We start from the raw sequence: 276,738 nt of genomic DNA on the forward strand, positions 1-276,738 counted from the left end.
CCATAACACACTGCTGGGGGAAGATTGTTAGTAATGGAGTCTAGAGTCCCCATTGCTAGCAATGTACCATGTTAGGTTAGTTTAATAAAAAAAAGACCTCCAAGCGGTCCCCCTGGAAACCATGGTGTTTAATTCCTGGTTATTTAATCATGATGTCCAAACTGACCTGACCATGCATATCTTATCAAACTCCATTGATGCCCCGCCAGCGTAAACCGTTAGTACAGGCGGGAACACCATTTGATTATCATCCATTAAAAAAAACACAAACTCTGCTTAGTTTGGTACTAGATGGCGCTGTGTGAAATGTACAGGGTGGTTATTAATATTACTATTAACTGTTGATATTGTAGTGAACAATAACCACGTCTACAACTCTCTGGTAAATCTTCAACGGTATTTCAGATAAATTTAATTTGGTATCGAGGTATATTCGGATTGTAAGTTTTTTATTTAAAAACAAGTAATCTCTACATGAAATAAGCTAGTAGTTCGTCTATAAGTATAACATTGTCCTAACAGTCAAACAAAATATGATCTATACAAATCACTAAGCAAATCAAAAATACATTTTTACACAGTATCCAAGCAAAATTGCCTTGAATATTACATTGCACATCGTTTATTACTGCACAAACTTGTGAGAACATTCTCGTACTATTTGTTTTGAATTTACTTAGATTTGAATTTATGTATTTCTCTAGTATGAGCGTGGTTCATAGAAGCAAATATATACAGATAAGATAATATTTTAGAAGTTATGGTATGCACGTCTGTTGCCTGTACCTACCTTTATGATCTTACTTGGTAGGAATTTAATGCGAAGTGTATGAGTTTTTATCATAATTTGCAACAAAATTCTCAGTGGGTTCTATAAATTTGTTTACATGCAGTCTTTGATAATATCTGAACTAATTATAATTAAAAAATCGTGTATATTCATTTTTGTTAAAACTCTCTGTTTTTCTCATAGATTAATTTATATGCTGTTTAATTTAAACAAGTTTTTAAGGAATATTAAGAGATGAATATTTTTTTCGTTGTATTTTTTTGGTAAAATGTTTAATATTATATATACTTTACTATTTATTATTATTATTTCTAAGTAACCACAATAGTAAACAATTGACCTGAGTTAAATAGAATAGAATACAAAATATTACAAAACTGATAAAATATTATCTTATATATTGGGAATTTCTAAAATAAATAATACATTGTAAATAATACTAATAAAGTATCCACAAAATTTGTTTTTATAATGTTTAGTAGTAACCGTGTACATTTTTAAATTTACCAAAACAAAAACCTTTGTTACGGCAAGATTTACTTTATTTCTAATATACAGTATATAATATACTGTATATTTAACGAACACATATAGATATTCATGTTCGTTGACTGGTAGAGAGTGCCATCAGGTTTTATAATTACAATAAATAAATATATAATTATTATCTTTTCGTCCAAATTTCCGCAGTGTCTCAAGACGAAGGTCTACGACCAATGTGTGTTGCCAGTGATGACTTACGGCACAGAGACGTGGTCGCTAACTATGGGCCCTATGAATAAGCTCAGAGTCACTCAGAGAGCAATGAAGAGGGCTATTCTATAGGGAGTTACTCTGCGTGATCGAATCAGAAATGAGGAGATCCGCAGAAGAACCAGAGTGACCGACATAGCCCGAAGAATTGCGACTCTGAAGTGGCAATGGGCAGGGCACATAGCTCGTAGGACAGATGGCCGTTGGGGCAGTAAAGTCCTCGAGTGGCGACCACGGACTGGAAGACGCAGAGTGGGAAGGCCTCCAGCAAGGTGGACCGACGGTCTGGTCAAGATCACTGGAAGGCATTGGATGCGAGCAGCGCAGGACCGATCGTCGTGGAGATCTTTGGGGGAAGCCTATGTCCAGCAGTGGACGTCTTCCGGACTGAGATGATGATAATGATGAAATAATTACAATAAGGTTTATTACTGAAAGCAATATTTAAGGTAACCTTAGAGAACGGGATTTAACTATCGAACGAGTAGGTACTATGCAAACTGTAGTGAAGAAAATAATTATAAGTACAATAAGAATCAAAATGTTTGTAAAGTAATGAATATGATATTGAAATTTCACATTTTAGTGATTCATAAATCGTTAAAATTTTATAAAACTTTAAAAATATTACTTCATATATTTTATTGCATTTTTATAGTAAAATATTATCGTTGAAAACTCATTTGTAAATTCTTGAAAGTCAAGTTTTCCTGATCTAAAATTAAGTAGTATGGTATAATAGTTGCGTTATATTACATTGGAAACTCATCCTGAAAAAGTACAATAAGAATCAAAATGTTTGTAAAGTAATGAATATGATATTGAGATTTCACATTTTAGTGATACATAAATTGTTAAAATTTTATAAATCTATAAAAATATTACTTCATATATTTTATTGCATTTTTATAGTAAAATATTATCGTTGAAAACTCAATTGTAAATTCTTGAAAGTCAAGTTTTCCTGATCTAAAATGAAGTAGTACGGCATAATAGTTGCGCTATATTACATTGGAAACTCATCCTGAAAAATGCAGCAAAAAATTCCACTGTAGTTCCATTTACTCGCAAAGTTTTGGACAAAATGGGAAGCCTTGTAAAGCATTCTTTTATGAGCTTCAGTATTTGTATAACGAAGTATTTTATTCATATAAACGCGGCTTGCTCGGGCGAATCTGTTATCTCTCGTTACCGTAAATATTTCTGTGGCATTCATTATACTTAACATAATAACTTTGAAATCGATTACAGACTGTATTGGTATAGTAGACTAGTTGACCCGCGCAACTTTGTCTGCGTCAGACTTACTTAACTTTTGTCAGCATATTTCGCCCAATTTACATAATATCTTTTTAAATTATAGCCTATGTGTTATTTGATATATAAGTTATATTACTGTAAAGTTTTATCAAAATTCGTTCGGTGTGTTTTATTGTGTGAAAGAGTAAGAAACATCCATCCATACTCACAAACTTTCGCATTTATAATATTAGTAACATTTTACATATGCAATACCTACTAGAACCCCAATAATACATACATCTTATTAATATTATTAACGTAAAAGTTTGTATGTATGAATGGATAGATGGATGCTTGTTACTCTTTCACACAAAAACTACTGATTGTATTTTCATGAAACATTACAGTGATATAGCTTAAGGATTAAGAATAACATAGGCTACAAATTTTATGCGAGTGAAATCGCGGGCACAGCCAGTATAAAATAAATATGTAACTCGACATTGTTGTAGTTTGTATTCACAAAATGATTAAAAATGTAATTATGAAAAACATTTATCAAAAAGAGCAACAAGCAAATTTCTTGCTCATTCTTCTAGTGATGAGTCTGCGTTCCATAGGAATGGTAGAATAAAAAAATATGACTATTCAAAAGTTCTTATATTAAGTTTATTTGAATAAGGATTATTTTTATTTCATTATTGTAATTAAAAAAATAATATTAGAAATATGATAATCAGATATAATAATAATAATAATCATGAACAATTCACATAGCGCCATCTAGTCCTACGGTAAGCAGAGCTTATGTTATAGGTACTGGTCAACTGATATAAATACTTAGATATTTTTGTGTAAATACATAATACAGATAGAAACAATCATACTCATGTATTGAAATATTTGTACCGTGCGAGGAATCGAATCCATTGGAATATATAACTGATATTACTTATTCATAATAATTGATTTATAAATAAATATACATTCTATCATTATAATTAAAAGTTATATATCCACTAATAGATGTTTTTATATATTTACATACCCCTAAGGAATGCTACATGTCATGTACCTATTTTTAGTTATTGTATGAACTCAATTATTGTATGACAAGTAATTTTTTATGTAATTTGAATGACAAACAAGTTTACGGCCTAGCTGACAGTAAGGTAACAGCAGTACGTGATCATGTTACGTCGGTGATAGTAAATATGTATTGGCATTCCAGAGATTGAGATTTAGATAACGACTTAGTAACATCACTGGTTAATTGAATCTTACAAACGAAACACAGCTTCCAAAGTAAGCTGTTTGGTGGCTGAAATAGGTTTTTCTAAATATATACAATATCCAAATATTTCAGGACAATTCACACAGCGCCATCTAGTCCCAAGCTAAGCAGAGTTTAGATTGTGACTATGGGTATTAGACAATTGATATAAATACATAGATATTTTTTTTGCAAATGCATATATATTATACATATTATAGATCGATAGATCCAGACCGAAACAAACCGTGCGAGGAATTGAACCCGCGACTACCTGAAGTAAAGCCTAAAGGAAGTAATGTGCTAAACCGCTATATCACTGAGCCAAGAAGCCCAGTCGATATATAATAGCTTTTACTAGCTCATTTAATTCTGCCAACAAACAAGCGACGTCAGGTTTGAATGGTGATTTAAGAGAGAATTTATTGGGGCCGCACCTTAATCCTTGGGCATGGCAATCTCATGCATTGCATGGTATCGCAGGCATATTTTTTTTGTAATGTGCATTGTTGTAGTTTTATTTTATTCATGTATTGGTAAAAGGCAAAAGATTTGGTTTACGGAGAAAATGTATTCAGAAAAACTATTGACAACGGAATGATGTATATGAAACCACGTTTAATAACAAGGAGAATATGAATATACAGAAGTTAATAATTCCTACAGAAATCAAGCGGTGATACTTTATAATAAGTTACCGAAGGATCTTAAATTATGGAATAATTTGAGTTGCTTTCCAAAAAAATTGAAGTCACTACTAATAGATAAATGCCTGTACTCAATTGACGATTTTTGATGTTTTTTTTGTTATTAATGGCATTCTTATGACAATATGTAAATTTATTAATTTTATCAACCATCATATCAACATTCAAATACAATGTACATTGCTCATAAATAAATAAATAAATATCAAACAAGAGTGTACTATAAAAGATCTATAAATTTAAATACAAATTTTAGAATAGAATAGAATAGAATATAATTTATTTAAATAAACTTAATTTAAGCACTTTTGAATAGTCATAACAATTTGTTTTTTATCTACCACTCGTTCGGAAAGCTGTCTCATCACAAGAAGAAGGAGCATGAAACTTGTGTGTTCCTCTTTTAAATAATCCTTGTAAGTTTACATTTATAAGTCGAAACGTGTGAATACAAACCACCAACAAGCACTAATTTTTTGGATCAAATATAAATATGCAATAAGATTAAATCAGTCGTAGTGATAAGAGCAGACCAGTCCTTACAAGCAGCACTCGTTCACGAGTATAACGGATGAGCCAGCTATCACTGCGCTCGACCAAATTTTAGGGAGCCCAATGACCCAGTCCACCACGCCGCCATATGTCTGGACATTTTAGTGAGCATGACTACTCATTCCACACGACCACGTCACAGCTACACTTACTATGTACAGCTTAGAATATAATATACATATCTGATTAGCCAGTTCGATTAGGTATTAGTTTTTGTATGAGATAAATAAACATGATTATTACTATCATTATTATTACTGTTGGTAATTAATACCGATGATTTTTTTTGGAGGGTTTAGGCTATCGTCTGGTGCTTGGACCTGTAGCACTGCGATATACATAGATCTATTTTGCTCGCCCTTTTTCAGAGTTCCTTATCTAGACCCGTCAGTTGCTCTGCGTGTCTTTTCTACAATTCCAGTCATATTAATGAATTAAAAGAATAAATTAAACACCACTGTTTACTGTACAGTTAATACAGATTTTTAAACATACCTATACTTGCGACTTCGTTTGCGTTTTTATATACAAAAGAGTGCTGTCGCTGGCAGCTTGCCCACCATTCTACCTATATATTATTATGATACCCCTTTTTTATGTCTCTTTTGACTATTGTTATGAGCCCTCGCGGGACTTGTATATACTTTTATGCATTCCTATTTTTTTTAACTGTATTCTCATTCCGCTACCATGACCAAAGCCTATAAAGCAAAGAAATAAGGATAAATGGTCCTATTACTAAATAACGCCTTGCTTGATTTAACTAATAAAATTATTTTCAATTTGTATAAATTGTAACTATATTGATATAAAGTAATATTGTACTTTTTAAATATGTATTGTGTTTAGTTTTTAATAATATAAACGTATATATTAAAATTTGCTTACTAAAATGATATAAAATTATTTATATACTGCTTAATGTACAAAGTATGTACTACAATATAGGTTCTTTTTAGGTTTTGATAAAGAAGGACAATACATTGTTACATTAATGTATATTAAAAACCCACCACAAAAACAGAGCTTTAAATGCTTTATTCAGTGCTTAAAAATATTTAGAAGAATAAAAATTAGGAATAGAGAAATATAATTTTATTAACTAAATTAGAGAAGACAAATATAATTTTATTATTAAGACATGGAAACTTAGTCGGCGTCTAATGATTTTTATTGTGAATACTAACTATTGTGAAATTATTATACAACTTTTGCAATTTAATAATGTAATTTTTAAAAAAAAAATAGTATATATTAATACTATAGTATTGTATAATAACTTAAAAGTTAACTTAATACAAATTACTGCTTCTAAATACAGATAAACTGTATAAAACATTTAGTAGCTAATTATTTCTCTCAGAACTGACGGAAAACAGATAATAAATTCGCACCATCAATCTAATTTTATATTAATTTACAAAATTAATTGATGCGAAATCACAAACTGTATAATCTGCCGTGATCAATTAAAATTACTGAACATCGATGAACAAAAATAGAATAACACTTACCCATTAATTTTTAAACTTCCACAAATACGAGTACATGATCAACTATATACACAGATTTTATGAAATCCATAGATTTAAAAGAACGTCATTTGAATAGTTTCGGATAGCACAGAAGTAGCGTGAAGTAGGTTAGTAGAGGAGCGCGATGGCGGGCGGAAACTATGAGTGGCGGTGGATAACTGGCGGCTACGGGCTACAGCGTAGCGGTGCTACGGCTACGCGCAACAGGCGCTCCTCACCGATGGACCTTCTCATTTTATTACATTTATTTATAAATATCTATACATATATTCAGATATTTATGTATTCATTTTTGTAGTTTTTATTTATTATTTTATTTACAACAATATCTCAATGTCTAAAGTATTATATACTTTATTACATTTATTTATAATTATATTTATATTCAGATTGTATATTCATTCTTTTAGTTTTGATACATATGTATACCTGATCTAGATAATATATTATCCTATAACATTTCTGTATTTGTACTGATGTGTACGTCTATATTATTGTTTTATTTATGTTATTTATATTTATTATAGCATCTAAAGCGAACTGTATCTCAGGCCATATATTTGATGCTAGTTTTGGGTGTCTGAAGTTATGGTTTATACACATATTATTATTACCGTTTATTTTGTATTTTTAACGGAATGATAAAAAAAGGTAATTCTGATTTCTTATGTAGTATATTTGATTATTTAATTTAATTTCATTACTACACAAAGCCATCCACAATATCTAATTCTACAAAATAATTTTACGTTTTTTAACTTTCTCATATTTAGCTAGTTTATTATGCTTTGCATTATTATTATTATAAATACACGATAATAATTCTCTACCAGTCAACTCCCAACACCTCTGTGAGAGAATGTAAAACGTGAGATAAAATCTTTAGTAGTACGCTTTCACACAAAAACTACTGAACCGATCATCATGAAATTTTGTACACATATTCTTGGAGGCATTATAATGAACATAGGATACTTTATATTAAAAAATATATATATTTTTGATTCAGTGCGAAGCCGCTAGTCTTCTATAAAAAGAACTGTGTGAAGCAGTAATGGATTATTATATTAATAATTGTACCAAGATACGTTAGTTTTAATAATATTATTACGAAGGGAATGGTCATTTTGATCGGGTATTTAGTACATTGGTAATGACGGTGCGCCTCAATAATTTGCACTAATTAAATAGTTCCGCTTCTCGGTCAAACGCTGCCACGCGGCCAACTGGCCTGTACTACAAACCTTATGTAGACTAGAACAGAAAATATGCTTGTTTGTTTGTTTGTAACACACTAATATTATAAACGCGCATTTTGTGGGTATGGATGGATGTTTGTATCTCTTTCCTGCAAAAACTATACAACGGATTTTGATGAAACTTTACAGTACTGTAGCTTATACATTAGAATAACCAATGGGCTGTAATTTTTCTGCGAGTGAAACCAAAATAGCTAGTATACTTATAATAATCACCAAGTCAGGATGTTACTGGCAGCTTGTCTACCATTCTTTTTATAAACTTTATATTTTTGATATCTATTTTTTATATGTCACTTTTGACTAACTAATTGTTATGTTGCTTCTCGCTGTGAGCCCATTTGGGAAGAATACACATTTTTACTAATATTTGGTTTTTATTAAAATAGTAGTTGTAATCCCGCTCTAGTAACACAGGATATACAGTAATATAACTTATAAATCAGAATAACATAGGCTATAAATTTAAGGCAGGAAAATCCGCCGGTTTAGCTAGTAGGTACACTTATAATAATCATCCAATGAAGTCCTATCTAATCGTAAGTTAAATAGAGTTTGTGTTACGTGTGAATATTTTAGTATAGCAATTTTACAACAGGATATATAATAAATAGAATAGTTCATAGACATTCTTGACCATATACCTACTATATATATTGTTATCATCATCATCATCATCGCAGCCCGGAAGACGTCCACTGCTGGACATAGGCCTCCCCCAAAGATCTCCACGACGATCGGTCCTGCGCTGCTCGCATCCAATGCCTTCCAGCGATCTTGACCAGATCGTCGGTCCACCTTGCTGGAGGCCTTCCCACGCTGCGTCTTCTGGTCCGTGGTCGCTACTCGAGGACTTTACTGCCCCAACGGCCATCTGTCCTATCTATATTGTTATAACACCTATAAATTAATGAGTACATTAATTTGTAGGTGTTATATATGTTACACAGTTAGCAAAAAAGATTTATTCTATTCTATTCTATTCCATTCTAATCTATTCTATTCTACACGGGTAGTAGTAGACTGTAGTACGTATATAATATTTCTTTAATTATACACTTGAGAATAAATCACGATGGTCTCCTGAGAGTAATGTACCCATTAATTTGTAGGTGTTATATATGTTACACAGTTAGCAACAAAGATTTATTCTATTCTATTCCATTCTAGTCTATTCTATTCTATACGGGTAGTAGTAGACTGTAGTACGTATATAATATTTTTTTAATTATACACTTGAGAATAAATCACGATGGTGTCCTGAGAGGGAAGAGGGGCATAAAGGTCTATTTGAGGTACATTATTGACAAAGATCATGTTACTAACAATCCCCTTTCCCCCAGTGGAAACTGTTATATAGATAACAAACATCATATAAGTTCCGTAGTCACGTGATGAGTGCATCACGTAATTACGCGTATGAGTACAAAGGACAAACAAGGTTGTACCCCTCATGCGCTGTCATTCTGAAGGATAAAGGTGTAATGCCTCCAAATTGGCATTGTCATCAATTTTTTTTATACCATGTAGGTGGTACACAAGCATACGACCTATCTGATGGTAAACGGTTACCGTAGCCTATGGACGCAAACACTAGGGGCGTCACGTGCGCGTTGCCGACCCTTAAGAAACCTTAATATAGGGTATATTAATATCTTGAAAAACCCCATGTTGTAGTCTCTCGAGAAAATTATTGTCTTTTTTTTTTATAGCACAGGGGACAAACGAGTATGCGGCACACCTGATGGTAAACTTTGTGTGTTGATGAAGATAGTGATGAATGTGAGGATGATGCTCCAAAATTTGTAGTCTCTTGCCTCTTGCCTTATGTGTATCAATTACATTTTTTGTATAAAAAACATATATGTATTAAGTATCAGATAAAAATTTTGTATAAAATATATAGTAATACAAAATATCAAATTTATTTATTAATGCTAATAAATAATGTAAAGTTGTGTGATGACGTAACAGGAGTACTGAACTACATTAAGAATGAAGAAGCAATTGCAGTAACTAAAAAGACAAATGTTAAAATTGCAAATATTTTTTTTTTATAACACAGGAGACAAACGAGCACGCGGCTCACCTGATGGTATGTGATTACCGCCGCCCATGAGCACCCGCAACACCAGGGGAATTACAAGTACGTTGTCGGCCTTTTAAAAAGGAATAAGCTCTTTTCTTGAAGGTTTCAATATCGTATCGGTTCGGAAATACCATTGCTGGAAGGTGATTCCACAATGTGGTCGTGCGAGGCAAAAAGTTTCTAGAAAACTGCACTGTGGAAGACCGCCATTCATCCAGATCAGGATGGTATTTCAGTTTCTGGCGGGTGGTACGGTGGTGAAACTTAGCAGCTGGTATTAATAATCCAGAACAATTCCTTGCTGGCCGGATATAAGACGTAACTAGGACAGAGGAAAGAATTGACAAGACAGACTCGACAAGGAAAAAAGACGAACAGTTATATAGATATTTAAATTATATATGCTTTGAAAACAAGCTCTTTTCTTTAAGAAAATGCACAGAGAGATGCGGTAGAAAATGCACAGAGATGATATCTCGCCGCAAAGCCAATGGGTCTAACTGTTAAACCTGGAAAGCAACTTGAAATACAAGCTGTTTGGCGGTTGAAATAGGTAATATAAAAGTATCTACGCAAACCATTTTGTACAGATTCTTACTAGTATAAAGCCTTGCTTATAATGTATTTATTACCAGCTGACCCAGCAAACGTTGTTTTGCTATATAAATTGCTATTGAAAAATAGGGGTTGGTAATAGATGAGTTAAAATTTAGGGTTGTATTTATTTTTTAATGCCACATTAAAAAAAAAATAATTATCCAAAAATAAAAAACATTGTTAAGGGTGGACAACCCTTATCACTTAGGGTTATGAAAAATAGATAATAGCCGATTCTCAGACCTCCTGAATATGCATATAAAATTTCATAAAAATCAGTATAGCCGTTTCGGAGGAGTCTGGTAACTAACATTGTGATACGAGAATTTTATGTATATAAGATTTATTTATTTAGGTAATCAATAGCTTATACACATTATTCAGTAGTACATTATTAGTAAAGCCAATCATAGATACCTCATGAATTTATCACAATATATGAGAGTGACATTATCAGTTACATTAATTTTACATTACAAAATATAACGTTACATGGAACAAAAAACGAAGAAAAACAAGTTGTTCAGTTAAAAACAATCAATGCAGTTAAACAGGTCAAAAGTTAGAAAACAGGAGAGTAAATTAAGTTACAATACAGTACATAATGATCATCGATATATGCATACATACATATAAAAATGTGATTTTGTGTGTCAGTTTAAACTACTACATCAGGACACCCCAAAGGACCTACTACATATGCAACATGCAAGTTTTTTCTTTTTGTGATTAGACAGCATTCCAGATGAGCGGTACATTTAAAGAAAATAAATATTACCTATATTATAATAATAATTATACTTTAGTGCTTCTTTCTCGATATATATTAACCATGGAATTTTTCAAGTCCCTAAGCAAAATACGCAATTTTAAAGCTAGATTCCAAAGCCTAAAATAAAAAATATTTCTCTATCTACGCTTCTCATATTGTATGGATTACAGACTGTCACTTTTCGATTTGGACGGGACTTTAACTTGCAGATAGCTAATGTTATAAGGAGTAACTTACACTACTTCTATTCGAAAAAAATGATTTATTAAAAAAAAAGACGTTCATGTGGACGAAGTCGCGGGTAACAGCTAGTGTAGAATATGTCTATATATAGTACGATAAAAGATGTTTTAAATTAGCAATAAGATTATCTCTTGTAATTACAACAGTAGTAATTATTATTTAATTCCAATTTAAATATGCAACGATAATAAAACGATTAAATAAATAAAGTAAAATGTACACAAAATATTGTTTTCATAAATTCATTAGTACTTGAAAAATTTTCAGGTACTAATAAATTTATAGAACTCTAAAATTCAGTCGGACGAGTACACCAGAGTATAGTTTTACAAACTTAGTTCGAACCGTGAACATTTCTAACAGAGAATTTCTCATGCGAATATCCTTTGAATATCTGTAAATTCGAGAAGCTTGTTTGAATTTCATTCAAGTTTCTTTCGCAAACTTCGATATTTATATCTCAAGTTCCTTTCATTAAAGTATGACAGAGTCAGTATTGGTTTAGTAAATTATGGCGAGTGTCAAACCGCTAAATATTACGGCTAGCGCACGGAACACAAAACATTATTTATTATGAACGCTGTAACATTATATTGCTCATTTATTCGATCAAAACTTATTGAGTTATTACTCCAACGCTAGAACGCAATAAATCAATGTTAAAAGTGTGTAAATTATTATTTAAAAACATATATTGGTATTGAATTATCAAACAAATTGGTTTATAGCTATATAAAGTCAATTTATGAAGCTACCAGCTGACATTTTCCTCGTTTTGATCATAAAATAATCAGTAACAAAATATCTTTATTCATATAGGTCTATTACAGACTGTTATGGTATTATAAAAACTATACTCAGTTCGCAGAGCTAAATATGTAGTATGTATGTACTAAGTATAGAACAGACAAAAACTCAGCACTTATTCTTTTCAAATTTGCTTGTTCATGTTTACAATAATACAAAATCATTTTAATTTCAATATTATGTATAATGGTTTATTTATACTCTATATAACCTTTCTGGATAAATGTACTATCCACTGAATAAAGAATTTACAAAATCCGATCAGTAATACAGGAGATTATCCGGAACATCCAAGCTTACAAACTTTACCTCTTTGTAATATTATGGTTTAAAGTATGAAATTGCCATTCTAATACTAATAATAGATGCTTTGAATTAACATAAAACCTTCATGATGTGATATTTTCGAGTGAAACTTTTTCCACAGGACACACTTGAGTTCTTCTTTTAAAGAAATGTGCAACATTCAATTTTCGTTTTTAAGTTGTTATTTTTTATTCAGCTTAAACGTGAAAAATGAATATTTTGATACTCCGAGTCATTTTTGAATACGATTTTCGAATCGGAAATAACGCGATAAGAACGGCTCGCAATATCAACTCTTCAATTGGAGAGGAGACGGCTAGTGAACGCACTGTGCGTATTATTATTACCTATTATTATGTATTAGTAATTAAGATTATTAGGAGTATAGATCTAAAATGTATCAAGACATTTTAGTATAAAGTTTCACAATATTATTCACCTTCTCTATCTCTCCTTAGTCGATATTTAATGCAAAACACATCACATCTTGTTTTTAATTTACTAGTTCTGTTCCATGACTCATATCGATAAATTCACTGATACGATATATTAATTATGATTATCGATACGTATAATATTACTCATATCCTATGTTTTAGCTTCTAAAGATGTTCATTAACATATTTACAATACCTACCACGACAATGTACCTGTACCGCCTACACTACGATACCAAGGAACAGGATTTGTCTACAACATTCGGACTAAGATTAATTTAAACTTGAGGGTGACGCAGCTGGAATCGAGACACACCGTGAGCATCGAAGCGTTCGTGGCCCGGGTCCCAACATGCTGTCCACCTTCATGAAGGAAGACTGGCCGAAGAGAATGGTGTACAGCCGCTACCGTGGTAGATTTCCATAATGAGTGTGGTGATTTTATTTTATATGTTAGTCCGTAAGGTATATATAATATGGGCCAATATTGTTACATAAATAGTATTAAGTTGCCTGAATGAAATAAATAAATAAAAAATTTATAAGGATCATCATTGTTAAAGCAAGAAAAACAGCAATCTTACATATTACTAACTGTTACTATTTAAGCAAATAAATTTCATACCATATCAACACCGCAAATAATAATAGTACTTTGCAACGCAATATCATTCAAAATCTAAAAATACTCTTATCATTTACGAGATACAGCAGAAGTGAACGAACCATATCAACAGATATATTAATATTTGGAAAGCCATAAAAAGAGAATAAAAATGAGATATTGTGACACTTCGACGATCTGTATTTATCAATCGCAAATAATGCTACAAGAATACACTCGCATATATTTATTGGTACCAAAGAATAATTGCGATTTATTTTTATTTATTTATTACTCTTTATGTAATTTATTTGTTACTCTTGATATATTACTCTTGAGTATGTAATGCAAGACTGTATTTAATCGTCTTTTGTGTTTTGTCCAATAGAAAGATTGTTGTTCCGTTAAATCTCCACATATTTTCAACTTATGCTTTCCTTTGATAATATATGAAACTTTGACTAACGTTATTCTAAATATTATATAATCTAGTACTACATTTGATTATTACTATATTATACTAAATACTATAGTTGAAATTATTCTACTTTTGTCAGTTTTATAAAAATGAAATAACTTTTAATTGAAGGGCTAAGGTGTTAAAGTTAAGATATAAAGTAGATCTGTCTCGAGAGAGATTAGGATTACTTGAGCTTATTCAAATTTTTTATTACAAAAAACGGATCGTAAGAAAGTAGAAACAAAATGCAATGTAACCGGAGGAGTGTCCCCTAAGTACCTTTAAATGATTAAAGTTACTGCGTTACAGTAACCTTTTATTGTTTCACTTTATGAATTCTAAGTAGTAAATTCTAGAACATTGTAGTTTTGTGGGTTTGAAAAATCAGGGAATTAAATATTTTATTGCACAAGAATTGTAACGAAATTAATAATGCAGATGTAAAAAATATATTGAAAACTCTTTTAATATTAATATAATAATATTTATACTTTTTATTCTGGAATTAAAAAGTAAAGCAAAATACTTTTCATACGTTAACTGCCTGTCTGTCATTAAAATAATTATCGAATTTTAAATTGTATTTATAACATATTTTTACAACAACCTATTCATTAATTTACAAATTTTCTTACGATTGTTGAATAAAATATTTAATTTTTACGTTCAATAAAAAATTTCAAACTCAGAAAAATAGACAAAATTCGCAGTCAGTAGAGACCTGCTAACAACAGATGCCGTTGAATTGACTCACTTTGGAAATTATTTGAAATCGTAGAAATAAAAAGCTAGGATACTGTTGTATTCTTAATTATTTCTGTTTTGCCTGACTATTGTTCTAGGTTTTTTATTTAGAGACGAATTTCTTAGCATTTCTTGGATTCACCGTGAGGGTGCCGGCTCCATCGTGTGGCAGAGAGGTAAACTCCGAGCAGTACCCGGGACTTCAGACCCGGGTACTGCTCGGAGCTTTATGGGGGGCCTTACCGACCAAAATATTATTGTATATATATATATATATATATTAATCACTTCTATTCAAAATTCTTGTGCAAGATTTTGTTTTCCGATACCTCGCAGAGCCCACGTATCACCATATTTAAATAGTAAAGACCTTATGAGTATGGAAACACGGCGTAAATTACACTTTGCCAGTTTACTATTTGAAGTTGTAAAAAAGCAGACGTTCAGTAGTCGTCATTCACGCGGCGTTCATTTGATGTGCCCCTCACATAGAACGGCAGCGTTTCGTGGTAGTTTTCGCTATTCTGCTACGAAGTGCTGGAATAATATACCTCCTCCTATAAAAGATTCCTTAACTGTGCAGATTTTTAAAAATAAATTAAAAAAAATACTCCTCCTCACTCAGAAAACTGTGCCGTGATGTGTCTGCACTCCAAGAGCGGGGTAATGCAGGGTATCCTAGTATCACCAGAATTTATGTTTATGTTTATTTTATGTTTGATGTTTATTTATATATGGTAGTATAGCCTGGATTTATGTATGTATGTGTATTATTATTATTATTTTATTATATATATATATATATGGCACCCCGTCACGACATATGCTTCTAATTATTAATATAAAATGTAAACTTAATTTTAAAAATTATTTTCAGTGTACCAATTAAACAATTTTCTTTCTTTCTTTCTTTCTATTCATGAGTATAATTGTTTATCCGATACATGTCCAAACCTATTCTGCCTATTTGGGTGTTTTCTATGTATATTATATATGTATATAACTAAAAATATATCGCTGTATTTGTATAAGTTGTCTAGTACCCATAACACAAGCTCCGCTTAGCTTGGGACTAGAGGGCGTTATAAGTTGTCCTGTGATATTATTATTATTATTAAAAACCAATAACACTCATATATTAGGTATAACAAAGTATTTAACTAAATACTGCGTTATCATAACATTATCATATGATATCTACGAACAAATTATTATACGTATACCGTAGCCTAATGATAGTACATTTTTCTAATACTTAACGAAATGATAAGCATGTAATTTTGCTGTATAATATAAATTAAGTTAGTATGGATAGTGATTATTAATCTTATAATCGTAATAATTATATCTTAATATAATAATTTAGTTGCCATTTATATATCCGTTTGCAACCAATATTACTTCTGTAATATTATCTTAAATTTCTGTAATATTTTAAACTATGGACTATAAACCTATTTGATCGGAGGGTAAAAGAAAAGGGTTGCTTAGTAATGTGTACTAGATGGTTAGTAATGTGGACTAACTACGGCATTGCGAGTAATGTATTACGATAGGTTGACCTCTACGCGTTTCTCCATGGAAACCACGTGTTAAACTTCTGGTGAATTTTCCACTTTGGGTAAACTGACCTCATGCTCATCCTATTGTTCTTCACTGGTGCTGTTAGCGCAAGTGTGTGCACCATTCTATTATAATCCATAAATGATAATCATAATTAAATGACCAACCAAGTAGATAAAATATGTTCTATTTTATCTAGTTGGTTGGTCATTTAATATCTTGTTTTCAAAATAAGAAAATGTATAAAAAATAAACTATATAACTTCACGACTGTCCACATGAGATAGTCAGAGGTTTAATCAAATGTTGAATTGAGAGGATACAAGTGTTTAAATCGTGCAAGAAATTGAACCCGCCACCATCAGAAAAGGCGGTATGCTAAATCAATCACACCTTTGGTAGCGTAAGGCAACCAATGTTCGTCAAAACATCTCTTTCCTCCCGCAGGTTGTGATTACAAATACATATCAACATACATTTTTGTGATTACATGGTCCATATGCTTGTTTGCTACCAGCAAACAAATGACCATCTGATGGTAAATGGTTATCACAGCCTATGGACGTCTGAACCACCGTGCACGTGCACGAACAAACAACAAACAAACCTTAATATATCCTTCTTGAAAAACCCCATGTGAGAAAACCTCGGCAGGTAGTGTACGCGGGAGGAAGCTCCTCTGAAACTGCACTGTCCGAGACCACTTAGGTTCTAGTGTGTGGGGATGAATTCCCTGTCGATCTCTGTCCTGGTAGTTAGATATAAAACTATATTTATACATTTCAATGCTTTGTGTCAGTTAAATATATTTATTCGTATGGGTTTATTACAGACTCTTATGACATATCAAATCTACTCTACTCACTGATCTGTAACTCCCGGGATACAGGCTGGACTAGCGTGGGGTCCAATGTATATTAACTACAAAATAAATCAATAAAAAAAAGTTAGTTTGCCAATAGATGGCACTGAGTAATATTATTGCTGTTACTTTTTTTTAACAATGGAAACAACGACTTTAGAACATATGTAACGGATTGAATATTATATGAATTCATTTATACATATATATATCTTAAGTAGTATTAAAAGTAGGTATTCATCTGTGATAAATATAGCGACATACTTCAATAAAGATAATAAAAGTATCTTGTAATGCACATTATATTTTATATCTGTTTTATAATGACTAGGATTTTTAACATAATTTTGGCTCAATAAACATAAAGTTTATTGTTTAATTCGTTTATTTATTTACATCAGGTACTTAAAAAAGAAGTATAGTTATTTGTTGTGTGATAAGCATATAGTATGTACTTATAAAAAAATGGATCTATTATAATAGGAGTTGTTTAGTACCCCTAATGGAAGCTCTACTTAGCTTGAGATTAGAGGAAGTTGTGTGAATTGTTAAAAGATATTACTATTATTACTATATAGACTTTTTTAATGGTTGATTATGAAAAGGTTCTTTCATCTACGCTAACGGCATATGTGGGTAGGATATTGTAAAATATGTACTAATATCTATTATTCGAGGAGCACAGTGAAAAACGTCCTTTCACTATAACATTCATGAAGCGAAAGGAAGATACTCTACAATAATAACATTTGTTAAACAAGTTGACTTCCTACATATATTACAGATACTAGTGAAAGGTGAGTTAAAATATCAATTAGGCCATCATGAAGATTTCACCAGATCTAGTCTCTATTATTAAAAAATGAAACAGTAAAGAAATAATTGTTTGAGTTATTCATAACTAGATTTTCATAGTTTTAGCGACTCCAATTTTTTAATGGATGGTAATGGAATTGTACACTCGCCTATGTTAAGGATTGACGCTGTCGGGGTACCAGTGGATGATATTATGATGAGCATAAGGTTTAGCACACCGATTTACTTTCGGTAGTCACGGGTTCGCTTCCTCGCAATTTGCAAACATTTTTATTCATGAGTATGATTGTTTGTATCGGGCTAGCAGTTTATATTATATATTGTGCTATATTATGTATGTATTTAAAAAAACTATATTATATGGGTATTAAAAAACGGATATAGTATTTATATCAGTTGTCTAGTACCCATAACACAAGTTCTGCTTACCGTGGAACTAGACGTTGTGTTAATCAGCCAGGGTTATTAATTTATTTATCGTGGTGAATTCGCGAAGAATTTTATCTGAATCATGTTAACTACTAGCGATCAATGTGGACTACTAGCGATCTCTTTGCCCCCCAATATCTACTATGAATGGAAGTTTACCGATAAAGTATGTATGTATTCATATCTAAGTATAGACCAAACGACGCACATCCTGCGACTAGGTCAAGGAGATATAGCATGCAACACGGCAGTTCACTTCATTAACGGAACGACTGGTTCCAATGGAAATCCAATAACGATATACAAACTTACAAGGCGTTACTATATTTAGTAAAAAAACATCCTAACTAGTATTTTTTTTTAAAGAATGATAATGGAATGGTGGACCCGCCTGCGCTAACGGTTTACGCTGGCGGGGCACCAGTGGAGGATAATAGGTGAATGAAGTCAGATCAGTTAGTCCAACGTGACAAATTCACCGGGAATGTATCACGATGGTTTCCAGGGAGAACCGCGTGGAGGTCGATCTGACATGGTGCATTGCTAGCAATGGTATCATCAGTCCACATTACTAACAATCCCCTAACAAGTATTATTAATGCCAAAGAGAATCTGTTTATTACAAGCTTGACGTTGTTATAAAAAACAGCGGCCTCGGTGGTCTAGCGGATTTAGTACCGTTTTACCACCGCTGGTTGCTGGTTCAATTTCTGGCATGGTACAAAACATTTTGCATTTAATAATATAATTGTTCATATCAGTCTGGGTGTATTCTATATCGTATATCAGTGTGTATTTACAAAAAATATAAGTCTATGTTTTTATTACAGTTGTCTAGTACCCATAACACAAACTCTACTTAGCTAAGGACTAGATGGCGCTGTGTGAATTGTCCACAGATTTATTATTATACGTATATTATTTTCCTGTCGACCAGATTCTGTCCTTTTTTTTATATATTTAGCATTACTAAAATTCATGTGGCGGCGTGGTGGGCCGGGTATGTTTATGGTCGAGTGCATGCTCTTATCACTACGATTGATTTAATATTGGTATGCAACTTAAATGTAAACCAAGGATTATTTAACACACATGCTGGCTTTCCGAACGAGTGGTAGATAAAAAACAAATTGTTATGACTATTCAAAAGTGCTTAAATTAAGTTTATTTGAATAAATGAACTATTCTATTCTATTCTATATATTTAGCATTACTTCAGTATGTTTATCCACAATAATATTGGTATGCAACTTAAAACCTAAAAGCATTTATAGTGTAGTATAACTAAGTTATATTACAGGGCTGGTTATATACTGATATCTCGAAAGTTTTTCGAAAGTTTTCAGTTTAAGTAACTACTTGCTACGACCTTCTACTGTTTTTTTACAGTTATTGTTTTCAAATATAATAAGAATGTCATTATTATCATCTTTGAATAAATAATTTGTATATTATCGAAGGTTAGAATGTTAATATCTATGCCTAAATTATGCTTATATTCTGATAAGAACGATTAGCCAGGTCTTATATATGATAAATAAAGATAATAGATATAATTATCGATCAAATTAGAATTTAATACAATAATCACTCAGTTTGTTTAATACAGTGTATATGTGAATACGAGGTACGTTTATATAACTATTATTTGTGTAATTAATAATAAATATTTAATAACATTATTTTAATATTTAATTAATATTATTTTTGCGCGAGATAAGTGTTGCAAGTCGATGGATGTAAGTAGGTTAAGATATATTTTTGCGGCTGTATATAAGAGACATCAATACGTATATGTTTAGTAATGAGGAATAGTATATGTAGTCCAATTTACAAATTTGTGAGACAATTGAGTCGATTCAACTGTAGTTTTTTTTTATTTCTTCTATGGTCTATGTACCTTACGTCTAAGTTAAGCGTAAGCGTAAGCGTCTACAGATAACGCTAAAATTGATAGCAATATAGAAGAAATAGAAGTAGTTATGTGGAACATTCTCGATCGTAATCATTATTATGTATATTATGTTACTAGCTACTCGCCCCGGCTTTACCTGGGTGTACATTTATTATATATATACATATATATATATATATATAAACCTTCCTCACAATATCTATTAAAAAAAAACCGCTTCAAAATCCATTGCGTTGTTTTAAAGATCTAAACATACAGCGACTATATTTTTACTATGTAATGATTGTAATTACGTAATCATTCGAGTTATATAAGAAGTCAGAAGTCCCGTGACTTTCCGTGGTACAACTAATCTATGTATATTATGTATGTGTACAAGTTTACATCAGTTGTCTAGTACCAATAACACAAACTCTACTTAGCTAGGGACTAGTTGTGTGTGAATTTATATAGATGGGTATAATTCATTCTTATATAACTCGTCACATAGTAGGACAGTTTGTTGGATAGATTTCAAATTTCAAAATAATTTATTCAAATAAGTCATTTTAGCCGTTTATCAACATCAAGTTATAATAATATAATAAATGATAAAGCTCCTATATACCTAATAGTATCATGTGTAATATGATACTGTTAGGTATATAGGATACATTCTAAACTTCCATCAAGATCAAAATCTAGTGCCAAATCCAAATACGTGAATAAAAAAATATTGTTATGAAAATGCCATAATTCAGTGGCTTATCAGTGATAAAATCTGATAACGCATACGTAATCTGTTATCTGACATCTGTTTATCTGGAATTATAATAGTACTCTTGGATTGGAATTTTTAGAGTTTTAAATGGAAATTGTAATATGGGAACCTTTTTGTGCGGTTTTATTGTCATAGGACAGAAAGATATGATATAGATTAAAAAAAATAGTTTTTGATACTGTTAGGTAAATTTTATTGGTTATGGTTACAAGAAAATTGTCTTTTTGGCGCCGGTGTCGGAGAGGTTAAAGGGTAATCGTCTATCATGGTATGGGCATAGGAATGAAGATCATATCTTAAGGAAGGTTTTACATAAGAATGTGGATGGTTATAAGGGCGGAAAGACCGAAAAAGAGATGTGAAAAGATGATATGGTACAAAAGGGAGTAAATAACGAGATGACTGTGAACAGAGATGAATGGAAGAGATAAACATATTACGCCGATCCCAAATAAAATATTGCGTCTCTGTGAATTTTCTACCGCATATATCACGGGGAGTGTTCTGAGGAATTGTTCGGATTAATGCCAGCTGCTGAGTTTCACCATCGTACCACCCGCCAGAAACTGAAATACCATCCTGATCATGTGGATGAATGGCGGTCTTCCACAGTGCGGTTTTCTAGAAACTTTTTGCTTCGCATAACCACATTGTAGAATCACAGCAATGGTATTTCCGAACCGATACGATATTGAAACCTTCAAGAAAAGAGCTTATTCCTTTTTAAAAGGCCGACAACGTACTTGCAATTCCCCTGGTGTTGCGGGTGCTCATGGGCGGCGGTAATCACTTACCATCAGGTGAGCCGCAAGCTCGTTTGTCCCCTGTGTTATAAAAAAAAATTTAAATTAATGTTTGAAATATAGAGATTAAAAATATGGTAAAAACTAAGTACATTACACAGTTGTAATTTAATACTTTTGGCATCGGCATCTTGTAAATATTTTGAATTACAAAGCATTGTTATCATGAAAGAGTTTGCTATAATTTTGACGTAGCCATGCTACGTCATAGATATAATGTAATAACCATAGGTTAGGTTTATACACGTAAGATCATTACATTATTACAGTATTACACAATGCTAATCATGGAATAATTAATCAAATTATACCTAGAAATTAATCTAAATTCGAAATCACCAGAGTCATCTTTGGACTAACGTAATAAGGGCGATGCACTCTGTTGCTATTTTTCACTTCTGTTAAGTAACGCCATCTTGTAGCATCTCTGAAATACACATATTCGCTTGCTTCATGAAATAAAGTAGAGTATAGACGATAATTGGTAACAATTCCGTTAGGTGTCCTTCTTCGTTTATTTTCAATATTATATTCTATACTGCATTTATAAGTGCAATATTAACTGATTAGAAACAATTTGAGCGACTATTTATTTAGTCTGGATACAAGGCCTTTTGTGATCAAATGCACTTTTTTTCATTAGTATCCACAGATAATAGGTCCGTTCCCCTGTTAATACGTTCTTTTTGTATTCATGTTCAACCTTATAGTTCTCATTTTATGGTGTTCCGCATCAGATGGACTTAACTGTATTGTAGTCATAAAGTAAAAACTCTACAAACGGGATATTTTTCAATCACAACGAATTTATTAGAAAATTTAAAAAAACATCACAACACAACCATTCATTTCCCACTATTTGATCTTATCCAGTGATTGAGAGACTCCAGATGGGGAATATTCTACTCTTTGGGGAATTTTGTATTTATAAGCAAAACTCCGTGGGAATAAATGTTTTTGGGAATTTATCAATATTCTTTATTGCACAGATAATATAAAGATATTACAATTTAGAGACAATGTGAGCAAAGGTGGACTTATCCCTAGAAGAGATCTCTTCCAGTCAACCTAAAACAGTGGGATATGTGGTATTTATGTGGGGAAGAAAATTATTTCATTTATATAAATGATCCAGCACATAGCTCTAGTTCTGTTGGTCGCAGGTTGATTTTCTCAAGATACAAAAATTCATATTCATGAGTATGATTATTTATATTAGAGTAAGTGTTTTCTTTATTTAATAATAGAAATACTAAAATATATATTCTTTATTAAATACATACATATTCATATTATGTATGTATTTAGAAAGAAATTTATATTTTAGTAATTGTATTATTTGTTTCATAACTCCTATATCATATAGTGTAGTGTCAATAGTATAAGCTCTAAGTTTTGAGTGAATCGTTAGATTTATTTTTATTTATATAGTATTATATATATTTGTACATAATACAAATCTAAGTTCAAAGGGCTCCTTATCTGTTTATACGATATAATTTCGACAAATATTATTATCTACTTAATCATTATGAATGTTTGTTTTTGGTAAATAAAGTAGTACTGATAATATATTTAATTGAAGTACAATAATGCTACCACAGAGTTCAGTAAACAATAGCATATTTAAGCACTGTATGTATTGTAGTTTATCCCGAATATATATACAGAATGGTTAAATATTAATTTATAAAAGTCTTAAAATTTAGTTAGTTAATACGAGTATTTTAGAAAAGAAGCTGTAGTGAAAACTATTCGTATATTTGTCACACTACTCACTATACATTATACATTTATACACTCAGGGATCATCATAATCTCATAAAATGTCAATAAATATTACATATTCTATTATCTATTAACAAGGGGTGGCCACAGGTTCACCCGCGAGAAATTTATAGTCCATGTGTTATTTTGATGTAGCTAACATTATTGTAAAGTATTATTAAAATGCATTCAGCAGTTTTTGCGTGTAAGAGTAACAAATATCCATGCAGTCACACTAACAAACATCCGCGTATATAATAATAATAATAATAATCTCAGGACAATTCACACAGCGCCATCTAAACCCAAGTTAAGCTAGCTAAAGCTTGTGTTATGGGTACTAGATTACTGATACAAATACATGGATAATTTTTTTTTTCGTAAATACATACATATTGTACATAGAAAATACCCAGACTGATACAAACAATTATACTCATGAATACAAATGGTTGTACCGTGCGAGGAATCGAACCCACGACCATCGGGCTCAAATAAAATAATATAATATTAATATGTAATACTATGTTATCTGTGATATTAGTAAGATCGCAAGAAAATAATTTTAGGGTCTAGTAATCATAGTAAATTATTAATATTATGACGACCTCGGTGGTCTAGCGGTCAAACACACCGTTTTACGACCGATGGTCGCGGGTTCGATCGCAGGAAAATATATTGTATTCATGAGTATGATTTTTTGTATCGGTCTGGGTTTTTTCTATATATAATATGTATGTATTTACAAAAAAAAAAAAAAAATATCTATGTATTTGTATCAGTTATCTAGTACCCATAACACAAGCTTTAGCTAGCTTAACTTGGGTCTAGATGGCTCTGTGTGAATTGGCCTGAGATTATTATTATTATTATTATATTAAGAAAGAGCATAAATAAAAATAAAATTATTATTATATAAATATTGTTATCCTAGCTGAGCCATCAACTTCAACTGCATCACACTTATCATACCGCCCTTTTTACATAATATATTTTTAAATTATAGTCTATGCATTCTTCTCATGTATAAGCAATGTTACAGTAAAGTTTTATCAAAATCCGTTCAGTAGTTTTTGGGTGAAACAGTAACATTCAATACTCACAAAGTTTTGCATATATTATGTATTATTAAAGGATAACAAGATCTTTTGATAATTTTGATTAATTGAAGATATTTTGTTTGACTTGACTAATGTAATGTGTATATCTGTTTTTATTTTTGTTTTTATTATTACAGTACCTTGTGTGTGTGTGTGTGCCTTTAACGTGAATAAAAAATCTTATTAATCTATATATCTTATTTAATTACTTTTTTGTATGTATCCGTATTCTATTCCATTTTCTACTATTACCTTTTTACCCCCATTTGAGATTTTAAAACCAAAGTTCACTGGATACATCTATGAACCCCCTGTTGTTTTGATTGTAATTATCTCTAATTTAGATTACTTTATTTTAAGTACAAAAAAAATGTGATAACAATAATTAAGTGGCAGATATTTTAGCAATAAATTAACTTGTTGATTATATGAATGGCGATTGTACTAAATCTATATAGAAATTCAGGGTGATATATATGTGACATCCTAGTCCCCGATGACTATAGTTCAATTCGTGTAAGTATATATGCGATGATTATCCGATTCAGATAGATATATTATATATTATTATAGATAGATAGAATATACTTTATTGGCAACATACAGTAAAGAAGAGGCATAAACAATTTAACTATTCAGGTTATTAGAAATAGATTTTTTAATATACATATTTGGAATGACAATTGAGTGTATTGAAATGATCAAGTAGGTATTCATTGTTAATTTCAATGCATTCATTATAACTTAACTTACACCGATCCCAAGTAAATAGGATAAGGAAGAAGCAGATGATCATGGCAGCTTAACTTTAATTTGATAATGTATGGTACGATATTTAATTATAATATTTCCAATTAAAATCTATGTTTAGTATCTCGACTTGTAATTGAGTGATCACCAAAACATTGTCGTTATTTTTTTAATATATAAGTATCTATTGCATTTTTGCCAAGAGAGCCGTGCCTGATACTTCTAAATACAAATTATTGATTAACCTATGTATCTAAGAAGTCTACCTGTTATCTACTTTCATTAGTATTAGATATAGTTTTATTTTAAAATCTATTGTAACTACAGTAACCTGTTTTGGATAACTTTCAATCTCATCCCACCATCATCATCATCATCATCGTCATAGACTAATGCGCCACACAATTATCGTGCACTGGAAAGAGCTACATCTTTAAAATTACTTGCTCATTTTATTACGTATTGAATGTAAATTCTACATATTAAATTGATGTTTTAATAATTTTATCATACCAATATCTCACGCCGATATAGCCTGGTATTTCCATTTATCTTCGGCTTATCAATTTACTATCGCGCTAAAATATATCTCGTTCTACATACTTCATAGATAAGCAAACAAGTGTATCTGAGAAAATATTTATTGCGTAAAAGTGTTTCGAAATGAATAGATTCATATAGGCTAGAATATATATATAGTCTAGATGAATAAACTCAAAAAAAAACATTCATGAATGAAAATCTTTTTATTGCTCGTATCATACAAAAAACATTTCATAATGTAATATGTATACAAATATATAATAAAATTGACGTGTGCTGCTCATTATTATTAGTTTGTTATGTCATTTCCATTATTATTACGATTTTTTCATTATATTTTAGCGTCACCTCACTCTGTCTTTTCTTCTCTTTCTCTTCTGCATAAAGGTTGTTTGGAAGAGATTACATGAGCGATAAGGCCGCCTTTTCTACCTATTACTATTTCACATGAACTGAAAATTAAAAAAAATAAGACAATTCTAATTCGTTACGCTATACAGATCATCGCGAGATGAACTGTGCACGAGATGATATGTAGAGCAAAAAAAGATATTTACGTTCACTATGTGATCGCTCCACAGTTTCAATGATGTTCGAATAATAAAATTTTTGTTTTTCAACTGACTGGAATTGAACCAACACTAAATATTAAGCGAACCTTGCTTCATTACATTATTGATAACAGCAGATAAAAATTCACAAACTTTTTTGGTTATAAATTGTTTTTGTAAATAATGTAATATTTAATGTAGATACAGAAATATTAATAGGTACTATTATTAAGAAGTACTTAATTATTAAACCTTATATATGATGTTATAAGGTTTTATAATTAAGTAAACCATTATTGGCAGATAAATAGTGTTAGTTGTATGGCGTTATTATTAAAGATGTACTATATATATTATTTTTTAAAAGATTAGAACTAATTGAACAACAATTATAATAATAAAAATGTACAAATTGAGTTTCTTGCCAGATGTCAGCTAAAGTTAAAGCTAGCCGATGCAAATGATAGAGACAATGATAAAAAAATATGACTTGCAAAAGTGGTTGGTAGTGTCTTATATGAATAATATTACCTTGACTACTTATGTATTATATGTATGACATAGTATGTTTTATTTGAACGCATCAAAGAAAAAGAAAATTGGAGGGATGGATGAAATAAGGTCAGTTAGTCCACCATAGCAAATTCACAGGGAATTAATAGTTACATAGGGATGAATTAACAATTAATTCAATGCATGTCAACGTCGTAGTCTAGTGGTTTACTATCCAACATAAGGTCGAAAAAATGAATTATAACAAATATGTATTTTTTTTATTTCTGACAAATCTCTCCGAAGAAGCCAACACCGACATAAAAAAAAGTATTACGAGAGACGTGCGGTAGAATTGCCAACTGCGGTTTCGAATTTGAAGCATAAAGTGGGCATATCAAGTGTTACGTCATTGAAAGCGACTGATTTGAAATAACAGTAATTATGTATATATATATATACATATATGTATATAGTACTGATTGAAGTTTGAACTTTTTTTACAGATGTTATTCCTCGTATTCCTCAGCATATTGGGCGCTATCACCGCCGTACCCATAGCTATTGAAGATGTAAGAGCCAACTCTCAGAACCCCTATGCACTTCCAAACACATCCTTCCCCACTTTCTACGATGTCCGCTTGTTCTTCGACCCAAGCAATGAGAATTATTTCAACGGAATTGTCACTCTTAGAGTTATCCCTCGAACTAATATAACCGAAATAGTCCTCCAAGCTATGGAACTAGAGATCGAATCCGTTACAATTTATCGTGTCACTGATTTCGATCGAGAAGAGGATTTATTCGAATCGTACAGCTATTCGAATGAAACCCATTTGCTGAGACTTAACTTGACCAGGCAAATTGGACAGACTCAACCGCATGAAGTTAATATCAACTACGTTGGCCATTATGCAGACAATATGTTTGGAGTTTATCTGTCTACTTATGAAGATTCAGAGAGAACTGTGTAAGTATTTTTTTTTGTGTTTGATACGATAAATAAGCTGACGCTCTACTTGATGTTAAGCGGTAATTGTCGCGTATATACGTGAATAGCACTGCCACATCACGTGATGTATTTAATACCACACGTTGCCTTTCCAGAGATCTAAGGACAAAGAGGTTATGCTTGTTGTAATGTAATCTATACAAAGCAGTAATATTATTTTGCTAAACTATATAGCTATAGACTTTGAACAATGCCGTCTGCGTAGTTATTTCTGTCTTACCTATTTCGTCAAACAGCTTGTTATAAAGAATGACATAATTCAAATAGCATAACATAGCTTATAAAGCTGTTTGGAGGCAAAAATTTTGTGTGTTCGAATTTGTGCAGTACAAAAGTCACGTGATATCACAATTTGTCGTCTAGCTCGGCCACATAACGTGTAAAATCTATTGCACCCTTACTATATTCTATTCTATGAATAATTTATTGATTTAAACTACAACCACTAGAATAGTATCCTGCTTTCACTTGTAGCTCTTTTGCCTAAAAACAGTATCTACTCAAGTAACTAAATTAAAAAAAAAACAGTAAGAAGTTGCATAGGAATAACGATGCATATATTGCGTAGGAATGACGAAAAGTTAGTAGTAATCACAGTATTCAAAAATTTTAAACTAAGAACACATTCTATTCGACCAGTTTAGCGATGTGCATTGTGTGTGATGTGCAATGTGCATTTTGGCGCCAAAATAAAGTTGCTTCTTAATTCAAATTCTTATTAAAAAATAGTATAGTATTGGCGCGTAAATATCTTCTTGAGATATGTTTATTTTGTGTATCATTTAGAAGAAAATATCGTTTGTTTTATACTATACGATACGCCATATTTTCAATATTTTTTTACTTTCAATGATTTAAAAGATACTTTACGAATATTTAAGTTTGCCTCAATTAAAAGAAGAATATAATTTTTATGTTAAATAATGAAGGATCTTCTTTTTAAAACTATTGATATGCATAGTAATGTAATATTGAATTGTTTGTATGAATATTATGTCTTTATTTATTTTTGAATTAATATGTGCGAAGGATACCAATCTATACAAAATATTACTGGCAAATAGGCCGTCAGGAAAAATTTTAACTCAGATTCATACAAAAGTATTTTAGTCTTAGTGATAGAAAGAAATTAGTATTAATACTCTGTGGTCTTACGTTATTATTGGCAAATATAAAAGCTTAAAAAAATCCTTTATTATTAATTTCTTTAAAGATGATAGGATTCTGTTTTGATATAATCAATACAGATTACAGATTATACGACCTTGGTGGTCTAGTGGTTTAGCACACTGCTTTACGTCCGATGGTCGCGGGTTCGATTCCTCGCACAGCATAAACATTTGTATTCATGAGTAACATTGTTTGTATAGGTCTGGGTGTTTTCTATGTATAATATGTATGTATTTACGAAAAAATATCTATGTATTTGTATCAGTTGTCTAGTACCCATAACACAAGCTTTAGCAACCTTAACTTGGGTCTAGATGCCTTAATTATTATTATTATTTATATTGACATTGTTTTTTCTAGAAAATTGGTGACCACACAAATGCAGCCGACTTTCGCGCGCAGGGCGTTCCCTTGTTACGACGAGCCAGGTTACAAAGCTATCTTCCGAACTACTCTTTACGCACCTCATGCTTACCCCGTCGTACTATCCAATACTCCAATTAGAAGCCGACTAAACCAGTGAGTATAGACTAAAAGCTTTATTTTTTTAAAAAGATGCATTATTTATTTTACTTTACAAAAACAAAGTAAAAATATAAAAAAATATAACTTATCCTCTCTTTTTATACCGCATCCATTCTCATGATTATAATCTATCTTCATATCAAACATCATTAAGACCTGTTCAGCTGATTATTTCTGAAACATTAACAAGAAGACAGACAGAGATACCTTCGTTTTAATATTAGTATGAGCGTCATGGCCAAGTAACTATGAATTATAAGGAAGAGGTAGTTAGATCGAATCTGTCAGACACAAAAATAAAATCGATTGTTTATGTTGGTCATACTATTTTCTAAGTAGGTATATTAAGCATATTTATAAAAAAAAAGTATCTAAGTACATCTATCACTTGTTTAGTACTCATAACACAAGCTCTGCTTCTATTGAGATTACATGGCAACGAGTAAATTCAGACTTAATTATCAATACATAAAACTAATAATTATAGTAGACATATATATTGTTCCTATTTTAAATAAAGTAAAGGCAGTTGAAAATTAAAAACTAACTTTTTTATTTACATTATCTGGTTTCCGCTAGATTACATGTCGCTAGTAATAGAACCAAAGAGGTTCTAATAAAAATAAATCGTTTTCAGCCCAGAAGTAATAGGATACGCGAAACACGAGTTTGAAGATACACTACCGATGTCAACTTACCTCTTGGCTTACCTCGTGTCAGAGTTCCAGTATATTGGTAACGTCGACAGCTATGGCAACGTAACACAAGACGCCATATATAACATACCGTTTAAGGTATTCTCACGACCAGGAACTCAGGACACTGCAGAGTTTGCGCTGGACTTCGGCCAGAAGAACATGGTAGCCTTCGAGAATTATACGGAATTCCTATATTCGTTCCCCAAACTTGATAAAGCCGCTATACCCGATTTCACTGCCGGCGCTATGGAAAACTGGGGATTAGTACTGTACAGGTATGTTGTATAGTATTCACTTAATTAGTATCTATCTCTATGTTATCTTCTATAATAATAGAAGAATTATAATAACACCGGCAAAAGCTGCGATAATAGCGAAAATAATAATAATAAAAAGAAGGGCTACTTTTTTTTTCCGAAATATGAATTATTTTATATGAAATAAAGGTATTAACCTCTCTCGACGTTTCGACTAAGTTGCACTAGCTGTGGTCACGAGTTGACTGAAGTAATAACATTATTAATGTCGGTAGGTAATTTAATTGGACAATCTAGTGACGGTTAGTAGTTGAAAAAACTGTTGGCACCTACTGCTGTAGACATAGCTGTTACTCGAGTCAACTCATGATCATGGCTAGTGCAAGCTAGTCGAAACAGCTAGAGAGGTACCTTTAATTAGCTCTAGCTGTACACGTGATTTTTCTAAAATAATAGAAATATTCTAAAATAAAAGAAGCCTAAGTTACTTTAGTTATCTGCCAATAAAAGTCAGACAGACATATAAAAATTGTAAAAAAAGTTTATTTTGGTGTATGTACCGTATTTATATTCATAAGCTACATGCTTATGAATATAAATACGATACATACACCAAAATAACGATTATTTCAATATTAAAAACAGGCACTCTAATTTTATTTATATGTATAGATAAAATTATTCATATTAGGACAGTTAACAATATACTTTATATGTATTAACCACGAAAGTTTTAAATAAACCAATGGTTTACATAAAATTTACAGGGAAGCAGCTCTTCTGGTGACCGACGGAGTTACCACAACGTCCACCAGACAGAACATTGGTAGGATCATCTCCCACGAGAATGCTCATATGTGGTTCGGGAATGAAGTCAGCCCCGTTAGCTGGACTTACACTTGGTTGAACGAAGGCTTCGCTAACTTATTCGAGAGTTTGGGTACAGACTGGGTAAGTTGGCTATTCTGTTTATGATATATCAAATTGCTGCATTTGTCTAATACACAAATTATAAAAAAATATTACTACATTTATGCTATGTCAAATAGTTCATGTGGCGTACTGTGGTACACAAATTATAAAAACATATTACTTCGTTTATGCTGTGTCAAACAGTTTATGTGGCGTAATATGGTACACAAATTATAAAAACATATTACTACGTTTATGCTGTGTCAAACAGTTATAGTGGCATAATACACAAATTATAAAACTAGCTGTTCTCACGACTTCGTCCGCGTGGAATTTAACTTTATTTACCTAAGTTACTCCTTATTACATCAACTATCTGCAAAAAATGTCCCGTCAAAATCGGTCTAGCCATTTCAGAGATTAGCCAGAACAAACAGACAGAGAGACAAAAATTGTAAAGAATGTTATTTTGGTGTATGTACCTTATTTATATTCATATGCATGTAGTAAAAAACTGTTATTTCAATATTACAAACAGACACTCCAATTTTATTTATATGTATAGATGTATATACATATAAATAAAATTGGAGTGTCTCAATTTTATTTATATGTATATGTAAACAGTCCCAGTCAGACAACTAATACAAATATATAGGTATTTGTATCAGTTGTCTAGTGTCCAGAACACAAGCTTTTGCTTGGTTGGTTGGCTAACTTGGGTCTAGATGGCGCTGTGTGAATTGTCCTGAGGTTATTATTATTTTAATGACCATGACTACTCAATACACTCGAACTACTTAACTCCTTCAAAACTCCAACCTTCACGCCCTAGGAATTGCAGAATACCAGTGTCAGTATTGTTACAGGTGCTACCAGAATGGCGTATGATGGATCAGTTCGTGATTGCGATGCAGAATGTGTTCCAGTCGGATGCTGTATTGACTGTCAATCCTATGACTCATGTAGTGCGCAGTCCATCGGAAATATTGGGCACTTTCAATGCTGTTGCTTACCAAAAATGTATGTAATTGTATTATAATTTATTACGGTCGGACTTGATGGTCTAGCGGTTTAACGCTGTCTTATGTTGGTCGCGAGTTCGATACCTCGCACGGTACAAATATTTCTATTCATAAGTATGATTGTTTGTGAGTAATTCAATTGAGTTTCTTACCAGTTCCTCTCAATTGAATCTATATAGATACTGAATTGGACGGTGGGGAAAAAAATATTCATATGAGGCTAAAATGTCCTACAATGATTTTTTATTTTGAATTTATATTGTACCTACATACGTGTACTTTGTATATATATTATGTGTAACTAATTATTTACAAAAAAATAATATTTATGCGTTTAAATCTGTTGTTTAATACCCATAATACAAGCTCTATTCAGCTTGGTGTCGTGAATTGTCCTCAGATATTATTATTATTAATGAAACGCCACATATCGTGGTAATTTAATAATCTACATACATCCATACGATCTTATAATGATATTATAGAAACGAAAATAAGATAAACTGTATAACCAGGACGGATATTGGCTGTCGTTTATTTCAAGAAAAGTAGACGTAGTTATGGATAAATTTAACTTTAATTAACACATTTTCTAAAATTAGACTTTAATGTCAATAATTTAATGTGGCTTTTCCAATTTTGGTAATTTCTGAGATGTTTTGAATAGATTAACCATTATTATACTAAGTATAGATATACTTTCATAGATATGAAATGTTCTTTTTTCTTAAACGAACACTTATTGCTCTGACTTCAAAATAGAACAAAACTGGAACTTTCTGGTTTGAAACAGCGGGAATATCCTACTGAAAACGCGACGGATGGTCACGTTATCAATACATTATTACGATTACTATCAATATCATCTTTTGAGTGTTTTAGAGGTTGTTATCAGTAAAAATATGATTCAGATGTACCAACCTTTATCGATATTGTGAAATTGACAACACTCATCTTTGTGTGATGCATGAATCGTCTGTGTTACTAATACGGTTTAAAAGATTTTACACGTCACAAAAACAGTCTCGGACGCCAAAAAAGAGGTGTTTTTCAAACTCCTAGTTTCAACCTATATTTCTTACTTATTATAATGACATCTTGTTTCAATAAAGTGAAAATATAAAATAGAGTTAAAAAAAACTTATTTTAGATTTTATGATTTTACATCAGAAACATATTGTAGTCATTACAACAATGCAATCGATTTAAGAATCTCCATATTTTTTTTAATCGATTATTAAATTTCATCACTAATCACTAGCGACCGTCATATTTGAACTTACTCTCGTTTTATGCATATCATCTTTCACACAATGAATCTCATGAATTCTATCTTCCATAAAAAAAATAATCTCTGACATTCTCAATTAGCCATGAATATATATTATATATTACGGCCCGCGAGCCAGCTGCAGAGCAGCAACAGGTCGAAGTGACCTAACTGGTTAAGGTAGTAATATTATTATTACAAAGTAGTCCCAGACAGCTCGGTTTCAGAGGAGCTTCTACCCGCGTACACTTACATTGTGGAATGAACTACCTGCCGATGTTTTCTCGAGAGCCTTCAATATGGAGTTTTTCAAGAAGGGTATATTAAGGTTTCTTATGGGTTTGAAACGTGATACTGAAGCTTACTTGATATTTAAGCGTCCAAAGGAGACAGTAACCGTTTACTATCAGATGGGCCGTATTTGTTTGCTACCATTGTATTATAAACAAAATGAAGTATATAATTTCAGCCGAGAGGAAATGACTGCCGAAATTAGACTCTGACTCGGGTACTATTATTATTATATTTTTTTATGGATGATAATGGAATGGTGCACCCGCCTGCGCTAACTGTTTACGCTGGCGGGGCACCAGTGGAGGATGATGAGATGAGCATAAGGTCATGTCAGTTAGACGGTTTCCAGGGGAATCATGTGGAGGTCAACCTGACATGGTACATTGCTAGCAATAGATTTAAAAATAGTCCACATTACTAACAATCCCCTAGCCCCCCCCCCCCCCTCCCTATATTCATTGCTGTATTTTACATTTAACACTTTGATTTCAGCTGGCTCTGTTATACGCATGACGCAACATTTCTTGACCCCCGAAATATTCCAGTTGGGACTGATCAAATATATAAAGGACAAGTAAGTGCCGTATATATAAATAATTTTCATGAAATAACACATTTTTAAATAGCATAAAATGACGATCTTTCCACTGTTGTTCGCTTAGATCTTTGAAACTACGCAACGGATTTTATTGAATTTTTAATTCATAGGTAGATCGATTCACGAGGACGGTTTATATCTATAACTAGCTGTACTCGCGACTTCGTCCGCGAAGAATTTAACTTTATTTTTCTAAAATAAAAGTAACCTGTAACTTAGTCTACTCCTTATTACATCCGCTACCTGTCCATAAAAGTCCTGTCACAATCGGTCCAGCCATTTCAGAGATTAGCCGGAACAAACAGACAGACAGACAAAAATAGTAAAAAATGTAATTTTGGTGTATGTACCGTATTTATATTAATATGCATGTAAAAAACGATTATACAAATCAATCAATCTCAATATTACAAACAGACACTGCAATTTTATTTATATGTATACCTGTGTAAAGCTGAGGTGGGTAGTTAGTAATCTATAAAATACATAAGTACGCAGAGGTTCTTTTTGAAAGATTTTTGACTACCTGCCGGACGTTGTGCTATAAAAAATTGCATTCGAAAATTAACCTCTCTAATATTACACGCAACTTTCTTATTATTTCTTTCATAGGAACTTTCTCCTGATAATAACGAATACGACGATGATACGTAAAAATGTATTGAAGTGTTTATATCAGTTGTGTAGTACCCATAACACAAGCTCTGCGTACCGTGGGACTAGATGGCGCTGTGTTAATTGTCCAGGGGTAATTGTTTTTTTTTTCAGCGCTCGTAAAGCTGCGGTTCCCCAGGATTTGTTTACGGCTCTACAGGAGGTTGTAAATGAATCGAATTACACAATACCGTTCTCCATCACTGAGATATTAACAAGGTGGACCACACAGGGCGGATTCCCAGTCATGAACGTCAGGCGGTCTGCACCGCTAGCTAACTCCTTAACTTTAGATCAAGTAAGTTTTATTTATTGTATCTTTCTTAGGGATGATAATGGTTTCTTAAGGGTCGGCAATGCACATGTAACTCTCCTGGTGGTACAGGCATCCATAGATTACGGTAACCGTTTACCATCAGATGGGCCGTATGCTAGTTTACCACCTGGGTGATATAAAAAAATGGAATAGTGCACCCGCCTGCGCTAACGGTTTACGCTACCATTGGAAGATGATAAGATGAGTATGAGGTCAGGTCAGTTGGCCCGTCGTGGTAAATTCACCATGATTGTATCACGGTTTCAAGGACCGAGCAAGAAAGAACCGCGTGGAGGTCAACCTAATAATGTACGCAGCAATAGGGTTATTAGTCCACGTTACTAACAATCCTATTCTCCCCTTTTATTTATTCCTAATTAAATAATACGTCCATATACATATAGATACAATTTTTTTTTCGTAAATACATACATATTATGTATATATAATAAATGTTATTCTATTCTATTCTATTCAAATTATACATAGAAAACACCTAGACCGATACAAACAATCATACTTACATAATAAACATGATCATACAAATGTTTGAACCATGCGAGGAATCGAACCCGCAACCATCGGAAGTAAGGCGGTGTGCTAAACTACTAGACCACCGAGGCCGTCATATATATACATAAGTAAGATATTAGTAAGTCAGTTTTATTGTGTATTAATCTCACGATTAATTAAGTTTTATTGTATTTTAATCTACTAAACAGATATCTATAATTTATATTGTTTTAATCTTCTGATTATGTTATTTTTATGACGCTATATTCTTTATGTTTCCTAGTAATACATCGAATTGAGGTTACATCTAGAAGTTACTGTCCAATGATTCGTGTACTGTACTCAATATTTCAATCCGTGTACTGTAATCGAGTAGGGAAAAAATTTAATTATAAAAAAAATACGTTCATAAACGGATAATATGTCCTACATTAATAAATTATTTTTTAATTTGAATAAGAAGATACAAAAGTAAAAAAGTTTTACCAGCGTCTATTTTTCCTGCCTCTTACAACATTGGGTCTTTCAAGTCAAAAGTGAATAGGCATTATTTGAGCTTGCGTAATAGCTTAGACCACATCATCACTTAACATCAGGTGAGATTGCGGTCATACGCGCTCAAATTTTAATATAAAAAAAAAAGTTTTTGAAATTAGATTAAGTACTATACTTTTAAAATCTAAAATTGATGAACGCGGTAGTCTAGCGGTTTAGCACACCGCTTTGCAAACATTTATATTCATGAGTTTTATTGTATCGGTCTGGGAGGACATTATGTATGTTGGTATTAAAAAAAAAACTAAGTAATTATATCAATTGTCTAGTATCTACAGCCAGTTTATTTGAAATGTATATAGTAAATTGTATGGGTATAATATCTATGTCTAACATTATTTTATTAAAAAAAACTTAATGCACAAATACAAAAAAAAGGTGCATGTGGCAGACTTAACACCATAAGGTATTTTCTCAGAGCAAACAGAGATTGGAGGGTGGTACATGAAATAAAAAATAATAAAAGTAATTAGGTATAATTATAATAAAATTCATAAATTGAAATATATATCCAAATGTACATCCAAATGACTTACGTATGTAATAGCTACTACCTTAATTGTATCAATAAGAACCTAAATTTAAAGACCTTAAAAAATATAATATATAATAGCTAAAATATATTATTAAAAGGAGTTCCTTTAGGCAAAGTTCCGAAGATACTGGCAGCGTTCCTTCTTTGAATTGCTAGACTAATTCTTTGTCCGAGGTAGCTGCCAGCTCTTCGGTCTTCTGTGATGGCGACTAACCTTTTTGTTATTTCTATATCCAAATACATACATACTTAAATAAAAATAATCATAACCTGTAAAAATTGATTAAGTACTACAACGACGACAATAAAGAGAGAACACACAGTGTTCCGAACGATATTTACTATACATAATATTTACATAGGTATATTAATATCAGCCCCCACAGGACATGTGCCCTCTGCAAGCATTATTTTTATTATTTTTCATATTGACAAGATGTGATCTAAATATACGTACGTTGATACATATCTAATTAAGTAACTAAGTGTATGTATGTATGTATTTAGTAGTAATAGTGATATATCTTCTTATATATAAAATTCTCGTGTCATAATGTTAGTAACCATACTCTTTCCAAGCGGCTTGATCAATTTTATATGCATATTCAGTAGGTTTGAGAATCGGCTACTATCTAGTTTTCATACCCCTAAGTGATAAGGATAGGATAAAAATATGTTAGGGGTGGACCCTAAATTTTCACCCTTCTATCACCAACCCCTATTTTTTTATAGCGTTATTAATTTACATGGCACAACAACGTTTGCCGGGACAGCTAGTATATATATAAGGACATTTTAATAATATACATTAATTTCAGGAAAGATTTCTACTAGACAGGAGCCAACAGTCCAACGACCGTTGGCATGTACCAATCAACTGGGTGCTGTCCGATGACCCTGACTTCTCCGACACCGCCCCCCAGAGCTGGTACCCCGCCACCTCTTCATCACTCTCAATTGATATCCCTGGACTCTCACAAGTTAATTGGTACATCATTAACAAACAACAAACAGGTAATTTTTGATTTTATAACCCTTTTTTATATATTCGATATTTGCCTCAGTGGTTTAGTGGTTTAGCACAACGTTTTACTTCCGATGGTCGCGGGTTCGATTCCACACACGGTACAAATATATGTAATAATGAATATGATTGATTGTATCGGTCTGGGTTTCTATGTATATTAAGCAGAGCTTATGGGTATTAGACAACAGACATAAGCACACAATTTTTTTTTTATAAATATATATATATTTAATATAAAAAAAATGTGTTATTATATCAGTTGTCTAGTACCCATAACATAAGCTCTACTTACCGTGGGTTTAGATGTCGCTGTGTTAATTATTTATTTTATTTTATTTATTATTTATTATATGACGGGTTCGGTGGTTTAGCTGTAATACATAAATTTTTATTATTCTAATAGTTACGAATACAATCAATTGTTGCTTAATAACATATAAAGGTCCTTCAAAACTAATTAATAATATAATAGCAACCCACTTCAGTCTCGGTTGTCTAACGGTGTAGAGCAGCGCTTTACTTCCGATGGTCGCGGGTTCGATTCCTCACACGGTGAAAACATTTGTATTCATGAGTATGATTATTTGTATTTGTGTTTTCTATGAATATTAAGTATGTATTTACAAAAAAAAAAAAACAAAACCTGAAATCATTTATTCATGTAAGACACATGAATAAATAATTTTAGATTTGATTTGATTTGATTATCAGTAGGAATTGCTAGAATAACAGGAAATAGATTAATAAACAACATGTCTCTAACAGGAAATATTGTAATAAAACAGACGGCGGCAGATAATCAACAAGCAGATAAAAAGTCTGAACTGTAGTTACAGAAATTACGCTAGATACCAACTTCCTGTCACAGATTTGATAAATATATGACGAGATACTTCCTTTAATTGATTATCAAAAAGTATCACAAGAGTCCCAGACTATCACTGTTTGATCTAATATTAAAAATTAATAATAATTAGGTTGCCCGGTAGAGATCTCTTTTAGCGATAAGTCCACCTTTACTCGCTCTATTTAAAGTAAAAAATATATAATAATAATTTTATATATTCATTTAATCTTCAATACACAAATGAAGGTGCACATGTTAGACTTAACAACTTGTGGCGGTTTTCTCCTTGTCAACCATATAGCAAATAGAGATTCATGTTGCACACATGAATCTTTGTTTGCCATATGGTTTACTTAAACAAATAAAATAAAATAACTATGAAGCACATTAAATGTACATAAATATTAGATTGACCATAATTATATATAAATGGCTGTGCCTGTGATTTCGCTTATGTTACATTTCAATAGCATAGAATAGAATAGAAAATCATTTATTCAAATAAAATTAATTTAAACACTTGAATAGTCAACAATGTTTTTTTAACCTACCGCTCATTCGGAAAGTCGTCTAAATATAGCCTATGTGTAATTTTGATGCATAAGCTATATTACTGTACAGTTTCATCAAAATCCGTTCAGTAGTTTTTGCGTGAGTGAGTAACAAACACCCATACTTAGAAACTTCGGGTTTATAATATTATTAATTACATTATATAATATTTAATAAATAATAATGCACACAATCCAGAACAATTCGAACATCGCTATTAAATCTCAAACTAAGCAGAGCTAGTATTATTTGTAGTAGACAACTGGTTGAAATCCTTAGATAGTTATTTTGTAAATACATATCGATTATACATAGTAAACACCCAAACCAAAGTAATCAATCATAACATACATAGTTACCAATGCTTTTGTGGTGCGAGAATTTCGCGACCATTTCTAGTAAGGCAGTTTGACGACGGAGGACAATAAAGAAAATGTACTTAACTATTTATTTATTCTTTTATTCATTTGCATTTCATAATGTTATAATAAAGGATGATATAATATTATTATAAGAGCTATGGACCCTGATGGGCGCAGCAAGCTACAATGAGATACAGTGGCTTTAACAGATTTTAAATATTTTATATATTATTTTTCTGATCGATGTATATATATACATATATACTGATTTTATAATTCATAAGTTATCTGTCAAATATTCATGGACATTATAATAACATTTTTTATAAGTAATTTTTTTAAGTTATGTATAAACATTTTGTCTTCCTTTATATTTTTCAAATATTCGGGTAGTTTGTTGTATATTTTTATCGACATTACCAAAGGACCAGATGAGTGCAAACTGTTATAAGTTTAGAGTCTAAAAGCATTTATATAAGTTGTATCAGTTGTTTAGTACCTATAACACAAGCTGTGCTCAGTTTGGGGCTAGATGGTGCTATTTAAATTGTTCTGGGTTTTATTTTCTACATTATTATCATCATCTGCTTCTTCCTTATCTCATTTAATTGGGGTCGACGTAATATGTTTTTCTCTTCCATTCATCTCTGTTCTCAGTCACCTTGTTTTTTACTCCCTTTCTTACCATATCATCTTTCACACAGTTCATCCATCTCTTTTTCGGTCTTCCTCTAACCGTTATTTTCTATATTATTATCATTTTATAATATTTATACATATAAAATACTTTTCTTACATTTATTGTTCATTCAACAGGTTACTACAGAGTGAATTATGAAATCAGTAACTGGATTGCTTTGTCCAGAGCACTTAACTCATCGTCTGAATATCTAGAAATTCATCTGTTGAATCGTGCTCAGATAATTGACGATTCATTCAATTTGGCAAGGAACGGACGACTCGTAAGTATTAGTTACTAGCTGTGCCCGCGGTTTTACTCGCGTTAAATTTTAATATAAAATATAGCCTATGTGTTATTCTGATGCATAAGCTATATTCCTGTAAAGTTTCATCAAAATCCATTAAGTAGGTTTTGCGTGAAAGAGTAACAAACATCCATGCTCACAAATTTTCGTGTTTATAATATTACTAGTTACTCGTCCCGGCTTCGCACGGGTGTACATGTATTATATACATTTCTCTAGAATAACTTTATATATTAAAATAAAAATCCGTTGCGTAGTTTTAAAGATTTAAGCATACATAGGGACATACAGCGACAGCGACTTTGTTTTATACTATGTAATGATTAAGATTAAGATAACATTTTTAAAGTTTCGTGTTTAATACAAATTATTTATATTGTTAAAACGAATCGAATCTTATCACTGGATTGAACTGCTTGCGACTAAGGTCTCCGTCTAAACTGAGGTCCTCTGATCGCTACTATTATCTCCACTATTAGTGTGAGATTAGAATAGAATAGAATACAAAATTCTTGTGGAGAATTTTCTCTTTATTATTTCTTCGCTAATAGTGGTTGGCAGATTCCAGTGTTGTAAAATGTCAAAATCCGTTGCATAGTTAAAAGAAATAAGATATAGCTAGCTATTGCAGCAACTATATAAGAAAATAAATTAGTGCTGGTTGGTAGTTTGTATTCACAAGTTTGGACTTGTATAATGTGAACTTACAAGGATTGTTTAAAAGAGCAACACGTAAGTTTCTTGCTTATTCTTCTTGTGATGAGACAGCTTTCCGAATAAGCGGTAGATTTAAAAAAAAAATGTTGACTATTTAAATGTGCTTAAATGATGGTTATTTGAATAAATGATTTTCTATTGTATTCTATTCTATCCTATATTAATTACGTCGTAGACTCTTATCAAAGGGATCGTGGCTTTTATGATGGTAGTGGATTCTCTCTGTTATCCTCTTTGATGACAGAGCTCCTTGAAATTTGTCTGTGGTACGGTTTTTGGCTGTACGAGAACATTGTATAATTGTTATATCTGACTAATCGAAAATAAATTTATTATTCTAAATTTGAATTAAAATTTATAGTTCTTTTAGAGTACATTCTTGTATATACTTCAATTCTGTCTTGACAATAGGTTCCTAATATATATCTCAGTACTCCAAGTCTTTTTGTATACACGTCTTTTACCTATACACGTCTAAAATAAAAATACAACAACAATGGACTGCCGTGTAGCAGTTTTTATAAGGTCAATCCATTGCGTTGGTTATCGACCAATTAGCAACTGCATACAATTTTTATTACGGCTAATGTGACCAAAATACTTGAGGATTCTTATTTATAAAGTCGACGATAATCTCTCCCTGATGTTGAGTTCTTTAAGGATAGAAAATTTATAATTTATGTACTATATACATACTATTAAATTATTGTTTTATTCCAGAATTACATCTATCCATTTGAAATTTCTAAATACTTGGTGCAAGAGAAGGACTACATCCCATGGGCCGCTGCCAACGCCGCTTTCAATTACCTGGATGTTGTACTCAGTGCTGCGCCAGTCTACGATTTATACAGGGTGAGTTCATTTTTTAGGAATGAATATAGAATACTTTAACCCATCTGCATTAAGACTGTATGTCCCCGAAACCTCTCCATTATTTTTTTTATTTCGAAACTAGACCTAAACTAACGAACTAGGCTAAACCCGCGACTTCGTCCGCGTGGAATATAACTTTAGTTTTCTGAAATAAAAGTAGCCTTAGTAGTAGTAGTAGTAGTAGGTAGCTGAAGTAATAAGGAGTAACTTCCTTATTACATCAGCTATCTGTCAATAAAAGTCCCGTCAAAATCGGTCCAGCCATTTCAATCTCTGAAATTGAATTGAGAGAGGAACAGACAGACAAAAATTGTCCAAAATGTTATTTTGGTGTACGTACCGTATTTATATTTATATGTATGTAGTAAAAACGGTTATTTCACTATTACAAACAGACACTCCAATTTTATTTTATATATATGTATAGATTTGAGCACGTTTGACCGCAATATCACTTGATGTTAAGTGATGATGCGATCTAAGCGTTACACGCAAGCTCAGATACATTCTCTCTCTTGACTTAAAGATTATAAAAAAAATCTAATAATATCGATGAATGTTTTGTTATGTTATAAGGCAACTAATATCAACGTGTCAGACTATACAGATTTTCTCTAAACGAGTTTTTTTTAATTACTCGTAACTGATAATCTTGATTTCCACCAATAAAAGGACCTACATTTAGCTCCATCATATGAAGAAACCAAGACAGTATAAGAATTAAAAAATATATGCAAGACATTGGAGTTATAATAAAAACTAAACCGTTAAGCCTTTTCTTAGATTACTACGCACAGACAAACAGACAAATGTACAAAACATATAACAATCATTGCTATTGCTATTGCTACGTACCCTAATAATATTTTTCATGTAGCTCTATGTAGCTACCAATTCCTTTATAGTGTAAAAACGTATAAATGAGGCTATTTTTCTGTTTATATTTTCATATAGTATTACCTATTGAACCTGACGGCTCCACTTTTCGTGGAGTTCGGATTCACGGCAGAACCTGAGGAGGAACACGTGACGGCTTATCACAGGAACATCATACTCGACATCAATTGCAGATATGGAAACGCAGTTTGCTTACGAGAAGCCAATAACTTACTTGAAGAATCGAAAAGTATGTAATTTTTTTACTACATTTTTATATGACATTGCTGCAATCAACTTCCAGCAATGGTATTTCCGAACTGTTACTATAAGAAAATCTTATTCCTTCCTAAAAGTCCGGCAATATGCTTGCAAATCCCCTATTGTTGTGGGTGTATGTATTTACCAAAAAAATCTAAGTATTTACATATATAAGATGTCTAGTACATATAACACAATCAGTGCTTACCGTGGGACTAGATGGTGCGGTATTAATTGTAAGAAATAATATGCAAATTCCACAGCTCAATCTATTAACCCTGACATTCAAAACTTGGTGTACTGCTCAAGTCTACGCTCCGGTGAAAGAGAAAACTTCGATTATTTGTGGGGTCTTTTCGCCGCAAGCACTGATTCCACGTTCCAAACCATTCTACTGAACGCTCTCGGATGTACATCCAACGAAGAGGCTCGAACGGAGTAAGTTTGTTTAATGTAATTATAATGACATGTAGACTGACAGACGTGATGGTAATCGTCGTCTATATACATGAACAGCAATATGAACATCACATGGTCTTGTGATTTTCGTGATACCTCTGAAGTGTTGCCATACTTGCGGAGTGGCAACACTGTCTAAGAGGTCTCTACAGAAAGGAATCTCATTAAAAAGGGTCTTTATAGAAAGAGGATTGTTAGTAATTAGGATTACTGGTTCCAATCCTATCAATGTAATATGACCTTCATGATGTCCTCCCTAGCAATCATCAACCATCGTGGTTAATTCCTAATGATTGTTTAGGATGTCTGATTGACCTTTTTCTACCGTCAGCGTATACAGTTAAAGCGGGAACGACCACCTATATATAAATGTAACTCAATATATGTATGATGATCATTAGTCCAGTGGTTTAGCACACCGCCTTACTTGCGGTGGTCGTGGGTTCGATTCCTCGCACAGTAAAAGCATTTTTATTCATGAGTATGATTGTTTGTATTGATCTGGGTCGAAAAAAGTGTATCTGGTATTTTTAATATAAATGAAATTCTGCACTTTACAATTATATATATTTTAACATAGAAACAAGTAATAATCATGATCGTAGCACAGAGTTAGATCAGAAAGGTATGTTTTTTTTTACTTTACAAATTAGAACGCAACCTAGTGTTCTATTTCACATCAGTATCTTCGCATTTATATCAGTTATTAAGTAATCATAACACAGGTTATGCTTAGGACTAGATGGTACTGTGTGTTGTCCTATAGTATTTAATTGTTATTATTATATTATTATAATAAAATATTTTTTTGTAGTTATTTGAACGAAGTCCTCGACGACGATTCACTAGTTAGACAACAGGACAAACATACTGTCATTGTTTCTGTCATCAATGCAAGCCCCGAAAACACAGATGCCGCCTTGGAGTTCGTCATAGAAAACTTTGATTTAATTAAACCCAGGTAAGAAATGCACAATTTTATAAACTCATAGAGAAGAGATAACTATAACAGATAGATATCTCTTCTCTATGATTTATTTTATGTTTATTAACTATAGCAACATATAACTCTACCACTATCGCGGTTTGGCAAATGTAATAGGTAAATATGAAATACCACTGCACGATGAGGTATGAGGCTGCTACAACCTAGGCTAGGTTGTAGCAGCCTCATACATAAACAAAATATCTCCTTTGGAAAGTACACATTCTATCCTGAAAATAATTGTTTCTAAGAATATTTTTCAATTCCTATCCCTGACGAGCCTAGGCGTATTGTAAAGAAGGGTGACCACAACAGATCTATGCGGTCGCTGGATCCATGGTGTGGAAGAGAGGAAAACACAGAGCAATTCCCGGGACTTGTGACCTTGTGCCCTTTTATCTACGTAAGTCAACACTCACCTTCACCGCTCGTGTTTCTCTCCCTCCTCAGACAAGTCTGTTAGGATCCTGCCAATGCAACTTTAGATATATGTTCTCATATAGAACCCACTACAGTATTACTATATATATTATTATAAACAAAGATTATTCGTATTCTGTAAATAAATAACACAATATTTCAACAGGGTGCAGGAACTTAGTGGAACTACAAATATTTTGAATGCATTCTCTAGAAGACTAAATACTCCAGCTCATTTGGAGAGGGTAAGTATTTTTATAATTTATTAAGAGTACATTGAAACATATAGCTCGTAGAATGTCCTTTGGGGTAGAAAGTCTTCGAGTGGTGACCGCGGGCCGGAAGACACTGCGTGGGAATGCGTCCAGCAAGGTGGACCCACGATTTGGTCAAGATCGCTGGAAGGTTTTGGATGCGAGCAGAGTATGATTGATTATCATGTCTGACATATTTGTTCAGCAGTGAACATCTTCCGGGCTCAAATGATGATGATAATGATGACATTGAAATATTTTACTTAGGTTGACTATACAGGTAGCCTTCTGCGACCTCTTTTCCACTTATTCAGCTGCCAAGCATCTTGTTTCGTAAGATGTGTTTTGGTTGTTGAAACCAAATTTTTATATGCTTCAATTATTATACATGTACAACAAAATATTCAAGCATATAAAAGTTTGGTTTAGATTTAGTTCTCCCGAATAGCAAACCTTTTTCTTTACTCAAAGAATCGATCTCCCCAGGTGTCTGTAAAATATTTCTTTAACCAATAAAGTCATATTTTGTTTAGCACATTAATGTAAATTATATATCTACCAGAGTCGTAGTCTGGTTGCCGAACAGTAAACTCTAGGCTTCCAAACTCTATTCATTGTCTGACGCCTCGTTTGGAGGCGATACACGTACAGCAATATGGGCGTTTACCCCACTAGTTATCGGCTCGCAGTGATCAAGCCTCTGCAGTGAATGTTTGTGGTCTAACACATGCTAATAGTAGCATTATTAAATAAAGCAATACCAATCAACGAAATGGATTTCTGTAATATAATATCTAATTCGATAATATATTTCCTAGATCAATTACTTCGAAAGTCGCTATTATGATATCTTCTCGGCTGGAGAACGGGCATCTGTAGCGGCTATCAAAGAAAACGTCGGTGCTTCTATAGCCTGGGCTGAAGATAACTTCAATAGCGTGGACTTATGGCTGAAAGATAACTATGGAAATAGTGCTGTTACATTCACATCTAATGTACTTATGTTACTATTTGTAGTTTTAGCCATTCTGTTCTAATTGTATACACTTGTAACTAGTCCATTCCATGTAATTAATGTATTATATAAGTATTAACATTATTTATTAACAATGTATTTATTTTTATATAAAATAAATGAGGCTTCGGAATCACTGTAAATGTACAATAAAAGTTTTATAATAAAAACGTTACGTATAAAGTTTTGTTGACCATTCATATTTATCCGAAATTTCTGTTTGATTATTTATTTCTTTTTACACTGTTATACACTTTTATACGCCTAAACGACTAAATGCATGGTAATGAAATTTAAAATGAAGATAGTCTGTACCTCATGGGCGATATATGATATCTTTTATCTGAAAAAAAAAGAAAACACAAATCATGGGTAACTGCTAGTAGTAAAACCACTTATAATTCTGTAATTAATTAATTTTATGTTAGCTATATATATATATATATATATGGCTAGTATAGAGTTTCTTCATAAACAACCTTCAATAAAACAACATATATATATATATATAACTTTGAACCTTTTCATGGATTATTTGCTATCGTCGTTTATCAAACATGAACAGTATTTTGTTCTAGTGACTTGCTTAAAGCCAGCGATAAGAAATTTAACTAACTCAGTTAGTTAGTATACTTAAAACTTATTTACTACTTAATAGAGCTACAGAGGATTATACTAATTCATTGTTGCACACAGAATACCTTCGTATATGTTATCTTCCGTTAGTCACTTCTGAGTTCTCCCTCGTTTTTATATCTGTATCTTTATCTGTTTAGCGTAGTGGTTCGTAGTACCAGTGACTTCGTTTCCAACTTCCAGGAGGTTTTATGCCAGAAAAATGGCTGACCATTTTCCTGGTATATCCGAGCATAGTGTAAATATTGGGTTTATAGTATGATACCGAGGTAGACTTTATAGAAAGTCGTGTGCTTAGTCCAGTACTTTTAGCTCGCCTATTTGTATTTTGCTTAGTTACTAAGATGTCGTTAAATCAGTGAAATTACAAGGTTGAAAGGCAGGATACTTTAGTGTTTTGGAATGGAAGCAGAGCAATTAGGTGATAACATGATATCAACGGTGCAGATGTTATGATAGTAATAACCTATCAAAATCAGTCAGTAATCACAGAGCGTCAGGTAAACAGTTTACCCGTGGCGGTTGAAACACTGCCGAAATATCAGGAAATTAACGAAAATAAAACGTAAGATCCCGTGATTTACTAATTGTAAAAGTACTTAGAATAATAAAAAACTTAATAATGAAAAATGCTTGCAATTTACAACAGACGAAGACATTAAGGGTTCTGCCCACGTCTTCCAATTTATATATAAAATCACGGCGACTATTATCAAATGATATAGTACTTATCCGATATCTGACATTAAATCGAGTTTTGTTCGACTTCAACCTCTTATTGACACAATCCTGAAATCTGATCTTGTCTGCTATCTCACGCATTTCCACTTAAAATTAAAAGAAAGAACTTCGTTCCAATTTTTGCATTTAGTACTGGAACAAACAGCTTGTTAGCATGTAGTTAGCGATAAACAGTCTATAGTTGGTAAAGTGTAAAGTATAAATATTTTGTTTTCTCAAAGAACTGAAAATAAATAAACAGTGACAATGAAGCTTGTAACAGTGTTGTGTATATTATGTATAATTGCGTTTTGTGGAAGTATACCAATATCTATTAGAAATGAGGATACTTATTATATGAATACCAATGTTCTTGATGAAGAATTGAAAGGTAGTAAAGTATATAATAAAGTGGGTAATGATTTCGAAACGAATGAAGACACAGAAAAACCAGAAAATGGAAATATATCGAATTTAACGGTCAGACCTGGTATGCATGTGACCAAATACGATGTAAGAATTGTCCTCGATGTAGGTAATGGGACTTTCGATGGAGTTGTGGAAATGGATGTTATAATCTCAGACGTAACAAGGAATGATGACATAATTTTACATTCAGTAGATCTGGATGTAACTTCAGTAATATTTGCTTTTGGTGGTGGTAACAGTTTTAGAAATGCTGAATTTAATGTCGATGATGAGAAAGGTATCCTAGAAATATCTACAAATACAAGTGCTGTAACCTACAAATTAGTAATAGAATATACAGGGAACATACGTACTAAAAGGGGGTTGTATGCTGTATATTACGACGACGAGTGAGTATCTTGTGTTATTATTTATTATTATTATATTTGGCGCTCTTTTATTTCTGTTTATAATCTGCTTAATTTTTAATAATTGATGTCTTTTTAGGTATTCATGCAAATTAATAAGTGTCATTCATGCAAGTTAAAGTAATTGAAGTGTCTATTTGAAATTTGGAATTAACAGCTTTTCGCTAAATGAATACAAAAGTTATAGACTTAGACAGTACATACGTAAAAAAATATTTCAACATTTTAGTCTATCTATGTTTGTTCTTGTTAATCTCTGAAGTAGTTGGACCGATTTTGACGGTATTTTCACTCGCACATAGCTAATGTTATAAGCAGGAACTTAAGCTACTTATTTGCTTATTTATTACTTATTAGTTTTCAATAAAAACTATAGAATGTCTTCTTTAGTTTATGTACATAATAATACAATATATATGTATATATAGTGGTACAAACTCCATCAGATACAATAGTGTATTATTTTTTATGTATTTGAGCGAGAAATTGAACCCGCGACTATCGGAAGTAAAGCGGTGTGCTAAACCGCATGACCGCCAAGGCTGTCATTTAGGATAAGTCCTTAGGAATGACAATGCATGTGGTGTATTCAGGGGGTAGGTCATGCAGGGACAACACATGACACCTGGCGGTTATGATACTATTCATGGATATATTAGTTGCTGAAAACGATAGGCATCAGGTTTGACAGGCTGAGTAGACTCAATGCAAGAGAAATAGCCTGCTTGACTTTTCTGCTGTTTTTCATGGAACTTCAAACAATTGTCGTCATCCGTCCCTCTGTGTATTTATTTACTCTTTGTTACACCAGAAGTTAATTACAAAGATCATAAACAGAAGTAATAAGATACAAAAGACTGACTTATCGCAAACAATGTGTTTAAGAAGTTTACTTGAAGTGTATATATATTTCATAGCCCACCCATCTCCAACAGAAACATATGATATACTAGCTGACCCGCGTAACTTTATCTGCATCACACTTACTTGACATTTATCATTAATTTTTCACCCAATTTTCGTAATATATCTTTAAATTATAGTATGTATGTTACTCTGGTGTATAAGTTAAATTACTGTAGAGCTCAATCAAAATCCGTTCAGTATTTTTTGTGTGAAAGAGTAACAAACTCTTTCACACAAAAACTCCTGAAAACTGAACTGAAAATCTATCTATCTTTCACAAACTTTCGCGTTTATTGGTTCTCAGGAATGAGAATACATGTGTGGTGTTCAGGGAGGCATGGTATGTAGGGGTGTCGAATGACTACATAGCGGCTTTAATACTGTGTTGATATATAATACTTCTTGAAAACGACATATACGTATCAAGTGGATCGATCTGTCTTTCCAACTCTGTAAAAAAAACATGTATATGCAAAACGGTAAGGCTTTTGAGCTAGATGTCGTTAATACCCACATCTGACTCAGAGTCCACGTGTTTTTTTCGGACTTCTCTAATGCTGCTGGCCGCAGCTGGCTTTACAGCTTCATCGGACGATGCAGCGAGTGCAGATGGCACTCCAAATCCGTGGAAGGACTTATGGAACGGTTGAAGGCCAACTCCCGCCTGACGGATACGACAGAGCTTAGGGCACTGCTGGGGCTTCGAACATCGATTCAGGCCGTTGTTATTTCGATCCCCGTTTAAATTGGACGGGGGATCGATCGGAGGGGACCACATGTAGTAAAATTTATAATACACTTTACATAATTGGAATACATCGATATTGTTCAATATTATTGATAGCTTATTGACCGGATATATGAATTCTTATTATTTAGTATTTAACATTACCTCTTTGTCATTCCTAAAACAGGCCATCATTTTGGTATTTCTTAATTAAAAATATAGTTAAAAACGTAACAGTTATTTTTTAAATTATATAAAAAGATATTATTTAGAATTCGAATATATTTTACCACATCAACAGCAATCTGTAGTTTGATAAGCACATATCAGTTTATCTTGGAAATGTTGAAAATGGTGTTAAATGTAAAAAAAATGCCTATTATAAGAATACAAATAATATTCAAAGAAATTTGAAAAAGTTGAACATGATATTAGTAAACTACACACTTTTATTATATGTATTTTCTCTTATGTATTATATATATTGCAGGAAATAGATTTACTACTTTGATATTTACTATACATATAAATAATACCTGTGGACAATTCACACGACACCATCTTGTCAGCCCAAAACTTGTGTTATGAGTAGTGGACAACTAATATAAATACATAGATGCGTATTTTGTAAATACATACATAATATACACAGTAAACACCCACACCGATAGAAACAACTCACAATTACAAAATCGTTGCACCGTGCGAGGAACAAACCCGCGTCTATCGGAAGTTAAGCGGAGTGCTAAACCGCTTGACGGAGGCCACGGAGGCCGTTTAAAAAGACAAATAAAAATAATAATCGAAGATTGATTTTAAATAACACTTGATTTCTTGACAAAGAAATTAAATTTAAAATAAAATGTAAAACATGTTCTTAAATTTCTTACTTGTTTTGTTATGTAATATTGCCATTATCTGCCTTTATTACTTATTACCCCATTTTCATTTATTTCAGCTACCATGAATGGATATATACTGAATAGATAATACCATGAATAGATAATGTACTGAAATTATAGGGCACAGATGCATGACATCTTAATTCTCCGGAATTGCAATATAATGCATGTAATGTGTTGCTGTTCATATATAGGATACAGGCGATCTTAGCATAAGTATGTTTGCAATTCCATAAAAAAGTAGTAATTCGTATTATCTGAATAACTGCTAAGGCAGGATAATAAGTTTTTTAATACTATTTCACGATTGGGTATTCAGTATTGTCGTCATTATTTTCAATCAATATCGCTTAATAACACTTGTGGAGGAGATGCCATAGTTTATCTTACGTATGCCTGGGTGTGACATTATCTATATCGCTCTATCTTATATGTATCTCACTTTTGTAATATTCTAACGCTATCAGTATCGCGAAGTGACCGTTAGTGTCGGACAGTGTTAAGACTTTGTGACCTTATAGAAAAAATGGTCCGAAGAAAATTACAGTGGAAATTAGCTTTGTTTTTTTATTTAATACTACTTAATGTTTTTACGAAAAGTTTACCGATAGATAAAACAATATTAGAGTCTACTACAGTATCCGATACTGCTTTTAACAGTTTGCCAATATTAGAAATTCCAACTGACGTACCGTTGAGAAGCAATGTAGTTACAAATGTACAAGTTCAAAACGCAACGGCGACTGAAAGAAATATTACAAGAAACATAATAGTAAGTGAAGTAAGACCTGGTCAAAACGCGGCTGCCTATTCAATAGAATTAAATTTTGATGGAGATTCATTCGAAGGCCGGGCGATAATTAATGTCCTTTTGAGGGATGACACATTAGAGGATGAAATATTGCTACATGCAGAGGACATAACTGTAAATTCAGTAGTTAAAATACTAGACAATTCGCAATTAATACCTCTGGACTATACAGAAGATGATGGAATACTGGAGATTTCAGTACCAGATAATCTAATTGCAACTCGACATAATCTGCATATTGAGTACTCAGGATCTTTCGAAAGTAATGGACATGGGTTGCATCTAGGAGAGTACGGGGGAAAGTAAATATGAATTTATATATTTTTTGCAATTTATATTTAAGTTTATGGGGGAGATAGATGATAAGCAGTGGGATAACACATTGGTCGGAAATATTATTTTATACATATATATATATACATATATTTCGGTATAAGCATTACAGCGGCTTTTGTAAGCTATGTTCATATTTACACAATTTTCAATTTACTAAGTACATAATTGTAGAAAAGTAATAAAAAATGTTTATTTATCTAAACTTCAGCCAATGTTATTACTGATGCGAATATAAACAGTCAAATAAAACGGTTGAACGGATTTTATGAAATTTTTTATTCATATTGGATTATTGGAAATCTAGATTAAGATATAAAACATATTTTATAATTAATGGATTTATATTAGATAAGATTTACTGATAAGAGTTCGGATGCAGTATGGAAACAAAGTGTTAACTGTTCGGCGACCAAACCGCGACCGAACAGTCAACACTAGGCTCCCAACCTATACCCGAACTCTATTCAATGCCTCGTTCAAGCGCGAAACACGTGTCGCAATATGGGTGTAGACTCAATAACGGTCGTAATTTGATCGCCAGTAGAGAAAGTCGTAACGGTAGTCAAGTTAAAGCAGTGGGCAAATGGGCTTCCGAAAAATAACACATTATTCGATTAAATATATATTTCACATTTAAATAATGTTCGTAATATTCACGTAAATTCTTTTATACTTCCACAGTAATCAAATATATTCTGGGATAAAAAATATTTCAATATACCCATTAATGCATAAACTGTTTCTGTCCAAAATCTGAACTAAGTCTACCTGACTGATAGATATGACAGAGTAATCAACCTATATAGTATTACATTTACAATATTTATAATTTTAATACGTATAAACGTATTAGTTTAACATAATGATTTTGTTAATACTTTCAAACACTTTTATATAATAAACATATTACTCTGATAAGGTCCAGTGCCTCTCGCACTGTTCCAAAAAGAGATTCCTTTTATTAGTCTTATTATATACTACTCTACTACCTTTGTTATTAATTTTTGTATATAATATATACTAAATGTTGCACGCGTAATGTACAGTTTCTAACAGTCATTATTGTATTTTATTTATCCTTTATTACGTCATCTTCTTCCACAAATGTTATTGTGAACGACAAATAAAATCGATGAATTCTCGAAAGGATAATGTATATTACGAAGAGGAACTCTATAGACTAGGGCCAAGGAATATGGTCGAATGGGAAAATAAAACGAAGTGACAATGTAGAATTTGTCGAAATTAAAACTAAATATAAAACTTTATAAATATAACAGGCTAATTAAATGGCCTGTATAGCACAAACATTCAATCTAAGCATTCTCTCCTTATATGCATGTCTTCTTCCTTTACATCGCTCTGCTTTCATATAAAAATCTCTCCTTTTTTAAATCCTTTTTTAAATCATAGTACTCACTCTATTACTACAACGTCCCAAACCAGAGGCTAAATTAGAGTTCAATTTCCAATACAATACAATACTCCTCACTATGACATATTGATATCGTGTTAATAATAAGAAAATATATAACATTAATGTCCAACTAACGTAGCTTTATATAAAAAAGGCATGCCTTGTCCAAAGATGAGGCAAATTGTCAAATCGTGAATTCTGTGATTAAATATTTTGAGAAACAAAATATGAATTAATTAATTACATACAAAATATCTCTTACGAAAAACATATATTTAGTACCTACAAACTTAGATCGCAACTTCTTACCGGTATTTTCTTTGTTTGTACACCCAATCCAATGACTTTGTACAAAGTATATTTATTTTTATAGGATATTTTTACACGAGCGAGATATTTTTATAGGATATTTTTTCCCTACGAGCAAATTCGGTTTGCTGTTTATTCCGTTGATAAAGACTGACAAGAAACTCTATCAGAACATTTTTTGAAGTTATTTATTTACATCGATTTTTTTGTTTAAGCTCGTACGTTGCCATGAACCTGTACCCAACCCATGCAAGGCGAGTCTTCCCCTGCATGGATGAACTAACGCAGAGGCCCAATATTTCATTCTCGTTCAATGGGCTCGATTACAATAACATCGTTACAAATTCCATGCCCCAACAGAACAGTCAGTAAGTATTTAAATTAAAACATTCAAGTTTTCTACACCGGCGGCTTGTGGGTCAACTATACACAAAAAACTTACAATGTTTTTCGTGTTCAAAATTCATAAATCATTTATTCATTTGGGATGCTTTATGTGCGCTTATAAGCGTCATATTTTTTATATTATAATTTTTTCTCCACCGTCCTGTTCCGTATACTAGTATATTATCAATAATACCTAGGACAATCCAAATAACTACATCTAACAGATAGTTATTAGAAACAAGATATAAAGCAGTTAAAGCAGGATATGTAGGTATAATATCTTAGTCCTCAGAAATGGTAACATATGAATGGTATCACGGGCATTACTGGATAACTTGATGTCCTCAGTACAATTTATTTATACAGGTGATGCTTATTATTTGCCATCGGAAATATGAAAAATAATGTAGTTGAAATTAAACAATATAAGCACTGTTCAGATTGTACTAAACAACTAACAATAGATATATGAAATACAGAAATACTTCAATATTTTTTTTTGTATTAGAACTAAATGCATAATATACTTATACATAGCAAATATTGGGATCAATACAATAATAATACTCATGAATACAATAAGTTTGTTTGTTTAGTAGTTTGCCTTTACAGAAAATAAATTATAAATTAATTTATAATATATTGTTTAAAAACGGATCACTCTAGTGTCTTGCCCATTCTACATGACTAAACTTGTATTAGATTAAAAAAAAAACTATTTACTATTATTTATATTAATATATAAATAGTAAATAGATTATAAAATATTTATAAATGTAAATATATATTTTATATGGATATATTTATATCATCGCCTTATTATCTCTGATCAGCGCGATAGTTGACTGATAGAGAATGCCATAAGACATTAAGTCAATGCATACAATTTTATGTGCTAAAGAATAAATTAAATATATGTACGTTATTTGATTAAAGTATATATTCTATAATAATTAATGATTGCTATATTGTTTTCAGGACTCAGTTTCGAGGACTGACCGGCACACCGCACTCGTGGGGTATGATGGCACATAATTTTGATTTTTTAGTTACACCGCATACAAACGTACAGATTTTTGGACGACCAAACCTTCAAGGTGTTCAACACGACCAAGCATCTGTGGCCATAAGCTCTTACTTTAGTTTCCTCAATGAATGGACTAACAGGAATTATTTTGATATTGTGTTTGAACAAGATGGCAGAATGCTCATTTTTATTTTACCTGATATTTCAACAGACTGGTATTCACTTTCGATAGTGGGATTATGGTAAGTGTATTCTATGTATTTAAGGATAGCATAAAAGACATTTGTATAAAAATTATGTTGCGATAAAAAAAAAATATAACTTAAAAGCCATTAAATATAAATTAAAAAATAAAATTACTTCTTTTGAAAATAGAAGATAGAGCAGCGATAAAGCGAAAAAACTTGCTATTAATCGTATTTATCTCCTTAGGGAAGGTTATGTATTTATGGAAAATACGCATTCCATTAAGCAAAGAAGAATTGCTTTAGTAAAGATCGCTGAAGCTATGGCAAGTCAGTGGTTTGGATACCTGATATACCCGAATAACTGGAGAAACCAATGGATTATCTCTGGCTTCGCATCTTACGCCGCATGGGAAGCTGTTTACTCGGTATTGTACTACTATTTGTTATAACAATTAGATGACGTCGGTGGCCTAGTGATTTAGCACATCGTCTTAATACCGATGGTCGCGGGTTCGATTCCTCGTTCTGTACAAACATTTGTTATTAATGAGTGAAACTATTTGCATTGTTCCGGTTGTTTTCGCGCTTGTGTTATGGGTACTAGACAACTGATATAAATACAGATCAAAAAAGTCTAAGCACATACAAATTTCAATTTTACAATGTTCTTTCGCATGAAATCCTTAGTATCCTTCCTTCCTTATTATCTTATTTATATTATTTTAAGTGCTTTTTTTTATATGAAACAACAATTGTATTTTTATTTATTTATTTTTTAATAATGTCAATTAAGAATAATTACAAGTAACGGAAGGTGCCTAATCAACTAAACTTAAACTAAAATTAAATAGTTGTACAAAAATTGCATAAATTAATACAACGTGTGGCCTCCTCTGTTATCGAGAACTTACTGGCACCGACTCTACAAATAATCGATGAGACTGTTAATGTTATCCTGCGGCAATTGCTCTCAATGAAATTTTAGTAAAGTTAGTCCTTTAAAACCTCTCTGGAGCATGTCCCATGCATGCTCCATGGGGTTGAGGTCTGGCGATTGTGCAGGTCAAGACAATACTAGGATGTTTTCCCTTGCCAAGTACTCCCGTGTGTGCAAAGCTCTCTGCGAACACGCATTGCCATGCATCAACGTAAAATCGGAGCCAAACGTTTATGCGAATGACTTTACATAAGGCCTTAGAACATCCTCAACGTAATTTACAGCGTTTATGTTACCATTTATATGTAAAAAATAGACACTTACATATAAAAAAGTCATGTCATTAAACTTGTAAACTCTTTGCTTAATACTGCTGAGCTGGGCATAGGTAAAATAATTTTATGTGCATTTCCTTACTGTCGTTCTCTGACTATTGAACAAAATAAGTTCATATATTATATTAATAATTTAATTTATAATATGACTTGTCGTCATAATGACTTTTTATTTTTTGATAGTAACAAATTTGTTACAAACTTTTGTATGACTGGAGATAGATTTTATCTGCCTAAAAAACAAATAAGAAATATAGCTAGTTTACTAGCTTATAATATAAATGACCCCATTATAAGTAATATAATGGGTTGCACTAATCCAATTAGTAGTACTTGTACTAATGCTAATACTAAACATACTGAATATATTCTAGGAAGAATCATTTTATTTACAATAATTTAAATATGACTGCAGATTTAAACTGCCGAAAAAGACAAAGGGAAAGCTATAAGAATTGAAAATTGTTCACCAGAACATACAAAATTTTCTCGGCTGTGAATTAATTATTCAATAGTTTTTAGAAAAAAATAATATAGATGTTCTATGTTTAACTGAACATTGGCTCAAAGTGAGCAATATGATGTTAAGCTTAAACAATTATAATATTGTCAGCTGCTTTAATAGAAAAGTAGTAAATAGAGGAGGTTCCATAATATTGGTGAAAAATAATATAAAAGTAAAAGAACGTAGTGATATTGGCAATCTTTCCGTTGAGTGTTGTATTGAAATTTCCTGTGTGGAACTAGAAAATTATATAGTTATGTGTGTATATAGACCTCTAAATAGTGATTATATTGAAATATATATTGAAGAGGTAATGGAGGATATTTTAAAAAGAGTATTTAATATTACCAAAAAAATTATAGTGTGTGGTGATTTCAATGTTGACATTTTATCACATAACACCACAAAAACTAAATTAATGAGTTTATTTCAATCTTTTGACTTGAGTAATGTCTTCCACGAATCCACTCGTATCACAACCACGTCTGCTACTTGTTTGGATAACATATTTAGCAACAGTGAATATTTAGATAAAATAATAATAAACAACCTTCCTTCTGATCACTGTGGTCAAATAGTAATTTTTCCAAATCACGTAAACAAAATTAGGAAAATTAATTTATTAAAAAGAGACTTGACTGGTTATAAGATAAATAAATTTAAAATATCAGTTCGTAGTAAATTAGATTTTTGTCCTCAATCTGATGAACCTAACAAACTTTATACAGATTTCTTCAATATTGTTTCTTACGAATATAATAAGGCTTTTAACAAAAAAACTATCAGTATTAGTAACGAAACAAAATTTTCAGAATGGGCTACAAAGGGAATTCTTAAAAGTAGAAATATATTATTTGATTTATATAATCAAAAAAAATACCGTTTCGATAGTACATTCGTAAATTATGTAAAAAGATACTCAAAAACTTTTAAAAAGGTACGTAATGTAGCAAAGTCTAATTATCTAAATAAAAAAATTAAAGAATCCAAGGATAAGATTAGGACAGTGTGGAATATTATTAATAAAGAAACTGGCAAAGTTAAAAGTCCATATAATGATTTTACGTTAAATTATAATGATAAACTAGTAACGTCCACGAAAGAAATAGTCAATATTTTTGAAAAATTTTTCGTTAGTATTCCAACTGATATTACGTCCTCTTTGGACTCTTCTCCAAGTACAGCTATATCATTCCTTATTGACAATGTTGCTTCGTGTCCGGTTACATTTAAATTTACATTTATTGATTGCTACAATTACGAAAACAATTAAATTTAAAAAATACTGAAGACCATTGGGGCATATCTGTTAAAGTTATTAACACCGCTATAGATGTTATTGCTCCATATTTAGTAACTATCTTCAATAAATGTATTTTTGATGGTGTTTTTCCCAATTTAATGAAACATAGTAAAATAACTCCACTTTTTAAGTTAGGGGATAAAACTGAAGTAGGTAATTATAGGCCCATTTCTATCTTACCAGTACTAAGTAAAGTGTTTGAAAAAATTATGCTCAATCAGATGCTTCAACACTTTAAAATAAATAGACTGCTTCACAGTCGGCAATTTGGTTTCACAGCCGGTAAATCAACTACTGACGCTGGTGTAGCTTTAATGAAACACATTTTTGACTGTTGGGAGAGCTCTCAGGATGCTATCGGTGTATTCTGTGACCTCTCAAAAGCATTTGATTGCGTTGATCATGAAACACTCTTACTCAAATTAGAACATTACGGTATTAGATATGAAGCACTATGCATGATGAAATCCTATCTAAATAATAGAATGCAAGTTGTTGAAATAAATGGTGTAAAGTCTGAGGGAACTAGTATTAAAATGGGTGTACCTCAGGGCTCTATTCTAGGTCCTTTCTTATTTTTAGTTTACATAAACGATCTTCCTTATATGGTAGAAAAGATAGCTGACATAGTTCTGTTTGCTGATGATACTTCATTAGTATTCAAAGTCAATCGACATATTGATGATATGGACGAAGTAAACGGTTCTCTCTCTTATGTTTTAAAATGGTTCACGGCAAATAATATGCTACTAAATGCAAATAAAACTAAATGTATTAAATTTACTCTCCCCAATGTAAGGCCGGTAGATTCAAAAATCATATTGGACAATAAATCTATTAATTTTGTTGACGATACTGTATTTCTAGGTATCACATTAGATTCCAAGTTGCAATGGGGTGCTCATATTACTAAATTGGCGAGTCGACTTAGTTCTACCGCTTATGCGGTAAGAAGAATTAGACAATTAACGGACGTGGCAACTAGCCGTTGTCTATTTTAGCTATTTCCACAGCATTATGTCGTATGGTATTTTGTTATGGGGCAAAGCAGCTGATATAAATACAATATTTACTTTACAAAAGAGGGCCATTCGCCCCATTTATGGTATGGGTTCCAGGGAGTCATTGCGAGAGTGTTTTAAGGAATCAAATATCCTCACCGTTGCTTCTCAATATATTTATGAAAATATCATCTATGCCAGAAGGAATATAGACAGTTTCAAAAGAGTTAGTGATTGCACTAATAAAAGCTTACGTAACAATAACAAACTGATTTTACCTAAATGTCGTTTGGCTAAAGTTAGTAGTTAGTTTTACAATAAAATACCAGAGTCTGTTATAAATCTGTCAGAAAAAAGATTTAAATATCAAATAAAACAGTTCCTTTGCAAAAAAAGCTTACTATAAAATTGAAGAATTCGTTAACGATAACGATACGATATTAATGTTTTTATAGAAAAACTTTAAATCTACTGACAATATTATCTGATTACATTAATTATGAGTGCGTAGCGACTTCTATGTTGATTATCGCATGCCTCTTACTTTTTATACTGTAATTATTTATATAAAAAAAAACATCTATTAAAAAGAGCAACACACAAGTTTCTTGCTCATTCTTCTTGTGATGAATCTGCATTCCGAATGAGTGGTAGAATCAAAGTATGACTATTCAAAAGTGCTTGTAATGAGTTTATTTGAATAAAGATTATTTCTGTTTTCTATTTCTATTTACAAAAACGACCTCAACATCGGATAGCGTGTTGCAGTCAGTTGTATGTATCGTTCTTGCCGTGTGGTTGTACACCTTCCTCGACCTGAGTGGTGCTCAGCAGAGTCTCCTGTTGATATTCCGCTTCTGTTGATACCAAAATACCGAGATACCCGATATTGACTTCTTTCTGCTTGCAACATCCCTACAGCTTTTTGCATTTCATCTGCATTCAAATGACCTCGCTCCATGACAAAAAATGTCTCAAAATCCAAATATGTTCGAAACCTTTTTCAAATTATTGTTTAAAGCATAAAATTGATGCAGAATACTAAATTTTAATAATCAAAGAAAACGCTATAAAATTAGAACAAATACATTCGCTTTTTGAATTTGTGAAAATAAAAACAAATTATACTCGATTTTTTTACAACCAGCCAATACGCTGGCTAAATGACTGATTGTGAAAAATAGTCCTCTAGATCAAAAAAGTTTACATGGGTATTACCTATTGGTAAGAAATGATATAATAATTGATTAATAATTTGAAATAGTATGTGTTGCTTAGACTTTTTTGATTAATGTACTTAGATATCTTGTTTTTTTGTAAATACATTCACAATATACAAAAAAAACAATACAAACATAGATACTTATGAATACAAAATATTTGCACCGTGCGAGGAATCGAACCTACGACCATCGGAAGTAAAGCGTTGTGCTAAACCGCTAGACCGCCGAAGCCGTTAAGTCAAGTTCAATACTACTTTAGATTTAAAAAATGTACACGAAATAATTACTTCTATCAAATTTCAGTTTCAAACAAGTAGTTCAGACAATGATATAACGATGTTGGATGTTAATACTCTATTTGTAACAGAAGTAATACAGGAATCACTACTCCTTGATAGCTACGCAAGTTCTCAAGTCTTAGAACCAGAGGAAAGTCTCTTCGACGAAGTAGAAATTAGAGATCATATTAATGGTCTTGTGAAGCTCAAAACACCAGCAATATTTAGAATGTTAAGGCTTATTCTTGGAGACGAAGAAGATGATTTCATTCACCGTGCAGCGCAAAGTATAGTCACCAAAGAGTAAGTACAACATCGAGCGTTAATTTATCTCAGAAATAAAAATTTACTTACATTTAATACACGAATTTGTAGTTAAGCTGCTGATTGATATCTGATACTGGAATATTGTAGATATTGTCGTTTTGTTATTTCTTGATTTTTCCATTATGTAGTAGCTAATTATCATTACAGTTTTACACTAATTGGAATGATAAACAAGCTCAGTAAAATCTTGATGAATACATCACGATATATGAATGTGGTTGGTTATAAGGGTAGAGGAAGACCGAAAAAGAGATGGATGGACTGTGTAAAAGATGATATGATGAGAAAGGGAGTAAATAACGCGATGACTGCGAATAGAGATGAATGGAAGAGGAAAACATATTACGCCGACCCCAAATAAATGGGATAAGAAAGAAGCAGATGATGATGATGATGATGGGCTAACTGATGTGACTTCACGATCATATTATACTCCACTAGTATTCTGTTAGAGTTGATCATTCAGTTATTATCCACTTAGAAAAGACTTTGTGTATACAATTTTCAAAAACACCTGTCTCTGGGGCAGTGCCTGAAAATCAGTGGTTTGCTGCTTGTGGGTATGCTTCAAACAATATACTGTGGTGTTGCCTTTTTGCGTATGGGTTATGCACACACTGTACGTTACTCACACCGTTTTTTGTACCTATATTGTATTTTGTTGAATGGCCAATATAATTACTACTAATATTTTTTTTATTTTTGTTGTTTATATTACAATGCCTAGTAAAAGTGTGCTTTTAACTTAAATAAAAAAATTCTCTATCTAATTTTATATTTGATTTTGTTAATTTTGAACTCATGAAGAAAAAACATGTGTTGTACTAATATATGCCCCTAAATTGATAGACCAATTTTGGTGCCTTTATTTGTTTGATAGCGGACATAATCAAGTTCTCAGCTATCATTTTGTATACTTAAGTAATATAAAGAATGTCAACTATATAAACATATTCTAATTAGATTCATCAACTTTTTAAATTGGGAATAATTTTTAGTTTTTATTTTTAATATACTAGTAGATTTAACTTATTATAAATATCTGTAATAGACCCATATAAAGACATTTTCATTATTTTCTTTGTTGTTTTTTTACGAATGCTACTTATTATTATTTCTTTGTTCAGACCTCTCACCGCAGTAATCTCGCGTGACTTCTACGATGCTGTTGTAACTAATTGGTTTCAAGCTGGTAAAGATTTGATAGAAAGTATTAGTGATTACATGGAAACGTGGCTGCATAACTCTGGCTATCCAGTTGTACATGTCACTTTAAGATCAGGCGGAGTCTTCTTGACACAGGTGAATAACTAAAACATCTTATTATTAATATTATAAATGCGAAAGTTTGTTAGTATAGATGGATGTTTGTTACTCTTTCACGCAAAAAGTACTGAACGGATTTTGATGAAATTTTATAGTAATCTAGCTTACACATCAGAATAAGACATAGACCAAAAATATCAAGAAGGCGAAGCCGCGGGCGCAGCTAGGAAAGAAATAATTAAATACCATTGCCACAGTACCGTATAGTTACAAACTAAGCAGAATATTTATTTATTTATATACACGCGATTTCGTCCGCGTGGAAATTAACTTTTTTTTCTAAAATAGAAGTAGCCTAAGTTTCTCCTCATATTACTCCTTTTACATCAGCTACCTTCCCAAAAAGTCCCGTCAAAATCGGTCCTGCCATTTCCGAGATGAGCCGGAACTAACAGACAGATAGACAAAAATTGTAAAAGATGTTATTTTAGTTTATATCATATTTTTATTCATATGAATGTAGTAAAAAACGGTTATTTCAATATTACAAACAGACACTCCAATTTTATTTATATGTATAGATTTACTTCACACTAAGTGAGCTTTACAGTTTCCTAATATGCTCACTTAGGAAGATTGTATACATACACACAATTATAAACACTAATTATTAATATATATATATATACAATAACACAAGGAAAAAAAAGAAAAATAATACCTAATCTTAATTTTATATATTACATAAATAATCTACTGCTATCCTACGAAACTCTGGCAAATTACAAGTAAATATATCTAGATCTGGAAAGCAACTAACTACACCGTTGTTGTTAGAAAAGCTTATAGAATTAAATAGCATAGTAAATTATTTTTTTAAATAAACTTTTTAAGCAATGTATAGATATAGAACATGTATAACTATTAATAATAATACTTGTTCTTTTTTAATCTACCGCTCATTCAACAACACAAGAAGAACGAGTTAAGGTACTCTTTTAAATAATTGTTGTAAATTTACATTTTAAGTTGAAATATGTAAATACCACACACCAACTGACCCTAATTTATTGGGAGTCAAATATTAAATAAATCAATCCACTGTTTAAATAAATAAATAAGATTAAATCAGTTGTAGTCATTAGAGCAGATCAGTCCCTACAAACAACACTGTAATATCTCAATCCTTACCTTCACCTTACTTTTACCTTACCTTCTCCTTACCTTCGCCTTACCTTCACCTTACTTCGACTTACTGGGACCATTACGTTTTAATATTATGATGTTGTCATATCCGTAGCTCTCTTCCTACATGTATTCGACTATTGCACCTTTACCACTGGGTAGCCTATCAGCATGTTTCCTATTTTAGTTACAAAAAGGTTATGTCATTTCAGGAACGCTTTGCCTTTACAAATGTAGAACAAATTGAATATCCGATCCCTATAACATACGCAACCAGTCTCAATCCCGATTTCGAAGACGAAAATGTATATCCGAACTTGATGCTTGAGCAGAGTTTATCATTGGATGTTGCTATGGAGGACGAGGGTTGGATTCTCTTCAACATTCAAGGACAAGGTTTATAATTCTTATATCTTATATAATAATGTACTATTATGACTGTTATCAGTGAGCCAGAGTTATTGCAGTAGTTTTTTTTTTTAGTGAGCATATTTTTATAATTATTTGAACTTCTGCGTGTGCACTTTCGGGTTACGCTCGCTTCAGCAGAGAATGTTTTTGAAGTCTTTTATTTGTTTAGTTTATCCATACATTTATTAATAATAATAGTTTAAATGTTATTCATATTGATATGTGTGTGTGGTGAACATTGGCGAGTGTCCATGAGGATTTTCCCCAAGATAAAAAAAAAAGAAGGCAGAGGAGTGCAGAATTCTAATATATTTAAAATCAATGAAAAAATATTGCACCCTGTATTTGACACTCATACACACCTACAAGATTTTCATCCACAAATTAAACTTAGGTTTAATACCCCGAATTTGCTAAAAATTAAATCACAATAAAAAAAATCATCATGGCATCTAATTCAATGTATTCCATATATTTTGATATCGTTCTGTTATAAATCTTACAAAACGTTTTATTGCTTCTCATGTATATGGGAATAAGTGTATATGTGAATAAAGATTATTTGTGAAAAATAACATGTTACATATTATTTTAGGTTACTATCGTGTTAATTATGCTGACGAGTTATGGGAACACATTATTGAAGCTCTCGACGACCCAGAAAGAAGAGAAGAAATACATCCATTGAATAGAGCTACCGTAAGTGTACTACAATTATTATACCAATAGATGTTTAAATACAAAGAAATCAGAAGCTCACTAATCTAAAACACTAAAGATAATCATAATATCTAATTGTTTTTCTCCATAAAACCTTGACACGGCTTACAGAGTAATACAGCCATTTGAGAACGTAAATTTAAAGTCAAAATAAAAATTTGTAGAGAACTGGTTGGCACTAGTACTAAATGTTGGCAACCGACCGCTGAACTCCTTTGATATTATTATTATATTTAAATTTATATTTTTAGAACACTCCTATTTTATATGTTAAGTTATTTGATCTTCACATTACTCATTCATTGTTTTTTTGATAGTTCGCAATTGCACATTAATATATTATATTACAATATTCTACATGTTTTCATCAGACAGCCTCGGTGGTGTAGTGGTTTAGCACACCAGTTTACTATCCGACGGTCGTGGGTTCGATTCATAAGTATGATTGTGTGTATCGGTCTGTGTGTTTTCTATGTCTAATATGTATTTATTTATAAAAAAAATGTATCCATGTATTTATATCAGTTGTATAGTACCCATAACATAAGCTCTGCTTAGCTTGGGACTAGATGACGCTGTGTGAATTGTCCTGAGATATTATTATTATTTAGACACCCATACAGTTCACCGATCGTTTACACTGGGTATTTAAAGAACCTATATCGGAAGTCACTAGTCCTCCTTGAAGATAGATACATCTACTATACATAATATGATTTACTTATTTCTCATCACAAACATGATGGCAACAATACTTGTAGTATTCTTTATAGTAAAATACTTAAATTTATTACTTGAATCGATTTGTTGTGAGGAGCTGGTGTCTGAAATAGGCATAACCTGTAATACAGATCGCCAGGCCCACAACCGAAATGTGATAGAAGATAAATTATGATGCTTATCTACTATACTGAAGACACAGTAAGAATGTTATGCTGTGAAAATAGTATATTATTGATGTATTTTAAAAAATGTATAAAGATTCAACTTAAAACGAAAAATGTCCTACGATACGATAAAACTTAAGTTCAATGAAATAATAATAATAACAATATCCTTGGACATTTTACACAATGCCATCTATTCCCAAGCTAATCAGAGCTTGTGTTGTGGGTACTAGACAACTGATATAAATACTTAAATACATCGTGCGAGGAATTGACTCGTGACCACCCGGAATTAAATCGGTGTGCTAAACCCCTAGACCAACGAGTCGTTTATATATATATATATATATATATATATCGATATTTTAAAATATAATAATATCCTTAGACAATCCGCACAACACCCTCTAGTCCCAAGTGAAGCTGAGCTTATGTTATAGGTACTAAACTACAGATATTAATACATGGACCTGATATTAACACCCAGACCGATACAAACAATTATACTCTCATACTCAGGAATACATATGTTTGTACTGTGCAAGGAATCGAACCCGCGACCAACAGACGTAAAGCGATGTGCTAAACCACTAGACCACCGAGGCTGTCATATATATATATAATATGTATGTATTTTCATTAAATAAAAATGTGTTTTATGCACAGTTGATAGATGACGCTCTAAATTTAGCGAGAGCCGGAAAACTTAGCTACGACATAGCATTAGAATTGGTTTTAACTATGGAACATGAAACAGAGTATGCGGTTTGGAAAGCATTCGTAAGGAATATGGACTTTTTAAGGAAACGTTTAACAGCACTAGTATTAGACGACGAAGATTTGGATCAAGACATCTATTTGGTGAGTGCTTGTTATTTGTAAAAGAAAAAAATAGGGTAAATAGGCTATTTCGTCGTATAGGGGTGTAATGAATACTATCAATGGATCTTTTATGGATAAAGTAAATATAAAGTTTTACAATAAATTATAAAAGGATATACTTGTATTCCCTTTAAATTTAATTATTATTGTATATGCTTGTGCAGTTATAAATATATAAATTTAAAACTTTCGTTAAATAATATTGATTGAGACAAGCCTATTACTTACTTGTGCATGGAAATATATCTTCATGCACGGGGTCTTCATTTAATATTAGACATAGACAATTAACAGTAAACGGGCTTTAAAAAAAAAGAAACTTAATACAAACTTGACGTTCATAACCTAAGCGAAATGAAGAACGACATATAACTCAATAAAAACTGTAATTAAAAAGAACTACCTTTTTCCCGTTGGTAGTTTTACTGAAACTATACAAAAAGGGGGTATTATAAGTTTGACGTGTTTGGATGTTTGTAACATTGTAGTTCTGTAACTAATTATTTAGTTATGATGTGGTATTTTGTTTAAAAGCTTCCATAATCGAGATGATTCTTAGCTACAAATTATGAATTCAGGCGTTTAAACGTTATCAGCTCTATTGTTAGCTGCGGTTAGGTTAGCTGCGCATTGGCATTCACTTTTCAGAGTTTTTTTTTGTGTCTGGCGTTACTATTTTAACCATACAGATAAAAAAAACTGTTAAAAATAATTACATTTAATTTGTTGCTATATTTTAGAGGATGGTTCGAAGGACAGTGGGCCTTGTAGAAGATGAGCTTAGTTTCTACCCGGATACTCGAACCAGTGAGGGATCTATGGTTTCCTTAACTCGAGGCCTGGTGATGGATCATGCTTGTAGAGCCAATTATGATCCTTGTATCGCAGCAGCTGTCGATTGGTTCTACGACTCTGATGGCGAAGTGTAAGTAGTAATTACCTCATATTTTTGCCATCTATCGAAATAGTATTTTCAAAACATTCCAGGAATTTCATCTAAATCGTTTAGTAGTATAACAAACAGATAAGAAACACATTTTTTTATATATTACTAGTGGCTCCCGTGAGTTCGTGCGCCTATACTGTTATAGATCGCCCTCTACTATTTGATTAATAAATTGAAATAAAATAATATAACAAAGTGTAATTTTATGTTAAATTGTATATAATAAATTATAGTTCAGCAACACTTCTCAAAAGCATGATTATATATTTTTTTAGTAGATTGTAAATTAATAAAAAATATATAATTGTATGTACGCTCTCTACAATGTTATTGACTTATTAATCAGATAATAGAGGGATAATGGTCTAGATTGTTAATGATAGAAATATAATTTTTTTTAAATAATCTCAGGACAATTTACGCAGCGCCATCTAGACCCAAGTTAAGCTAGCTAAGGCTTGTGTTATGGGGACCAGATACAAATATATAGATATATATTTTTTCGTAAATACATACATATTATGACACAAACAATCATACTCATGACTACAAAGGTTTGTGCCGTACGAAGAATTGAACCCGCGACCATCGAAAGTAAGGCGGTGTGCTAAATCGCTAGACCAAGGAGGCCATCAAAAAATTTTTATTTTCTACCTTTGGGGTATAATTATCTCAACTTCTTTCAGCCTATAAATTGAACTACATTTAAGAATATATTCTGTGAAAAAATCATTGTATTTTTGTGTAAATGCTCAACACACGATCAGGCAGACATATATAGTTTTCTAATATTAACTTTTAAGATTTTATTATATACTAACTGTGCCCGCGTTAAATTTCAATAAAAAATATAGCCTATATGTTATTCTGATACATAAGCTATATTACTGTAGTTTCAACAATATCCGTTCAGTAATTCTTGCGTCAAAGTGTAACAAACATCCATACTCACGAACTTTCGCATTTATAATATTACTAGCCGCGGCTTCGCTCGCATTGAATAAAAAATAAGTATAATTTTTTAAATAAAAAGTATACTATGTTCATTCTAATACCTCCACGAACATGTGTACACAATTTCATGATGATTGATTCAGTAGATAGTTTTTGCGTGAAAGCGTAACAAACATTCCTACTTTCACATTTATAATATCGTGTTAAGGATTAAGGATTACATTATGATAAAAGTACCTAAATAAATCTAAAATTAATATATGTTATATGTTTATAGCAATCCAGACATACCTTATGACATTCGACCAGCGGTCTATTGTACGATGGTGAGGGAAGGTGATGACGATGTGATAGAAGCTTTACAAGACCGTCTTGAAATAGAACGTACCATGTATGAACGTGTCGTCATACTCGAGTCCTTAGGCTGTTCGCAAGATGAAGATTTTATTAACAGGTAATAGAAAAATAGAAATAGAAATAATCTTTATTCAAGTAAACTCATTACAAGCAATCTTGAATAGTCATATTTTGATTCTACCACTCATCATCATCATCAACTTGTGAAAAAAAGAAATGGAAATAATTGTATACTGTTTTAAATTTTACGCGGTCATTATTTGTACGTATAATTAGTAAAAATCATGACATCTAACAAAAAAAACGCGGTTAGGAAGTGTATTAAATGAACGTGAAGATATTGTGAGTATAGTTTACCGAGATTAATATTGAGCGAGTGCCAATAGTAGCAAGAAATAAATCAGCAGGTAGATGGTAATTTTTTTTTTGGGCATACATATGCGTATATGTCACATGACGTGTGATGGTATACGCATATAATATGCCCAAAAAAATATTTACCATCTACCCGCTGCTCTTCAATTTAGCCGTGATCATGGTTGAAAAATAATGTACGTATACTAATATTTTTTACTGATTTTCAGCCTTCTTGATGAAACAATAAGCAATAACAGTCCTTATAGCATAGAAGAAAGGTCTAAAATATTCGCAGCAGTCGCTTCAGCAAGCTACGATAATGCTTTTATTGCAATGAATTTCATGTCAAGAAGAACAAATGACATAAGGGAAAAGTAAGAACGGATTGTCTTTGTAATAATTTCGACTACTGACTGATATTTAGACAACTGATATATGTAAATACTTAGTTACATTTTTTTTTGTAAATATAGAAACGTATATTGAATTACAATTGATTATATCCAACACTCTGCTACTCCATAGGAGAAAATATTACTAAAGAAAACAACAAGAATAGGTAGATATTAGTAAAATTGTAATACAAAAAGCAAGAGAGAGCAACGATCGACGTAAACGTGATTAATGTTTATTCTTATATAATAATACTAGTTGACACAGTAAACGTTGTTTTGCCATATACATTACTAATATTGCTATAAAAAACAGGGGTTGGTCGTAAAAGGGTGAAAATTTGTAGTTGTATGTATTTTTCAATGCTAGATCATAATTAAATAAAAAAAAAACAATGTCAAAAAAATATTTAGGGTTGACCCACCCCTAAATATTTTTATTCTTATCGCTTAGGAATATGAAAAATAGATAGTAACCGATTCTCAGACCGACTGAATATATGTACATATAAAGATCAAGCCGTTTGGGAGGAGTATGGTAACTAACATTGTGACACGAGAATTTTATATATAAGATATATTGTTCTATTTAAGGTACGGTGGTTCTGAGAAATTAGAAGAACTTATATTCATTCTCGCAGATAATATGGCTAATCAAGAACTATCGACAGAGGTAAGTCACGACACGACACTATTGAAGTCTAGTTTAGTCTAGTCCACCTACTTTGACAATTTTATATCTTTTAAAACCTGTCAACTGCAATAAAAGCGACTCGCTTCGGTTGTCTTATCGCTTAGATCTTTTCAACTACGCAACGAATTTTAATGCTGTTTTTTGGCAATAGATAGACTGATTTTATATATATATTACATGTACACCACTGCAAAGTAGTGGCAGGTAGCTAGTAATTAATACATAAATAAAATTGAAATATCTGTTTATAATTACAAATTAACAGCTCTTCATTAAGTGCATATTAAAGTACATTTATACGGCACTTGCATCAAAAGTATATTTTTAAAAAAATTATCTGTTCTATCTCGCTATTCGTATCGTATTCGTTATTGTTAATCCGGGTTAAATCGAGGCCGTCAAAATTATAAATATAAATTTATTACAGTTTCAAATATGGGTGAACTCAGTACTCAGCAATTTAGATGACTCTGAGGATATTGCAAGAAGGGCGCTCGAAATGGTAATCACTCATTTAACTTGGGATCAACAGCATTTAGAAGATGTTTATGAGTGGATTGATGAGAACGATGCACGTACGTTAACTGCATCTCTATTTGTATTAGTCACAACACTATGCATTGCATTCTTACAGCATTAGTTAACTGTGTTTTTTTTTTAAACTTGGAATCGTATTCTGGTGGTTGTAATGATTTTATCACAATAATAAATAATAATAATAATTTATTTGTTAAAGTTTTAACAATAAAATAATATTTATTCGTCAGTTTCAACAAACGCACAAAACAAAAGACACATACAAAATAAAAGACTATACAACGAATAATGATAATATGTATACGTAGCATAAAACAAAAGAAATAATAATTGCAATCATCAGAATACCTACTTTCCCTTTAATTTATAATTTAATGTACAATAATATTTTTTTATTTAATTTATCATTATAGAGAATTACGATGACACATGTATATTGTTTTAGAGTATCCTAATTTTGTTATCATAGGATTAAAAGGTAGATTAGGAATTAGCACTTTTAAGGTATATCTTTGATATAACATTAATTGATTTTGTAAATTAATTTTAAATTATAATGTAATTTTATTAGATTGCATCTAATAATGTAGGAATATAATAATCAATTTTATATGCAATTAATAATTAATGTGTAATAAGTAATTATAATTGAATTACGAACTCTGAAACTCTTTATTATCTCGTATGATAATATGTGCAGTTTCAATTACTTTTTTCGGATTTGATACATATACATAATAAATATGTTAAGCTTCTGTACAATTATTTTCTTCAGAGTAGCTATAAATAGGAGTATCTTAAGTTTTACAGTTATATTCTGTCTGTTATTTTGGAGGATTATCAACATCACTTCAGTCTCTTTATTATTTCAATCCACTTCCACTTTATTGTAAATAATAACGACCGGAGCTCAAACCTAAAACGCGTATATCTTCGAGAATAGTGGAGAATATTTCCTTAAACACTTGATCCCAAGTACATCTGTTCTTTGCCTATCGATCAAAAGATGATGAGAATTTTAGTAATAGACAGTTGCGTCAGTGGATTTTAATATATTTCGCCCAATTATACATAGTTGCATGATTATAAAATAAAATATAAAATTCTTCAATAAATGTGTTAAATCCGAAATAAGTTAATAACGAGAAATGTCACATTTTATTACATTAAGGTTTGTAATAAGATCGTTTGATTGTTTCATATATATTTATTATAAGTTAGTAACTAATATTCACATAATATGTTATTTTAAAATTAGAATATACAATAATATACGAGTATAATACAATAATAATTTTACTTATTAAGTTAGGTGTGTGAAATGTGTATGAAACAAAATTGCATAAAGTGATTAATTTACTTATTATAGTTAAAATTTGACTAAATGTAGAACAGATAAATTAGATATTAATTATAAATATTATTTAAAAAATAGGTATTATAAATATAAGCAATATTTAATGTTAAAATAAAAAAAAACGATATATTTTTTAATTTATTTAATAAAATATTAAAATAAGTTATTGTTATAATTTTGTACTGTATTTTCACTCAATGCTTTTAATAATAATATTTTATATTATAATTGTAAGCAACTAAATCTGAAGTGAACGCGTCCTCTTACTTCAAATTTAGCTTAAAGTAATTTACAAGTACCTATAGATTAATAATATAAAAATAAATATTAGTAATTATCAATAGAGATATTTAATTATAATTATAAATTAATTAATTATTAAAACTTCAGTTTTAATTAGTTTCTATTTTATTAATTTATAATTAATATATGGAAATATTATTGTAATATAGACACTTATTAAATTAGGAGAAAAATAAAAGCAGTTTTTTTTATACGCCCACTTAAGATACCACTGAGGTAGACTATTAAAAGGATGCCATGGATGTTTTGCCATGTAAATTAAAGTACTAATTGCCATTAAAAATAGGTGTTAATGGTAAAAAAATAGAGTTTTATATATGTTTTTAATGTCCAATTTAAAAAAAAAATGGATTTCTGGATTCTTTGTAAACACAACTGAAGTCGATAGTTGGCGCTACGTTTTCGGTCAAGACGACTTCTACCAAGGTCTCCCTCTAGTATTCCATGTACATGGCCCATTTAATTCACAGGTTCATATTGTTTAGTTATTACTTCTTCTGCCTACTTCTAATGTTCACTAGTTCGATTCCTCGCACGATACATTTGTATTCTTAAGTATGGTTATTTCTGTTCTTTGTATATTACATACTAGCTGTACCCGCTTTAAATTTCATTTAAAAATACATCCTATATGTTATTCTGATGCATAAGCTATATATACTACTGTAAAGTTTCATCAAAAGCCGTTCAGTAGTTATTGCGTGAAAGAGTAACAAACATACTTACAAACTTTCGCCAATTAAGATATGTGTATTTACAAAATAAATGAATTTAAGGATTCACGTCAGTTGTCTAGTACTCATAACACAAGCACTGCTTGGCTTGGGACTAGATGGCGCTGTATGAGTTGTGCAAGCTTATTATTCCTAATCCAACTAAAGTTTTGGTCTATATGTGTGTATATATATGTGTGTATATAATGTTATGCCCCCATTTACTTAATAATTAAATAAATACATCATATCACATTCTGCCTATATCTATATATCGAATATCGATAGCTACGAGCACATAGATAATTACAAGAAGATTATTTCGTGATCATAATTAGGACATGTGTACAAGTGTTAATTTTCTTTATTATTTTATTGTGTTTTATTAATTTATCTTTAGTAGGTTTATCATTTATGACTAGCTTTGAGTTCGTGGTATTCAGAATGGTATTATTTTTTATATACTAATATTTTGATTGAAAAATGAGTCTGTCAGTCTGTATACAATTTTAAGGAACACCGAATTCGAATCATACAGTTTTTTAGATTAGCTTGCACAAACATACAGATATCGATATGTAAAATCTATAAAAAAAATATAGCTCCCTCAAGAACTAACTAGTAATTGTTTTAGAATTTGCATACCTCCTGAATATCAGGCGAACATTTGTACCTAACCCTGTAAATGTTGAAGCAAATAAATTATTTATCTATCTGTCTATCTAACATTAAAGCGACAAAAATATTGTTATTCATATAAATGTATTTCATTTATATGAATAACAATAGTTTTATTTGTTGCATGTTCCAGTACTCCCTAACAATGTAACTTTCTATAGACCAAAATATATCTAGAACTATTCAAATAATGTGACTGTTATAGATAAATAAATTCTTTATTCACCAATTACAAACACATAACATACATGAGATACAGAAAATACATGAATTAATACAAGAAATGTAGGTGACTTCATGTGCAGCAAAGATGACTAGGCAGCCAACTCAGCATAATGCTACAGATAAATTTGCAGCGCTGATATTCTGTTGGCTCCTGTGCTTATACTGTGTTTATTGTATAATAGCAGACGAGCTAACTGTTGCACGTGATGGTAAGTGGTAACCGTGGCCTAAGGACACGGATATTACGTTATCATGTGAGGCATCACCAGACTTATACTTTGAAATTTCACAGGACTAAGGTAATGTGCCTCTATATTGTTAAAATAATAACTATTTTTTATGTACGCCCTTTATCAAGATACAATGTAATTTAAAAAATCTTCTTAACGCGCTGAATAAATTATTTATTTATTTAAAACTTCATCAGTGTACAGTTTGATGGAGTCCTGACTCCCAAACTAGCCTGTCTATCTTAGGAGTTAGATTCTTCCCAAAACAAGTACGAGTATAACAGTTTTAATTTATTTGTAATTATTCTTTGTAATGTAATTGTAGATATATAGGTTATATTGTAATCCGGATTTATGTAGATGTATTAATTATAAAGATAAGATTTTTATGCGAATATAATCGATAATAAATCTATGTATAAACTGCTTTAAATCTAATATATTATAAACACAATATCAGTGCCGTGCAATAATTTGTTGTGATAATAGTGTAAATAGCGGAGAAAATGAATAACGCCAAAACTGTAATACAAAAAGAAATTAAGTGGAAATCTTATATATTTATTATTCTCACATTGTTAAGTGGTATCACTAAATGTTTTACATTAAATAATATACAAACGGTAGACGATATTAAAGATGACGTGAAAGTAACAGATCATGAAGAGGTAATTAATACACGAAATGTATTTAAACAGCTAGCACCGGGTCAAACTGTTCGAAGGTATTCCATTGAAATAAGCATTGACGGTGAAAGATTTGAAGGTCGTGCTGTACTTAATCTAGCATTTACTGGTACAGCAGTGGACAATCCAATAATTCTTTATGCAGAAGATTTAAATATACGCTCAGTGGATACAGGATTCGAAGAATCAAACTTACGGCCAGGCGACTTCAATGTTTATGATGGACTATTGGAAATTATACCAGTAATATATTTTATGAACATGGTAATCATCATTGAATATCGTGGAACATTGTCGACTTATGGACAAGGAGGACTTTATCGAGGCCATTATGATGACAGGTTAGTTAATAATAGGTTCACATACACATACACACATACACTGCACTTACTTAGTTTCGGTCCGTAAGTGTGGTATAATCCACAAATGTAAAAAACGAGCCAAAGCTATGAACATGAGACAAATAGTAATAATAATAATAAACAAATGACTTGGTGATATAAGCCCGTCCTTGTCATTACATATATAAGCACTTATAAGACTATCAACTGTATCTTGTAGAACTGTGAAATAATAATAATAATACATTTTTGCTGCTTTTTACACAAAGTGTAAAAAGCAGCAAAAATGCTGTACAAATGAGGCAAATTTTAATCATAATAATAATACCCCAGGACAATTCACATAACGTCACCTAATCCCAAGCTAAGCAGAACTTGTTTTATGGGTACTAGACAACTGATGTAAATACTTAGATTTTTTTTGTCACACTCAACACTCATATTTATCAGTATAATAGTTCGTAGAGTGCGAAGAATCGAAACCGCGACATCAGAACTATACCCGTGTACTAAACCGCTAGGCCACGAAGGCCGTCAACAACATAAATATTACCAATCAGATCAAAGTTTATTGCTAACCTTAGTATGAAATCTATACCGACGGCCTACAGAAAAAAAAATATAGTAGAAAGTTTAGATTATCTCTAGATTATTTGAATATTTTGCAGTTTTTACTTTTTATTCGATATAATCAATGTCAAGTCTACTTTTATATATAAAAATGCTTGCTGAATATTTATAAAATAATTTATAAAAAAACATAAAACAAATAGGTACTTAGTGCATTTTTTTTAAGTAATTACATTAATGAGTTATAAAAATATCGATCCAAAAACAGAATACTTATATTACAAATACCTATAACCTTATGAATTGAATCATTAGTCAACATAATCAAAGACGTACTTTAATCTTTTGTACGAGATAAAGAAATAGACATTATCACTATCAGATCACGAATCTAAAGATCTTATTTTAATTAGATTAATATAGATAGAACAAGTAAAATACATATAAACTGAAAATAGATGTATCACAAGAAACCTAAAAATAATCTCAAATTCTATTACAAACATAGCTTTATGATTGTGATTAATAATAAGAATTTATGTATTTATTCTTTTGCACACAAAAATGTATACATGGCGGACTTAATGCCTGATGGCATTCTCTATCAGTTAAGCGTCGCGTTGATCAGAGATATATGTACCTACATATATACCTACATATATCTCTGATCAAAATATACAAACATACTAATATACTCGTATAAAATATATAAGCTTATGATTAACATACAAATAAATCGTAAAAAATATAATAAATATTCCTGGAATATATCTTCAAATAGAAGTTTGGCTGACTATTAGACAAATTTTGAATAATAGAGTTATTATTTTACGTCATTTATCCTAATGTTTCAGATCATACTTAGCAATGAATTTACATCCAACAAATGCGAGGCGAGTTTTTCCTTGTATGGACGAACTGACTGCGTCATCAGATATAACATTTAGCATCAAAAATAGTGACTACACGTCTATTGTATCTAATTCTCCATTACAAAATAATGACACGTAAGTTTTTTTTTAAATATTTTTACATAATAATTTATATAAATTCTGCATGTGTCTCTGTTTCATTTATTCCAACCGCCGAGCTGTGTAAGTTGTGTTATCTTTTTCTTCCAAATTTGAATTTAAAAATTAATCTTTATTTTTATAAACATGTTCAACATTTATTTGAAATGAATACGAGCTAAGTTTCTTGTCAGTTCTTCTCATCTCGAAATCATTCCAAACTGACGGTAGATTTGACATACCATAAGAGTCTATAATAGACCTATAGGAACAAAGATATTTTGAATTTTGAATTGAAAGGTGAGACCGCATGACGAACCATGAGCATTATATGCTATCCATGATTCTGTTTATTTTATAAGTGATTAGTATGAGTTACCGTGATAAATAAATAAATTTTATATCAACAAGCACCTAAGCTTGTTGAAATAAAATTTATTTATTTATCATATAAATGATACATACAATGTTGTGGCCCGTGGCTCGCGTTCCCACCAAATGTGCTGCCCACCTTCATGGAAGAGGACTACTGGCAGAAGGGGTGGTGTATAGTCGCAACTATGGCAGATTGCCGTCGTCAGTGCCGTGACAATAGAAACAAATTAAATTTATATTTTATTATTATTTCATTTGTATGTTAGGCTATAAGCTTGATAAAAAGAGCCATGCCTTTACGTTTCTATAAAAAACATTAAATAATATATATTTAAAATGAATTTCAGATTCCAGTCGTTGCGAATGCCCCCTCACCTCTTGGGTATGGTAGCACATAATTACACGGAATACGTTATACCGACACCAAATGTTCAGTTAATAAATTACCAAGATTCAGGAAAACAATATGAAGAAGCCGCAAATATTATTGAATATTATTTTAACGCTTTCAATATATGGACGAATTTGAACTATTTTGATATACAGCAAAACCAAGCGGATAAACTTACTATAATTGCATTACCTGATGTCTCCAAACAATGGTATTCGCTTTCTATAATTGGAATATGGTGAGTACAAAAATTATTATCTACGACCTCGGTGGCCTTACTTCCTATGGGTTCGAATCCTCGCACGGCACAAACATTTATGAGTATGATTGTTTGTATCGGTCTAGGTTAACCTAACCTTAAAACTTCCTCTTGAATCCTTCTATCTATTATAAGAAACCGCTTCAAAATCCGTTGCATTGTTTTAAAGATTTAAGCATACATAGGGATGGACAGATAGCGACAGCTACTTTGTTTTATACTATGTAAAGAAAAGTAAGTTAAGTAAGTTAAAAAATACTTGTCTATTACTCATGACTTCAACTGCATGACCCATAACATCCCAAAATTATTAAATTTTGTGAGAATCAGTTTAGCTGTTTAAAGTAAATTAATACTTTGAATAAATTAAACTCACTACTCACTCACTCATATTATAAGTATACTTGTTAAACTGTAGCCATGTAACCGAAAATAGCCAAAAATTTAAGTTCGATGAAAATGCATTATTTCCCGGTTCAATTTTTTTAATTTTTAATTTGCAATGGTTTTGTTTAGTTAACATTCTGAAATATTATATTTTAATACGTAAAATGTTCATTTTTTATATACTTTCCTTCACATTTAATTAATCAGATTATCATCTTTGATATAAATTGTCTATTTGATGAATTTGGAACATTTAAATTGGAATGGATCAAGAAAATCTTGCCAGATAGCTCTCAGATAATCGATCTTTCTAACTGCAATAAGTCTAGGATATACATAATGAGATTTTTTTAAATACGCTTTCCTAGAAAGCGTCAAACAAATGGCAAATATCTCCCAGTTCTCACAGTTAATATGTTTTGTCTGATTTTTACACCATATTACATCATACACACACATTAAAATAAATGAATCATCATAGTAATAATAAGGAAATTTAAATGTTCTTCTTAATCTCATGCAGAATTTGTCAAATTACCTATTTATTATATTATATTTCTAAGACATTCACGAAACCCTAGGAAAAACGAGAAAACCTTAGACGAAATTATAGCCATATTCTGTTTTCATTTCAGGGAGCCCTACATTCTTATAGAACCTGAACATTCAGTACAACAGAGAAGTATTGGTATTCTGAAAACATCAGAGGCTCTAGCGAGACATTGGATTGGATATGCCATCTACCCAATGGACTGGAAACATGAATGGATCATATCAGGTCTTGCAGCATATGTAGGTTGGAATGTCTTTACAGAGGTGAGTACTTCATCATCAGTTTCTTCCTTATCTCATTTATTTGGGGTCGGCGTAATAAGTTTTTCTCTTTCAGTCACCCCTGTTCGTAGTCATCTCATATCTTACTTCTGTATAAAACAGGATTATTTTATGTAATGGAATAATAAATAAGTTGACTATCTGAGGTTAAGTAGATACGGTCACCTATCTATATAGTATATCAGAATTCTCAAAGTAGCATTGTCCGTCTCACCCCCAGACTACAATCTAAGTATATTTATCAGTTGTATAGTATCCATAATACAAGCTCTGCTTAGCTTATGACTGGCTGTTAGAATTATCCAGAGGCATTATTATTATTAATTTTCAGCATCAAAACGATCTTGCAGAATCTTACCTAGATGTCAACGCATTGTTCGTCACGGAAATTATCCAAGAAAGTTTACTCAGAGATGCATATATAATTTCTAAACCTTTAGAACCCGAGTATAACTTATTTGATGAACATATAATAAGAAATCATATCAATGGACTAATAAAGTATAAGGCTTCAGCTATAATGAGAGTATTCAGACTCGCGTTTGGTAATGAAGAACAAGACATTATACAAGCAGCAACCCGAAGCTTACTAAGCAACAGGTAGGTGTACCATTATTTTTTTTATGCAATACCTCAGAGCGAATCTCTTTAGCCTTTATCACCATCAATTCCGGCGTTTAAATAGACAAGTACCTATTAGTAGGAAACAAACAATAATTGGTGTTGCATAGATGAATAAATTGCTGCCATCTAATCGGAAGTTCATTTATGTCTTTACGATAGAACTCTGGTGATCTAGATTCAAGAAACTGTGTGACAGCATTTTGTTTCTCTTGGGAAGATTTTTTTTATTACGTGGTTCAAATCATGAGCAAAATTTCTAATGAACGACTACCGTTCATTAGAAATCTTTCCAAACGCAGCGTTGATATTGCGAGCCATTTCTGCTACGTTAGTTCCGTGTCTGAATTCGTATTCAAAAATGAATCGGATTTATTATTCGTAGTATTCATCTTTCAAATCTAAGCTGAATAAGAAAAACAACTGAAATACGAAATTGAATGTTGCACATTTTTTAAAATAATGAGAAATCTCTCTCTGTAAACATACACGTGTACAATGTGCGACTACTCTATTGTCCATTAATGAACGTCATTATTAAGAAATGAACTCTTAGACAATAGTTATTTAATACTTTATTTATTATACTCGTGAACGAGTGCTACTTGTAGGGACTGGTCTGTTCAGTTTAAAAACACTGATTAGACTTTTTGCTATTGTAATAGCATATGCTGGCGGTCACTCTACATATTCTCCCAAATTTGAATTTAAAATTTAATCTGTTATATTGTAAACATATACAAAATTTATTTGAAAAGAATACTAGCTGAGTTTCTTATCAGTTCTTCTCATCTCGAAATCATTCCGAACTGGCGGTAGATTTGACATATTATAAGAGTCTGTAATAGACCTACATGAATAAAGATATTTCGAATTTGAATTGAATTATTCTATTTAAAATAAAAGCACAATTAGCGAGCTTAATGCCGTATTGAAGGGTAGTAATGGTAGATGGCATACGTTTGGTACTTACCTTACTTATTACTATTATTAATTATTATTACTATTACAGAATTTACCGCCGTGAAGTAAGCACCATGAATTTCATTGAAGCCGTTTCTATTGCTCTATTCATTTCCGGCAGTCACTTAACTAACGCCCAATTAAGGGAAATAGTGAATACGTGGACACAAAATACTGGATATCCGGTACTGCAAATAGACTTGAGACTTCAGGGAATAATAGTCACTCAGGTAGTTTTTTGTATGTTATAGGAATAGCTAACAAGTACTGACCTGACGGGAAATGGTCAATTGTTGCTCTCTATGACGTCGACAATGCCTCTGATTATTAATACATTATACTATCTGACCCCGCAAACGTTGTTTTGCCATGTGATTTAAAATCGCTATTAAAAAATAGGGGTTGGTGATAGAAGGATGAAAATTTAGAGTTGGACAACCCTTATCACTTAGGGGTGTGAAAAATAGATAGTAGCCGATTCTCAGACCTACTGAATAAGCATATAAACTTGGATAAAAATCGGTCAAGCCGTTTCGGAGGAGTATGGTAACTAACGTTGAGACACGAGAATTTTATATATAAATTTTCTTTGTATTGAATATATAGTGTATGTGTAACACTAATATTAGTGATATTCTGTTTACTGTCGGCTCGCGTCGGACGCAGCAGATCGTGTGGCTTAGAGGGGGGATATTCCCCGTGCAAACGCCGCCGAATTAAGAAACAGAGCTTTGGCTAACGAGCCGATATTATGGATATAATAACTAATATATTTGGAGATATAAGAAGTCTTAAATAGCAGAATAAAGCTAAACATATTGGACCAATTTTTATTTCGGACTACTCTTATGCTGTTGGCCGCAGCTGGCTTGGCTCCTGCCAATAGAATTCTATAGTTATAGAACGTCTTAATGACGCATACAAGTTGAGTCTGAGAGGTACAAACCCCAGCTTAGGCCGTTAAAATTCTGATCACCGTTTGAATTGGACGGGGGATCGATGAGAGGGGCAAATGGACTGATTTTAAAAAACTATTCACTCAGAATAATACTTTAAAAGTGTGCAGCGTCGCATACATTAGTGCATTAGATACATTAGTAATTATTTTTTTATTGCAGGAGCATTTTTCTTTTAATTACAAAACAATGGCGCCATTTCCGGTTCCGTTTACATACACCACAAGTTTAAATGTTAACTTCACCACAGAAAATATATACCCCCAAGAAATCTATAATACGGATGCTCCTTTACTAATAAATATGAATTTGCAAGAGGATGGTTGGGTAATTTTTAACATTCAAGGTCAAGGTGAGTAAAAAGGCCTTTTTTTTAAATTGATAATGGTACATTCGACTGCACTAACGGTATACGCTAACAGGGAATCAGTGGAGGATGATAGGATGAAGTCAGGACACTTAGCCCATAATTGTGCATTTACCAGAAATTAACATCGATTATTTCAAGGGAGAACCTCGCGGAGGTTGGTGTGGTAAAATTTATTTTGAGTTTTGACACTAATTAAAATTAAGAATCTTATTTGTCTCGCACTTTTAACTATTCGCGTTCGTAACTAAATGTAGTATCCGTCCAGGTGGACTAGCAAGAGGTAGTACTACCTCTTGCTAGTCTTTTCACTCATCATACTGTTTGAAAGTATTGTAGTTTATCCACGCGGATCGTGAAACCACAAGTAGGAAGTTGTACAGATCTAGGGGTTTGTACTCGTAACAAGTGTATAAATATTTTTTACTCATCGTCATCAGCCCACTGCAGTCTACTACTGGACATAGGCCTTTTCCAAGACTCACCACTGGGTACGATCATCAGCCCTTCTTGTCCAATCTTAACCCGCACCTTAATCCCCGCGTCCCCTCGTCATCGCTCTACCTAGTTACGGATCTTCTTATGCTACTATTCTCAATTCGCGGTCTCCATTCTAAGACACGTCTGCTACAGCGACCATCGGTTCTGCGACGTATATGATCAGCCCACAGCCACTTCAACTAGCAAGTTCGTAAAGCCGTCGGTGATTTTAGTTCTTAGTTCTATTGATTTTTGATTACCTACAGGGTATTACCGCACCAACTACGATGTCACATTATGGCAGCGTCTGTTAGCAGTACTACAAGATCCGGAAAAGAGAGACGTCATACATCCTATAAATCGAGCTGTTGTACGTATTATGTATTATAGACACTTTATTTAATGCTTTTGACGGTTCGGTGATCCAGCGGTTTAGTACACCGCTTTATTTTCGATGGTCGCGGGTTCGACTCCTCACACGGTGCAAACAAACATTTGTTGTTCACACTATATATATAAATGCGAATTATTTATATATATAGTGCCAACAACAAATATTTCTTTGCTCAATGTCTATCACATTCCATGAATAGGTGCTCTACATCTTGGACTTTTTTACACACGACACTTGTTATATATAGTTAAGTATTACATAACTATTAAAATACATCTCACTAATATAATAAACGTGAAACTTTGTGAGTGTGGATGGATGGATGAATGTTTATTACTCTTTCATGCAAAATCTATTAAATGGATTGTAATGACACTTTACAATAATGTAGCATCAGAGTAATACATAGATTATAAATTTCACGCAAATGAAACTGCAGACACAGTTAGTTTAAACATAGGTATAATAATAATAATCTCAGGACAATTCACACAGCGCCATCTAGACCCAAGTTAAGCTAGCTAAAGCTTATGTTATGGGTACTAAACAACTCATACAAATACATAGATAATTTTTTTTCGTAAATACCATACATATTATACATAGAAAATACCCAGACCGATACAAACAATCAACCTCATGAATCATGAATCAGGAATCGAACCCGCGACCATCGGACGTAAAGCCATGTGCTAGACTGCGAGACCATCGAGGTCGTCAAAACGGTATAACTGTACCTGAACTAGAATAGAATATACTGTATCTCAGATGTCACATAAGGTATGTGAAACCTGAGAAACTCAACCAAGGGTGGTTAATTGTTATTTATTATTAATCTTACTAAATATTCAGTATTTTATTATTATTCTAATAGCTACTGGACGACGCCTTGAATTTAGCAAGAGCAAATAGACTAGACTACGACATTGCTTTTAATTTGGTCCTGACTATGGAGCATGAAGTGGATTATCCTGCGTGGAGAGCATACATTAGGAATATGGACTATATAAGGAAACGTGTCGAAGGAGCAGCTTTAAGTAATGATCACATGGATCCCGACGCGTACTTGGTAAGTAACTCTACCTACATACACACCATTATCTGAAGAAAAATTCCATGAAACTATATGAATCTTATTTGTAGTAAATTTTTTATATAATCGATGTGCTTGAGCATGAACAATTTACTTATTTATATGGGTATATTGGTATGTTTATATATTTGCATATAAATATATATATATTTGTTTCTACAATTATCTTCTTTATATCTTAACTAGGTACTCTCCCCGGCTTCGCACGAGTATACACGTACTCGTATTATATATATAAAAATTCCTCTAGAATTACACTATCTATTAAAAAAAATCCGTTGGATAGTTTTAAAGATTTAAGCATACATAGGCATAGATAGAGACAGCGACTTTTATACTATGTAATGATATCTATGATTAAATTGCTTAACATGTATTATCTCTAATTAGCGTGACGATTGACTGGTAGAGAATGTCATTAGGTGTTAAGTCTACCATGTATATAATTTTGTGTGCAAAAGACTCCTAAGTATAAAGTATATAAATAGCGTCGCATGAGTGGTAACATACGTGATATCGATGTTCTTGTTGCAAGTATACACATGTCGGTTACCATTACTTTAATTATCATTCCAGTTGAATAATAAAATATATCAGCACCCTTAATTATTTTTAGCGTATTTTCCGAAAAACAATTAGAAGAAAGGAAAACATTTGTATTCATGAGTATGAATGTTTGTATCCATCTAGGTGTTTCCTATATATATATATATATGTATTTATGAAAAAAAAAATATATATGTATTTGTATCAATTATCTAGTACCTATAGCAAGCTTTAGCCAGCTTAACTTAGGTCTAGACGGCACTGTGTAAATTGTACTGTGATTATTATTATATGTATATACATATAATAATTGTTATTTTTAGCGTATTCTTCGAAAAACAATTAGAAGATTCGAAAAGGAAATTGGATTTTATCCGAACATTTCGATCGCGGAATCACCGATGACTTCACTAACTCGAGGTCTGGTAATGGACCACGCTTGCAGGGCCAACTACCGTCCGTGTATTGACGCTGCCAGAAAGTGGTTCTATATTAACGACACTGAACTGTAAGTCACATCACACGTTGCATTAATAAAAGAAATATAAATATAGCAAAATCGACATTGCACATTTGTTGGATAATGAATACTTATAAAGTAATCAATAAAATAGAGAGTGGACTGTATATTTCGAAAAGAAAATAATTATTGGAGAAGATAAGAATTGGGAAAAGAAGGAGAAATACAATTTCACCCGGGAAGAACGTCTTCCACACTCCGAACACCCTAAAATAAGCAATAACTTACTCACTTTTGCTCAGGAACGTCCCGACGTGTAATACTGTTTAGTGGACACGCACTGTAGAGTGTATATTTTCATTAAAAACAACTATATTGTAATAATTAAATCAATATGTTACTTGTTTTATATAGTTAAAAATACGGAGCGTCCTTTTTATTCCAGTTCTCATTTTCAATTGTTTTTTTATTCTATATTCGAAATTTAAGTTTTTATTTGTGGCCAGTATTACCAAGCGCGCCAAGCAAGACGGTGATACAACCTGCTTAGACTAAGGTGGTTCGGAATACAAAACAACATTTAATTTTAAAGTCGATTTCTGAACATTTGCTTATTTTTAGTTAATGCAGTCAACTACTAAGCGTGCCGTTTACCTATTGGAATACTAGTACGCATTTATTATTGAAACATTTGTATTGGAGCAATGCTTATTACTCATTAAACTATCACATGAATGACGACCGTACATGGCAATAGTTGTTTATGCAGAGAATTTTATTTTACTGTTATACATAGACACTATATAATAAACACTGTAAATTATTAATTTACAGTATTTATTACATGGTGTCTATGTCTTGTAAATTAACTGCCTTAAAAAAAAGAAAGTAATTCAATTTAGTTTCTTGCCTGTTCTTTTCAATACAATATACTTTCAATTACAATATACTGAACTGGACGGTAGGGAAAAAACTATAGATACATAAAAAAAATTACGTTCATGAGCGGCTAAAATGTCCTACATAAATGAATGATTTTTGAATTTCGAATTTGAATTTTTGAATTTTGTTGGAAGTTAAGATAATAGAAAAATATTATTTTCAGCAATCCTGATATACCACAGGACATCAGACCAGCTGTTTACTGTGCTATGGTGAACGAGGATGGTAACCGAGTCATACCATTACTACGCAGTCGTATCTGGGTAGAGAAGTCGTTGTATGAACGCGTTGTCATATTGGAATCATTAGGATGTTCCCGAAATGAGTCGATTATAAATACGTAAGTTAAATTCTAATACCAAAGTCGTCTGTTAAAATTCGTAAAATCATAATATATAATACTATAATAGCGAAAATTTGTGAGATGTTTGTTACTCTTTCACGCAAAATATACTAAACTAAATTTTAATAAAACTTTACAGTAATATAGCTTATGCATCAGAATAACACATAGGTAATATTTTTTATTGAAATTTAACGCGGATGTAATCGCGGGCACAGCTAATAATATTAAAAACGCGAAAGTTTGTGCGTATGGATGATTGTTTGTTACTCTTTCACGCAAAAACTACTGAACGGATTTTGATGATACTTTACAGTAATATAGCTGAAGCGGAGGTATCAAATGTGTCTGATGAGTGAGAGGTGCTGAGGGTTTTAATGAGGAAAATACGGAGATTGAATAAAATGCGACTAGTATGACATTGATATATAATAGAAAGTGAACAATAAAGAATATGTCAAAGAATATTATTATAAAATTTAAAAATAGTATAAAAACCTATCAAGGAGTTCGCTACAATAGCTTATACATTAGAATAACATATAGGCTATAGATTTGGTGAAAGCTCGGGCACAGTTCGTACTAAATATATTGAATGTGGGTAATACGGGCGATCAATGTATTTTGTCACAATAAAATTATACACAGTAAAAATAAAATTATTTAAAAGAGCAACACGCAAGTTTCTTTCTCGTTCTTCTTGTGATGAGAAAGCTTTCCGAATGAGCGGTAGAGTAAAAAACATGTGATGACTATTTAAAAGTTTTTCAATGTAAGTTTATTTCAATGATTTTATTTTCTATTCTATTCTTTTCGTTGGTATTTGTGAAATAATAATACTAAATTTGAATAATAATACTAAATACTAATAATATATTGTTACAGGCTTCTAGTAGACACAATTCATGACTCTATTCCATACACGGTTGAAGAAAGGTCCAGGATTTTCAAAGCAATAGCTGGAAGTCACTATGAAAACGTCGATATAGCTTTTAGTTTTCTTACATGGAACATTGAAACTATAAGAAACAAGTAAGAATGAACAATGCATGATATACTAGCAATATACCTCTACCATCTACCATTACCTATTCATTTATTTTTCATTTACCATTTATTTACCAGCGAACCGCTCACCATCGACAGGGAATTCATTCCCACACGCTAGAACTTACAAGTATGTGATTTTTATTACATTTGTAGATACGGCGGTGCTGAAAAAATTGAAGAAATTATATACACGCTGGCCGAGAATTTGGTGGATACCATTCAAACTCAGGAAGTAAGTATGTTATTCTATAATCTTAATAATATAAACACGAAAGTTTGTGCCTATGGATAATTGTGGGTTTTTCACGTAAAAAAACCTACTGAACGGATTTTGATGACATTTTACAGTAATATAGCTCATCAGAATAACACATGGGCTATATTTTATATTGAAATTTAACACGAGTGATACCGCGGGCTCAGCTAGTCATTTATAAAAACGCACTATGTGTACAGCCTACAGCCGTATCTCAGATGATTATTTTTGTTACAAGTATATTTAGATTATTATCAGAAAGATAGTCGAAAACGTTTTATAGACTTATACAAAGTAGTCTTCGAGGATACCTGTATCATACTTATTTTAGTCGGCCAGTAGTTACTTCGAATTGTCTGTTCCGTTTGCTAGTTGCTTGTATAATGCCTTTTTTGCCCGAGTCATTGTTCATAGGCCGACAAGATGGCGGCCTATGAACAGCGATTACTCTCGAAATACAATAAATATATAGTTAAATACATACGAGTATAATAAAAAATAATTATTTCAAAGTTCTTATATTTCGTTTATTTCAATAAAAATTGATTCTAATCTATTTAAATTGATATACGTAATTTTGGTTGTCGGCGAGATACGATCGCACTACTCGTACTTAGGTCTAGTCGGAGTAATATACTAATAATAACCCTGGACAACTCATACAGCGCCATCTAGTCCCAAGCCAAGTAGAGCTTATGTTACGGGTACTACGCAACTGATACAAATTCATTCATTCATTCATAATTTAAGAGCTGTGCTCTTGACGGTGGAGCTCCCGCCAACTTCCACGATCTTCTATCAATCCTTTTAGCTGTTGATACGACACGACTTCAACTTTTTCTTTAACTTGCTTGATATAGCTGTGTCTTGGTCTTCCTCTCTTTCCATCTATTTTTCCTTCAATAATGTTGTTAATTAGTTCGTCGTGTCATATCTTCTTTAACCCTTTCAAGCACTTCTTCATTCCTTATTTTATCTGTCCAGTTAATTCTTTCCATCCTTCTCCAACACCACATTTCAAATGCTTCCAGTTTGTCTCTTTCCTTTTGTGTCAATGTCCACGTCTCACAGGCATACTATGCTATACACCAGATGTAGGTCTTGATAAGTTGTTTCCGAGAGGACTTTGATATATTAGCTCTCAAAAGATGTTTTTTATCATTAAACGCTTATTTTTCAATAGCTAGTCTAATATTAATGTCCTTAGTACATCTGGAGTCACTGGTAATCAAACTAACTAAATATTTAAATGTGTCTACATTTTCAAATTGTATTTTTTTATTCCTGTAGTATTTTTGTTATGGGGTTTATGTTTTGTTACTGTCATTATTTTAATTTTTTTGGTATTAATATTCAGTCCATGTGTTTTAAAAATTCTATGCATAATGTCCAAAAGTGTATGAAGCTGTGTGTAGTCTTCTTATAAAATGTATCCTTTGTTCGTTTATTTGGATACCTCCCTGGTGTAATTCTATTATTTCTTTTACTGCAGCATCTATAAAAATATTTAAAATGAGAGTGGACATCCTTGTCGTACTCCCTGCTTCAGTTTAGCTCTTTCTGTTACATTTCCTATCTCTATTGTAGTTTCTTGGTTTAAGTTGATAACTTAGTTTCCTATCTCTGTAACCTATACCTACGTCTTTTAAAATTTGCACCATTTTTTCTAATTTACTTTATCAAAGGCTTTCTCTAAGTCTACGAATGCAATACAAGTCTCCCTACCAAGTTCCATTCTTCTGTCCATTATTAAACGTAGTGCTAATATTGCTTCACGCGTTCCTTATTTTATTCTAAAACCGTTTTGATCTGGACCTATGAATCTCTCTGTGTATGGTCTTATTCTGTTCTGGATTATTTTTAAGAGTATTTTGGAAATATGTGTTCGATATTCTTCACATTTTAATGTATCTGGGATCTGTATATGCCTTATTTGGGAGTGTTACTGTCTTACTTAATGAAAATTCATTTGGTATATTACCTGTTTCGTATGTTTCACTAATTATTTCATAAATTTTATCTTTTATCTATATATTTAATAATTGCTATATAAATATCATCATTACCAACTGCTTTTCCACTTTGAATACTACTTACAGCTTTATCAAATTCTTTTCTTAATATTGGTGACCCAAGTCTGTCTTTATCTATTATGTCTTCGTCTTCTATATCCTTATCACTTATGCCTCGACCATTGTAAAGATTATTTATCTACGAGTATCTTTTCCACCTATTTATTATGTCTTTATTGTTAAATAATATTCTCCTATTTTCATCTAATATTGCAGTAGTTTTTATTTTAGGTTTCTTGTCAATTTCTCTAATCATATTATAATAATATGCTCTACTCATTTTTCCTTTTTTCATATGGTCATAAATTTCACTACAAGTCTTTTCTATGTCCTTCTCTTTACTTTCTCTACCTTTTAGAGTATATCTTTTATATTCCTTTATACTATTTTCATCTCTTTTGTTTCTTAGTTCTTCTTTCTATAAGGTCTATTATTTCAGTAGTAAGCCATTTCTTTCTTGGTATTATTTTTTGTTTTTCTTTGCTCTCCTCCGCCGATGTTTTAATAATATATTTTACTATATTCCACCTATCTTCTATATTTATATTCTTATTATTTAATATACCCTTTTGGGTTTCTATTTTATCTTTTAACTTATTACTATATTGCGCCCTATTATTGTTTTTTAACTTAAGTTTTGTGAGATCTTTTTTTTACTAGAAAATTATGTGTGCTAGTTAAAAGGTTGTGGTCAGTATTAAGGTCAGCCCCTGGAAGTGTTTTGTATGAGGTTATTTGATTGCGATGACTAATACATAAATATTTTTCTTTTGTGAATATACATATGTATATAAAAAGTACTTATACCAATACAAACACACATACTCATAATTCACAACGTGCGAGGTATCCAACCTGTGAGTATGTAAAGTAAAGCGGACTGTTAAACCGCTAGATCTCCGAACTGTCAAATGCCACGTTATCACCTAACGCAATGCTATATTTGTATTGGAGGCTATTTAATATTTTTTTATTGAATTGTTTCAGTTCCAGTGGTGGGTACTTTCTATCAACAATGGGTTGGCTGATTCCATCACAGCTGGAATGGAAGCAAAGGATCTAGCCTTTGAAAATCTCAATTGGGTCACTAACAATATTGATTCGATTTATGAATGGTTTATGAAAATCGTAGACGAAACTCGCCCTGACTGTGAGGACAGTGGTGACTGTGTCAGTAGTGGTAGTGGTGACAATAGCACTGACTGTGAGGACAACGATGACTGTGACAGTAGTGGTAGTGGTGACAATAGCACTGACTGTGAGGACAACGATGACTGTGACAGTAATGGTAGTGGTGACAATAGCACTGACTGTGAGGACAACGATGACTGTGACAGTAGTGGTAGTGGTGACAATAGCACTGACTGTGAGGACAACGATGACTGTGACAGTAGTGGTAGTGGTGATAATAGCACTGACTGTGAGAACAACGATGACTGTGACAGTAGTGGTAGTGGTGACAATAGCACTGACTGTGAGGACAACGATGACTGTGACAGTAGTGGTAGTGGTGACAATAGCACTGACTGTGAGGACAACGGCGACTGTGTCAGTAGTGGTAGTGGTGACAATAGCACTGACTGTGAGGACAACGGCGACTGTGACAGTGGTGGTAGTGGAAATGAGGAGCCTTTGTGTGTTGATGAAGATAGTGATGAATGTGGGGATGATGCTCCAAAATTTGTAGTCTCTTGCCTCTTAATAGCCTTATGTGTATCAATTACATTTTTTGTATAAAAAACATATATGTATTAAGTATCAGATAAAAATTTTGTATAAAATATATAGTAATACAAAATATCAAATTTATTTATTAATGCTAATAAATAATGTAAAGTTGTGTGATGACGTAACAGGAGTACTGAACTACATTAAGAATGAAGAAGCAATTGCAGTAACTAAAAAGACATTTTTTTACAATTGCAAATATTTTTTTTTATAACACAGGAGACAAACGAGCATGCGGATCACCTGATGGTATGTGATTACCGCCGCCCATGAGCACCCGCAACACCAGGGGAATTGCAAGTACGTTGTCGGTCTTTTAAAAAGGAATAAGCTCTTTTTTGAAGGTTTCAATATCGTATCGATTCGGAAATACTATTGCTGGAAGGTGATTCCACAATGTGGTTGTGCGTGGCAAAAAGTTTCTAGAAAACCGCACTTTGGAAGACCACCATTCATCCAGATGATCAGGATGGTATTTCAGTTTCTGGCAAGTGGTACGGTGGTGAAACTCAGCAGCTGGTATTAATCCGAACAATTCCTTAGAACACTCCCCGTGATATATGCGGTAGAAAATGCACAGAGATGCAATATCTCGCCACAAAGCCAATGGGTCGAGTCTGTCACATAGACGTTGATTAACAATGATTCTGGCTGCGCGGTTCTGAATGCGGTCAAATGGAAATAGCTGGTATTGTGGTGCTCCCGCCCAGAGAGGAGAACGGCAAAGCCGGCCTCGCCGTCTCTAGTAGTGGTGGACGGCGTTGAGATTAGAATGAATTCCCCTGATGTTGCAAAAACTGACTATGAGCAAGGGAAATGCCGATGGAGATTTGCTCGATTTCCTATTGGCTAAATTGAGCGGAGTATTGCCCACCCCAGAATACGCAGGGCACCCTGAGTGTGATATCTCAGGGGTGGATTCTCCAGTAACACCGTTACTGGTACCACCCTGGGGTAAAAATGTCTTGTATTCCGCTGCCATGGTATGTAAGAAAGGGGTGGGTAGGGAAAGGAAGTAGAAAAGGGTTAGGGGGAGGGGGAGGGGCGTCCGGAACCTACAGCTCATCATTCTACTCTTCATACCTATTATTGGGATAGAACTGATGAGATGCGAATTAAAATCGGTTTCGAATAAGCAAAACTAAAAGATTTATAAATGCGAAAATATGCCTGTTTCTTAATATGCCAGTCCCTCGATGGACGGAATTAGGCCATTTTTATGTAATAAAAGTAAAAGTAAAAGTAATCGCCTAGGGTAATAGATAAATATAAAAGAAAAAAGATATTCATTTAAATTTTAATAATTTATTCTTTTATTATATGTTCCTCTATGAATTTCTATTTCATTGAGCAGTCCTATTATCAGAATATGAGGTTTTAAACGCCAAAAGGTATAATAGCTTTATTATCATGGAACATAGAAATATTTAATTACTATTTTATTTTGCATTTATAACATATATAACATAATATATTTATTTTAACATTATTTACTATTACCGTCCAGAAGCTACTGAGAAATAACCTGATAAATACGAGTATAATATACATTTTCAAAAATATTCATTAGGTGACGCTCAAAAAGTAGTCGCTCAAAGAGGCAAATAAATTAATTACATTTAGGGCAGTAAGGCACATTAGTAAATAAATTATTACTATTTTCACAAATAAATAAGTTTGAACAATATAATTTACAACTAAATATTATAATTATTTCAACATAAATACATCGGTAGGTACAAATTACTGATATAAATAATAAAAAAAATATTTATTTAAAATAACATTATTAGTACTATTACAGTATGACTAGAAATAATATATTATTATTCTATTTATAATTACATAAAACATCTATAATTACATCAATGTGACAAATATAAAAACAAATTTATTAAATTGTAATCTTAATTAATAATTATATTAATATTTTAATATATAACCTTTTTAGATTATTCAACTTTAGAGAAAACATTTTGTATAAGAATCTTGAAGTGCTTTTATTATTATTTTGGAGATTTTATCATTTTATTATTGAATATAATAGAAATATCTATACATGTTAAAAAAGAAATTCAACTACTGCCTCTGTGTTCGCGATAATATCAAAAACTGAACTGATTTTCATACGGTTTTCATATATTAAAACATTTCTGATAAAGATTTAGGTTTATATACCCGTGCAAAGCCGGAGTGAGTTACTAGTGTCATAATAATTACGTAAAAGCTATCACAAAAGTGTCACTGTTTTAATACTCACTACTACTAATATTATATACGACAACTTTTACTCTATTTTTTATGTAATTTGAATGCTAAAGAAGTTGACGGTCAACTTAATGGTATACCACATGAATATTATGTTATCCTATCACACCCGTGACCCATAAGTGCTTGAGTTACTATTCCTATTCCAGAAGATTAAGATGTCATGTCTCTTATCTTGTAATTCAATTGCCTACTTGCAATAATATCGAATTAAATCAATACAATACAAAGTACGCTGCTTGGTGGCTAAAATAGGTGAAACTGAGGTACCCAAGCAGATTTTTTATAGTAGTACTTTTTACCTTAAATAAATATATGCATGTCGGTCACTTAAAATAACCTATTTTATATAAATACATAAAGATTTTAGTGCAATTAACAAATATCTAATTGAATCTCAATTCAAGTTTTAGTATGATATATGATATAATATCCTTGGACAATTCTCACAGTGCCATCTAGTCCCAAGTTAAGAAGAGCGTGTGTTATGGGTACTAGAAAACTGATAGAAAATACATAGATATTTTTTTGTAATATACATAGACCGATACAAACAATGATACTAAATAAAACTATTAATAAAAATGTTTGTACCGTGCGGGGAATCGAACCCGCGACCATCGGAAGTAAAGCGGTATACTAAACCGTTACACTACAAAGGCCGTCATATACAAACTTAATTCAATAATTATCTTCCTTTCAATCTGGCTGACTAACATTAAAAAAAATACAATTTTAGATGATAAGCAATTTAGAATGTTTTTCTAAAAGGAATGTTATAGTCTATAGCAGGGTTGGCGAGCCTTTATGCATCAACGTGCCATTTTTTCCAGAAAATGTTTAATGGGATCATTGCCAGTGCCATCAAATAATTTTGACTCTCTGATTATTTGGAAAATAATAATAATAAATACTATCAAAACTCTCTATGAAATAAAGTAAACAAAAGAGGTACATTTTGGATTGTTTTCATTACACGCATAAATTAAATTACTGTAAAATTAGTGTGACTTCTGTTGCTGCAGGTTAGATGACAAATAATTTATGTCAGGCTTGTACGATGTTACTTTTTGCAAAATGCATGCTGAACTGGATTCATCTGTCAAACGGTTTCTAACCGAGTTTTTAATGTTATTCATCTCTGAAAATAATGACTCGCAGGCATGGGTAGGTGAAAATATTGTTAAAATAGCATGAGCCAGCTTCTTGATCGACGACGTGCCCAAAATATTGTATCGCGTGCCGTCAATGGCACGCGTGCTATTTGTTCGCCTACCCTGGTCTATAGTCTGTCCTAAATACTTAATAGTAATTTATATATTAACGTAAAATAATTACTTTTAATTTAATTATAAACTTTATTAAAAGTAATTATTTTATTATGTGACAGAACAAAAATATTAAATTTCTTAATTATCAACTAAAATAAGTTATTTGGTAGGCTATGTTAAGTAATTAATGTGACTTTATATTAAATGTCATATTAGTAGTTAAATGTCGAATTTTCCGAAAATGGATATAGAATAATTTAATGGCTTTAGTGAAGTTATGTCACTTACGGACCATTTATAACTTAGATCACACCAATTTCATAAATTTTTGACCCCTCCATATCTTTGTCAGCTGTCTGGTCAATATTTCTGAGACTCCCAATTCCTCAGTCATATATTTGGCAACCAGCATATAAATTGGATTTTTTTTAATAAATCAACTAAAATTATTGCATTGTTTCTTAAAATTGTTAGAAAACGCAGGTGTTGCCTTACTTCAGGACTGATCGAACTCAGTGAAATTTCACATAGCCATCTTATTAATATTATAAACGCTTATTATATTATAAAGTTTGTGAGTATGGATGGATGTTTGTTACTCTTTCACGCAAAAACTACAGAACGGATTTTGATGAAACTTTACAGTAATATAGCGGGCACATCTTGTAATAATATAAATGAACAAATGTGTGGCTGTAACTTTTTCACGTGTAAACGACGAAGCGGATCTTAATAAGTTTTAACATAGAGATAGATTGAATTACGCAGACAGATATACGATATACATTAGCTCAACAGCTGATCTGTTAACGAGTGTAATGGGGTGAATGTTTTTGGAGACAAAGTCGTGGGTAACCTTTAGTATAATTACACTTTTACTTATGCTAAAGGTGAATGTGCTCAGAATTCCACAATCTCATTCGTCCAACACCGTTCCATCACCGTACAACAAGACGTAGAGAGTGGCTCCATCCATACACTGTTGACATCCGTGCTGCTCGAACCAACCATTCTCAGAGTAGAACTCTCTATCTCTCCTGCCTCTTACAACATCGGGTCTTTCAAGTCACGAGGAAGGCACTATCTGAGCTTGCGTGTAACAGCTTAGACCGCATTTTCACTTAACATTATGTGAGATTGCGGTCAAACGCGCTCAAATATGGATATAAAAAAAACACAATTTAGAACGAACTGATGTAACTATGAAAACGAGTATTTAGTAATGTAATACTATACCTATTAATGCACTTTATCTGATCATTAATATCATTAAAACAGCTGTGAGTGTTGTAAATGAAGCAGGTGATATTGATGATGATGCTCCGGTGTGCTTCTCAACAATAGGTGGAGGTAACTGTAAAATAATGCCGAATAATTTATTACTTTTCAAATAAAAAAACAATTATATTACTATATATATTTTTTATATTATGTATATTTGTTGGCTTTGGTCTAACAGGTCAGCATACCGTTTTACTTCTGATGGTCGCGGATACGATTCCTCGCATGCTACAAACTTTTGTAGTCATCAGTTTGATTGTTTGTATCAGTCCGGGTGTTATCTAAGTATATTACGTATGTATTTACAAAATAAATGTACCTATGTATTCATATCAGTTGCCTAGTCATAACACAAGCTCTGCTGAACTTGGGACTAGATGGCGCTATGTGAATTGTCAATATTATATACTCGTAATTGCATTATTGCTGTAATTCTCCAAGGGTAAAACCAACTGATTAAAATATTCATCAGTCAGAAGTTGGTTATCAGCCGCTTCATAAGGGCTGGCACAAATATGATGTGGCTTTTGAGCTTTTAAAAAGAGGACGATCTTTTTAAAAGCTGTAAAAGCTAGCTAAGGTCTACAGAAATAATAATAATACACTTAGACGATTCACGAAACGGCATCCAGTCCATGTTATGGGTACTGGACAACTGATATAAATATTTAGATGTATTTTTTGTAAATACATACATAATAGATATAGAAAACACAGTAACGGGTAACTGATGAGTAGCGGGAAGGTTGTAAATAAAATCTTTAATGTGCAGACATATTCGTGTACCTTCACACGTCTTACGTGATAAGATTTCGTGATTTACTATTTATACGTATATTCCTAATAAGTTCATATAATTGTTATTATATCTTCCTGTAAAAAAAGCAGATTCAACATTTATTTAATACTAGCTTTTGACCGCGGCTTCGCTCTCGTTAAGAAGTATTATTATTAGGTATAGTTTTTGCGGCTTTACAGTACTTTCATCATATATTTTATTCCCTTAGGGGTGGAATTTATCAAAATTCTTTCTTATCGGATGCCTACGTCATAGTAGCTTTATGTATGCAAAGTCTCAGCCCGATCGGTTTAAAATTGACAAAGTTTCATACAAACTTTCATCTCCTATTTTATCCCCTTGGGGGTAGAAGTCATGAAAATCCTTTCTTAGCGAATGCCTACGTCATAGCATCTACCTGCATGCCAAATTTCAGCAGGATCCGTCCAGTGGTTTGGGCTGTGCGTTGATAGATCACTATGTCAGTCACCTTTGAGTTATATATATATATTTAAGATTACTGCTTCTTGCAAAAAATATTACAGACTCTTATCATATGTCAAATCTACCGTCAGTTCGGAATGATTTCGAAATGAGAAGAACTGACAAAAAACTCGGCTCGTATTCTTTGCATTTCTTGCATTGTTTTTATGATTATTATAATTATATGAAAAAACACTGTATTATATTCTATTTAAGCTTATAAAATGTAAACTCACCGTGGTAGAACTGGTAGTCGATCGGATTGGCATTGGCCTCGGATGTCCTCTCGGTAACCTCATGAAGAACTTATTCTCTTCGTGTCTGAAAGAAATAGAACAAGTCTGTTGTGGTTATAAAACTACTATTGCCGTACCTCTATTACATGTTCATAACTTTGCGGTTTTTATAAACAGAGTTAGTCAGATAGGCTACGTTACGCCATAATAAAATATATTTGTATATATAAATAAACTTGTGTTAAAATATATTTGTGTATATAATATATAAATAAACATTAATTTAATTTAGTTTCATATATCTAATAAGAAATTGATATATTTTATGTTTTCCTTAAATAAAAATAAACATATATTATTTATCATAATGAAGCGGCAACCAAGAAAAGATAAATTCTAACAATACTAAACCGTAACACTAATGAACGTAACAAAAATAAATAACTAGTAGTAACCTAACTAAAATGGAATTCAATTTTATTAATTGGAGTCTTGATGTCCACTAAATAAAGTCTACTTTCATAAAATGCATTCATGCTTTATACCCGTTTTTATGAAATCATCCATTATGAAGTTTCAAAAATTTACAGTTTATATAAAGTAGGAGTCCAAAATACTAACATATTGTATTTAACACACACGCATAAACTCTTTTGTTTTTTTGTTAAAGCATGTAGTCAAATTGAGAATAGATTAATATTGTTTGTCTGTAATATTATTTGTCTATAGTCTTACTGAATGTTGAATTAATTATATTTATTTAGAATTTCTATTACCGCAACCCTTTACTAGTCTTTTTCTTTTTCTTTGCACTATCACTCAATGTGAGGTTGGCTTTCCTAATTTTGCGGTGCCAGGACAATCTGTCCTGGATTGTCGCCAATTAGATCGGTCAGTTTTTCCCTCAGCATAAGATTTTTCAGGCTAGTCAGGATATAGCTGAAGGACGTCCCTAACTTCTTAATGTTCGGATAACTGTTAAGCTTTTTTTTTACCGCATAGAATAGAATAGAATAGAAAATCATTTATTCAAATATACTTATATTGAAGCACTTTTGAATAGTCATAACATTTTTTTTTTTAATCTACCGCTCATTCGGAATGCTGTCTCATCACAAGCAAGAAACTTGTGTGTTGCTCTTTTAAATAATTTATATTCCTTGTCTCTTCGCATTATATGATCATACCATCTGAGAAGGCTTTCGGTAAATTTTTCTGTCATTGGAGCTACTTTAAAACGACCGCGGATACATTCCTTTCCCACCCTATCTAGTCTAGTAACTCCACTAGTTACTAGTAGTCCAACAAAATTAACATTATGTGAATACATGCTTAATTTACATAGAAAACACCCAGATCGACACAAACAAACATACTCATGAATACAAATGCTTGTGCCGTGCGAGGAATCGATCACGCGACCATTGGTAGTAAGGCAGTGTGTTAAACCATTAAACTACCGAGGTCGTCAATTAAGTTAATTCTACTTACATTCTATGTTCCACCATGGCCTTATCGTCTTTCTCAAAAGCGGTCATGGGATGAGCACCAAAGTATCCGTTATTCTCAATTAACATTCGATAACAGGCTTCACGGATATCTGGATCGATTCTGGAAAGAGGTATGAAATTATAAGACAAGAGGCATGATATATTGTCCTCTGATAACGGAGCACATAACTGGTATCATGAGTGTCGCATGATAACGTGATATCCGTAGTGCTATTTGTGATTATAGATGTTGTTTGTTGTTTTTTAATTGATAATAATGGTATGTACATATATTTATAAAATATATATCTACAAGTAATCTATAGTACAAATGCACCTTTATTATATATTATATATGCAATTTCAAGAAGACTATTGGATAATTTTTAATATCCAAGGTCAAGATGTGTATCTATATAAGTAGGCTGAGATTTTGCATGCATGCAAGCTACTCTGACGTAGGCATCCCCTAGGAAAGGATTTAGATAAATTCCACCCCTAAGGGGATAAATTAACGCCAGCGAAGCCACGGGCAAAAACTAGTTTCCTTAAAAAATATGTTACCTGATTCCGTTTCTCCTGTATTGTTCATATGTATATTGCAGACGCTGTCGGCACGGCTCGTACTGTATCCCGCACGCCATCGTTACCACGTTGCTACGGAACAAACGACTGTTGCCATCTTGTTCTATGTTATCTGACATTATGCTGTATATTGGTGCTATTTTTTTTCGCAGAAACTCCTAAATGACAAATTAACCAAGCATTAGTCCTTGAAATAGAAGAATTTAACGCTTTACAGTCGCAATTGAGCTATTCACGTAAGATACTCTTACTAATACTATAAATGCGAAAGTAACTCTGTCTGTCCGTCTGTCTCAATTTCATGCCAAAACTACTGAACCGATTTAAATTAACTTTGGTACACAGATAGTCTAGATCCTGAGAAAGGATATAGGACATACTTTTTAATGCGCAAAGGGTTGTAAGGGGTTGAAAAGGGAGATAAAAAGTTTGTAAGGAGGTATTGTCATTTTTAAAACTAGAAGCTCGATAGTTATTTTTTAGGCTATTGAATAAATATAAATAAAGAAAAAGGGTTGTAAGAGGTTGAAAGGGGAGATAAAGGGTTGTATGGAAGAGTCATCATTTTTGCAGCTAGAATGATGCAACTTATTTGACTTTTTTGGGTTATATTATTAAATATTTTTTATTTATTTCGTCAAGTTCATTATTCTACGTGAACAAAGTCGGGGGTAGAGTTAGTACTATATAAATCCGCATATAATATAACATATAAAAAAAATTAATAACAGATGAGGTAGATACTATATACTTATAACGTATCATAGAGCATTATAGGTGTTGCAAATTTAGGTGGGGGCGGTTAAATAAACAATATTTTAAAACTAAGACTTATATACAATATTAAATACTACTTTACCATCTCACGAATAAATTACTGTATAAATCTTAATGAAATTTGCCTTAAAAATAGATTGTATCTCGAGGACGAACATACGGTCAGATAGAAACACCGTTGCATTTGTATTATAATACTAGCTGACTCGGCAAATATTCTTTTGCCTTTTGCTAAATTAATTCTTGGTGAAAATTTAGGATTTTGGAGTATTTTAATGCCACATAAATAAAAAAGGGTGGGTTTTAAATAGATAACGATCTGTTCTCAGACCTATCGGGTATACATATAATATGTCATCATAATCGGTTATCTCGTTACGGTGAATTATAGCAACTAACACTGTGACATGATTATTTTACATATATAAAGATAGATATAGAGATAAATAGATAGAAAGATAGATAACATATTTGAATAATATTAATTTACCTTCCACTCTTCATACAACATTTTAGTCATATTACATCTCGAGTTTTCGGTCTTCAACAGATCAAATCCTGCTATCACAGATTGCCACACAGTAGGGCTGCGTTCTTTATGCAGATAGTCGAGGATTTCCATAGCCAATTCTTGACTTATATCCCCTGATACGTACAAAGCAAAAGCATCGTTGACTAACTGAAAATATGGTTAATTTTGAGATATAAGAATTCATCAAATGTATTCATGTAGTGTCAATATCCTTATTGGGGGGAAGGGGATTGGTAGTAATGTGGACTCATAACCCATTACTAGCAATGCACCATGTCAGGTTGACCTCCACGCGGGTCCCCCTGGAAACCGTCGTGAGAAATTCCTGGTGAATTTGTCACGATGGGCTAATTGACCTGACCTTATGTTCATCTTATCATCCTCCACTGGTGCCCGCCAGCGTAAACCGTTAGCACAGGCGGGTGCACCATTCATTATTATTCCCAAAAAAAATATCCTGATTTTTAATTTATCACTAGTAATTGCATTTTTTTTATCTAATAACAATGACAAACAAGTAGACGGTCCATCTGATGGTAACCGTCGCTTATATACATACGTGATCAATATCAGGGACGTCATGTTATAAATCAAATGAAAATTTTTATTTATTCATATACAACATGTTAGCCGCTTATGAATGTCAAGTATTTTGTATTAACATATTTTTTCTTCTACCGTGTGATGTTATAATGTGATGGTAACATGTGTTATCATAGGATACGACTCATTCGGGGTCATTCCGTATAAATAGGATGTTATGACTACATATCCTGTAATTTACTGCCCTTCTAATTAAACGCAGTTTACAAAAGAAGCTGCTTCGAGACTGAAATAGGTGACACTGAGGTATTTCACGCCGATAACGTTTTATGAAATCTACCTTTGTAAAATGACACGTAAAAGAAGAATGAAGAGAGAAGATAGAGTAAAGAAGAAAGAAAATAAATCTACTATCAATTATTAACGTTATATTATCAATTAGGTTTAATAACTATTTCGGATTAATAAAGTAATTATATATTTGAAAGGAAGAAAGACTATCTTCTTTTGTTTTGGAAAAAAATAGTCGTAAATACAAATGCATTCTTACCTGTGCTCTAGTGAGTTCGTCAATGGAAGTATGATCCTCGTTCAAAGTCTTTGCAATAAGTTTCCACGTAAATTCATCGTAATTCACTCGATAGTATCCTGTTAAAATAATTTAAATTCGTTAAAATTTTCATTGAATTTCAAAACACAGAGAACAAAAATGTTGAAATTTGTCTTGTTTTATGTTATTTCTTGGTGTTTATGTCACAGCCTTACTAATTAAGTCAAAACTGCAGCCATGTATACCAGAATATGCAAGTGATAAATATAAATATAGTGACAATAGATCTCTGCAAGTCGCAGTGTGACAGGCCCTACACACTGCACCTGACAATAGTCCAAAACCCTCAATAAAAAAACATACACATTGCGGTTTTAGCTGATAGGAGACCGACAGTACCCGTTCATTATCCCTGCAACGGGTTTCCTCAAGTAAAATAAAAGCTAGTTAGTGGTATTTTGAGTCACACCAACAAACTAGGTAATTCATAGACCTTAGAGGTTTTAGCTAGTAGGAGCCCGGCAGAATCTGTTCGTTACCTCTTTAGCGGGCGGGTCAGATTTCCACAAGTAAAAAATAAAATAAAAGCAGGTAATTAACATTTCGAACGATTCCAGTAGGAGTCCGGCAGGACCCGTTCGTCTATATATAAGACACACCTGAATATAAATACAGCGCCAATAATAACATATCACACTAGCTTTTGTTTTTTTTTTACTTGTGGAAATCTTTCCCACTCGCTAAAGAGGTAACGAACGGGACCTGCCGGACTCCTACTGGAATCGTTCGAAATATTAATTACCTGCTTTTTATTTTATTTTTTTATGTAAGTAGTTTATTATATTAGAAGTAAATTGCAGATATATAAAGATATAATCAATGGTGTATAACAATTAGGGATCAGGCACGTAAGAAAATTTGTAAGTCTGCAGAAGAAGCCATTTTGTGTAGTTTTTTATTTTCCCGCGAAAACCGCAGTAGGAAGACGAGCACGTCATAGCTGTATGCGATGTAATACTAGTATGAGTATTAACAGCTAGTAATTTATATTTTGAGTAACTCAGCAACAAACTAGTTAATTCATGCTGACATTGACCACTCATAGCTACAGTATAGGAAGTACAAATTCTGCATAAAATGATGTAAGTGTAACTAATTTACGCGTAGCACACTAGTAATTCCCGCGTGGGATGAGTTCAGAAATAAATTATTTTATAGCAGCTGAGCAACCAAGGTCTTGACATTGTCGTATAATGGAATATACTGTACTGAATTGCAATAATGTAATATCAAAAGACAATTCACATAGCGACATCTAGTCCCAAACTAAGCTGAACTGGTCTTATGGGTACAAGACTACTAATGTAAATACATAAATATATATATTTTTGTAAATACATACATAATATACATAATAAACACTTATACAAATAATCATACTCATGAATACAAATGTTTGTACCGTGCGAGGAACGAACCCGCGACCATCGGAAGTCAGGCGATGTGCTAAACCGCTACACCAAGGCGCGTTGTATTCAAATACAGATTTCATAGTTTCATTCATAATTTAAAAGCTGTGTTCTTATCGGTGCTGCTTCCGCCACCTTCCACGATCTTCTATCAATCATTTTATCTGTTGTTACGAGACGACTCCAACTTTTTCCTTAACTTGCTTGATATATCTGTATCTTGGTATGTTCAAATACACGTATACCAAGCGGAAAGTGGACATATCAAGTCTTTTTTTCATTGACGATAATAAAATGGTGCATCTACATACGCTAACGGTTTACGCTGGCGAGACACCAGTGGAGGATGATAAAATGAACATCAGATCAGTGACAAATTCACCAGGAACTTCTAATTATGGTTTCTAGGGGAAACTGTGTGGTCTATCTGACATAGTTTATGTCCTATTGATGATTTCTCAAATCAGTGCAGTTATTCAGAATTTATTTACATATATATATTCAAGGACAATCTCAATAACGGTTTTTATCTCCTCAGGATAAAGTGTGTATTTTCCAAAGGAGATATTTCGTTTATGCATGAATGGCCTATAACCATGTAGCATGTGTAATGCTGGTTCAGTTTACTTTTCCTATAGAATTAGCTCTCTCATTATTATATTATTATGTACTAGTGACCCCGCCTAGTAGTGCCTGTATCTGTATACCGTATCACCTATACTTATCATCATCATCATCTGCTTTTTCCTTATCCCATTTATTTGGGGTCGGCGTAATATGTTTTTCTCTTCCATTCATCCCTGTTCGCAGTCATCGCGTTATTTACTTCCTATCTTACCATATCATCTTTCACACAGTCCATCCATCTCTTTTTCGGTCTTCCTCTGCCCTTATAACCAGTACTTCCTGAGATTAGCGCGTTCAAACAAACAAACAAACTCTTCAGCTTTATAATATTATTATATATCACCTGAAGAAGAAGCTGAAGAGTTTGTTCGTTTGTGTGAACGCGCTAATCTCAGGAACTACTGGTTCGAATTGAAAAATCTTTTTGTGTTGGATAGTCCATTTGTCGAGGAAGGCTTTAAGCTATATAACATTACGCTACGACCAACAGAAGCGAAGCATAAGTGAAAAATGTTGCAAAAACGGGGAAAATTATTCATATTTGAGGGCTTACGTTGTGTGCGCTGCGTAAACGGTTACCAAACAAAAAGGTAACCAAGTTACCAAAAATAAAATATGTATGAAAGAATTATCTCTCTTTATATTATCTAAAAACATGTCCGCGACAGTATATACCTATGTACATGTACACCCGTTCGAAGCCGGGGCCGGTTGCAGTCATTAATAACAGTTATGACTATATATTATATTTGTACGCACCTGAAGAATTCCTATTAAGTATTATCCATCCACCAAGCAAGTTCTCTCGGAAACTGTAGGTCTGCCGGCCAATAGTGAATCGTGGTTGATAGCAGTTATAACAGTTCTGATTGTGTTGTACCGTGTAAGAGATAGGAATCAGAAAATCTGACTCACGACGTCTGTCAGTGAAGCTAAAATATCTCTGGAAATTATAACAAAGACAGATAACGTTAAGATCCGATTGACTATATTAATAACTAGCTGTGCCCACGCATTATATTTCAATAAAAACATAGCCTATGTGTTATTCTGATGCATAAGCTATATTACTGTAAAATTTAATCAAAATTCGTTCAGTAGTTTTTGCGTGAAAGAGTAACAACCATCCATACTTAGAAACTTTCGCATTTATAATATTAATAAGACTAGCTGTGCCCGCGGTTTCACCCGCATAAAACTTATAGCCTATAAGTTATTCTGATGTATACGCTTATATTACGGTAAAACTTCATTAAAATACGTATCCTACACTAAGTATTGTTGAAGGACATTTACTTTTTACTTAGAAGACTTTAGACTTCTAAGGAAGGCTAATTTTTAATTAATTCAATCGCAATCAAATAAATTGAAGTTAATATTTATTTATGACAAATTAAATTGGATTTTGTCATAAATACCCACAAGACTATCCTCTCCCTATCACAAACAGTGCAACACACAAGTTTCTTGCTCATTGCTCTTCTGAATGTTTGATAGATTTAAAAAAATATGACTATTCAAAAGTGCATGTATTAAATTTATTAGTAACGACTATTTATGTCATTCTCCTGTGATGGACCACCAACATATACCATATACCATTTGTAGAGAAATATACAGCATCAATTGATTTAGAAACCATTCGTAAAATTAAATTATCAAGATAAATTTTTAGCACGAAAATTGTGTTTGAATAGTAAAAAATAATTTATTGTAATTACAAAGGCTATAAGTATCTATAATATATAATATATATATACAGCACAACATACATACAGTGAGTGTCTAAATTTCATTTATTGTTATTGTAGATAGTGTTCTAACGATGAGTTAATAAGTACATAATTTCAAAGAGAGAAGATTGTACTTACGTTTTGTAACGAATAAACTCAGGAAATACTTGAAAAAAAAAACATTAGTATACTGACCTGATTCAATTGCACTCTATCACCTGAGCTGTCTCTTAAAACTTGCACGTCTACCACGGGGTACCCTGAGTGGTGGAACCAAGAGGAGAGAACTCTTGATGCTGTGGATCCATTGAAAAACTGAAGTTCACATTCCACTGTTTCTAAATCCAATTTTTCATTGAAATCCTTCAATGATATAAATTTTCCCCTTCTGTAAACAAAAATAATTAACTTCTATAACAAGTTTCCAATTAATTGACAGCCTCGGTGGTGTAACAGTTAAGCATACCATTATACTTCCAATAGTCGCGGATTCGATTTATCGCACAGTGCAAACATTTGTATTCATGAGTATAATTGTTTGTATCGGTCTGGGTGTTGTTTTCTACGTATATTATAAATGTATTTCCAAAAAAATGTCTAAGTATCTATTTATTTGAGTTGTCTAGTACCCATAACACAATCTCTGCTTACCGTGGGACTAGATGGCGCTGTGTTAATTGTCCAGAGTTATTTATTATTATTATATTTAGTACCTTGCGCTAGCTAGATAATATGTAATTCAAGAATAATCTCAAAAGATTGTTGTTGGTAAAGTATATTATGCTATCACTGAATACCTAAACGATGAAAATGTAGGGTGAGTGTAAGATGTATCGTCCAGAAAAACGAGCAGAAGAAAATGTATTAAAGAAGAGTTTAAAAATATGCATTTCTCATCAATCATCTTTTTACATAACTGATAGTGGTATCCTACGGAATGGCAAGTGGTCTCGCGTTGTAAATAGGACTAATGTATCATACCTCTTATCCTGCAATTTCACTGTCTAATTGCATACTATAACTGAAACACAGCTTGCAAAGCAAACCGCTTGGTGATCTAGGCTGGGTACGCAGGCAGACAACGTTTTACAGTCTACCTCTGGTAGAAAAGATAATTCTCGATTTTTAATTCTATACTATTTTTTATTACTAGTTTGACTTTACCTGTGTGAATTTTTTGATCACTGTAAAGACTCATTACAATTCATTTAGAAGTTTTGCGAGAAAGAGTAACAGAAATTCATCCATTCATCCATCTACGCTCATAAACTTCCGCGTTTATGATATATTACATTGTATTACAGGTGAAATGTATATGCCTATATCTTATTATGATGTATAAGCTAAGTTACTGTAAAGTTTCATTAAAATCCATTCTGTAGTTTTGCGTGAAAGAGCTACAAACATTCATCCATTCATCCACACTCACAAACATCCGTGTTTATAATATTAGGAAGATTTTTTAGAAACAGAAATAGAAATATTCTTTATTCAAATAAACTTAATATAAGCACTTTTGAATAGTCAAGTTTTTTGATTCTACCGCTTATTCGGAATGCAGATTCATCCCAACAAGAATAAGCAGGAAACTTGTGTGTTGCTCTTTTAAATAAATATTGATTTACTTATATTTAATTAACACCAAGGATTAGGCATGCGACAATCAACATAGAAACCGCTACGCAGTTTTAGTACGCACTTTGAATTGATATATTTCACTAAAGCCTGATGAAATTTCTCCGATCCAATCCAATTTTCCACCATCCATAGTATTGAGGCTGTTTTCATTGTCACCAGATTCTTGTATCTCGATGGTATTTCTATTGCTAGAGTGTTGTTATAAGTAGCTAGAGCAGGCGTGCTCCGAGGCCAATCTAAGTCCATGGCTTTGATTTTCATTTCGAGTGCATACTTAGCCAATTCTTGACTATATATTGTATGTCTATGTTGGTGATTATACTGAAATTATTAGAATAAAATTTTATGATTAATATGAACCTATAATTTAAAACTATATTAAAATGTATTACTCAGAGATCAAAAAGTAAAAAAATAATGTTAAAAAATAAAAATAATGCAATTTATGTATTAATAAGATATAAAAGCTATAAAAAGACGATCAAATATAAATCTATAGTACTATTGTAAAGGTACAGAAAATAATATTGATTATAATATACCTGTGCCAAAAAATAATACGCCAAGTAAGTAGCTACACCTTCCTTAAACCATTCTTCTCTCCATCGCGTACGTTCAGTTTCTCCAGGATTCCCTAACCATATCCTGCATAGCTGTTGTGCTAATTCAAAGTTCATTTGATTTATCTGCTTAATACTGGAGTATTCATCTCTACAAGCTAATCGGCTTTCCCTGAAATATATTGCTTTTGAAATACCCTCTTGATACTGACGGTTGAAAGTGCAATGGGAAACAAGTGGATATCAGACCTTCAAAATTATGCCGTCTGAAGATTGACTCCATTAATATCATACCTCTCGCTCTAACACAACTTGTTAGCGAGCGATAAAGAGAAGTATGACGCATCCATATGCGTTTACGGTCTGCGCTGGCTGCATATTAGTGGAAAATGATTCGTTGAGGATAAAGTTTGGTTATTAAGTCCATCGTGGAAAATCACCAGCAACTAAACATGATCGTTTAATAGGAAACCGTGTAAAGGTCGCCATACTTTAGGGCAAAGTATGGCGCCCTTTACATGTCAGTAATAGGGCATTAGCACTCATTACTAGCAATTTCTTTCCCCAATGCACACGTGTTCGATATTAGATTTATTAAAACAAATAGCAAATAAATTAAGTCTGATTTATAATTCTAATAAATTTGACCGGTTTACACTCTTGATGTTTTAAATGAAGTAGGTAAGTCAATTAATTATTAAAAATATATGCTAAATAATTACGTTGGATATAAGATTAATGGTACGATAAGACGCTATCTAAAAATAAGACGGTGCATATGGCTTATGTTCTCATACAGGTAAACAATAGAATTAATAACAGATATTGAAATGTTTGGCCTTGACTGTTTGGCAAGTGTTTCAAATTCGACCGGCGAACAGTCTTCGAATTCCAATACCGATATTGGTAAATCAAAATAGTTCATCATGCCTTTTTTTCATACTTAAACGACAAACGATTAAGAGATTCTAAAAAATTCGACGTTACACTTTTTAACAGAGAGCAAACAAACTACCACATTGCATATTGGTATTTAACATCAAACCAAATCAAGTCAAAATAATTGTATTTATGTATGTAGGTAACTAACACTTATGACAAGTCCAATCTAGCATCTTTTCGTAATGTGGTTTGAGCCAAGAAGTACTGTTAATAAACTCTTCTCTTACTTAATAATTGAAACTGATTTAAATAAATAATAAAAATATAAAACAAATGAACCAGGCGAGTTTCTTGCCAGTTCTTTTCAACTGAAATTGTTAACCAAGCTGTTCGGTAGGAATAGTGATAAAAATTAACTTATAGTATATAAATTAGCGAAAACTGTATGAATAAATAATTTCGACTGTGACAATGTTGTTTTAAGTAGGTATAATGCACAACAGAGATCGTGTCCCAAAACGAGTTACTTTTAATCGATTTAAAGCAACAATTATTTCATTTTTATGCCGATTTGCGGCAACAATTATCTCTATAGCATCAGACGCTATAAATTTCACTTACCGATTCGTAAGAAGATTCCAGCTTCCAATTTCGTAGCCGTCGATTCTGTCCGACGGTATTGCGATTATATTGATCGGTCCATTTACTAATGGACGATTCACCGATGCGTATTTGTGGATCAAATTAATCACATCCACTCCAAAATCGAGTACGCATTGATAGTGGTTCAATTGGTGTGCCGGTGCCCACACTACCAGAGTGTCCTTGTGGTTTCTTGATATTTTTTTTATATTCGAAAAGTCGGAAATGTGAAAGCCAATTTCGTTTAATCTCACTTGGGGTGAAGGAACATAGTAGGTCACGATGCTTTGATCGGGCATACTGAAATAAAAAGATATGTAAATTCATATTGTGGCACACATACACATTATTATTATATTTGTATATTCTATATATCAACATTCACACTGTACATTGACAAACAACATTATAATTAATTATATTTATTTTATATCCACATATATTATATTATATATACTATAAAGGAACTATATTGCTATAATATCATATCACAATAAAACCTGTCTCCTAAACCTACTCACTTAATCCTCATCTCATTATTTGGTTCTGACCAGTTTATCTAATTTATAAGTTAATCTCATTGTATGTTTATGACTATAAGACTATAAATACTATAATCATAAGGCGTGTGATCCTCCAAAATTTTCATTATTATTATTATTAACTTATTATAGACTATCTGCCCCGCGCAATTTCATCTGCATCACACTTAACTTACTTAACATTATCATTATATTTCTCAATTTACATAACATCTTTTTAAATTACAGCCTATGTATTATCCTGACGTATTACCTATATTACTGAAAAGTTTCATTAAAATTTGTTTGGTAATTTTTATCTGAAATAGTAGCAAACATCCATCCATACTCACAAACTTTCTCGTTTATAACATAATAAGATTATCTGAGTAAATGAATAAATAATTATATGATAATTCACCAATGTTCTACTATAGGGCATAAATATGTCCCCATAAGTGGAGCTTTAGCCTGGTGGTCGACCAGTATATTATTAGCATTGGGCCATTAGTACCAGCAATCCCCTCCCATCAATTAGCTCCATTTGTCATAGTTATATCAGTTGCAAATGTTTGCATTACAGTTTTTATATTACCTGATACCTGTTACATTCACTTATGAGTATATTTAGCTTCATGTAACTTGTGTAGTACATTTAGTCGTCAACCACGGTGGTGTAGTGGTTTAGCACACCGCTTCACTTATAATGTTCAGGGTTCGATACCTCGCACGATAGAAACATTTGTGTATAAGAGTATGATTGTTTGTATTGGTCTAGGTGTTTATGTTTATATATATATATATATATATTTATATATATGTATGTATTTATAAAACCAAGTGTTTAAGTAGTCCGATTACTTGTTTAGTAGACATAACAGAAGCACTGCTTGGCTTGGGACTATATGCGTCTATGTGAATTTTTCAGGATTTAAAATAAAATCAGAAAGAATCAATAGAAGTCTGTTTGGAGTGACTATTTTGATGTATTTTCTACCAAACTTCTACGACCTTGTATTGGGTCAAAATATAAATACCGAAGAGTCTTAGTTAACATTACAGTTAAAGAAATAAAAGACCAACAAATATGTATGTATATATACCATCTGATGGAAAGTAATTGCAATTATTTACTTTTACTATAAATGGAATATGAAACTAAAGTTTCACAAAAATTAATAATTAATAGTTATAAAAATCAAAAACATTCTTAGACGCTTTCCACTTTCATTTCACAATATTTCCAAGTACTGTTGTGTAGGAATTAGAAAAATGACCGCTTTCCCTTATACCGTAGGTGGAAGCTAGGACTGGAAACAAATGTCGGGGCTCATTGATAGCGTTTACCGAAGTTTTAGAGATACAATATTTTCTACAATTCAATCATCTTAATTCACATGAAATCTTTTTTTTAAAATTCTTTATCATTTTCTTTATTTTTTCTTTATTACATATAAAAAATATACTAATAAAAAAATATACATATATAATTATTTTTCTTATGAAATATATACTTTCCAAAATTTCAATAAATAAATAAACAAAATTAATGACTACTCTAAGTGCCCGGCCAAATTTTGAATTTTTAATGTTTATATTTCTATAGGAAAATATTCTTACATACATATTAATTTATATCAAATGCATTAATAATCTAGGCTAATTTTAAGGGTTCGTACATTCTTGCTCCAAAGATTAGCACAGCAATATAGCAAGTTAATCAGTCTTAAAACTCTGCCGCGTGGGCTTTCTATTATTAAATTGTATTATTACTGGCAGTTGTACTAGATGTTGTATTATTTATTTTTTAGTTTACCGCGTATTTTTAGACTACAGTGGTGGAAATCAAATATACGGCCTAAACGGTTTATCGTTACCATACCACAGCCTATGAACGCCTTATTATTTTTATTTATATCATTTTTATGTGATATGTTATAAAAAAAGGTAAAAAAGGTTGCTCAGGATATTCTCAAAAGAAGACCGGGAGAATACTGTTAATCATTATTACGTATCCGCTGTCAATAGGGCCTGATCTTATAACAACATATCCATAAAAGGCGCCAATGTAACAGCGTGTACTGAGAATTGTGTCAATTATTGTGGTCACGTATGATGATACTTGGTTGACTGGCTTATAGAAAATTTATTTAAAATCATCGGCCCTTTGTGTTCCTTTTATATATATTTGGTCAACGGTTGATCAGTAATATTATACGTCTAACAGTTCTATCTATACAAAGACTGGAGAACTAATTCAACATCGCACGGGTGTATAGTGTTTAACGGGAGTTATATACATTATAATTATAGTATCCTTGGAAAATTCATACAACTCCATCTAGTCCCAAACTTAGCAGAACTTGTATTATAGGTCCTAGACAACTGATATGAATATTTAGATACATTTTTATATTATTTCGTAAATATATGCATAATACATATGCATTATTCTATAGTAGTAATATTAGAAATAGGTAAAGTTTGTGAATTTGGATGTTCGAAGTAATCGCTCGGTCAAAAAAGTATATGTTGTGTATTAGCTTGTTACAACTTGATTTACTCTAATTCTACACTAGTTATTAAGACTATTTATATTAAACACTACATGAATTACGTGACGTCAGATAAAACGACTTATTTAACGTTTTTTATCTAATTTATTTAGTTAAAACTTTATTGAATTTTGTACAATATACAGCTTAATGCTAATAGCATTCTCTACCAGCTAATATTAGCGAGTGCAGAGATACTTGAAGCCGGTATGTATATCAGTATCAGTCTGTATTGACATACACAAATAATAAAAAATCCTTAGAGTATTAGAAGTCAGGAAATATATAAAAAAATACTTACACTTGTTTTCTCTGCTCTTCTGATATCGTCAAAGATTTGTTAATAGATTCCTCTACTGTTAATGAGGTCATCATACGAACAATGAATTTGAACACGGCTTCGAATCTTGGATTGGCGAAGCTGGGGAAGAAATATTTCGCCCTATTGGGAGACAATCTTGTGTTCACTATGTATCTGAAATGAAATAATAATCTTGTTTAATATATTAGGATAATAGTAAAATTAGAAAGTGTTCGATTAAATAAAACATAAAATTAAAAATACTGAAAATAACGAGACCTTAAAAATTTTATAGAAACAGAAATAATCTTTATTCAAATAAAGTTAATATAAGCACTTTTGTATAAGTAGTTGAATATTTACTGTTAACACAAGGCGCCGTACGCATATACGCGCGCGCATATATCAATAGGTTATCTATATAAATAGAAAAAGAATTTCGCGGTTCCTTCTACAAACTGAGAAATTCACTAGGAATTTATCACGATGGGCTAACTGACCTGACCTCTTGCTCATTTTATCATCCTCCAGTCTTGCCCCGCCAGCATAAAAAGTGAACGAAGCGCACCATTTTATTATCATCCACGAAAAAACAACAGAAATAAAAATGTATTTATTTATCTTTATTCAAATAAATTTAACACAAACACTTTTGAATAGTCTTATTTTTTTTATTCTAGAAGTAATTCGGAACGCACACTCATCAGAAGAAGAAAGAGCAAGAAACTTGCATGTTAGTCTTTTAAAACATTTTTTCTTTATCATTCTTTCTTTATATATATATTAATATAATCACACATACAATTCGTGTGTTTATATTTCCTCATAAATGCTGGAACAGTTTGGATTAAATTTTGTGTGTAAATTTTAATGTGTTACTGGGTGATTTGAAAACACAATTGGACCCGGTAAGAACTGCGAGTTTTTCTGGGCATGATGACATCTGCCTATTCCTCTAATACTTACATACATATGTATAGTTCAAATGTTAATACTTTTATTTTTATACTGTCTTTACACTTCATAGAATGAATGTGAAGATGGTATTTTAGCATATAAATTAATAATAACACTATTAGAATTAGGGATTGACTGTTAAAAGTTGAAAATATTGTGTTGTATATATTTATAAAGCCGAATACGAAGCATAAAAATATTGTCCAAAAAAATTGTACTGGACCACCCCTATCTCTTGAGGGTATGAAAAATAGTTTACATTCACACATACTCAATATACACAATAAAATCAAATTAATCGGCATAGCATTTTTAGTGGAGTTTTATGATACGATAATTTTACACATAACATATATTTTATGAATCATTAAAAAAAATTTTTAATTGGTTGTTAATGGTCCATATCAAAGATGTTCGTACTATTTATCAAATCATATCAAGGCCGTCTTAGAAAACAATGGTTTTTGGCGTGGTAAACGATGCGTGTTATTCGAATAGAGATACCCAAATATCGACCTACTGTTTCTACGGAATGTAACTTCGAAAACATCATTAGAAATATTCGGATACAGCCCTATCAAATTCCAGGCTAACCAGAGCTTGTGTTATGGGTACTAAACAACTGAGAGAACCACATTGCGAATATAAAATTGGAGTGTCTGTTTGTAATATTGAAATACCCGTTTTTTATGAAATATGAATATAAATATGGTACATACACCAAAATAACGTTTTTTACAATTTTTGTCTGTCTGTCTGTTTGTTCTGGCTAATCTCTGAAATGGCTGGACCGATTTTGACGGGACTTTTTTTGGTAGGTAGCTGATGTAATAAGGAGTAACTAAGGCTACTTCTATTTTAGACGCGGATGAAATCGCGAGTACAGCTAGCTCGTAATAAATTTAGCACAATAGGCACGCTAGGCTAATTGATCTAACATCCTCCTTGCTTCCTGTATTGTTCATTCTATTAGCGCAAAGGTTATCATTATTCCATCATCATTAAGAATTAAAACATTTATTATTTTATCAAACTGCTATTATAACCTATTTTAAAAGCATCTTGGTTGCGGAGTCATAATTTAACTATAATAAAATTCATACTGAAAGTATCTATGTCAACATAATTCGTATTGCATAGACAATTTTAAAAAGTAAAACAAGTAATACACGTTAAATATTGCAATTAGCAGTAGAAAAGTTCATAGTGGATTTCGAATATATATATACATATTAGAATACAAAATTTTTTTTAAAAAACAACAAATACATTGAGCATCTTATTAGATTTTTTGTATAATCCAGTTTATGCGACATTCCTAGCTCGTGCCATCAATCAAGCATGCTAGTGGGTTGATGAGTGCCTATATAAAAGTACAACAAGGTCAGAACTTCGATTAGGACCATTCATACTGAAGTGTCGTAATATTGACATTACATGTAAATTTATAAAACGAATAAAACAGGAGATGGGGTATTTTTATTTTTTTTATAACACAAACGAGCATGCGGCTCACCTGATGGTAAGTGATTACCGCCGCCCATGAGCACCCGCAACACCAGGGGAATTGCAAGTACGTTGTCGGCCTTTTAAAAAGGAATAAGCTCTTTTCTTGAAGGTTTCAATATCGTATCGGTTCGGAAATACCATTGCTGGAAGGTGATTCCATAATGTGGTTGTGCGAGGCAAAAAGTTTCTAGAAAACCGCACTGTGGAAGACCGCCATTCATCCAGATGATCAGGATGGTATTTCAGTTTCTGGCGGGTGATACGGTGGTGAAACTCAGCAGCTGGTATTAATCCGAACAATTCTTCAGAACACTCCACGTGATATTCATTATATTGTTAATATAAAGAGAAATGATTTGGTTTATAAACTTTTTATTCTTAGTTGATTAACTTAACCAATTTTAAAAACTCTTGCAGTTATTGATAAACATCATCATCATCAGCGAGTAAGGTAGGATATATTCCACAATGCCATGGGATACAGCTAGCCGTATGGAGTATAGAATATGAATTAGCTATACTTTTATTCATTCCTTCATAATTTTAGAGTTGCGCTCTTTTCGATAGATCTTCTATCATTTCTCACGATCTTCTCTTACTATTTTTTTTTAAATATAAATGAGTTTGCGCTTTATCTAACCTCATCTAATGGAAAATAACGACAAGACCTAGGGATGTAGCGCGCTTATCCAGAAGGACTTGAAGAATCGGAGGTTATATTTCTCTAGGAACGCGAAAGTTGGAAGCGTGTTCCACTCTTTGGCAGTCATCATCTGCCATGCGTATTAGAGAAGACAACACGACCCGCTCAGTACGAATATATGGAATTTCCACGACGTACGAATAAAGTACTGATGTTTATTATCTAGTTCGGTGATAAAAAAGGGAAGGCATATTATGCAGGTCCTGCGCACACTCGCCAAAGTGTGCCTCCTAAAAAACACCGACCTCCTAACTTTGCGTCGATGTTCTTGCGTCTGATCTTTGAATGTTGATTCGACTCCAACTTCTTCCTTAATCCGATTGATGTAACTATATCTTGTTCTTCATCTCTCCTTCTTTCCTGATATAATGAAACATAGTGCCATATCAAGCGTTACTTTAACCACAGATAACATAATATTACATATTTAACTAAAATTTCGCAAAATATTTTTATAACAACGTAACAAGAGAAATATGTAACTCCACGAGCAGAGCCGCCGTTAAGAACTAGTTATTTATTTCGGGTTAATAACCAATATCCGGCCCCGTGTAGAGCTGTGATACAATAATAACAAAGGTTTGCTAATTACCATAATAAATACGACGCTGCGGCATCGTCTCGGCTCGTTAGCTATACAAAATGGAACAATCGTTATATGCTACAGATAATTTGCATGTATTAACAAAGTAGACAAGTTTATTCTTACTAAAAAATATATTGAATTTGTTAATGTTTTATATTGAATTGTACCGATCTAATAATATAAATAGTTGTGGCCCGGATCTCCTCCAACATGCTGTCCACCCTCATGAAGGAAGACTACTACGGAGTGGAGTTATTATATACATATTAGTCCTTAAGATATAAAATATGGACCAATATTGTAATATAATTAAGTTGCCTGAAATAAAATAAAATATGAATCTATCTCAGAAACCATAGATTTCTTATAAACTTATTACAGGTTTTTTATTATTTATTATTATATATAATATATTTATATTTAATGAAATATATGAACCATATCATATGTGCTATAATATTATCGAATGGATTTAATTACAGATATTGTCACTATAAATATTAGTTAAATATTTATTAATTATAACACAATTAATTTAAATAAATAAATAATAAATATGTGTATATTAAGTATTCTTTTACACATATTACATATACCCAAAATTTCCTGAGATATCATCACAAATGCCGTCCCAGGTAATGTATGAGAAAATTATTATCCTTTGGTTATTAGATGTTTTTGTATTGTTAATTAAACAATTAACAGATTCGGGAGATAAACAATACAACAATTCAAAGATTATAAAAATCGATCTAGTATTATTCTTAAGATAAACGTGTAACAACACCCACATTTATTATTTAAATAGATCGGTGGCAGAAACAAATACCTTAATATAAAAGACATAGTGTATAACTCATATTGTAATCCCAAATTCAGAAACTAATAAAATAGTGTCATAACCCAAATGCTACTACTTCCGTAACTTTTAGATGTTAATTTATGAAATGTATGACAACAACACAAAGATTTATGGTTTTACGACAAATACGCTTTGGGATTACATCAAACAACGCTACGATTCATAAAATACTACACATATGGAACAAGGTTATGATTTGTGATGCAAACTGTCGATAAAATTCTAAAAATGTGTGTGTATTATTTTACGATGACTTTCGTATGTGAGATACTAATTTTAGGATTCGCTTTGATAGCTCTTGCTATCATTTTACGCCTTCATTTTCTATTTTAAATATAACTTGGAAATTTTCTCTTTTTTTTAACTTTTGTTTTTTAAATATGTCTATATTATGTTAGGAATGATATACGTATTTTGGATTATATAAGTAAATTCGATATATGTGTATTCAATAGATAGATATTTTAATATATTTTGACGTTCACGGTATTCTCGCAGTTTAGCACACCGCCTTGCTGCCGATTGCAGTTACTCGCACAAAAAAAAAAAAATATGATGTATGCATATTGTGTGAGTTTTATATATATATTATTAATTTTCTATAGAACTTAAGCAACTCTACCAAAAAATATCCAAAAATATATATAATACACAAAATAATAATACAAAATAACAATACAAAAATATAAATATTTGTCTTATGCAGGCTAAATAACGTATTATGCGATATGCAATATTTTGCTGAAGTCACTAAAACTACTAAAATATGATTTGTATCCAGAGCCGTAATACATATTAATAAAAAAACTCTAAAACTGACATTTGTCTTTGTCTAATTCTTTTTTTAAAATATTTTGTACAAGTTTATTTTATAAAGGCTAATTCTTATTTTAAAATATTTTGTACAAGTTTATCTTGTAAAAAGTGTATTTTTTTTTATCGAAAATAAGTTTACTATTAGTCTAATGTCAGATTAACATAAAAATTATCTTCTTGATCAGATCTAGTTCAAAACTCTATATATAAATGTGATTTAATCATACAAAAATGATGGTAACATTGTATCTATTATGTTAAAAGATATAAGGATCGCCTTTTATGTGCTAGACAACACGTGGGTGAAAAGGTCGACCAGTCTGCGTAAACGCATGCGCGTACATGGTCGCTTGTTTTAAGGTCATAATGTTTTAATTGAATACAGACATAAAGGAAACGCATCTATACGGTTATTTGTAAAGGGTATAAGGTACCAAGCTGAAAGCCAGTGATATTAATGAAATTGAACAATTTTTCTGAAAAACTTGTAACGGATCAGTGAACTGTTTGGGTGTCTAACTGATGGAAACACGTTCATTGTGATTGTAAAATATACACATATATAATATGCACATACTCGAGTTTGGCAGTCGGGTATCTGCATCCACAGATTATAAAATTTAAGTGTTTAAAATTATTTTCTTTGGTAATTGGTTACTAATGTAGATATTTACCAATTAGTGCATGACATTCTATACTTATATCGCAATTGTATATATATAAATGTTATACGACCTAATTACAAATTCATTTCAATGTCATATTGTTTACTGCAATGATTATTCATACAATTATAATAAGATAACAGCATAATTAATAATGCAATGAACGAGGTATATCGATATAAGTTTATATTAGTATTTCTGAAGACGTATATTAATTTAATGAAAAGCTGTTAATTTGAAATTACAACTATACACTTGAATTTGAAAACATATAAAAATAATTTTAGGATACTAAATATTATATATTAAACGTACTTAAGTATATAAGGTACTTAGATTAAAAAATACTTTTTTAAATTTGACGCGTTCCTTATTTATTCGTATAATTAGGAAAAGTCACAAGGTAAAGAGTTTACCCGTGATCATTGCGGTTGAAACATCGGAATATCGGGAACTCAAAAAAAAACGTATAATTAAAATATTGTCTTTCTGTCTGCTCTTGCTAATCTCTGAAATGGCTGGCTATTTTGTACGAGACTTTTATTTGCAGATAGCTAATGTTATAAGGAGGTACTTAGCTACTTTTAGTATAGTATTTTTTATTTTATTTGCACAACGACAGTTTCACGGGTAACAGCTAGTACTTAAATAAAAATGTATTTGTGGAACTAGCTTTTAATCTAGGAACTTTATTTTCGACGGGCCCGGTGGTTTGTTTTCCTCTTTGATGATTGATGATGATTTTTTTTTAATTTTTGTACACAAAATGTGACGATGACAGTACCTATACTAAATAACAAAAATCAATTTATAAAACTTAAACTAATATGATACCATCCAGAAAACAACTTGGCTACATTGTTCCGGTGGTCTAGTGGCTAAACAAGTCGCTTTACTTCCGATAGTCGCGGGTTCGATTCCTCGCACGGTGCAAACATTTGTACTCATGAGTATAATTATTTATATTCGTTTCGGTGTTAATCTTATTAATATTATAAATGCGAGTGTTTTATTTGTGTGTGTATGTGTGAGTATGGATGGATGTTTGTTACTCTTTTGACGCAAAAACTACTGAACGAATTTTGATGAAATTTTACAGTAATATTGCTGTAAAATTTCATCAAAATCATTTCATTTTACAAAATAAAAAGGCTTTAATTTAGGAAAATATAGTAAATGGGTGAAATATAATAATAAATGTCAAGGAAGTAATCATACAGACGAAGTAGCACGGGTCAACTAGTCATGTAAAGTATATATTTCCAAAAATATATCTAAGTATTTATAAATTAGGTATCAGTTGTCTAAGTACCAATAATACATTCTGCTTAGCTTGTGACAAGATGGCGATGTGTGAATAGTCCAGGGTTATTATTATTATTTACTTTTCAGGTCAGTGTCATCGAAGAAAGTGAGTCATTTTGGCGATGGCCACTAGACGTAACCTTCTATAAGAAATCAAGTTCGCTATTCGCAACCGATATATTTAGCCGACTGAACGTAAATATCAACAATAGTTCGCGAGTTACGAGGAACCTTGGTCATGACGCGGTACAGCTAGGGTTGCCGACTATCCCGGATTGGCCGGTAATAATGGTTAACCTGGCGAAAAAAAAAACATAAAAGAAAATTCGGTGCAATAACTGGAGTATATTTATTTCTCCTAATTTCCGGGTAGTGTACTCCATTTATTTCTCCGGATTTCCGGGGGTCTTCAAGAAGTGGAATACACCCCAAGAGGACCCCCAAAGTGTATAAGTGAAAATCTAAAAAAAAAAGAAGAATCCTCCATTCCTATCTTCAAGATTATGGAGCAAGGAAAGAAATCGAATGAGTATTTCTTTATTAAAAACAGAGTTACAAATACTAACAAATTTCAACTTTTATGTAAAAATGTATAATTTTATGGTAAAAAACCATTAAATGTCAGATGTTCAGCAAAAACAAAAAAATATGAACTAAAAAAATTATTAACGATTTTAAAAATAACACTCTCAGGTAGGTTTTTCCGTGATGTGGCAACCCTAGGTACAGCCAGTGATTCCATACTGACCTATATTATTATATAGTGTGTATTTATTTTAGTACATCTATTTAGTCAGAGCCATTTAGTTGGAATTTCACGTATACTGAATGAATTTATCCTGTTTGTTTTTTAAATGTGCATTGAAATAAACGCAGCATAGGTCATTTCAGTAATAGTGAATTAAAATAATAGAAATGCTTGTAGATACGTTTATTATAGCAGGGCGCAGTGACAGAAGTATGGACAAACAAATATACAAAACTGTCAGTGACTCTCATTGTAGGTCTAATAATTTCTTATACAGCTCAAATATTAACTAGCGACCCATCCTGGCTTCGTACGGATACTAGTCAAAATACATATGTATTGTGCATATATATCTTTATGTTGAATCACTCTATCTATTGCTGATAACTGCATTAAATTCCGTTGCGTAAAAGATAAGCGAACAGACAATGGCGGCGACTTTGTTTTATACTATAGAAAGAAGATATAGTCTCTTTGAGAGCATCGTGGCCTACTGCTTTACTACCCTAAATCTGCCCGATACAAAAAAAATCCTAATAATTTATATTTCTGACTGACTGTCCGCCTGTTAAACCAAAAATTAATCTAAGAAACGATAATCGGCTAGTAATAGTTAGGAAGTTATGTTTAGGTGTTATAGTCGTGTATATAGGTGTGTAATATAGTATAGGTATAGTAGTGTATTAATACAAATTAACCGATTACTCTGGACAACTTCCACATCGCCATATACCTAGTACCAAAATCTAGATTTAACTATATAACTATATTAAAGTTATATTTTATATTTAATAAAAAAAATGTAAAAATAAAAACATAGGATAAGATACTAAATAGAAGTCGTAATATATATATATAATGTAAGTATGTAAGTAATAAATAATTCGTTTATCAGTCAGTAACAAGAGGCCTGGAAGTTGATATCCGAAACTATGTGTAATATTTAAAAGAAATACTCTAGATTTAAATTAATATGTTACCAATATTTCCATCATTGGAAAGTTAGTAAGAAATACCTGTAAATTGACGGTTAAAGATTTTTGTATAGGCACAATTCTCTATCTATGCAGTCTATAGCTACAACAACAATTGTAACAAAAAATATCTCCTTGAATCTCATCCACTACACAATGCTAAATATTTATGGTATTTTTATAGTACTTCGCATCTCGTTTATGTATATTGCAGTCCCTAATAGGTGGTAAATAAATTTTCCTAATTAGTATACCTCTAACAGTATTGCATAACTATGGCTAATTTAGTCACTTACTATATATATTCGAATAGATAACGTTAAATGTATTACAGAAGACTCCAAATGGAAGAACTATTCTGTCAATTGTTATAATATTCCATGTCCACAATGTGGACAATGTGGACAATGTGGACAATGTGGGCAATGATCCACAATGTGGTTGTCTGTGGCAAAAAGTTTCTAGAAAAACTTTTATCACAGTGGAGGACATGATAAGAGGCATAACATCTTAGTCTTCCAGATTGACCACGCATGACTAGTATCACGGGCATCACATGATATCGTAATGTATGCATTTCACCCACGATTAATTAAAATAATGTCTAGTATTTTGTCACAATACAAAAATAAAGTTATTGACAATCTTTTTTGATCTATGCTGTCACATGTTACACTTTTTGTCAGAAGATCGATTTAAACAAAAACCGTTGTTTTTGTTTTCACACAAAATATTAAAACAGGTTTAGAATTTTAGTCAGTAAATACTTATTTAATATTTTCACAAGTGTTCCTTTGTAAAGATAAAAAGTTTGAATTAGATATCAAACACATAATAAAATCGTAAAGAAATCTAAAGTGAATTATATATTTTAAAAATATTTTGTACACGTTATCCTAACTTTACCGAGATTATTTTAACAATAGTTTTTTTAATTATTGTCTGATTGTTTCTACCTTTTTGTATAATCTCCGAAAAAGCTTAACCTATATAAACGCGGTTCTCACTGATGTATTGTAGTAAGCTGTCCATAAAGTTTAATGTAGATATATTGCATTATATTCAACCAAATATTCAAATATTCCGAAATCATCCCAGCATGTCTAATAATATACGTTGCTTAACGTATTAAAAAAACTAAATTAAAAAAATATTATTTTCATTGCAACTTAATATTAATATACACTTAGGTACTTACTTAATTTTTCCATAAGCATCCGTGTATGGCACTAGAAATATACCTTCGGAGTCCTCTGTAAATTTCTTCCTAAACGTCATTATAATATTGTAATATTGTTCATTCTCCTTATAATATCGTATCAATGGCTCCCTTAAATATATAAACAATTTTTCATGCACTTTATCATATTCATATGGTCTATATTTATTCACAATATCTTCATCTCCCTTTAATACTTTTAAAGAGTTAAAGTCGATTATTAAATCGTTTGCATCTAATTCGATTACATTCACATCGGGAGCAGTTGCTATTATCGTTATTACAATGTGACAATCATAATGTGCCTTATTAACATACAGTTTTAGTTCATATTGCACTGGATACACGGTATAATTTAAACATTCCTCTTCATTTAAATAATACGCATTTACTACTGATAATAACAAAAGAATGGAAAGCGCGCGAAAAATCATTTTGCTTTTAAATTTCGAATCGCACGTTCGGATACGTCCGTACGCGGTCAGAACTGCACAGTACAGAAACCGATTTTCGCATTTCGCGCCATCGCAGTCAGCTGTATAAAGTTGGCGGCGACCATTTTAACGTGAGACACTTCATCCTCCACAGTCCCTATGTTGTTGGATATGAAGCAAGTTTTTCGATATAAAAGAAAGGGTCAATTTAAATCGGACTAATGTGCTCCACATTTATACCACTTATACACATTAAGGTGACTATGTAGGCATATTTATTCACTTCATATGAGCGAATGTTTTTATAGTTGTATTGTATAATTTAGTTTTTATTATATTGTCTAATTAAATTCAAACTACATTATGATTATTATTATTATATACTGTTTGTTACTCTGGTTTCGGCTAATAAAATATAAATAAGAATTATTTTTATTCAAGTTATAATTAATTGCAGTACGTTCTTACATAAGTACATGTCAATATTTGAATGACAGAGGAAAATGACCGCAACGTTTTTTTTATGGAAATGACATTGAAATCAGTGTTTACTTATGTACTACTAGTAAATATAAGTAGTACTTATTACGCTGTGTTTAAGTTTATATAACACCTGTATAAGTACTTAATTATAATTTATGCTCATGACTGTTTGTTTCTTTTGAAATCTCCTCTCTTCGCTTGGACGGCTCACTAATTTTATATTTAGTTTTTTTTTACGTAAGTAGAACACCATTATTGCGGTACTAAGTGCAGCCGCCCACAGACTATTTAAAAGAAATTGTTTTGGTACCGATAAATGCATCAGTACTTCTTACTGGAGTTGTGTAGGATGTAATCTACTCTGTGTAACATATCACAGATTATATTATATAGCACTTTCTATTTGACGTATCACGTTGTAAGAAAGTGTACAATTACAATATAAGTAGAGATAGTGGGTGTTGGTAGACGTAAGTCTATTATTTGAGACATTTTGTCTCTACATTCCTTCATTGTATGTACATAGCTAAAGATCGCCCTACACTGCGTTTGACCGTACAAAGTCATAGTTCGAGAGAAACCTTCATGCAGTCGATGCAAAAATTAGCATAAGTACTATCATTTCTGCATGCTAATATTTTGTAAAACGAAATTATAGTTTTAAGTATAAACATATAAACATTTCAAATTTTATATTGCTTTGGAAAACGAAAAAAAAATTCTCATTAACCTTTAATAAAATTCATAATAGATTTTTTTTTAAAATTGTTATTACTATATTTATATGAAAATATCACAAGTGTTTTTATGAGAATACATTTTACAATAGACATTAAATTCTCAGTACAAAGTGATATTGTTTTAAAATTATTACTACAGCTGTCACTATTATGTTCGAGAGTGTGTAAACAAATTCGAGTTTCATTCGAATACGTAATGACTAATTTTCGTGGTAGGTGATTGATCTTGATCATTATCAAACAATAATGGAACACTTATTCTCTTCCCACGCGTACCATAGGATTAAATACAGTATCCAAGCGTATAGCTTAAAGCTGTATAGTAAATTCAAAATTAATGACGGCCTCGGCGGTTTAGCGGTTTAGCTTACTGCCGATGATCGCAGATTCGATTCCTCGCACGGTACACACATCTGTATTCATGAGTATGACTGTTTGTATCGTCTGAGTGTTTTCTATGTATATTGTGTATGTATTTACAAAAAATTCAATATCTAAGCATTTATATCAGTTATCTAGTACTATTATGTTATCTGTGCTAGTACCCATAATACAAACTCTACTTAGTTTGGAACTAGATGGTGATGTGTGAGTTGTCCTGAGATATTATAATAATTATTATAAAGTGAAGATAGTAAATTAGTAGACGCATTTTCTATTAAACTAAATTTATTTTATATAATTATTTATTGCCTATCTAAATAATACAATATTACATCTATGGATACATTATTTAATAATAAAGTACTAATTACAAAGTGGCAAAGGGATCTCTTTTACAATAAAAAAATACATAAGTACATCAATAATAAAAACACTTAGTCGCTAATTATTAAAAAAATATTATTTGTTACATATAATGTGTATGTTTATTTATATAAATGTAATAAATATATAATTAAGCAATAAATATATGAAGTAGCTGGCAGTGTAAATAAATATTATTTAGTTTTTATACTTTACGACCATACTTATTTATTGATATATATTTGACTGTTATAAACATATAGGTATATTTTACACAGATATATATTATATATAATACATAAATTGAAGTAGATTAAAATGGATTATATGTTAAATATAATTTTAATAATCATAAAGTGGCTTAGCGGGAGACTTCTATTCATATATCCTATTTATTTATATAACAACATCATGGCAGATTAAAAAAAAAATGTATGAAGTAATAGAACTGTAATAAAAAGGTTCGTTATTTGGAACAGAAAAAAAACGTACGCATTGTTTATCACCGCCAAAAAAGAGTGTTATCAATATGTGTGTCTATAAATCTGTCTGTCACATTATTACTATTAAATTATCTTCGAAAACAATACACTGATTTTTCTGCAACTTGTTTAAAAGCTGACGAGATCGAAATTGGTTAATAATATTTAGTTTTAATTGGTTAAAAGTTTTTTAGTTAATTTATGAACATCTGTTGAGACGTTTTGTAGTCGACAAAGCGATCACACCAGTATTTCATGTCAGGTATTTTGAATTTTTTTATGAAATCGTTGGCAATTGTGAAGAGTTTATGATGACTTAAAAATTGCCATAGCCGAAATGGCAATGAGCAGAATACAAGATGGCAATGTAGATATTGCGTTGTTTCTTATTTCCGTCAATATTTCTTCCTTGTGCTCTGCGGCCCACTGTAAATTTCCTCTTACACCATCTACTGCTTTCCTTGCGCTGTCTATTTCGCTTTGTAAACAGTTCGTTGATTGTAGTCGCTCTTCAAACTGAAAAATACAATAGAAATTAAACATTAATTTACTTCAGCTACTATTATCCCAGCTGGGGTAAGCAGAAGCAAAATTTACATAAAATCAATATCAGAAATAATTTATTTATATTGGATATTTTGGCCGCTTCTTAACATCAAGTTTTCAATATTCATATTTTCCTACCGTCCATTTCAGTATATAGATTCAATTGAAAGAACTGGCAAGAAACCCGACTAAATTTATTCTCTTTTAAAGTTTATTACAGTTTATTTACAATGTATAGGTACTTATGTAAGTGTTTATGTCTATCATGAACAACTATTGGCAGCACGTTTGTCATTTAAGTAATCGTTCAGTGAGTAATAATAATATAATATATAATAATAAGTAAATGACTTTGCTCAATAAATATGGTTTAGGTTTCTTAAGGGTCGGCAATGCACACGTGACACCTCGGGTATTTCAGGCGTCCATAGGCTACGGTAATCATTTACTATCAGATGGGCCGTATGCTTGTTTGCTATTATAGTACTACAATATATATATGTATTTCAATTCTTATCCCAGATGGGTCTAGGTAGCGAACTCTGAAAAAGGGCGAGTACAATAGATCTATGTAAGTCACAGTGCTACAGGTCCAAGCAAGTGACAATAACCCGAACAAAAAAAAATTGCTAATATTGTCACGATAAATAAAGTTATTCCGATACTACACACGCAGACACGGGTATAAGCTAGTAATGCAATATTTCTTACGCTGTACCACTAATTGCGAGGCCAAACTAACCCCAATGACCATTCAAACATTCGACGAAACCGTGTAAACATTCATTACAAGTACCACAAGCTTTGTTTGTGATGCTTCAATAGGCCGTTAATGACCATCCGTTTATAAAGGATTAGATCAAAATTAAATAGGTTAATAGGTTAACTCCTACTACAGGCTCCATTCCATATACTTACATATAATTGGAAATGGAAGGAAAAGTAAACAGAGTCCCGGTTTACTAGTTCACTCCTCCAAAAGATCGTGAATTCAAATTTGTACGACACAAAAAAGTTTTGTGTGTCAATTTTATTTCCTGATTGATTTTCCGGCGAAAGAGTTTCCGATAATAAACTTCAAATATAAAAATAGCGGTAAATTTATCACCAACCATGTTGGTTTCGAGTATACTCAACTAAATGCCATCATGTCAAGTGTTGCATTGGACATACAGTTGACAATTCACAATGACTCTATATATATTCACAACGGCAGATTGACTTACAATAGCATAGTCAGAAACATTGGTAACACTTCCTCGGATTTTAATTGAAAGAAATTAATTTGTGATCATATTATTGCATGCTAAGCGATATCATAACCAATTTCACCGGCTTACTATTAATTTAACTACTATTTCTCATGTTTTATACTAGAACACAGATTTGCAAGCTGTTTAGCGGCAGTATTGGGTGAGACAAAGGTACCTACGTAGATAGCTTTATGTAAAGTACTCTGGTATTATTCCGCAATGGTCCCATACATACTAATTATATTAAAATTCAATTTATAAACATACCTGGGTAAATTGGCTCTCAGTGCGCAAAGAGTTTGCAATTGTGGCAACCACAGACTCCAACGTAGTATAACTGGAATAAAAAGTATAACTAGAGAATAGGATGTTGGAATAAAATAACGCATCAAGTTTATATTGAACCTTTCTGCTACTTTTTACTTTCATTTGCTAAATTAAGACTAATATTTAGAATTCTAGACTGAAATATAATCTACTCGCCCTGGATTCGCATGGATGCACATATATTATACATATAATCCTTCGTCTTGAATCACTCTATCTATAACTAAAAACTGCATTAAAATGCGTTGTGTAGTTTAAAAGATTTAAGAGAACAGATAGCGGAAGCGACATCTTTATATATTTACTATGTAAAGATGAAATTATTGGAAAAATATTTTTTTTCTCTATTGTTGTGTTTATTTTTGTGGGACTGGATGGCGATGTGTTAATCGTCCAGGGTTATTTATTTATTTAGACACTAATGCAGTCCACTGATCCGTAACATTAGTATTTCATCACATATTAGCGTAGATCATTACATTGTTATGCTAAGAAAGATAGATATAAAAGAAAGAAAAAGATAAATAGGCATAAATAAATTACTTACCCTGGCCTCCACTGTGAACAACTGAAATTTTCCAAAACAACCTCCACATTACTTGGTGTCTTGAGTACACTTGATAAAGGCGTTGTGAGATCTTGTACTTTGATTTTACTATCTGCTTCGAGCACTGATAAGAGGTAGCTGCAATATTCCAGATTTAATGTAACTATTAAGTAAACACTTAAATTTATTTTTAGAAAAGAGACAACACATGGCAAAAAGAAATTAAAATAAATATATAGCTATTGTTATCGGGCTAATCTTTAATTTTTTTAGCAATTCATAGATTTTTTTTTCTGTTTTTAATTAATAAATTCAGAAAATACTTGGCCGACTGTAATTATTCTATCATGTTTAGAAATATTTTATATTTTATTTATATAGTCTTTATTGCTGGGATAAATTAGATGAATCAAAATTAAAAGAGTAATAGGGTACAAAAGGTGACCATATCGCTTATGTAATCTTTTCCAGACAACCTTTGAGTAGAGGAGAAGCTAGAATAGAATGGTAAATGTTTATTAACGATATATATGAGCTGTTATAACCAACCTTTTTAATTTTTCTTTATCTGAAGTACACCCAAGAATTTCTAAGATGGTCCGTTCCTCATTTCCCAAGTTTGTGGTAAGCATACGATTCCAAAGGAAGTCGTAATCTTCGCCATCACCATTGCGAAGTCCATTGCAGTACACCACTGATCTTATACTTGCTGGAACCCTGAAACATTATTATATAGTAATTACATCTATAATTTATATATATATATATATATGATCGCGGGTTCGATTCCCCGCACAGCACAAACATTTGTATTCATGAGTATGATTCTTAGTAGCGGTCTGGGTGTTTTCTCTGTGTTATATCTATGTATTTAAATCAGTTATCTAGTACTCTCTGCTTAGCATGGAATTAGTTTGCGATGTGTAAATTGTCGTAAAATTTTATGAAAATTAAAAAAAAAGGAGAAACTCACTCTTCATTCTTCTCTCTCAGAGCTCTAAACAGTTCCACGGTGTGTTGTATGCATTCAGTATCACCCAAGTCGCAAGCAAACTCCAATAATTCCAAACGGTTCCTGAGTGATTCATAGTCATCTGTCGGTCTTGGATGGTATCCGAATTCGTTAATAACGTTGCGGACTAAATTGAGTGAAGTTTTCTAGACAAACATTCTTATATAAGTACAGGTGTTATATATGTATAAGCGACTCCACCAATAACGTGACAATATCCCTTTGAAACACTCATAAGCAATATGTGCTACAGACAGCTCGTGCATAGCACGTGCATAGCGGTAGCCACACAACGTACACAAATCGTCAGAACGGTGAGGTTGCTTCGTGAAGCCGTGAATACACTAGAAGGCTTGCGCTTTTGGAAGGAGCTTGGCTGGCTGCTTAGTAGACTCTACACGGACAACGGCCGAGATCAGAGGATAAATGCGTCTCCACATTTATCCTCTGATCTGGGCCGTTGTCCAATTTACATTACACGCGACGCGCACTATTGTAGCACGCGTGCCATTACTGCAGATACCTATGTCGAATTTTAAAAGTGAAATACAACCAATATGACTTCTTAAAAATTGGTTTTATATAGGTGAAAGTTTTTTATAATGAGTTAATTATTTTTTTACTTCATCTGTTAATCTATTACAAAACAAAACATGAAACTTATCCTTTTGTTAAATCAATGTAGATTAGATAGATTCCAGAACTCCTTATCAGACAATAATGCATATGACTATGAAATTGCTATATTATTTCATCAGGCGCTAGAGTAAAACATTCAGCTCAAAGTATTATAGGTAACTTTTATGGTAATCTAGAATGATATTAGCTAAACAGATACATCATGTATCTGTTTAGCTAATTTCATTCAAATCTAGTCAATAGCTTTTGCGTGTAAAATAACCATACAATAAATTTCCATAAATTATCTAGTACCCAAAAGTGATCCTGCTCAGAAAAGTACACCACCTAGTGGTATACTAATTCCAGTGGTATTCTAAACCATGTCCAGGAACTTATTGAAATATATACATGCTTTCATTAAAGATCTTCCAAACACAGGTAGAAGCATTATATATATTACGATAATATGACAATTGTGTAAAACAAACGTAGTTGTTTTCCATGGATTCACCGTGCGGGTGCCAGGTCCATCGTGTGAGAGAAAGGGAAATTCCGAGCAGTTCCCGGGACTTGTGGCCCGGGTACAGATTTAAGGGGCCCTTTACCGAAGTACGTTAATGCTCAACTTATATGTATTTGATTTTTTTATTTGTTTATTATCACAAAATTTATATAATAATATTAATAATAGTGTTTTTTACTAATATAACATTCTTACATTATTAAAAAACATACAATTGTATTTAAAACTATATACATATATACCACAGCTAATGAATGAACGATTAATAATATATATTTTATTTAATTATTTAATTAAAATGCAATAATTAAATAAAATATAGGTATATTATAAAACGTAATGCGAAATTAAACAAAATGTACTTACATCAAGCTCATCAATTATATCCGATTCTAAGTAACGGCTCCTTAATTTTCTTAATCCACTGATTGCAGCCTGCCACACCGAGTAATCGGTCTCTAATGTGAGATATTGTATGATGTAATGCAATTGAGAAAATTGTACTTGATCAGCAATATACAAAGCGAAGATATCGTTGATGATCTGCAATCGAGAATGATTTATCATTATTGCCTCATTTATCATACTCTTTGTTTCAATTTATTGCAGTTTTTTTTTTCGGAGTCTACTTAAAACTTTTAAAGTTAATATTAGTACATTAAAAAGTTCTTTTTTTGCTTTTCTTATTAATTTCTCATATATACCTTAGCTCTGTTAAGATTGTGAATCTTATTTCTATCTTCGCCTTTCAATGCATTTGATATTCTCTTCCAAGATTCGTTATCGTAATTAACCCGGTATAAACCTGTAAAAAGATCATTTAAAAATATTTACTTGATATTTGTTTGGACAGAAAAGAATAATTAAGTATTTATAATATAACTAGCTGACCTCGTGAGCTCTGAATGCGGCCTGCTAGATTTAATCCACAGATTCGGCCTAAATTTTCTACTTATAGACATCAGGGTAGTCAGAGGCAGAGGAGACAGTTGTCGATGTTGTGGTACACAGCACTTGAATGAACTACATTGCACTCGGTATATTTAGAATGCACTGTGACAGGTGCGAGAGGAAAATTTTAGTTTGATACCAGTCTTTTCTTCATTAGTGAATCAGTCAAATTGAATTGATACAAAAATAATTTGAACTCACAACCCCTTGGGCGAAATTCGGAATAGAAAACCGATAAGTCAATATCTCGAAAAATTTGGATACATCTACTATATTGAAATTGATATGATATTAAATATCTCGTGAAATAAAAAAAATATATTACACTTTCAAATTCAGTCAAGAAGATTGAATGAGTAACAATAATAGACCCTAATTTCAATGAATAACAATTTAATATTACAAACAATAAGAAATATACTGAATATGAAATTATTATTAGTGTTATGTTTTTTATTCTTCATTATTTCTTTTATCTGGTTTAAAAGGAGGTAATACTCATCAACAGGCCTTAGTTGGCTAAGTGTGGGAGATGTTGCGCTGTATGAAGATATTATTGAGGAAGTCAGAAGTTTTTTAGTAATACAACATTCTATTACTCATTATTATTATGTTTATCAATAACTAGCTGTTGCCACGACTTCGTCCGCGTAGAATTTAACTTTATTTTTTCCCTTTGGGGTATAATTAATCAAAATCTTTTCTTAGCGGATGCCTACGTCTTAGCATCTACCTGCATGCCAAATTTCACCCCGATCCGTCCAGTGGATTGGGCTGTGCGTAGATAGATCACTATGTCAGTCACCTTTGAGTTATATATATTTAGATTGGAAATTGTTTAAATTTTAGACTATTTATTAACATAATACAATTGGACATAATACTTACTGTTAAGAATGAATGAAAATAAATAAAAGAACCTCCAGTAAACTTAGCTAGATAAAATTTTGGCTTGGCAACTTAGGTAATTTAAAACAAACACGCAATTACCTGATTCTTGAATATTGAACAAGACCCATGACTGTTCTGTTATGTTTAATTCTATTTCAGTACTGCTACCATTCAATATGAAGACAGGTTTAGTATTTTCGAAGTCGATCGAGTCTTTGGTAGTGTAAGTTATAGGTATTTGGTATATCTCGTTTGATTCATAACTTGAATTTGAATAGAAGCGTCTCTGTAAAGGCAAATGTTATTATATATACATTATTATTATTATTATACTTATATGAATGAAGGTATCCGCAGAATACCAGCGTCGTGGCACCCTATCACGACATATGCTGATCCTATTTGGTACCAAAATAATGGATTATGTAAGTGAAAATTATTTTTGTTACTGTTATGTGTATCAAATAAACTTATTTTCTTTTCTTGTCAATGTATATTTTATTCTTCAAAATATAAGAATAAGTAAATTTCTATAAGAAAATAATTGGTAGGTAATAATAAATAAAGCTCTGCGCAAAGCATAGAGTAAGCCTGTTTTCAAACGGAAAATTTTTGATTATTTCTTGAATGAACAAAACAGTTCTTAATTATCTATTGTTGTCATAATATATATATGTAAATTTCTCTTTTATTTAATTTTATTGGTGTATAAAATTTTATTGGTGTATCATTATTATGTATTACAGTAGGTATATATTTATATTTATGTATGTATATTTGTAATTATTTTTAAGAAAACCTATTTACCTATGTTAGGTAAAATTATAGGTTAGTCCTTTCCCACCGCTGCCCATGAACCGCTTTCTGTTCCTTACCTAATGGTTAGCTGGTAGAGAATGCCATATGGCATTAAGCTCGCCAAATTGTACAATTTTTAAAAGTGCAATAAAGAATAAAATAAATAAATAAATAAATAGACATTCTTGTTAATTTGAATTAATACGTAAATAAAGTCATATAATAGTAAAAAAATAGGTATAAATAGACATTTTGTTACTTAACTTTAAAATAATGTGTAAATATAAAAAATATATTACAATTTTTACACAGTATAAAACAAATTCGCTGCCGCTATCTGTTCAGTTATATTTTTTAAACTACGCAACGGATTTTATTGCAGTTTTCTGCAATAGATAGAGTTATTCAAGACGAAGGTTTATACGAATATATGGCTGTTATAGAATAGAAAACGCCGACAAATTCGAAGATTTATAATAGGTACATCCGTGCGAAGCTGGGATAGATTGCTAGTAACTTATGAATGATAATGAATAAATTGTATAAAATTTGCAAGTACAGTTTTCTATGATTATTCAATTTGAATAAGTGATGTATTAAATAATTTATTTTATTATTGATAAATAAAGTTTTCTTTTAAATATACAGTGGACAATAAGGCTAGGATAAAAGTACCATATCACAGGAAACGCATAACTGACATATCACATATCAACATATCACATGATAACGTGATGTCTGTAGCGCTGTTTATGTAGCTCTATAGGTGATGCTTCTGCTTACTATAATAATTTTAATGGGCCATTACGTAATTTTCCATTCCAAATATAAAAAAAATTACCTGGGTTAAAGAAATGGTTTTATTTACATAATCCACTTCTACATTTAAAACAGGATGGCCAGGCTGAGTTATCCACGAGCTCATGATGTCTTTTATGTTGAAACCAGGATATGCAGATAAGGCATTGTATCTTTGAACTCCAGCGTCCAATCCTGAGTATAATTGATCAGGACGACCAGAGCTTAACTGTCTGAAAAAAGAGGGTTGGAATTTTTAAAAATATATAATTTATCAGAAATATTAGTAATACTTATATTAATATATATTTATATATAATAATAGCTGTGCCCGAGGTTTCACATCCATCCATACTCATAAACTTTAGTGTTTGTAATATTAATAAGATACTCGCAATAAAATTATTACAAACTTTTTTTTAATAAGTAATAACACAGGACGATTTACACAGTGCCACCAAGTCCCAAACTAAGCAGAGCTTTGGTTAATTATTTGCTATGTGCTTTAAACAACTACTACAAATACTTACAAATATTTTGTTTGTAATATTATACTTTGTATACATAAAATGCTTAATTTAAAAAACATCCATGTCAATAAAATTATTCATGTAGTGCGAGAATCAAACCCATGACCATTGGATGTAAGGCGGTGCGCAAATAGATTATTTATTGTAAATACTCACGACGTAGTTAAATAAACGTTGAGACCGGTTTTAAATGCTTCATCGCCAATCAAATGGTGTATCATCCGGATAACTGATCCGCCTTTCTGATAGGTGATTGTGCCAAAGTTGCCGCTGATCTCCGATGGCGTGTTAACGTTGTCGTTGGAGATTGGAGTCGAGGTAGGGAAGTCATCTGCATTGTAGGCACTGTAGACAGACCCCGTCACAAGTACATTGTCGGATCTTAATTCCGGCTCGATCTGCAATTTAATCAATAAAATTTATAGAAATAATCTTAATAGAATCACCTTTGAATGGTCATATTTTTCTGATTCTGCCACTCTTTCCGAACGCAGACTCATCACAAAAATATTTATTCTACCACTCATTCTGAACGCAGACTTATCTCAAGAAGAATGAGCAAGTAACTTGCCAGTTGCACTTTTAAAACATCGTTCACTTTACCTTTTTAAAACTTTGTGTGAATACAAACTTCCATAGGGCAGTAAGAGTTTATCAGAGTAAAATAATATATAAAAAAGATTGTTGACATTCGTTATTTGAATTTGCCGCACATTCGCTGTTGATTCAAAAGTCAGAATAATGTATGTCATCCCGGAGCCAGAAGAACAGAAAAAAATATGTCATTTATTTGGGAAGTTTCTAGGCGTAAGAGAATTTCTAATAAAAAGTAGATTTAAAATTGTTTTTCATTTGTAATAGAAAACGTAAAATATTGTTTTATATTTTCAAATGAGTTGTATTATTAATATAATTTTGGTAAAGTTCTTGAGAATGAATTGTTTGTAACAAATTTAAATACTTTACAGATCAACACTATTTAAGAAATAATATATTTCAAAGATAGTGTCACATTATAAGATTATGTATACCATTCATGTATATAAGTGACGGTTACCGGTTATCATCAGGTGGGTCGTTATTTGCTATTTCAATTATAAAAATTGAGAATTGCGTGTTCATTTAGATAAAAAAAGCACTCACCAAATATGTAATATAATCTTGGAAGTAATTGGCAAACCCTTCATTCAGCCAGGCATCACTCCACCAATGACACGTGACCAGGTTCCCGAACCACATGTGAGCTGTTTCGTGTGCTATAATCTGTGCCACTCTATATTTGTAATAAGCTAACGACTCCTCAGGCTCGTATAAGAATAGAGATTCTCTGTAAATATTTATAGAGTACATTTTTTAATACAATTGATTTTTTTTATTTTAGGTATACATATTGATAAGTGGTTTCATGAGCTATATAATCTGTACCACCATATATTCCTAATAACGACTCCTCAGACTCGTATAGGAATAGAGATTCTCTGTAAGTATTATATAGAGTACATTTTTAAATAATATGTTTTTTTATTTTAGGTATACCACTTGATGTTCGGTTTCATGAGTTATATAATCTGTGCCACTCTATATTTGTAATGACAACTCCTCAGGCTCGTATACGAATAGAGATTCTCTGTTAGTATTTATGGACTACATTTTTAAATTAATACGATGACTTTTTTTTTAATTTGGGTATTTATAGTTAGTAAAATATTACAATCATTATGTTCTATATTCCATCATGCGCTATCCACCACCTTCGATCTTTTCTCCTTTACCCAAAGCCTTTTGTACCACATACTATAAATCTAAGTGTTTTTGTATTTTTTTTAAAGTACAATATAGAGCAATGAATAAATAAATTACCTGTATGTCACTAAACCCCAGTTTTCCATAGCACCAGCTCTGAAATCCGGTAAACCTACATGATCCAACTTCAATTGTTCATTTGTTAAGAAATAATTAACGTTTAGATACTCGCCGAGTTTGTCAACAGATTTCACGGCAAAATCGAAGGTGAATTCAGTCTGATTAATTGCTTCGGGTCTTGTGTAAATGCCGACAGGTTTACTCTGGTCAGGAGATTGTTTTGCGAGAACAAAGTCAGATATTACAAATGCAACCAAATATGTTGACATGATTGGTGATGGGTAATATAAATCTCTTTCATACCCGTTTCCCCTGAAAGAAATAATATTATTATATACTTTCGCAAGTTAAATTTCCGGGATAGTAGATAGGTATATGAGTACAATGAAGCAGGCGTCAGTATTTTGGATCATTTTTTACTCTGTGGTCACGGGTTCGATTCCCCGCAAATATTTGCATTCATGAGTATGATTGTTTGTAGTGTTCTGAGTGTTTTCTATATATGTTTAAAGTATTTCTATCAGTTGTTTAGTACCCATTGCACAAGCTGCTTTTGTTTGGAACTATAGATAATGTTGTGTGAATTTGTATTCAACAATTTCCAAATATTTGTGATGCGCTTTTTTCTTACGCAATGAATTAATTAATTTCTAATTATGTTGCGTGTTGTTTGTCTGCCTATAAAGAAATAAAATATTATTCGTTCTTACAGGTCTGTTGTATTTTGTCTTTTCATATTCGATAAAGAATTATATTTCGTTGGTCTGTCTATCGAAACTGTAAAGGTAGCTTTTAGTTGTGGTTCGTCGAAGCATGGGAATGCTCTCCTTGCATGTGTTGATTCGAATTGAGTTGCGCCCACCCATCTGAAATTAAAAAAAATGTGTAATTAGTGAAACATTGTTTAAATCATGATTTACTTATTGTAGTATTCTTATTTATTTTTTTACTACGGTGGTAGCCAACAATATTACCAACATATCGGATGATAAACGGTTACCGTAGCCTAGGATGGCTAAAAAACGAGCGGGGTCACGTGCTGTTTACCGACCCTTAAAAAACCTTAAGCCCTTATTTCTCTTCCCATCTTATGTCTATTACTTTTATTCCCGTACTAGACTTTTTACAAAGTCACCTGTATGAGTAGGTACAGCCAGACTGTTTCACCAATTTCAGTTGCGAGGTGGCTTGTTTTTAAACCGAGTTTTAATTGAAAAATGATTAATGAAATATCATGGTTTAGAGGCCTCACACGTTAGTTACCCGGAATAAGTGCTAAAGGCGTTAAATTCATTACCAAATAATTCTTACAAACATACATCGGTTTTATCTTATGTCAAATATGTATCGGATGAAAAAGAAAAAGAATGGATAATATTTATTTATCCATTCTTCTTCATGATCACTTGAATCATTTTACTATCTCAGATATTTTTTTTTCTCTTTATTTTGGCAACAAACAGTCGTTATATAAACATATAAATATACAAATAAACGTATTTTTACAATAGACATTGAGTGCCGAAAATTTTTGTTTAATTTAGTGAGCCTAGTGGACTAAAATAAAAACAAAATAATACAACTACAAAGAAAATGAATAAGAAAAAATAAATAAGAATATTACAGTACAAATATTATAATAACAAAAATAAAAATAAAAATAAAAAGGGGTTACTTTAGTATTTCGAATAGTTTCTTTCTGTATGTAACTAAGGTGCAACAAAACGGATCCAAGTCAACGGAACGGAACGGGGTATAAAGCAATGACTGGTATAGTTCTTTTTAAATCGTGGTATAATAATAATAAATTATAACAATGGGTCGAAGTTCAATAATGACCGAAAGGTGTTTTTTTCCATCCAACAATCTTTAGCAGATAACTTTAGGGAAGAAAAGAGAAATTAGAAAGTAGTAGTGAATTTGGTATTAATGGTATAAAGTAAAATATTCTAGAAAATTAGTAAAAATATCAAAACTACTAATACTATAAAATAATAAATACAGTCCGAGAAATATGAACCTCCATCTTTATTTATTTACACTTTATTGCATCAGAGATTAAAATACAGAGAACATAACCAATTTCTTCCAGACAACATTTGGGTAGATGGAAGAAGACAGAAAGTGGTAGGTAGTTTTACTGTTAAGACTTTTAGTCTTCTAAAAAAAATCAACAATAATAGGGAAAAGGATTAACAGTAAAGCAATTCTGAGATTACATTAGTATATGTATATCATCTTCAAGAATTAAGATAAGAAATTCTTCACATTTATAACCGTTGTCGTATTATTTGTTTTATACCGAAATAGAACTATGTTATATGAAGTAATACGACGAATAATCAGTATTAACTTATCTTAAGTATATTTGACTCCGCAATTCATAACTCTTATATTTCAAGAACTTATTGTTTATTTTTTCCATTTAAAAATTAATTAATTATTTTATACATTACATTATTTATACTATACATTATTGCACTTAAAAAAAAGATTTTATATGTTAGAAATGTTTTTAGCAAAGGACTTATCTCTAAAACAGATCTCTACCAGTTTATTTAAAACAGCGTGACACAGGAAGTGGCGTGTGGGTCACATAATTGCAATTAATAAAATTACGAAAAGACAAAATTGAGCATAACTACCGTGGCTCTGGCGGCGTTAATACGACCTATAGATAGTGTAGGGCACGCCCCATCTCATTGTTAGGGTGACCTATTTCGCCCTACTCCATTGTAGAAGCGAGTTTGTATATCCTATTCCAACTACAACATGTTGGAATATGATAAAAACCTAATCATTTTTCTACCTTAAAAGAATTTTCGTCACAGAACGAATATTCGTTCCACAAAATGTAAAATAATATCAAACCTTGATATTATTTTACATTTTGTGGAACGAAGTCTTACAAAAAGTATATTAATTTAGCTCAACAATTTCATTTAAAACTGAATTATCATACATAAGATTATATAACTGATATCACCGTGGTATTTATATCTTCTTAGAATTATGTATGTTTTGTTTGACGAGATAACGTAAGCACGGATCTTTTTGATATCTCCCGTGGAATATTATTTAATATCTTAATGTATCTTTGCTCTCAATTAAGACAATTCGTAATTAACAAATACCTAAGTCTATGTAATAAGGACTACCCAACTTGGATCATTTTTCGTAACACAAAATAACCTACATATTTCAATCGCCATCAAATACGACTATTACTTATTATGATTAAAATACTAAAATACTAGGATCTATTCCGAAGAATTATTCAAAATAATAAAAATGTTTCTTTATAGAAATTATTTTTTGTAAATACATACATAATATTCATAGAACACACCCAGATAAATAACTGTACTCATGAATATAAATGTTTCTACCATACGAGGAATCTAATCCACGACCATAAGAAGTAAGGCGGTATGCTAAACCTTTCGATCACCGAGGCCGTCAAAAAATGCAAAGATTTTTTTCTTAAAAAAGTCTAGAACCCAAAAATAACACCAAGGAAAATAAACAAGCTTCTTTAAATCCAAGAGATAAGTAGATACGATTTAGTTTGCACAATACAAGGATTACCGCAAAAGTTGCAATGGAAAATATTTGACTATATCAAGATAGTTATCAAAGATAGTATTTAAAGTGATATTTCTAGTAAAATACAATAAAACTGAGATGATATTGATTAAGTTACAACACAGTTAGTTACCATAAAAGAGAATAATCCTAGAGAAATATAAGATTAGAGATGGTAATACGATTCTGATGGACCGACTTTGGTGTAGTTTCTATTTATAAGAGCATATGACCGAGACATTTCTTAGCTATTATTTATCTGTTCTGTTCAAGTGTTAGATGACTTCTCAATAAATTTCTAATTAACGAAGGGATTTCACCAATTTTTTTATCAAGGGCATTTGAATTAAATTTCCTTAATTTTGTAATTGTTATAAACTGATGGAGTTATTTTGAACATTATCAAATAAAGAAACAAATAGTCATTGTAAGAAACGAAGAGTCATTGTAAGTGGAGACTCTTAAAAGATCGAACATATTTCCTAACTTCCATAAGAAGTGTGATTCATTAATATAGTACTCCAGTCAGCTCGTGACCATGGCTAGTACAATCTAGTCGAATTGTAGAGGTAAATACCTTAATCTGCCATAAATGTATTCTTGTTAAAACCTGATTAACAATATTAATAATGTATATTAAACGCAAAAGTTTAAAAATAAGCGTGATTTAGATGACTTCGTTTAATATCTAAATCACACGTTATGGATTTCATAATTTACAACCACTATTACTTATAAGTACAACGTGACATGTGAAGACAATGTGCTTAAAATATCATGTAATAACTAAAACTTATTCAGTGTAATTGATAACAATACAGCAAACGACAGCTCTAGTTTCACAATCACTATCAAGTATTTTCGTCTGAGTGCTTCTTCAGAATGTCATTGTGATGTTCTGTATCTATCCATCAATAGTTAGATATAACAGATTATATTACATAAACAGCGTTACGTAGATATATTTTGTATCTAGCGTACAGAATACTGTAATAACGGTATATTTATGAGTATATAGAATACAAAAGTCATTTCCTTTCGACAGTTATCTTTTTTTACGTAAGTGAATATACACAGCTGGCCGTTCAATTGTTAGTAAGTGGTGATCGGCATTTATATGTTCGTGCCACCGTTCATGATAGCTTCTTTTTCTAATCTGAGTATGTTTTCATGGCTTCGTTATGTGCCTCGCTGCCTTATCACACCGAATGAAATTTGAATTTTGATTCAAATGAAAAACAACTGCAAATCAAGTTGCTAAGATGCTTAAATTGGTGAATGAAATACTCACTTGGAAGACTTCATTTATAGTTTACCTTAGTAATTTTAGCCATTCTTCAGACCGGCTTGGTGCCTTTTATTTTCGTTCTGTACCTAATCTATAAAGGAACTGATTCCAATCCAATACCTTGGATTTTTTCGATATATTTTAATAGGATTTTACTTTTACTTTAATAGTGGCGGCAGCTGGCCTTCACAGCTTCACCGAATGAAAATGAGTAAGTGCAGAGGAAACCCGCGGAAGGACTTATAGAGCGACTGAAGGCGAACTAACTGACGAAGTCGAGAAATTAAATTATACCGATTAACACCTTTATACACATACAAGGACATTCTTGAATAAAGTCCTATTACTCACTATACAAACCGTTATGTTAATATGTAATTAAGAAAATTAATTGAAATAAATTAAGAACTTTTGATAGTCGCTTTAATATTAAGTATTAATAAACTTTTATTATTAAATTAACGTTTATACTTAGGAGAAATGCCTATTAAGTTTTAATATATAATAGTGATTTATATCGATTGTTTCATCCATATGGCTCTATAGAAATAGTAAAGAGGCAATTCTAAAAGAAGAAAGTACGTAGGTGATACTAACCTTTGAGATATTTATAAATAGGAAAAACGTCATATTCATTTTATATAATGCAGTGTTTTGTTTTATGCTATTGATCAAATAGTACATAATATAAAGAAAAGAAAAAAACCTATGAATAACAGGCAAAAGATCAAAATAAAATAATTTCCTAAAAATTTGGCATAATGTTCAAACGTGTAGGCACGTAGATTACAATCGTACTACTTATAACAGATTTAACGTATTCCCTGATAGCAGTTTAAACATTATGAACTCTTTCATAATAATACATATATACCTTCAAGACTATTCGAGATGGTGTTAGTCTTTATTGGAGTTATAGTATTTTAGTTGAATCCAACATGGTTGGGGGCAATTCTACCGGTATATCTCGGATTAACATTTATTATTTTTAAGTCGCCGAAAAGTCAAACCAAAAATGTTCAATGAGAAAGTTTACTAAGTAATAAAGTAGATTGCAACTCCAAACCTTTATGAGTGCATAAAAATAATTTAGCTATATAAATTAAATATGAAATTACATCACACTATATTCTACTATCACATGCCAATAATATAAATGCCAAAATATGTATATATATGTGTTTATTACCTGTTTTAACTTTCGAAACGGTTTAACGGATCATAATGAAAGAAACACTTAGATCAAGGCCTTAAAACATTTAGCACCGGAAAATCTGATTAAATTTCGGTTTCTAACCACAAGCTTGATCATATTTTACCCAAATTTCGTAGGTCACAAACTTATATTATATCATACATTCTTGTACGAGAGATAAAATGTCCTTGTACCAATGGCCAAAAATCTCGTATATCCTATACATAACGTAAGGACATCTTGGAGTTCTTAGTGAGTAGAAGTCTCACAGTACGCGCTTGCCTTCCCTGCGGCTTTCGGGTCACTATAAAGATTTTCTCCAAGTAAAAAAAAGCTATCTTTAACTCAATTAAAACACACGTAGTCGCAGCTCTATACCTATGTATATATAATATAAGGGTACTTACTTTGTCTCGCCTTTCTCCGTATAAGTAGCTCCATAGAAACCATTGAGATCAGTCCTAACAGGACCTCTATATCTGATTGTCAAAGCGTAATCTGTGTTAATTTGCAAATTATTTGACAAATTAATGTATGCGAATTCTAATGTCTCATTAAATTCCACTGAAGAGATAGTTATAGACGGCGTCAGTGTTACATCAGCATTTGTGAAATTAAGGTCCAACGAATGAAGCTGAATCACATTTGTATCTGTGGCCGTTCTGAAATTAATTGTCACTTCTCCTTCGAAGATTACAGGGCCAGGGTTGGCGCCTTCATAATTTGGTGATATTCTAACATTGTACGCAGATGGTGTTATTGGTGTGCTCAATCTGTAGCTTGTATCACCAAATGCAGTAGCCACAAATATACAAAATAATATTATTAGACGGCCCATAGCTGAAAATGGAACAAATGTATCAAATCACTTCACACCAAAATTCCTTTGACTGAACAAAAGTAGTAAGTATATTCCGATATTTAGTTAAGAATGCGATTTTATTTTTATTGCATAATATATTTTATGTATTCGCTGTAAGGTTTATTATATATTATTTAAACAGAATAATAAAATGAATTGCAAATTGGTGCAAATATATATAATATTACTATAGTATATATTTTTTTATTTAAGTGAAGTTCTTGTAGTGACGTCGAATCTATTTTTAAATAGTTTATTTATATATCATTATTATTATCAATCCCCTCATTTATAGAATTAATAAAAGCACATTTGTTTTTAATTATTAAATAAATCATTACAATATTACTAAAATTTATTAAGTTTTTAGCTTTATTAATTGCTAGTTACGTTACATTAAGCGATATATGTATATTATATTGTATTAAAAAACATTCCTATATTTAGAGTGCCGACAGATAAATTGAAAATTAAATAAAATAAATTAAGATCCGATATCTGTAACTTTTTCTCTATTTATGATTATAATCATTTTTAATTAATTCGAATTTTGAACTATATATTAAAATAATTTAATTTACTTCATAATCTACAATTATAAATGTAAAATTATAAATAAATTTAATTAAAATATACTCACCTCCTGTAGTCATTGCGACTGAATGGTGAACACTATTGGAACTGTGAAAGTATGTGAATTTCAGTTTTAAGTAGTGATAACGGAGATAAGGGATCTCAGTAAAATGTAGTCTTGTGTACTTAAAGTTGTTATCGGTATTATCTTAAGATTTAACATGGAAACGAACGGTTTCATCCGATACAAATAGAAAAACCGTAGGCAGCAGGAGATTATTTTCAATCTATTTACTGGTAAGACTATCTATATCTAGCCTTACTTTGATGTTATCGTAATAACCAATTAATTTATTTTAATTATTTATTTCGGATTCCAACTATATTATGTTAGTAAACGACTATAACTATAAATGTTAGTAAATTATAATATGTGTCTATCAATTCATATACAGGTATATAAGTCCACGTCCAGATCCACTGCATCCGTAGTGGCAGCAATAACAAGATGATATCCAGTGCTTCTGGAGTGGAAAATAAATATTTGCTAATTAATGAGCAACTAGTGAACAAGTCTCTTTTCGTAAGAGGACACTTTTTTTAAACAACTGGATTCACAAATCTTTCTACTTTCAATTTTAAGAAGGCTGTTTTCTTGGAGAATTCAATATAGTTTCAATACATTGATTAATAATCGAAATATGAAATAGTATCGACTCGGAAATACCATTGGTGTAAGATGATTCCACAATGTGGTTGTGCGTGGTAAAAAGTTAATAATAATATTTTTAGATCGCTTTACTTGATAAAGCGATTTAAAAAGGCATCGATGTACCAAGGTACAGTAGATTTAAACATCGATACCTTTTTGTATAGGCCGCCTGTTCCATATTTGTTATTTATTTTATCCAAAAAGCTCTTTTTCTTGTTGTTTTTGAACATACATAGATGCTACTGTACTTTTACAACGTCCCAACTTCAAATTGTTTTCCAACAAATCCTTCCATACTTTTGTTCCCGCCAAATTTCCACCATATTACAAAATCACCGCTGACTAAAACTAAAGCCACAAAATACATTGTGTCGCCCGTAGTACCCCTCATTCATTGCCATTTCTGAGGATAGCTACATCAGGCTCTTCAAACAAAACTACAGCATACATATCATCATCATCATTTCAGACGTTCCCACTCTGCGTATTCCGGTCCACGGTCGCTACTCGAGGATTTTACTGCTCCATCGGTCATATATTCTACGAGCTATGCCCTGCCCATTACCATTTTAGTTTCGCAATTCTTCGGGTTATGTCTGTCACTCTGGTTCTTCTGCGGATCTGGAGGTCCGTAGCTGACATAGCGACCTGACAAATCTAGTAGCAAAATTAGGCGTCATGGATGTGTCCACGTTGACGACCTTGTAAAACGTCTTAGTTTTGTTGAATTGCAAAAAAATGAATCATTTATCTCAGAATCTTTGATTTTGCAACTCATCCAATGACAGTTTTCAACGATAATCTGCAATACTCACAGGTGTTGAATTATTGATAGGCAAAATCTAGATCGTATAAATAATAGCTGTCTCGGCAAAAGATGTTTTGGCATGTAACTTAATATTGCGATTTAAAATATGGGGTTTGATGGCAGAAGGGTGAAAATTTAGGATTGATTGTATTTTTGATGACGAATCTTAAAAGAATATATTAAAAAAAAACGAAGAAAATTTTTTGACGAGGGCAAAGTTATCACTTGGTGGTAAAAATAGATACAACCTATTGTCAAACCAACCGAGTATATATGTTTCATCAAAATCGGTTCACAATTTAGGATTCTATAATGGACAAACAACGTGGCACGAAAACAGGTTTGCGGCTGAAATAGGTGGACGTAATGACCTAATATACAGTTTTGTTCAAAGTCTACCTAAGGTAAATAGTCGTACTAAGGTTTCATCTGAGAGTAATAATAATATTGCTTCAACTCCGATGAAAATCCTACACCTTACATGCAGTCTGGGTGATATAGTGAGTGTGTTTTGTCTTAACCATCTACTGTTTTACGTACCCTACGTAGAAAAAAAAACTAAGTGTGTAGATAGATTTGTTTGTTGGTAATTTGTAAATAACCTATCGTAAAAAATGAACACATGCATAATAGAAATAATCATTATTCAAATAAACTTGATTCTATCCCTAATTCGGAAAGCAGATTCAACAGTGTGAATTATGACAAATGAACTTCCTTGGTGCTCTTTTAAAAAATGCTATTCAACTTCACATTTTTTAAAGTTTTAGTGAATACATACTAAATAGCACGATTTATATAAGACTAGCTGTGCCCGCGACTTCGTCCGCGTGTTCTAGCGAGTTCGACCAAACAATAATCTAACCCAAAATAAATGATTTTCCATACAAACTTCAATCCTGTTTAGGTTAAATTTTTTACCCCCTTAAGGGTAACATTTTTACGAACTTTGAATGTTATATTTATTAGTATTTAATCAATAGCCTCAAATGTAAATGTCAAGCCTCCAGCTTCAAAAATTACGATTCCTCCTTATAACCTTTCATCCCCTTTTTAACACCTTCTAACCCTTTTTTCACATTAAAAAGTAGCCTATATCCTTTCTTATGGTCTAAAGTATCTGTGTACCAAATTTCTTTTAAATCTGTTCAGTAGTTTTGACGTAAAAGCGAGACCAAACAGACAGACAGACAGAGTTACTTTCGCAATTATAATATTAGTAAGGATTAAAAAAAAGAATATAATTAGCTGAGTAATAAAATAAATCAGTCATAATAAGCACATGACTGATCTGCTTATTATGACTGATTTATTTTATAACCAGTACCCGTTCACTAGTATGATGATTCAGTATATATTTAGGTATTATTAATTATTGTATTGCACAACCTATATTGTTTATATTTATATTGATTAAATAAATATAATAATGACTTGTCCAGTCAAACAAGTTCAAAACAAATGACAATGATTATGATAATGATAGAACAAAGAACTCGTATTGGTGATAATATCATTGAACGATTAATTCCTGGAAAGCTAAATGAATTGCATGATATGATTAGAAAGGAAATAAATAACGAGATGACTGCTAACGGGGATGAATGGAAGAGAAAAACATATTATACCGACCACATATATATGGGATAAGGAAGAAGCAGATGATGAATGATGAATGATTCATTTTGAATTGCAATATCAGTTGGCTGTAAGAATCAGTAATATAATCAGTAATAATTTCATAATAATTTGTATTTAATTTCATTATTAACAAATTATTATGAAATTGTTAACTTATCCTTACTAATATTATAAATGCGAAATTAACTTAAACTGTCTCGCTTTCACGTCAGAACTACTGAACCCATTTAAATAAAATTTGGTACACAGATAGTCTAGATCCTGAGAAAGGACATTATCATCATCATCTGCTTCTTCCTTAACCCATTTATTTGGGGTGGTCGTATATGTTTTTCTCTTCCATTCATCTGTGTTCGCAGTCATCCCGTTATTTACTCCCTTTCTCACCATATCATCTTTCACACAGTCCATCCATCTCTTTTTCGGTCTTCCTCTACCCTTATAACCATCCACATACATATGTAACACTTACATAGGCTTCTCTTTAATGCGAAAAAAGGGTTGTAAGGAACTGAAAGGAGAGAGAAAGTTTGTATGGAAGTATTTTCAATTTTAAAGCCAGAAGCTTGAATCCAATTTTTGGCCGTTGATTAAATATAAATAAATATATCAAGGTAACTATAAACTGCTGAAGATGCTTTATTTCCTGAAAGTATATACCGAATGAAAAGTACAATAAAAATTGAAAATTACTTTGGCTCTAGACATCGATACTAGTCAAATTCTCGTCCCTCATTTTATATATCTCTGATGCTGATCTTTGTTGAGAAAGTTTTGTCAGTTCTAGCCCTACAACGTATTTTTTTAATGAGTTGTTTGGGCTATTGTCAGGTGCTTGGACCTTTAGCACTGCGACCTACAGATCTATTATGCTCACCCTTTTTCAAAGCTACCTAGACCTGTCAGGGACAAGAATTGAAGGAATTCTTAGGAGCGATGGTTTTTATCTTCTCAGAAAAGATTGTGAACTTTTCAGAGGAGATATTTCGTTTATGCATGAATGGGCGATCCCTCATACAATGTAACTTCCTTTAAATTTTTTTCAAATATATTTGCAGTTTAGTGGTGATAAGGTAACAAACAAAGAGACAGATACACTTTCGCGTATATAATGTGTATATGTGGTGTTTTATGTAATGAAAACAACCGTTTAAATTATAGAATATTTTCAGAATTTATTTTCCATCAAATTTCATACAATCTTATATTACTAATTAATACTAATGTGAAAAAGTAAAACAATAGTTCAAATAATCTATGTAAGGAACATAGATTAATTGAATAGGTGGTCAAATAATAAATTCTACTACTTCATAATAATAAACTTTTTATTTATTGTTATTAAGTATTCAATACAATGAATTCTAATCATTGTATATAAAATAATTTATTCACCTATCATACTCCATATGTGGGGAAAATACAATAACACAGACTCCAAAAATTCATTATTTTAAATTCAAATTTGAATCCTTCAATAATTAAAAAACAAAATCCTTAAGTGGGACCTTATTTTTATACTAACAAATTATAATCACTTGATAAATACGAACAAGTAAAAAATACTACAATACAATCAATATATTTCATTTCACATACTAAATATTATTACTTATTAGTTATATTACATTATCTTATCATCACAACCAATAGACTGACTGCCAGCACTGTCATGGACAGCATCGCAGTGGATGCTGATCCTCTTAAAGCAGCAAGAATCAATTCTGCCCGTTCGGAACCCCACTGCATGTTACTTCTAGCCGTATTAATAGATCTTACAGCAATATCATGTTCAGGGAATGTCGATTGGTTTTCTGAAACCCATTCTTCCATCTGGAATAAGGACATAATTAAGTACAGTTGAATAAAAATAAAAAAATCCACCGACAAAAAGTTTCTGAAATCCCTACGCCAACTTTTGTAATATGAACATAGCCTTCCTTTGAATGTAAACCGAACGAAACTTCTAATAGATCAATTGGGTTTAAACTTAAAATTAGATTTTTTTTTATTTATAATTGAAAACTGTGTCTAAACTCTTATAATGGTCTTCTAGTGGTCGAAATTCGGCCCTAATTATTTTAAATTATAAGTTATTATTTCTATTTTTATTTTATGTATTTTGTTAGTCTATAAGGTATTTGTAATATGGGCCATGTGGCCTGAATTGAATAATAAAATAAATTATTATTGTAGGTTATATTATCGAAGACATACCTAATCATTGGTACAGCCAATCGCCTACCAATAAATAAAAGAATATATATGTATATGCGAGATTGTGTCTAATACGTTGTAATCTTTGTATTTTTAAGCATATCTAAAATAAATATTAGCATTCTGCACCGAGTCTAAGTTATTTCATACTGCTCCTTTTACGCAAGTTTCGTTTGTCCTATTGTCCTTTAACGGGGATAGCCCTTAACTGTAAATCTGCGCAATGTCTAGTGTGAGTACTTACATCCTCCAAGCCCTCTTCATTGAGATACGATACTAAATTGGTGATAACGTTTTCAAACCAAGCAGGTAACACAACTCTGAAATTAAAACATAATTCCTTAAGGTAAGACTAGGGAAAAAATATTACGGAAACTTCAAACCAATAGGTACAGCAGCAGTAACAATAGCGCTAACTTTGCCAGGTTACTCATTTGTGAGTTTTTTATATCATTGACTGTTTGGACATCAGCTTACTCGACTGAAGGCCGCAAGCAATGTTGCGGTATGCAGCTTGCAAATAGCACCTAACCGGTCTTTACATCTTCCGTCCCACACTTTACATCTCGGTACCGAGAATGACTCTCGCCAAATATTATTTATTTTGTTCTCTATACCATATAAGTTTAAATGCACACACAAGTTTCTTGCTCATTCTTCTTGTGATGAATCTGCATTCCGAATGAGTGGTAGAATCAAAATATGACTATTCAAAAGTGCTTGTAATGAGTTTATTTGAATAAAGATTATTTCTATTTCTATTTCAATGATATAAAATTACAGTATATGGTCCTTCGAGCCGGATTTGAACCAGCGCCCTACGGTTTTATTCGTTCAGTCCAAACATTGTCAGTTATCGACGTCATGGTAAACGCAATATTTGACATGCCCACAGTTCGCTAGGTATATTTGAAGTGGCAGGGTCCATGCCTTTTCTCGCCATCTCTCAGATAAATTTTTGATTAGACATGCATGTTTCCACCACTGGAGAATTAATCAGAAATATAAATTGATACACAAAGTTATTTATTTCATGTATTGGCCAGATGAAGTCATGACCTCTTCGACGTAATTTAGAAGAGAATCACAAGGTTACTGTCTTGTGTTTCTTATCACTAGATAACATAGTAATGAATTTACTCACGCGATTCTGACATCGTCCATTCTAGTTTTCAAAAATTGTAGAACGATATTGGCATTTGTTTGAACTCCCATGTAGAGGAAATTTAATGCGTTCACCCTATCTTGTGCCTTCACTTCTTCGGTAAGAATATTTTCCAAGTGCCTGATAACAAAAAGTGTTTTAATCATTTACATTACATATTATATTGGAGTGGTTATATTTAATATTATTTGATAGAAGTGTTATGCACTATTATGTTTGACTATTACAGATAATTGTACCACCTTGATAATGTTATCTGGTGCATGTTAGTGATGACTTAATATGCGACACAAATTTTAAAGCAAACCTACATTTATACTACATTCAAGGCAATCTATAAAAATATATGCAGTAATCAATAATGTGCTCATAAATGTGACGGCCTCGATGGTCTAGTGAATTAGCATATCGTCTTAATCCCGATAGTCGCGACTTCGATTCGTCGCACGTTACAAATAGAGAGATATACAAGAGACAGAATATATTATATCATGAAGTAGATTTTAATCGACAGTTTTTAAATCCGTATAATAAGATAAAGCCGAGTGCCACCTCAATTTTTTTTATGTCATTGTTTTAAAAATGGGAGGTAAGCCATGCAATAGTTAGCTGTAGTAGCAGTTGTGTAGTAGTTATATAAAAAAAATACTTACTCTTCAACAGCCTTTTCGTCGCTGGTGCAGCCTAAAGCGCGCAATGTAACGAATGCATCCGCGTGATTGTTAGAATTCAATCTGCGATTTCTCAAGTTACTCCAGTCATCGTAGCCACCTTGCCGCAATCCCGTGCAAAAGACATGCCGGCGTAAGTTAGGGTCCACACTGAAATATAAATTACTTATAGAGATATTTGAAACTGATGGAGATATTCAGTGATATATATATACAGCAGCAAATACAATTTAATCTTGATTGTACCAGAGTCGATACACGACACTGGTACTTAGCAAGAAGAATACTAATTTTAAATGTGATTGATTATACTTTTTATTACAAAATCTATGTACCTAATACGGTCCCTTAATCCATTACATTTAATACGCTCTATATTTAAATAATATAAAACAATACTCAGAAGAGTAAATGTTTGTATTGTTTACTAGCAAAAAATATATCTATAATTAATTTCTGTTAAAGTAGGTACCAATTAGTTATTATAATTGGACTTAAGAAACCAGGTAGTCGCCAGGATTTTAGATATGTAATATTGTAGCATGAGTTCTACCTAGTTAATGCAAAGTATATAAAAATGCCATCAGACAGGCTTTGATGTATGGGGCAGGGTGTTAGCCACTAAAGAAGCAAAAATCAGATAAGCTACATATGACCGAAATGCGAATGCTCATATGGTCTGCTAGGGTTACGTTTCTAGACAAGGTGCCAAACCATTACTTACGAGAAACATTTATAGTAACACCTACCCAGGATAAATTGACTGAGGCCAGATTACGTTGGTATGGTCACGGCATGAGAAGACCAGAAGGCCACATGACCCATAGGATACTAAACGTCAATCCAAAACAAAAGAAGCATGAATGACTTCGACTTACATGGATAGCCGCCATCAAAAAAGACCTGACGCGTGAAAATTTAGACCCATTGACGATCTAAACACGAAGTCTCTGGAGACGGATGATTAGGAGAGCCGACCCCAATTAAGATGGGATAAGGCCGGGAGAGAGATAGCATGAGTTCTACCTGATGTAGATTGTAAAAAGTCGGTTTTGTAGATATCTTAGTCTCAACGAAAAGTTAGTGAGAACTCATACTAAATGTTTAAAATCTATAAATATTAGAAGACAAAAATTAGACCTGTTACAAGAACTTCAAAATTGTAAAACAAATTTACATGATAAGGATTTAGAACAAAATAAATTAAAGAGTAAAATTCAAGAGTTAGAATCTTCATTATCTAATTTAACAAAAAAATATGAGTGTGCTCAACTTGAAATTAATAATTATAGTAAATCGCTGGATAAATTAATAGAGTTGGGAAATTACAACATGGAGCGGTTTACCTCATTGACAGAGAAATGTTGTTGTGAGACACCTGAATCTCCTAAATCTTGTCAGTATAGCCCTAATGGAAATAACAATAAGTCAATCACATCGGTTTTGACTGAGTCAATCACTCCTTGTTCTAGTTTACTCAATTCTAACTTGTCTTTAAAAACTGATAATTGTAATGTTGCACCAGTACGAAGGACAATTATTTATTCAGATGAATATGGTAAGGGTCTGGGCCGTTCATTATCAGAAAGTCTATATCAACATGTCATAAATAATTGTCTTCCTGGTGCTTCATTGCCTAATATTTTAAATAAGGTGGTTAATGGTAGGTATGATAAGTTAACCACATTAGTCATTGCTTTAGGCAACTGTTTATATGTAAAAAAAAGTCATGTAATTAAACTTGTAAACTCTTTGCTTAATATTGCTGAGCTGGGCATAGGTAAAATAATATTATGTGCATTTCCTTACTGTCGTTCTCTGACCATTGAACAAAATAAGTTCATATATTATATTAATAATTTAATTTATAATATGACATGTCGTCATAATGACTTTTTATTTTTTGATAGTAACAAATTTGTTACAAACTTTTGTATGACTGGAGATAGATTTTATCTGCCTAAAAAACAAATAAGAAATATAGCTAGTTTACTAGCTTATAATATAAATGACCCCATTATAAGTAATATAATGGGTTGCATTAATCCAATTAGTAGTACTTGTACTAATGTTAATACTAAACATACTGAAAATATTGACATAAATATTGATTCTAGTAAGAATCCTTTTATTTACAAAAATTTAAATATGACTGCAGATTTAAACTGCTGAAAAAGACAAAGGGAAAGCTATCAGAATTGAAAATTGTTCACCAGAACATACAAAGTTTTCTCGGCTGTGAATTAATTATTCAATTGTTTTTAGAAAAAAATAATATAGATGTTCTATGTTTAACTGAACATTGGCTCAAAGTGAGCAATATGATGTTCAGCTTAAACAATTATAATATTGTCAGCTGCTTTAATAGAAAAATAGTAAATAGAGGAGGTTCTATGATATTGGTGAAAAATAATATAAAAGTAAAAGAACGTAGTGATATTGGCAATCTTTCTGTTGAATGTTGTATTGAAATTTCCTGTGTGGAACTAGACAATTATATAGTTATATGTGTTTATAGACCTCCAAATAGTGATTATAATTTATTTGAAGAGGTAATGGAGGATATTTTAAAAAGAGTATTTAATATTAACAAAAAAATTATAGTGTGTGGTGATTTCAATGTTGACATTTTATCACATAATACCACAAAAACTAAATTAATGAGTTTATTTCAATCCTTTGACTTGAGTAATGTCTTCCACGAACCCACTCGTATCACTGCCACGTCTGCTACTTGCTTGGATAACATATTTAGCAACAGTGAGTATTTAGATAAAATAATAATAAACAACCTTCCTTCTGATCACTGTGGTCAAATAGTTATTTTTCCAAATCACTTAAACAAAATTGGGAAAATTAATTTATTAAAAAGAGACTTGACTACTTATAAGATAAATAAATTTAAAATATCAGTTCGTAGTAAATTAGATTTTTATCTTCCATCTAATGAACCTAACAAACTTTATACAGATTTCTTCAATATTGTTTCTAACGAATATAATAAGGCTTTTAACAAAAAAACTATCAGTATTATTAACAAAACAAAATTTTCAGAATGGGCTACAAAGGGAATTCTTAAAAGTAGAAATATATTATTTGATTTATATGCTCAAAAAAAATACCGTTTCGATAGTACATTCGTAAATTATGTAAAAAGATACTCAAAAACTTTTAAAAAGGTATGTAATGTAGCAAAGTCTAATTATCTAAATAAAAAAATTAAAGAGTCCAAGGATAAGATAAGGACAGTGTGGAATATTATTAACAAAGAAACTGGCAAAGTTAAAAGTCCATATAACGATTTTACGCTAAATTATAATGATAAACTAGTAACGTCCACAAAAGAAATTGTCAATATTTTTGAAAATTTTTTCGCTAATATTCCAACTGATATTACTTCCTCTTTGGACTCTTCTCCTGGTACAGCTAAATCATTCCTTATTGATAATGTTGTTTCTTGTCCGGTTACATTTAAATTTACATTTATTGACATTGCTACAATTACTAAAACATTTAAACAATTAAATTTAAAAAATACTGAAGACCATTGGGGCATGTCTGTTAAAGTTATTAACACCGCTATAGATGTTATTGCTCCATATTTAGTAATTATTTTCAATAAATGTATTTCTGACGGTGTTTTTCCCAATTTAATGAAACATAGCAAAATAACTCCACTCTTTAAGTCAGGAGAAAAAACTGTGGTAGGTAATTATAGGCCTATATCTATCTTACCAGTATTGAGTAAAGTGTTTGAAAAAATTATGCTCAATCAAATGCTACAACACTTTAAAGTAAATAAACTGCTTCACAGTCGACAATTTGGTTTCACGGCCGGTAAATCAACTACTGATGCCGGTGTAGCTCTCATTAAATATATATTTGATTCTTGGGAGAGGTCTCAGGATGCAGTCGGTGTATTTTGCGATCTTTCAAAAGCATTTGATTGCGTTGAACATGAAACACTTTTGCTCAAACTTGAACATTACGGTATTAGATATGAAGCACAAAGCATGATGAAATCCTATCTAAATAATAGAATGCAAGTTGTCGAAATAAATGGTGTAAAGTCTGAAGGAACTAGTATTAAAATGGGTGTTCCTCAGGGCTCTATTTTAGGTCCTTTCTTATTTTTAGTTTACATAAATGATCTTCCTTATATGGTAGAAAAGATAGCTGACATAGTTCTGTTTGCTGATGATACTTCATTAGTATTCAAAGTCAATCGACATATTGATGATTTGGACGAAGTAAACGGTGCTCTTTCTTATGTTTTAAAATGGTTTACGGCTAATAATATGTTACTAAATGCAAATAAAACTAAATGTATCAAATTTACTCTCCCCAATGTAAGACCGGTAGATTCAAAAATCATGTTGGACAATAAACCTATTAATTTTGTGGATGATACTGTATTTCTAGGTATCACATTAGATTCCAAGTTGCAATGGGGTGCCCATATTACTAAATTAGCGAGTCGACTTAGTTCTGCCGCTTATGCGGTAAGAAGAATTAGACAATTAACAGACGTGGCAACAGCTAAACTTGTGTACTTTAGTTATTTCCATAGCATTATGTCGTATGGTATTTTGTTATGGGGCAAAGCAGCTGATATAAATACAATATTTATTTTACAAAAGAGGGCCATTCGCTCCATTTATAGCATGGGTTCCAGGGAGTCTTTGCGAGAGTGCTTTAAGGAATCAAATATCCTCACCGTTGCTTCTCAATATATTTATGAAAACATCATGTATGCCAGGAAGAATATAGACAGTTTCAAAAGAGTTAGTGATTGCACTAATAAAAGCTTACGTAACAATAACAAACTGATTTTACCTAAATGTCGTTTGGCTAAAGTTAGTAATTCGTTTTATGGCAATTGCGTAAGGTTTTACAATAAAATACCAGAGTCTGTTATAAATCTGCCAGAAAAAAGATTTAAATGTCAAATAAAACACTTCCTTTGCAAAAAAGCTTACTATAAAATTGAAGAATTCGTTAACGATAATAATGTTTTTGTAGAAAAATTTTAAATACATAGCACTGACAATATTATCTGATTACACTAATAATGAGTGCGTAGCGATTTCTATGTTGATTGTCGCATGCCTCTTACTTGTTACACTGTAATTATTTATATAAAAAAAACATCTATCAAAAAGAGCAACACACAAGTTTCTTGCTCATTCTTCTTGTGATGAATCTGCATTCCGAATGAGTGGTAGAATCAAAATATGACTATTCAAAAGTGCTTGTAATGAGTTTATTTGAATAAAGATTATTTCTATTTCTATTTCTATTTCTATTTCAAGTATATCACATGTTAAAGAGCTTGCTTTGTAAGCTGATTTTGTGCTTACTTGTAAGGTGAGATTAGGCAGGCCTCAAAAAAAGACTACTAATACTACTACTACTCCATTTGTTATAAAAATTACTCTCTGATAATTTAACTATATGATATGATAAATGAAAGTTTTTAAAACTATTTTTTTTATGTTTATTCCTCACGAATATAAGATAAAATATTCTCCTATAATATAGTTTAGTTTTTTGTCATATAGGTTATTATATTTTATTATACTTTTAGTTTATACATGCTGTGACCATTAATAATTCTAGTGTAAAAACGTATTATACGTTCAGAAAATCATTGTAGCTATTATGAAGTATATAACACGCAGAGGAGAATAAATCTTATCTAATTCAAGTTCATAATAATATAGAGGAGATTGTGACATAAAAATTTATAAGTACTAAGTGTAACAAGTATTGAAGGAAAGAAAACATCAATCATCTACGTTCATAGCAAATAGTTCAATTATAAAAGCAAATTGACGTATATTAGTTTATAGTCAAAAAGTCCCATAGAAACCGCTATCTCTTTTATGTTGCTGTAATCTGTGTTATGTAGGTACATACATATCGTGACTGAACTCTATTAGTCATCAGTGAGCAATATTTTTATTTCTTATAACTACTACGGTAATAAAACCTAATCCGTCGTAAGTAAAGGCTTTATAAATGTATAAGGAAATTGGCCTAGCCTTGTTTATAAGTTATTAGTATATTGCAGTGTACAATATTACTATTATAAAATTTGTGATAATATGTTTACGTTATTTATGTTCATATTTCAGTAATCTTCATTTATTTATTTGGGGTTTTAGCTTTCTTATAACTATTCTAAAATTTATAATTAAATTAATTCTAAACCCAGTGGTCTTCATCACGAACATACAGCAATCGTCGGGAAAGTCGTCCGTTCAAATCTTGTCGACACCAAAAAAATATGATGTCAATGTAAATTGAACTAACTGACACTCTAATGACGGGAACATAAATAAGAAATCCCAAAATTATACAAGATACAGCAGTTGACTCACTTATGGACCTTGCTGTATTCAAATATATCCAGATAAATTTGGACCACTAGGTTTTGTGTTACCATAACCCCGAAAGTTGACGATCCTTCTACCTACCCCATCTAGGATTTAGTCGTGACGGTAAATTTATATATTTTATTTATGTTCAAAATAACAGTGCTCTCAAAAAATACTCTTCTATTAATCATAATCATACATATTAGGCGTTTAAGTACCAGGAGGTAACTCTGTCACTTCATTATTTCAGTAACCTGCTGCGAGCTTTATAAACTGCATTTTAAGTTAATGACTCAGATTCAGTTATTCATAATTTAAGAGCCGCGCTCTTGTCCGTGATGCTCTTGTCATATTCCACGATCTTCCATCAATCTTTTCTTATTCTTGTTATGATATGACTCTATTTTTTTCTTTATTCTGCTTGATGTAGCAGTACCTTTGTTTTTCCCTTCCCCTCTATTGTTCTATTTTTCCTTCGATAATATAGAATACGAAATAAGTTGGAGCAAGCTCAACTTGACTTTACATTTCCATTGAATATTCCATAACCAAACAGTATAAAATGTCTTAATATTCATGAATTAACCATTGAACGATTAGATATCGCTCTTATTTTTTTGTATAATGTACATATATATATATGTATACGGACCGTCTATACCAGATGCATAGGCCATTATTATTATTATTATTATTATTATTATTATATGTATACGGAAAGCGGTGTAGTCAGGCTTGTAACTTACCTAACATTATCATCTTTAAACGCGGCGTACTTCTGCGCTGAATTTTCAAGGCAACCCTGATATCCTACATTGCATGCGAAAGACAATATATAGAATCTGTTAAGTGTTCTGGTGACAGCTTCGCCAGGCTGACCATCGTATCCAACATCTTTAACTACTTCATCTAAGTACTGATGAAGAAGATCCTAAAAGAATAATTTAATAAAGAATTAGTTCAGAGTTATATCAAGAGAGTGTCGTGATTGTGGTCTTGTGGGAGAGCGTCGTAGTTTAGTTGGAGAGCGTCGAGGTCTAGTGAGAGCCACGTAGCCTAGGGAGGGAGCTTTGTAGCTACTTTATAAATTGTTAATAATTGACGTTTGAATAAATTCGCTTTGTCATTATATGTAGACATGTTAACAGTTGCAACTATGTTATATGAAATCGTAATCGTAACAATTGAAAATAATTAAAAATTGTATTACATTATAATACAGCATAATTTCAAATATTAAGTAAATATTTGTAAAAACTTACATCAAACTGCGCCAAAGTACCGGGAATGTGTAGTAATCTATTACGCAACCAGTTAAAACCGGATATAGCTGGATACCACGAGTAGAAACCGGTGTCTTTTTTCAGGAATGCAAGAACCCTGAATCCAAGCATGTATGACAATTTCTCTGCCCTCATAAGTGCAAATACGTCATCAACAATCTGCAAAACAATATATAGGGGTACTATGAATTGCATTCGGATAATTTAAATATAATATTTTTTTATGTAATAGAAGAAATCTGACTTTTTATCTCATGAAAGTAATCATTATTAATGAACAAATAAACATCATCTCATGACCATATATATAGTAACACAACATATTTTGACGCGTATGATTGATATTTCTCAACTTTAACTGAAACAAGAAATAGTTTGAAGGACTTACTTGAGCTCTGTTCAAATGATGAATCTTGGTATGGTCTTCATCAAGAGCAGCTGCTAACAATTCCCAATTTCGTTCATTGTAATTTACTCTGTATATACCTAAAAACATTAATATTTATGTGTTTAGTAATGTAACACAATATTAAGATAATATAATAATAACTACCTAACGCTATAATGATTATAACTAGATGGAATAGTCAGAGTCATTATTTGACGGCCTCATTTTGAGTGACCATGTCTTAAAGAAAGTATTTGACATGAACCACGAACATGTCAAATACTTGAATGAACAGAAAAAGAGAGAACAGCCCAAAAAAATGGATGGATTGTGTGAAAAATGTATAAAAGGACAGTAAGCTCAGAAATGATGGCCGATAGGGATCAGTGGAAGAAGTGACACTGCGCCGACCCCAAATAATAGCATAAAGATTGGACAATGATATTGATGATATTCTTGATCAAAATAATCTTACCTTTCTGCTGCAAGTTGAAAATAACCCATTCTTCGCCGGCCTCCACTTCGATCTCAAGCGTAGGGGTAGTCATTAAATGTTTGGGTGTTAGGTCAGACCAATCGGGGTCATCTCCAGTGGTAAAAGTTAATGGTAAGGGCCATACCTGGTCTGTGTTATCATCTGAAGGATTTATAAGGAAGCGTTCCTAAAAATAAAAAAAATACGTATACTCGTAGAACATAAATTATATTAGAAGATGAACAAATTAATATTAGAAGGAAAGAACGGTGTCCGAATTTAAAACCTTTTATCAGTTTAATCCCAATGGTCGCAGTTTTGATGTAATGGATGTAAACAATTTTTATACATTGGTATAATTATTTGTATAATACAACCCAATACAAATAGTGTTCATCTGGGTGTTTTAAATATATAATATATGTATATGTATTTATAAAAAGATATATTTTAGTATTTCTATATTAGTATTTAGTAGCCGTAGTAGGTCTGCTTAATTTGGGATGTAACTGAGCTGTATGAATTGTCTTTTGTTATTATTATTTTTTCTTTTGATATATTATATTATGCAGTAATCTACAATATGATCTATTGTATACCAAATGCATTCGAATTTGTCCAATCAATCTTTGCGTGAAATAGCAACGAATATCAGTCCATTCTCACACACTTTTATGTTTTTAATGTTTATAGAATCACTTGTTTTTCAAACTAGACTAATGCTGTGGGTCGTAGCTGGCTTTTGCATTTTAACCTTACCTGTGTAAGACTTAAGACCCCATTTTCCGTATCAAATTCCACAGTCAGTAATGGATAGCCTGGTTCGTCTACCCAGTACTGCATGAAGGCTTCTATATCTACGTCTGTACTTTGTTCACTGTTCTCAACCGCACTTGCGAAGGCACGATACAGATCTTCAGGGAATGCATGCTCATAGGACCTGCAAAACAAATATAACAAAAAAAAACGTCAAGTGCGTGTCGATAAAAGGATCCGGTCAGAAACTTAATCTTATATATAAAATTCTCGTGTCACAATGTTAGTTACCATGCTCCTTCGAAACGACTTGATCATATTCAGTAGGTCTGAGAATTCTAAGTGATAAGATTGTCAACCCCTAATATTAATGTTTATTTTTGGTCAATTTTTTTTATATTATAATTTTTTAATAACAAAATAGAAGTGATTTTAATTTATTTGGCAAAACAATGTTTACAGGCTCAGTTAGTATTACATATGTATATCTGGACTATATAACTTCGACTTATTTTTTATTAAATTATAAATTAATCTAGTATTGAAGAGCCCATTTATCGAGGAAAGCTACAACTAATATGAGTAGAGCTGTAATGAAAAATTGTTTCATAATACGAACCCGCGACCATCGGAGATAAAGCGGTATGCTAAACCGCTAGACCACCAAGGCCGTCAACATTTACAACAACGAGACTAGGATTATTACGACAGTATTGTAAGTACCATTCCGTTTTGGAAGGATTATTGCAGATATTAATGCCCTTAAAGTGATTAATTATGTTAACAGATAATATAATAATAGTATTATCTACAACATGTTGTGCTAATGCGTATGTCATTAAATTAGTCATATCCAAACATATGTGTTTTGTTCACCAAATTGTTTATTTTCTTAATCTTTGTACTCAAGAAACTAAGTAAAATCTCGACTTATGTAAGTGTAAGTCCCGGCAGGTATAGATTAGAATATAACCATTCGTTATTCAAATAAATTTAAGCACTTTTGAATAGTCATACTTAACAACTCATTCGGAATTCAATTGCAGCACAAGAGATATAATAATCTCAAGACAATTTACACAGCACCATCTAGACCCTTGCTATGCTAACTAAAGCTAGTTATGGATACTAGACAACTGATATTATTTTGTCGTTAATACATACATACTATACGTATAAAACACCAATACCACATGAATATAAATGTTTGTACCGTGCAAGGAATCGAACCCGTAACCATCGGAAGTAAGGCAGTATGCTAAACCGCTAGACGACCGAGACCGTCAAATGAGCAAGAAATTCATTGCACTTTTAAACCGGTGTTAAGTTCTATATAACATTTTTTAATACAAATAGACTATAAAATAGGATAAATATATTAGAGTCGATATATTAAATTGGTTGAATGACAAAATAAATCAGTCGTAGTAATCTAAGCAGCCCAGTCCCTACAGCGCCAGTTCTCGAGCATGACTAATGAGCCAGTCATCATTACGCTCAACTGCTCAAAATATTTTATGCTAAAACTATTAGCTAATTATTCTATATTTTTATACAATTTAATTTATCATAATCTGTATACTGACAATAAATATCTAAGATTGATTAGTGTAAATTGTAAATTAGTAGTTATTAATGTAATTTACAAATTACTTCTCGTCTCGACTTCGCACGAATGTATTTCTCGGCTTATTCTATTCTTATTCCTTAATAATCTCTATATATTGATGTAAACTGCATTAAAAGCCGTTGAGTAATTTAAACAGCAAGCGAACAGATAGCGACGGCGATTTTGTGATATACTACGTAGAGACTTTATCTGAACAAACTTTAAAAAAATAACCTGGAAAGAAAAATAATGCTTTCAGGTTATTTTTTGAGATACAAGATATCATATATGTGTCCTCGTAACATAGACTATGTTACGAGGTCACATATATAGACTATGTTACGTGGATTTATCTTCTAGTAAATTTTTTTTATTTTTTCTTCTTTTTAACTGTTTAATCGCGAAAAGGCGATAAAAACTTATTAGGTATATAGGACATTAACATAGCGCTTACAAAACAAACATATAGCCCTGATTTTTACGCAATGCGTTGATGTATTGATTAGATTTGATTGATTGATTATAATTTAATATACGTAATAACATGTACTAACAACACTTTTATGTTTTAATACATTAATTTGTATGTACGGAACTTTATAATAGAAACAAGAAAAAAAATGATCATTCACCTGTCAAGCAAAAACTTGTTTAGAGCCGTCTTGAAGGTACCCTCTCCTAAGAAATGCTTCAACATGAGTAACAGAGATGCTCCTTTGGAATAGCTGATGCCTGAGAAGTGACCGGTCACCTGACTTGGACTGTTCACAGTATGACGCAGAGCTCTTGTTCCCAATGACGCATCAGCACTCAAGGCGCTTTGTAAGTACATGATGATGAATTGGTCATGCAGCTCCAACGATGGATCAGCCTGTGTAGTAAAAATATATACATATAAATATATTGAACCAAGAATTCAGTTTGTGTTTTAGGCATCCATAGACTATGGTAACCGTTTACCATCAAATGGGTCATATGCTTGTTTGTTGCCACCTACATATCCCATATATTGGCAGAATCAGCTTCGGATGTAGTCAAGTTATTAGTTTGGCTGGTATCACATTAATTTAAGTTGATTATTATTTTTTGTTAGTTAGTATAATTGTCATCGTCACATTTTGTGTACAAAAATCCCAAGTAAAAAAAAATAAAGAGGATAAAATAAAATAATAAGACTTACGCCATCCATAGCGAAATATTCAAAGTAACTGGCGAATCCCTCATTAATCCAAACGTTATCCCACCATCTGCACGTGATCAGGTTGCCAAACCATTTATGAGCGAGTTCATGAGCTGTTATTGTTCCAATGTTTATCTTGTCCACAATATTGGTTTCGCCCTCTTCATATAAAAGACGATTTTCTCTGTTGAAAATTAACTACAGTTATAGATCGGTCTTGGTCAATTCAGCAATGGAAGAGGAAAATTCTAGAATAAAGCCATGTTTAGAGCAAGAATATCCTCTGATAAATGCACTAGGGATGTTAAAATTCAAAATCGATCGATCAGTACGTAGTAAAATGGAAGGCATACATGTATGAGTAGATAAATACAAATAGTAAGAATGACACAGGCCAATTAACACAGCCCGGATAACCCCAAGGTAAGCAGAGCTTGTATTATGGCTACTAAAAAACTGTCAGAAATACTTAAACTTACATCGAAAAATATCGAACCCGCGAACATTGGATGTAAGGCCGTGCTAAATCGTTAGACTGCTGAGATCGCCAAAAATCAGAGATGTCTATGATAATACAATCGGAATTGATCTTTACTGACTATTGGTGAACGCAAAGAACTTGTCTATATTTCGCTGAGTATATTTGAATCTATCACCTCAGGAGGTAGGTGTACTCACGCTGTGCCATCTCTCTGATTAATTTGTTATTTGTTTGCATCTTCGAAGAGTCTATCGAAAAATTGACACACAAGGTTTTTTTATATTTGATTTTACGCCCAAATTTGAACTTGTGACCAGCAGATCCATGTATCCAGTAATTTTATTCTAATATCTATTTCAATTCAATATCAATTTTATTACTATTGCAATAACCTGCTTTGCTAAAGGTATATCATATATCTGTTTTAGTCTTATTTAGTTTGATACAATTAAAGATCCAATTAATTTTATCACTTCAATATATGTCATATTTTCTCCGTTTTTGCAACATTTTTCATTGCAGGTCCGCTACTATAGGTTGTAACTTGTGTTATATAGTCAATGACACTCCCAAATAACGTAGCTTTCTATTGGTAAATGAATTTTCTAAATCAGTTCAATAGATGTAGTAATTATCTCTACAACCTCACAAACTTTATCTCTTTATTATAATAGTACAGTTAATACAGAACATACCTGTACGTTACCAAACCCCAGTTTTCCGTGGCTCCAGACGCCCAATCAGGAGACGCTATTTGGTCATTCTTCAAACCATCTGCCATACCATAGTAACTAATATTGAAGTAATCCACGAGCCATTTTGTAATGGGTGGTCCCACTTCCAATGCGTATTCACCCTGCCCTTCAGCTTCAGGCCTGGCTAAGATACGATAGGGCTCTTCTGCGTTGTTGTTTTCTGCAATGACTTTAAATTCTTCGCTGATATGAAATGTGACCAAGTAGGCAGACATTCTTGGTGTGGTATAGAAAACTTCCCGTACACGATCGCCCTGGCTGTGAAAAAAATTGATAGAATATGATTTCACTTGCATTTGCATTGTACAACAGAAGAAAATAGTATATGAAAAATATTAAACTAACACTATGTATAAATTTAAAAAGGTTTATTTAATAAATTTATTTAAGGCAATTTTAGAGTAACAAATATAATTGAAAATTAATTAAAAAAACTTGTAACAAACCTTCGATTACAATCAAATCATTTTGCCAATTAAAAGAAAATTTAACCAATAGCTATAGTATATGGAATTTTTTTAACATTCTTTATAATTATATAGTAGTAGCCTATATTTAAGCTTACGCTAAGAAAAGAGAGGAAGGCTAGAGGCTAGAGGCAGGGGCATACCTAACTCCGCTCCACCTATATCCTCAAGTACATGGCCCCGGATGCGTATGCGTACACTGTACCTGTGGGTACAGGTAGAGTAGGACGAAATAGGTCGCCCTAACAACGAGACGGACCCGGCCCTACCATCTACAGGGCGGGCCAACGCCGCTTTAGAATGCTAAAGCGATCTCGCCACTCCAGTTATGGCTCTTGTAGGTTTCCTTTCTAGGGTCATTTTTAAATTTATATTTTTTTCCTACCGTCCAATTCCGTATATATAGATCTATTTGAGAAGAACTGGCAAGAAACTCCATTGAATTACTTTTTTTTATATGCAATGTTTATTTATATAGGTCTACGTCTAACATTAAAAGAAAATTCTGTACACGTACAACTATTGCCATATACTCTCGTCATTCAAGTAATCTTTTAGTGAGTAACAGGCTTAGCTTAGTCAATATGATATAACAGATGTTTTGAATTTATTTAAGGGTAATTTCAGTATATCCTGTTGTAATATTTTATACCTATTCCCATAAAAGACCTATTATCTTTTTCTAAACGATACTTGGGGACAGCAAGTTTATCTTTAACAGGACAGCAAGTTTTCGTTCCCGCGATTTCATCCGCGTGAAATTTAACTTTATTTTTCTAAAATAAAAGTAGCCTAAAGAGCTAAAAATTATTTTGTTCGTCATAATTTATTAGTTCCATTAGGCACTGATAGTTTCAAACTAATACATTTACGTAGTTGAATTTATCAAAATCCTATAGTATTTAAGTGAACGTATTCATCATAGTAGCTCCAATCTTTAATTTCAGTTCAATCAGTCGAAAATTTAAGAAGATATATACAAACTTTTATCCCCTATTTTATCCCCTTAGGGGTGTAATTTATCAAACCTTACCTGGTGTAATTTACCTTTTCTTAGGGGATGCCTATGTCATAGTAGCTTTATGCATGCAAAGTCTCAGTCAGATCGGTTTAAAATTGACAAAGTTTCATAAAAACTTTCATCCCCTCTTTTATCCCCTTGGGGACAGAATTAATCAAAATCCTTACTTAGCGGATGGCTACGTCATAACATCTACCTGCATGCCAAATTTCAGCCCGATCCATCCAGTAGTTTGGGCTGCGCGTTGATAGATTACTATGTCAGTCAGTCACCTTTGAGTTATACATTTAGATCTAGCATGTATATATATTAGTATCATAAATATTGCTGTTTTGGAAATAAGTGAACATAAAATAAGTAGTTCATTAGGTACTAACTATATAGTTAATATACTTTATTTTACCGGTGCCCCACCAGAGAGGTGCTGAGGTATGGTATTCTTAACCACTAAAACCCACGTAATGAACCTACAAGTGTCATAGCTGGAGACGCGAGGTCGCGTTACCATTCTAAAGTTAAAGCGCTATATACATAATATAGTTATACTGGTGTAAACCTTCTAAATAAATAAGACCTAATAAATAAATAGAATAAATATATACAAATATAATAAAAGTATATAAGTGGCGTTTCACGTACATACATGTCATTTACTACCAGGTGATACTTTAGACATTTCAGATACATAATAAACACTTACATATATTGTTCCTTGAACAGTTAGACATTCTAGTTATTTAAAAAAACTTACGTTGAATTTTCTTTGATTGGCATATTAGAGAACGTTTCGGTGAAATGTGCTGGACGATTAACGATAATATTGAAGGTAGATTTGAATCCGGGTTCGTCGAAGCTGGGAAACGCTTGTCTCGAGTTTACTGGCTGAAGATGCGTTGCAGCATACCAACTGCAATTACAAGTAAATACATCTATTTTTTAGTGACGGCCTCGTTAGTTTAGCGATTAAAATCGCTTTACTTCCAATGGTCGCGGGTTCGATTCCTCGCACGGTGCAAACATTTGTATTCATGAGTATGATTGTTAGTATCGGTCTGAGTGTTTTCTATGTATATTAGGTATGTATTTACCAAAACTCATATATGTATTTATATCAGTTAAGTAGTACCCATAATACAAGCTCTATTTAACTTGGCAGTGAAGGGCGCTGTGTGAATTGTCCTAAAATATTATTATTATTATACTATATAATAATATCTAGTGATGAATATCTGTAATGAAAATATTTTAGATACTTATAAATTTGTGGCCATTATGAGGCAGTAATTTTTTTAATCTTATCATAATTGAAATAACATAAACATAATATACTTACATGATATACGTCATACGTAACAATCTAATCTATGAGCAAGAAATGTTGACATGTGCCAATAATTAGGACGGTGCCAGAAAAATATTACTATTCTGTGAATATCTCTAAATTTACAGTATATATCAACAAAATTCTTTTTCTATTTTTTACGGGTGTACCTACCAGTGTTGTCAGCATCTATATTCATAAACGCCATATATTATTTTATTACATTCCGAGCTGACCGCGCGAACTCTGTTTCACTTTAGAATATAATAATATGTCAAACATTTTAATGTTCAGTTACGCAATAAATTTCTAAACGCTCTCTGTTTTTATACAGGGTGCGTACAAACAACATAAACAGAAGAAAAAAGGTACAAAAGGCGATATTATCGCGTAAGCAATCTCTTCCAGACAACTTTTGAGTACAGGAGACAAGACAAAAAGTGGTAGATGGCGCAAGAATAGACTAGAGAAATAAAAAAAGGCAATACATATAAATACTAAATAATAATAATTTACATATACTGCACGCTGTTACGTACATAAAATATTTACCATATTGTAAATTAGGCAAATTCAATAATAGTAGTGAGCAACACTTTCGTATTGCTGGTAATACTGTATAAAGTAATTTTTCCCCTTTGTTTTGTTATGAGTATATAGTTCGCTACTGAAATATACGCCGTGCAGTTAACAACTCATTTTACTAAAATCCCTTGACCTATCCCAAATACAGTCCACTATTTCATACACAATTTATCACATACACTTACACATATATGCATACATATTATATATTAATGCGCAATATACAGTTAAGTACCAAGTAATTATATAACAACCAATTTGTTTACTTACTGTAGTTTTCCGTCCTTGTCTCTATAACTTCCTCTGAAAACGCCTCTCGATAGCGGCGTCTCATTGATGTTCCCGATATACGTAATAGTTAACAAATATACATCTCCATTGACCAATGTAACACCCTCGTCTAAATTTACTCTCAGTAAATGAAACTCTCTAATCCTTGTAAATGGATTTGTTGCATTTACTGTTACTGGAGTGTTTGTACTATTGGCCTCTAAACTCACTCCTGTTATGTTTCTAACGTTTTCTTGAATTATCAAACTAGTTAGGTTATCCTTTAGTGCCTGCCAAATAATATGAAAAAAAAGAAAAAATATTTATTCGGTACTTACAAATATAACAGAAACAACAACAAAAAAATCTGTTTAAGTCAACAATATATATGGCAACTTTTTATATATAGTAACACTACGGTTTCCGCTGGTAGCCATTACCTGTACCGAACAAGTGCTTTGTAATGTGTGCTCGTAGAATGAAATAATATATTTTAACCACAATTGTTTTTCACTTGAACGCTAACAAATCAACTTAACTAAATCTATACATATAAATAATTGGAGTGTCTGTTTGTAATATTGAAATAACCGTTTTTTACTACATGCATATGAATACAAATACGGTATATACACCAAAATAACATTTTTTACAATTTTTATCTGTTCTGTCTGTCGGTCTGTTTGTTCCGGTTAATCTCTGAAATCGCTGGACCGATTTTGACGGGACTTTTTTTGACAGGTAGTTGACGTAATAAGGACTAACTTAGGCTTCTTTTAATTTAGAATAAAATATTTTCTTTCAGAAAAATAAAGTTAAATTCAACGTGGACGAAGTCGCGTGTACAGCTAGTGTCATATATAAATCACCAAAATGACTCCACTCAGCTAAAATATCCATATATAATAATAATATCAGCATAAGAACATTAAAATATCCGTGAACAATTCTCACAGCGGCATCTAGTCCCAACGGAAGCAGTACTTGTGTTATGGATACTATATTATTGATATCATTAAATCTATAAAATAAAGTCGCTGTCGCTGTCTGTCCATCCCTATGTATGCGTAAATCTTTAAAACTACGCAATGGATTTAGATGCGGTATTTTTTAGTAGATAGACTGATTCAAGAGGAAGGTTTATATATATAATACATGTACACCCGTGCGAAGTCGGGGCATGTAGCTAGTAAATAATAATAACTAGATACATTTTTTGTAAATAAATACATAATATATATACATAAGAAACACCCAGACCGATACAAACAATCATACTCATGAATACACATGTTTGTACCTTGCGAGGAATCGAACGGGCGACCATCAGAAGTAAAGAGGTATGCTAAACTAGATATATCATACAATACCATTTAGTTCCAAACTAAGAGGAGCTCGTACTATAGGTACTGGACTACCAATGGAATAATCCACATCAATAAATAGTAATGTTATATATACGAAAGTCTATTTGTCGGTTTGTTTGTTACCTTTCACACATGAATGTTAATGAGCTTTGGCGTGAAATAAATACATACATAAATATTGTCATGAATTACACAGAGTATCTTCAAAGAAGTTGACGATCTCGGTGGTTTATCACACCGCATTATCTGTTGGTCGCGGGTTCGATTCCACTCAATGCAACATTTGTATTATTATTTTTTATTTATTTAGGACTAACAAACAGTAATACAACATTATATATACATACAATGTGTGATGAGATGAAAGATAAATCACCAACGTTGTTAATCACAGTTTACTTAAGATAACAATTATATAAGCATGCACATTTGTTTAGAGTAGTGGTGAATTTTATACAAAGTTACAAATATCAATTTAAAATGCAAATGTATTCATGAGAATTATTGTTTGTATTGTGTGGGATTTTTATATAGATTGTGTATGTATTTAGAATATTAATGTATTTTATTATTTCTATCAGTTATCTAATACCAATAACACATGCTCTGCAGGCCGCGAAACTGCAGGATAATCCTCTAGAACGACAACGCATGAGTGGTGAATTAGGTACACTATAAAATATGCATATTTTCATATTATTATTGTGTTGTATTGTTTGAAATTTAGAGCAATAACGAAGGAAATTCTTAGTTGTTCTTAGTTTCAAGGTAACTTTTAGAATATATACACATAATATTTATCTGTTATCTCTAGTACGATTAGCCAGTATTAATTAATAACAAAATATTACAGACTAATCGATTTTTAATAATTCAAAACGATAAAAGACATTTTATCGCGAAATATTATTATTACTTCATAATATAATTAGGCTGTATAAGCAAAATGCCTTTGTATTTCGCTATTCATTGTCAAAGTTTTTCAAATATAATATCTCAGGATAATTCTCACAGCGCCATCTAGTCCCAAGCTAAGCAGAGCTTGTGTTATGGGTACTAGACAACTGATATAAATACATGGACACATTTTTTTTTTATAAATAAATACATATTATTCATAGAGAACACCCAGACCGATACAAACAATCGTACTCACGAATACAAATGTTTGTACCGTGCAAGGAATCGAACCCACCACCATCGGATAGTAAAGCGGTGTGCTAAACCACTAGACCACCGAGGCTATCAAAACATCAAAGATTAAATATAGAATGCAACAAATTGAAATATTCTACTCTACTGTGAACAGAGTATCATTTTTTTTATAAACTACGCATCTACTTCTTTTTATAATAATGTGTCTTTGTATATTATTTAAATCTGATCAGGTAAACCAACATGCTGTTGGTTTTTCTTATGGTAAATGGTACCAGTCGCCTATAAACAAAAATAGCCATACCCAGTCTTACCCGGGGTCGTCGAGTTAAGGTCTTCATACCCTGTAATTTTACTGCCATACCTCACCTTACGTGAGTCAGAGGACTTTTACGAAGTTTACCACTGGGCTGAGGTGTTTCATAGATTGCTGCATATTTTAAATTTTAGTGTCGACTTACCCTGACAGCTATTGTCACCACACCATCAAAAGTAAATGGAGTCTTATTCTCTGGTGCTTCCTCGAAATAAGGCGTTACTTCTACTTCATACGATATCGGGTCTAAGTCCTCGGGCAGTCGATATCCGAGAGAGTCATCGTCTCGGAAGACCACCTCGTTGACATCTAACGGCAAATCGCAGCTAACGATTGCTAATAAAGCCGGTATAAGTACCAGCCGTCCCAACATGTTACTGCAAATGGATTTTTTCAAGAGTGTTAATGGTGATGATCAAAAATTCTAATCTCTGTGTTCCCGCGGCTTTCCCTGCCCCTCCCATAACTAGTAACAAACGGACCGTACAGCGGCCTTGACGCGCGCGCGCATTTGTTGTGAATTGAAATAAATTAGAACTGAAAACCTACTGTGTTAAACCTACTGTGAAACCCTACTGTGATAGTGTGTGAAAGCTAGCGAAGATATCTTCGAGACCCTGAAGCCCAAGAAATCCGCAGAACCATACAGGTACGCCAGACACACTAAATCCCCCTATATATTCCCTAACATTTTGGTAGCAGAGTAGTTTCCCAAACACAACCTATCGTAACGAATTCTTCAAGAATTAACTGTAGTTTCCAGGGAAATAACTACTACTAACTACGAAGGTCGACCTGATTCGATACATGGCTAACAATGGCCCCTATACAGCAAATGTACTTATGAACACTTGCAATGAAACGTCTGTGTAATTTACACATAAGCAAAATGAAATTACAACAACAAGCATAGTAAGATTTTGAAATCAGTGTTTGCTTTTGGCAAGAAAAAAAAACGGTAATTGATCAATTAGACGCAACAAAGTCAGAAGACTTGTACAACCGATTGCTAAAACGGATTCAATTCGATGATTGTGTGATTTAGTTACAGATATGAAATTTGGATGTATATTTCGCAACCGATAAAATGTATCCCCAAGAGTTAGCACAATACTGTGTCATATATTCATATAATCGGTGCCGAATAAATATAAAACAAATTTAAAAAAGAATGAAATAAGAATTTACAAATTCGATAAAGTATTTTTTTAATGTAAGCATTATATAATAACTAGCTCTGTCCCTGTTTTGCCTTAAAATAAAAAAAAAATTTAAGGGGTGGACTACCCCTAACATTTAGGGGGATGAAAAATAGATGTTGGCCGATTCTCAGACCTAATCAATACGCTCACAAAATTTTATGAGAATCGGTCAAGCCGTTTCGGAGGAGTATGGGAACGAAAACTGTGACACGTGATAATTTTATGTATAAGATTAATCATACAATAAACCATTAATATAAAAACCTACTATAAAATTTAAAGTATAAACTAAAAAAATATAGTTATATAAAATAATACCCACATTACTTACGAATATATTAGATCAGTAACAATCCACAACTACCACGAAACTAGCACTGTCCAATAGATCTGTAAAATGTTTAGTTTTTTTTGTTGCTTATCAGATTATTGTGATAAATTGTTTATCGTAGGCACGATTAAGTATTGAAACTAATACATCGATATCACAAAGATAGGTAAATTCCTCGTTATACTAATTCGTGTGTACGGTTTTTGTTCTGAGAAATTTCATAATAATGCACGCATCATAAGCAACAATATTACCATCTGTTAATTATTGATTAGCATAAAAATTTCATACATGTTCTGATGATGCATCACAAATGTGACAATTACCGACATCATCAAAAGAATCGCATAGCTAAGGTGGCGTTGGACCGGCTGCGTATGACTAAGCAGTGATGACAGATGAACATACGCATACTTAATGTGGCGACCTAGGATGGAAAGCAGAAGCAGGTAGACCAGCTGCCAGATATCGCGCGACATTCAAAAGACCGCAAGACGGACCTGGACAAGATGCACCGCAGACCGAAGAAGATGAAAAATTATGCAAAAGGCATAAGTCCAACAGTAGACTAATTGACAGTGGAGTAATATATGCTGAAGAATATAACAAATGTTGGCGGTAGTGATCTAATTTTTCTTAGCGAATTCCACACTATTCCGGACTGATATTTGTACATTATAGTATCCTTCACATCATTTTGCCCATTTCACTACATAATTTACTTGTATAACAGAGAAACAAAAATCAAAAAGCACTCTTTTAAGACAGAGATTTATATTTTAGACAAAAACGGGACTAATTTAGGACTCAAATTTCCCAGTATAGTATATCCATTCTACTTCAATATATCCTGAATGGATTTTATATAATAATTAATAGTTTTTATTTTAAATGAGATTAACTTCTTTGGCACAACCTTTTATTATAAACAAGGACCTATTACAACAACTAAATTTCAAATTTCGTATATATATGTTATGTGTTTATTTTCTAAGTAATTCCAAATATACTTGAATCCTTCGTAAGGAATTCATTACACCGTAGTCCTGTGAAAAGACAATTATGATCTTTGAGGTCCAGCTCTTACCTCGAGGGCATTTGAATAATTAATATGAAATCATCATTACACACTCTCCGATTTACAATTTCGAAAGAATAAATAATTGTTATATAGCTTGTTATCTTAAAATGCCATTGGTTGATCAAAGAGTTTCAGCATTTATTATCTTTACTAGCTATGCCCGCGGTATCACCCGCATGAAATTTGTAACTTATGTGTTATTCTGATGTATAATCTACATACATTACTGTAAAGTTCAGTTTCAAAGTCCGTTCGTTAGTTTCTGCATGAAAGAGTTACAAACATCCATCCATACTCACAAACTTTCGCATTTATAATATTAATAAGATTATTATTTATTGATTACTTGTATAATATCTTGAAAACTTTGTTGGGCAAATACACAATGGTTATAGAAATACTAGAAAAGGATAAATCGTACTAATAGTATAAACCCAAAAGTTAGTGACTGTGGAATGGACGGAAAGATCAGAACAAAATATAAGCTATAATTTAAAAAGACATGTAAGTCGTTTGATATATAATGATAAATGTCAAGTAGAGCAAGAGGCCACGACGGCCAGATATACGTCTTATTAGTAAATGTGAAAGTTCTTGTAAAATGTGAAAAATTTAGAGTTTTTTAAAATAACGAATCTGATATGAAAATTTTTACCTTTGTTACCTGTTACCTGCCAAAGGAACCACGATCCAGGTTTCATGTGTGGGGATCGTTCTTATATGTGTTGGGGACACACATACAAGAACTTTCACATGTACTAATAAGACGTATATTTGGCCGTCGTGGACTCTTGGGCTAAAGTAAGTGTGATGCAAACGAGATTGCGCGAGTCAGCAGGTGAATTTTAAATACCCCATCTACTATTGTTAGTAGGTATATATAGTCCAACTAACATTAAGTGTTTCTGTTCTAGGGTGCCATTAATTAGATAAGAGGCTTAATATCTATGCTCGCAGGATTGACAACGCATCTCGGGCGTCACATGATACCGCGATGTCTCTGACTAGAAGCGTAGCGTGCTTGGCGGGCCCCGTATAAAAATTTGTTTGTGGGCCCTTATTTAGGGATTGTAAAAATTTCTTACAAAAGAAAAAAAAATGCATAAAATTAAAAGAAACATTTATTCATCATAATTATCTATCTGTCACTTTTTCCAAAATTTTTACAAACAATTTAAATTAACTATACATAATATACAATAAATCATTTATAGCTGTTGCAGGAAAAAAGAAATTGCTTTTTAAGTTTTTGTCATTTGTGAAATAAAAAAAATACTACACAAAAAAACAATATTTATATTTATAATAAGAGTTAACGTAAAGTAGCATCAATTACCTTTTAGTGTGTTCTTTAAGAAAGTGTAATGTTCACTAAGAGTGTATCCTACTAATTATATTATAAATGCAAAATTTGTGAGTATGGATGTTTGTTACTTTTTCTCGCAAAAACTACTGAACCTATTTTGATGGAACTTTACAGTAATATAGCTTTTGCATCAGAATAACATATAGGCTATATTTTTTATTGAAACTTAACGCGAGTAAAACCGCAGGCACAGCTAGTTATTCATAAATCAATAAAAAAATTAAAATATTTGCCGGATAATTGTATTACGTGAATGTCGCTTTGTAAAAATAGGTAGAATTTAATTTCTTTGTTTTAATTTAATCTATAGGCTAATACCGCAGCCATGATAAGACAATCCAATTAGTATTGAAAGTAATTAGTCACACAATTATATTATTATATTAGGTATATATATATATATATATATATATATATATACATATATAATTATATTATTACTATAATAATAATCTTTACTTGTCTCAAATAATAAACTATTACAATAGCTTATAAAATTTAATAGTAATAATCGCAACAAAATGGTCTGTAACTCAGAGGGGGCATCGAGTCCACTCTCTTTGCTATCGTCATCATCGACCTTCTATTGTATTTATTTACTAATAAACGCTATAATAGAATAGCAAAGAGAGTGGACTCAATGCCACCTCTGAGTTATAGACCGTTTTGTTTCGATTATTACTATTAAATTATATAAGCAATTGTAATCGTTTATTATTTGAGGTAAATAAAGACCTTCAATACTCCTTTTTTAAAAAGAAAGGTAAAGGTAAAGGTAGATGAAAAAACTGCAGACACCTATATTGACATCGCTGTTACTCCACGGCTAGTGCAACCTAGTTGAAACGTCGAAAGAGGTAAATACCTGTATTTGCTATAAAATTATTTGTGTAAAGATAATATAAAAGGGGCTGACTCAGCTGAAGCTGTGAATTTTCAGGGTAAAAAAAGTAATTGAAAAGACAACGGCAACGTGCTTTCTGCACGTGTCACCCCTGGTATTTCAGTCGTCCCTAGACTACTGTAACCGTTTGCCATCAGACGAGCCGTATTCTTGTTTACCACCAACGTAGTGTAAAAAAAACATCTATTAATGTACTTATTACTATATTTAGTTATATTTAATTAAACAATATTTTCTACTGATTTGTAGAACGTTACATATTAAAGAACAAAGGTGAATAGTGTTGTGACTAGTAACATAATAGCTGAAGTAACAACAATAGATGCACTGTCTCTCGCAGCACTCAAAATAATATCGGCGTTGGCAGTTCCCCATTCTATATTGGCTCGAGCGTTATTGATTGCGTTTATCGTGTTATTGAATTGCAGTGAGTCCCGCTGCGTTGTACGTAACCAGTTCTCGTACTAAAAAAATGCAAATATATTAGACTATATATTTTTTTCGGTGCTACATGCATGGAATATTATTATGGCCTATTATTCACTGGTAACGTGTAAAAAAAATATATATTTTAAAGAAAAGGATAGGAAAGGGTTCTGAGGTTTTTGTTTTATATATATATATATATATATATATATATATATTATTTTTGACCTAAAATATCATTTCTAATAAAATTATTATCGAGTAGGTGTACGAATATTCATATTCAAGTAATTCAGCCAACAGCAGCAGCTTTATATATTTTTAATGTTTAAACTAACACACATTATCGTAATAAATGTTAAAAAATGTAAATTTTTGCTTATAACCATATTTAAATAAATAAATTGTTTTTGGATGTATTTTTCATAAATACATACATAGAAAAGACCCAGACCAATACAAACAATCATACTTATGAATATATAATAAAAAATAAATAACCCTGGATAATTACAGCGCCATCTGGTCCCACGGTAAGCAGAGCTTGTGTTATACATACTAGACAACTTATATAAATACTTTTTTTTAAATAAATACATAAAATACTTAGTATGATACAAACAATCATACTCATTAATACAAATGCTTGCACCGTGCGAGGAATCAAACCCGCGACCACCGAAAGTAAAGCGGTGTGCTAAGCCGCTAGACCACCGAGGCCACCTTCGTCATATTTATGGTAAGACTAGGTATAATGATTATATGTACCTAACTATTTTCTTGTACAAAATCAAAAGTACTCACATCCACAAGTTCAGGTTCGTCGAGATAAGTTGCAAGATTTGACAGTACAGTTTGTACGGGATTGGCCGGTGAATCTTCAACATATCTGTTGGAGAAATTAACCTACAATTAACTAAAGACATCAAAATTATATTTTTATTGTACTATCCGAGATAGGACACGCCCTATATCATCTATAGAGCGGACCCAAATCATGAAATTATCGTATTTATTGTACCAACCGAGATAGGACACGCCCTATATCATCTATAGAGCGGACCAAAATCATAAATCTATCGTATTTATTGTACTAACCGAGATAGGACACGCCCTATATCATCTATAGAGCGGACCCAAATCATAAAATTATCGTATTTATTGTACCAACCGAGATAGGACACGCCCTATATCATCTATAGAGCGGACCAAAATCATAAAACTATCGTATTTATTGTACTAACCGAGATATGACATGCCCTACATCATCTATAGAGTGGACCAAAATCATAAAATTATCGTATTTATTGTATCAACTGAAATAAGACATACCCTACATCATCTATAGAGCGGACCCAAATCATAAAATTATCGTATTTATTGTACCAACTGAAATAGGACATGCCCTACATCATTTATAGAGCGAACCCAAATCATAAAATTATCGTATTTATTGTACCAACTGAAATAGGACATACCCTACATCATCTATAAAGCGGACCCAAATCATAAAATTATCGTATTTATTGTATCAACTGAAATAGGACATACCCTACATCATCTATAGAGCGGACTCAAATCATAAAATTATCGTATTTATTGTACCAACTGAAATAGGATATACCCTACATCATCTATAGAGCGGACCCAAATCATAAAATTATCGTATTTATTGTACCAACTGAAATAGGACATACCCTACATCATCTATAGAGCGGACCCAAATCATAAAATTATCGTATTTATTGTACCAACTGAAATAGGACATACCCTACATCATCTATAGAGCGGACCCAAATCATAAAATTATCATATTTATTGTACTAACCGAGATATGACATGCCCTATATCATCTATAGAGTGGACCAAAATCATCAAATTATCGTATTTATTATAACAACCGAGATAGGGCATACCCTACATCATCTATAGAGATGATTCCCGCTGGAGTCATGGTAGAATGCTAACGCGACCCCAGGCTCCGACAATAAGGGATATATAGCGTGTACAGTGTACAATACAAATATTTGCATCATTCGAGGAATTCAACTCGCGACCATCGGAAGTAAAGCGCTGTTCTAAACCGCTCGACCACCGAGGCCGTCGCATTGTTCCTGTATAACATATATCAAATGATCTATATATACTCACGCTTCTCTGATGGCATCTATGTTATTTTTAATATATTCCAGTGCAACATTTGCATTCTCTTTATTGCCTAGAAGAGCATAATTAAAAGAAGTTGCTTTGTCATGGGATCTTACTTCTTTCTGCAGTGTTAGATCTAAATACCTGTAATAAAAATGTTTAATTTTAAACATCCAGACATCTAATTTTTTCAGGTCCTTTGCTACAAAACCTAACTACTTATATATACTACTTATATAAAATTCTCGTGTCACAGTTTTCGTTCCCATACTCCTCCGGAACGGTTTGACCGATTCTCATGAAATTTTGTATTAGCGTATTGAGTAGGTCTGAGAATCGGCCAACTACTATTTTTCATCCCCCTAAATGTTAGGGGTAGTCCAACCCTAATTTTTATTTTTATTTTTTAGACAAAATTTTGAGAGTTTAATTTTTTATGATACAACATACAAAAATACATACAATCCTAAATTTTCACCCTTCTATCATCAACCCCTATTTTTGTTTATAGCGTTATTAATTTATATGGCAAAACAACGTTTGCCGGGACAGCTAGTATAATATAATAACTTAAGAATTTATGATATTTAGTTATTATTTTTTTATCGCTTTATTTTGACACATACAGTCATTAAAATAAACTCATATTTAATACATTATTACTAAAAAAACAAGTCATTGAGTGTCGAAACTTAATTTAACAGTAGTTATTTAAACGTTCATCAGTGTATAGTTTGATGCAGTCCTGACTCCCAAACTAGCAGGAGCTGTATATCAGGATAATTATAATAGAAACTTCTATTAGGTAATGATAATGAAGTTTAACATAATGAAAATTGTTGAGAATGAATAAATATGTGATAAAAATTACACTTAAAATTTTTTTGATGTATTTTGATTATAGGTTATATATATCATTATATAATCACTCTCAAAATTTTAATTTAATTTTCTTTTATTAATATATTCATTCTTAACAATTTATATTATATTGAACTTCATTACGTACCGTTTTAACGTTATTATTACCAATACTATAATATACTATATGCATAGAAATCTTTAGATTTATCACTTACTCGGTCAATAATTCAGAATCTTTCGTTGCCCCCAGACCTCGCAGCATTTCCAATTTATCATTAGCAAAGTTTGAAGTCCTAAATCTATTTAGCAAGAATGTATAATCTTCAGATGTACCTTCTCTAACACCAGTTATGTAGACATGACGTCGTATTTTAGGATTCACCCTGAAAATAGAAATCATCTTTATTGAACTAAATATTCATTGCCAAAATAAATAGTCAAATACCATTTTTATATTATACCGCTTATTCGGAAAGCAGTCTCATTACAAGAACGACCAAGGAACTTGTGTGTTGCTCTTTTAAACAGATGTTCAGGAATACATATTGACATTACGAATTCATTAGTTTCATGAGTTTTTAAAAAAAGTAATCAATGTGTATATCAGTTGCTCTAATACCCATAACACAAACTCTGCTTAGCTTAGACCTAGATGGCGCTGTATGATTTGTCAAAGAAAAAAAGTAACTCCTTATAATGATACTTCTACTAACCACTGCTGATTTTTCAGTCTTCTAAACCACTGAAGTGACTCTTCTACGCATTTCTCATGGCCGAGGTTGCATGCAAACTGGAGAACTTCTTGTCGGGTGAGACTTATTGTAGGTGTTTCATTACTTATAGTCTCGTACCCAACGGTTTCTATCACATGTTCCAAATAACTTAAGATGAAAGACTGAAAATTGATAAAAAAAAAGTTTGGCGTAGTAGAACTACGAGTACCTTTAAAATAGTATCTTCTTAATAAAAGATATTTAAAAAGAATTTGGTAAATAGCGAGCTTGTACTGATAGTTTGATTATTTGTTGTCTTTGATCTAGCGTTTTAGAACACTGCCTTGATCTCGGTTGTCGCGGGTTCGGACCACGTACGGTAAAATCATTCGCATTCATGAACATGATTGTTTATATCGGTCTGGTCTATGTATATAATATATGTATTTACCACAAAAAATATTTCTATCACTTGTGTAGTAGCCATAAGACAAACTCTGCTTGTTTAGAAATCATGGCGCGGCGTGAGTTGTCCTAGGGTGTTCTTAGTATTATTATGCTATACGCCTGATACCATTACGTCGCATGTCGCCATTTCAAAGGACTAAGATGTTATGGCTCTTATCCTGTAACTTCACTGCCTAATCTTCTATAACCAAAAAACAGCTTACAAAGCAAACTGCTTGCCAGCTTTAATAGAACTTTTACAGAATATTGATATAACAATAATATATATTACATTACAATAATTATTACAGTACAATTCACACAGCGCCATCTAGTCTTAAGCTAAACAGAACAATACAAACAATTATACCCATTTATATAAATGTTTGTACCGTGCGAGGAATAGATCCTACGCGAAAAGGAAGAAGAAAAAAGAACTCTTTCCTTTGATTTTAAAATTAAATTAGATAAGCATTTCCTTTGCAATTTTAGTAAATATAAACCTGATGCAGCCTATGGGCTGCATCAGGTTTATATTTACTTACATATAATACTTTACCTACTTACTTTAGTAGGTATCTTAAACCGCTAGACCACCGATGCCGTCGAACTTACGTGAGGCCGTCAATACTGAGTTTACTTACGTCAAAAGTAGCCTGCTGTGACGGTAAGTGTCTAAGTCTGTTACGTAGCCACGTGTATCCACTAATAGCAACAGTCCACACGTGGTAGTTGGATTCATAGCGCAGGAATTTCAGTATTTGGAAACCCTTATGGTATGTTAGTCTTTCTGACCGCATTAGAGCAAATACGTCGTCAGCTATCTAAAAATCAATACAATAATTATAATTTTTAAAATAGGTCTAATTCAAACGAGTATCGAAATTAAGACGGCCTGAGCCGAGGTTCGAACCCCTAGCGGTGCCCTCAGACTAAAGTCGTATACGTGATATATGTCAGGCTGGAGTTGGCCTGTAGCCGCTCCATAAGTCCTTCCTTTGATATGAATATAAATTACATTCCGAGGACGGATAATATTATATAGGGTATATTTTAAAAGTAACTTCAAAGAAAGTCCACATTGCGGGAAACTGTTAGTTACATATAATTTCAATATAGGTACCGAAATGTTTTCAGTTATAAGATATAAAATTATTTACAAAACTAAAAAAAAATGTAAAACTAATATCAAATGAAATCAAAAATCATTTATTTATGTAGGTAGATTTTAGCAGCATATGAACGTCAAATTTTTTAACTACTATTTTCCCCTATCTTCTACAGATAACTATATTATATATTTAGCCATTGTTAGTAGAAAACATTATAATTAGAATTCTATATTTAGAAAAATAGTATGATGTAGTGTTTCATAAGTCTTTTCAACATCGCAATATTAAAAAGACTAATGAATTTACAATTTACAATTTTTAATTATACTGCGCTCTAAACCCCTATTATACACAAAATATTTGAAAAATTTATTTTAATACTAGCTGTCCCGGCAAACGTTGTTTTGCCTTAAAATAAAAAAAAAATTAAAGGTGGACTATCCCTAACATTTAGGTGGATGAAAAATAGATGTTGGCCGATTCTCAGACCTACTCAATACGCTCACAAAATTTAATGAGAATCGGTCAGGCCGTTTCGGAGGAGTATGGGAACGAAAACTGTGACACGAGAATTTTATATATAAGATTTCACATTTATAACACTTACTTGTGCTCGATTTAGATGATCAATAGTTTCGGGTTCATTCAATAAAGCCTCCGCAATCAAATCCCATGTTTTATCATCATAATTAACTCTGTAGTGAGCTGAAAAAATTAAATAAATTGTAACGAAGGAAAAGCACCCACTAGTTACAACTTTAGGAGCATTACTAATATCAGAAAATAGATAGAATGATATTAATACGAATATTTACACAGAAAAACAGTCAGATAAATACATACATATATCTAAATATATATAACTCAAAGGTGACTGACATAGTGATCTATCAACGCACAGCCCAAACCACTGGGAGAATCGGGCTGAAATTTAGAATATATATACATAGATAGATGTTATGACGTAGGCATCCGCTAAGAAAGAATTTTGATTAATTCTACCCCCAAATGGATAAAATAGGGGATGAAACTTTGTCAATTTTAAACCGATCAGGCTGAGACTCTACATGCATAAAGCTACTACGACGTAGGCATCCCCTAAGGAAGAATTTTGATAAATTCCACCCCATTCCCAAGGAGATAAATTAATGCGAGCGAATCCGCGGGCAAAAGCTAATAACATATATGATAGAAATTCAATTGTTGCTTCGGTGTGAGGACGAACCCATTGGAAAATAAAGTATTGCGCTGAAACTCAACTTCTCTCGACCACTTTCTGTATTCTTTAAAGAGTTTTAATAAGATACATAATATAAAGATATAAATAAAGCATATTATATATTTATGTGGAATTATTTTCTTAGTTTATTATTATTAATACATAATTTTTCTCTGTACTACCTATGGTTGACTGGTAGAAAATACCGCATGGTGTTATGTCCGCCAAATGTACTGTTACTTTTGTACTATGCACATTAAAGTTACATAAATAAATAAATAAAAGAAAATATATTAATTACTGAGCGCAATTTAAATTTGTAATACAAATAAAATTACTATATCATCCTGCAGTTGCGAAACGATTGACAGAATATTCAAAATATACAAACCATGCTGCAAATTATTGAATATCACCCATTCTTCTTCTTCAGACTTCTGTATTACTGCTATTTCTGAACTCATCATAGAAACTGGTTTTAAATCCCTAAACCTTGTATTGCTTTTAGTGGAATATGTGATTGGGATAGGATAAATTTGTCCAGTAGGTGGTGTATTTCCATTTAAGAAAAATCTCTCCTGTAAAATTATAAGTAACAATTAAAATGTATTACCGTTATAAAAGGTAATTTTATTAGTTACTTTAATTTTGATTCTGATCAGAATTACAGACAGTATGTCCGCTACCTTGACATTTAACAATGCCTCTTACAACCCCTGTCATATGGTATCAATTCTTGTATCAGTGATATCTTCCCTGTCTGCCTTGATTACATTACTATCAGTATTCTCTATTAGTTCTAAGCAGATCCCTAGGTTGCATCGTAGTAAATCCGTAGTGAATTCCTTTTCTTTGTGTGTTAACTGCTCTGTCTCTATTCAGTGCATAGGTACATTCCATTATCACCCATTAAAAAGAAAGACATTATACTGTTGCTTTTTACTCGCTAAGAAGAAAAAAATGCATTTACCTGCGTCAGTGTTATTTCACCATTGGAATGGTTAATATCTACATTGAGTAGCGGATAACCAGGCTCATTGACCCAAACACGATAATATTCTGTGAAATTGAAATCATTATATTCTCTCAAGGAACCATCTTCTGCTATAGCTGCAGCAAATGCATCATACAAATCATATTGATCCACGGGTTCTAGTCGACTGAAAAGATTATATGTAAATAATTATTCAGAAAGACAAAAACTTAGTAAGTAATTAGTGTAAAATTTACATAATTAAAAAAAATCTTTTTCTACGTACTTATCTTCTAAGAAAATCTTGCATGCCTTTTGAAAAGTTTCTGGGCTAATGATATTGACAGTCATCCTAAGGAAAGCGGCACCTTTAGAGTAACTGATTGTACCAAAGTGACCGGTGACTTGAGAAGGAGTATTGACGTCATTATTCATTGGTACCGTACTCCCGGAGTCGAATGCTAATGAAGTTTGAAGATATCTAGAATTGAAATGCTCGTGTAATTCATATTGTGGAAAGACCTGAAAATAAAACATAATATTTATAACACTGTTTATTACTGCCACTAAGCCTAAGAGCTCAAGGACTCTTGATATGTCGACCTCGGTGGTCTAGCGGGCTAGAACACCGCTTTACGTCCTATAGTCGTGGGTTCGATTTCTCGCACGGCACAAACATTTGTATTCATGAGTATGATTGTTTGTATCCGTCTGGTTGCTTTCTATGTATAATATGTATGTATTTACAAAAAAAAATAATATCAATGTATTTGTATCAGTTATCTAGTACCCATAACACAAGCTTTAGCTAGCTTAACTTGGGTCTAGATGGCGCTGTGTGAATTGTCCTGAGATTATTATTATTATATAACGATCGCTGTGTAAGGCTAGTAATTATTTTAATGACGAGTCATGTTAAGTACAATTACCACAAGGTTAAAATTAAAGGGTTGAAAAAATTAATGTCGCTCTAAACTTGAAACTTTAATACAATTTAGTATATTAGTAGGAAGAAATTAATCGCGAGCCTCGGACGTAAAACCACGGAAGCCGATAAATAAAATTACGATAATAACCTCATGAGAAGCAATGTAACCAAAGTAACTGGCGAAACCTTCATTGATCCAGGTATTACTCCACCAGTAGCAGGTGACTAAGTTCCCGAACCACTTATGTGCCAACTCGTGGGACACGAGAGTAGTAGCATAATGTTCAACAGACATAATAGTTTCACGTGGGTATATAATCAGATTCAATTCTCTGCAAATAACATCAAAATTATTTCACTTATGTAGATACATTAAAAATGTAAACAAAGCAATGTACAGATAACATCATTACGGTAGACTGGGTTACAATTCTTAAAGAGATAGAACAAAGTTTAGAAGCCTTATCAGTAAAAATATATGTATTTCAAAATATAGTTACTGTCAACAAACCACTTTTTATAAACTTAAACAAAAATATTTTCCTTTACAATTCCTATTTCATCAGCTTTTCCCTCATATCAGAATCAAAATTAAGGTGAATGCCAATATTTTTGCTTAATTACACTTGAAGCGAAGTTAACGCAATGACAAATTAATGCAAATGCAAAATCTATATAAAATTAATTAATACATACCTATAACTAACCATACCCCAATTTTCGGTACCAGCTGAAGCCCAGTCCGGAGAAGATATATGATCGTTATACAGATTCTTGTGCAAACTCTCGTATGGCATATCGAAGTAATCACCAAAAAACTTCGTCATTCCAACAGTCAAGTTCAAGGCATGATCCCCATATCCTTGGGTATTTGACCTACCGATTATTCTTATGGGTGGATTGAACGAGGTATCGTTAGCTATAACTTTAAACGTCTCACTAACTAGAAAAGTTACGAGGTATGTTGACATTTTCGGTGTTGGCAGAAAATGCTCCACAACTCGATCTTGAAAATTCATGTCTAGACTGAAACAGACAAAACGAAAGAATTTAAAATAAAAATGAAACTACACACTTTCTTTAAAGCAAACGATTTTTACTAGGACACCTCAGAGTCGCCTATTTTAGCCACTTAGTAAATTGTGTTTTCGGTTGCAGAGTGAGATCAGCACTGAAATAACAGCATAAAGGGCATGGAATCAAGAATCTTCGGAATGGCAATGTAATAGTGGTATTACGCCGACATGTTATAACGTGATTTCCATAGTACTGGAACTATACAACATTACAAATAAATAAATTGAATGGGTCTAGAGTTAAAAACAGCCTTACATGTAAACTAGAAAAACTGAATGAAACGGAGTTCTACTGGCACAACATAACTAAATACTCATTCTTATTTGTTTTCTTTTGTTTGTACACTAATAACACATGCTCTTACTTTCTTTATAATAACTTCCTTAATCACACACAGCAACACACTCAAGTTCATTTTTCTCTTACTTGGTATCTACTTGGTCTATTTAATTAACTACTATTAGTGCATAAATATTCACTCTTCTACCATTATTGCTATATATTTCATAGAGAGAAGGATGCCACGATTCCTTGGACTCATAGTACAAGGAAACCAAGTTTAGTCCCCTGTTAATCCTACCTAACTGTCCAAAGTCATTTATTTGTATAAAAAAACTGTTTCATTGTATATATGACAAATTACCTTATTATTTTTATTTGAAAGAAGTTTACCAAGGTAAATAAGGATGGATAATTAAAGATAATTCAATACTTACTGATCATAAGTGTCCAATCCAGTATTAGTAAATGTAGCTGAGTAATTTGTTGGCCTAGATATATGTAGTGTGAATACTGCTTTGTATAAAGGCTCGTCCCAGCAAGGAAAAGCTTGTCTTGCGTTATACGGCTGAAAATGAGTTGTTGCGTAGATTCTGTAAATTAATTAATAACAATATTTATATAATATAATATTTTCACATTGTTTCCCAAACACACCCTACTTGGCCAGTCAAATCAAATAACAAATGAACTATCTGCATTGTGATGCGTTCATCATATCATCAGCCTTTGTTATATCCACATTTCCCTGTGTATATTATCGAATAGCGCAGTGTACTAACATACATGTGTTGGTCTATGAAGGATGAGCATGAAGTCTGGTCAATTGGAAGAAGAAGGATGTGCTATTACATCCTGGCGAATTAGTCAGTATCATCAGCACATCGTGGTGAATTAAACACCTTATAAATTGTCATCGTAATTTTTCTTTCTTTATTTCTTTAGTAATCGGCGTAATATCTTGTTCTCTTCCATTCATCTCCATTCAAAGTCATCTTGATATTTTTCTTGCCATATCATCGAAAGATACACAGACCATCCATCTCGTTTTAGATCTTCAATTGTTTTATTAAAGTATTATCTTCAGTTTTACTTTAATTTTGGAAATTTATATTAATAAAAATAAAGATCGCCTTTTATATCTCACTGTTCTATGATATTGAATTAGGTTCCTGGTAGCAATTATCTGATGCAATAAAGTTAAAAAATATATAAAAACAATGTTTATACATACCTCTCTATATTATTCTCATCAATATACCAACCACGCCAAATGCCTCGCTTCATTGGTCCATCATTCATAACACTACTGTACTCGATGACCAAAGTATAATTTTCACCAACAACAAGAGCATTAAGTGAATTAACTTTCAGGAAATGATATTGTCTTTCAATTATAAGTGCATTAGTATGGTTTAATTGTACGGGTATTTCATTTTTGTACAAACTGGCACCCCTTACTCTATCAACATTGGCATGTAGTACAATTTGAGTCACATTTTCTTGGACTGCCTGAAATTAGAGTATGAACCTAAATAAATTTTGTCGGTCACGACTCTGTTTCGAGATTATTCTAAATTCAAATTTAATCATACTCGCATACTTAAAAGTTATTATATATTGTTATTTAAAAAATAATTTTGGAACGTTCCATTTTAAATTTCTTTTTTAAGTTCCCAAAATTTTTGGATCTTATTTTACGACAAATACTTACTTGTATAGTAATGTTTACTCTTCCATCATAGCTAAATGGTCTATCTGTCCTTTCAGCAAAAAAAAGATCTAGATATACGTCATATTCCAAGGGCACAACATCTCCTGGTAGTCTGTAAATGGATTCTTCATTTCGTGTTGATAGTGCCCTTACGGGGATTTGATCATGTTCCCAAAATGGAAAGTCAGAATCGGCCTTAACGTACGCCAAAAGCACCATACATAAAATAGTATGTATAATTCTAGACATTTCTAAAAAAATAAATCTTGTAAATCCTTTTAAAATAATCTATACGTATAAAAAAATTAGAATGTCTAATAAAAAATTTATAATAATGAAATAACCGTTTTTTACTACATGCATATGAATATGAATACGGTACATACAACAAAATAACATTTTTTACCATTTTTATCTGTCTGTCTATCTGACTGTTTGTTAATCATCGAAGCATCATACGAAGCAAACACATGTATATATATATAGTGGGTTAGGTATATCACAAGTCACAAGACTATATTTAACGAAGTTAGAAATTGGTTATTATTATAATATATTTGTAATATTAAAATTAACTAACCTGAAAGAAATGTCCTTTAAAGTATGCCGATTTTGATAATACGTTAGGTTTCGACACAAGTTAGCTTTTTTTAAAGTGATGATAGTCTTATTTATCATGGTATTCATATATTGTGAAGTAATCACATTGTATTTGATAAGATATCATTATCAGTAATAATGATAATTACTATAGTTTGTACCCGAGTAGAAGTTCTAAGAAGTGTTATGTGTGAGTAATTGAGTCTCAACTATTTCAGCAGCCAAGCAGCTTGTTTTGTAAGCTATGTAGCCAACTCCTGCATATACGAAATATCTCCTTTGGAAAATTTACACTCTTTCCCGAAGAGATAAAAACCATCGCTCCTAAGAATATCCTTCAATTCCTGTCCCCGACGGGTCTAGGTAGCGAACTCTGAAATAGGGCAAGCACAAAAGATCTATGTAGGTCGCAGTGCTACAGGTGCTACAGATACCTGACAATAGCCCAAACAACCTAATAAAAAAAAGCTATGTTTCGATTGAAGGGTTCGATCATTGAGGCAAATTGCAGGACATTAGATCTTACAGGGGAGGGCACGGTGTGGGAAATTCACTTCGGGACGAGACTCCGTGTAGTAGTTGTTTCCCATAAGGGTATGCAATCTCTCTTAAGTATTATTTCACAATGGCCAGTAGTTTCGAAGAAAGCCTTTGAAGCCTAGCCTTTAAAAAGCCTAAAGCCTAGCCTAGCCTAAGCCTTTGAAACTCCACGTGTAACCTACATACTAGTTTTTTCATCGGTACCACCAACGCCCAAACACCCTACTTAGCAGTGTATCACATCCTACCACACGAACGCCCAGGGTTCGATTCCAACAGTCGATTTTTTTAAATTTTATATATTATACTATCTATTTAAATAATTAAATAATAATAATAATCTCAGGACAATTCACACAGCGTCATCTAGAGCCAAGTTAAGCTAGCTAAAGCTTGTGTTATGGGTACTAGATAACTGATACATATACATAGATATTTTTTTTTAAATACATACATATTATACATAGAAAACACCCAGGCCAATACAAACAATCATACTCATGAATACAAATGTTTGTGCTGTGCGAGGAATCGAACCTGCGACCATCGGTCGTAAAGCGCTAGACCGCTAGACCACCGAGGTCGTCATTTATTTAATAAATTTATGAATTTGGATTATGTATATAAAAATAATATTTATATTCTCTTCAAACAGAACAGGGTCGTTGCTAATGTTTTATTACAGTTTATTAGATAGTGATCGGTTCACTATCTGCCAAATTCCCTAACTTATTTAGAAAAGAATAAATAATTGATTATTTAAATTACATTAGTATCTCAGAAAGGATATATCAATAGATCTATAAATGAGGTTTATCTATATGAACAATATCGAAATTTTGTTATCATGTTTGATAAATTTGGGCGATTCATTATCATAATTGTTATCAGCCATTTTGTGTATCATAAACATATTTTTAATGACTTTGATTAAGACCAGTAAATTCTAGGTTCAGAAACTAGTCTTCAATACACGCATATAAATAACTTTAATAATTCCAAATGGGGTAGATAATGGTGATTACAACAAAACAACACATTACAATAATGGATTTAACACGACTAGTAGGTACATTTTAATAATTCTTAAAATATGTATTGGAAAAATTGTTTTTAGTTTTTTTAATGTATATATACATATATATATGTAATAACTATAATTAATATCTCAGGATAGTTTACAAAGCGCCATCTAGTCCTAATCTGAGCAGAGCTTGTGTTATGGGTACTAGATGACTGATATAAATTCTTAGGTATATATTTTTTGTAAATACCTATATAATATAGATATAAAACCGATTCAAACAATCATACTCATGAATACAAATGTTTGCACCGTGCGAGGAATCGAACCTGCGACCAAGGTAATTAAACCAGTGTGCTAAACGCGGTGGTCTACCGAAACTCTCAATAATAAATTAAAATCGAGACGAGATGAAATTTGTCTTTTTATCTGTTTGTATGTTATGTTTTCATGTATGATAATGCAATGGTGCACCCGTCTGAGCTAACGGTATATGCTGGCTTGGGTAAAGGATGACGGGATGAGCATGCAGCCAGGCCAGTCAATCGATTGTGATGAATTCTCCAGAAATTGACCACGATGAGAGGTCGCCTTATTACTATAAAACTCGGCTTTGACACGCTACCGCGTGTCTAGAACCGCATACCCTGCTGTTTGTGCGTTAAGATTTAAAATAAAAGCTGCAAAATGGACGCACAAGCCACGCTCTAATAAATTGCCTCACTATGCGAGCATTGCAATTATTAAATTTAGTTTTGTGTAAGGTCCAAGATACTGACGTATAAACAGAAGCCTTGTCTTCCATAATAAAAAAAAAAAGATTTTTTTGTCATTTTATTATATAAACGTGTTGGCAATTAGCTGTAAGTTTATATTGTTAAATAAACACATACGGGACTATGATGAAATTTTAACTGAATATGTTGTTAAATATTGGTCAACATTTATTCGCTAAAGAAAGCTGAGAAAAATACTAGTTGTCGTTGTTTTTTTTTTTTATTGGGTTGTTTGGGCTATTGTCAGATGTGTAGCACCTGTAGCACTGCGACCTACATAGATCTATTGTGCTCGCCCTTTTCAGAGTTCGCTACCTAGATCCGTCAGGGACAAGATTTGAAGGATATTCTTAGGAGCGATCGTTTTTATCTCCTCGGGAAAGAGTGTAAACTTTCCAAAGGAGATATTTCGTTTATGCATGAGTGGGCTACAACCACATAAGATGTGAGGCGGCGTTTCCTCTTCAGTTTGGCAGAATCTGCAGATACTTGTCGTGCATAGGCCTAGCTTAGCCATATGCTTGTTCAGTTGTCGTTGTACTAATGATTTATTTATTGTTATTATCTGTTTACCATCTAGAATAATAATAATAATAACCCTGGACAATACACATAGGACTGTCACGGTAAGTGTTCTGAGGAATTCTTCAGATTAACACCAGCTGCTAAATTTCACAATCGTACCATCCGCCAGGAACTAAAGTACCATCCTTATCTGGATGAATAGCGATTCTCAACCGTGCGGTTTCTAGAAACCTTTAGCCACGTACAACCACATTGTAAAATCACCCTCCAGCACTGTTATTTCCGAACCAATACGATATCAAAACATTCAAGAAAAGAGTTATTACTTATTGAAAGGCCGGAAACACACTTGCAATTCATCTGGTTTTACGGGTGTTCATGGGCGGTAGTAAGTAAGTAATCACTTATCATCAAGTGAGCTCAAGCTCCTTATTCCCTATGCTATAAAATAAACATCACCTCCTAATCCCAAGAAGACCGAAGAGCTGGCAGCTACCTTGGACAAAGAATTAGTCTAGCTATTCAAAGAGGGAACGCTGCCAGTATCTTCGGAACTTTGCCTAAAGGGATCCCTTTTAATAATATATTTTAGTTATTGTATTATATTTTTTAAGCTTTTTAAATTTAGGTTGTAGTTATATAATTAAGTTATGTAAATGATATAATTAGTTTAGTATCCCAAGCTAAGACACATTACATAAGCACAGCTTATGTAATGTGTCTTAGACAACTGATAAACATATTTAAATACATATAAACAACCAAACCGCCACAAACAATCATACTCATGAATCTTTATTCCGTGAGACGAATCAAACCCACGACTAACGGAAGTAAGGCGGTATGCTAAACTGCTAGACTAGCGAGGCCGTCAATAGTAGCTACATGCGTACAAACCCGCAGACGCCTCTAGTTTAGAAATAAAGTAGGAATGATAAATTAAAAAAAATATTTCTTAGAAATAAAATTTATTATCAATCAAAATAAATAAAATACAAATTCCTAACTGCATTTCTTATATACTTATATGTTGTCTTAGTATGTTGTAAAAACACAAACTTAACTCCGCTGTTATTGGCTTGGATGACATGTAATTCCATGTCATTGCATCTGTGTATACTATAATTAAATACATTTTGAGGAATTAAATTATTAATAATTAATTATTATTCAACTATTACTCTATTAACATATTCACTTAATACGCAAAATTATTTATGGAATTTAATATTATTATTAATAGATAATTATTTTTAAAGGATTTAATTAACTTATACATTTTATTTATGAAATTATTACATATTTATGGACTGTACTGGATATTTATTATTTATATAATTCAGGCTACTCTGAGAGTAAACTGAAACGGTTCTTTAAATATCTTTTATAAAGCATATTTTGAAAATTGAATTGTCTTACTTCAAAAAAATTAAGTTATATCAATTTAATTTATAAATTTAAAAGATCCTACATTTTTATGTAACTCGTATGGTATATAAGCTGCATAGATCAACAGTACAACATACATCACGTTATCATGTAATGATCATAGTATATCATGATTTTCCATTCCTAAGGAGAACATCTATAGTAAACCATTATATTCATCGAGGATTAACAATACACGAACAAAAATTATAACTACTAGAACAGTATTAAATTAATATAAACATGACACAGTTTAATGAAGAATATGTGCAGCAAGGGCAACGAATAGTAGAGTAATTGAAACTGTGATTGATGTAGCAGCTCCTCTCTGCAGAAGCGAGGAGTATATACCAACAACATTATCGGTACCCCACTGTAAATTGTTCATAGCAGTATTAACAACGTTTACTCCATTCTGGAATGAAGTCCCAAGCGCTAATTGGTTGGTGTAGGCCCACGATTGGAACTGAAAAAATAATAGATTTTAGTAGGAACAGTACTCTCTAAGCGTTTCATTATTTCACTCATCGCTTCACTCAAGGCACTCGTATGAATTTGCAAATATAAAGTTCCTACTGAGCTATCGAGTTTGTCTATATTTCTTAAAAAATCACTACCTAGTGCCTGGTTTACCTCCATCTCGGTCTAAAACGTGTGGCACTGCAGTCGCTATCGAGTTTTACAGAATACTAACGTACAATCTCACAGAGTATCATCAAGTAATCATACTAACGTACATTCCGCTTTCGAATTCGTAAGTGATGCTTACAGACTCTACTCTGATCATTTATATAGTACCACAGATAACATAATATACCACAATAGTACCGAATTATTTGCATTACGTTCTACCGTGCATTGTATTAGATTACAAACATCCTGGAAATTTGGAGTCCCAAATTATTTAGTACAATAAAAAATGCGTAATTAATGAAAGTATTTTTGTGAAGACCTTTATTTTACTGTTATGTTTAAAATTGGTTATTAATTTGAGAGCGAAAAAGATTTACGCAAAATTGAATATTATCATTTATATTGGAAATTTATATATATATTGTTCTGTTGAAGTTACCAAGTTAGACATATTTAGATATACTATTGACACGAAAGAAGAAGTGACCTACATATTTTTATGTAAATGGAATGGTAAAGAAGCTGGCGGCTAAAGTGGCAGGTGGTAAGGGCTATCCATCGCCTACATACATATATGTAGAGCACTATGGTCATCACGTTATCGTGTGACATCCGTGATTAAGATGTCATGCCTTCATATCCTGTTCTTTTACTGCCTTATCTCACCTTTCATCTATACATCTTCGATTTTTCTTTTTCGATTTATCTTTGGTTTGTTGAGCGATAGATATATCACTTAGATGATTTCTTACAAACTTAACTTTAATAAACATATATTGAAAACTGTACAGCTAATGTCTAAGTTATTAATAATTATTTTAGAATATCGGTACTTACATTTCTAATATCAGTAATATTAGTCAAATGTGCTGCACATGCATTGATGGCGACGCTGAGTCGATCTGGTCCGCCGTAACTGTAATCAAAATTATTTCAATCGTTAATTATATATTAAATAAAACTCGTACATTCGTTAAAGACAAAAAAAGCCGTATCCAGAGCCGTAAAACATATTAATAAAAAATAATATGTTTGGGCGCATAGTTAGCTCATGGGTCATACTCATGAACAACTGCTCCTTATAGAGATAGGTCATTGACTGATTTAATCTTATTTCGTTACTCAACTTGGTCCTGTATTTAATATTTTGACTCTAATGATTTACATGAATTTAGTTGTTAGTATCATTTCGTATCATTTCAACTTAAAAATGTAAAGTTACAACTAAATTATTTAAAAGTGCATCACGCAAGTTTCTTGCCTATTCTTCTTGTGACGTGACAGCTTTCCTAATGAGAGGTAGATTAAAAAAAAGTATGACTATTCAAAAGCGCTTAAATGTACATACATTTAATTTTTTATTCTAATACACATGTATTAGAATAAAAAAATTTTTATTCTATTCTGCTATATAACTTATATAGCATTATAAACAACACCTTAAAGAAAGAATTATTGGCCAACAAGTGACTATTGAAAAAACTTACGTATCTCTAATCAGGGTGAAGTTGCCAAACAAGAACTCGAGAACAATTTTTAGATTCTCAGGGTTTCCTTGGAGAGCGTAGGAGAAAGCATTCGTACGGTCGTGTATGCGGATTTTATCATTATTCGTACTTTGTAGCAGGTAACTGAAAATTTAAAATGATAGGTGTAAATAAATTTTTATCTATATTTTGGTACAATTTTAACTGCATGCACTCTGGTATCTCGCCTATAGGCGCTTGCTAACAGCTGCTTGCCACTGAATCTTATTGATATTATAAACGCGAAATTTTATGCGGATGGATGGATGTTTGTTACTCTTTCACGCAAAAACTACTGAACGGATTTTGTTGAAACTTTTCAATAATATAGCTTATACATCTGAATAGCATATAGGTTATAAATTTCACGCGGGTGAAAAAATTTAAGCATTTCTAACGGATGATTTGTACGCAGGATAAGCTCTACTTAAATTCGCGCTGTGTGAATTGTGGTGAGTTACTCTTTTCATTATTTTCACAACTGACTGGATTTTATTTTCTGTTCTCTTAGTACAGACATTTTTATGCTTGAAAGGAGGCTTCAAAATAGAGAAGGAGGTTTCAGATAGAATTTAGAAAAATTTGATTATCCAAATAAAAAAAAAACTATTTTGAATCTCCATTATAAATTACATGAAAATTGACTCAAAATTAGTAGTCATTTCAATAAAACATAATCAATATAATTTTGTCACCCGTGAAAATAATGTTTTCCTTGAACAGGTCAACACTCATACAAATTCTTGATATATTTGGTCCATTTTTATGCATTACTGGATATTTAAACTCTTTCACTTGTAATTTATAATGACTTGTGATGTTAATAAAGTAGTTAGCAAGAGAATTATTATTTAAATGTGACGTTAATAAGTTGTTTGCAAGAAAATTTAAAGTATTTCCAAAAAGATGCATAAAATATAACTTGTTTTTTCTGTTCTTTTTTTATGTATATTATAATTTAAAGTATTTCCAATACATGAAACATCACCTGTTTTTTTTTTTATTCTTTTTTTTATGTCGAGATATTTTAAGTGGCAGATTTAACAGTGCTAAAATGTACTAAATATTGGACTCACTTCTGAAGTGACGCTTCAACCTTGGTACAGGCGAGGGCACGAAGTATAACAACCATGTCAGCGGTGTTCACAGCCGTGTTGTATTTCTCTAACAGGAAGTTGTAATCAGACGCGTTCCCTTGGCGGAGTCCAACGCAGTATACATAACGTCGCAGATTCACTGGAACCCTGTACGTAATGGTTTTATAAATTTATATACAATACGAAAGTGAAAATAAGTAGACCAGAGTCCTTGCCCGTAAAGGCGACGGATGAAAGACGACTGCATGAAACGGAAATGGGAAAGTTGAGATGGATGTGTGGTGTGACTTGAATGGAAAAGATAAAGAATGAATACATTAGAGGAAGTATGAAAGTAGCGCCGGTGTAGGAGAAGTTAAAGAGTAATCTTCTGTCGTGGTATGTGCATGTAATGGATAGAAATGAAATTAATATTTTAAGGAAGGTGTTACATATGAATATGGATGGTTAATAAGGGTAGATGAAGACCGAAAAAAAGATGGATGGACTGTGTGAAAGATGACATGGTAAAAAAGGGAGTAAATAACGAGATGACTGCGAACAGGGATGAATGGAAGAGAAAAACAAATAAAGGGGTTAAGGAAGAAGCAGATAATGATAAAAGTGAAAATACATATTTTAATTGTTTTTTTTATTCTGTAACTGGTGCAATAAAGAGTATAAATAAATAAATACATAGATTTAGTGTAAAGGGAGTCGCTGCGGTGCTAACTCTGATGAAGACTTCCGAATATCGAAATAAAAAGGCAGAAGTCGAAAATATAGTATCTTCACTAAATTTCCATACACAGTTATAAAATGACATTATACATATATAACTGGAGTTATTTCACTGATTGAATATAATCTTGTTATCAGCAAATACTTTAAGCTCTTACACCTGGAGATCACCTACAGCTGATGTCGCCGAGTTGACAAGCTAGTAAGCAAAAAGTACTAAAAAAATACCAATTTCAGTGTTGATGTAAATTTATAGTGTAGATACTACATCATGAGGTATTTTTTTAAAAAAGGGTATATTAAGGTTTCTTAAGGGTGGGTTATGAGCATGTGACACCTGTTTCAGGCTACGGTAACTATTTATCATCAGATATAAATATATATACATATAATGTAATGGAACTAAATAAGTATTAGTTACACAACTAGACACATGTACATAAGTGCCTGTATATATATATAATCACAATTATGAATAAACAAACATGGCTACATGTTACTATTAACACAGATAAGATACATACAAGCAGCCAGATCAGTAAAATAAATACAAATATCAAATTATTAATAAATGTTATTAATTCTGTAAACGAACCTAATTTGATTTGGATTATAATATAAGCTTATTATTCCAAATGGACAATGTTAATTATAATCATAATATTAATATGTGAAGTAAAAGCTTATTACCTATACAAACATAAAAACTATCAGTAAATGTTATTAATTCTGTAAATATACCTAATCATAATTCTTCTTAAGCTTATATTATAATCATAATATTAATATGTGAAGTAAAAGCTTATTACCTCTACAAACATAAAAACTATCAGTAAATGTTATTAATTCTGTAAATATACCTAATTATAATTCTTCTTAAGCTTATATTATAATCCAAATGGACAATATTAATTATAATCATAATATTAATATGTGAAGTAAATCTCTTTTATGCGATTATTTCGCTGATGCGTCTAAAAGGTACAGTGAAGTTTATATCGAAATGGAGTACAGTCTACATAATTTGTTTTAATAATAATATTATTTTTTTTAAACATTATTAATGAACGGTAAGTTGATAGCTTCTCTGCCAAGCTATATTCAAATATTGCGTATATTTGAATATACCTTGGCAGAGACGCCAAGACCGGACACGTCAAGTCTTTTTACCGCAACTTCGATCCATCAAAGATAAAAGTCGTGAAGATATTTTATTTACTAATATTTTATAATAAAATTCTCATGTCACAATGTTAGTTACTATACTCCTCCGAAAGGTCTAGACCAATTTTTATGAAATTTTATACGCTTATTCAGTAGGTCGGCTACTATCTCTTTTGCATGCCCCTAAGTAATAAGGGAAGTCCACCCCTAACACTTTTTAAAAAATTTTGTGACATATTTTTTTACAATGTGGCATTAAAAAATACATTCAACCCTAATTTTTCTCCCCTCCACCACCAACCCCTATTTATTAATATCGATTTTAATATAAAAAGAACATTTGCAGAGTTAGCTAGTGTATATGTATAAATAGCGATTTTAATTTAAAAAGAAAGTTCGCAGAGTCAGCAATTATACATGTATAATAAATTACTTACGCAACATTATTGTTTCGGAAACTATTCCATTTTTGCAAACTGTTGCTAATGCAGCCTGCGTGGCCAAGATTACAGGCGAGGTTCAAGATTTGCATGCGGTTCAATATCGTAGATGTTGAGTCTGTTTCAAGCTCGTCGTAGCCAAGATTATTAATAACAGTATTCAAGGATTCTAACAGGAATTTCTGAAAATAAATATTATTATACAATTCATTACTTGATGGTTATTGACCACCTCGGTTGTCTAGTGGTTTAACACACCGGCTTACTTTCCATGGTCGCTAATTTGTATCCGTCTGGGTATTTTCTATGTATAATATGTACGTATTATACATAGAAAACACCCAGACCAATACACTTTTTATCCTTATTATGGTAATTTTACGAAAATACACAATATTTTGTTGTACAGAAATAGACAAACTACAGAGTTTGTCTATTTCTGTAAAACAACAACAACAAAATATATACAATACAAATTCCATTATTTTACACAAATGAATCATCATAATTGCTTCAAAAAAAGTTTTCCAATATTCATTATTTATGTATTTAAGAGAAGATTGACTCTTACCATCAGGGGTGGGCAATCTATGTATTTGCTATTCGATACATTAAAAAGTATCATCATTTCAGTAAAATAACTTTATTTAATTAGGTGTCGGAGGTCATCGTCGCCTATGGCTATTTTTGATCAGCATCACGGACATTACGTGACTCCTAATAGATTACCTACATTACCAGTCCAAAGGATTAGGAAGTCATCCATCGTAACCTGTAATTTCACTGCATTAGCTGCTTACAAAGCAAGCTGCTTAGCGTCTAAAATAAGTGAGACTAAGACCCACACAGGTAATTGTTTACTGTCTTCGTAAAAGTATAATTGTTTCCATAGATTAACTTACATCAAACTCTGCATGCGCTACAGGCATGTGTTCCAGTCTTCTCCTAATCCAGTCAAGTTGTCCAATAGCGGCTGCCCAAACGTAGTAGTCGGTTTCGAGTCTTAGAAATTCAAGAACATCAAACGCACGGTCGATATCGATTTTGCCAGCACGTATGAAGAATAATACGTCATTGACGATCTGAAAAAAAGAAAATTTTGTTTGAGGACATTCGTTTTTTTGTAGCTGGACTTCACAGCTTCACCAGACGATAGGGGGCGAGTTCGGGTAGTACTCCAAACCCGGGGAAGGACTTATGGAGCGGCTGTAAGCCAACTCCCGCCTGACGGATACGTCTTTTATCTGAGGGCACCACTAGGGGTTCGAACCTTGGCTCAGGCCGTTGTAATTTCGATCCTCGTTTGAATTGAACAGGGGATCGATCGGAGGGGAGGATATACGAGTGAGAAATAAGATGTATTTAATCTTCAGCCTCGGTGGTCTAGCGGTTTAGCATACCACTTTATTTTCGATGGTCGCGGGATCGTTTTCTCGCACAATGTAAAAGCATTTGTATACATGTTTATAATTGTTTGTATCTATATGGGTATTTTTTCTAATCTTATGAATGTATGTATATAACAAAAATCTAAGTGTTGTCTAATATCCATTACACAAACTCTACTTCCCGTGAGACTAGATGGCGCTGTGTTAATTATCCAGGGTTATTTACTTATTAATCTCTGTAGATTATGCAGATATCAGTTCCGTATACCCTTTAAGATACATTCTGTAATGTATCTTAAAGGGTATACTGAACCGAAATCTGAACTCAAACCTGCAACCATTATAATTAAAGCAGCATGCTACAGTGTCATAGATATAAAATGAGATAAAACTGTATAATATTTCTCTATCAAAATTTCAAATATACTATTATGTTTAAAAAGAGAAACATATTAACGATACAAAGAGAACTGTCTTTCATTTTCAATCGACTTCAACAAGGAAGGATTCTACTGTATTTTATTATTATATATATTATTTTATTATGCGATTACAGATCTTATATCTGAGACCTTTATTCTATATTCGTAAACCGATTTTATTGTAGTGTGGAATTATATAGTGAATTTATATAGTGTCTACTGAAAAATAAATCTTCTGTGGACACTATATAAATTCTATCAATTTATTCAATATCTGATCAGTAGGTTCAGTTATCCTAAATTATACGATTAAAATCTGTGTTATCTTGGTCTGAATACGTAAATATATATAAAAATTTACCTGCGCCCTGTTGAGCTTATGGATCGTGAGTCTGTTGTTATTGCTGCTACGCAGATAGGAGGCAAGCATTTCCCAGGTGTGATTATCGTAATTGACACGGTAAAGACCTATAATTAAATTATACGTTTACATTATATTTTTCTATAGCATTAACGAGCTTGCAGCTCACCTAATAGTAAGTGACCGCCGCCCATGAGCATTGGCAACACCAGGGCAATAACAAATGAGTTTCTGGCCTTTTAAGATGGAATAAGCACTTTTTATGAAAGTTTCAGTTTCGTATCGTTAGATTTCACGTATATATAGTATAATTTCTATAAGAATCAACATATAAATAAGGGTATTTGAATTTGATTCTATTTGAAATAGATTTTGTGCATAGAAATCTGCAGGCGTAACGCCTAAGAACACTAACGAATGAGTGGTAGAATAAAAGATATGACTATTCAAAAGTGCTTGTACTGATTTTATTTGAATAAAGGTTACTTCTATTTCTATTAAGTAATGAAATAGACTTTCACAAAATAACACCCAATTCTAAAAAAAAGCATTTCTTACCTGATTGGGCAATGTTAAATATAACCCAATGGTGTCCAGAGAGGCCTTGGATTGTAGCCGTCTGATTAGAAAGAACTCGGATAGGTTTAGTGCTGGTGAAATCAGGGTTATTGCCATGCGTCCATGTCAGGGGAATATGCCACAATTGCTGTTCTGGAGTACCGGTTAATAAGAAACGTTCCTAACAAACAAAACAAGGTTGATTAATATATCCGGAGATTTTTTTTTTAATTAAAATTTTTAGTACTCTCCAAATCTTTCTTAATCCTTACTTCCTTCTTATATTAGAATTGTGGAGGCAGGGATGTTTGTTAGGCTTTCACGCAATAACTACTGAACCAATCATCATGAAATCTTGTACATATGTTCTTGAATGTATTAGAATGAACATAGGATACTTTTATAAAAAAAATTTTTTATTAAACACGGATATAAACCGGATAGTTTGTGAGTATAGATGTTCGTTACTCTTTCACGCAAAAACTACTGAACGGATTTTGAAGAAACCTTACAGCACCTTATACATCAGAATAGCACGTAGGCTATAATTTTTATTTAAATTTAACGCGGGTGAAAGCGCGGGCACAGATAGTATATTATAATTGATAAATACAACATTAGTGTACACATACTCTCTCAAGATATATGTCATGAAATCATATATATTGTATATTTATTATAGTTTAATATTATATTTAAATTGTATGATAATTATTAAGCTCATATATTTCGCTTTATTTATGTAATTATATAATTTTAGAAGTATATTTGTACGTTTATATATATATATATATATATATATATATACGCCTATATATACATATATATATATTTTTCTGTATTAATCTATTTAATACTTGTAAAATTGCACCGCTATACTATCTCTGATCAACGCGTCGGTTGACTGGTAGAGAATGCCATCAGGCATTAAGTCCGCTATGTATACAATTTTGTGTGCAAAAGAATAAATAAATAAATACCTGAGTAACAGTAATGACGCCTGTCTGTGTATTGACGGAAACGTTCAAAACTGGTGAACCAGGGTTTTGGACCCAACTGTCGAACACCACTCCAATATCAACACCAGGGTAGGCAGTAGAGAATTCAAAGTCTTCTGATGTCGCTCTTCGGAAAGCATCATACATATCTTCCGGAGTACCAATTTCGTAGGCCCTAAAATATAAACATATTATTGGTATGTAGCATTATTAGTTTTCGACATTAGAAAGCTCAATGTCCTGAAATATTTATTTATACAGTTTATTACACTATATATAGACAAAAAAAATAATTCAAATGAACTTGTACAGAACGCGGTCTTATTGCTACCAATCTCTTACAGACAACATTTTAACAGAAAGTGGGAAGAAAAAATATTAGGGGAAAAGTAGGTGGCGCAGTTACAAAATAAATAATGTAAACAAATTATTACAATTACATATATATCAATATACATATTTTGTACATAACATTGTCATAGCAAAATTAACTTTATATACTGTCATTTATATCTATGTACAAATATATTTATATAGTCTATTGCTATATTACAGCACTAATGGAAAGATGTTGGTCAGAAGTCGATTAAAATCTCAGATATGATGCTAATAATACTGCAGCTACACAAATTAAGAAAGTAAATAATAGTATTGTACCTGCTTCTCAAATAGTATCTTAGTGCAGTCCTAAAAGTACGAGGACCAACAAAGTGCTCCAAGGTTCTAAGAACAGAAGCTCCTTTAGCATAGCTGGTGGTGCTGAAATGACCCGAAATTGATGGGTTACTGGCAACATTACTGTTGTTCATGGCGCTCACGCTTGATCCCGCGTCAGCTGATAGAGCACTTTGCACGTAATCCACAACAAACTGGTCATCCAATTCTAAATTTGGGTCAGCCTGTAATAGTATTCAATCAATATAATCAATTTTTAATTTTAAATCTATTGTATATAATATCATCGTTATCATAATTTGACGGCATCTAGCGGTTTAGCATACCGCATTACTTCCGATGGTCGCGGGTTAGATTCCTTGCACTGTACAAACATTATTTTGTATTCATGAATATGGTTATAAGGGTTTAGGTATTTTCTATGTATATAGTGTATGTTTACAATAAAAATGTGTCTAAGTACTTAAATCAATTATTTAGTACCCATAAAATAAGCTCTGCTTAGCTTGGGACTAGATGGAACTCTGTGAATTGTCCTAGGTTATTATTATTAATTTGATTTATTTATTAAAACTTTGATGCAGGAATACAAAAAATAAAGGAGCATATGGCTGACTAATTAATTCACATTTTAATAGAGTTTCTGTGTATCACTATTGTTAACTTACGGCATGTGCTGAGAAGTATTCGAAGAAACTTGCGAAAGACTCATTAAGCCATAAATTACCCCACCAGAAACAAGTCACCAGATTTCCGAACCATTTATGAGCTAACTCGTGAGCAATAATAGTCGCTATAAAAATCTTATTGCTGAGATTCGTATTGTTTCTGTCATACAAAAGATAAGCTTCCCTGAAATGTTAAAATTAGTTATATATCACTAACATCAATATCTCGAAACAAGGGCACAAAGAATAATAGATACACAATACATATATGGAAGGTATTATTATTTTTCTATTATTTATACTCCTAAATGAAAGAAATTTAATAATTCAAGAAATTTATCAAAATATTTCAAACAGTATATAACACAAAATAGTAACTTACCTGTAGTTAACCATTCCCCAATTTTCCATGGCACCAGATGGGAAATCTGGCAAAGCGATGTGATCATTTTTCATGAGCTGTCCTTGTCCCATATCATAGTATTCAATGCCTAAGTAATCGTCCAGTTCATCTGTGATCCTACGACCTATATCGGCAGCATAACCGTGTTGTTCTGTAGCTCCTTGACGGGATATAATTTGGAAGGGTTTCGTGGGTGTGCTAGAGGAATTTGTTGCTACGAAATCACTAACATGAAAAGCGACCAAGTAGGAAGAGACGATAGGAGTGGGTAGGAAAGTCTCAGTTATACGTCCAGGACCAGCTCTGTAAAGAACATAATGGTTAGAACTTTTTATAATATCTAACAATAACAAACAAGCTGTCGGTCCACCTTCTGGTAAGTGATAATCTATACATGAATAGCCCAATGTACTAGCACATGATGTCAATATTTATCAGCTGAGTCTTATGTGTTGCTATTCGGAAGGACTAAGATACCTCCGTACACAATAATTTCACTGCCATTATTCGTCTTTCCAAAACCAATAAGCTAATTAAGGCTGAAGCTGGTAAGACAGGGTTAGCATCGCAGATGACTTTGTCCCCCAGAAACTAATGTTTTTCTGGAAATAATAAAAAATAAATATCAAGTTACGTACGTCGTAGTATAGTTAATATCCATATTAGAATATGATTGACTAAGACTAGCATCACGTGTAATAGAGATCACGTAACGTGATTTAAACTGTGGCTCATCGAAGCAGGGGAAAGCTTTCCTCGCGTGGTAGGGCTGGAACTGCGTAGTGGCGTATAGTCTGCAAAAATCCCAACAAAGAAATAATTAGAATTTTCATATAAAAGTAAACGTATTATTAACATTCCAATATAAACACAGCCTGTAGACGTGAACAATATAGATAGATGAATGATTTGTTTTTATATTTAACATCGCTTAACAAAATTAAAAATTCAACAAAAGAAAAATAATAAATTTAAGCGAGTGATTCAATATGTGTAACTGTTGGAACTTAAAATAAATCAAATTATTATTTCACCAACAAAAAGGGAAAACGCTTATATCTTTAATACCGTCTTTCAGCATCATAGTACATAGAGTACATAAAAATATTATTATATTCTGGTGTATTTTTAGAACGATTTTTCCATTTAGGTATAAATCAACTTGGGAAATTCCTTTTTATTTGAAATGATACACTTCTGGATTAATTGCATAGAAATTTCATTATATCGGATTTTTTCAATTATGTAATTGAAAAACAACATGTACACATATGCATGGATGACATGTGTGCAACGAACTTACTGCCTTTCTTTACACGAATAAATGTAGAAGGCAGTATTTTACATATATAGTTTTTGTAAGAAATTCTTGAAATGATAATGAGAACTATAACAAAATCGACGCATTAGAAGAAGTGAGGGCAAAAATAAACAGAGAAATATAGCGAATTAACTTTGTACTATTTGAAATGAAATACTTACCGAACACCGTTATTGTAGTGATAATATCCTCTATAGAAACCTCTGTCTAAGGGGTTAGTGTTAATCTGACCGTTATAGTTGATGATGATAGTATATTGTCCAGTACGCAGCGGATTTTCGAAATTGATGAGAAGTAATTCAAAGTAATCATCAGTTGTGAATGAATCAGGGAACTTTAAAGCTACCGGCTGATTTGCAGAGTTCAACACGCTCACGGAGTTAATGCTGACTACCTTTTGATGCAACACAATTTGTGTTAAATTCTCTTCACGTACCTGAAATTAATCAAATTGGTAAGTAAAATTATCTGTAATTTCGACTTAGCTCTAAGTTTTTTCTGTATTTGGAAAAATGCCTGTTACAATCTATGCCAGTGACGGTGTCACGTAGGCTGTAAATTGTCCGTAACCAGCCGCCATATGTGTCATCAATATCTGTGATACATGAGCAGCATTACGAGCATCGCAATATTCAAAAATGAGACAGAGGAGTATGGTGTCATTCCAGAGGATAAGATGTCTTTATACCCTGAACCTTCACTACCTCATCTTCTACAACCAAAATAGTGCATATAAAGCAAGCTACTTTACACCTGAAATATTTGAGATAGAGATGCGGGCATCGTAGGGCGTCCGAACCGGTCCAGTCTACTGCTGCGCCTCACTCGGCCATTCTATGCATTGGCCACCGCACGTTCTTTCACATCTCTTAGAACTTGTAATATATATACGTAAAATACATTAATCGTGCAGTCACACAGACGACTTTGTACAAAGTTTATTTTGGAATATAAATATAGTACGAGTCTAATTAAGACTCAATGGTTTACCGATTTCACAACACCGCTTCCAAAGGCGGGGGTTTCTATTTCTTGCACAGTCATTATTTGTATTGGGTGTTTTCTATGCAAATATATAGATATATTGTTTTATAAATGCATATATAATATTTTAAATGCATATATATTATATTTACAAGAAAATGTATCTAATAATTTATATCAGTTGTTTACTACCCATAACTCAAGCTCTGCTTAGCTTAAAATTAGATGGCGCAGTGTGAATTCTCTAGTGTTATTCTTATTATTAATAATGAAAAACCTAGTTATCCGCTGACGTAATCTGAACTGTATCTAAATATACAATATAGTACCGTCATTCCTAAATGACTCTAACACAGATATGATAAACGTTTATCCTTATTGATTATCTCATTTATACGTTTGTTGTAAAAATGTACTGCGTTTTATAAATTATAATAATAATATGTAGTAGACTGTTGTTGGACTCTATCTTATCAACTGCAAATAAGTATTATATTACTACAAAATAACTATAATATAAGTCATAATACTCGTCATATGAAAAATACTAGTTGACTGAGGTAGAGTGTAAAAATTCGTCTCAGTCTCACCTATTGTAGATGCCAAGTTGATTGCTTCGTAAGCTGTATTTCATTTGAAGGGTTGAGATAAGATAGGTAAATTACAGGATGATTACATTACACATACAAGATGAGATATATTATGCGATTAGAAAATATAATAATAATACAGGATACGAGTCATGACATCTTAGTCTTCTAGAATGGTCACGGTTGAGTGATATGAAATTATTCCGAATCACAGGGACAGACTTGCACCCTGCCATGTTGTAACACCACTCAATATGCAAATATTGCGTTCACCATGTCATCAACTATTGATAATGCCTACTGTCTATCCCGACTATGATAACAGCGTACTGTTTGTCTTCATAATTATCGGCTCTGAGACATACACCACTATTCTCACTTGCCGGTTACAGCCGGTTACAAGGCCGCATGATGCCAGTAGTGTGCGCTAGAGACGAAATAATGCTTCCTTCTCTTTCCCACATATATTACACAGTAACAACGGTATGTTAATACTTTAATTTATACATACCTCAACTATAGTACGGACAACTCCAGTAAAGTTTGCTGTATCCAAATAGACATCAAGATCCAGAAACACTTCATTAGGATAAACGGAATCCTTTAACCGATACCGTGGATCATCTAGGTTAGTACCAAGGTCCTCTAAGCTGGCTCTTAATTCTCCGTCAGCATAAGGTGGAACCGCTGATATGGACCCCACAAGGGCGCAAATGAGAACGAGGGATAACATGGTGGTACCTGAAATAAAATAAAATTGTTAATAAAATTAATTAATTTAATAAATAAATACAATAGTAAATAAGTATATAACACAAAGGCCTTACTAACACAAACTAAGTAGTCTTTATACTATTGGTACTAAACGACGAAATACCTGAATGTAATTTTTATAAATACATATCAAAGTCACTTATAAAATCTTTAATACATATTCAGTTATAATCACATTGTCTTTTTTACCAGACCATCATTAATTCTTAAATAAAATTACTGAGACAAAATAAACGAACCGAAATTCCATATTTTATTTATTCAAAAACAATACAAATTGTGTAGGATAACATAATTATTACAATAATTTTTTGTCAACCTAATAGTCTTAAATATTAAATATAGATTGAACTATTATTTAAAAGCACTGTAACGGACGCTACGACGCGTTTCATCGATCCCCCGTCCAAACCAAACGGGGATTATTAAAATAATGTTTTTGTCTATGTTTTGTCTCTGCATGCGGTGTCTTGATAGTTTGAACATATAACCGACGCAGGAGTTACGCTTCACGCTCCATAAGTCTACACCTAGATTTTTAGTGCCATCTCTGTAACGTCTTTGTTATGCTGAATAAATGATTATTATTATTATTATTAGATAGAATCGACACCGCACGTTCCATTTGTAAATTTTTTAATTTCGTATGTGTCGTAATAAACCTATTTAACCTTATTTTAGCTATTTTTTAGTTTCATTTATTCCGTTCCTTTTGATAAGCTCTTTACCACTATAGTACTATAATGTCAGATATATAATTGATCTAGACCAATACAAAAATATAATTTAAATGAACATTGTATAGTTTTTTTTTAAATGTGATATAAATAATTCTTTAATTAGTCCCATTCAAAGAAGGAACGCTGCCAGTATCTTCGGAATTTTGCCTAAAGGGACTCCTTTTGATAATATATTTTAGTTATTATATTATATTTTTAAGGTTTTTAATTCTATGTTCTTAGTTATACAATTAAGTTATATAAATAAATTTTGACTCTTATGACGTACTGTATAATAAAATTTTGAATAAATCTTAAACATATACTATAGTTATAATAAGGTTTGGAAAGAGCACCCGTCAATCTTGTTGAAATGAAATGAATTTTTAATGACATATAACAGTTAGGTCACGGTTATAAGTCCAGGTATTAATATTCTTGGCAACAGTTTAATTGTCCCAATTTATGGGCATGCAAATTTTGAATATGTTACAACTAAATAATCCATATTCTAAGGATTAACCTTAAAGGCTTGAATAATATAACTTCGTTAATGTTGATCATTAACGAAGTTATATTATTCATAATAATATGAATAAAATATCTTCGAATTCGAAACTGACAAGTTATTTAAAATACTCTAGTATAAAATTCGAAATAGATATGAGTTTATTATTTGTACACCATATTCATAATTATTTTCCTATTCACCATTAGTATTTCTTACAACATTCTGTGAATCCTGGTGACGCAAAAGAATGGTGACACATCTTAAAAGTATTTCTTACTACACCTTACGGAACTATATGATTTACATTAAAAAATTAAAACAAATTAGCTATACAAAACTTTATAGGAACTTGCCATACGGTCTATATTCGGTATATACGGTATATATTCTACCCCAGTTTACGGTGCTATGTTATCTATTTAAAAAAAAAAGGAGTAGAGATAAGATAAAATTTTGTTCAATTAAATTCACTGTTCACTTACCCTCTATTATCCACGCAACGTCACCTGCACGACTAAAATGCGAATAATTCCATATTTCGTTTCATTATCATTAATAAACCTTTTTATCACGTTAATAATTTGATTAAGTTCATAAGATAATCGTAGATAGCATTGCTTGAAATCCTCATACTGGTATAATCTATACACAATTGTTGATTATTATAAAAAAATATCGAAAAGATAGATACTATATCTACCCATTAATTAGTCTACATCTAGTTTAGTTATAGTTTGTGTATATTTATTTAAGGAATGTTTAATATTACTTAACACTGAACCTTTTTGTTACAATTTTTTCTATTTAGGAACACTTTCCAGTACCTCTACTTTGTTTCAACTTATTCCAATATTAAAGCGACGAGCTATATGTAATAATTGAATCTTAAATAAATTAAATTGCCTTACATTTTCAATGCAATATTATAATTATATATTAATTTTAAAAGAAGTTATTGTAATACATTTTAATTTTATAATCTGTATTTTGATCTGATTTAGTTTTATACAATAATTTTTAAATATTAAATTCATTAAAAATCTTTTTATAATAATGGTATAGAAAATAAAAAAATAAGTAAATGAATTATAGTAAAGTAGCGACAGATCATTTAAGTTTCAATAAAAAAAATGTAATACAGACTCAAACAAGTATCCACAACTACAGACTTCACATAAAGTGGTTTGCATGAGTTACCTCTCACTCACTGCGTGGTTATTTCAATAATCAGCTTGCTTTGTTAGTTGCAACTGTCTACTGTTTTCAGGGTCAAATAAATCAGTTTAATTACGAGCTACGGAAAAATAACACTTAGTTCTCCGAAATAGCAACGTATAAGTGATATAAGTGATACCACAGTAGTTCCACGGGGTCGCCGGTTGCCCCTCCGATCGATCCCCCAATACAAAGGGGATCGAAATTATGAGGGCTTGCGCTGAGGTCGAACCCCTAGCGGTGCCCTCGGACTAAAATCGTATCCGTCAGGCAAGAGTTGGACTTCAGCCTCCCCATAAATTCTTATGTGGGTTTGAAGTGCCATCTGCTGTAAAGTGAAGTCCAGTAAAGCTGTAAAGGCCAACAGCATTACAGTAGTCTGTTTATTTATATCAGTGACAGTTGCCACATATCATCAGGGCCAGCATGTATGCTAATTATAGTAGTAATATCCACCATTAGTAATGTATGATAAGTAGTAAGCTCTTTATCATATTGCAAGTCCGTTTATAATACAATTCTTCGAATCATTCTCTATTTATACTTAACTTATTTTCATAGTTCTCCTCTTTACATAGAGTCACACGTAGCCCTGTGGCTACTATTAAAAGGACAAAAGTATATTTGAATATAACAAAGATTGAAAGAAAGAAATACTCAGTATATATTGAAGCAATCTGATTCGTGAAATGGTAGAATGGACTATGGTAGAAACTGCTGGCTGGGGATGCCGTATGTTCGAAGATATCAATAGAGTGGGACACCCCTAATACATATAAGAATAATACTTAAAAAAGATTTCAATATAAAAAATATTATCAAATGACTTTTATGTAAGATTTCATTGTCTTAGACATATTTATTGCAAAGTAGACATACTTTTGTGGTTTGGTCTGAAATAACTAATATACCATACTTTTACCAGTGTAGTTGTATGACTAATTTCGAATCATTGTTCGGTTTTCCAAACTGCTACTAGATGGCGCTACTTGTATCGCAACCGGCTTGTATGTTTATTTTCATTTCTGCTTGATATACAATTTTTCTAAGAAATATGCCTACTTAACATTATAGATCATTTTTAAATAGTACACTTTTACTCTAAAATATGAGGTTTACAGTGACTACCTAAAATATTGTGTATGTATATATACTTATACTATAATATGTATGTATATATATGATAATCCCGTTTAATGCAGCCTCTAGGCAATACTCAATGTTTGTCTACTATCTACTGTACTAATTTCATTACAAGTCAACATTAAAGAAAACTTAATAACTAGATTACCAAAGAGCCATATTGTCTGGAAAAACGGCTAAGGACAGTCTAAGGCATTCTACTTAAGTCTAATAAGACAGCCTAAGGGTATTGGGAATTTATTTTTCACATATTCTATAATAATACTATTATTATTTATATATCTTAAAGCAAAATATAATAAAAATAAGTTAAAAATCAACGGACGATTTCGTGGTCTTCCACTAGATGGCAGTACTGGTATTATTATTTCAATATTATTACATACAAAATAATGATTAGTCATTTCAACTGCGATAACGGATGATAAGTCGTTTAGTAATTCATTAGTCATTATACTAATGCGGCTTTATGATTGAGCCACCACTTATAGAAGTGGTTATATTTCTGTAAGTACCGAATCCTTACTGAAACTGGACTGAATCCGATTTACTAAGACAGACTTTGTGCAAAGTCGTCAACCTCTCAGATATTTCAGCCGCCAAGGAGTTTACTTTATAATATGTGGTTAAAAGATATAATAAGGAAGTGAAATACTGAAATTTCTGGGTACTCCGAACCATAACATCTTAAAATCTTTCGGAACGGAAACGTAAGACTGGTGCCACCACAGAGTTCCAAGGGTGGTCAGTACGTGATGTCCGTAGTACCACAGATAACATAATATTACATATATTCATACTACTTTACCACTTCAGTTGAGCCGCTAGTTTCTTTTGCTATTAGAATTATATAAATATTTAAAGATTGCATTCGTTGACTCGCTTCGCTACTATTGATACTATTGAAAGAAAGAAGGAAATACTATTGGGGTCTTTACTCTCAAATTTGGGAGATTTTGTATGGGAAATTTGGATTGCTTCATTACTATTAATGGCATTAATGATATTTGATCTTTACTCTCAAATTTGGGAGATTTTGTATGGGAAATTTGGATGCAACAACTGATTAAGCTATAGAATTGGATCTAGAAAGATTCATTGACTCTCTTCATTACTATTAATGGCAGTAATGATATTGGATCTTTACACTCAAATTTGGGAAATTTTGTAGCGGTATGGAAAATTTGGATGCAACATATATTAAGTGTTAGAATTAGATCTGGAGATTGTAGGGTGTTTTTAGTAAGTTAAATGAGCCTAAAATGTAGCAACACAAGTCTGCGAGCTATAAAACATAAGGCAATACTAGTATGTGAGAATTCTGGCACTGGCTCATTTTTCCCAAATCTAAACTAGAAGACAAGAACTTCAAAAGTTTTATTAGGTTTATCTTTTGTCGAAATTTTAATTTTGAGCAATTTAGTAGGAGAAAGCTTAATTCTCGTCTGTTTCCTTCATATTTACCAAATCCATTTACTCTCTACTTTTCTCACTGTATCGAAATTAAAACTTACTGATCGATGATTTCTTTTTATTGAATGATAATAGAAGGGTGCACCCACCTGGACTAACAGTATCCTCTGGCGGGGCACCAGTGACGGATGATAGCATATCATCAAGTTAGGTTAGTTGTTAGCTTATTATGACGAATTTACAACAAATTAACCACGATGAGTTCCAGGGGGGAAGACCGCGTGGAGGTCGACCTAATATGGTAAATTAGATAGATAGATAAATTATTTATTCACAATTACAGACACATAACATACATGAAATACAGAAGAAACACGAATTAATAAAAGAAATGTAGGTGACTTTATGTGCCGCAAAAGTAAAAAGGTAGCCAACTCAGCATAAAGCTACAGATATCTCTGCAGCGCTGAATTCTGTTGGAATGGTAATGGAATTAGCAATGGTAACAATGCCTTCCTTCCACCGGTCGACGGTTCAAGGGGCCTAAATTACGCATTCGTACCCTACAATTTCACTACATATCTGACCCTTTATTGGGACAGATTGGAAAGCAAAACTGCTAAGGTGCAAAATTAGGTAAATACCACATAGGCTTAGACATTTTATCTACTGACGTAGCCTTATTAGACGTGACCTAATAGATAGCACGTGTATATACTTAATTACCTTACGTAGGTACATAGTTCACAAAATGACTGTGCAATAATGGAAGGTTCTTACTTGTAATTGAGTTATTCATTTCAGTTGAGTTTCGATTATGAATTACGAGCAGAGTTTCTAATGCAATATATAATATTCTAATGCTATTGACCGCAGCTGGCCTTTACAGCTTCATCGAATAATAGGAGACGAGTGCAGGTGGCACTGCAGACCCACTTCCGCGGGTTTGCAGTGCTTATCAAGGACTTATGAATGAACCGAAGGCTAACTTCTGCGTGACGGTACTACTTTAGGGTGTAGAGGTGATCGTGCCTCAGTACAGGTCGTCGTAATTTCTCTTCTACTCACTCTTTATTATTCCGTTCTTCTGAAGATCTCTTGCTTTCCCCGTTCTTCTCATTCCACTGAATTTTATCAAAATTTTTTACTTTAACTGGTATCAAGATATGGAACTCGTTACCTGTAACTATCAGAACTGCAGAGTCCGTTTATATTTTTAAGCTACAAGTAAAACAAGTGTTTTAACATTTAAATATTTAAATTTAAATTTCATTCGGTATAATATTTTAATTTATATTTATTTTATTTTATCTATACCTTACTTTAAAATTTATTTACGTACTTTACAATATGTATGTAGTTCATCTAAGTATATCTAATTTAATAAATGATTATTATTATTAACATAAATTTTAATTCATCTTATACTTATTATTATTTTCCTTCATCATTATAGATTTGTTACTTTATTTATTTATTTATAAACTCTTTATTGCACTAATATAATTAATACATATGAATTATACAGAATAATAAATATGGGAGTACAAAAGGCGGTCTTATCGCAAGAAGCAATCTTTTCTCGACAACCTTTAGGTATAGAAAATACATACATACATAGATATTTAAATAATTAACAAAAATTACAAGCAATATATACAATAAACATACATGTATATATAAATATGTAAATATACAAAAATGCAAGTACAAAACAATAATGTCATAGCAAATGAACAAGACACATAGGAAGAAGGAATACAGGAAAATTTTAGTGGAGAGGTAATGGGATTTAACCGAGCTCTAAAAAAATCATTTTCTACTGCTTATTACCTACCTGACCCATATTTAAATCCGTTTACCTAAGGTTGCCTTGAAAAGATTGCTTTCAGCAATAAGTCCGCATTATTGTAACTAAATAATGTGTACTTTAATAAATTAATGTAACAAAATAAATGTAGAAAATTATAGAGGTATCAATATTAAATACAGTGAGCAATCTTTTTGATAGGCTGGTTCTTGATTTCATATATCCAGTCATAAATAAATATCTACCAGATTCTCAACATGGATTCCTTAAAAAGCATTCCACTGTCACCAACTTGACATGCTTTTCTAATTATATCTTGACTAATATGGATAAAGGTGGTCAAGTTGACGTCATTTACATGGATTTCGAGAAAGTATTCGACCGCGTGGATCATTTGATCCTTCTGGGAAAACTCCAAATTCTGGGAATTCATGGAGACTTGCTTAGATGGATTGATTCGTATCTAAACAAACGCTCTCAGGCTGTTGTGATTGGGGGTTATAGATCAGATTTCATTGAGGTACCGTCAGGCATTCCTCAAGGTTCCCACTTAGGACCTCTATTTTATAATGCTTACATATTTGACATTCCCACTTGTCTTACATCTGTAAAACATCTAATGTACGCAGATGACAAAAAAATATTTCTTAAAATTGACAAAATAGAAGAGTGCCTAAATACACAATCTGATCTAAGAGCTCTATTTCGTTATTACTCTGATAATAAAATAACTGTAAATATCAGCAAATGTGAGTGCATCAGTTTTACCAGAAAACCTAACCCTATTACATTTTTATATAATTTTAATGATGTCCCTATAAAGAGATCTAAGGTAGTAAGGGATTTAGGAGTCTATTTAGATAATAAAATGTTATTTTCAGAACATATTGATAAAATTACCAATAAAGCGTATAGAAATCTTGGATTTATAATGAGAAGTAATAAATCTTTTAATGATATTAACACCATAAAAATTGTGTATTACGCTTATGTCAGAAGTACTATCGAGTATGCTAGTACGGTTTGGTCCCCACAGTATAATATTCACAAAGATCGCTTAGAACGTTTACAGAAGATATTTATTAAAAATCTAAATTACCGATTTCGTAAGCCAAATTCAGTTGTTTATAAGGATAACTGTAAACAATACAATATATTGACACTTGATGATAGGCGTAAGCTGAAGGATATCTGTTTAGTGCATGATATAGTAAACGGATGTCTCGATTGTCCAGATTTAGTATCGAGTATATCATACAATGTACCAATTAACCGTTCACGACGCAACGTTCCACCATTGCTACACATACAAAGAGCATACACCAACTACGCAAGGAACGCACCACGAATGCGACTACCGAAGCTATATAACGATGTTTTTAGTGAAATCGATATATTCAGCTTAAAAAAGGTAACATTTAAATCTAATGCTACAAAGTTGTTACTTCGTAGTAAGAAACTAGTAAAATTTGCATAAATTAGATGGTATAAGCATTATATTGTATAAATTAGACTTGTGGATAAACAGAACAATAATATATTAATACTTTAGTGTTGTAATACTGAATATTGTAATTGTGAGAAAACCTTTAATTGGCCTTATTTTTAAGTACATATTATTTGTTATATTTTTGTAATTCGCTGTTGGTTTTTAAAATAAATAAAAAAAAATTGTTGCCGTTTCTTTAGTGTATGTTACAAATAAAGTATATTCTGTCTGTCTATCTAATTCTGACCTGTTTATCTACTTATCCTTTTCTGAGTCAGATATAACATGATAAATTACGTCAATAATTAATTGCCTATATTATTGATGTAGATTAGCATTATGACTTTGGCTCTGACCTGTTTATCAACCGTTTCCATTTAAACTCAGATAATATGATAATTGACACCAATAATTTAATTTAAATTAATTAACATAGGATTTATAGATATATATATATATAGATAACTAAACTGACCCAATAAACGTTATTTTGCTATATAATTAAAGTATTAATATCGATATTAAAAATAGGGCTTTCTGGCAGTATGGTGTAAAATGCGTTGTTGTATGAATATAAATTATTATAAGAATATAAATATGAATATATTAGTATAAAATAAAGTCGCTCTCGCTGTCTGTCAGCTCTGTCTCTGTCTGACGCTGACTGTAATGATAAATTATCTATATGTAATAAGGGTAGCGCATCTCAAAATAAAATATTTTTGACAAAATTATGACCCTATGCATGCTTAAATCTTTAGTTTTGAAGATTTAAGCATATACGCAACTGATTTTGAAGCGGTTTTTTTAATAGACAGAGTGATTCTAGAGGAAGATTTATACATATATTATACATGTACACCCGTGCGAAGCCGGGCCGAATAGCTAGTACTACATAAAATTTTGTTACCAATTATTAACTTTATACAATAAAACTAGTAAGACTAAATCAGAGAATTTTTAAAATCATGCTTTAAATAAAAATATTTTAAAATGAACTTTAAAAATATTTATCCTTGTTTTAGGAAAGAACTGACTCCTGGTATAGAGCTCCTGTTAGTTTGGGAGTCAGGACTGCATCAAACTGTACACTGATGAAGGTTTAAATAAATAAATATGCCATATTCCATGCTTATATTTTATTTCCATATATACAGTACTTTTTATATCACATTGTTTACGCAAATCAAATATAAATAATCATAGAAAATCCTCACATAATTATAAGTCTAATACACTTAGTTTACTTAGAATATAAATGTTTGTATTGTAGGGGAAGAGCCCGCTACTACAAGAAAGTAATTTTGAGGTATTCTTGAGTTGATTTTAACAATGAATTTAACATTAAGTTGAAAGTTAATAATAAATATTATCTTATCTGTGGTAATACTCTAACAATTCTCGTCCTTGTAATAAAAGCTATTGATTAATAGATTTTGTATATTTTTATTTTGAAATATGATATAACTTTACGCCTGTACTATACATAGGGTTCTCATAAGCATTATCAACTGTGGACGGCGTTGCGGTCATCTGTGTGGAACAGACCCATTGTATATTCACTTTAAGATATTACTACTTCTACATACTTAGTATTTTTTATAAAAAATATATTTAAATATCACATTACAGCATATTATTGTATGGTTAAGCTAACATACTGATCATAATAGTAACAGCGAGTGTGGTCGTACTTAAAACTGCAATGTTAGCTGAATCTTTTTCGTCGCTGACATCAGAGCTTTCATCACTATTACTGGATTCTCCGCTCTGTTCAGGGCTACTTGTCGTTTCGCCGCTCACTTCCCCGCTCACTTCCCCGCTAGTCAGTATATCATCTAGATTATCTTCAACGAAACCGTGTTCAAAGAATTGCGTGAACTCCGGAAGTCTTCGCGCGGTCCATGCCAAATTAGACCTTGTAGTCTCTACCGTTCTCTTCACGTTATTGTATACTGATTCTCTAATGATTTCTCTATTGTCATCTAGCCACGTCTCGAACTGTAAAAAAAAATATTTATTTATTTATTAAAACTTTAATGCACATAATTGAAAGTACATATTGCGAACTTAACACCATGCGGCATTATCTACCAGTCAACCATGGGTGGTGCAGAGAATAATTGTTGGCGGTGCAAATATAAAAAATATATTAAACGATACACATAAAAACATATATGAATAAATAACTACATATATATATACATACATAAACCATACATAAATACATATTTAATAACCTGACAATGAAATATCATGTACTGCCACTAATAATGGAATAAAAAAAATGTAAAAATAAAAAACAATGAGAAAACAGGACACAGGAAATGTTACAATTTTAAATAATGTTCCCGTAATTTACGTTTGAAAGAAAATCTACTCGTAGAAATTCTTACTTTAAAACTTTCTCGTTTAGTGCTCATTATTAATTATGCCTGCGTTATGGGCCGGGTCATTGGGCTCCCTAAAATATGATCGAGCGCAGTGATGGCTGGCTCATACGTAATACTCGTGAACGAGTGCCGCTTGTAGGGACTGGTCTGCTCTAATCACTACGACTGTTTTAATCCTATTGTGTATTTATCTGAAGCTAATAAATTAGCGGTAGCTGGTGGTTTGTATTCGCACGTTAAAAGAGCAACACGCAAGTATCTTTCTCATTCTTCTTGTGTTGAGACAGCTTTCCGAAAGAAAAAATTATGTGATAACTAATGTGCTTCAACTTTATTTGAATAAATGATTTTTTATTCTTAATAATTTTATGGTAAATGAAGTATGGTATATATTTATAGTAATAAGTCAGCAAGTGACAGCGGCTAGTGCGGCCTAGTCAAACGTCAAGAGAGGTTTCTTTGCCATAAAATAATTCGTAATAAGCCATAAGCCCTTCTACTATATTAATAATATAAAAAAAAATGTTATGTTAATGAGTGGTAACACTAACCTAGACAAAAACTACAAAACTAATTGGTTTTTGAAAGTAATTTCCCTACAAACAATTCCATTCAAACTTGGATCGAAACTACAACGGCCACAGCTATTCAAACCTCTAGCGGTGCCCTCAGAATAGTCCTATCTGTCAGACAGGAGGTTGCTTTCACACCTTTATAACTTGCCTCTCCGATTGATCCCCCGTCCATTTCAAACGGGGATTGGTCGACGGTCTGAGCCGAGGTTGGCCTACCCATAAGTCCTTCCGCGGGTTCGTAGTGCCATCTGCACTCGCCCCCAATCGTCTAATGTAGCTGTAAAAGCCAGCTGCGGCCAACAGCATTAGAGTAGTCCGAAATTAAAAGCTTCATAACTGTGTCTTTCAAACTTAAATCATCTGTTAATCTTAAGAAGCAGACACGTGAATGCGATCAAATTTTGATTAAAAATCGATCATTTACATAAAATCGATAAACCCTTTTGGCGACAGATAAAAAATTCTAATCACTGACATTGGTATCTAAATTGACGGGTTTCGCAAATAGAAAGGTATAAAGTATGTTTGATATATACAAATGAAATTACTTTCGATAACTAATGCATACACCACACTAATATTATTAATATAAAAGTGTGTCTGTGTGTATTTATCTGTTAAATATTCACGACTAAACGGATGGACGGAACTTAATGAAAGTATTGAAGTTAAAAAAAGCATACCAAGTTGCAGTAGTCTCATGTAATTTAGTCATATGACGGCCTCAGTGGTCTACGCTTTATTTTCAATAGTCGCAGGTTCGATACCTCGCATGATGGAAAAAAATGTATTCATGAGTATGATTGTTTGTACTCATATTGATCTGAGTGATATCTATGCATATTACTATTGTAGCGAACTCCTTGATAAGATTTTATACAACTTTTAAATTTTGTAATAATATTCTTTGACATATTCATTCTATTATATATCGCTGTCATACTGGTCGCATTATTTAATCTCCGTATTTTCCTCATTAAAACTCTCAGCACCTCTCACTCATTAGACACATTTGATACCTCCGCTTCAACTACGCGTTTAAAATAAAGTATCTAAGTATTTCTATTGTTTGTTTAGTAGCCAGAATACAAGCTCTGATTAGCTTGGCACTAGATGGCGCTGTGTGTATTTATTTTTTTAATATGTCCAGGATTATATTTATATTATAGTATACCAGCAATATTTATTGTTAACGCAAGGCGCCAAATGTATAAATTGTATAAATCGAGAGGCTATTTACATGAATAGAAAAAGAAATACAAATTTATCTTTATTGAAATAAACTCAATATAATCTATAGTTAGTTGGGTCTTAATATGAATAATTTTATAGTAAAATAGCTGTAAAAGGGAATGAAAGTATTTTCAGACGAATTTGTGGATAATTTCGTCTGAACATACTTTCATCCCCTTCCAGATAATACTGAGTGAATTATCTAACTATCTGTCTATATATTTATGTCAAATTTCATTACGATCTGTTTAGCCGTTTAGTCGTAAAATATAACATACAGATAGGTAAACACACTTTTTAAATTTATAATGTTAGTATGGATATATAGAAAGAATGATAGATGTAAATACCTCAGCTATATCCTCTTGTGTTAAAAGACGGTTAGCAATTGAATTCAATGGTGTCTGTAAGCTTCCAAATCTGAAAAAAAACAAATTATTTTTATCTGTATAATATTCATCTGCAGATAGATATTAATTTTGCCATGTGTTTGTTCAATTTTTAGTGTCCAGTGATGATGCATATTGTTTTTACCCAGTTTATTGGAGCATTGACTCGAGTAGCCCCTTGTTAGGGCTTTTAAATGAACTAATCCTGACATATTCTGCCAATGGCTCAGTGCTTTCTCGAATAATAATTAATTTATTAATATTAAGTAATTTTTAAAATATTAAAATTAACATACGTTTCATCAACAGCCTCGTAATTTTGTTTGAGCCATTCAAAAACTCTTAGAGTGTTGATTTCGTTTCCGGTGACTGCGCTGTTGTAGGCAGTTGTATAATCTTGAGGTCTAATGTCATCATTACCACTGACGATGGCAAACAGGAACTTCTCCAAGCTATCTTGATCAGTGGTACATCCTGCATTTTCTATCATAACCGCCTTCTCGCTTGCAAGGTCTTCTTCAATGTACCGTTCCCAGAAGAGATCAAAATCTTCAGCAGTACCAGTTCTTAAGCCAACACAGTATACCCACGGACGCAAATTTGCGGGGATGCTGGAAAAATAAGTATAATTATATCTGTAACTTAAAGAGTTTATATGAAGGCGTCAATAACTACCTTTGGGGGAAGGGTTTTGTGAGTAAAATGGTTTGATGATCTTATTGCCAGCAATGTACCCTGTCAGATGAACATCGACGCGGTTCATCCTGGAAATCATCGTGATAAATTCTTGGTGAATTTGTCACGATGGGCTAACTGACTAATGTCAGTTATTATGCTCATCTTATCACCCTCCTCTGGTGCCCCGACAGCATAAACTATTAGCGCAGGTGGACACCATTCCATTATCATCTATGCAAAAAAAACAAAATTTACACGGCACGTTCATTCACGCGAGATCAGGAGCGCGCGCAATTTAGCGCAGGAAAATCATTCTTGAGTGATTGAACCATATGTTTCATATCATTTCACTTTCTTTCATTTTTTAGGTTTTATTTTCCAAAGACATGTTTAAAATTTGTAAATTATCAATTATTAACTAATATAATTATTTCTTTGAAGACGCTGAAGCAAGTAGGATTGAAGGACGCGTTTTTACATGCTTATTCTTTCCTGCTTTAAAGCTGTTTCGCGCCTGAAACAGCATACATGTAAAGGCAGCTATCAAATACAGATTTAATACTTATAGAGATAAGTAAAATATATTGTTAACATTACGAAATATTTCCGACTTTTCTGCTAATCCAAGAGATAGTCCAGTAAAATTTTTAATTAAACAATAATGTGATCAGTTTTGGCGCAATATATAAACGTGAATAATAATATTCAGAAAGAAATAGTGATTTAAGTTGACGAGAAAGGAATAAAAAAATTAAAAAAAGGATTTAGACGCCTTTTTTCGAAATAACTCGATAACAACAACAACAACAACAACAGCAGCAGAGAATGAAAAAATAAGGAGGACCTGTTTTGTGCAGATTTGTATTCTTTACATCTTTAATTTAAACCATTTTTCAAATTTCTTACCGTTCTTGAGTTATTTAAAAAAAAAAGCGTTTTTCAATCCAGTTTTTAATTATTACATCTCTTTCCCGTCAACTTAAATCAAAATTTCTTTCTGAATATTATTATTCACGTATTTGCGGCCTTATTTTCATCATGATTTGATTTAAAATTTTACTGGACTAAGATGACGTCAGGCTCGCTTGGATTATTGGATTTATTAGAGATGCTTCAAATGTAGTCTTGATTAAATTAATGGTTAAATAGGTTAGCTTCCAATACTGTATTGGTAAAATACAAAAAAAATCGTCACGGTTGTTATGCCAGACGAGTTAGTCATTATTAAATGCCGATGTTGTGCTAATTGGCATTGCCCCCACACACATATCATTGATTATATTTGAATCCAACATGGAAGGGGCAAGTTTACCGCCCGCCCTCTCTCGGTCTAATTTTTGATTTGATATAAGTTTTTGTTTTACATTGTCACTCACAAATAATTTTTATGATGGCAGCAAAATTCGAAATAACAAACGCTTGGGCTCGTAATTCAGGCTAATATGCTAAACCACTGGATCTCGACGCTTTGAGGTCAAGAATACCGCCGTCTCTCGAAGTTAATTTTTGGTTTGATATAAGTCTTTGCTTTGCCGTAGTCGCTCAGAAATATTTTTTATGGTGTCCGCAAAACTTGAACTTGGGCTCTTAAGAAAAACTCAAAAGAATAACTCACTAAAAACTTTTTGGCGTAATTCAGGCTGGTAAACCACTCTCTGACAAAATAAATAATAATAATAAACCTGGACGATTCACACAGCATCATCTAGTCCCAAGCTAAGCAGAGTTTATGGTACTAGACAACTGATATAAATACATATATATTTTCCTTTTCTGAATACATACACAATATATATGTACATGGAAAATAGCAAAACCGATACAAACAATCATACTCATGAATACAAATGTTTGTGCTGTGCGAGGAATCGAACCCGCGACCATCGGAAGTAAAACGGTGTGCTTAACCGATAGACCACCGAGGCCGTCATCAAATGCTAAAATTATTAAATTTCTTCACTTACAATTCACCCTGTATCCACGCAGCGAATTTTGTTTTAGCCGCATTTATACACCCGTCTTGTCCAGTGTTACACAGGAACCTCATGACGTACATCCGCAGCAAGTCATCCATGTATTCGCCATCATTCGGCTCCTCGTATCCAAGACGTTCAACAACAGCTTCACTGAGTTCGTTGATGACTCTCTATTTATTAAGACATTAAAAAAAGTAGCTGTTACTGACGTCATTCGTCTCGTAAGCTGATCTGCTTAAACTTTCATTCAATATTTAAGCCCTACCAGATCATTTTTTTAGATAAAAAACATGTAACTACATAAGTATTCTTAATTTTGTACAATCTATGAATCTATTTTTACGTCAAATATCATTACAATCCGTTCAAGTATTTATTCGTGAAAATACTAAAAACAAGCAGACACACAGACAAATATTTTTGCCTTTATTGTCCAAGTATGAATTAATCCCAAACTATACAGAGTTTGTACTATGTGTAGAAATACTTAAATACATTTATACATAAATAACATTTAAAAAACACTCCGACTAATATAAGCAACCATATTCATTAACTTATATGTTTGTATCGTGTGAGAATCGAACTATACTAGACAACTGATGGAAATACTTAAATACCTTTTCTTTGTTTAATTACTTACACAATGTGTAAATTATTCAGATCAAACAAACACCTATAATAAACGCAAATGGGGTATCGAACCCACCAGCGTCGGTACTAAAGCGATATGCAAACTCGTTAGACCAGCGAGGTCATCACATGTTGCAAAGTACTGTGCTAATGACATAAGTATTATGTAACTTGCATAGCAGATACTAAGATCTCATTCTTCCATATCCTGTATTGACTGCCTTGTCTCAACTTTCAGCCGAATTTCACTTCTTACAATATAAGTTGCTGGAAAAGGTGAGGCAAAATACTTCGTACAAAGTATACATCGATAAAATGATGAAATTAAACTATTAATACCTACATATAGGTCATTTAAATCGTCCGGTTCGCTTGCTAGTCTTCTAATCAAAAAGTTGAATCCACTGATAGCGGCAATCCAAGGGGCATATTCATCTTCGTATTCTAGGAAAGAGAGAATATTCCATGCTCTCTCATACCGCATCCTTCCCGCTCTGGCTAGTGCGAAAACGTCATCCACAATCTATGTATAATCACATAATAATTGTATACAAAGGTATATGTTACTCTATTCTAATCTATTCTGTTCTAATAATAAACAAATGTTATTCTATATCTATGACAGTTATACAGAATTGAATAATCGAAAGATATAAATACTCGATATAGTATCAGGAAAGCTAGTACCTATATATACAGTATCCATATTCTTGAACTCATAATTGTCTAATTATGTCTCATATATGCAATGTGCCACGTGTCATGTCACCTTCTCTACTTTGTAACAACTGTTGTAAAAAAAACCAAACAAGTGCAAATATATAAGAAATTTACCATAGCACGATTGTATTCGTGAATTTTAAGTCTTTCGTCTGATCGTAACGCCCGTGTAATCAGTGCCCAGTTGGTATCATCGTATGTTACTCTATAGAAACCTGGAATAAAAATAATACATAAAATCCGGCTCGAAGGACCAAAGACTAAGTAAACACTTGAACTGCTGAGAATCTGCGTGGCTAGTCAATTTTATATTTAACGTACACTTATAAATAAACAATAATAAGCAAAAAAATCTTTCATGGAGGTAATTTTTTTGTACTATATTTTGCCGTATTGTCCAGTTCAATATACAGATTCAATTGAGAAGAACTGGCAAGAAACTTTTATTAAAATTTATTTGATTGAAAAACGAGTTTATTTACATTGTGTACTCATGTAGGTGTCTATGTCTATTATTAAATGAAAATCGCATACATAAACAACTATTGCCATGCACGCTTGTTATTCAAGTAATCGTTCAGTGAGTAATAATAGTGGCTTTGCTCAGTAAATGTGAATGTTTTGAATTTATTTCGATTCCTGGCACACATTTGTATACATTTATATGTTTGTTTGTGTGACAATCTGTAAATATGACTTAGTAGATGTATTGAGATATTTTAGTGCATGAAGATAATAATTAAAAAAATTAACACTTACCAGCCTGTTGCTTATTGAAGATGACCCACTCTAAACCACTTGTGCCTCTCTCGATGATATTGGCCTGATTGGTGATGATTTGCGAAGGCTTCAAATCTTTAAAATCCACATCTCCACCTCTTGTCCAAGTTATTGGGACATGCCAATTGCTTGGGAATCTACTAATGCCCGATTCTCTTTCCCAACGTGCCTAAAATTTATATTGAAATTCATTGGAGGAGTGACTTTCTTCCAACCATAGCACAATATTTCAAACAAAAAAATCGTTATAATCTCGGTTCATTTGTTTAGGATGCAAATTGGGTAGAGAGTTACTACCCGTTTTGCATCCTAAACGAATGGGCCATTATTGTAACGATACCCGTGTCTGTGTGTTGGAAACAGAAGAAAACGGAACAGACTTGAATACTAATATATTTTATGTTACCTGAGTAACAATCATAGTTCCAGTGCGTTGGTCAATCGTAACAGTCAACAAAGGATAACCGGCCTTTAGAGTCCAAGTTTCGAAGTATTTCTCAATTGTTATGCCATTGTAAGCATCCAAAATACGTGTATTGACGGCTACTTCGTCTAAAGCGTTAAAAAGATCATGAGGTTCAGCTACATCGAATGCCCTGTTATTGAAGAGAAGGGATTTATTAGTAATAAAGACTATTGTTACTTCTACTATTCCTAGCAATGGACCCTGTCAAGTTATCACTAGAAAATATCTTGAAAGCCTGGTGATTATACCACGCTAAATGACCTAATTTTTGGTCATCATATCTTCTTCCACCGGTGCTCCGCTAGCGAACACCATTCAATTGTCATCTATTCAAAATATTGCTAGAGAGAGGAGACTATCAGCAATGGGAACTGAACTCATTGCTAGTAATAGCAAATTATGATATATTTATGATAAATGCAGTTCATTCACACAAAATACAATGAAAAATTGTAGTACCTTCTCTTTAGGTATAATCTTAGACCGTCTCTAAAGGGTTCCTCTCCCATTAAGTGTCGTGTCATGCGAAGTATGCAAGCCCCCTTCGCATATGTTATTGTAGAGAAATGGCTGCTGACAGACGAAGGACTATTCACGGTTGGATTGGTTAGAGGGTGGGCAGTATTGTCGTCGGAATCAGAAAACAAAGCCTGGTGCAATTGCTCCACGATAAATCTCGTGTCGTATCCGAGGTCTTTCTCTACCTAAAAAAATGATGTCATGTTCTATTATAATTGACTTAGTTCATGGATATTTGGTTGGGCCGAGAGTGGTAAAGATGAGTGTTGACGTACGTTGGCAAAAGGATCCCTTAAACCTACACCCAGAACAGAAGTTCCAGGTATTACTCAGAGTTCCCTTTGTGCCACATTGATGGACCCGGCACCTGTATGGTGAATCCATGGAATGCTAAGAAGTTCGTTTCTAGGTAATTTCAAAGAAGATTTTTGTTTCATTTTTTTTGCAATCAAGCAGCTTGCTTTGTAAGTTGACTTCCGATTTGAAGAATGAGATAAGATAGTCATATTTTTGATATCTTAGCCCCTTAACATGTGATGAAGTGACGGTCGTGGTGCTGTTCATGCAGATAAGCCACGGTTCCCAATTCCCGTCAGGTAGGTCAAAGTCTTTCTAAAAGTCGTGAGTACCTCAGTCTCACATAATCAGTTGCCAAGTAACTTTCCTTATAGGCTGTGTTTCAGTTGTAGAGTTAAATTAAACAATGATAATACAGAACAACAGCAATACTGCTTAGTCCTCTATAATGGCAACACAATCAAGAGTACACATGATAACGTGATGTCCGGAGTACTGTTAAAGTAAATAATATATTCTATATATAAACATTTTAAATTTGCATAAATACTAACATGTCCAGTTAGATAGTATTGGTAATGTCTAGCAAAACCTTCGTTCAACCACAGATTATCCCACCAAGCACAAGTGACAAGGTTTCCAAACCACATGTGGGTGACTTCATGAGATACAATGTTGGCGACACGCTGCTTGTAGAAGTGATTTGAGTTTAGAGGATCATATAATATTAATGCTTCTCTGTAAGAAAGAAAGATAATAATAATTATGTATGTACACATATTATGGATACGAATATTAATCAACGATTTATTATATCTATATCAGTATAAATTTAATACTTGGTGTAGTAAACAAAGGTTACGTCTATATGTCTAAAGATAAAGTCTCTATTTCATAAAATACTAGCTCCTCGCCCCGGCTTTGCCCGGTGTACATGTATTATACATATAAACCTTCCTCTTGAATCACTCTATCTATTAAAAAAAACCGCTTTAAAATCCGTTGCGTAGTTTTAAAGATTTAAGCATACGTAGGGACGGATAGACAGCGACAGCGACTTTGTTTTATACTATGTAATAATGATATATCAGCTATCAGAAATCGCAAAGTTTGGGTACATATTATAAATACAATTATGTATTATTTTTAATTACAGAATCTTCTCAAAATTTATACAAAAATCCATAAGCTGTACCATATTCAATCGCCACCACTGTTAGCGGTCTAGTCAAAAGTTATTTAATGGACAAGGAGAGTCAATTAAAGTACTAATTTACACATGTATATTCCGGACACATGCCCCTCTAATGAACAGAATTTAGAAAAAATATGTAAGCTTAAAAATAGACATAAACAAAAACACTTTACAAATTTGAGACCTACCTGTAAGTCAAAAGACCCCAGTTTTCCATAGCCCCGGCTGAGAAGTCGGGAATAGCGGCTTGTTTCATATCAAGTTTGTACGCCATGTCATAATAGTTTATGTCGGTGAATTCTTCCATCGCATCGAGGAGTTTCAAACCGATCTCGAGAGACCAATCCCCAGTAGTGCCTGCGTTGTCTCGTGCGTATATATGAAATGGTCTATCCTCATCATTATTACTAGCAATCCTTTCGTAATGTGATACTATAAAAGCTAGTAAATATGTGGACGTGTATGGAGTTGTGTAAAAAGTTTCAGCTACTTTACCCGGATACGTGCTGCAACAGATATTAAAACATTAATAATAATAATAGTGAAATTACAGGGTACAGAGACATGACTATAAGTATACTGCCATATCCCATATAGGTCAATCGCCCAGTGAATTTTCGAGTAGTGTGTTTGTGTTGTATCAATCAATAGAAGGATCGTCAAATTGGTGTAATGGTTCTGATGCGTACTGTCATACAAATTAAGCTCTCTATCTCCCTGTCTCTCTTTTAAAATATTAGAAAAGCTAAAACGACCACAGTATACAACAGTAACAGTAGAAAAAAAATTTACCTTGTATCAGTTTGCTTTATAGGAGTATTAGACAAAGTTGGCTTGAAATCCGGATCTCTAACGATAGTAATGTCGAACGATGATTTAAACCCAGGTTCATCGTAACAGGGGAATGCTAAACGAGCATTACCAGGTTGGAACTGCGTTGTGCCCATCCATCTATAAAACAATATAAACATTATTAATTATATCTTTATTATTTTCTGTATCTGATTAATATTTTTTTATAGCACAGGAGACAAAAGAGCATGCGGCTCACCCGCAACACCAGGGAAATTGCAAGTGCGTTGTCGGCCTAAAAGGCCAACTTATTCTTAGGAATAAGTTATTTACTTGAAGGTTTCAACAATATATCGGTTCGGAATTACTATTGCTGGAAAGTGATTCCACAGTGTGGTTGTGCGTGACAAAAAGTTTCTAGAAAACTGCACTGTGGAGGACCGCTATTTATCCAGATGATCAGGATGATATTATGAATAAGAAATAATAAATAACCCTGCACAATTAACACAGCGTCATCTAGTTCCAAGGTAAGCAGAGCTTGTGTTATGGGTACTAGACAACTGATAGAAATACTTAGATACTTTTTTTGTAAATACATATATAATATACATAGAAAATAACCAGACCGATACAAACAATTATAGTCATGAATACAAATGTTTGCAGAATCAGAGGATAGGTAGTAAAGCGGTGTGCTGAACCGCTGGACTACCGAGGCCGTCGAAATATATATATATACATGTCTATTTTTTAGATAAAGTGTTAAATATTATTTTGTTTTTGTATATTTGTCACTAGATGGCGCTGTTCAAGAACGCGTTATATTTTCGTTTTTGATTTAGTTATAGGACCGTTTATTAAGTAAACTGATTTTTACCGGTGTTATTTTATTATTGTAGTAATTGCGATGCCATTATACTTTTGTCTTGAAATAGTGTTTTATTTCTCCTGACTTTAAAGTTGACGTTATTTTTCTCAACGGAGATTGTAACATAAAGTTATTTTATGGGAATATAACTTTAGGTATGGAAATTAGCAATAAATGTTATAATATACGAAAAGATTTTTTGGATCTACCTTTTAATGAATTCAAAAAGTGTATAAATACTAATCGAATAAAAATTACTACCTATTACTACATATTTAAACGATTATTTGGGAGACAATCTTATATGGCATTAGTTGTTCAGACAAAGGACTCCATTCATATTTTAAATGTATGGAGTCCTTGTCTGAATGTTGGACATATACATAACTTGCATATATCATCATCATCATCATTGCAGCCCGGAACACGTCCACTGCTGTACATAGGCCTCCCCCAAAGATCTCCACGACGTTCGGTCCTGCGCTGCTCGCATCCAATGCCTTCATAAACTTGCATATATACATATACATGCATATAAATATACATATAAATGCTATGTAATATTTACGGATTGAAACTCGCTAAAAAAATTATAACTATAAAAATTGTAGTTTGGTTTCTTGCCAGTTCTCAACTGAAGTACCTAGCCGACCGGTAGGGATTGTGACAAAAATATTTGTGTAAGAGTTCGAAAGTTCCTATAGTATGTTTGGAATGAACTGTCTTTCGAGGCACAGGATTTCCTATTTCCAACGCTTTCTACTGATCCTGATCTATTTGTCATTCATTCTGATCATCATCATCATCTGATGATGATCTAAATATATATAACTCAAAGGTGACTGACATAGTGAAGTATCAACGCACAGCCCAAACTACTAGACGGATCGGGCTGAAATTTGGCATGCAGGTAGATGTTATGACGTAGGCATCCGCTAAGAAAGGATTTTGATTAATTCTACCCCCAAGGGGATAAAATAGGAGATGAAATTTTGTATGAAACTTTGTCAATTTTAAACCGATCGGGCTGAGAGTTTGCATGCATAAAGCTACAATAACGTAGGCATCCCCTAAGAAAGGATTTTGATAAATTCCACCCCTAAGGAGATAAATTAACGCTGGCGAAGCCGCAGGCAAACAACGGTTTGTTTCTCGACCAATATACTATAGGATGATATATATATGGGTTATTATTATTTTAGTTTAGTTATTATCCAGCGGCGATACTTACTTGGAATGCATACATGTATACATAATAGTAAACATAATAGCATTCTATATTTGAATTTTTCAAATGCATGAATTATGTTTGTATTATATACTTTACAAACACTATACAAAGTATTCAAACCTTCCTTTTTATAATGTTATTATTATTAGCATAGATTAATAATACAGTACCAAAAGGACAATCCCGCAGAAATGCCGCCTACTGGCGACATCTAAATTCAAAATTATTTATTCCTCCCTCTAAAATCACCCCACATTTTTATATGTCAAAAAATAAATAAATAAAAAGGACCTAAAGATCACTTCACACTGGTATATTGAATATACATATTATTCAACATATTTATATAGAAATTGTTGTTGCATATATATGACATATATATATGCAAGATTATATCAATAAAAATTAACCTCGATTTAAATTATAAAAATGATAAAAAAATAAGATTAAATTAGAAAATTTAATCGATAATACTATTGAACTCGATAGTAATCTAGATAATTTAGTACAAATAATCATAATAAATGAAAAAGACAGATCCCAGTTCTAATTGGGTTTTTACTGCCAATTTATTTTTATTAATTTACTGATACGTGGCAATCGTCCTCTATATGTATAAATGAACCTCTGATTTTTTATTTTTATTTCTCTCCTGTGTGTCAGTCACATTATTATGTGACATGCATGGTACCCCTCATGTGAGTTCCGAAGCGCTAAGTTATTATCCATACTCTATAATTTCATCGCCTTATCCTTTAACCCGAAATACTTACAACCAGCTTGGTGGTAGAAAAAGACAAGCCGTATATTCCACGCGGACGATTTTTTTATACGGACGATTATTTATACACACAAACAAACTCCATTTATCCTGCCTATATACATTCATTCATTAAGCATTTATCCTGTACAATATATACTTGATGGCTACATAGATGAGACTGAAGCACCCAAGTAGACCACTTGGGACAAAGTCAACCAGTCTATAACTATGATAGAAAGCATAATAAATTTAGAGAGAGACAATTAAATTATGAAGCAAAATTGCTTTGCTTTTTAGTTTACATTATGGTTATTAGTTCTTACCTTCTTCCAGAAGTGTCATTGTAGAAGCTTCTGTAAAATCCTGACATGCCAGTCTGAATATTACCAGTAAATTTCACAGTTGCTGTATAATTTCGACCTTGAAGTAATGGTATAGATGGATTTATCCTCAAGAAATCATAAACAGGATCACAAAATAAAGCTTCAGTATCTGGAGAATCTCTACTACTCCAAGAAAGCCCTTCCGCATCCTCTGTTTCTACACTGGCTTCGTGGATAGTCATATCTTTGCAGTGTAAAACAATTTCAGTGACATCTTCTTCAGTGACTTCCAGATTTATATTCACATTACCATTAAAGGTGAAGTTATTTTGACCGTCAGGCGCATTCTCAAAATAGGGTTCTAAAGTTAATACGTAGTGGTGGGGCTTAGTGGATGTGGGCAGTCGATAAGCTGGATTTCTTAAGTGTTCATTAAAGGTTTCCCATTCTTCTTCGATTGAGTATATTGGACTTTTAGATGTGATGCCCTGAATAAGGGCGATCCCCGCCAAAAGGAATAACCAGCGGAAACCCTGTAAAAATACTTTATTAACTTTGAGAACATTAAAGCGTCATCTAAATTTGTTAAATACTAACGGAATCCGGAATTGCACGCCCGTGGTGTTCGACATAACAATCTACTGTTAACAATTTACCTTAATTATCAATATAAAATAAGATAACTATAACAATAGTTTGTTATATTTTTTGTAGTCTGATTGAAATAGAAGAAAGATTATATTTTAAGTGAGTTTACCATTACAGTACTGAAAATCGTATACAAATCGGTTGGGCCGTTTGCGAGTTTGCACTCACTCCAAAAAATGCATATTTCACAGCTGATAAGACCCAGGTAAAAATACATTCAACGGTATCCAAGAGATAACTCTAACTAAATTTTTTTAGGGTTAATTATAGTCTAATTAACCCTAAATCATTAAGCAATTTAGGGTTTTAGGCTTATATAAATATGCAACCTAAATGCATATATAATACATATGTAAATGTAAAAGAAATAGTAAGTGCTCCTGTAAAATATGCTAACATAACATAAAATTTTTTTAAACACTAATGTATCACATATTTGTGATGCCAAGCAACTTTGTTATATAAGCTGTATTTCATTTATATGGTCGGATTATTCAGTGAAATTACTGGATAAAAGGCATGAGGTGTTAGTCCTTCGGAATGGTGAATGGAATCCATAAGTTATCTCAGGAGTCACATGATAATGTGATGTCTGTAGTACTCTGTATATTGGCGACGGTAATCATTTACCATCAAATGGGTAGTAGCTTAAAAATATGAAACATAATGCATGTTATCGGTCTGTAAAACTATTTAATAAATTACCGAGTGACTTGATAGATGATCTTTATAATGGCAATTTATAAATAATATTGAACTAAATTTAAAATTTAAAACAATAAAAAAAAATCGAATCTTAAATATGATTAAAAAAATATTTTACTCCATTGATGATTTTGTTATTGAACGACAGATAATGTAGCTTAATTTATAAATTACTAACTACCGGTATGTGCACATGGTGTACAATGTACATACATTATACATATAAACCTTCCTCTTGAATCGCTCTATCTATTAAAAAAATGCGTTGCGTAGTTTTAAAGATTCAAGCATACATAGAGACAGACAGCGACAGGGACTTTGTTTATGATTGATTGATGTAAAATGATGATTATTAATTTTTTATTCATACATTTTGTATCCTCGAATTTCTTAGTTATTATTAATATTATAGGGGGTTATTGTTATTCTTAATTTATGAATATTTGGACATTGTTATGATTTTAGATTTATAAATAATTATATATTTTTAATTCGACACAATAGTTATTATTAAGAATTAAAAAAAAAGATATTAACATCAACAAATGTACGTACCATAGTATTGCTGGAAATACAATAATAAATTATTGCAAATATTTTAGACAATTATAATATAACATAATCTATTTATCTGGTACATTTTAAGACTTAAATGATGTTAGAGATATGAAATTATCTAGACATTAGCTATATAGATTACTGCGAATCGATATGTGCATATAAACCGTATCTTCATATAATATAATAATAATAATAACCTAGAACATCGAAGAAATTCGGGAATATAAAATGTATGAATAAACAATAATAATCTCAGGACAATTGACACAGCGCCATTTAGACCCAAGTTAAGCTAGCTAAAGCTTGTGTTATGGGTACTAGATAACTGATACAAATACATATATATATTTAACTTACGTAAATACGTACATATTATACATAGAAAATACCCATACCGATAAAAGCATTCATACCCATCAATACAAATGTTAGTGGCGTGCGAGAAATCGAACCCGCGACCATCAGAAGGAAGGCGGAGTGCTAAACCACTAGACTACCGAGGCCGTCAAAACGTTATATATATTATATACATACTAGCTGTGCCAGTGGTTTTACCCGCGTGAAATTTATAACTTATGTGTTATTCTAATGTCTAAGCTACTACTATACTATAAAGTTTCATCAAAATCCGTTCAGTAGTTTTTGCGTGAAAGAGTAACAAACATCCATTCATACTCACAAAATTTCGCGTTTATAATATTAATAAAATATATATGTACGTAACGTGTAAAAATAACGAGCAACCCAATAAAAATACTTATTGTATTGAAGAATATATTATGCGCTAGATTATCACTTGGTTATCAATTTTTTAAAATAAACTTTTTATTGGTACAGGAATTAAAATTATATTATTAGCAATGTCAGTAGATAATAATAGGTTGAGAATGAATTTAGGTCAGTTAGCGAATTCCTTAATAATTGACTACGTGGTTTGTTTGCTGTTCCAAAGGGGATGAACTGTCTGCTAGTCGGCGCGACCGATAAGGTGGTCGTTGATGATAAATAAATAGTAAAATAAATAAATCTCCCTGGACATTAATACAGCGGTAATTAATATATATATAATTACAAGAGCCAACAGAATATCATCGCTGCAGATTAATCTGTGGAGTTATGCTGAGTTGGATGCCTCTTCATCTTAGCGACACAAAAAGCCATCTCCATTTTTTAATTTGTAAAATGTATATTTCTGTCAATTATATATGTGTTCGTAATTGATGAATAAAGCATTTTTCTATCTATCTATATACGTATAAGTATAGTACAGCTGACAACGCAATAAAAATAACATTAAAATATTTTATTAATATTTATTTGTATTATATAATATACAATACATTTCTATTCTAAATTATGTGTATGGTAACATAATTTAGAATAGAAAAGAAAATATATATAAAAGTTAGTTTCATATCTGCAGGAAAATCATTGTTTTCGTAGATTAGTAATAAAATAGAAATATAAATATTTTTTATAAATAAACTTAATGTAATTTTTAAATAGTCGCATTTCTTTTATTTGCCTCTTATTCGGAACGCAGACTCATCACAAAAATAATGAGCAACTTGCGTGTTGCTCTTTTAAATACAGAATTACTAATTCATTATTAATTAATTTTTGAGAATTTTGTGTTAATACAAACTGTCAAATAGCAAAGTTGACGTGAGTAAATGAATAGTTACTCGAATAACAAAATAAATCAGTCACAGTAATCAGAGACAATTGAAACGATTATTACGCGTTGAACGAAGTCGCTGGGCTTCATATTGCCTGATCGTTGCCTGGTAATTTCCCTATTTTATCTTATCTTACTATATTATTGCGTACATAGATTCGATTTTGTATAACCATGAAATCGATGGATCGAACAAGGTTTCCATTGTAGTGTTTGTATCGAACGTCGATGTCGAACCACTTAGCTTGAGGCGAGACTACGCTTTGCTTCGTGTGTTCTACCGAATATACAGCGGACTGTGTTCTGAGGAATTGTTCGATATGATATCTACGGCTACCTTTTACTACCACAACGCTCGCCATCGGCAGGGAATTCATCTCCACACGCTAGAACCTAAGTGGTCACAGACAGTGCGGTTTCAGTGGCGCTTCCTCCCGTGTACACTTAGATTGTGGAATTAACTACCTGCCGAGGTTTTCTCACGAGACTACAGCATGGGGTTTTTCAAGAAGGATATATTAAGGTTAGGTTTCTTAAGGGTCAGCAACGCGCACGTGACACCCCTCAGGTATTTTAGGTGCCTCAGGTGTCCCAGGTGTCCATAGGCTACTGTAAGCAATAACATCAGATGGGCCGTATGCTTATTTGCCACCATCGTAGTATAAAAAAATGTTGTCCTTTGCTTGTCCTGGTTGTCTGTAAGAGATTGCTTTAAGCGATAAGACCGCTTTTGTTTGCATATCCTTCTTTTTTAATTTCCTTTTTGTAATTATTTGTTTCTTTTATGCACAATAAAGAGTTTTATTATTATTATTACTTTCGGTTCGTTAAATTCAAAGACAAAACATACTATGTATAATATAAGTGTATAACCAACCAACTTATAACTTTAATGTATTTTATTCCACCGAAATGGATTGAGGACATACGCATGAAGTGTATCACGGTTCCCACATGATGACGTGATGTCTGTAATGTTGTTCATGTATACTATATAAGTATATACGTGTATGTATATATTTTATTGATTGTTATTTCATTCACGTGAAAGAAATATTATTTCGGCATTTTGTTGACGGCCTATTTGGTCTAGCGGTTTAGCATAGCCGTTTATTTCTGACGGTCGCAGGTTCTATTCCTCGCACGGTACAAATATTGTATACATGATGAGTATGATTGTTTGTATGGGTCTGGGTAATACCCAGTTTTTTTCTATGTATATTATGTATGACTGTATGTATTTACAAAAAAATCTAAATATTTATATCAGTTGTCTAGTAGCCACTACACAAGCTCTGTTTACCGTGGGACTAGCTAGCGCTGTGGTAATTGTCCTGGGTTTTATTTATTTATTTTGTTCTAATATACATATTGTTCTTTGTTCGGTCATTCTTTTATTATCTGTACCGACCCACGTATCTACAAATTCCGCCACAATGGGGATGGTATCTAATGTTATATTTTTTTGTTTGGCATTTTAATCTTAATAGAAATTTTATCATAGATGTGATTATAAACATTAATTATTTCATAGATATAAAATTTTAATAGGATTTTCTCTATTTATTTGATAATCACATGATCATAGGATAGCGATAGTTGTGACGTAATGGGGTTTTGAAACCACTCATGCGCATAAATTATTGACGCTTTCAAATAAATAGATCGTCGTAAGATCTACGACGGCCTAGGTAGTCTAGTGGTTTAGCATACCGCTGTACTTCTAATGGTCGCGAGTTCGATTCTTTGTACAAACATTGTATAAACATTTGTATACATGAGTACGATTATCTGAGTGTTTTCTACGTGTATTTATGTATTTACAAAAAAAATGCTAACCATATCAATCAGTTGTCTAGTACCCATAAAACAAGTACTGTTTAGCTTGGGACTACATTGCGCTGTGTGAATTTTCCTGGGATATTATTATTATTACTGTTATCCCAGATGGGGTAGTCAGAAGTATCGTTAACTGTAGGTTATGGTGAAACTGATTTGCTATCGTTGTTTCCACCACGTTTTTTTATTTATTTAATAAAAATATAAGTACATTTAATTTTACACATTGACTCGCCAGAATGCAGAACAGTTTGTTGGCAAGATATCGCTCAGTTTTCTTAATATTTACCTACCTATATACATCTATACACTTATATTATACATAGTATGTTTTATCTTTGAATTTAACAAAATAGCAAGAAAGTAAAGGACAACATTTTTTTATACTACGATGGTGGCAAATAAACATATGACCCATCTGATATATCTACCTTAATATAACCTTTTTGAAAAACCTTTTACAACCACAATGCGGCGAGCGTTGTGGTTGTAAAAAGTTATACATAATATACATAGAAAACTCCCAGACCCATACAAATAATCATACTCATGTATACAATGTTTGTACCGTGCGAGGAATAGAACCTGCGACCGTCAGAAATAAACCGCTATGCTAAACCGCTAGACCAAATAGGCCGTCAACAAAATGCCGAAATAATATTTCTTTCACGTGAATGAAATGACAATCAATAAAATATATACATACATGTATATACTTATATAGTATACATGAACAACATTACAGACATCACGTCATCATGTGGGAACCGTGATACACCTCATGCGTATGTCCTCAATCCATTTCGGTGGAATAAAATACATTAAGGTTATAATTTCTGTTGTGTTGTGTGTTGTGTTCTGTTTTCAGTTGATCCACATTTTTTTTCTACATTATTTACCCTAATCCCTCCGCTGAAAATCAGCGCTGTAGCTTCGGCTGCAGCAATATGCTGAGCGGAGTCCTTTTTAGCAAATATTTCTTAGTAGTATATTGGTTTTTAATTATTATTTTACTATGTTGGAGTAACTATGTGTATATATTTGTTCGTGTATGTATGTACATATATACATGCTGCTAAATTAATTTAATATAATGTTAACACTTTTCTGCTAAATATGGCAGTAAAATTATAGAGCACTTAGGCGTAACTTAATAATAATAATATACATTTATTATTAGTGAGTTAGGCATAAGTACATACTCTAATGCAGACGAATTTGTACAAAAACTATGTCGGATTTCTTATGTACAATGATCACATATCTGCCGACTTATTTACTTATTTATTTAACTCTTTATTGTACCATTTACATAACGAAAAGAAGATAAATATATATTACATATACTGATACAAAAGGTGGTCATATCGCTAAGCAAACTCTTCCAGACTACCTTTGGGTGGATAGAGAAAGTAAAAAGAAGAAAAAAGTAGGTGGCGCAATAAATATATATATATATATATATATATATATATATCTATATATATATATATATAATTATAACTATATATAATAAAATAACAATATACATATGCTTAATAGCATACATACGTTTAGAAAGACTGAAGGAAAATGGGATTATCAGTTAAAAGGACAGTGTATCAATTTATAATTCCAATTTACTCTCCGATGATGAAAACAACGATATATTCATGAAAATTGTATTTATTTATACATTAATTATCATACATATATATTAAATGGTCTTATTAGTAACGTTTTATTTTCTTGTCTTGTCTCGTGTGTGGTGGCCTTTCTGAAAATGAGGGCTATGATATATCCTGATAATACTACAGTATAAATGCTAAGTGGGAGTCACATTCAGTATTTTTTTTTTTTTCTTTTATCCGATTTAAAAGAAGGTGATACGCACCCACACAGGCCTTGGCCAAGTTTTTTTTTTTCGGACTACTCTAATACTGTTGGCCGCTGCTGGCCTTTACAGCTTCACCGGACGATAGGGGCCGAGTACAGTATAGAGAGAGAGTACAGAGGAGAGAGTACAGATGGCACTCCAAACCCGCGGAAGAACTTATGGAGCGGCTGAAGACCAACTCCCGCCTGACGGATACCACTTTAGTCTGAGGGCACCGCTAGGGGATCGAACCGCGGCTCAGGCCGTCGTAATATCTATCCCCGTTTGAATTGGACGGGTATCGATCAGAGGGGCGACCAGGTGTGGAGCGCAAAGCGCGCGTAGGCGCCCGGTTGATTGCGTGATATGGTGTTTTTGGGGTCGATGTCTTCGCCGGCGAGGACGGTGTCGACTATGTGTGTAAAAATGTGGTCGGGGCGGCCTTGGCCAAGTATGGGAGAGGTTGCGCTATGTAATGACATATGTAGTTTTTATTGTGAAAGTCAGAAATTTTCTAGTAATGCGACAGGTATTATTATTATTTCTAGAGACATCTCTGGCAGTAGGTTTGGACTTTGCCACATTTGATTCAAATATACAAAATGACATATGGTCATCTCAAATGTTGAGTTTACAACAACTCCGTTAACAACATTTCTAACTACCGCTTTTGGGGTTTCTATAGTGAAGGTATAATTACATATTTTAGGTCATATAAATATATGAAATTGGTGTTGTAGAGGAGTAACCTAAAGTCGAGTTTTTCAAAATATAATATATTCTGCAGCATTGGTGTCACGGCGGAACTCGTACTCATAAATAACGCGATATTTTAAGGTTTCCATTTTGTGAGTGACGCAAAGAAAAAACCAAAGATGGAAAAAACATATTACGGTTTTCGAAAAACATATGCTCATACAAATGTATGTGCTGTATAAATTTGAAATTGGGATTCATAACCAAAGAGGAGATATTTGAGATCAAAGTGGCCAGTACGACAAAAGGCCAATTTCATATGTAAGGACCTAATATTTAAGAAGAAAATCAAAACATAACGTTAACACAAAACGACAATGTTAATAACACTAGTGATAACGCTGTGGTGACAGCAGAGTCGGGCAGCTCTGGTGTAGGCGGTGCTACGACGATATCTGCAGTTACTGTTGAAACAGTCGATGTTGTAGTACTAGCTGCAGTAGTGGTTGTTATGTCATCGCCTTTATTTATAAGGTAGTCTAGGACGTCGTCTTGCGCTGCTAGGACCCAGTTCAGACTATTACGGGCAGATGTTGCACCACTCATTATTTCATTGTAATGAACACCCAAAGCCACGCGATTGTCTCTCGCCCATTGCTCAAACTGCGAAATAAAATGAATGAATGAAAGAATGATTGAAAGAATGAAACTCTTTATTGTTCCTCTCACAGAAAATACAATAACATAGCTGTACCCGCGAAGTCGTCCGCGTGGAATTTAACTCTATGTTTCTAAAATAAAAGAATTTTGCTAAAATAAATATATACAATATAATAGCCTAATTTCCTCCTTCTTACATCAGTTACCTGCCAATAAAACTCCCGTCACAATCGGTACAGAGATTAACCGGAACAAACAGACAGACAGACAAAAATTGTAAAAAAAAAATAAGTTGTTGTATGTACCGTATTTATATTCATATGCATGTAGTAAAAAACGGTTATTTCAATATTACAAACATACACTCCAATTTTATTTATATGTATAAATTATGTATAAAATGTTAAAAAAAAACACAATAATAAACAAGACAAAGGTAACAACGGGCGGCCTTATCGCTAAAAAGCGATCTCTTCCAGCCAACCTTTGAATGGAGAGAAGTGATTAGATTTGCGAAGAATTCTTAATAATAATAATTGACAGCATCGGTATACTGATAGTGTAGCACACTGCTTTACTTCCGATAGCTGCGGGTCAATTTCTAAAAAGCAGACCAATTTGCGGATAACAGCTAGTCTCATACAGTTTATGTATAACGCCCAATTTTATCTAGGGAATAGCATTACAAACATTTGTTTTCATGAATATGGTTGTTTGTATCGATCTGGATGTTTGCTATGTATATTGTGTATGTATTTATAAAAAAAACCATCTAAGTATTTATAACTGTTGTGTAATATCGATAACACAAGCTCTGCTTAGTTTGCGACTAGATAGAGCTGTGTAAATTATCCAGGTATATTGTAATATTATTATATCTCAGATCAATTAGCAGCGCTAACTTAAAGCTTAGAGAGCTTAGAGCTTATAATATACCCATATTATAAGCTCTAAGCTCTCTAAGCTTCTAAATATACACATATATACAAGACGTCTAATATAAAAACACAGCTACTTTTTTTTGTAAATACATGCATAATAGAAATAGAAAACACCCAGACAGATACAAACAATTACACTCATGAATAAAAATGTTTGTACCGTGCCTGAAATCAAACCCACAACCATCGGAAGTAAAAATTAAAGTAACTGCTAGATAGATAGATAGACCGAGACATATTAAATAACTATGCAATCTATGATAAATGTATATTTTACGGTAGGCTTTATACCGCGGCGCTACTCTACTCTACATGGACATCTTGTCCATGCGAGTAGTCCCTATTTTATTCGCTGATGATGGAGCTAAAGATAGTTAATTTAAATAAAAAGTCGATTAAATAGTTTTTTAGTTTACCTTCTACAAATAAACGTACAAATATCAAATCCTTCCTCTCTAAGGTTAGTCAATTTGTACGAAATATCGTAAAAATTGGATGAGTAAGCTGATCTTCATAAAGTAGTATTTATTCCATTATTTACTCAAGAGACTACAGAATTAAGGTTCTTTTTACATTAATGCATTTTTTTCATATTATTGAAATGGCAACACTCTTAAAGTCCACCTGATGGAAAGTCAGTGACCGACGGTCATACGAATTAAATCTTTCACATCAATGGCCACCTACAAGGAATTCATTCTCAAAATTAGACCTACATAAATGGTCACGGATTTTCCTCTGAAGAAAATATATTAACTTTCCAAATGGTTAATACATTTTCTCCAGAGGAAAATCAATAAAAAAAGTTGTTATACCACCATATATTGCAATTTTACTGTACTATATCTCACCAAAGTGCTATTGTACCCATTTAGAATACTTTATATGACAGTAGCTACTCGCCCCGGCAATACACGGGTGTACATGTATTATATATATATATTTCTCTAGAATAACTCTATCTATTAAAAAAACTATGGTATAAAGTTAATAATTGGTAACTAAATTTTATGTAGTACTAGCTATTCGGCCCGGCTTCGCACGGATGTACATGTATAATATATGTATAAACCTTCCTCTAGAATCACTCTGTCTATTAAAAAAACAGCTTCAAAATCCGTTGCGTATATGCTTAAATCTTCAAAACTAAAGATTTAAGCATACATAGGGACAGACAGCGACAGCGACTTTATTTTATACTATGTAATGATTCTTCTATACTGTTATTTGGATGTGTTTAAAAAGGGTGCACTTACTTCGTTTATTTCTTCTTCGCTTCTTAATCTGGCTGACACATATGAGAGCGGGGTTGCTAAAGTTGACCTCACTACAAACCTGAACAAAAAATATTTTACACATCTAATAATTATATTTCAGAACGACTCACAAAGCGCCATTAAGTTCCAAGCAAAGCAGAACTTGTGATACTAAATTTATAGATTCATTTTTTGTAAATACCTACACGATATACATAGAAAACACCCAGATTGATATGAACAATTATACTCATGAATACAAATGTTTGTACCGTGCGAGGAATCGAACCCGTGACCATCTGAAGTAAAGCGGTGTACTAAACCGCTGACCACTGAGGCCATCAAATATAATTAATAGCAACGACTAACAGCCGTCCTAGATGACGCTTTATCAAAGATCGACGCCGTGGTGAACGCAACTTTCTCGCTCATTATTGAATCCAACGAGGTACGGCCAGCCTTAACGTTAACCAAGTTTGGACTCACGATCTGGTGTAAATCGATTATCCGTCATACTCGTGAACAGGTGTTGCTTGTGGGGACAGGTTACGAACATTGATTAGACTATTTTCTTTTGCAATAGCATATGTTAGTAGTCACTTTATTCTCTCTCTAGCAGAAGCGGCAGAAGGCTTGCTTCAGCAGCTGATATTAATCCGAACAATTCCTAAGAATTTTCCGTGATATATGCGGTAGAAAATGCACAGAGATGCAATGTCTTGCAGCAAAGCCAATGTCGAGTCTGTCGCAAAAACGAATAATTTAAAATAATGTCTGAAACTTACGCATTATCAACTAAAGTCAAATTGTCCTTGATATATTGAAATGCTATTTGTGTATTCACTTCATTTCCACTTACAGCTGAATTGAATGCTGTGGTATAATCTTGTCGACGAATTAAATAGTTTTCAGTGACAATTGCATCCATGTAACTGAAATTAAATTCAAATCTATATTACACTAGTTACTCATTCATTCATTCATAATGTAAGAACTACGCTTTTGTCGGTAGAGCTCTTGCCACTTTCCGCGATCTTCCATCATCATCTGCTTCTTCCTTATCCCATTTATATGCTCTTAAATTCTTGATACGTCACAACTCCCATTTTCTCCTTAATTTGTTTGATGTAGCTGTACCTTGGTCTTCCTCTCCCCCTCTTACACTAGTTACCATCAGATACAAACTACTTTCACATTAATTTTATTAAAGTCCCTTAGGCGTTTTGATGTGAAACGGTAACAAATCTACAGGCAAACAAACAAATTTTTCTCATTTGTATTATTAGTATAGATAAAGTTTGCACCGCTCAGTCATATCTATCTGATCGTTTATATCTTTCAAATTACAAAACGGATTTTAATGCTGCTTTCAGCAGTAGATAAAGTAATTGAAGAGGAAGGTTTATTTGTATAATACATGCGTGTTATAGTATAGAACATTCAAAGATTTGTAATGCATAAAAATGTTGGGGCACTTGAACGACGGCACGACACGACGTATTTATAAATTATATTAGCGAAGGAAAAAGTAGAAGGAAAGAGGGGAAGAGGAAGACCAAGATACAGTTATATTAAGCAGATCAAGGAAAAAGTTTGAGTCGTGTCGTGTCAACAACTAAAGAAATTGATGCAACATGGTGCAAAGTAACAAGAGCTCGATCGAATGAATAAACGATGATTACGATAATGAAGATTATGTTGATCATAAGACTGAATTGGTAGAAAGATAAAAAATATATTTATTTATTTATTTACTCTTTATTGTACCAGAAGTATATTACAAAGAACATCATCATCATCTGCTTCTTCCTTATCCCATTTATTTGGGGTCGGCGTAATATGTTTTTCTCTTCCATTCATCTCTGTTCGCAGTCATTCCGTTATTTATTCCCTTTCTCACCATATCATCTTTCACACAGTCCATCCATCTCTTTTTCGGTCTTCCTCTACCCTTATAACCATCCACATTCATATGTAACACCGTCCTTAGGATATGATCTTCATTCCTACGCATTACATGCCCATACCACGATAGACGATTACTCTTTAACTTCTCTGACATCAGTGCCACTTTCATACTTCCTCTGATGTATTCATTCTTTATCTTGTCTATCCTCGTCACACCACAACAAAGAACATGAACAGAAGTAATAAGGTACAAAAGGCGGTCTTATCGCGTAAGCAATCTCTTCCAGACAACCTTTGGGTAGAGGAGAGAAAACAGAAAGTGGTAGATGGCGCAAGAATGGACGAGAGAAATAAGAAAGGCATAGCAATACTAAGTACTAAATAATAATACTTTACAATACATTTATATATTAATACATAAATATAATATTGTTAATAATATTAAAAACTTACGTGTATAGTGAATTTCTATGCGGAGTGCAACCAAGGACTGAGAGAAGTAATATCTTCTCGTTATATACATGATGGCTCTTATATCTCTGCCATAGGTATTCAAAATCATCCTCTGAACCTTTACGCAATGCATTACAGTATACCCAGTTGCGACTGTCGACGGGAACCCTATTGACCATTAGAATATTAGATACAATGAATATATAAACCACACAATTCACTCGGCGCCATCTAGTATTTTTTTTTATACCACGTAGGTGGCAAACAAGTATATTGCCCATCTGATGGTAAGCAGTTATCGTAGCCTATGGACGCCTGAGACACTAGGGGTGTCACATGCGTGTTGTCGACCCTTAAGAAACCTTAATATACCCTTCTTGAAAAATCCCATGCTGTCTCTCGATAAAACCTATTTGCATACTATTTAAGCTACAAAACGATCCTATACCACCAATCCAGGGGGAAGGGTATGGTAATGTAGGTTAATCATTGCTAGCAATATACCATATCAGGTGACCTCCATGCGGTTTTCCATGGAAATCATCATATTAAATTTCTGGTGAATTTGCCATGGGCTAACTGACCTGACCTCATGCTCATCTTATCATGCACTGGTGGCCCGCCAGCGTAAACCGTAAGCGCAGGCAAGTGTACCATACCATTATCAACCATAGGAAAAAAGAAAACACCACTCCAGTAGCACAGAGGTAGTTTTTTGTTTTGTGTTTTTTTAATAGGCAAAACACTTCCGTCTCACCTGATGTTGGACCGTCACCTACATTTATATATGAGCAAAACTATATATGATGTCATAACGCGTTAACAAAATGGAGGACTAAAATAAAAATAAATTCACTCGAATTTCTTGCCAGTACTATGCAATTAATTGACGTAACTGGACGGTAGGGAAAGAAATATTAATAAAAAACGTGTCATTCATAAGCGACTGAACTGTTATCATTAATAAATTCGTCTGAAATGGACAGAGACGACTATGACTATGTACAAAGTGGACCCTAAAACTCATTATATATTTTTTTATAACGTACTCATAAGTTTCATTATTCCTTAGGAGATTGAATTCTCCTATAGCGGCTTCTTGGCACTCGGTGACATTCATGGCACACATGATTGGAGCTAATTGAGACCTTAAATACGATCTCATGAAGGATTCTCCATCTTGAGGATCGTAAGTGAGATCAGCCATTATGTTTCTAGACCAATCAATGATAAGTCTCTGTAACAATAATTTACGAAATAACGATAAAATTTTAAATAACTAGGGGCCATCCATTATTCTCGTGGGGCTCGAAAGGCCTCCCCCTACCTTTAAGATATCATATGATATCCCATAAGATATCATATAATTTTGTTAAGATATCACGTACATTTATTTTTTCGACACACGCGCGATTTCTAAACCGAAATGCAGTCTGTAGTGTGACCTTGATTTTTTGTTAAGTAGTATAAAACAAAGTCGCTGTTTCTGTCGCTGTCTGTCCCTATGTATGCTTAAATCTTTAAAACTACGCAACGGATTTAGAAGCGTTTTTTTAATAGACAGAGTTATTCAAGAGGATGGTTTATATATATAATAAATGTACCCGCGTGAAGCCGAGGCGAGTAGCTAGTACTTTATAAATGGCAATAAAGATAAAATTTATAAAGCTCCCTTTATAAATTTTATTTTTATTATTAAAATGTTAAAAAACATTAAGTGAAGAATGGAAGGCCCCTAACTGTGTTATATACTAATGGTGTAAAAAGACGACTAGAAATGTACATTCATCCCGCATGTTACATCCGCTGGCGCTGCCCTACTCAAAAGTGCTAAATAACAGAAGCTACACGCACCGAAGAATGGCCCCTCTGATCGATACCCCGTCCAATTCATATGGGGATCGAAATTACGACGGCAAACGAAATTACGGCCTGAACCGAGGTTCAAACTCATAGCGGTGCCCCCAAACTAAAGTCATATCAGTCAGTCATAGCACTCCGTCAGGCGGGAGTTGACCTCTCCACTCCACAAGTGCTCCAGCGGGTTTGGAGTGCCATCTGCACTCGCTCCATATCGTCCGATGAAGCTGAAAAGGCCAGTTGCGGCCAACAGCATTAGAGTAGTCCGAATAAAATAAATAAACCGAAGAATGAACTCGGCCGCAATATCTAATTTTCAATATAGTACTTTTACAGATTTAGTTGATATACTGTTAATTTCATATTGAATCTGTAAATTGTTGACTATCTACTTGTGGAAACTATTACAAAACACATGGGTTCAAACTTTAAATATTATTAAAAGAGGAACCCACCGCCGTATCCTGGATTAATAAAGTTTGTTATCATTATTTACCTCAATGTAGAGTCATAAATTCAAATTAACCCAAAATATTTTTGACGTCGAACAAGTTCGAAATCATTTAGCAAACTACAAAACCTTGACATTCTTTCCTATTTAATATATATAATATAAAAGAAAATATACTAATACTGTAGGTCGTGACCTCTTCATCTGTACCATAGATAAGATAATATTACATACCTGTATTCACTCTCCACAACTCCACACCGCAATACAACAAGTTTCTTGACAAATACTCAACGTATGTGTTATTTCGCTATTAATCAATTCAATACACAATATCATTTTCAATACATACAGATCCATTCCACAACAAGCTAAGATAAGTTATATAAAATCAAGTTTTACCTCAAGGTCTGCCAAATATGGTGTACTCGCGAATCTATTTCTTAACCAAGTGAAAGCAGTCATTGCTGTCACCCACGGCGTGTATTCTGTTTCGTTTTCAAGGAAAGAAAGAATATTTAGTGCTCTTTTATATTCCATTAATCCTGAACGCGCAAATTGGAAGACATCATTGACAATCTAAAAAGGAGATAAAAATTTATATGCCGTCACACCTGGTGTATGGAAAATCCCAGTCGAAAAATAAAGCTGTTATCTAATTGGTTGATAGTAACAGCTTTAAAATTCAGTTTTGTGGATCACAAGTCTAAGGTATTAGTTCTGGTGTATATAGATATATACAACTTGTAAAAATTATTATTAAAATGACGTCAGAGATTAGTTTAGATTAGATACAATTCTGTGCATCTAATGAGATCAGATAATTTTTAGACTACATTATCCGTATTTGTGTGCATTAAAATACTTTCTGAATAGCATATCTACTTATGTATACTAAGAGCGAATTTGCATGACTGCAGACTGGCCCCGACAGGAGTTTTGTAAATATTGTATAAATTGGGTAAAATAATGTTTTTTCTCTATCTGTATATCTATTTAAAGATGCAGATTTTTTTCTATATTTTTTACTTACTTGTGCCCTATTGTACTCATGAATAATAGTCCTGTTTGTCTTCAAAGCTATAGCAATGAGATCCCATGTGTAGTTGTCGTAATTTACGCGATAGTATCCTAAAAGAAAACAAATGCATAATAGTAAATAATTCGATATAAAGATTTATATAAGAATATTTAGGAATTTTACTTACATTTAAACCGATTGGAATAAAATTAATACAAAATTTGAAGTAAATCTTACCAGAATACATCAGTGAAGGAACACTAAAATCGTTAAAGCAGTTTCTGAGATTAGCGCTCACAAACGAACAAAAATTCTAAGAATTATTGTTATCTTTTTTATTAGGTTGATAAATTAGCCCAATATTATTTTTGTCATATACTCGTAACTTTCACGTACAGGCAGCGATCAGTTATATTTTTGTTTTATATATATACATAATAAAAATTGATTCTTCACTACATCGTTTCGATTAAAAAATAGATATTAATTAAAAATTTGCAAAAATTGGGGAACAAAAAATTACAATCGAATTGAATCAAACTCTTTACTTTATTGACTCAATACGAAATAAATATATCGATCTCTTCGAGTTATGACTAAGGTGCCTAAAATGTAAATTACCATTGCTAACTTAATGTCTAACAAGTCAATTGACAAAGAAACGTTTGTCCCCTGTGTTATAAAAATAAAAATGGTACTCAACTGCCATTATATCCTAAACGTTAACCGACTAAGAAATAAACTGTTTATAATATCGGTTGACAACTCTCAATAGATATATACTAACTATTTGCCCACACGTCTCAGTTATTTCTATAATCCTAGCACCTTTAAACATTTAATAGAGGAATAGTGAAAAATCGAGTACAATATGTTTTACCTGTTTGTTGTTTATTAAAGATAACCCATTGATCGCCTATCGATCCGCGATCAATGACAGTAATACTATCTGTGATAATATGAGTAGGCTTCGTGTTATTGAAATCTGGATCATCAGCAGTAGCAAATGTGATTGGTATAATCCAGTTCGTTGATGCTGTTCCATAACCGACGTTGATATTGAAACGACGCTAAAAGAACATTTTTATACTTTTAAAACATATAAATTGTAAAGAAAAATTTAATGGCAATATATATGCAACCGTTCTAATAATAAAAAAAATAATCTTATTAATATTGTTTGTGAGTAAAAAAGTACCGCAAAAAGTACCGAATGGATTTTGATGAAACCATAAAGTAATATAGATTATAAATACATCAGAATAACATATAGGCTATAAATTTCACGCAGCTGAAACCGCGGGCACAGATAGTATAAAATAAATTGGATGGATCTGAGCGTATGAAATTCAATAAACAATGGCTAGGGGAAAGTTCCTTTTATGAAGTACAATTTCAACATTTATGATGTTTAGTTTATACTACATAGATGAAAATATTACGCGCTATGAGACCAAAAATATAGAAAGAAGAATTTTTTACGTTTACACATTACTAACAACCCTACTTAACATTGCATTACAAACAAATTATATATTTTTGTTAATCTCTGGACAATACACATAGCGCCATCTAGACCCAAGTTAAGCTAGTAAAAACTTGTGTTATGGGTACTCGATAACTGATACGAATACATAGATTTTTTTTTCGTAAATACATACATATATATTATACATAGAAAATACCTAGATACAAACAGTCATACTCATGAATGTCTGTGCCATGGGAACCGGCGATCATCGGACGTAAAGCGGTGTGCTAATGGCATAGCTGCATTGTCCATTTAATATAGATCAATATGGCCGTCTATAATCTGACTTAAATGAATATTTACAAAGACATTACAGATTCAAAATGCAGGGCAATAGCGGTGTGGCGGTACCGGCCCAGCCGCCGCTAAACAAAACGTGTTTCTACTATCTAATGACAAAAAAGCTGTAAATGTTGTCTATAAGGACATTATGTATTAGGTACATATTTAATACCAGCCATGCACCCGTGCAAAGCCGGGGCGGGTCGCCAATTAAAAATAAACTCAATTTACTTATTACGATCAATAAGAATATCAGTACCTGAACAACTATCATTTGACCAGTCTGATGGTTAACTTGGACGTTAAGTACAGGATGACCACCTTGTGTGGACCATGTTTTGTAATACTCAATAACAGAGAAATCGGGCCCATACTCTACTATTGCTCCAGCTTCCACTGCAGCTCTTTGGAGAGCTTCAGAAAGATGAATTGGCAATACTGTATTGAATTGTCTAAAAATTTAAGAAAGTTATCTCATCATAAGAAGAACGAGCAAGAAATCGTTGCTTAGACTTCTAATTCTTATACATATGTTTAATGTTAATTTAGATCAGTATAATATAGCACAGGACCTCAATGGCTATAGGCCTGCACCCTATCACGTTTGATTTAAATACATAGCAAAATTGGAACATGTCAAGTGTTTTTACAATTCACTACACCAGTTATTCCTTATGTAGGAAAATATCATGATATCAAAGTAAATATCAATATACTCCCTACATAATTACATAAATAATAATTAATGTTAAAAATGTTTAACAAAGTTACTGTAAGTACATAGTTGTATTTAAAACCATTACAATGACATAAATTATATCACCAACCTGCTGTCCAAGTAATATTTCAGACCTTGGGTATGAACATCAAATCCCAGAAGATGCTCAGTCATTCTGATAATAGTTGCTCCTTTACCGTAAGTGATAGTTGTAAACATGCTTCGAGCTTGAGTTGGACTTCCAATACCAGAGGCGGTGAGAGGATGTGCAGATTCAACAGAATCAGCAAGCAAAGTTGCGTGTACTTGTTCATTTATGAAACGTTGATCGAAACCCAATTCATGGTCTTCCTAAAATGTATTACCAGTGTACTGAAACTCTTCAATTTCAAGCAATATTTATTTAAGATTACTCAACTTAGTGTCCGCGGGTAATCCTGTGGCCCACAAATTAACTTTAAATAGCTCATCCATTTTAGAAATTTACAAAAATATAAAATAAATTTTTTTATTTAATTTCATTTTCAGTTTTATTTCATTATTATCAGATGCATTTGTTACTTTACTATAAGATGCTTATTTTATTGAATAGTTTTGTTTCATTAGTGTAGTCACAACAATTGTTTATATTTGTTTATTGCACAAAGTATCTACAATTTTGTTGTTATAAATTTCTAATTTGTCTAATTGATTCATCTGTTAAAAAAGTTGAGCAACCTTACGCCACGAAAAATATTCTTGTTACAAATAATACAAACCCAATCTGTGAGAAAATATTGATAATATCTAGCAAAGCCTTCATTAAGCCATAAGTCATTCCACCAATCGCAAGTTACCAGATTTCCGAACCACATGTGAGCAATCTCGTGGGACATAATGTAGGCAATAAGCTGTTTATAATTACTGTTAGTATGATTTGCATTGTACATAAGATACGCTTCCCTGTAAATGAAAATGTATATAATTCGTAACTATTAAAATGCACAAGAACTACATATTTGCAGGAAAGCAGCCACTCCACATTATTGAAATCATCTTAATTTGAAACAATAAAATTTAACACTCAATATCTAAAACTGTATTATTTATCAAAGCGTTATCATCACAATCAGCATTATTAGAATTAAAATATTTCTGAACCAGTTCTTAATCGCAAATTTGGTCTATTTTTTAGATAAAATAGCTACTTTCGCCCTCGTCATACAACCTATTAATTTTTACTACAACCCGTTGAGCTGTTTATTCGATAAAGTTAAAGTTAACGAACGTACAGATATAATATAGCTAACCATGCCATATGTTAAAGGAAAAATAAATAAACAAAACCTGTATATCAATAATCCCCAGTTCTCCATAGCACCAGCTGCAAAATCGGATATAGATGCTTGCGTCATTTTTAGATTCTTATCAATATCATAGAAATCTATGCCAACATGATCACTCATTCTCCTTAAAAGTTTCTGTCCAAAATCAAGTGCGTATTGCTGCTGATTGTCGCGTATAGCCGCGGGTCTTGCAATTACTTCATACAAAAGACGACCGTCATCGTCATATACTTCAGTTGAATTATATTCAGCAATAGTAAAGGCCAATAAATAAGTGGACATAACTGGGGTTACCGCAAAAACATCTTCCTCATAATTACTGAAACGACATCAACCAGTCAATATCATAATTAGAAAAAATACGTAAGATGAATTTAAATTATATGACGAATTCTTATGAAAAGTTAAATACTATTTATCAATAATATTAATAATAGTCCAGAACAATTTACAGCACCATCTAGTTACAAGCGAAGCAGAACTTGTGTTATAGTTATTGATAACTAATACTAACACTTAATTATTATACATTTTTGTGTAAATGCAAAAGAGAGAGTGGACTGTATTTATTGAAAAGAAAATAATTAATGGAAAAGGAAGTTAAAATACGATTTCGACCTGGAAGAACGTCTTCCACACTCCGAACACCCCAAAGTAAGCAATGTAACACCAAACTTACTCACCTTTGCTCAGGAACGTCCCGATGTGTAGTACTGTTTAGTGGCCACGCACTCTAGAGTTTATATTTTCAACAAAAACAATTATATTGTGTTAAATAAATCATTAATTATCTTGTTTTATATCGATAAAAATACGGAGCGTCCTTTTAATTCTCCAGTTCTTATTTTCAATTGTTTATATTATTCTTTTTTCGAAATTTAAGTGGCCACATGTTTTTATATGTGGCCAGTGTTAACGAGCGACCTTTGCTCCAGTTACCAAGCCGGTGATACAACCTGCTTACACTAAGGAGGTTCGGAATACGGAACACATACATAATATACACTGATAACAATCAGACCAATACATACAAATGTTTGAACCGTGCGAGGAATCGATCCAACGACTATAGGAGGTAAGTCGGTATGCCAAACCGCTAGACCACGAAGGCCGTCTAATATTATGTGGATCATAATAATTACAACCCAGGACAATTAACACAACACCGTTTAGTTATAAGCAAAATACATCTTGTGTTGTGGGTACTACAAAAATTGTCATAAATACTTTTTTTTATTCATGATATACTTAGAAAACACCTTCACAGAGCGATTTTTAACGGATTAGTTATTTATGTACTTACGCTATTGGGATTGAGGGTTCCCTTGTAGACGATTGTTTGGTACAAGTCCAACTGCGGTATGAGGAAGGTCTTCGAATAACTATGTTGAATTTCGCTTTGAAACCTGGTTCGTCATAACAGGGAAATGCCCTTCTAGCTGCTGTAGCTTGAAAGTGTGTTGTTGCTACATAACTACAATTAAAATACACATTAGTAATTTGAATGCTTTGTAGGCTAAAAACCTCCTTATATTCACAACAGCCATATAATACAATCATTTACTGAGAAGTATACTTTTAAAACATCAATTATTCGCTTGCTAATTATTGATCTGAAAAGTTCGTTTTATGTAATTTTTATTTGTTATTTTATTATGTATTTTACATACTTCGTCAATTCATATTAAATCTTTCGTTAATCTCACTCCCTCCCGTGCTAAACACGCCAACCAAACCACAGCTTTATATTTACAATAATTAAATTACTATATATAAATAAATTATACAGTATTATAATTATTTTCATAATATATCTTTGGACACCGCACTTCTATATCCTAAGATCAGGTCTGACCGAGTTTGAGGACTACTGTCAATACAAATCCTATACTAATATTGTAAATAACTAATCATCATTGCCTTGCTGTTATACCATCATTTGAAGTCGACGCAGTCGGTTAATTGAAAACAAATTTTTGTTTTCTCTACCGTAAATTTGGGGGAGTTTAATTAACTTTTTATTCTTCTCGAATATTTTAATAGTAAAAAAATAGTAGAATAGAATTAATTAATATATAACGCACTGTAATCACGAAAATATATATATAATAATAATAATATGGGACTTAGGACGATTCATGTGAGACGGTGTGCTAAACCGATGGGCCACTGAGGACTGAGGCGGACTGAGGCGTAACAAAAGAATAATAAATCTTCCGTCGTAAGTTTAGCATCAGAAAATATGACCTTATACAATTACAACGATATATAAATAACTTACCTTACTGGTTCCGTATAATTTTCGTTTCGAAACCAACTTCTATATAATCCGGTCATATCATGTCGCAATTCCGCTCCGAAATTTACAATAAGTTCATACATAATATCCTCGTCACTATATTCTAACGTGCCATTTGTCAGCTGTACCCGAAGGAAATCTAATTCTTCCTCCTCGACAAATGATTGTGGTATACTGACATTATCCTTTTTCAGAATAACTGATTCAATCCATAATTCATCAGTGTGAATAATTATTTCACTTACATTCGGTTGTGTAGCGTGAAGGTAAATGGTTACTGTACCGTTAAAAGCTAATCTTTCCATATGAACATGTAGAAGAAGATCATATTCTACTGGCCGCGTTGTTCTCGGTAACCGATATTCACTAGGGTTGATATTGAAACCTGTAATTGTATTTCTATTGATCAGGTCTTCAAAAATTTCTCCTTCTAACATTTCATCACCAAAAATTGTAGTTCTTGATGTTGGTAATTCAAAATGAACTGCATAAGTAGTATAACATAATGCAGTTAATATCAACAGCTTTATGGCCCCCATCTAAAAATAAATTTTACTTATTTTCCAATAAAAACATCAAATAAACAATGGAAATTAAACAAAAACATTATACGTTTTAAACACTTACTGTGCAAACAAGTAGCCCTACGCCGATTTTGTGACAACTAGATTAGTATAATCTAAATGAATTGAATAGTAGATATTTGTAATCTAATATAAATTAGATAATAAGTATATCAAGTTACTATCGTAATTACTTCAATAAAGGACATCTTATCTTAGATATTTTATACGTAATAACACATTTAATTCATTTTACTATTAAGTCTATAGATACTTAAAAAGTAACAAAAATTAATAATATCGACAGCCTAGTTGGTTTAGCGATTTACATTCGATTGTCACAGATTCGATGCGATATATATAAACATTTGTAATCATAAATATTATATTGATCTGGTTCAAATAAAATGTTATTTAATTATTTCTATCAATTGTTTAGTATCCAACACGACTATACAATACAAGCGCTCCTTAGCTTGGACTGGATGGTGCTACGTAATTGCGAATTTTAATTTACTGTTAATATCTACAATAATAATGAAAGATACATGTTTATGTGAGTTCCGTAACAGGAACTTCTATATCACCAAATCAGAATGGTCACCTATTTACAGATGATCACACGATATCACTAAGTTTCCAAAAAAATGCTTATTTTATTTATTATAATACATTATTCAAGTATTTGTGTTATTATCAATTTAATTGGTGAAACCAAATTTATTAAGTCTACGTATCACAGAACTTTCCTTTTAATCACTTTCTGAAACATTCGTTGCTGATAATAAAACGATTGATGATATAGTGATATCGTGCGATCTTCTATAACTTTAGATAAAGTTGAAAAGAAAATAAAGTTTTTTTTTCGTTCGTTCTGTCTTATATTGAGATTAGCTGTCCCCTTGTGTCCCTTTCTTCGTGCGTTGTACATTGGTATTCATTGGTTCATGTACATTGATAAATATGTCCAATTCAAATGAGGGTCGAAATTACAACGGCTTGAGCCGATGTTCCAACCCCTAGCGGTGCTCTAAAGTCGTATCTGTGAGACGGGAGTTTCATCTGCTCCACAAGTCCTTCTGCGGGTTTGGAATCCCATCTGCACTCGCTTCCTATCGTCCGTTGAAGCTGTAAAGGCCAGCTGCAGTTACAGCATTAGATTAGTCCGAAAAAAAAAGAAATATTGGGTTATTGATTTTTTTCTAATGCGGTTTAATTCATAAGTTATCTAATCCTAATTTTACAAAGAAGAATTTTCTAAATTGGTTCAAAACCAACCTAGGTTTTGAAGCAATTTAGAAAATTCATTTAACAATAAAAACCCACATTATATTTGTGTGATAGGCTATATAACATTATACTACGACCAATACGAATAGAGCTGCAATGAAAAATTTTGGAAAACAGGAGAAATGTAAAAAAACGCCAAGGAACTTTAGCGGGTCTGCTTTTTTTTTATAAAATCCTTTTTTTTAAACGTTTATTAGTGCACCTGTCTGCGCTAACAGTTTACGCTAGCGGGACACCAGTGGAGGATGATAGGATGAGTATGATGTCAGGTCAGTTGATACATAATGACAAATTCACCAGGAATTTATCACGATGGTTTCCGGGGGTAATAAGTTGTGATTTTAAACAAATAAACTAACGTTGATAGCCTGATGATGCTATTATCTTGATATGTAGAATGCGAGTTCGGATCGGGTAAACCTGCTATAGTTTTGGGAATGTGAAAGAAAGAAAGAAAGAAAGAAAAACATTTATTGACAACCATTATTACATTTACACATTTGACAATTATACATTTTATATATATATATATATATATATGGGATAAACGTCAGGAGTTTTTAATTTGAGGACTTCAAATAAAAATGCAAGATGAAAAAAGAAGCTACCTCCATGATGTTAAGCATACATGCATTGTTTTTTATTTATTGATGATAAGGGATAGATGCACCCGCCAGCGTCAACAGTTTACGCTAGCGAGTCACCAGAGGAGGATGATAAGATGAGCATGAGTTCAGGACACTTTGCCCATTATGATGAAATAGCCAGGAACCACAATGGTTTCCAGGGGGAAAGGCATTTCGACTGAGTGATAGTTTTTTGAAAATTTTCCACACGTTATATATGGTACATTGCTAGCAATGGTGTGTAGTGGTGCACCACCGTCGGTGGTCTACGCTGACGAGCCGCCAGTGGAGGATTATAAGATGGGCATGAGCAATTTCCAGGGGAACCACGTAGAGGTCAATGTATCATAGTACATTGCATAATAGGATTGTTAGTAAACTAACAATCACCGTCCCCCCATTAAAGCAGTATCGGCAACAAGGGTTTTATAACGTTATACTAAACAGATTTTAAAGAAGTAAAGATTCTTATGATACATCGCGTACATTTGTGGATAGTCGGATTTTGTACAGAATTTTTGAACGTTAAAAGCAATTTTGGAGCTATTTTAGAATATAACTTTCGAATCATATATCATATCAAATGTTTTTCTCTTCCATTCATCCCTGTTCGCAGTCATCTCGTTATTTACTCCCTTTCTTACCATATCATCTTTCACATAGGCCAACCATCTCTTTTACGATCTTCCTCTGCACTTATAACCAAATCCACATCCAAATCCACATTAATATGTAACGTCTTCCTTGAGATATGATCTTCATTCCTACGATTCATACGATTTCTTTCGAACCATATATATTTGTTGTAATTAATAATTTCGACATTAAACTTATTTATGGGAATAAATTAAAAAAATCACATATTATTAAATGAAATTGTATTTCAATTAATTTAAATTATCTATATACATGTCTATGGAAATAAACAAACATCTTGAAGTAACTTTATTATAAATATTCTTAAAATTAGCTAATTTACTATTGTTTCAGGCATTTTACCTTTAATTCTATCCTTCGCTCTATTGCTGAAAACCTTATTAAAATCCATTTCGTAATTTAAAAAAGATATACATAAGCGAACAGACAGCTGGAACGAATTTATTTTATACTAAGTTATATAACAATTTATAAAGCGAAGTTAATTATTGCTACGCCTACAATTATACTAATAGAAAGTGCACTAGTAACGGCAGAGTCTGGTAGCTCAGGGGTTGGTGGTGCGACTACCGGGTTAGCAGTGACGGTAGATGATGGTAATGGCGTGGTGGTAGGTGCAGATGTACTGGTCTGAATACTCGCGCCTCCTTCTTCGAGATACAGCAAAAGATCGCCTTCTATTCCTTTCGTCCACGAAATACTCTGACGAGTATCTTCTGCAGCATTCATGACTGGACCAAAAGCTGATCCCAACACCTGCCGGTTCTCTACAGCCCATTGTTGGAACTATAAAAAAAATTATTACATTAATATTTTTTCTTTCTTTGTAACACTTTATTGTACAGCAAATACATTTAAAATAAATAAGAATACAACAATCCTTAAAAATAAGTTAACCTTTGAAATACTGAAAGGAATTGTTGTTATATATATATATATATATATATTATTTTGTATTGTATTATGTTATATGTATGTTTATAACTTTTCTTCCAATATTGTTACCGTCATTACACCTCTACCAGACGCAAATCTAATCACTTCTTTCCATCCTAAGGTTGCCTGGAAGTGATCGCTTTTTAGCGATAAGGCCGCCCATTGTTACCCCTTTGTCTTGTTTATTGTATTATATTTTTTTTTTTATCATTTTGTACATAATTGTATTTGTAATTGTATTTTCTGTGAGAGGAACAATAAAGAGTTTCATTCATTCATTCATTCACTCATTGTATGCTTTTTTTCCTCTGTTATTAATGTCATGTATATACTAACTTTTAATAAAGTATTCATATTTATTGTATAATTATTATTTTCGTACTTTTATATGTTTAAAAAGACTTATTGTCTGTGTAACGCTAAAAAATATGTTGCTGTACTTTTATTATAAATAACTAAAGAAAATAAATATTTCATCATCATCTGCTTCATCCTTATCCCATTTATTAGGGGTCAGCGTAAAATATTTTTCTCTTCCATTCATCCCTGTTAGCAATCATCTCGATATTTACTCCCTTTCTCAGCTCGTTATCATTCTTTTTTCAGCTTGTTTGTTATTCCAATTACATTATACGCCATGAAATTTATATGAAATATAGTAGAGTTTCGACTAGTTATTAATATAAAAATCATACCTCATTTATTTCAGCCTCAGTTCTTAATCTAGACGCAATTGTAGACAGAGGTGAGATCAGTGGAGATCGGAATCGAGAAGTAACCCGGAAACTAGAAAAGAAATACAAATATAAATCACAAGAAGGGGATTGTTAGTAACCCCTGCTAGCAATGTACCATGTCAGGTTTATCTCCATGTGGTTCCGCTGGAAACCATCTTGGAAAATTGTCTTTTGCTGATATGGGTATCTGGCCTGACTATGCTCATTTTATCGTATCCCAGAGGTGTCCTGCCAGCGTAAAAAATATATAACACCCCTAATTAATAATATATTTTTTACACTATGATGTGGTAGATAGATCAACATTACATACTTAGTATTCGTTGAGAACGATATAATTATTATTATGAATAGTTTGTTGAAATAGCTAATTTAACTTGGTACGGAACATTAATTTTCTAAAGATTGGCACTACACTATTTCCTTCATCCTTTCCTATTCCCGCATATACCTTTGTTTTAAGTACGAGCGAGAAGATTCGCTTGTATCGAAAGTGACATATTACGCTCGCACGTCACTGTTAAATTGAACTTTAACAGTGACGTGCGAGCATACAACATACACCATATATATAGAAAATACAAGTCCAAACAATAATACTTATGAATACAAAGGTTTGTACCATGCGAGGAATCGAACCCGCGACTAATGGAAGTTAAGCGGTGTGCTCGCTAGACCATCGAGGCCATGAAATAGTCGCAAGTTTCTCTTCTTGTGGCACACATTATGTATAGATTATTATTTATATAGAATTTTGTGTAAATTTTTACTTACCCGTTTTCAACCAGAGTTAGATTTTGCTTTATGAATTCAAACACTATTTGTGTATTTTCCTCGTTCCCAGATACAGCTGCATTGAAAGCGGTGCTATAATCTTGTGGACGAATAATATAATTGTCTTCAAAAATATCAGTCAGGAACCTAAAATTTAATTATCAACTTGGGGGAAAATGTTCTCGTACATGATAATAATAATCTTGAACAATTCACACAGCGCCATCCACATAGTTCCAAGCAAAACTTATTATAGGTACTCAGAGTTCGAAATAATTCGAAATAAATTTTATAATATATATAAAAAAATCGATTTTTTTATATATATCTGATATATATCAAAACTTATTACAGGTACTCAGAGTTCGAAATAATTTGAAATAAATTTTATAATAAATATAAAAAAATCGATTTTTTTATATATATCTGATATATATCAAATATATATCCCGGCTAAGAAAAAGAAGCGAATTGCATTCTGTAAGGAGACACGCTTAAAAATGTGAAAGGAATTTGTAAAACAAGGTAATTATCAAATTATTAATTAACATTTATTATTAAAAAAAAAGTTTTAACAAGTAACAAAAGAATTACTTAAAACTTAAAGGGGATTTCCCCAACTTTAAATGAGGTTGCCATTTTGGGATACAATCAAAATTATTCTGAATTGTAAGGTAAACATTAATCTCCAAAATTTTTAGTTTAGATGACAGGAAAAAATCAATTGACTTTTATCACGAAACATATCATCACCATTATATCATGATATATATCCGCTGATACAGACGGATATCGGCGAACCCTGCAGGTACTAGACAACTTATATTATAGAAATACTACAATACGTTTTATTTATAAGACCAATACAAACAATCATACTTTTGAATTCCAATGTTTCCGTCGTGCGAGGAATCGAAACCGCGATTATCAGAAATAGATCGCCGCTAGATTACCGAGGTCGTCATATTAATTAGCAACTTCAACTAATCTGTACTTTATCTTTCCAAATTGTAGGGTAATTTGTTAATATTTTTTTGCATATGTGTATATATATATATAGTACTCTTGAATAAGATCTACCGAATTGGCGCTACCGTGGTAGATTGCCGTTATCAGTGCGGTGACCACAGAGACAATTTATATTTATACTAGTTATACCCGCGACTTCGTCTGCGTGGAATTTAACTTTATTTTTCTAAAATAAAAGTAGCCTAAGTTACTCCTTATTACATCAGCTATCTCCTAATAAAAGTCCCGTCAAATCGGCCCAGGCATTTAAGAGATTAGCCGGAACAAACAGACAGGCAAAAATTGTAAAAAATGTTATTTTGGTGTATGTACTGTATTTATATTCATATGCATGTAGTAAAAAACGGTTATTTCAATATTACAAACAGACACTCCAATTTTATTTACATGTATAGATAATTATTTCATATATATGTTAGTCTGTAGTGTATTTACAATAAAGACCATAAGTAGTTTGAAACATACATATATATAGAACTTTAGAATAAACTTGAAATGTTATTTCTTTGATTACAAAGAAACACTAATAATATATATGAATTACTCACGTAATAAGAGATTCCCTATGAATTGTACAACCAAGTGCGGATAGTATTACAATCTTCTCGTTATATACTGTATGAGTTTTAAATCTATTGTAGAGGAAATTGAAATTAACAACAGCATTTGTAGAGTTTCGAAGACCGTTACAATATACCCAGGGGCGACTGTCGACTGGAACCCTGAAAGAACGGCTTAAATATAATAACAGAACAATTTCATTCATACATATTACAATCTATCTAATAAAAAATTTCCGCAGTATCTCAAGACGAAGGTTTACGACCAATGTGTCTTGCCAGTGATGACTTACGGCACAGAGACGTGGTCGCTAACTATGGGCCCCATGAACAAGCTCAGAGTCACTCAGAGGGCTATGCTCGGAGTTACTCTGCGTGATCGAATCAGAAATGAGGAGATCCGCAGAAGAACCAGAGTGACTGACATAGCCCGAAGAATTGCGACTCTGAAGTGGCAATGGGCGGGGCACAAAGCTTGTAGGACAGATGGCCGTTGGGACAGTAAAGTCCTCGAGTGGCGACCACATGAAAATGTGAATGGGAAAATGTATATTGTTCACATTTTTTTTATTTGGTTAATGGTACTTCCTGTCTCTTCTTATATGTAAACACACTATAAATTTTATCAGGATATGGCCAGTAGTTTTTAAGTTATCTTTATCTTTATTACATAGTATAAAACAAAGTAGCTTTCGATGTTTGTCCCTATGTATGTTTAAATCTTTAAAACTACACAACGGATTTTAAGGCGGTTTTTTAATAGATAGAGTGACTCAAGTGGAAGGTTTATATGTATAATACATGCATAATGTTGTAGAGAAACGCTGATAAATGTAGGTAATTAGGTATATTTAGTATACCTATATGTATATAAGCTACTGGCGACCCGCCCCGGCTTTGCACGTATGCAATGCTGACAAATAAAAAAAAATGCTAATAATATACGATTTCAAGTCGATCCCCTGGAAACCATGCAATATGGACTTCTCCACATTTATCTTATTCTCCATATTCATCAGGACCGTTGTACGTGTAGAGCCAAGACTACTAAAGGAGCCAGTTAAGCTCCTTCCAGAAGCGAAAAAGCCTCCTGGTGTCTTTACAGACTTCAAGGCTTCACGTTTCGATGTTCTGAAGATTTCTATACGTTGTATGGCCACTGCTCCAAGATTACGTGAACGGCCGTTTCTTCGGCTTACAAGCAGCCCCGAAAAAGAGAAATGAACTGTCACAGTTTCCGATGTGTGGTACGGCGTTGAAACCCAGCAGTTGGTATTAATCCGAACAATTCCTCAGAACACATCCCTATATACCCCGGTAAAACAGTAGAACTGTAGCCTCTCTCTAGTGATATTTGCCGAACCCCCTACCCCGCCCCTTTTCGAGCCTCACATGATTAGTGAACGGCTCCTTGTTAATTGTTGATACTTACTCAGTTCCTTCAACAAACTCTTGGAACTGTCTGATGGCAACATCACGACATCCGGGAGCATTAATTGCACATAATGTCGGCGCAAGTTGCATCCGAAGGTACGACCTCATGAAGTTAGTTCCAGTCTCGTTAGGTAAGGGTTCATATGTAATATTACCAATCACAGTGGTCGTCCAGTTTGCAATCAAACTCTGTAAATAATTATAGCTATTTATTACAGACCGAAGTAGACTGTAAACAGTTATTTTTTTAATTTATTTATTTCAGGCTACATGACCCGTATTATAAATAGCTTACATGCTACACATATGAAATAATACAGTAGAATCCCGATTATCCGGATCAAAAAAAACCAGGGGTATTCTGTATAATCGAAAAACAGGATAACCGAAAGCAAATTAAAGAAAATCAAACAATATTTAAATTTTAATATTTTTTCATTGTAATGAGGTTTACTTTATATTAAGATATATAAAAAAATTAACTGTAACGATAGATAATGAATTACATAATACCCAAGCAATTTAAAATTTTGGTTGGAAATAACTTGTTATTGATCTTTAACGTAATTAATCACATCTTTTCATTGCGACCAAGTCCCTGATATGCTTCAGTTGTAACAACTGTATGCGATCCAAATTGTCCTGTCTTTCTAACCACTTAAAAGCAACATTTAGAGCTTCAAAAGCTTCTGCGTGAGATGGTACCTACTTGACATAAAACCCCAGTTTCTATCTCCTCTTCATCTTCTCTTTCGTTATTGTTTAAATCATCAAATATCTAAATTGATAATTAGAGCCGAAACAAATGAGTCCAGATACGAGTATCCGGACTCTTTTGTTTTTTCTTTATTTCGGCACCCAATTATCCAACATCGAGATGTTCGGATAATCGGGGTTCTACTGTAATAAAATATAAACATAAATTGTCTCTATGGTCACGGCCGGTAAGCTACGTACTGTACTTCGATTATAGGACGCAGATTAGGCAGTGAAATTATAGGAGAATAGGCAATACATATTAGTCAACTGGAATAGCAACGCATGAGTGGTATCACGGATCTCATATCATAACGAGATCTCCGTAGTGCCGTTCATGTATATAGGCGACGGTTACCACTTACTGTAGTCATCGTCAGCTTGATTGTCATTTGAATTACCTGCTGTTTTAGGCGTCCATAGGCTACGGTTATCGTTTACCATCAGATGGGCCGTATGCATAATTCCCATCGTCGCAGTATAAAAAAAAAACGAAAAAAACTATTTATGTATAATAAAATTGTTACTAACTTCTAGTTTTGGTAAATTTTCCGTACCAGCCAATCTGTTTCTCAGCCAGTTAAATCCTGTAATTGCAGCCACCCAGGGAGCATATTCAACTTCATTTTCAAGGAAAGATAGGATGTTGAGCGCTCTGTGGTAGGGCATTAGGCCAGCTCTTGCAAATTGGAAGACATCATTCACAATCTAAAAACATAATATAAATATGTATATGTATATACTCCATCACGCCTAGTGTTACATTATATTTATTTATTTATTTCAGGCTACTAGGCTCATATTATTAATACCTTATAGACTAACATACATATGAAATAATATTATAAAATTAAGATATTAAAATAGTCTGTGTGGTCACGGCACTGACTACGGTAATCCGCCGCAGTAACGCCGATACACCACACCCTTCGGCCAGTAGTCTTCTTTCATAATGGGCAACATTTTGGTGGGGACCCGGGCCACAAACGCCTTGAAACTCGCGTTGTGACTCGACTCCAGCTTCGTCACCCTCAATGTTAGGTTACTTTTGGTCCGTATGTAGTCGACAATGTCCTTCTTCTTATTATTAGCTCCATACATATTATACAATACAAACAATCATGCTCATGAATACAAATGTTGATACCGTATAAGGACTCGAACCCGCAACTGTCTGATAGAAATACTTAGATATATATTTTTTCGTAAATACATACATATTATATATAGAAAACACCCAGACCAATTCAAACAATCATACTCATGAATACAAATGTTTATACCGTGCGAGGAAGGAATGGAACTCGCGACCATCGGAAATAAGGCGGTGTGCTAAACCGCAAGACCGCCGAGGTTGTCTCGAGAACGTCGTATAATGACATAATATCTCTGATACTGTACATGCATGTATAGTATACGTGACATTCTCCACTTTATATCAGGCAGTAATGGCGCCCACCTGACAATAAGTAGAAAACGTCGCTGGCTTAGCATTCCAGTTGTTAAAAAAAACTTACTTGAGCTTTATTATATTCGTGAATACCGCTATTCTGCCTTAGGGCTAATGCATTGAGATCCCAAGTGTAATTATCGTAATTTACTCTGTAAAAACCTGTTAAAATAAGATTTCAAATTAATCGTCATGCATAAGAACTGATAAGAACTTCAGAACTTTTCAAATGTGACTACAAAAATATAGGTTTATATTCAAATTAGGAAGAATGTAGTGATCGGTAACATATGTTATTGCATTTTTGTTAAAAAAATACATATTCAGCAGCCGTAATCTGAATACAGCAACTTTGCACGTCGCTCGCAAAAGAGACAACTAAAAAAAGTTTTTTTTTCGGACTACTCTAATGCTGTTGGCCGCAGCTTGCCTTTAAAGCTTCACCGGACGATAGGGAGCGAGTGCAGATGGCACTCCAATTCCGCGGAAGGACTTATGGAGCAGCTGAAGTCCAACCCCCGCCTGACTGATACGACTTTAATCTGAGGGCACCGCTAGGAGTTCGAGCCTCGTCTCAGACCCTAATTTCAATTCCCGTTTGAATTGGACAGGTATAAAGAATGTGTATTACCTGTTTGTTGTATATTGAAGATGACCCATTCGTCTCCTACTGAGCCACGGTTGATGATCGCAATACCATCACTGATAACGTGAGTAGGTTTAGTGTTCTCGAAGTATGGATTGCTTTTAGTGGCAAATGTAATAGGTACGACCCAATTCCTCAAAGCTGTACTGTAACCACTGTTGATGTCGAAACGTTGCTGAAACGTTCCATATTTGAGAAATATTATAAAGATTTTTTATGAAACAGAAATAATCTTTATTCAAATAAACAAAAGTTTGAATCAGTTCATAACAAGAAAAAAAACTAAATCGTTTATTTTTAGTTTAGACTAATTTAGATACTAAATTATCAAATGTTTAGTTGAGGGCAGACGATCTCGGGCTCGATCACCAATGATATACACAGCAGTCTTTTGTACAATGTTCTCGTGCCTCCTAAAACCGTACCAGGTGGAGGCAAATTACGAGGAGTTGACTCCAAGAACCACAACGAATAAATATCATCATAAGAGCCACGACCACTCTGCCAAGAGTGAAAGACTGAAACAGAAGAATTTAGATACCTGAGAGATCAGCATTTGACCAGTTTGATGGTTAACTTGAACGTTAAGAACCGGATGTCCAGCTTGTTCTGTCCATGATTGATAATAGTCAATTACAGAGAAGTCTGCTCCATACTCCTCTGTGGCGTTGAACTCTTCCGCCACATTTTGAAGTTCTTGGAACAGATGAATAGGCGCAGCAATATCGAATGCCCTAAAATTTGTATTCATGAGTATGATTGTTTGTATCGATCTGGGTGTTTTTTCTATGTATATTATGTATGTATTTACAAAAAAATATCTAAGTATTTATGTCCGTTGTCTAATACTCATATGACAATTTGGCACTGTATTAATTGTCCAGGGTTATTTTTATTATTATTTATTACAGTTACAAAAAAAGATATAGTCACCTATTTTTCAAGTAGTTCCTGAGGCCCTGTTTATGAACATTAGATCCAAGAAGCTTCTCCGTCATTCTGATGACTGCTGCACCCTTGTTATATGACAGGGTAGAGAACATACCGCTGACTGATTCCTGGCTGCCAATACCAGAGTGGCTGAGAGGATGCGCACTGGTTACTGAGTCGGCCAACAATGATGTATGTATTTGTTCTGTGATAAAGCGAGTTTCAAACTCCATGTATGTTTCAACCTGTGAATAAAGCGATCTCTTATAATCTGGATCTCTTATTTTTTTTTTGTTATTTCTGATCATTAATTTCCTGAACCTATAGCACCATCCAATTATAATGCAACTAATTAATATACTGATACTGTCGAATATATATGACGGTCTCACTGGTTTAGCACACTGCCTTACAATGGTCGCGGGTTCGTATCCTCGCACGGTACAAATATATAGTAAATATATAATTTGCATTTATGAGTATAATCGTTTGTATCGATCTAGGAGTTTTCTATGTATATTACGTACTAGCTGTACCCGCGACTTCATCAGCGTGGAATTTAACTTTATTTTTAAAAAATGAAAGAAATTTTCATCAGCTACTTACCAAGAAAAGTCCCGTCAAAGTCGGTCAAGCCATTTCAGAGATGAGTCAGAACAAATAGACAGACAGACAAAAATTGTAAAAAATGTTTATTTGGTGCATTTACCGTATTTATATTCATACTCGTATGCATGTAGTAAAAAACGGTTATTTCAATATTACAAACAGACACTCTAATTTTATTTAAATGTATTTAAAAAAATATGTCTGTGTATTTATATCAATTGTCTAGTACACATAACACAAGCTCAGATTAGCTTGCGGATATCAACGCATGAGTTGTATGACTGAAAAGCTTTTGTCCTAGGATAATGAAAAATATTGTTTTGTAGGTGTAATACGATTTTATAACTCATAGAGGAACCCCCTATGAGTTATAAAACGTAAAATGCACCGCATACCGCACCTACCCAGTTCGCAGTAGGCTTGTGTAGTTTACGAACGAACTATGTATATGCGCTCCCAAACACAAACTACGTGAACAAGTTCGCAGATATTTCATTTTTTAGATCGCCAGTTCGTTTGATGAAACACAAAAAGTTTGGCTAATAACAAAATGACAGGAACACACTTTTCCAAGAAAAAAATATTTACAGATTTATAGGTTGGGTAGTACAGTAGGCACATAACACATTTCTATGACTCGAGACGCAAACCAGTTCTCAAGTTCTCAAGAGACCTACAAATTAAATTGAAAGATCCCATTCGCGAACTAGAATAGTACGCAGGCAAGTTAAAACCTATTGTTTCGATTAAGATTTACCTAGGCTCCTTATCATGTACCAGCATCCAGGAGATATTCTAACTTTCACTCAATTATACACTCACTTTACAATTAATTTTCATTTGTCTTATAGACGGTCCGTTTTTTTTTAATGACGGGATAAAAAAAAATAGCCTAAAATATTGTAATCTGTGCTTATTTCAACAGGCTATGCCTGTTATGCTATGGCTTATTTTAAACAGAAAATACTTACCTCATGTGTTAAAAAGTACTGATAATATCTGGCGAAACCCTCGTTCAACCACAAAACGTCCCACCATTCGTTGGTAACGAGATTTCCAAACCACATGTGAGCTATCTCATGAGAGAGAATGTACGCAATTAACTGTTTGGAATTGCTGTTTGTATGTTCACTATTGTACATAAGATAGGCCTCCCTATAAAAAAAACATATGTAAAAATGTATACAAAATCTTATATATAAAATTCTCGTGTCACAGTTTTCGTTCCCATACTCCTCCGAAACGGCTTGACCGAATCTCATGAAATTTTATGAGCGTATTGAGTAGGTCTGAGAATCGGCCAATATCTATTTCTCATCCCCCTAAATGTTAGGGGTAGTCAGTAGTTAAGGCAAAACAACGTTTGCCGGGACAGCTAGTAATAATATATAGATGTATATAAATAACTCTGTTGCACATATATGTAAAATCAACACACTTTAAAATAATTGGACGCAAATCAAATCAAAATATCTACCGTCTAATCTACAGTATAATCTACCGTCAGTTCTGATTGCTTTCGAGATGAGAAGAACTGACAAGAAACTCAGCTGGTATTCTTTTCAAATATGATTGTACATGTTTACAATAATAACATTTTTTGTATAACTATATATATTTGCTACACCCAAATTTCTTGCTAATTCTTTTTGTGATAGGTCTGCGTTAGAAATGAGTGGTAGAATGAAAAATATGACTATTGAAAAGTAAGTATTACCTAAGTTTATTTGAATAAAGATTATTTCTATTGATATTGCTTTATTTGCACGTGCCCTATGAATTGCAATATTTTAAATTAATTTTATATTCTTATATAATTAACACTAAGTAACTTAATTGTAAAATATCGACTAACCTCAGTGAGGATCCTGAAAATCTAACCAAATACTATTTTATAATTATTAATACCTAGTTTTAAATGACTCACTATTACTAAAGTTATTAAGATAAAACATTTGACGGGGTAAAGATTTTATTTTGCAATTTCGAATAATAATAATTTCTAATTAATGGAGTCTGTCGCGGACGCTGTTAAAAGGGAATTGTTTTTAAAAAAAAATTGAACTGAATCGGCTTGATGTTGGTATGTACCACGGTATACTATCTGATCCTGTATCATCGCCAGATTTTTTTTTATTTTCATTGTATTGTGTGTGAAGATAAGATTAGTAATAAGACACGATGGGACTGGCATTATCATATTATGATAAAAGTCCCTAAATAAAGGAAAGAATAAAAAAAAAGTTTCGAATGTATAAACACAAAGATTATTTCACGGATTTTAAATATTCTTTCGTAATATATAAATGTTTCATTTATTACATTACATCTATTACAGATACATACAATATATCAAGTGAAAATTAGTTAAAGCCAAGAAGTAACAAGAGACACTGCCATAGAGATGGCAGTGTCTCTTGTTGTTCAGATACCAGTGTACGTCATTAAACTAAGGTTCAGAATTAATAAGGTGACCATAGAAATATGTTAAATTTCATTACATAAATGTAATAATTCAACACTATTAGCGAGTAACATCGACATTGCTCATAAACAACGCTACGGGATAGTACTAGGTCAGGGTAGGCGAACCTTTATGCATCAACGTGCCATTTTTTCCAAAAAATGTTTATTATACACACTATATATAGTATATTAATATATTTGTGTGGGGTCATTGACGTGCCATCAAATAATTTTGACTCTCTGATTATTTGGAAAATAATAATAATAAATACTATCAAAACTCTCTATGAAATAAAGTAAACAAAAGAAGTACATTTTGGATTGTTTTCATTTAATTACTGTAAAATTAGTGTGACTTCTGTTGCTGCAGGTAAGATGACAAATAATTTATGTCAGTGTTGTATGATGTTACTTTAAGCAAAATGCATGCTGAACTGGATTCATCTGTCAAATGGTTTCTAACCGTGTTTTTAATGTTATTCATCTCTCAAAATAATGACTATAGGTAGGACATAGGTAGGAGAAAATATTGTTAACATAGCATGAGCCAGTTTCAAACAGTTTTATGATTGACGACGTGCCCAAAATATTGTGTCGCGTGCCGTCAATGACACGCGTGCCATTGGTTAGCCTACCCTGTACTAGGTACTACCTAGTATTGAATATAATAATTGTTACCTGTAAGTCAACAGACCCCAGTTTTCCATAGCTCCCGCTGAGAAATCCGGAATAGATGCTTGAGTCATCTTCATATGAGGAATTTCATAGAAATCTATATCTGTAATGTTATTCATTTCAGCAAGAAGGGCTTGGCCAACGTCAAAAGCGTATTCGTATTGGCTGTCTTCGAATGCTGCATGACGACCAATAACTTCGTAAGTAATAAGGCCTTGAGTATTATTTACGGGCCTGGAGTCATAATCGGCTACAATAAGCGCCAATAAATATGTAGACATTTTTGGTGTAGTATGATACACGTCGGTGACATATGTTGTTCCCCTTAAAGAAAATAGCATAATTAGGGTATTTAAAGTAAAACATTTACCAGAGGGGGGAGGGGGGAGGGGGAGGCCTATGTACAGCAGTGGACATCTTCCGGGCTGAGATGATGACGATGATGATGATTTACGCGAGATAAACAATGTAAACAGTCGTCTGCGTGATTACAGTTCGACAACCACAGTTGTTACGAACAATTCTGAAATAGCCGTGTTGACTTTCTGTATTAATATATTGTGTTAACTAACTGTACCCGCGACTTCGTTCGCGTGGAATTTAACTTCATTTTTGTAAATTAAAAGAATGTTTTTAAAATAAAAGTAGCCAATATTACTCCTTATTACATCAGCTACCTGCCAATAAATGTTTCGTCAAAATCGATCCAGCCATTTCAGAGATTAACTGAAACATACGCATGTAGTAAAAAACGGTTATTTCAATATTACAAACAGACACTCCAATTTTATTTATATGTATACATTATAGATGTACTGTTAATACTCATGCTAGTATTAACATCGTTATACAGCTATGATGCGCAGCCTACTGCGGCTGCGCGCCGTATAATATTGTGCATCTGTGGCGCATTACGTTTGCGCGGGAAAATAAAAGACTAAAATATATTTTTTTCTGCAGACTGATTAATTTTCTTGTAGCTACTGCTAATTCTTAATGGTTTTATATTATTGATTATACATACATTTACCTGTACTTTACCTTTATTTTAATAAATATATTTACTATATATGCAACAAACCATAATACAGTACTAAAACTGAGTTTCTAGAGTGTGAAGATGATTTAATATACATTACTCACTCAGGAATAGTGTTATTAATTCTTGTACACGACCAACTCTTGAATTGTGTACTGTGACGTATTCTTATATCAAACGTAGCTTTGAAGCTTGGCTCGTCATAACAAGGGAACGCTTTACGAGCTGATGTCCCTTGGAACTGAGTAGATGCCATATAACTGAAACAAATGAACTAAATGTTATAGTATTTTTATATAAGTCCAGAGTAATTTAGGGTTAATACTATAGTCATTACATATGACTATGTACAGTAATATGAACAATATGTTATTATAATATATAATTATGTTCGAATGATCCAGTAAAAGATCCTTCTCTTCCCGAGCTTTTGTCATTAGCTGTGCCCGCGGTTTCACCCACGTGAGTATTATTCTCTATATGTTATTCTGATGTATAAGCTATATTACTGTAAAGTATCATCAAAATCCGTTCAGTAGTTATGCGTGAAAGAATAACAAACATCCAACCGTTCATCCATCTATACTAACAAACTTTCCCTTTTATAATATTAGTCAAATATAAATATATGAATAAAGTGTTTTTGACTATTATGGCATTATGATTTATAGCTATAGTATCTTTAGTCTAAAATTATAATTTTTTACAACAGCCTATTTTTATGATCACCGACGAAACTGAGACGGGTCACTATCATCACCATCTACTTCTTCCTTATCCCATTAATTTGGGGTTGGCTTAATATGTTTTCCTTTTCCATTCATCACTGCTCGCAGTCATCTCATTATTTACTCCATTTCTCATCATGTCATCTTTCACACAGTCCATCCATATCTTTTTCGGCCTTCCTGGGACAGGGAAACGCAGACCCTTATCAGGAATTCTTCCTGAGGCGAATCACTAGTTTTCACACAAATTGAATCGATCACGCTAATTATCTAATTTATCATCTACGCTATGTTGATACAATTACTTACATGGGTAGGGCAGTATTATTAGGATTTTCGAAATACCAACTTCGGTATATTCCGTACATATCAGTACGCAAGGAAGCTGAAAATCCTATCGTCAATTCGTATATATTTTCAACATTGGCATCATAATCTAGAGTACTATTAAACAACTGCACCCGTAAAAAATCTAAGTCCGGTTGAAGAAAATAGGAGTATTCTAGGTTTGCCTCTGAACCTTGTTTTTTTAAACTCAAACTAGTTATATTTAGATCTTCTGAATGTATAACTATTTCATTCACTCCAGCTTGTGTAGGGGTTAGATTGATTGTTACTTCTCCATTAAAAATGAAATAAGTAGTAAGAACAATATTCCATAAAACATTATAATGGACAGGTATTGTTGTAGTCGGTAGTCGGTATTCATTAGCTGCGATATTTCGGGATGAACTATCTTCGACTTGATACTGCAAATTTTCAAAGATTTGACCTTCTAGTTTCTCATCTCCGAATATAGTGTTCCGTAGAGGTGGATGTGGTACTGCGCAAGCGCACACAAACGCTGCAGCTAAAATGGACAGCTTCAGCATCGCCATCTAAAAAAAATAACCCCATCACTCAACTATTTGACAAATAATCCTTATTAATAATTGCGAAAGTAACTCTGTCTGTCTGTCTGTCTCGCATTCATGCCAAAACTACTGAACTGATTTGAATGAAATTTGGTACACAGATAGTCTAGATCCTGAAAAAAGACATAGGCAATTTTTTAATGCGAAAAAGGCGTTGAAAGGAGATATAAAACTTATTTTTTAGGATGTTGAATAAATATAATATGAGATTCCGTAAAAATTTTGTTCTAAGGGGATAAAATCGAATAGGGGGTGAATGTTTGTATGGAAATTCGTCATTTTTAAGCTATGAGATATTTTTATTTGACTTTATTGGCTTAGATTATTAAATAATTTTCCCTTTTTTGGTCACGATTTCATGACGACGAAGTCGTGGTTCTTCTTAATCAGCTTTTCGGCTGTAGGTTGCGATTAGTCAGTGAAATTACCGGATAACAGGCATGTACGGAACACCGTACTATAACAATCATATATAAATTATCACATACGCAGCATATATCATATCATTATGTATTGTTGCACCCGCGACTTCGTCCGCGTGAAATTTAACTTAATTTTTTTTAAATAAAAGTAGCCTAAGTTACTTCCTTGTTACATCAGCTACCTGCCAATAAATGTCCCGTCAAAATCGGTCCAGCCATTTAAGAGATTAGTTGGAACAAACAAACAGACAGACAAAAATTGTAAAAAACGGTTATTTCAATATTACAAACAGACACTCCAATTTTATTTATACGTATAGATTACTATATTATCAGTGTGTAACATCAAGCGCTCACTACGGGACGTATCTTTTATATCTAGAAAATAATGTGAGTGGTATCACGATTGTCTCTTGATAACGTGATGACCGTACTGTTGTTCGTGTCGATATGCAACCATTACCGCTGGGGCGAAGGGGATTGTTAGTAATGTGGATTGATAACCCCATTGCTAGCAATGTATCATGTCAGGTTGACCTCCACGCGGTTCCCCCTGGAAACCATCGTGTTAAATTCCTGATGAATTTGTCATTATTGCTCCTCTTATCATCCTCCACTAGTGCCCTGCCAGCGTAAACCGTTAGTGCAGACGAGTGAACCATTCCATTATCATTCACAAAAAAAAAAACCATTACCGCTTCGGTATGGCCACAGATAATAATAATGTATGGCCATCTACATTAATAATAATAATCTCAGGACAATTCACACAGCGCCATCTAGACAAGTTAACCTAGCTAAAGTTTGTGTTATCGGTATTAAAAAACTGATTCAAATATACAGATATATTTTTTCGTAAATACATACATATTATACATAGAAAACACCCAGACCGATACAAACAGTCATACTCATGAATACAAATGTTTGGGCCGTGCGAGGAATCGAACCCGCGACTATCGGAAGTAAAGCGGTGTGCTGAACAGCTAGATCACCGAGGTCAATTAAAAAATTAGTTTTTATAGAATAGAATAGAATAGAAAATCATTTATTCAAATAAACTTAATTTAAGCATTTTTTAATAGTCATAACAATTTTTTTTTATCTACCAATCGTTCGGAAAGCTTTCTCATCACAAGAAGAACGAGCAAAAAACTTGTGTGTTGCTCTTTTAAATTATCCTTGTAAGTTTACATTTAGATCTGTAATATAATGACAGTAATTTTATTATATTAATACAGGTTTGGTTACATTTGGCGGATATCGTAACACAATTATATTAACAAGATTAAGATAGGTTATCTATGAATAATCGAAT

At 32.3% G+C, this 276,738-nt stretch overlaps 11 protein-coding genes across 11 annotated transcripts; 3 read left to right on the forward strand and 8 right to left on the reverse strand.

The window, feature by feature from the left end:
• Nucleotides 1-28,027: 28,027 nt before the first annotated feature.
• LOC131844802 (aminopeptidase N-like) lies at nucleotides 28,028-47,566 on the forward strand. Its single transcript, XM_059193766.1, has 15 exons — nucleotides 28,028-28,491; nucleotides 30,064-30,222; nucleotides 30,866-31,201; nucleotides 31,951-32,134; nucleotides 32,965-33,118; nucleotides 35,177-35,258; nucleotides 36,051-36,234; nucleotides 38,674-38,869; nucleotides 41,460-41,605; nucleotides 43,067-43,201; nucleotides 44,177-44,348; nucleotides 44,623-44,797; nucleotides 45,633-45,779; nucleotides 46,390-46,468; nucleotides 47,296-47,566. Exons 1-15 carry the CDS (start codon nucleotides 28,028-28,030, stop codon nucleotides 47,512-47,514), a joined length of 2,832 nt encoding a protein of 943 aa, XP_059049749.1. The 3' UTR covers nucleotides 47,515-47,566.
• Nucleotides 47,567-52,745: 5,179 nt separating this feature from the next.
• On the forward strand, nucleotides 52,746-72,329 carry LOC131844801 (aminopeptidase N-like). The gene is made up of 14 exons (XM_059193765.1): nucleotides 52,746-53,332; nucleotides 55,308-55,460; nucleotides 56,458-56,748; nucleotides 56,939-57,119; nucleotides 62,302-62,579; nucleotides 63,731-63,905; nucleotides 65,267-65,450; nucleotides 66,061-66,164; nucleotides 67,739-67,933; nucleotides 68,695-68,879; nucleotides 70,132-70,308; nucleotides 70,796-70,942; nucleotides 71,555-71,633; nucleotides 72,082-72,329. The coding sequence occupies exons 1-14, from the start codon at nucleotides 52,746-52,748 to the stop codon at nucleotides 72,292-72,294; spliced, it is 2,949 nt and encodes a 982-aa protein (XP_059049748.1). The 3' UTR covers nucleotides 72,295-72,329.
• A 3,874-nt stretch (nucleotides 72,330-76,203) lies between these two features.
• LOC131844756 (membrane alanyl aminopeptidase-like) lies at nucleotides 76,204-92,830 on the forward strand. The gene is given in 14 exon segments (XM_059193717.1): nucleotides 76,204-76,724; nucleotides 78,149-78,301; nucleotides 79,027-79,308; nucleotides 80,352-80,532; nucleotides 80,882-81,156; nucleotides 82,184-82,364; nucleotides 83,253-83,442; nucleotides 84,204-84,307; nucleotides 85,206-85,400; nucleotides 86,294-86,478; nucleotides 87,536-87,712; nucleotides 88,601-88,747; nucleotides 88,919-88,997; nucleotides 92,081-92,830. Coding segments are annotated over 14 exon segments (3,420 nt in total).
• Nucleotides 92,831-97,213: 4,383 nt separating this feature from the next.
• LOC131844753 (aminopeptidase N-like) lies at nucleotides 97,214-125,365 on the reverse strand. Its single transcript, XM_059193714.1, has 13 exons — nucleotides 124,867-125,365; nucleotides 114,544-114,717; nucleotides 111,146-111,466; nucleotides 109,625-109,814; nucleotides 109,144-109,403; nucleotides 107,640-107,832; nucleotides 106,471-106,654; nucleotides 103,616-103,713; nucleotides 102,481-102,669; nucleotides 101,193-101,371; nucleotides 100,630-100,749; nucleotides 99,139-99,223; nucleotides 97,214-97,714 (listed from the first exon to the last, which is right to left on the reverse strand). Exons 1-13 carry the CDS (start codon nucleotides 125,319-125,321, stop codon nucleotides 97,610-97,612), a joined length of 2,553 nt encoding a protein of 850 aa, XP_059049697.1. The 5' UTR covers nucleotides 125,322-125,365; the 3' UTR covers nucleotides 97,214-97,609.
• Nucleotides 125,366-127,238: 1,873 nt separating this feature from the next.
• Nucleotides 127,239-146,073, reverse strand: LOC131844805 (membrane alanyl aminopeptidase-like). The gene is made up of 15 exons (XM_059193769.1): nucleotides 146,004-146,073; nucleotides 144,909-145,341; nucleotides 139,144-139,299; nucleotides 138,431-138,745; nucleotides 137,714-137,897; nucleotides 136,727-136,968; nucleotides 136,084-136,273; nucleotides 134,544-134,730; nucleotides 133,307-133,407; nucleotides 132,969-133,145; nucleotides 131,420-131,604; nucleotides 130,996-131,163; nucleotides 130,447-130,584; nucleotides 129,840-129,909; nucleotides 127,239-128,289 (listed from the first exon to the last, which is right to left on the reverse strand). Exons 1-15 carry the CDS (start codon nucleotides 146,014-146,016, stop codon nucleotides 128,080-128,082), a joined length of 2,769 nt encoding a protein of 922 aa, XP_059049752.1. The 5' UTR covers nucleotides 146,017-146,073; the 3' UTR covers nucleotides 127,239-128,079.
• Nucleotides 146,074-150,391: 4,318 nt separating this feature from the next.
• Nucleotides 150,392-173,332, reverse strand: LOC131844806 (membrane alanyl aminopeptidase-like). The gene is made up of 15 exons (XM_059193770.1): nucleotides 173,105-173,332; nucleotides 170,122-170,411; nucleotides 168,697-168,852; nucleotides 166,398-166,715; nucleotides 165,222-165,405; nucleotides 164,674-164,912; nucleotides 162,436-162,616; nucleotides 161,677-161,863; nucleotides 161,202-161,299; nucleotides 160,793-160,972; nucleotides 160,277-160,461; nucleotides 153,133-153,300; nucleotides 152,459-152,599; nucleotides 151,559-151,634; nucleotides 150,392-150,930 (listed from the first exon to the last, which is right to left on the reverse strand). Exons 1-15 carry the CDS (start codon nucleotides 173,330-173,332, stop codon nucleotides 150,727-150,729), a joined length of 2,835 nt encoding a protein of 944 aa, XP_059049753.1. The 3' UTR covers nucleotides 150,392-150,726.
• Nucleotides 173,333-178,103: 4,771 nt separating this feature from the next.
• On the reverse strand, nucleotides 178,104-189,992 carry LOC131844804 (membrane alanyl aminopeptidase-like). The gene is made up of 15 exons (XM_059193768.1): nucleotides 189,744-189,992; nucleotides 189,264-189,541; nucleotides 188,467-188,622; nucleotides 187,370-187,699; nucleotides 186,822-187,005; nucleotides 186,032-186,267; nucleotides 185,743-185,932; nucleotides 185,164-185,350; nucleotides 184,161-184,258; nucleotides 183,086-183,265; nucleotides 181,995-182,176; nucleotides 181,497-181,664; nucleotides 180,421-180,561; nucleotides 179,074-179,158; nucleotides 178,104-178,307 (listed from the first exon to the last, which is right to left on the reverse strand). The coding sequence occupies exons 1-15, from the start codon at nucleotides 189,990-189,992 to the stop codon at nucleotides 178,104-178,106; spliced, it is 2,868 nt and encodes a 955-aa protein (XP_059049751.1).
• A 4,857-nt stretch (nucleotides 189,993-194,849) lies between these two features.
• Nucleotides 194,850-209,320, reverse strand: LOC131844807 (membrane alanyl aminopeptidase-like). Its single transcript, XM_059193771.1, has 15 exons — nucleotides 209,096-209,320; nucleotides 207,172-207,446; nucleotides 206,328-206,483; nucleotides 205,669-205,992; nucleotides 205,287-205,470; nucleotides 204,601-204,842; nucleotides 203,926-204,118; nucleotides 202,946-203,126; nucleotides 202,388-202,494; nucleotides 201,119-201,298; nucleotides 200,214-200,398; nucleotides 197,872-198,039; nucleotides 196,757-196,900; nucleotides 196,107-196,185; nucleotides 194,850-195,102 (listed from the first exon to the last, which is right to left on the reverse strand). Exons 1-15 carry the CDS (start codon nucleotides 209,315-209,317, stop codon nucleotides 194,890-194,892), a joined length of 2,853 nt encoding a protein of 950 aa, XP_059049754.1. The 5' UTR covers nucleotides 209,318-209,320; the 3' UTR covers nucleotides 194,850-194,889.
• A 9,985-nt stretch (nucleotides 209,321-219,305) lies between these two features.
• LOC131844757 (membrane alanyl aminopeptidase-like) lies at nucleotides 219,306-237,174 on the reverse strand. The gene is made up of 15 exons (XM_059193718.1): nucleotides 237,148-237,174; nucleotides 233,493-234,025; nucleotides 230,305-230,463; nucleotides 229,701-230,018; nucleotides 228,872-229,055; nucleotides 227,961-228,205; nucleotides 227,442-227,631; nucleotides 227,015-227,204; nucleotides 226,370-226,470; nucleotides 225,879-226,058; nucleotides 224,891-225,072; nucleotides 223,063-223,065; nucleotides 222,545-222,859; nucleotides 222,210-222,279; nucleotides 219,306-219,659 (listed from the first exon to the last, which is right to left on the reverse strand). The coding sequence occupies exons 1-15, from the start codon at nucleotides 237,172-237,174 to the stop codon at nucleotides 219,306-219,308; spliced, it is 3,051 nt and encodes a 1,016-aa protein (XP_059049701.1).
• A 4,648-nt stretch (nucleotides 237,175-241,822) lies between these two features.
• Nucleotides 241,823-256,718, reverse strand: LOC131844758 (membrane alanyl aminopeptidase-like). The gene is made up of 14 exons (XM_059193719.1): nucleotides 256,162-256,718; nucleotides 255,184-255,354; nucleotides 253,882-254,199; nucleotides 253,314-253,497; nucleotides 252,665-252,906; nucleotides 252,097-252,289; nucleotides 250,905-251,094; nucleotides 250,037-250,134; nucleotides 249,406-249,582; nucleotides 247,742-247,929; nucleotides 246,693-246,860; nucleotides 245,117-245,263; nucleotides 244,332-244,410; nucleotides 241,823-242,137 (listed from the first exon to the last, which is right to left on the reverse strand). The coding sequence occupies exons 1-14, from the start codon at nucleotides 256,716-256,718 to the stop codon at nucleotides 241,823-241,825; spliced, it is 3,027 nt and encodes a 1,008-aa protein (XP_059049702.1).
• Nucleotides 256,719-259,783: 3,065 nt separating this feature from the next.
• Nucleotides 259,784-274,962, reverse strand: LOC131844803 (membrane alanyl aminopeptidase-like). Its single transcript, XM_059193767.1, has 14 exons — nucleotides 274,394-274,962; nucleotides 273,461-273,616; nucleotides 272,321-272,641; nucleotides 270,148-270,331; nucleotides 268,571-268,812; nucleotides 268,179-268,371; nucleotides 267,623-267,812; nucleotides 267,059-267,153; nucleotides 266,073-266,249; nucleotides 264,784-264,974; nucleotides 263,340-263,513; nucleotides 261,763-261,909; nucleotides 260,947-261,037; nucleotides 259,784-260,101 (listed from the first exon to the last, which is right to left on the reverse strand). The coding sequence occupies exons 1-14, from the start codon at nucleotides 274,960-274,962 to the stop codon at nucleotides 259,784-259,786; spliced, it is 3,048 nt and encodes a 1,015-aa protein (XP_059049750.1).
• Nucleotides 274,963-276,738: the final 1,776 nt, after the last annotated feature.

The sequence above is a fragment of the Achroia grisella genome, unplaced genomic scaffold (assembly GCF_030625045.1).
Source record: "Achroia grisella isolate CSIRO2021 unplaced genomic scaffold, CSIRO_AGI_Agris_v1 utg413, whole genome shotgun sequence".
Taxonomy (NCBI): domain Eukaryota; kingdom Metazoa; phylum Arthropoda; class Insecta; order Lepidoptera; family Pyralidae; genus Achroia; species Achroia grisella.

Excerpts from the sequence above, each read along its gene's own strand:
- LOC131844802 (XM_059193766.1), top strand. The coding sequence starts at position 28,028 with ATGTTATTCCTCGTATTCCTCAGCATATTGGGCGCTATCACCGCCGTA. Across the intron at positions 36,235-38,673 it reads ACTCCTTAACTTTAGATCAA|GAAAGATTTCTACTAGACAG; the intron begins GTAAGTTTTATT and ends CATTAATTTCAG. Across the intron at positions 46,469-47,295 it reads CTCCAGCTCATTTGGAGAGG|ATCAATTACTTCGAAAGTCG; the intron begins GTAAGTATTTTT and ends TATATTTCCTAG.
- LOC131844753 (XM_059193714.1), bottom strand. The coding sequence starts at position 125,321 with ATGATTTTTCGCGCGCTTTCCATTCTTTTGTTATTATCAGTAGTAAAT. Across the intron at positions 102,670-103,615 it reads ACGAACTCACTAGAGCACAG|TTAGTCAACGATGCTTTTGC; the intron begins GTAAGAATGCAT and ends CCATATTTTCAG. Across the intron at positions 100,750-101,192 it reads TACAGGAGAAACGGAATCAG|AATCGATCCAGATATCCGTG; the intron begins GTAACATATTTT and ends ACCTCTTTCCAG.
- LOC131844757 (XM_059193718.1), bottom strand. The coding sequence starts at position 237,174 with ATGAAGCCCAGCGACTTCGTTCAACGC. Across the intron at positions 234,026-237,147 it reads CCAGCGACTTCGTTCAACGC|GGTTTCCGCTGGTTATTCCT; the intron begins GTAATAATCGTT and ends GTATTTTTACAG. Across the intron at positions 225,073-225,878 it reads ACGATTTAAATGACCTATAT|AGAGTCATCAACGAACTCAG; the intron begins GTAGGTATTAAT and ends CTTAATAAATAG.
- LOC131844801 (XM_059193765.1), top strand. The coding sequence starts at position 52,746 with ATGGTCCGAAGAAAATTACAGTGGAAATTAGCTTTGTTTTTTTATTTA. Across the intron at positions 57,120-62,301 it reads CATGGGAAGCTGTTTACTCG|TTTCAAACAAGTAGTTCAGA; the intron begins GTATTGTACTAC and ends ATCAAATTTCAG. Across the intron at positions 71,634-72,081 it reads ATCAAGAACTATCGACAGAG|TTTCAAATATGGGTGAACTC; the intron begins GTAAGTCACGAC and ends AATTTATTACAG.
- LOC131844758 (XM_059193719.1), bottom strand. The coding sequence starts at position 256,718 with ATGGGGGCCATAAAGCTGTTGATATTAACTGCATTATGTTATACTACT. Across the intron at positions 254,200-255,183 it reads GAACCCTCAATCCCAATAGC|TAATTATGAGGAAGATGTTT; the intron begins GTAAGTACATAA and ends ATGTCGTTTCAG. Across the intron at positions 250,135-250,904 it reads CTTTAATAAACAACAAACAG|GATACTATCGCGTAAATTAC; the intron begins GTAAAACATATT and ends GTTTTCTTTTAG.
- LOC131844803 (XM_059193767.1), bottom strand. The coding sequence starts at position 274,962 with ATGGCGATGCTGAAGCTGTCCATTTTAGCTGCAGCGTTTGTGTGCGCT. Across the intron at positions 267,813-268,178 it reads GTCAAATGCTGATCTCTCAG|CAACGTTTCGACATCAACAG; the intron begins GTATCTAAATTC and ends GGAACGTTTCAG. Across the intron at positions 266,250-267,058 it reads ACGAATATAATAAAGCTCAA|ATTGTGAATGATGTCTTCCA; the intron begins GTAAGTTTTTTT and ends TTATGTTTTTAG.
- LOC131844807 (XM_059193771.1), bottom strand. The coding sequence starts at position 209,317 with ATGTTATCCCTCGTTCTCATTTGCGCCCTTGTGGGGTCCATATCAGCG. Across the intron at positions 204,843-205,286 it reads AATACTTCTCAGCACATGCC|GCTGACCCAAATTTAGAATT; the intron begins GTAAGTTAACAA and ends ATACTATTACAG. Across the intron at positions 201,299-202,387 it reads ATAAGCTCAACAGGGCGCAG|ATCGTCAATGACGTATTATT; the intron begins GTAAATTTTTAT and ends TCTTTTTTTCAG.
- LOC131844806 (XM_059193770.1), bottom strand. The coding sequence starts at position 173,332 with ATGTTGGGACGGCTGGTACTTATACCGGCTTTATTAGCAATCGTTAGC. Across the intron at positions 164,913-165,221 it reads AATATTTCGCTATGGATGGC|GCTGATCCATCGTTGGAGCT; the intron begins GTAAGTCTTATT and ends TTTACTACACAG. Across the intron at positions 161,864-162,435 it reads GGGTCTTAAGTCTTACACAG|GAACGCTTCCTTATAAATCC; the intron begins GTAAGGTTAAAA and ends TTTTATTTTTAG.
- LOC131844804 (XM_059193768.1), bottom strand. The coding sequence starts at position 189,992 with ATGTCTAGAATTATACATACTATTTTATGTATGGTGCTTTTGGCGTAC. Across the intron at positions 182,177-183,085 it reads CACAGCAGGCTACTTTTGAC|TCTTTCATCTTAAGTTATTT; the intron begins GTAAGTAAACTC and ends ATCAATTTTCAG. Across the intron at positions 181,665-181,994 it reads AGACTGAAAAATCAGCAGTG|GGTGAATCCTAAAATACGAC; the intron begins GTTAGTAGAAGT and ends TTCTATTTTCAG.
- LOC131844805 (XM_059193769.1), bottom strand. Across the intron at positions 136,969-137,713 it reads AAGATTATATTACATATTTG|ATCGAGCCGGAATTAAGATC; the intron begins GTGAGTGCTTTT and ends ATTAAATTGCAG. Across the intron at positions 131,605-132,968 it reads ATATAATTGATGAGCTTGAT|AAAACTTCACTCAATTTAGT; the intron begins GTAAGTACATTT and ends ATGTTTGTCTAG.